Genomic DNA, 267,175 nt, shown 5'->3' with positions numbered 1-267,175 from the left:
TGCAATTTAAAAAAAAAAAGAAACAATTAATATTGATTTTTTTTACTGTTGTATGCAAATGGGGAATTTGGAAATACATACTTTTGAGTATATCAATAACATTTCCCATCAAGCCCATCATAATACTATGATTTACACCCATACAACGATTAAATCCGCTTTGAATCAAACAAGGAAATATAATACTTTTATATAATTGTTATGACATATGCCATTCGAAGACCTCGTTTGTTCTCGTTACAAATTATAATTTGCCCCCAAAATACGTTAATAGTTTTTCTAAAAACTTGAATGCGTTATAAGATGATGAATGCTATTCTGCCTTGGAAAAAAGGGAATCTCATTTTGCAATTGTATTAAGTTTACAACATACACATAAACAAGTGTGATATATATGGACAAGTTCATGTTGCCTTTGTTACTAGAATTACTTATTCTGAGTTCAAAGTTGTTTTTGTTTTTCGGTGTATACTCAACGAAAAACACACACACTAATCCAATGTAAGATACATGTAAATAATTTAAGTATTGTCGACGTAACATACTTTGTTTTACAACATGCCTTTCCTTTATTTATACAGATATCCCATCTTTACATACACATATATAATTACCTTGCCTTTTCACATAGCAAGCAGCAGACAAGTATAACTCTTATTTAGAATTGGCTCGCTGGAGATAAGTATACTGGCTAACTACAGATTCGGCCAATAAATGGGTTTACGTGATTTCATCTGTTGCTTGTATTACCAGGGAACTTGTTCTATTAATCGACAACGGGACCCATGAAAACGTGTTTACCTGTATTGCATGATTGTTTGATCACATGGCGCTGTGTGTTGTTACTTCAGGGACCTGGGTTTCAACCGCTTACGCAACAATTCTCTGGCGTCGTTCAAGGGCTTGACTCAACTACGCACACTGTGAGTTACAATAGGCACATGCTTTATCTTGAAATACAAGCCGACCATCCGTCCATGCATAAATGTGTCAGTCTTTGGTCTGCTTGATTGAATGAAAAAACGTTATATGTTGTTGTTCTTTTGCCTTGTCACCGCACTCAGTTTTCTGCGTTTTCTTGAAGAATGATGTTTATAAATGAAACTAAGATTTTCTTGTCGGGCTACAAATAGTTTTGGAATAAAGACACCGGCTAATCTTTACTTTATGAAGGCATAAAAAGATAAATATTGAACGAGTCTTAGCTTATTTAAACAATTTGATTAAGTGTTTCATATCATCCTTGATTAGTTAAGATTAAGTTATTTTTGTTTAAGGGATTTATACAACAACACATTCGAATCAATAGCCGATGGCGGATTTGAAGGAGTGCCGAACCTGAGTTCACTGTAAGACGTTTTCAGAGTTCAAATTTAGTACGATCACCGTAAAACCTTTGGAAAACCGAAGATTTGCAAACTCCAGTATAAGTTATTTCGTAACATGTCTAGATAAGAAACATATGGGATTGATTTTATGGGAAAAAATCTAACGTGGAAAAAAAAGTTTTATTTGATTTCATATATGCCAAGATTAACTTGATAAACTTGCAACACATCATTTCCCCAAATTTCCTTGTTTTCCAATACATTTAATATAAATATATTTTTTTCTTGTTTCCTCATGCTATTTTTTCCCAGTTTACACTAGATGGGAAATTAATCCCATTACATTTTTTTTCCACTTAAGAAAATTAAAAACATTCCCATTTCAGAAAGTTCTTTTTTTTCCGCATGTAATGATGTTTTTCATGTTTTCATAATGGAATGATCAATGTAATGTCTTAAGGACTTACGTAACCAGATTCGACATCAGTGATTTGTGAAATGTTTTAATGCCATGATATTTAGTATAACATAAAGTTAAGTGCGTTATCCGTCGGTTGAGTGCAGACGGACAAGCAACATTGTTTGTTCATCTAGTTCTAAAACATCAATATGCATGTATTGTAAGTTATGCCTGAATTGTTTTCCTCCCCCTTTCAGTGGAGTGAAATGGCTTATATTTGTGCATTTTTGTCAAACCAAAACGGCCATCGGAAAAACTTTGCGAAACCGAAATAACGCAAACTTAAGTACCATTTTTTGAAAATTTGCTTATTTGAGATTAAGTTTGGGATACAAGTCTTTTTTTAATTAATAATTGATTTTTTTTTGCTTAAAAAGCAAAGTTGATCTTCCCATGGGATTTTTGCATTTTCCCATGGGATTTGTGGCATTTTTTTTAAATGTGCATATGCCCGTACGTCTTTTATGGTCGTCGCTCGACAACTATTGTTATAAGAATGGGGATTATTTTAAACATAATTTTTAACAAGTTAACGTGTGTACCTGGGTATTTACAACAATTATTTTCACATGACAGGAGATTTATAGTATTTTCAGTAAAACATGTTAATTTGAACTTGTGGAACAATTAGTAAAATAAAACTTTGTCCGCTAGAGTTATGCATATGTTTTGCTCATATTAAATAGGACTTGAACCTACGCACCTTAGTTTTTGGGTGTATTTTGTGACATTTATACTTTTTAACTTTTCATATAAAAGTTGAATGTGAGTATATGCGAGTCTTACGGACACACGTCCACTTAAAATATCAGTGTTTATGTATTTGTAATATAAAAAAAATGTGCTTTCGATAAGTATTAAAGACATTGTACTTTAAAGTCATAACAGCCATACTATGATTACGTGTATGTTGAAATAAACGAGCAATGATATAAACATGTATTGGTAAAGATTGTTCCTAAAAAAACTTTCTTACAACAATGTCCTTAAAATAAGAATACTAGTAGTTCATTTTTGCAATTCGTTGTAAAGAAGTTATTGCAGCGCTATTTGATGAAACGTAAGACAGTTTATATATTTTTAATCAAAATAAATAAAATAAAAAACACGTGATGACAATTTTATCTTGTTGCTAGTGGCTGTTGCACTGGAGATGGCGGTTGAGATGGGGGTGGTGTTGGTTACAGTTTTGTCGGTGACAGCGGCTGTGGCAGCAGCTGTGATTGATCTGGTGGTTGTTGTGGCTTAATATGATGGATGCCGATGTTTATGATGATGGCAATTATGGATGGAAGTGTCTTGTTAATGGAATGAAGATGATAGACAGATAACATTATTTTGTTCTTCCTCTTTATCTTTATCAGCATCAGTATCTTCATCATTTTCACCATCATCATGTTCATTATCGTCATCATTATTTCCATATAAATACTTTAAAGTCAACACAGCGTATTTGTTTAGTCCATACTTTCATTGGCTTTAACTTGTTTCGTGTATTATCAGGAAACGTGTTACCGTTAGTGTTATACAAGGATAACCTTAGAAATGTGCTTTTGTGTTACTTTGAAGTGTAATAACCGGGCGCTATTAGTTGATATTCGGGAGGCGTTCAGATACTCGCGTCAAGTAGTACTATACATGTATAAACGTGTAAGGCTGTGTTCTGATTTATAATAAGGAAAAACCTTCTCTATTATGTGAAGTTGTCTTATGTCCTTTTAAATGTTAGGTAGTATTCGCCTTCCGGGAAAAGCGCTGTTTATCAAGTAAACTTTGCGATATTGAGTATGTTGCAACGTGTGGTTTTGCATATATTCTTTACCTTATAAACCTTAAGACAGATGCATGTTTACCGATTCTTAGCTTATTGAAACTATTTGAATTAACGTTTTTTTGCAGACGCATACTTATCGCTTATTACTTCAGTTTCCTTTGTTGTTGTTTCAGGAATTTTGGCAACAACCTAATCGAATCCATACACGCCGGTGCATTTAATGGATTGCCAAACTTAGGAGACCTGTAAGACGTTTCAGAGTTCTAATTTGGTGCAAATAACAAATGTGAAGCTATAATTTCGTACATTTGTATTTGCTTCAGAGTGTTATATCATTTCCTTTCGTTTTCAAATACATAATTATTATGTATGTTTAGACATTTTACAACACTTCGATTAGAAATTATTATTTTTGAGAGTTATTTGGTTCATTTTGTACCAACAAGTGTTTTGAAAGAAGTTCGAAACTGCCAGTTCTTTATTCGGATTGAATATATAATAACAAACTAATTCGCTGGTCCGGGGAAAAGGGACTGCACTATACCTGTACATATAATTACTTTTTCGGTAACACTTCTTCCTAAAACAGTTGTAATTGTGTTGTTCTGCTAAATATAAAAAATTGGGTGTTTGCAATAATATCATATTTTTTTCTTTTTCTTTATTTTTTTAACTAGATTTACAATGATTTGATGTCGATGGTTATTTACACACTTGTGTCTTGCGACTAATTCTTCGTCATAGCGTACGGTCCGGTTTGAAACTCTATAAGTAGGCTCATAGTAAACAATTAGAATGTACATTTGTTTAGTAGGTACCATCTGAATGTCCGAGGTTCAGACTTTATAATTAGTATGTATAAGTAGGTACCTTTTTATGCATTACTTGTAAGCTATGCGACTGTAGTATTATGTATTTGCAGATATTTGCCATTTAGTAAAATACTTACTAATTGCCCCATATGTGACTTCCGGAACGATTTCAACAAGTTTGCAACCACAATACATTGTTTTGACCATTCAAAAAGCGGAGCGCCTATATTTGATAATTTTTATTATCGTTTATGTTATATTATGTGTGTTAGCCTGTAGTATAATAGCATTTGTTCACTTGCCTTAAATATAAGCTGGAATAAAAAACATTAAAACAATACAAAAATGAATATTGAAAAAAAAGATGCACATGAAATACATGGAATGACTCGAAAACCAGTAACACTGAACATCATGTCTGTCATATTACTATTTATAAAACACATATACATTATTTAGTCCATTAAATTTAGACAACACATATTTCAATATGATTTCAAGGAAAAATTGACATTTTAAGACACCCCTCATTTTTATTATACATTAAAATTTACCACCAAAGTAAGTCAATAGCTTTTCTTCAAATTGGAATTCCTGATAAAATATGTTTATTTCTACTTTTGAAAAACTGAAATTCATTTTGCAATTTTATTAATTGTACAACATAAATATAAAAATAGTGTGATATATGGACACGTTGAGTACATGTTGCGATTGTTTTAATAGAAAAACATATTCAGCGATCAAGGTTGTTTAACCTTTTTGGTGTAAACTAAACGGACAAACACATTCCATGTTATATAAACGAAAAATGAGTGGTCAAATTTCTATATTTTGGTTTACAAAACTGCTTCTTCTAAATTAATATAAATATTCAATCGTTATAGATTAATATACGAATGCAGTGCTTTTCCAATAGCCAGCATTAGACTGGTATACCTATTATGTATCAGGGGCTCCCTGGTTATTACTCTCCTGGCTTACCAAACGAATCGACCATTCAATGATTTTACGTCATTTCATCTGTTACTTGTCAACTTATAACCTTTTGTGTACTATAAATCCACAACCCTTGAAAATTAGTGATCTTGTCGTGCTTGATTGTTTAGTCACATGGCGCTCTTTGTTGTAACTTCAGGTTGCTGAATTCCAACGAGCTACGAAACATTTCTCGGGCGGCGTTCAGTGGATTGACTCAACTACGCTTACTGTGAGTTACAATAGACACACAATTGTTTTGAATTACATACCGTTCAGCTGCCCATTTATACATGTGTCAGTCTTGGGTATACTTGAATGAATATAAATTAAGGATTCCTTTGTCTTATTATTGCCCACTTCATTTCGTCGTCCTCCTCCTCCTCATCATCATCATCAACATTATCATCATCATCATCATCATTCGCTTTCTGTGAATAGTGGTTTTTTTTCCAGTGCATCTCTGCATTATTCTGGCTTTTGCTACTTGCTGTTTGAATATAGACTTAATTTAAGGCATGTGCATATGCATGTTAACTAGTTCTAAGCTTATTTAAAGTATTAAATTATTTGTTTCGTAAAAGTATGATCATCATTGATAAATTCAGTTGAGTTTGTTTTTGTTACAGGGATTTATCCAAGAACAGTATCGAATCCATACACGACGGTGCATTTGAAGGAATGCCCAACCTAGGGACACTGTAAGACGTTTTCTGCATTTAAATCAAGTACATATAACGAAAGTGAATTATAATTGTGTAATGTTTTATTTGCTTTAGACAGTTACATCACGGTCTTATTCAAATTAAAAACACATAATTATCAGATTTGTTAGACATGTTATACAATTTCGATGAGAAAATGCGCATGTTTCTTATTGTATATGTACTATTGACAATATTGGATAAAATTCCATTAATGGAATCCGTCACCGGAAACATTTGCAAAATCAATATTTTGCAAATAAAAGTATCCTTTATCTTTTTAATATGCCTATATACCAAATAAGTGTTTGATAGCTATTTTTGTGTGATCAATAACTGATTATTTTGCGCTTACACAAATTATGTTATTTTTCATTAAACAATTGGCATTCCCATCGGTTGTTTACCTTTGATAATGGGATTTACATTTTTCCGTGTGATTTTATGTTGTTGTTTTATTTGATATTGCTGCCACTATATGAATCGAACAGATTTAAGTGGGATTTGTTATTGTCTTAAATAATACAAATTATGGACAATTTTAATAAGGACACAATACCGTGGGGTTGTCGATTGTTTTAAGTAGTCTTGGTAACGACCAATTATATTTTTTTAAGCAGTGTTGATGTCCTTGTTCGTATGTTTGTATTAAAGATACATAGATATTTAGACAAAATGGATATTTCTTTTTGTGAGAAAAAAAGATCCAATGGGAAAGGGTCTTATTTTATTGCAGATATGCAACGATCGATTAACTTGATTTAGTTAAAATATATTATTGTTCAATAGTTCCTTGTATCATTTGTATCAATATTTAAATTACCTTTTTCCCAATGGTAGTTTTTAAATTAATACAAAAATCATAAGAAAACTAAATTAATAGGAAACGTTTCCCACCATAGACCATTGGCAAATTCTTATTAATAAAGTTGGATTGATCTTCTCATTTTATAAACATTGATTAAAAAAAAATATTATTAGCTTAACGTGATCATGGTTAGTTTTTGTGATCGCCTTTGACAGTCGTTCGTCGCCGTCGTGCATCTTACGTCATCATTTACCTTGGTAACACTATATAGACCACATTTATTGTCTGATCTTCATGACACTTGGTCAGAAGATTTGTCCAAATAATATATTGGCCGAGTTCGAAACTTGGTTACTTTTAACCAAGAACTATGTCACCAGGTCAAAATAAAGAAAAAGCTTGTTAGCACTCTTAAAGTCACATTTATTGTCCAATCGTCACGAAACGTTATCAGAATAGTTGTTCAAATGGCTTCTGTTTGTTGAAACACATTGCCGACAGTGCGCGGGGCAGTTATCCTCATGTGGCAATAGCATTACCTTGTTAATACTTTAAAAGTAACATTTATTGTCCGATCTGTAGGAAAATTGGTAAGAACATTTGTTTGTATGATGTCTCGGGGCGGGGCATTTGTATTTTTTTCATATGGCTATATAAAAGAACGTTTTAACACACATTTATATTCCAATGAATAGTTCTAATTTAATCTGGGCTGAGTGCGAAAATGGTTTGGGTGTGTTCAAAAACATTGCCGCGAGAGGGCGTGGAAGTTTTCTTTATATTGCTATAATACAACCTTAATAACTCTTTAGAAATCACATTTACCGTCAAATGTTCATGAAACTTGGTCGGAACCTTTGTTCTTATTATATCTCAGCGCAAATGTTCGATGAAAAAATGGCCGCCATTTTGCGGGGCAGTTTTCTTTATACGGCTGAAACCTTCATGAATCTTGCTCCGACCATTTGTTCTAAATATATCTGAACTGAGTTAAAAAACTGTTTCGGTTCATGGAAAAATATTACCACCAGGGGTGAGAGCAGGTTACCTAAAATTGCTATAGTAAAGCCGTCTTAACACAATAGAAAATTCGTTTGTATTCCAATTTATGTAATTTATTTAGAAGATTTGTCTTAATGATATATCGGCCAAGTTTAAAACTGTGTCATGTAAGGTAAAAATCTAGATCACCAGATCACATTTAAAAAAAGCTTGTTAACACTCAAGAACTTTTTATAGACAGCCTTTGTTATGAAGGAAATACAACCAGCTACTGCCTTACTGAGTTACCCTCAAACATGTATCTAAAGTAGGTATATTTACATAAAAGTGTAAATTTGCAAATGCTTTCAATTATCACAAGTTTGTCATAATAATGTGCCTCGAAATGAAATATTTATGTTTCAAATACAACTTGTATTGTTCTGAAGTCCACCTTATCAAAATAGTTTATGTATTTCGGGTTTCAGGTGATCGCCACTGAGCCCGTGACCCTCTTGTTTTATGATTGTGTCATCATTTTAATACTTAATTGACTGGCATTATCAGATTCAACATCAGGGCTTGGTTAATTATTTTAACATCACCATTTTAGTGTAGGATAAAATGTAGTTAAATATCAGGCCGACTGCGCTTGACTGTTACGCTACGTGTTTGGTTTTTATAGTGATAACATTTCAATATGCATATATTGCATGTTATGTCTATTGTCCCTCCCCCCTTATCAGTGGGATGAGATGTCTTATGGATGTGCCTATGTCTATGACTCCATCCATCAAATTGCTGATTGTTTGTCCCCATAACACAAACACTATTGTTTAAAGTTTACAACATATGATAACATATTATTAGCAAGAAAACCTGTGTACTCGCGTATTATTCATCATTTTTTAAACTCGCAAATTAATGGTCTTTTCAGTAAAACTGCTTTTTTGAAATTGTGTTTCAATTAACTCAAAAAGTATTACTGCTAGAGTCATTAATATTATATAATGATATAAAAAACACGACGTGAACTAACGCACCTGGGTTTTGGGGTTTAATTTTCGACATTTGGACTGATTGAGTGCTCAAACAAAGGCGGAATAAGAAATTATATGTATCTTACGAACACAAGTCCACTTATAAATTCAGTTCGTATTTTATAAAATAAAACGCAATTCGTTGTGTTTGTATCGTTTAGTGTGAAAAACATTGTGGTTGTAAGTCAAAACAGCCATACTATGATACATTTTGTGCTGAAATAAACGAGTAATTAAACGTTCATTTATTGCTATGCCTTTTCTGTCAAAAAATACTTTCATACATGGCTACCGAAAAAATAGGTGAACACTAATTGAGGTTTGGCAACCTGAAAACTTTTGAAATTCCTTAATTTGGTAATTTGGTAATTGTTTTCTCAAACTTTGATTATTTATGCATAATATGATAAAATACTTTTTATTGCATTGTTATGTGGTACATTTTGTTGCAGGTGAAGTTATTGCTATACTCAGATAATGCCATTCCTAGACTTATGTTATAACAGTACACCAACTAAAAACAAAAAATAATCCAAACTAGATTGACCGCAATGGAACGATCGATGCAAAGAGTTTGGGGGTTTTAATCGGTTTGATGACTATTATATACTATTTAACTTATGTGAATACAATCAATTATTTATGTAATTCGATTTTTTCCAATAGGTCCTTATTAACAAGCTATAATTTTAGAGGAAACATTAAGATAAAGAATGTTGCACATGTGACCCGTTCAAACGGACATGTATCGTAAGATTAGCGTATCAAATAATCACGATATTGTTAAACAGCTGTCGGTTAAACGATGTTCTTTTTTCCAGTGATCTAGCTAGTAACCCGCTCATCTGCGACTGCCACCTGCAATGGCTTAAGAAAACAGTACAAAGCGGCCAGCCCCAGCCCAAAGTAATCGGCGTGTGCAGTCAACCCGCGCACATGAAGGGACGTGATTTAGCGAACGTCACCCAAGCGGATTTAACCTGCAGGACGCAGACTGGTGCAGCGTTTTAACATACGATTCACAAACCGTGCTTATTTTAGTGTTAATGTTTTTAATCAGATTTTAACGATTTAACAGTTGAAGTATACATTCAAAAGAATAGTCTATGCACAACGTGTGTTTATTTGTAATGTATTGCTATTAAAAAAAACTGTATCGCGTGTGTACAAAGCTGACGCCCGTCCTCGGAAATTGATATTGTTCAATACTCACGATGCTTCGTAAGACATATCGTAAATGATCACATAGTGTAATAATGTATTTAATTGTATCTGCGTATTATTTCTAGTGAATGTAATTTTTTACATTTAGCAACCTGCATTTTGAATAACGGTCTACAAATCAACCCGACGGGTGGTACGACTGACGGATTGACCGACGGACAATGGGCATTTATATGACCCATCTGAAAGTGGGTTCATAAAACATCGTTGACGCTACAAAGAAGACATATACATGATGGGTATTTTAATCTCGAAGCGTACGCGATTATTTTTGCAATTTTATGTCACCAAATACTTAAGTTCGTGAGCGTTTTAAACAACACACCACACAGATCGTGGCGAGCAAACCTATTACACTGAGGGGAATTGAGACGGTCTATAAGGTATTATTTGTTCATGCTTTAACTTACGGTCAATGGACTATTTATTTTAATAATCATAAACAGTTTCCCCCAAGGGAAACTTTAAGCGAGCGCGGAAATATCAGTTAATGTAGTAAAATCGTTGTGAATAGAATGTACATGTAACGCTTTACGCATCTGCACGATTGATTACGGGACTTAAGTAGACTTTAAATTAAAGTAGTCTATTTTCAGAGGTATGAGTCCGAATCCCAGTCGAAGTTTTAATTTGATATAGAGAATAATAGGTAAGTGTTGATTATAGATCAGGTTAATCATACGAGGCTTTGAAAACAAAAAGCACGAGCCTTGACGAGTACTTTTTGGTTTTCGTGCCGAGCATGAAAAAATATGATATTTAATTGACACTAACCTATTATTCTATATATCCCACTTTTTATTCAGTAAACATTTTTATTTAAACAAAATTAGTTTAACTGGATAATTTCGCGTTTTCATGAGTGTTTGTCGTACTTTGATAATGACTGTAGTGTAACCAAGGTCAGTTTATTACTCCGCGTTCAAAAAATAACCGCTGATCAAATATTATTATTTTTAATCAGAATATCGTTCTGTGACAAAGAGTCGTGCGTTATAAATTACAATTTTATTCATTTTGAATTGCAAATCGAAAAGTTCTATAACATCAATATAACATTTAGTTGTTATATACAAGGAACTAAATTTGTTTACAACGTAGCCTAACAATGTAGCACGTGCCGTTGACTTTACCAGAAATTTAATTAACGGGGCTTTTATCAACCGAATTCGCTGTAAAAGTGGGATAAATATTGTTTTCTAACATTTGTTTTCGTACAAAGGTAATTAAATACATATCTGCTTGACAAGAGTGGATACAAATTGTTATAAGACATATATATGTTTAAGAAGAAATGCCGTCGTGTTGATTTGAGCCTGAAACGGAGACGATTAGGTTTTATTTAAACACAGCATGTTATCGCATTAACGTGACCAGAAGGAAAAGATCTTCTAAGTGTTTAACATTTTCGTGGCCATATTGACAGTTGTTACCATATGACACTTGGTTGATGCCAGCCCTTTACTTCTGTACAGTCAGTCAAGAACGGGTCCCAGAATAATACCTATAGAATCACGAGCGTACATACACCGATAAAAGTGTGTCCTAAATTCATGCATGGTTTAATTCATGCACATGACAAGATAAACGACACCGGAACAGAATCAGAGGGGAAACGTGACACCAAATATCGGTCTATAAATGAATTAAACTATAGCAAACTTAGTGCACACTGGTGACTGTTGCTAAAATCGGTAAATATCGGTAAATAGTCTCGTCTCGGTGGTCATACATCTCGGAACGGCGGGAGCGCGAAAAGCTACCAAGAAAATAAGTTAGTCCTCAATATATTTTAATTAATCTGAAAACTAAACGTTAACGCTTATTCACACGTTTCAGTGTTTAAAGTATTTGATAATACAAGCCATGCAAATGCTTTCAATTATCACAAGTTTGTCATAATAATGTGCCTCGAAATGAAATATTTATGTTTCAAATACAACTTGTATTGTTCTGAAGTCCACCTTATCAAAATAGTTTATGTATTTCGGGTTTCAGGTGATCGCCACTGAGCCCGTGACCCTCTTGTTTTATGATTGTGTCATCATTTTAATACTTAATTGACTGGCATTATCAGATTCAACATCAGGGCTTGGTTAATTATTTTAACATCACCATTTTAGTGTAGGATAAAATGTAGTTAAATATCAGGCCGACTGCGCTTGACTGTTACGCTACGTGTTTGGTTTTTATAGTGATAACATTTCAATATGCATATATTGCATGTTATGTCTATTGTCCCTCCCCCCTTATCAGTGGGATGAGATGTCTTATGGATGTGCCTATGTCTATGACTCCATCCATCAAATTGCTGATTGTTTGTCCCCATAACACAAACACTATTGTTTAAAGTTTACAACATATGATAACATATTATTAGCAAGTAAACCTGTGTACTCGCGTATTATTCATCATTTTTTAAACTCGCAAATTAATGGTCTTTTCAGTAAAACTGCTTTTTTGAAATTGTGTTTCAATTAACTCAAAAAGTATTACTGCTAGAGTCATTAATATTATATAATGATATAAAAAACACGACGTGAACTAACGCACCTGGGTTTTGGGGTTTAATTTTCGACATTTGGACTGATTGAGTGCTCAAACAAAGGCGGAATAAGAAATTATATGTATCTTACGAACACAAGTCCACTTATAAATTCAGTTCGTATTTTATAAAATAAAACGCAATTCGTTGTGTTTGTATCGTTTAGTGTGAAAAACATTGTGGTTGTAAGTCAAAACAGCCATACTATGATACATTTTGTGCTGAAATAAACGAGTAATTAAACGTTCATTTATTGCTATGCCTTTTCTGTCAAAAAATACTTTCATACATGGCTACCGAAAAAATAGGTGAACACTAATTGAGGTTTGGCAACCTGAAAACTTTTGAAATTCCTTAATTTGGTAATTGTTTTCTCAAACTTTGATTATTTATGCATAATATGATAAAATACTTTTTATTGCATTGTTATGTGGTACATTTTGTTGCAGGTGAAGTTATTGCTATACTCAGATAATGCCATTCCTAGACTTATGTTATAACAGTACACCAACTAAAAACAAAAAATAATCCAAACTTGATTGACCGCAATGGAACGATCGATGCAAAGAGTTTGGGGGTTTTAATCGGTTTGATGACTATTATATACTATTTAACTTATGTGAATACAATCAATTATTTATGTAATTCGATTTTTTTCAATAGGTCCTTATTAACAAGCTATAATTTTAGAGGAAACATTAAGATAAAGAATGTTGCACATGTGACCCGTTCAACCAAGTGTAACCAAGGTCAGTGTATTACTCCGCGTTCAAAAAATAACCGATGATCAAATATTATTATTTTTAATCAGAATATCGTTCTGTGACAAAGAGTCGTGCGTTATAAATTACAATTTTATTCATTTTGAATTGCAAATCGAAAAGTTCTATAACATAAATATAACATTTAGTTGTTATATACAAGGAACTAAATTTGTTTACAACGTAGCCTCTTACAATGTAGCACGTGCCGTTGACTTTACCAGAAATTTAATTAACGGGGCTTTTATCAACCGAATTCGCTGTTAAAGTGGGATAAATATTGTTTTCTAACAGTTGTTTTCGTACAAAGGTAATTAAATACATATCTGCTTGACAAGAGTGGATACAAATTGTTATAAGACATATATATGTTTAAGAAGAAATGCCGTCGTGTTGATTTGAGCCTGAAACGGAGACGATTAGGTTTTATTAAAACACAGCATGTTATCGCATTAACGTGACCAGAAGGAAAAGATCTTCTAAGTGTTTAACATTTTCGTGGCCATATTGACAGTTGTTACCATATGACACTTGGTTGATGCCAGCCCTTTACTTATGTACAGTCAGTCAAGAACGGGTCCCAGAATAATACCTATAGAATCACGAGCGTACATACACCGATAAAAGTGTGTCCTAAATTCATGCATGGTTTAATTCATGCACATGACAAGATAAACGACACCGGAACAGAATCAGAGGGGGGACGTGACACCAAATATCGGTCTATAAATGAATTAAACTAAAGCAAACTTAGTGCACACTGGTGACTGTTGCTAAAATCGGTAAATATCGGTAAATAGTCTCGTCTCGGTGGTCATACATCTCGGAACGGCGGGAGCGCGAAAAGCTACCAAGAAAATTAGTTAGTCCTCAATATATTTTAATTAATCTGAAAACTAAACGTTAACGCTTATTCACACGTTTCAGTGTTTAAAGTATTTGATAATACAAGCCATGCAAGCTTACAAGCGAATAAATTAAATGAATAGCAGTCCGAATTTAAAATTCTTCTCTCCGCTAATTTGTACGGAGGTATAGTACACAGACTCGCTAGCTTTCCTATATTAAGATTGGTCTATGCGGCGCATAGAGTCAATCCCACAATCGAGTCTTTTAAAGAAAATTCAGTTTTATAAAGGAATCAGAACACATGCATGGTTGTTGTTATTTTGGCATAAAGGGTGTATTGTTTAAACTAAATGGTCACATTTTAAGGGAACGGGAAATATTATATGAGAAATATATATATATATATATATATATATATATATATATATATATATATATATATATATATTGTATTAGTATAAGTAACCGAAAGTTAGAAAGAAGAAAGAAAGCACCATTATTCAACGGATGAATTTCTTTCTTAATTAAGGCCGTCATTACATGACCTTGGTTGTATGAAATACAGTTTTTCTGCCATGGGAGATGTAACGCTAGTGTTATGAAAGAAAAAGGTTTGAAAAACATGCATTTTTAGGTATTTGTCTAGGAAAACTTACACATTGACACATTAACAAAAGCATTTAATTAAAATAAATGCAATATTTTTCATTTGATCATTTGCATCAATCTTATAATCGTGTAAGCCTTTCCGTTCCAGTGTTTAATTGCCCCCTTTGTTCTGCATAATCCGATTATCTCGTTTTGATCAGATATTGTCCTGACTTCAGTAACAACATGGTGTCATAAACCACACTGGGTGGCAGATGACAGTCTGGTCATTAAAAACAATTGATAATGCCACCATGTCTCCTCTTTTTGGTAGTATTTAGCAGTCATTTGGTTGGTTAATTTACCCCCGACATACTTAACAGTTGCGTATATTAGATATGTTACATATTGTACAAAATAAAAGTTATGTCCAACATAGAAAATGAGAAATTGTACACCGTAAAAATACTACCCAGGAGATACTAGTCCGTTTAATTTATGAAAGTATTTAATAATTATAAAATTTACGCAAAAATATTTAATGTATTTAGCGGGTATCGGTTAATTAAAACTACGTCATTCCGTATGAAGATTTAATGTTACGGCATGCACGAACGACATCATAAAAACAAGAAATTACACTTGACACCAACAGAGGTTGAAAATGTTTAAAAAAATATGTCTATAAATATATGTGTGTTAAAATGTTAGATATTTGTCACTCATACTCACTAGTAACGAGCTTTCAATATACATGAGTACACCGTTCAATTGTTTTTCAGTTGTATGTTAATATTCCTCAATAGCATCATTCTTTGTACAAAACCCATCAAATTAAAATTACATGTAAATACCGTCATGCACTTCGCTTTTAATATGGCTTTGTAGTACGTTTATTTTCAATGCACTCCTGACACTTTCTATCACTCATTTGTTTATCACACTAGCGTAATCATGCCATTGATAATTATATTTTTATAATTAGATCTATTACTATTTATTGAAGCTCTTCTGCAAAAAAAACAATACGGCTTATGCATAGAGCTTTGTTGTGTCAAATTGTCGGCCTTTCAGTCTTCAGATAAGCTTTACCTTAATGCTGATGCCGCGTTTTTTTAAAGATGAAAATAAATGTATTAATTAATTCGTTTTGCGCTAAATAATATATTTTCGAAATATTGTTTTGGTGTTTTTTGTTGTTGTTTTTTCCGATTAATTGACTAAACAAGTGTCGTTATCCATAATTATGTTTTGCGTTACTGCAAAGACCTTTAAAATACATTTTTTTAGTACTTTTAGATGTATAGCTGTTACATGATTCCAAGATGAAAATCTATTTAACTATATATATTAACATTCTGTTCATCTTCCGTATAATCACTTAAAAGATCGTCAAGATCAATATCACTCTCTCATGATAAAAAGTTCTGTTTTTTACGTGACATAATTCCAGCTCACAAAATTTAATTTAAAACTAAACAACATTTTTTTTTATCTCTGATTTCAATTAGAACAAGAAAAATAATGGAAGGCGTATCAAATATATCCTACTTAATATAATATGTTATGATTTTAGAATATAGAGTTTTACCAATTAAGACCAATTACAAACAATTAGCGGTAATTAATCTTTAATAAGTATTAATTAAAAAAGAATCTGTTTGATGTATTGGCTATTAAAATCAACACAACAATACATGCGTGAATTGTTTGTAACAAGTTAAAAGTAAAAAGTATAATCAAAGACATAATATGAGCGACTTATCCGGCAAATTTTCGCCGATGATTACCACTTGATTACACACACACAAACAAATACACGAAATCATTTTAAACATTTTATTTGTAACAATCAACTTCAACCAATCATTTTAACAACATAAATGTGATAAACGTCTGAAAATAATTCATTAAGTAATTTATTTATCTGACATCGGCGAAGCGGCTATTCTCTACGTCTACGGCTTTTGGAATCGCAGACTCACACAAGTTAGCAGAAGTGTAATGGCGGACAGTCACGTGACTGACAATATGGCGGCGGTCAATTTATCGATTCTGCAACGGTCTATTCATGGCTGGTTTGTACAGCGCAAGAACCACTTTACATAACATTATTTTAGTCCGAAGTCTATCAAACAAATGCGAATATGAGTTCAGTGGAGGTTTTTTACCGATGTAAATCCCATCTTTTGAACCGATTAGCTCAAAAGTAATTTAAGACTTGTTACTGATTCATTAAATTCGATATTTTCACGATTTGTAACTGATTTGTAAATCGATTCGTTTACTATTTGTTATCAATTCATAAGCTCATTTGCATACCATTTAAATCTTTAGCAGAACGTTAAGAAATCGCACAAATTGTTCACCATCGATTGCAACAATCCATTCAATTTTTTGTTGTATCTACTAGTATAGTAGATTTCTTTGGTAAGATAACAGTATGATAGTTATTATTAAAGCCATTACTTAATCGAATATCTTAAAATTTGCTTTTTGACTCGTAAATATACTATAAACTATTTAACATTAATGATCTTCCATCGTAATACAAATTATCATGTTAAAATGAAAAAAAATAGAATAATTTATTTTTCATACTATGCTTACATGTATATTATATAGCAAGTACAAATGACACATATATCAACAAAACGTATTTATCAGTAGAATGACCGTTAAAATCAAGGTGATTTGATTTTTTTGGAAAGGCTTTTGACACGTAAACGATGCTACGTTAACCCATGCCAATGTAATATTTATTATTGTAAAATAAGGTGTACAGTAAGTTGAAACACAATTCTACGAATACTGACGCATAATGACATTTCTATATTTATTCTTTATTTTCTAGTGGCATTGTTTCAAAATGTTTAGCTAATTATTGTTGCAGGTTTGATGATAAGTTATTTGTTGACCCGAATGTTTCAAGTTAAGTGTTAAAATCTACATTTACTGAAGATAAATTCATTTGAAACAATAATTTTGTTTTCAACTGAAATCATCGCTCAGCAAATATTCCGCATTATGAACGTTTTGTTGATTCATGCAAGCAACAGGTCACGTATACTCTACTTAGTTCCAAACCGTGAATAAGTATTGGAGGATTGTTTCCAAATTATGTTTTAAAGTACCTGTTCACTTGCTTTAGTGTTTATTAACTGTCATTAAATGAATTCACTATTTTAAAAAAATATTCTGAATATTTGAAATACTTATAAAAGTATTGTAAAAAAATATTTAGTGACAGCCCTCGAGTTTGAGTCCGGGACCTATAGAGGCAAAAGCTCAATTCAATTCGTAAGCTTTTGAATTAAGTTGTGAGCTTAAACCATATGCCGGTATAAACCATTTGTGCTGAATTTGCAATACAAAATACAAACGCGTTATTAGTTTTCATTCCCTAACATATGATTATCAATAAAAAACACATATATTTCAAATATTGGTTTAGACCAGAATTGATTATTTGCTTGTTTGAATATACACTTGTAAACAATACATTATTTTTCTAAATTTTGTCCATCTTGCCAAATTGTTATATAGTCCCTTTTATTTGAAAATATATAAGCATACAATTTTATTTCGGAGTTTTTATGTCGGTTAGCTAATACACGTTATATAGAAAATATGATTTCAGCATTTTTTTTTCGAAAACTAAGTACATTTCTGTGCGACTGAGTAATTAATGTGTGTCATTTTGTTAAACTAATTAATTCATTGTTCTGCAATGTGCATTGTAGCATGTTCTTTTAAACATTGAAACAATAATTGGTAAATCGATTCGTGTACTATTTGTTATCAATTAATTAGCTCATTTGCATACCATTTAAATCGTTAGCAGAACGTTAAGAAATCGCACAAATTGTTTACCATCGATTGCAACAATCCATTAAATTGTTTTGTTGTATCTACTAGTATTTTAGATTTCTTTGGTAAGATAACAGGTATGATAGTTACTATAACAGCCATTACTTAATCGAATATCTTAAAATTTGCTTTTTTACTCGTAAATATACTATAAACTATTTAACATTAATGATATACCATCGTAAGACAAATTAACATGTAAAAATGAAAAAAATAGAATAATTTATTTTTCATAATATATATTATATAGCAAGTACAAATGACACATAAATCAACAAAAAGTATTTATCAGTAGAACGACCGTTAAAATCCAGGTGATTTAATTTTTTTGGAAAGGCTTTTGACACGTAAACGATGCTACGTTAACCCATGCCAATGTAATATTTATAATTGTAAAATAAGGTGTACAGTAAGTTGAAACACAATTCTACGAATACTGACGCATAATGACATTTCTATATTTATTCTTTATTTTCTAGTGGCATTGTTTCAAAATGTTTAGCTTATTATTGTTGCAGGTTTGATGATAAGTTATTTGTTGACCCGAATGTTTCAAGTTAAGTGTTAAAATCTACATTTACTGAAGATAAATTCATTTGAAACAATAATTTTGTTTTCAACTGAAATCATCGCTCAGCAAATATTCCGCATTATGAACGCTTTGTTGATTCATGCAAACAACAGGTCACGTATACTCTACTTTGTTCCAAACCGTGAATTAGTATTGAAGGATTGTTTCCAAATTATGTTTTAAAGTACTTGTTTACTTGCTTTAGTGTTTATTAATTGTCATTAAATTAATTAACTATTTAAACAAAACTATTCTGAATATTTGAAATACTTATAAAAGTATTGTAAAAAAATATTTAGTGACAGCCCTCGAGTTTGAGTCCGGGACCTATAGAATCAAAAGCTCACTTCAATTCGTAAGCTTTTGAATTAAGTTGTGAGCTTAAACCATATGCCGGTATAAACCATTTGTGCTGAATTTGCAATACAAAATACAAACGCGTTATTAGTTTTCATTCCCTAACATATGATTATCAATAAAAAACACATATATTTTTAATATTGGTTTAGACCAGAATTGATTATTTGCTTGTTTGAATATACACTTGTAAACAATACATTATTCTTCTAAATTTTGTCCATTTTGCCAAATTGTTATAAAGTCCCTTTTAATTTGCTAATATATAAGCATACAATTTTATTTCGGAGTTTTTTATGTCGGTTAGCTAATACACGTTATATAGAAAATATGATTTCAGCATTTTTTTTCGAAAACTAAGTATAGAATAGAGTGAAGTGGAGATTTGGCGTTTTCCTAGCAGTTCTGACAGCGGAGTTCCTTGCTAATGCGTTTTCGTGTAAACAAGACAAGAGCTGTGAAAACACAGTTTCTAACACTCAGTTTATCGTTTTTGGAATAATTTATGTTTTAGTGGTACCGCTGTTACTATTGTCCTGTTGCGTTGAGGGATTCCTGAAATGTGCATGTCCTAACATGTGCTGTACCAAATGCTGCAAGCAATATATAAATACGTTTTGTAACATTTCTATTATTGTAAGCGATATCGCTGTGGTCATTGCGATGTGTTCTTTGTTTAAGTTGGGCTTGTTTTCATTTCGAACGCAGAGACAAATATTTGCCTTTGTGACGGTTTTAGTGGACTGATGTGGCTTCATATGTAAAATTGTGTTAATCATATACAAATACAAATGAGCGAGAAGCTTAACGGAAGGAAATAAAAGTGAAACCACCCAAGAAAATACACAGTTATAAATTGATTGTCGTTTGGTCAATGTGTTTTCTTTTGAAAACTTGAACAGGCATATTTGACAACTTGCATACATGATTAGTTTTATTTCATAATTGTGTTGACATGTCACTTAACCACTTAACGTTTGATAATTGGCAGATGTTGACAAAGTAAAGCACGGTGAAAACATGACATTCATGATCAAAGTACAACACATATAGAGGTGAAAACATGACATTCATGATAAAAGTACAACACAGATAGCGGTGTAAACAGGACATTCATGATCAAAGTACAACACTGATAGCGGTGACAACAGGACATTCATGATCAAAGTATAACACAGATAGCGGTGAAAACAGGACATTCATGATCAAAGTACAACACAGATAGCGGTGAAAACAGGACATTCATGATCAAAGTACAACACAGATAGCGGTGAAAACATGACATTCATTATCAAAGTACAACACATATAGCGGTGAAAACATGACATTCTTGATAAAAGTACAACACAGATAGCGGTGAAAACAGGACATTCATGATCAAAGTACAACACAGATAGCGGTATAAACATGACATTCGTGATCAAAGCACAACACAGATAGCGGTGAAAACAGGACAGTCATGATTAAAGTACAACACAGATAGCGGTAAAAACAGGACATTCATTATCAAAGTACAACACAAATTGCGGTGAAAACATGACATTCATGATCAAAGTACAACACAGATAGCGGTGAAAACAGGGCATTCATGATCAAAGTACAACACAGACAGCTGTGAAAACAGGACATTCAAGATCAAAGTACAACACATATAGCAGTGAAATAGGACATTTACGATCAAAGTACAACACAGATAGCGGTGAAAACATGACATTCGTGATCAAAGTACAACACAGATAGCGGTGAAAACATGACATTTATGATCAAAGTACAACACAGATTGCGGTGAAAACATGACATTCATTATCAAAGTACAACACAGATAGCGGTGAAAACATGACATTTATTATCAAAGTACAACACAGATAGACTAATATTGACCTTTGAAGGAAAGTAACACAATTCATAGGGTTCAGAATTTGCGCTTTAATTAACACTTAACTAAATTAAATGCAGTAGTTTGGAAAGACCTTCGACATTTTCATAAAAATTTATATTCATAAGTCTGATCGCGATAAAGTAATTGTTTGTTGGCAGTCTTATTGTTCTTTTGTGAGATTGACTGTTAATATCTTATTCGAATTAATTGGCTGATAATATTATAAAAAAAAGTGTGAACATAATGACATGATTTTATGGTTACGTGAAATGATATGCAACAGGAGGATGTAATAAGTGCAATAATAGACAACATAAATTAATGAAATTGAGATTTGTCATCCTCTCCTTATTTACTTACTGAAAATATGGTCAATAATTATTTATGCAAAAGAGATAATTCATGTACAAGTATAATTTCTTAACTTCTCTTTCATTGTTTTTTAAGTTGTTGAATTTATATATATTAACATGTTTCAGTTTTATTATTTAACCTAGACTATGCGTTATTTTTAATCATTGACATGTTTATGTCGGATGTACTCGTAAAGTCATTTTGTTGCTTTGGCCCGGATGCTCAAAACCTTACCGACCAGATAAGACCGAGGAAAACAGAGAACAGTACCTGTTCTACCCCGACACGCTAATTTCTCCAGAAGCACCAACATATGTCTTCAACGCCGCCGAACAGAAGCTGCAGAAAGTGCGAGACATCATCAAAAAGGATTGACCAGGATCAGCACCAGGTCCGAACGAAATTTCGTACCAAGTATACAAGAATTGCCCGAGACTGTTAGAGTGACTATGGAGAAGTATCAATGTGTTGTTGAGGAAGGGACTGTAAACAGACTGCGGGCTTTTTCCAGAGGGCTGCTTCATACCGAAATATGAGGACGTCAAGACTTTGAAACAGTTCCGGACAAGTTACATTCTTAATTTTGAGATAAAGGTGTTCATATAATTGGATCCAAGCCGTAGACAAGAGTAGTTAACTAGGTTAGTACAATCGACCAACATGGAGTTTTAACAAGACTTTTGTGACCGTGTTTGGTTTATGCCGTCCCAAAATAAACTGTGGAAGCTATGTAGAAGAAATTAAACGGCTAAGATGGTTCGGAGTCCCAAGAAGCTTCTCAAGTATCGACCTGTATAGCTCTTGTAGCAAGCTACAGCTTCCAATTCCCTCTCTTACAGATGAGTTTAATATAAATTAAATCAGGCAAGTCATTATGTTGAGATACAGTACCGACGCGACAGTCAGCGACACCTGGTTGGAAGTCAACACTTGTTGGAAGTGGGTTACTGGCATGGCAGTCAACGACGCAAAATCCAGGCTCAGACACATCGACATTTTAGGGACAACTACATCTGGCAGGTTGGGATAAGGATGTGTAACTAGCCAGTTTGGGGGCCTAATCGCCAGCAGATAGACGGAGTAAAGTTCGGTCGACATAGGAGGAAACAAGACAAGCAGTTGCAATAAATAAAACAAGGGCAGTTTATTGAAATTAGAAGGGGACTGATCAAGCTGTGTGTCGTGGAGTGACATGAAGAGAATGAACAACCAAATAATTGGATTACTAATACGCTCAGTTTACGACGTTATGGCTACACTAACCAAGCTTCAGACCTGGATACCTATTGAGGACCCCACCTGCAGGTTATGTGGAAGGCCAGACGTCGCTACCACCACTTAACGTCCTGACGTGCTATTTCTGGCAAGAGCAACGAAGACGATAGTGCCTCTGGAACTGACACTGCCTTTGGCAGAGCGAATCGAACAGCAAACGAGAGATTGAAAGCCAGATATCAGCGGCTAATTGAAGAGTGCCGACAACAAAGACGGAAGACCTGCAACCTCCCTGTTTAGGTAAGCAATGGTGGCTTCGCCGTGCAGACACTCTTAAAGGCCTACGGAGTAATTGGCATCACATGAATGGCAAGGAAACGCGCGATGGAAGATGTCTGCAAGCAAGCAGAATCAGCATCAAAATGGTTATTGCAGAGAAGAGAATAGCCGTGGTCAGCTTATCTGTCTCTGGTCGATATTTGATCACCTTCGGCAGGCGTACCTACTGAAAATATCGTGAAAAGCGCCGATACATCTAGTGAAAGAGGACTCAACCTGAAGGAGAGACTGATGCATGGACCTCACTATTGTTTATAGGCAATCTTATGCTGTAGAAATCTTAGCCTGTTTAGTTAATGTCAAGTTTTTTGGTTAAGTCACATGATATTTTTTGCTATTATATATAAGGATCAATCATTACATGTGCACTGCTGTCAAATTTCTTTTAAATGTTAGGTAAATGTGTCCATATTTGCACTTTGCACCCTTCATACCTCTGTAACAAAATATAATGCATCGTACAAAAAGCATTTTATCAGCGCATCTCGGCGCAAACACCGTCTAAGATTCCAAGCATCAGGTGTCCCATGATGTTCTTTTTATGAAGAACGTTTTGAAGTTAACTAATTGATTTTAGGTCAATTCAGAAAGTACCAGACAAGCCTCGTCGTTATAGTATTCTACGCCTTGCCTGATATGTTACAAAAAGATCAGACAGTAACCTGTTATTCTATATATACACGGTTGCGACAGTTATCCAACTTAAGTAATTATTATGCTGGTGAAACCCTTAGACAATGCAAGTGCTTTTAGATCTATAATATTTTGTTGTATCTAAAAGTTTCATCAATATATTCTAAAGAGAAGAATAATAAACTCACCTATGGATTTCTAAGGCAATAAAGAACAATATTGTCAGCCAAAAGAAAACAGAGACTTTGCTACTCAACGCCGAAAGACCCACCCCAGTGAAGGCCCATGGAGCCGACTTACCACAATCAGACCATTTCACCTACCTGGGCAGCATCATCCGAAAGGACGGAGGCGCTGAGAAGGACAGAAAAAGCAGACTCAACAAAGCCAGAAATGCCATGTGCACCATGAACAACATCTGGAAATCGGCTTAGAACAGTAACGGTTAAGTTTGCGTGGTTTGTTTGGGATGTAGAAAAGAACACGAATAAACAACAAAAAGGGATAGTTTGATGAGGAACGAGAGTTGAAACGTGTGTTAATTATTCAATACTTCTTTTTAAAGGACAATGAACATGGATACTAAATGATGCTTAGTCTCGCTTGTTTTGTAATGTTTTTCAGTAACAGTAGACCGTGCAGGAGAATGCTAGATATATCTACTTGACCCGTTTGTCTTTCACTTTTCATGCATGCTTTATAGATGGCGAAGCAAATTTCACTTAAAATAATGTTTATGTCGTGGTATGCTGCATATTGTGTTTTGTAACCTATGGTTATTTTATGTAAAGTATTCATGGGTTTATTTAGTCCTATGCTCTTGAATATGCAATTAACATGATTTCAGAATTGGGTAGCAAACGGACATTCAGGAAAAGTGCTCGATTGTTTCTACCTCTTTGCAAAATATGCAGCATGAGGAGTTAGATATATTCAATTTGAAAATATTTTCATTTGTGGGTATAATGCGGTGTAAGATCTTGTATTTAAGTTGTCGAACTTTTGTTTTTACTATTAATTTGTGTATAGTAAAATATATTGTGTGCCAGTTTATTTGTTGGTTTAACCTTGTTTCCCAATACTTATGCTGATTGAGGTATGTGAACTGTTTTGTTATAAATATGGTCCTAATATCTTTATAACTTAGGGCCTTTAAGTCGAGGTTTTTGTCATAAGGGTTTGTAGTTTTAATTTGTTCGCTAGAATTAATTGATTCGTCTGATTTAACTATTTCCTTCCATTGTGTAGATATGGCTAATTTAAGTATATTTGTCTATGCTAACCAGTTTCGTTTTGATTTTAGTTTTTGTAAGATAACAGTTTCTCAGACATTTCCATCGTTTATAATAATGTCATTTATGTATAATTTCCCTGATTCGACCCAATTAGCGAACATTAATCATCTTTCTTTGTTTTTAATGAATGTGTTACCCCCCAATATTTGGGATCTTATATCAATAAACGTTTCAGGTTTTGATTTCGGTTTTATATTTTTTAATTCAATGTAAATGTTAGTAAGGTCTGTGTAGAAAGGTGGAATTTTCTTTTGGACACAAGGTTATGATTTTAACGAATCTAAGTTCATTTTAAAGATTAATTGGTCATTTCCAAATTGGTTGAAAATAGCTTTGAGATAATTTTCCAGTATGCCTCATCGTTATGATACAAAAGTTTAATCCATTTTATTTTTAATCATTTTGAATTAACTTCAAAGTCAGGCATATCTAAACCACCTTTAAGCTTCTTGCCAATTAACATTGATCGCTTTATCTGTTCAGTTTGTTATTCCATAAAAACTTGAAAAGTATTGAGTTGATTTCGTGGAGTCTTTGTTAAGGGGTAAATATGTTTTGTACATAATATGCTAACTGTGGTTACACTGATGATTTGATTACCGTTAGATGGTAAAGATGGTTAAATTTCGTTTGCTAAGCATTAAGCATAGACACAGATTTAAATAATCAACATGAGACATATAATGATACGTTTAAAAATATATATGCGATGAATAAAACAGGTCTTGCGATGAATAACATATCATAAGAAGACACCTTTACACCTTCCACTTTAATGTTATAATTTGACTTTGATATTCAATATGACACAAATCAAGAGAGTCAGATTGTTATATATAATAACTCAATATTATACAGAGATGAAAATAAAAACAATCTGCAATTTCATATACACGTTTGACAGTGAAACTTGTGCATATTGATAACGTTAAACAAAATTTATACACGTACAACCATTTTTGCATTCAATTGCCATGATAAGAAAGTAAGATTATAAACACCGTTTGTTCCCAGTTTCAAATACAATACGGATACTGTGCTAACACTAAGGTGTGTTTTAGAATGCAATCTGCGTGTTCGCAAACTGTATCCGCATGGGCGGTTACATATACATTACAGCATTGTGGTAAACTATACCTTGCCATTCAAACCCAATTTAACGGTACTCAGCCCATTTTAGTGCAATAAAATATTAAACAATACACAAAAAATACAATACAAAAATACATATTTAAGCAATAGTAAGCGACCGGCAATTATACATAGTTGTATTAAAAACAATATACACATAACAGTGATGAGTACAAATGTAAATTAAAAATAAGCAAAATGCACACTTAAATATGGAATTTATATAAATCTTGTTGATGAGTTTGCGCCTTTCAATTTATTCCGTGTACGTTTGTCCTGTGTACTTCATGTTTTATACAGTCTAGTACCTTCTGTTTCTGACTGTTCGGTTCCTTTTCATAAATAAAAACCCCGCGACATGATGGGATGTCTCACCGACTGGTTCAGCGGAAGTTTTACTTTGTGTATAATTGTTCGTTGTAAAGGGATGCATGTTTCAAACATATATACAGTAAGAACGCATATGTCATCCCTCTGAAAATCATGCACGTCCATTTCAGAAATCCCAGTCGAATCGTCGAAATCGACGGCATACATAATCATCAGCACGTGTTGTGAAGATCACGTTGTTTTCACGTGTTTAATTGTCGCACAGAACGCGATATAGTTTTGCTAATACATCATTCAGCACTCCTTTTATCAACCCAAAAATACGATTTTATAGATGTCATAGATTCCGAGCAAAAATGAGATACATGTAAATAACAACAGGACTGCTTGTGTCAAGTGTTTTTGGAAGATTAGTAATTAAAGCATATATTATATTTTAGCGACATTTAAATTCGATAATGTCGATAATATTTAAGCTGGTGATGTTTGTTTGTATTTAGTTATTACTATTGTAATGTATGTAACCAAAGATATGATGTTATGGATCAAGCCCACACAATCTGTCACAAACACTGCAAACATTGCTCTTTGATCTTGGTTCGAAAATTCAAATAAATCACGTTTGTATAAAACAGCAAGTGCTATAAGTATAACAAAGTTGCTAAGCAGCATAACTACATAAGAGGCAATAATGATAATTTCTTTACACTTTTGTCCACACAATCTACCGCAACAACAATTTAGGAAAAGTCCTACTATGCATCCAGCGACTTACGTGGGTAATACAAACATTATTATGGTCCCGAAAACGATAACTTTTGTTACAAAAAGTGTGCGGCATTTCTCGTAGTCGATATTTTCACATGAAGTGAAATTAAAAGATACCTCAACAAATAGAACTATAATAAAGACTATAAATCTATAAGCCTGTTTAACAGGTTTAGATCCATATACAGGGTTTCTGCATTTGTCTAGCTTTTTTAAAATAAGAATTATCAATCCAATTGCTGTTATAATGAGATCTATATGATCATCCATTTTTAACATAAGTATGACAAATGAAATAAGAAATCCTTTACCAAATTACATTATAAATGTATGAAGAACAATTTTAAATCCCATTAAATGTTATATTATATCGATGGAAAATCCAAAATAACTGCTGATAAGGCGCACATGACAACCTGTCGGCTGTGTAAGCACATATATTTTATAGGAGAGTATAATGATCTCAATAATCCTACACGAAAACTAGCCGGTGTAAAAATGATTCTCTATCCTGAAAATGTTTCCGGAGTTTCCTAATTTCTACACTGTCCACTTTTTAACGATAAACGTTATTGCTTTTTACCTTCTATTACGAACTATTTAAAAACAAGCTGATCACCATCTGCCGTCGACGCTAACATTGCTTGTCAATTGAAGGTTTCACGAACAGCTCACGTTATAACTCTGAAATATCCGTGGAAAATATTATAATATAACATAAGAACGTGTTAAACTACCTGTTGGTTTAGAAGTACGAATATTTAGACAGTGGCTTAAGCCATATGGATTAAAGATAGAAAATGTCTTCAATTATTAAATATACATGGCGCTAATATATATAATTGAGGTGAGCTTTTGTAATGTGATAGCAGTATTATAAAAAGACACGGTTTTGTCAATCTCATACACAGTGATCTTCCTTGACGAATAGTAGATATGTTACATAGAAATTTTGTCTACATGAGAACTAACTCTGCGAGAAGTTTTATATTTTCTTTGTTTGGCTTTGTTTTAATTCTGTGAGAATAATGGAGTCCACGTGTGAAATAAGAAGGGAAGATACAAAATAGAAACTGAATTCAAGTAAAATAAAAGGTATACATTTGATATACAAAAGCCTATGGGGTCAGTAATTACGGTGTGCTACGCTAATAGCTAAAGGATATATAGGCATCGAAAATGTGCAATTTCTTAAAATAGTATAACCACGTGTGACGCGCGTTTAACATAAATATATATCGCACCATTTTTCTGAGCATTTCTGTTTTTGTAATTATTCAACAAATGTGCATCCAGAGGTCGTGAAGCACATAAATTGCAGTATTCTGAACGGTTTATAATATACACTCACATTTTAGGACCGCCAAATATATTCCTGTAAACAATGCGCCGTGGATCCCCGTTCCTAATAGAATAAAACGCTCATATTGTTCTGTGTATTGCTCTTAAAATTGACATGTGTACTTAAACAACATTGTAGACGGTTTAAAACAAAATTACTTCTTAAGCGAAATTTGTCGCGCACCGCTTAATTTCAATAGAACGGATAAATAATAGCCTGAATCAGAAGAGGAAGTAGAACCAATCCTTTTTCTCTGAGTACGACAGGAAGTAAGTTAATAGAGTACGAGTATTGCAAAATAATTATACCAGGCAATACAGATTATAAGGAAGTAAATTTAAATTAAGCGCATTAAGTTAATTAATTATTCCAAAATCTCTTTAGTCTAAAAAATGTCAGGTCCATACATAACGAAACAGATCGTCTGTGTCGTAATTTTTATATATTTTGGATTCAACTGACACAGTAATACATATTTCAAATAAGACACGCCACTTATTTAACCTCTAGGTACTTTAATATGTATACTAGATGTATATCACAACATTGACACTGGTATGATCTTGTAAAGCTTGATAAGCTCTCCCGTGTACGGCCGTAAGAAACTTTTATTTAAACTCGGAACGGACAATACAGTTTCTTTTGTAAAGTGCCACAATAACAACGATAATATAATTTAAAGCATTTAATGAGTAATTTCAATACATGCCAAAATCTTTGAGAAGGTACTGTTTTTATCTGGCAACATCTATCCTTTATAGTCGCTAACACATAATGCACATTTACTATTTTGCTTTATGGAGTATTCCTTCTTTGAAAACGAAGATCTGAATTATCAACACGGTCTTTTAAAAAGTATTATTCAGAGTTACACAAGTTGCTGTCAATGCTTCATTTGTTCACTTTGCGTATTACGTTTAATGTGATTATACGCAGAAATCGCGAGTGAATCGCGACAGAAAAAATCAAATGGTGTCGTTACAGTCTCATTATCTTTTTACGTGACTATATAATTGGTGAATAGAGCTGTAACGATTCGGTTCGATGCATCGAAAACCGGTTCAACACCTCCGATTCCATTTCGATACCAATACGGCTAATTTCGATTCGATTCACTGTAATCCCGATTGATCCGCATTTTAAACCTTACTTTCCAAATCCGTCGTCTAAACTTTCTTGTCATTTGTAATACGTCTAGTGACTGGTCAGTAGCCAATATGGCACCCAATGAATGAATGAATACAATGCTGAGCATTACATCAGCCGGTAAAATGGCTTCTTAAACCACGCTGAAAGACGAACCGTTAAAATTAAAATAAAAAGTATGGGAACATTTTAGGTTTCGCGAATGTTCTGATGCGAAGGCAACTTGCAAAATGTGTTTCGTTGACGTAAGTTGAAATAATTCAGTTGGTTTGTTTACTTAACTGTGTGCATGCTGTTAAGAAGTCAACTGGAAGTTGTTTATATACTTACATGTTTGTTTTTGTTTTGTTTTTCTAAAACATTTCTGTTAAACACATGTGATACAGTGTGAATTTTATGTTATTTAAGAATAACTCAACAAGAAGTTTTGTTAAATAAATTTGTTGCATAAAAAACAATGTGCGTTTTTAAATTTTATTTAAAAAATTAAACACTTTAATGTACAAGATAATCAGTAAATAACAAATACCAAACATATTAATTCATGCCCTGGACAAACCAAACATGAAATAGTTTGCAAAATAAGCTGCAAATAGTTTAATTTGAATCGAATCGAAAATAATCGAATCGGACCATTTGGTATCGAAATTGATTCGAATCGAATGATAAGTGAATCGTTACAGCTCTATTGGTGAACAGCATTAAATACCATCTTAATCTTTACATCTAATATATGCAACTGCTTAGGATTAAATATCTCACTTTACAGTTGAATGATTGGAAAGCAAACACAGAATGGTCTTATTCTATTGTAATATGACAGCCTATTGCGAAGCTATAAACTAGGATTTAAAAGTACTTAACGCAAAATAAAAGACTATTATTACAGACGAAATGTACATTATTTTTTTTAAATGTCCACGTTTAAGCAGATTGTGTTTGCTGCATTAGTTTGTCAGAAGACTACCAGCTGTTGCCGAGTTTACTTATAATGTCAAACAGAGAAGTTTGCAAACGATTGCATTGAGTTGTATGTGTGAATATTTAATGACTTCATACAACATGATCAACAACAGTATAATGACAACAACAATACTGTTACAACACTACTACGTCTTATACAACATGTTCTATTATTGTTATTAGTATTATTGTTATCATTATTATCATAACTTCTTCTACGAAAACAACAATAAAAAACAACAAACACTATTACTCTTACTATTACAACTTCTACTACTACTAAAATAATTTCTACTATTACTACTACAAACACAACTACGTCCACAACTACTTTTATATTAATAATTAGTATTACGATGTTGTCATTATATTCATAACTTCTTTTAAACAACACCAATAACAAATACCACTACAACAACGACTACTATTACCAATTCTACAACAACTACTACAACAACAACAACAACAACAATAACAACAACAACAACTACTACTACTACTACTACTACTACTTCTTCTACTACTACTACTACTACTACTACTACTACTACTACTACTACTACTACTATTACTACTACTTCTTCTACTACTACTACTACTACTACTACTACTACTACTACTACTACTACTACTACTACTACTACTACTACTACTACTACTACTACTACTACTGCTGCTACTACTACTACTACTACTACTACTACTACTACTACTACTACTACTACTACTACTACTACTACTACTACTACTACTACTACTACTACTCTCACTACTGCTACTACTACTACTACTGCTACTACTACTACTACTGCTACTACTACTGCTACTACTACTACTACTACTACTACTACTACTACTACTACTTCTACTACTACTACTACTACTACTACTACTTCTACTACTACTACTACTACTACTACTACTACTACTACTACTACTACTACTACTACTACTAGTAAGCGAGGAACTTATTCTCGCATGAATATGCGAACAATAATAAAAACTATGTCGCTAAGGATGCATGTGAAGAGCTTGCCGAAGCAGCTTAACAATGAGATTAGTCTGTAGTTTTCTGGGAGAGTGGGGTTCCCTTTTTGTAATAGATAGGTTTTTATTTGGCCAATTGTCCAGTTTTCTGGGATAATTCCATTTTCAAATATTGCATTGAATAATTTAAAATATATTGGCAACATGGTGGTAATAGATGATTTTATATGTTCGTTTACTATATTGTCAGCCCCTGGTGATTTGTTGTTTTTTAGCTGTTCGATGGCTTTGGTTATTTCTTCAGCAGTAATCGGTACATTTATTTCATAATTGTTGTTTTGTTGTGTAGATTCATTTTCGGGATTTATGTGTTGCTCAGGTGTATCTTGATCATCTATGTTCCCCGAATTGATTTTTTGAAAGAAGTTATAGGAATCATTCAATGTTGCATCTGTTTGATTATTTTTGCTTTGTGTTGAGTTATTTATTGTTCTCCAATATAATTTGGGATTTTCATGTTTTAATGTTCTTAATTTTGAAATTTTTGAAGTGTTGTTTTTGTTAAATGATGATTTCAGTGTGCTTTTGTATTCTTTTCTGATTTTGCTGAGGTTGCTTTTAAAATAGGGTGTTTTATGTTTGTTATACATTTTTCTGGCAAAGTGGTATTTATTTCTTATATTAAGACACGTGATGTTGAACCAAGGCTTTTTAAGTGTGTTTTGCTTAAAGTCTGGTAATTTTTGTTTTTATGTTTTATTGTGCCAAACGATTCGTGTGAACATTTAATGAATAGTTGGGTTATATCGTTTACGATACTATTTATGTTATTTTGGTCTATGTGGCTGTTCTCGATAAGCTGGTCTATTTTGTTTTCTATTTGGATTGCGGTTGTAATATCAAAGTTTTCATTAAATGTATCTGCTTTAGAGTTGTCCCATGGTTTGGTTTTTGGTATGGTGTTTATATGTTGCGTGTTATTGCAGTGGCTTATATGGGAAGTTTTTGTTTTAATTTCAAGTGTTATTAGTGAGTGAACATCTGAGTACAGATTACAAAAGTCTAGGATTTCAAAATTAATTATATCCTTTAATACACTGGCTGTGCACAATGCATTATCAACCGTGCTAGAGTTACAGGTTAAGCGTGGGGTTTTATATTCACTGCCAATTCTACCATTCAGAATAAAGAAGTTATTATTTTTACAGAATTCAATCATTTTCGTGCCATAGTTGTTAGTATTGAAGTCTACAATTTTTCTGTCTAGAGGTATTTGATAGTCTTCGAATGTTTTTAATATCTCAGATTGTTCATTTTTTATATCTTCTAGTTCAAATAAGTCAGTTATAAATCTATCAGTTAGAGAATAGTCAATCAGTCTACCACATCTTGAGTTGAAATCGCCTAACAACAAAACATCTTTGCAGTCGAGATTGTATCTTAATATTTCGTTTTGAATGGAAAAGTATGGGTCTTCCACAGCAAATCTTGTTCCTGTCGGGGGGATGTAGATTATACCACATTTCAGGTCACTGTTATTTTGAGAGTCACCATATAATTGCCCTGAGATTGTGAACAATTTGATCAGGTCAGATTCGCTTTTGTCGTCAACTTTTTTAAATCGGCTGAACATTTCTTTAACTAGGATAGCTATTCCACCTGATTTATATCTTGATAAGTCTTTTCTATGGAATATATTTACTTTGAATCCTGGTACATATATATTATCAGAAATATCAGTTTTGTCTCCTGAAGACCAATTATGTCAAATTTGTTAATAAATGATATTAATTCAGGGCATAATAGACGGGATGATAAACCACAGACATTTAAAGGCAAAACATGAAAAGTAGTATTATTCCAGCTTATAGAGTTTTTTAGAACATGTTGGTCATTGTTAGTAATATTGGCTGGAATCTCATTTTCGTTGTTTCCTATGGGTTCCTATTTTAGACTGTTCTGATTGTCACCGAGTTTCAGTTCTGCACCACTATTGTTCTCATCGATTTCACTAACGCTATTGTTCGGGGGTGCTAGCGTATGGTCGGAGATCTTGTTTGGGGACTGCATCGCTTCTGTGTGAATGGGGCTGGAGATCGGTTCTTGTGAGGGGTTTGTATCACTGTTTTCTGTAGAGTCAAGTTCACTGTCACTCGAGACACAAAAGTGTTGTTTTTTAAATTGGTTCTCGCTATCGCGTGGCGATGTTGCCTTCTTCTTTCCCGCGTGTTTCGAGAAGCGTGTTCGGGTCTCTCCGATAGTGGGTGTGCTTAGTTCATTGAACTTATTGTGGATTGTAATGCCTGTATTTTCTATTAGTTTATGTTGGGTTTGTCGGTGGTTGAATGTCCTGCTCCAATGAGTTTCATCGACTGCTTGGGTATTCATTCGGTGTCTATTGTTGCTTGTTTGGTTCCCGTTGCTTCTATTTTAGTTGCCTGTGCTTGTCCTGGTGTTTTTGTCGCCCTTTGTAACGTTGTCGGATAGCTGTTGTGAATATACTTGTCCGTTTACAAAGAGTCTATCTCTGACAAGAACAACTTTGTTGTCTTTGTTTTTTCTGAGTTCGTCAGCGATTTGGTAGAGAGGGCGTCTCTTGTCTTCCATTTCTTTGGGTAATTGGTCTTTGACCCAGTAGTCCGAGTTGGGGAGTTTTTCATGTCCTGCTGGTTTAATCATTTATTTCTCTTTATAATAGGTGAACTTAACAACTATTGGTCGAGGTCGGATGTGGTCTATCCTGAATCTTCCTAGTCTGTGTGCTCGATCTATTGATATTGGGCAATTAATGGCAAGTTCTTTTTGATGAAGTTTTGAATTTTCTGTTCACAGTTTTCTCCTTCTGTAAAGTAGTTTGTTGCTTCTTGTATTCCACAGAACAAGAGGTTTCCGCGCATGCCGCGCCATTGCACGTCCGTTACACTTTCTTTTGTGTGTTGAAGTTTTGTCGTTATTTCATCGCGCGCACAATGCAACCGGCTGATTTCTTGTTCAATACTTAAAAGGCGCTTGTCAAAGTCGTTGTTGTTTCCGGTAATGCCGTTGCAAATATCGCTGTACTGTTGAATTGTTCGGTCATATTCTTCCACTTTTGCGCTTAGCTTTTTGACGTCGGTTTGGAGGGACTTGACATTTGAATTAGCGTTTTCCATTTTGCGCTTCATGTCCGGAATTTCTGAGACTGTTTGTTTTAATTTCGTTAGTTTTTCTGTCTGGGATACAATAAGTGTTTATTGTGTTTTCCAACGGTTTGTATGGACGTCGAGCGTTGACTGTATCCTCGTCATCTGGTTACACAGGTTTACAGCCCACGGCGGGAAATTATTATTGTCCGTCATTTGAGCGGGGACGAAATCAATAAAGTTACATTTTAAATTCATTTATTTTTTTTTGGTTTGGTACCTTAAATAATTATTCTTTCAAACAAAGTTCAGTGGTAGCTCATTCATGCCCCTATTTTTTACTGCAGGCATTGCATTAATTAATCAATTAAAAAATATCACCAGTTTTGCAAATATATGCCCATGATGTAAGACAATAATAGGTGGCATTAACACCTAATTGTATGTATACCTCTATAAAGATCCATTTTACCGAACCCTCCAGAACATTTACAATATAAATACAATTTACCGAACTTGTTATTTACCGAAACCTCTAGTAAACGTCGATACTATACCGTAACCTTAAACATGTTGTAGTAAATGCACTGTAACACTCTCTGTAATACGCCGTAACATTTTAATTCATCAACATTTATCTCGTTACACTTACATGCAGTTAATTTTGAGACAGATCTTGATAATATTGATTCAATTTTCTTTCTTGCTTACGTTTGTTTGCATTTTCATCTGTTGAATGTCAGACTTTGAATTATATTCCAATGATTTTATGAGTTGTCTATACAGGTCTGTAAAACTTCCATTTTATCGATAGCATAGGAATAAATTACATGGCAAGCTGTGAAAGAGGAAGTATTTAAATAAAATTGGCTTTCACAAACAAAAACTATTCAAAATTACCGTTATTATCATTTATTTTAACAACGTTCCGTATCGTCAACAAACTGTGGAAAGACGTCGTAACCATTGTAGTTATGACTGCGTATAGCGTTGTCGTACAGACGCACCTCTCATTGTAACGTAGTTCAGCGGGAGTGGATATAACAGTTATCTCTTGATAACAAACGCAATGACAGCAAATGTCAATGGTGAGTTTTAAGGTTTCAAGGAAATTTTAAGGTTTCATGCGAGGAAATTATTGACCGATACATGAAGGGGAAGGCAGTTACTGAAAATCTTGATGGAGTAATAAATGTGATAATGTCTTTTGCTAGAACAAATAAACAGCTTTTGTGTTTTTACGTGATAACTGTTGGACAATTTTTTTAAATAAATGGAACATGTGAATGGGTGTCAAAGAATTGGTAAATTATGTGATTGTATTATTTAAACAATATTTAAACAACCAACGGGGTCTATAACTATAAATCTGTTCATGTTTTGACCCTGATAAGCTTTTGACAAATTTTGATAGATAAATGGACACGACTAGGAACACGCCGGGTATGCGGATACTTTGATAACAGATGGCACTTCGATACCAGATAACAACAAAAGCCACACGCGAGAGTTGAGTTCTTCGGCTTTTTTGCATTTATGTTCTGTTCATTTGGTTTTCAGACACGTAAGATTGTTTGGTCGATTAATGGTATATTACTTTGTATTGCGGAGCAAGAAATTCGTGAAAAAACAGTGGATTATGAAAACATAGATAAAATTTCATCGATAATCATCATGAATGCGATGATCAGTACGTATTTCAACAAAATAAAAATACTTGGAAATAAATCAAGAACGTGCCAACTTATCGAAATAAAAGATCAATATGTCCATTAATGGTACAACATGTTAAGTTTTAATTAAGTGACGTATTTGAGGAAATTCAAATGTTTTAAGAGTATGATGCCAACTTTTCATGGGCACTTATTTTACCGGTCATCTCAAAAACAATGGCACTTCGATTCCAGATAACTCGATACTTTTTAACAGATATAACACTCTCTATTCATTAAATCACACATGCAGAATTCGCTGTGGAACACTATTATAGTAAGCAGGCAATAAATAAAATTTATGTACTGACGTAAATTAAAAACGAATTACCGAAACATGTTCTTATCCCTTTGGAATATGATAATAAAAAGGAAAGGGAAGTGTAATGGGAAGTGCTCCCTATAAGTAGAGCTCAATATAAAGGGAGTTTTCCAATTTGTTTTAAGTTGTGTGGCTACGCATTAATATTGTCTTCATGATGCGATTCTAACTAGCACAAATGACAACGGATTTTATGAGGTGTATCCCTTATCTAGAGTCTTGCAGTCGTGTTGATCCACATGATCCGTTGTATTTTCAATTCTCTTTATCTTGATTTACCACTTAAAAACAAGTTGATTACTGAACATAATTATTTTCGGTCGTCATTTGAAAGATATTAATTCAGAAATAATCATTTGAATCTTATTTAAATTCGCACTTATAATATTAATTATATAAATTAATAGTAATAAGATTTTTGAAAACGAACAACGCCATTGGTTATTTTTTACATGTGTATATAATTACGTTATGCATAGATTCCCAATGTGTCTGACTTGACAATGCAAATTGATGCAAATTGATTCGTACTTCAAAATGTTTGGTTAGAATAGCGATAATATACATAATTCATTTCAGGTAGAGATAAGCTCGGTTATCAGAGTGCCCAATTTGTTAAAAGTCTCTGTTATCCGATGTGCCCTATATCGGGAATCAAAGTTTCCGCAACTTCATGAATACCACCTATTAAAACATGCTCTATCTTCGTTTATTTTTTATTGAATACTATCAAAATTTCAGTATTTGAAGCACAGTGATTACTCTACATGCTGGAATATCAAGCAATTTCTTTCAATATTTCTAAGTAGTATTATTTTGTTGAAATGTTTACTGTTCATCCAGTTTATGCTGTTTTCCGACCGAATTTTCTATTTTTTGGGGAAAATTCTACCATTCTTCCGTGATTTTTTTCTTTGCATTGGAAAATGATACACCATATACAAACTCGACCATGCGCCTTGTCTAAAAAACTAATCTTTATGATATAACTTAAAAAAAACATAATGAACTTACCTCTCGCGCGTGGCTGTTGTTGTTATCTGGTATCGAAGTGCCATCTGCTATCAAAGTATACTCATAGCCAGCGTGAGGAACATAACAAACAATAAAACGTCGTATTCCGAAGTAAATGATATTGTGAATTTTCAAAACGCTTCAATACTAAAAAGATCATAGAAAGCCTGAAGCAGAATATCAGTGCAGAGATAGGTGTCATACGAACAGACATTTTGACAGTGGCATCAACTATAGACATAATTAACAAACTTAATCTCGAGGAAGTGGTTCGTCTTATCCCACTCATAAGTTTCTTGTTGCTGATTGTGCTAGCTGGGATTCCTGGCAACGGCCTCGTTTGCTTCATCTATCGCAACGAGTATTTGATGTCAAGCTCCCGTTGGTTTATCTTTTTCTTGGCCGCAGTGGACCGTCTGATGTGTATTCTGATAATTCCCAGCGAGATTGCTACAACGTTCTTCCAATACAATTTTACCAGTACCGCGTTCTGCAAGATCAGCACTTTCTTCAACCTGTGGAGCCTTTCTGTCGCTCGGATTGACACTTCTTGCAGTCTCTGTGGATAAATACCGTAAGGTCTGCAAGCCCCTTGGCTGGCAAATTAGCTTCAACAAAGCTCGCATTCTTAGCGTGGCGTGTGTCGTTCTCTCCCTTTTAATTACTTTACCTGTGTTGTTGCTATATAATATTTATGAAATACCATTTAAAGCATTGAACATCACGGTCCATGAATGTGCCTTTCGGACAGATGATGGGATGAGCTGGACCTTGCTCTATGTTCGGTTTGGTATGACGTTGTTCGTCACCGCCCTGACATCGATCTGTATACTATACTGTTTCATTGGCAAGGAAATCAAACGCCATATAGACAAGGAAAGAATCAAGAGGCACATTAGCTTGCCTGCTTCAATGGCATATAATAGTAATCTCCTTAATCGTTTTTTAACGCAAGAAATGACCGTACATTGTACCAAGAAATCGGTAGGATTTGCAACGTCCATGTCAATGACACCTAAGAAATCCGTGAATTTCGGTGGTGTTAGGAATGTCGAACAAGCGTTGCAAAAAGGAAACATGGGCACGTGAATGGAATAAGAAGCGACATTACTATACACTATGCAGTACGAAAAACAAGAAATAGAGAAACGTGTTTATTAAAAAGTGCAGAGAACACCAAACATGTAAATGATAGTAGTAGCAACTTACAAGCTGCAACGGAATGTGATTGTAAATCATTTATATGGCTTGTGAGTCCAGGCCATTTAAGAATTTGAAAGAAACGGAAGAAAATGAGTGCAACGTTAATTGCACAGATAGAGACTCTTGTCATTTAGATAGTTCGTGCTTCCAAAAATTCCCGTGTGAAAAACAGCATGTTTCAAGTGATTTAACGGTGAACACGGACAATAAGGAAACACTTGCTTTAACCTCTGTACCGACATCATCTAAAATCAACAGTATGGATGCTAGCAATTGCATGACATCCAACTGCGTGGAAACAGACTCTCTTAATTCGAATGAAGCACCGATAAACTCTGGTGATCAACAACTTCAAGAAAAGAGTGAGAGCATGTTAACGCTAAAGGTGACGTCATTGAGCCCAGAGGACGTTTCGACAGAATACGAGGAATCTTCTAGCAACGCCAACTACGCAGACGAAGAATCTATGGACGATCTGAGTTTGCCGCCAAAACGTACGATTGCAATGAAGGAACAGAACTAGTCGAAACAAATAAGGCGAGCTCGTGCGAAGAAGGCTACCTTCAGCATGATAATGATTTCTGTGGCTTTCGTCTTGAGTTATCTCCCGTATTTGTACCTTCTAATAATGAAAAGCGTGCACCCTGAGCTGGAGGCATGGATGACTGACGCTGGAAGGGCGACCTTTAAGTTCTTTTGGAGATTTTTTTCTTCAATTGCGCGATTAATCCGTTTATTTATGGCATTCCTGACCCCGAATTCCGAAAGGGCTGCAAAGAGGTTATTGACAAAGTTTTAGGGCGAAAAACTTAATGCGTGTCACAAACGTTTATTCTTAGTTTTTCGTTTACTTCTCTGCGTGTTTCTAGGCATAATTGTAATTGTAAGAAGGCTATGATTGCGCTCAGTGTACGTATACGTTATGCGTCGTCATACTATCTTACTAGAGATATAGTCTGTAGCTTTTATATGTTATTCTGATATAATAATGTGCTTTGATATTTATAAATGAGCTCATGCTTTTATATTAAGTTTTTTTAACGCTTAATAAAATAATTTTGATTGGATTTTTTGTGTGTATCCTTGAGATTTTTGTGTGCATACTGTAAATATTCGCTTCATTAATCTTGTATGTGATACTTAAAATGATATTTATTTTATGCTTAATATTGTTTGATAGACTATTAGGCTGGTAGAAAAATGTCAGTGGGTTCAATATTTCACTGACTGAGTTGGATATGAATAAATAACATACTGTGTTGGATATGACTGTATTACTCTCTGTGTTAAAATTTCAGAAACACTCTATCTACTATTTGTATTATGACAATTTCCTCGTTGCGTACGTTTTAAATGTCAGAAATACTTTCAAGTTAACGATCAAGTATATTCATTTAAAGCAATATATCGCCGTTTACATGACCGACAAGCATGCATACCTTGAAGAGTTATTGTGTAGTTTTATATAGAAATACTCACACATCTTGTTTTTGTATTTAATTTTTTTATTATTATTTTCTTAGTAAGTAGAGACGACACATTCGCCTTTATGGATATTTTCGCTCAAAGGAAGTCTCTTATACGAAAATTCAGTCATTTATACGGAAAGCGTCGTCCCAGATAAGCCTGGGTTGACTTGCCTGCATTAAGAGCGGGTTTCCCCGAGCGCGGTTTATTTGTACTAATCAGTACGTGTTATCCAAGTTACGTTCAAATGCATATTCGTTCGGAAGAAGGCCAGATGCGATTGCTTTATATTGTTATAAAAACGCAACATTGGTAAAGCGCATTTTAACCGACGAAAGCTTTATCAACTAGGACTGTTTGTAAAACATGCATGCCCCCCCCCCATATGGGCTGTCAGTTGTAATGGCAGCCATTGTGTGAATACGTTTTGTCACTGTGACCTTGACCTTTGACCTAGTGACCTGAAAATCAATAGGGGTCATCTGCCAGTTATGATCAATGTTCCTATGAAGTTTCATGATCATAGGCCTAAGCGTTTTTGAGTTAGTATCCGGAAACCATTTTACTGCTTCGAGTCACTGTGACCTTGACCTCTGACCTAGTGACCTGAAAATCAATAGGGGTCATCTGCCAATTATGATCAATGTTCCTATGAAGTTTCATGATCCTAGGCGTAAGCATTCTTGAGTAATTATCCGGAAACCATTTTACGGTTTCAAGTCACTGTGACCTTGACCTTTGACCTAGTGACATGAAAATCAAAAGAGGTCATCTGCCAGTCATGATCAATGTACTATGAAGTTTCGTGATCCTAGGCCTAAGCATTCTTGAGTTATCATCCGGAAACCATTTTACTATTTCGAGTCACTGTGACCTTGACCTTTGACCTAGTGACCTGAAAGTCAATGGGGGTCATCTGCCAGTCATGCTAAATGTACCTTCATGATCGTAGGCCTAAGCGTTCTTGAGTTATCATCCGGAAACCATCTGGTGGACGGACCGACGGACCGTCGGACCGACATGTTCAAAACAATATACCCCCACTTCTTCGAAGGGGGGGGGGGGGGGCATAATAAATATAATGTATGATTGCAATGTTATGTTTTGATGTAAAGATTGGAATAATTAAACTCGAGAAACAACATCAGTGTAAAACATTGCGAAACCTCCCGCTAGACTTGCATTTAAGGTTTATATACAAGAGTTTATGTAATTAACTGTGCTTCAGATGAATACATATTAATGCTAACATTTATAACACACCTTACAGTAATTAGCCGTTGTCATGAGTATTGAGCATTTTTCGGCGTAGCTGTTTAACGTCACTTTTGACCTTAGATGACCTTCATTCATGATAGGTCTCCAATGAATAAATCCGAATTGTGCATTGGCTAATAATACAAAAATCACCGTAAACATTGGATGCCTAATATTTGAACTGAAATATGACTATATTGTAAATGACATGTTAATTACAATAAATTAAAAACTGTCATGATACAAAATATCATCTAAACATTACATCAAAACGTTTCTCCTTAGTTCACGAAGCAGTATAGCATTTATCACATGTCTCTACAATTAAAAGAAGCTATTGTTTACATACCGTAGCGGTCACACTTAACACTACAAAAACAGGCTAGATTGCACTTTACCGGTACGCAGTTGTTTACCACTATCGACAAAGCGGGGGTTTGGGGCGGTAGCCCCCGATACTAAGGAAATATATAGGTGTTGGAAATATATCTGTCTTCGATTTATTCTAATCCATTTTTGCGTTTATTAGTGTAAATATGTTTCTTTGTACTTTGTTTTGATATTTTTTTTATATAAAGTTCTGTCTTTTTGCAAAAAATTCATATCACTATGATGCTTGCAATATTGAGTATTTTATGTTAACATTATACTAGCATCTTTACACATTATAACACATTATCTTTTATTTCATTCCAACATTATGTTCGTAGTATTTCAGTGGCGAATATGTTTTCTTTTCCTATTGAAACTAATGTATTACTCGTTCAATTATGAAAACCTAGTCATTACAATACTTATTGACAATAAAACATACAATTTCACCTCTTATTGTTCTTCATTTCTTATTTGTTAATACAGTAAAATATATTATCTTATTATCACTCACTACCTTCATTAAAATACATGGTCACTTCATTCCATCTCCTTTCACTGGTCGCAGCATTACAACATCAACGCCGTATATCTTTTTAAAGATATTTCTTGTTTATATTCGATTTGTCCGTACGCACGGTACTTCTTTTGCGCATAAGCTCATCCGCACAGTCTCGGGTCGCTCCGCTCCAATGATATTATACAGGGATTCATTACACTTAGATTAAATAAAAGCAATGTGTCTGTTTATGTGATCTCGGGAACAAAGGATCTCATTTTGACGAAGCATTGTCAGGTTGTTTCGCCTCGAAAATGTGCATAGCATCACTGATAAAAATATACATTTTTATGCCCCCACCCCATTCGAAAAAGAATGGTATATTGTTTTGCTGGATGTCGGTTTGTCGGTATTTCGGTAGACCAGTTCGTTTCCGATCAATAATGTGTGAACGTACTGACTAATTGGGTCCCATTCGAATTTGCCTTTGCAGGTAGACGACCCCAATGAAATAGGGGTCACAGGTCAAGGTCACTGTAAGACTAAGAGTGAAATTTTATCCAATCAATAACTTGTGAACGGATTGACAAATTGGGTTGATACTTTCCATGTGCATAGCCCGTTGCCAGTAAATGACCTCTTTTGAAAGTGTGGTCGCTAGGTCAAAGGTGAGGGTCAATGTCACAATAATTGTGAAAATCGTTTCCGATCGATAACTCGTCAAAAATTGGGTTCACTTGCTCCAAGCCTTGTTTGGTCTGGGGGGGGGGGGGGGTAAATATCTCCGACCGCGGAGCACTTGTTAAATAAGATTTCCAACTCCAGATTCTTACATAAATGGCCTTGACCACTTTTCACGAACTAAATCACAACGCCCTTGACCCGACCTTTAAGAACATGTTCAACGCAATATTGAAGTAGAGACAACAATCGTATTTTCTTTCTTTTATTTAAGGTATGCGTTTAGTTAAGGTATTTAAATAAATATAGATAATGAACAATAAACAACGTAAAAAAAACTTATTTGAAATGGTTCACGAAATACTGCGCATAATACAGTTAAACAAATTACCGTCTTACCATCAAAGCTAAAACATGACCACACATAATATAATGACACTCGTGAACATCTTATGACTCACATCACGCGGAAATGGGTCTTAAGCCACATGCATCCAGCTATGTGATTAAAGCTACAGACCAGCCTGCGCATCCGCATAGAGTGGTCACGTGATACTCTGTATGCTATAAACAGAGCAGCATACTCTATAACAAAAATAATGTATCACATTAAACAAGACATGATGATAGTGTATCTTAAAATATGCAACAGGAATTCGAAAAGTATTCCTAATACTTAAGATTAATAGGTCCAGGCCACATTTGTTTTATTTTTATAACGTTCTAAAGTATTACAAGATGGTACTCTAAAATAGATTAAATTGTAACACACTTTGACGTTATTTAAAATATCCACACGACTGATATACTATCATATGCCCATATAACTAATTCATAATGTACAAATGTACGATATGGATTTAAAGAAACGATAAACTACCATTTACTTACTGACTAGTCACAAGCACTCCACAATTAATAGCAAAATGGTTTTTATTTGTCTGAAAAGTGAACATTTCAATGATTATAATTACATTTTCAAGTTAACCTTGCCACAAACTTCCTGCCCTTTTTGTTTGTTAATGACAAGTATGTTTCACTTGACTCATATTCAAACGTGAACCGACTTTGTCTCTTGACAAATGTTCGTATTTTTACCCAAATTTAACACGTGACCCAAGTTCAACGCGTGATTGGAACTACCTCACGTGACCGAAGCAGAACAGCATATGGACCAAAAGTCGATACATTTCCAAAATTTATTACATGACATTCACGTATATCATGCTACCCACAGCTAAACGACGTTACCCGCGTAGCACATCACGTGACCCAGAGTTAATCACGTGATCTGGACACGTGTCACACGCCGGTCTCGCTGTAACGCCACGAGCCGTCCTCCTCCGCCGTCGCGCTCGAATGACCCACGAGGATCGGTCGCACGTGCGGCTCCACGTGGTCACGTGTCCCTCGGTCGGCCGAACGTGACCGGAAGCGCTTCTTGATCCGCTGCAGAGTGGAACGTCCGCTCGATGCCTCTTCCTTGTCAGCGTCCATAGAACTCTTCGACGGCGAAGAGTTACTCTGAAAAATACTTGATCTGTTAGTTTCCGGCAAAACACTTTGAACGTGTGGAGATAAGGCGTGTAACTTATAGTTCCATTCTCTCGTTACAGTTGATTCTAATAAGAATTTATAATATACTTTCTGAAGAATATTCACTTAGGAATGCTAAACCACTTCGAATTGCTAAGATAATCAGGAAAAGTGTAAGTAAGTAATCTGATCTCGGTTATATCGCTGAAACTTAGTTTTTCTAACTTATGTATAGATAAAAGATGATGTACTTAATAAAATTGTTGTTTTGCAAATAAATAACAATAACCAAACAAGCAAACAAACACGATGAAATAATATTGAATGAAGCATATCATGGAAGCGCTTTTATAAGAGTCTTGATTGTGACGAAATTTACTTATATTGGGTTTATACCTAGATTATGATCACTTTTATTATTGTGTGTGATAACTACAGTATATGAATAATTCTAACAGTTACACTTTTTGACGATGCTGCGAAGCATCGTCTAAGTTATCATACCATGAAAAAATTCTTCACAATGGCGACCTTTGTAAAAAAAACGAGCCAGTCCGATTGAGATAGCTCGATTTTTCTAATCGGCATACCTGGCTGATTATCATTGATAAAGGTGTGTGTATCAGAGTTTATTGACAGGTCTTGCTTGCCCCTTCACGGGGTCTTTATAGTCCGACCTGCCCCTGTGACCTTTCAAGGGAGAAAGATTAATTTTGAGCCAAAGTAGGTCAAATTTACCCCGGCTGCCCGGGTATTCGCCAAAGATATAATTTAGATCCAAATAGACCAGTGCACGGTGACCAATGAGACCTTAATGAGCACTGGTCATTGATAAAGGTATAGGAAGCTCAGCTATAAATAGGACAGCATATTCTGGGAAAAAGATTTAATAATAGTTTAAAAACGTTAATTTTAAATCAGTTATATTCAATCCATTATATGTTTATAGATCAATAAAACAACTATGCAATTTCTGTATTGTATTTGACATTTGTCGAGATTCAGTAAATAAATTGCAAATTAAAACGTGTATAATTAACTTTCAACGCGATCATGAGTGTAAAGAAAACGAATTATTTCGAACCTGCCATTTGTAAACGTTGTAGCGACTATGGTATATAAACAGCATAATAGCCGTAAGATATCTATGAAACTCGCTCGTGTGCGTGCTTTCTCATTTTGCATACTAATAAACTTTTCAAACAGTAATTACAGAGCCACATCAGTGCACATCCTATGTTTGATAATTCATTCGCTTGTTGGATATTGTTTGCTATTTTAAACACATATTAGGTCATATCGCGGAGATTTAGTTAACCTTACCATGTGTTCATGGTCTAACTCACGTATTCAAGTGCTCTTACGACTATGGGCTCATACCTACTTTCGGGAATCATCATGAAATTATTGCCTTACTTAACAAACAAACATGTCTAAGCTTATTGAATTAGAGAAAACAATAATCAGAAGAGAAAAAATTATATGTTCATGCACATGGGCATGTGAAATCACGTCCGTACACATAGCATCATTAACTTAGGAAAGGAAACAACGAAATATAAAGTTTGGTATGATATACATGTGAAATTAAAGAGCATGGTGTAATTAAAGAGCATGTCAAGTTTTGAATTTATATGCTGAAACGTAATGTTATAACCCACAAACGTTTTACTGTAACAGAACGTTTTCAAAGATAAGTGGTACAGAAAATACACGTCGAATATCTTTTTAAAGATATTTCTTGCTATATTTGATCGAGAATGTAACCCGCCTCCCAGTTTCGTGGAATGGATCAAGCTCCCCACGTGTACTACTTCCCCGTACCCCCATTTTTTTTCGTACCCTACATTTTTCGTACCCAAATTTTTTTCGTACCCATTTTTTTTTGTACATAAATTATTGCTCGTAACCAAATGTTTTTTCGTACCCAATTTGTTTTTCGTAACCAAATGATTTTTCGGAGGCTTTTTTATTTGGCATAATTTTTGTATCCAAAATTTTCGTACCCATTTATTTTCCTACCGAAAATTTTCGTACTCACATACACAATTGTGGTGATGTAGATAAACTTAAATAGATGCTTTTATATCAATCCTCCTCAAAAGCATCGTCACACCAGTACTGTCAGTACTTTGATTATCAATAGTGGCTAACTGTATTTTTTACTATTCACCTTTTTATCTTTTTTGGAAGTTTTCTCTCTATTCTCATCGTTATCGGGTATTTTAATGGGAGTTAACTGCTCCTGTGTCACATGTGCATCGTCTAGAGCCGGGTTGACTACCTTTGCAAGTTCTGTTTCGTGGAATTCCGTTTCTTTGACAACGTTAAGTCTCTGTCCTTTGTCGTATTCCCTCGCACTTTGTGACCTTTTAATCTTTGGCTTAAATTTACGCTTCATCGCACTGATTATGTCTCGTAATCCTGAGTGATGTTTACTAGAACCGGAAGTGTTCTCCACACTCCTTACGCGCGGCATGACGTCATTTCCCGTCGCACTTATCTCCTGCTCGGGAGCAAGGTTTATAACACCGTCGTCCATAGAAACCGAGTTCCGCAAGTGACCTTTAGCACCATTTATGTGTTCAACACTTTCGGAGGCGTAAAGTTCCGTTGAACTTCGACTGTTCCTGTTTGGATTGGCCTCCCGTTTGCGCCTTTCCGACCAGGAAACAGTGGTCGAGGAGGTAGATGAGGGCTGAGACTCGAAGAAACGCCGCCTAGCGGTCTGCGGCGACAGTCGGTCGAGACTTCCGGATTCGAGAGGACCAGCTCCGTAAAGACCGTTACTCCCGTTCGATGCGGACACAAAAGACGGCGTTATTGACGTTCCGACGGGGGAGGAATCGGCAGAGGAGCTCCTCGAGTTGACATCGGTTAAAGGCGTATAAAGACGATGGGAACGCGAAGTCGTATCTAGCGTCATCGTTTTCAGGACAGGGTTCACTAGTTTTGTCCGCGACTGAGGAGCGGGACTGGTGCTTCGAGATCGAGGAATGATAAAACTTGGCGGCGGCTTCGGAAGGGTGGTAATTTTTGTCTCCACCCGGGTTACGTCCCTTGTCTGTTTAATTCGGTGCACCTCGACTTTCGTGTCCCTGTCGTCGTTGTAAAAGGACGACTGTTCCATAACGTTATTCTCGAGGCTGTCGGACGGGATTATCCCGTTGCTAGGGAACGTTACGTGGCTGCCCTCGTGTGTCACGTGACGTTGAACGCCTGGCGTTTCTCGCCTCTCGCCGCTATCTTTAACTGTAAAGAATGACATGATCAAATATTATTTATTGGTGAACTATAATGACTCTGTTCAATTTTTAACATAAAAATAAATATATATTTGGGGAAAATATATTAACAAATTTATTGACCCATTAATTTTGATGTTAAGAATAGGCCTTAAAAATAGTATTTTGCCTCAACAAGTTATTTTTGTTTACACAGAAACGTAAGGTTTAACGTCTCCCTTCCTCAAAAAGATCGGGTTGGAAACAAATATGGATGGCAATACCACAACCTCCCGTATGTGTTACCTCCCATCACGGTAATATAAAAAGTGAACATTGCTCTGAAACAGGCAAATCCACGTGTAGTTAAGCAGTATACTCACGTTTCACTTCCGGTTTAGCCTCGTGATAACTGAATGGGATTCCCGGCCCTTGAGGCCCCAACAGGAACTCGTCCTTGAGAAGCTCGATCTCTGAACTGGAGAGGCTCCTTATTAAAACAAGGACATGGTGAAATATGATATTTAATATCACTTGCAAAATGCATCTAGGACTACAAATGTAATTTGGTTGGCCTAGTGTACCATTTTATCAAACAGAGTTCCATGTCAGTTCTGTGAGACGATAATTGTGCCGACGTCAGGGACGACACTTTCCGCCTAAATTAGATTTTTGATAAGAAGAGACTTCATTTAAACGAAAAATGTCATAAAAGCGGTAAGTGTCGTCCATGATTAGCCTGTGCGGACTACACAGGTTAATCTGGGACGACACTTTACGCACATGCATTATGCCCAGTTTTCTCAGAACGCGACTCATATATATCGTTCGCGCCGCTTACCTGCGCATCTTCTGTTTCTCCTCATGCAAGAAGTCAGCAGTGGGTCTCGCTAACTCCTCCGCCACAAAGTGGATCTGACGTAATGACTGCAAGGAAGGATTGTTATACCATTAGGTAAATTAAATCATTATTAATATATTTATAATCATCGCCATCGCCTTTGTCATTATCATCATCATCATCGTCATCGTCATCATCATCATCATCATCATCATCATCATCATCATCATCATCATCATCATCATCATCATCATCATCATTATCATCATCATCACCATCACCATCATCATCATCATCATCATCATCACCATCATCATCATCATCATCATCATCATCATCATCATCATCATCATCATCATCATCATCATCATCATCACCATCACCATCATAATCATCATAATCATCATAATCATCATCATCATCATCATCATCATCATCATCATCATCATCATCATCATCATCACCATCAACATCATCACCATCATCATCATCAACATCACCATCACCATCATCATCATCATCATCATCATCATCATCATCATCATCATCATCATCATCATCATCAACATCACCATCATCATCATCATCATCATCATCATCATCATCATCATCATCAACATCACCATCACCATCATCATCATCATCATCATCATCATCACCATGATATCTTTAAATAATCATTAGCCTGATTATCTGGTCATCAAAATCATCCTCATCGCCACTTTCTTCATCGTATCCGATAGATCTAATATCATGACTCTCGAAATCATCACATACCCATCATAACACCTACATTTTAATGAACCGTAATATTTTTTAAAAGCCTGTTCTGGACAAGATTAAAGAACTTCAACATACTTATTTAAAAGGTTTTATAATTAAATAAAAAGTTTCTATTCAATATACGTGTACTTACCTCTTTCACATATTTTAAAATGACCTGAAATAAAATACAGAATGATGCAAAAAAACGTATAAAACGTTGCAATAAAGGACAATGTCGCCGCTGTAGGTATGAATTTTTGCAAGAACATGTATGGACGTTTATATTAAACAATTGATAATGCATTCAACTGCGAACATAAGTTATAATGTTATTGACTGTATTTTGCACGCCATAGCAATCGTTACTCATATTTATAATTGTATTGCATATGTATCAGCGTACCTTTGGCTCTATTGTGCTAACCAAACAATCGTTCCGTTGGTAATTATATGTTACGTAGAATCATTTCAAGCCTTGTGAAAAGCAAAATATGGATTTCAACATTTTCACGAAACTTAAACCATTTTTATAATATAATGTTAATGTTTTTTTAATATTTAAAACATTTCTGAATTTCTATTAACCTGGTCGATGTTTTCTTTCAAGTCGCTAATTTCGTTAGGCTCGTGTGACGTAACTGACGCTGACGCCGCTGATGCATCCCCTGACGTTCCACTGACGTCATTTCCGTTACTAGGAAGTGTTGCTGAAGTGTCGGATTCGACGACAATGCTCGCCAACTCCCTAAGACGTTTAAGCTAAACGGAAATACACATTGGTAAAAGAATGGAATATTTTTTGTTAAATAATTATATGTAATGTCATAAACAATAAGGTTATGTATGTTAAAATGGTTTTGTTTAAATTGGTTGAATTAAGCAGTTTGTAACAAAACATATATCTCTATGAGTTGCCTTCGGGAAATACATATGATTATGGTTATGGTACCGATGATAAAAGAAATTATTGTGATCATTATGAGTATTATTATAAATAATTATTCGATTGTATTGTATACACACACACATACACACACACACCAATTGAACATGCAAAAAGATCACAGGCCAATTATAAACAAAGCCATCAAATATCCTTATTATTATTGTTTTATTGCAGTTGGTATTGTTGTATCCCACAATTAATTCACATTTTCTTACACATACCGCTGCTAACACGTCATCGATTCGACGCACGTCGCGCACGTGCAGTTTTCTCATTTCCGCCAGACGCCGCAAGAGGTCGCCTTTCTCCTTTACCCAGAAGTCGTTCTCCTGCTGGTGTTTCTCGCGCATGTCCTCCATCTGACGCTCCACGTGCTTAACACGTGTGCCCTCGGTCCTCAGCTAGGATAGAAAGAAATTATACGCGTTATAGTCAGACGAGTTAAAAAACACCAAAAAACAACAAATCGGCTAAACATTCTTATAGCTTCTTCGGACATCCGATTTGCCAATATAAACCTGGTACGCTGTTTCTTGATGTTTAGTTTTAACTACTTCATGGTAAATTATTATGTTTTATATATCTTAATATGCAATTATATTAATAAATCTAATACACATAGTTACGTTTATTTAAATAAAAGTGATTTATACAAGCAATTTATTTAAATTACCAAAATATTTCTTTACAAAATACCATTATGTTACTATACATGTAGAACAACGTATAAGTGTTAAAATTGATGTAAACACGTATGAGAAAGTCATTGGTTTTTTATCTGCATGTACTTTTATCCCTACAATAATATATATTTATATTCCAAGATTCATTGCTTGAATAAAAAAAAAGATTCATTGCTTGAATTATATGTTAAAGCAAAACTTCATATGCACCGACAATTGGAGAAAATTAACCCGTTGTTGCTGCCAATTATGAGGACAATATGCTGCAGATTGTTTTGTTAATCTTTAAAACTTCTTGAAAAAAAAACCAGAAAGTGTTTTTTTTTAATCCGTATCAAAGATGCATTTCTAGCCACGACATTTATTCCTCAGAGAACGTTCCATGTTATCCAACACCGTTCAAGCTCCCTATGTCAGCTCAATGCTCTGTGTGATGTTTTATATTTTTTTTATTGGCTTCTTTAACTCCCCTTTCTTGGTCAATAGTTTTTATCAAATTGTGGGCCCGCGTATACAACGCATTAACATTTCCCTTATAACGCACATTGTATTAACACCCACTCCTAGAGAGCCCTTACCTCGAGCGACATTCTCTGCCTGTTGTTCTTCACGTCCTCCAGCTCTGTCTGATGACTCTCCAGCTGGTCTAACAGGTTTCTCCTCTCGCGCGCATGCTCCTCGTCCCGGCGTTGAAGCTGCTCCTACAGTGTCATGTCATTTTTATTACGATAAAAAGGGAGTGAATCATCGCTGTGTTAAATTATCGACTGTCTGTTTGAGTATACAAAACAGAGGGGCATTAAATACGTCGGATTTTTTTGGAGGGTGGGATCAAATATTAAATGTGAAGATAAACTGTCAACCGAAAAATATGTAGCCCTAAAATCAAACAGTAACTTGACGTTTTTTTAGAAATGTGGAAGAAGATGAATGTATATAGATCTACGTTTCCACACAAAAGACAACTAACATGAACCTTGCTCTAGGAAAACTGGGCTTAATACATGTGCGTACAGTTTTGTCCCAGATAAGCATGTGCAGTCCGCATAGAAACATTTTCCGCCTACGCCGGATTTCGTGAAGAATAGGCTACCTTTTATCGAAAAAAAATGCCATAAAAATGGAAAGTGTCGTCCCTGATTAGCTTTTGTGGACCGCACAAGCAAGTCCATGACATCACTTAACGCACATGCAATACGCACAGTTTTCCTAGTACACGGCTCATTTAATAAAGGTGCCCCATACCTGCAGATCCATAGCCAGCTGGTGGGCCTCCGTGAGGAGCCGCTTCTGCTCCGCCCGCTCCTTCTCCCAGGCTATCTCCATCCGGTACTGCGTGTCCTTGCTGCGGGACTGCGCATGAATGAACACAGACAGCTGCTCATCCAGCTGAAATGATATGAGTCACTAAGCATCGTTCTTGGAAAATGGGGCTTAATGCATGTGCGTAAAGTGCCGCCCCAGATGTGCATGTGGAGGCCCACAGACTACTCAGGGACGACACTTTCCGCTTTAATGGTATTTTTCGTGTAAAGCGCATTTCTTCTTAGAAAAAATACAGTTAATGCGGAAATTGTTGTCCCGGATTAGCCTGTGTGGACAACACTGGCTAACATGCATAAATTGACGCACATGCATAAATCCTATTTTCTCATTTCGAGGTTTACATCGTGAATAGAATTGAATTTGATGTTTTTGAAATGATCGAAATGTATTTATGGATCAAGAAAAGGCCATAAAACTGTTGAAAGGCCGAACACGATGACAATCAATCAACATTACCCATATGAGTGTTAACACTGTTATAGACCATCGCATGAGTATTTGTTCATTAAAACATATTTTTTCACACACAGAAAGAAAGGCACGATGGACAATAATTAGTTTACTTGTATTTATATAAATTAATAAATACTTGTCAACAGAAATGATGAAAACAATATGAACTGTAATGTTTGAATGCTTCATGAAAAGTAAATATTTGCCCATTAGAACCTTTAGGTATCATTAGCTTAGTGCAACTGAAAGAGACGGCAACTAATGTTCAGGCCTTCAAGTAATTGGTTGATTTTGCTGTTGAACTGTTGATACCCATAGCTATGGACAAACACAGACGGCGTTCAGACCTGATTACAGGCCCCCAAGTACCTGGGTATACACAGACGTCAATAAGACTTGAGGTCAGGCCTTAAATTACCAGGACAAACACAGACGGCAACAAGATCTGAGTTCAGGCTTACAACGGTCGACGTGGTGTAGTGAATCTCGTGTACCACTTAGTACTGGTTATACACAGGACAAGGACCAGATAGCGTTTCAATTAGCACTAGGCTTTTGCTGCACTTGACCTAAAATACATGGGTTTAAACTAAACAGGCTCTCACATTTTCTGGTTGGTCTTGCTTTGAATTTAGGCCCCCTAGTTACCTGGTTGATCTTGCTGTTGAGCTGCGCACGCTCCACGTCCCAGTTCCGGCGCTCGCTGGTAATCTTTTTCACGAGGTCCGTGCGCTCCACATCCTGATCCATCAGCTGTCGCCTGAGGGCGTCAATCTGCGCGCGCAGGTGTTGAGCGATCTCCTTGCCTTCCTCAATCTACGGAATAGCAGCGTGTCACAGAAAGCGGAATTGTTGAACGTGAGACTGGGTTTGCCTCAGTATTTCTCCGTGTATCCTTTCATAATATTGACCTTGTCATAACTTACATATTGTATAACAGGACCATTCATGCAGTTGCGACGATGAAGGTAATGAAGAAAAAAGTTCTTAACAGATCTAATTGTGATGATGATGATGATGACGACGATTATGATGATGATGATAAATATGACGGTAGAACGACGATAGTGCTATTGCATCTTTGACAAAAGATAATGACTAACATGATGACGAAGGTGGTTATAATTATGACGATTATCTAATATCTTGATATAAATAGATAATTGAGCCTCGCTCTGAGAAAACGGGGATAAATGTGTTTGCGGGAAGAGTCGTACCTGTTCACATAGGCTAATCAGGGACGACACTTTCCACTAGAGCAGGGTGTCGCTAAGAAGAGACTTCCTTTTAACGAAAAATACAATCAAAACGGAAAGTATCGTCTCTTATTAGCCTCTGCGGACCGTGCAGTCTAATCTCGGAGGACACTGTAAGCATATACATTAAATCCTCCGGGGTTTTTAACGCGAACAAACCTGAGTGATGTGACTCTCGAGAACTGAGCGTTCGTCCTTCCAGCGCGAGAGGTCTTGCGTGTAGTTATCCCGGATGTTGGCCATGCCCTTCTGGACGCCCACGATGATCTCCTTGTCAAAGTGCGTCTCCCGCTGGAGCCGCTCCACCACCTCCAGCAGCTGCAGGTGCTCCTTCTGTAACCTAGCAACAGAGGGCGGGTAATAGATTACGTCACTGTAACATAGCAACAGAAGGTGGATACAAGTTTACATCACTAGAACCTAACAATAGAGGACGGGTAACAGTTGTGGTCATTAGACGTTCTCAGACTTTGCTAGATTGTGTAAAACTCCACTAATCTGAAGATAATGAATCCGCTGTTGCTACCTATAATGATAACACTATCCGCAGTCTGTGCAGTCTGCACAGGCTAATCAGGGACGACACTTTCCGCATAAACTTGATTTTCGGTAAGGAGTGACTTCCTTGAAACTTAAATTTCCATAAAAGCGGAAAGTGTCGTCCCTGATTAACCTGTTCGGACTGCACAGGCTAATCTGGGAAGACACTTTACGCACATGCATTAAGCTCAGTTTTCTCAGAACTCGACTCAAAATTTTGTGTTTGAAAGAAGGATAAATCCGGTGAAATAGTTCAGAATACCTGTCGAGTTGCGTCTCATAGCGCACTTTCATGGCCAACAACTCGGCCTTGAGGAGCTTCTCACTGTGGTGCAGCTGGTAGTTGATCTCGTCCTTATAAGCAATAACGGAGAACGTTATATCGTAATAAAATAATGATTTCAAGCATTACGTTAGTTTTATTTGAAGGTAAGACACGTATTCTTACCAGTTGTTAAGGGAAGAGAGAACAGCCAAATATTTTTTTCAGCTATGCAACTCGTTCGGAGGTTACTATTTTAGTTAACGGAAAAATTACATTATTACAAGTTATTATCGGTTCCTGATTAATTGAATTTCATGGTTTTGAAATTTGATAATGAGCCGAAATATAAAAGATGTCAAACATATCAGACCAAGGTAACTTTAACAAATCTCGACCTTGTGCTCACCAGGTGTTAATGAGGAAAAAGAAAAACAGAAAATGTTTTACATTAAGCTTAATTTGAAGTATTATTCATAAAATAATAATTTTACTTGGCCACGGAGTTTAACGAGTTCATCTGACATTTTGTCGTTGTTGGTCATCTCGTGGGTCAACATCCTGATCTTCGACGTCAGTTCCTCCGTCAATTTGAATTTCTCCGTTTTCAAAATCCTCACTGTGTTGTCGTGTTCCATCTTCTGCAGCTTCAATTCGTGCACGAGCTTCTCACGTGTCTCCAGTATCGCATGGACTTCCCTGCGCAGCGTCTGGATGGCGTGCGAGTCTTTCTTCTCGGCTGTGCTTTCATACAGCCTCAGTTTCTCGTTGGTTATGTTCAGCTGCGTACCCAAATATGACCGGTCACGTTCCCACATGAGCATCGCCTCGCTTAGCGCTTGTTTCGCTTTGTCCAGTTCATTTTGCAGTGTTTGTTTGTCCTGATGCAGCTCAGATAGGTTACTCATCAGGTTGTCCACGTCAGACTGGAGGCGTTCATTCTCGGTCTCGATTTCATTCTTTTCACTTTTAAGTGTCTCTTCGATTTTCAGCTCCAATTCAGCGATGGTTGATTCGCTTTCCTTTCTTTTCAGGACCGCCTCTTGGACCTCTTCTTCTAGAAAGTGCAACTCTTCGGTCTTTTCTTCGAGATGGGAGCTCAACTTATGCAACTGTTCATCTTTTTCTGCAAAACACACCATTTTATAAATACGCATTTAGTGATCTATGAATATATTTATTGTTTCGTAAGATTTATATCAATAACCTCTTTAAACCAATAAATTATAATTAAATGTTCAATATTTAAAAAGAAGTTATGTACATGTTGGAATACCACATGAAAATATACTAAATCGTTTAAATACTTTGGGCATGCTGTTCCTAAGCTCAGGTGGCTAACACTGATATCAAAAGCAATTTGTTTCATTTGTGAAACGTTATTTGCCAACTCATGCGACAATTGGTGTTGTGCGGTATGCAAACAGCGTAGCTCTAGACCAGCCTCCCCATTAGCGCAGTCCGGTAATGAGCTACCCCTGTCCGATGATGAGACCACACAACCGTGCGAGACCCTATAGTGGACAGGGTAGCTCCAGACAATCCTCGCATTTGCGCAGTCCGGCCAGGAGCTACCATATTCGCTGAAAAGGCCACGTGACCAGCCTCCGCATGAGCGCAGTCCGGCCAGGAGCTACGCTGTTCGCTGATGAGACAACGTAACCTTGCGTGGAAGCGGGGGGGGGGGGGGTAGCTCCTGACCAGACTGCGCAAATAAACCATACCGAATTTCACACGATTCTGGTCATATTAACTTTAAAAAAAATCATATACAATTCCACATTACCTTTGATTCGTTCCTCTCTTTCTGCGACCGCTTCTTTAAGCTCCTTTATCGTTCTTTCTCGCTGCGATATTTTGTCAAAAAGTTCTTGCATGTCTTCTTCGCGCTGCCTTATGATATCCTCCTGTTCTTGGATTAGCTCTTCCTTTCGTGCAATTTGATCTGCACGTAAATTAGTTTAGTTTATTATGTCATATAAATACATTAATAAATGATTTGCCTCAGTTGATGTTTACATTTGATACTCGTTTTAACTCTAATTAATGAAATCGAATATATTGTATTATTTCCATGTCATAAAGAGAATATATTCGGAAAATTAGTGAACATTAGTGATCCTATTTATTTCATTGTTAAAATAAAATACAGCATATGAAATTCAATTCATTGTGATAATCGTGTGACCACAGATAACTGTAGTTTGTATTGGTAGTATTCATTTATACGGAATGAAAATAAATACAAAGTTAGTGAGTTGGTATATATATATATATAAATTATATATATTGATTTTCTTTAAATTATTATTTTTCATGTAAAAAAATACTCATCTCATCATTTTTAATAACTGAATGTTTGTTAACAATGTTAGATTGACAAAAAGTTAATGTGTTTATTTAAAAAAATTATTTTCCACTTTCGAGACCAAGGAAAACAATTTGAGAGGTCTTTAACCTTCTAAAATTGTCATTCGATATAATACCAGGAACTTCCTTTTAAAATACAAGTGTGCAACACGACCCACAATTGAATTTACGGGTCCACACTAGCTCTTATCTAAAAAAGATAATATTGCCAAATAGCCATACATTGTAAACGAATTGAAAACGCAAGTTTAAATGAGTATATAGACTTCATATCTGTTTTGTCCAAGAAAAAGGTTTATTAAGTAACCACAATATGTGTTAAGGTGTAGTATTCAGTTGTATACGCCTTCTTCATTGTATTATATACCAGTGCAATTCCTAATAAAGTATACGTGCTAATTTATGTACCCAATTTCGCTTTGCCCAGTTGAATGAATTAATACAATACTTGAAATGATGTAAACTCTAATCGCCACATTGCTAATTTATGTAAGTCGCGTTCTGAGAAAACTGGGCATAATGCATGTGCGTAATGTGTCGTCCCAGATTAGCCTGTGTAGTCTGCACAAGCTAATCAGGGACGACACTTTTCGCCTAAATTGGAAACAAAAGACTTAATGTCATAAAAGCGGAAAGTGTCGTCCCTGATAAGCCTGTGGGGAACTGCACAGGCTAATCTGGGACGAAACTTCATGCACATGCATTAAGCCCAGTTTTCTCAGAACGCGACTCCTTATGAGATATCATCAATCTCATTCCAGCTGCTATGTTGCTTAATTTGTTAAGACTGGCGTTAACGCACAGTACAAGGGCGTGCCGCTTGATTAATGCACATTCCCCATCATAATAGATTCATATCAGTTTTTGTTTGTTTGACAGTACATTAATTACAAAAAGAACAACACAAATACGCCGTATTTGTTTAAGAAACGTGAATACATTTTGCATAAAATGCATTTCAAAAGTTTTTTATAAGGACTGTGTTTACGTTACGTGTTAATTTATTTTCATCTCCTGACTTATTCCTCGCGCGTGAGACTTAAACCGTGATGTTAAATATTCATCCGTTATAGAAATGAGCATCGTTTTAGGAAAACTGGGCTTTATGCATTTGAGTTCAATGTTGTCCCAGATTAGCCTGTGCAATCCGCACGGTCTAATCCGCGACGACCCTTTCCGTCTTTCCCCGACCCTTTCCGTCTTTTCCCGGTATTATTTGTTTGACGGAAGTATCTTCTTAGCGGAAATCAAGTTACGGCGAAAAGTGTTTACTCTTTATTGCACAGGCTTATCTGGGACGCACTTTAGCCACATGCAGTCCGAAGTCCAGTTTTCCCAGAACGAGGCTCATATTGTACCGGAAGTCTTACTTGTCTTATCCTTGATGTTGTTGTCCCTCTCCTTCAAGAAAATGTCCTTCATTCGGTCCTCTTCTCTAATCTTGCTGAGTTGATCTTCCAGTCTCTTCGTCTCTTGGACCTTGGTCCCAAACTTCTGCTCCATAAGTTGCTTGTCTTGTTCAGCGGCGTTGAATTTACTCACCCACATTTCGTTTTTCTGAATGCAAGATTTAAAATAATTATCGATATAACGTTTGTAATAAGTTATTATAGTTTGTTTGGTTTTATCAGAGGCGTTGAATTTACTTACACGGCATTTCATTTTTCTGAATGCACGATTTACAATTATTTCAATGGAACATTTCTAATGAACAGCTATTTTTTAGTCAATGCAGCTCTTAGATGCACTAAGTTTACTCACTGCGCATTACGTTTTTTCTAAATGAACGATGTAAAATAAAAATTATAGAACATTTCTTATAAGAAACTTTTTTCTTCTGATAAATGTATAAATAATATTGATTAAAATTGCTTCTTCTTTTGTCGGTACACATACATGACTAATAACTTAAACACATAATTGCTTTATGCTTTGAAGATACGCTTTATTTGTCAAAATTGCTAATTAAGTTTATATTAAAACCATATACTGAACAGCAACGTCAAAAAAGCTTTAATTGACAAAAGTAACAATAACTTTACGACCAAGAGTAAGTCATAATAAATGACATTATATTTAAATATAATTTATATTTATAATAAATATATTTTAGTGCGAACCAAAAAGCGCATGTTGGTTTCATTTCTGTTCCTGGCATACTGAGAGGGTAATCACGTGATAGTCAAGATGGCGACGTCAATGCCGAGACAGTAATTTTTCGCCGTTTTATACCTTAATTACTTTTGTTTAATTTTTACATGACACTCTCTTGCCAGCCCTATAAGTAAAATGCTGATTGGCGTTTTTAGTTCGTATTCCCCATATATATCTCGACTTTACTCCCCAAAAAATTGTCTTAGTGAAGCTGTAATAAGGTCATCCCTCTTTAAAAATTTGGCAGAGAGTAAAGTTGAAATATAGAGCGAATATTAATACGAAAGAATCTCTAGTAACTGTCTTGCTGATATGGCTGGAAAGTGAGCGGCATTCAAAAATCATACAAGTTACAAAGGGTATTAAACGGCGAAAAATACCCGCCTCGGCATATACGTCGCCATCTTGACTATCACGTGATTACCCTCCTCTAGTTTATCGGGTGACAAGTTTCAAGACTCACAGGGAACGCAAGCGCATAACTTAAATTCTGATTTCACGAACATTTGTTGGTTGTTTCATGTCGTTGCAGTTTTACCTTTGAAGAACACACAGACACAGAATGTCTATGCAAGGTCATTGAACGCGTATTTACCTGCTTGACGTCATTTTTGTGTGAGGTCATTGAACGCGTGTTTACCTGCGTGACGTCATTTCTATGCGCGGTCATTGCACACGTGTTTACCTGCGTAACGTCATTTTGATGCGCGGTAATTGAACACGTGTTTACCCGCGTGAAGTCATTTCTAGGCGCGGTCATTGAACAAGTGTTTACCTGCGTGACGTCATCGATCATCACCTCAAGCTCTTCCGCCTTCGTTTTGAAGGAGATGAGTTCATCACTGAGCTGATTTTTCACGGACTGAAGCTCTGCGCATGTCTTGCAGTAAGGCTCCTGAAAGCAAACATAGGAATAATGCACTTTCAGAAGCGTTATCAGCCAAACAATGTTGGTTACTATTCGCTTGACTTTGGTTTAAGGCATGTCAACTATTGTGTATAAAACTCAGAACAAAACCCGCAACACTGTGTCGTACTTATACAAAGACTTTCTAATACATTCTCAGATATTTAATGTCAAGCTTTATCTTTACAGTTTGTGCACGTGCAACACTGTGTCGTACTTATTGGCGTCGCACTGAAGTGCGGCGACTAGTATGTAATACGTTTTATTTTCGCTTATGGGAGGAGAAGTTATTTTACGGATCAATGCATATATTTTTGTTGTCAGAATATCTTGCATAGTGGTGATTTTTTGTGTAAATTAGTGTAAATAAGTACTACATTTATGCCTTTTACATTTACTACAACATTTATTGCCAATAATGCAAAGCTAATTGTTTTAATTAATAACTGATCACAGGGACTGGGCAATAATAAAAGATCACAGGGACTGGGCAATTACGCGAACCGGTGAAACTTTCTGGTTTTGTATAAAAACAAAACTTCTTTGTTTCACTATCCTAGCAACCACCTAGTTACTAATAAAGGCGCTATAGAGCGCGAAGCGCGACACGTATTATTAATTGTAATAATGAGTCTTGATAAAGGAAGCAGCCGCTTATCAATGAAGAGCACCATCACAGCTTCCCAGTCTCATTACTATAAAGTCCTCCTACACGTTTTTTTTAAGAAGCACATATAGAAGGCCGCAGGCCTGACCCGTATCTTGTCAGTGGTATGGACCCTTTGGTATGGACCTTTAACCCCGCTCACTATCCAGCGTTTAAACTTCCGGGTTTACATTTAAACCGACTATTAATAGCTTATTAATATCTTAGTTAGAAGGTGATTTCTCAAGCGGTTCCGTAGTGTAGTGGTTACACGCTCGCTTCACATGTGAGAGGCCCAAGGTTCGAGCCCCAGTAGAATCAAATTATTTTATGTGTGTTCTATGTTAACTTCTTGTTTTGATGTAGACATTTTAGTTTAAATAAATATGCTGTTTTATTGTAACCATTTTTTGCTTTTATTATGCCCATGAAATATATGTGTGAGAGGGTGGGGGGGGAGGGTTTCGTAAACACATTATAACTTTTACAGTGTTTTCATATCAATGAGAACTCAACACCTATCGTAAATGAGCAACGTAAGAATAAGTTCAGAATCATCTCCCCTTGAAGTTGAGAAAAATATGAAATTACGCTTACAAGATGAAGCAGATTTTTTAAAACCTACACAGTTCTGTTCCATTAATGAAAACTGCACACGGATGCCAGTTTAAAACAAAGGAAACCAATGTAAATGTAATGGACTATGAAATATTTGGGGGTTACAACACAAAATCATGGATAATGGTTATTTGGGAGTTATAACACAACATCATAGATAATGGTTATTTGGGGATTATAACACAAAATCACAGATAATGGTTATACCAGTATCTTTTTCTATTTTGTTAAAAATAATCGGCCAATATATTTATATTTACAGTAGAAAAAAATCGTTCGATGTAACTTCATTGAGTGCCTTTTACACCGAAATTCCCGACGCCCTTTGATGCTTTGCATCAATACTTATCTTGTACAAAGACTTTCTAATACATTCTCAGAAATTTCATGTCATGCTTTATCTTTATAGTTTGTGCACGTGGATTTAAAATCGTAACATCTACTATTTGGCGTTATAAAAATGCTATTCAAACACGTCATCGGTATACACGGTTTTGTTTATACATCGTCGTCTTGATATTACAATGAATTTTTTTTTTTCTAAGTTACATAGGTCCGTATCATGCCGATGAGACAATATATGCTTATGTCCGTAATGCGCTCACAAGATGTATTCAAAACCTTACTATGTATACATTACACAATCAATCCAAGGCGATTTAAACGACATGCAATTCATTGATAAATTAAGATTTCCATTTCCTCATTATTTTTGTTTTTAAATTTTGAAATAAAAGCATAATACTTTTCTGACTTTGATGATCGAGGCAATCTGGCGATATATAACATATTATAACATATAAACATATATCATGTTTGTTATACTGTTAATATTGAAACAAAGACACGAGTTTGAGAACATTACGTTTCGTCGTTTACTGTCTATATTATACTTTGATACTATACTCCAATAATTATGAAAGACTGTGCTTGACCACTCACACAATTATGTAAGCCTGTGCTATGACAACTCATACAATTATGCAAGACTGTACTATGACCACTCAAACACTTATGCAAGACTGTACTATGACCACTCATACTATTATGCAAGACTGCGCAATGACCACTCATTCTATTTTGAAAGCATGTGCTACAACCACTAATACAATTATGCAAGACTGTGCTATGACACTCCTACAATAATGCAAGACTGTTCTATGACCACTCATACAATAATGCAAGAACGTGCTATTACCACTCATACAATTATGCAAGTCAGTGTTATGACCACTCATACAATTATACAAGACTGTGATATGACCACTCATGCGATTATGCAAGCCTGTGACATGACCACTCATACAATTATGCAAACCTGTGTTATGACCACTCATACAAGTATGCAAGACTGTGCTATGACCACTCATGCGATTATGCAAGACTGTGCTATGACTCTCATACAATAATGAAAGACTGTGCTATGACCGCTCATACAACAATGCAAGACTGTGCTATGACCACTCATGCAAGCCTGTGACATGACCACTCATACAATTATACAAGCCTGTGCTATAACGACCCATACAATTATGTAAGACTGTGCTATGGCGACTCATACGATTATGCAAGACTATGCTACTCATACAATTATAAAAGCATGTGCTGTGTCCATTCATATAATTATACAAGCATATGCTATGACCAATCATACAGTTATGCAAGCCTGTTCTATAACCACTCATACAATTATACAAGACAGTGCTATGGTGACTCATACAATTATGCAATCCTAAGCTATGACGAATCATAAACTTATACAAGACAGTTCTATAACGACTCATACAATTATAAAAGACTTTTCTATGTTGACTCATACAATCATACAAGCCTATGCTATGACGACTCATACAATAATGCAAGTCTGTGCTATAACCACTCATACAATTATGCAAGCCTGTTCTATTACCACTCGTACACTTATACAAGCCTGTTCTATAACCACTCATACAATTATACAAGACTGATCTATAACATTTCATGCAATTATACAAGACTGTGCTATGGTGACTCCTACAATTATGCAAGCCTGTGCTATGACGACCCATACAATTATTCAAGCCTTTGCTAAAACCACTCATACAATTATACAAGACTGTGCTATAACCACTCGTACAATTATACAAGTCTGTGCTATGACCACTCATTCAATTATGCAAGCCTGTGCTATGACCACTCATACAATTATACAAGCCTGTGCTATGACCACTCGTACAATTATGCAAGCATGTGCTATGACCACTCATACAATTATACAAGCCTTTGCTATAACCACTCATACAATTATACAAGCATGTGCTATGACCACTCATACAATTATACAAGCCTGTGCTATGACCACTCATACAATTATACAAGCCTGTGCTATGACCACTCATACAATTATGCAAGCATGTGCTATGACCACTCGTACAATTATACAAGCCTTTGCTATAACCACCCATACAATTATACAAGCCTGTGCTATGACCACTCGTACAATTATACAAGCCTGTGCTATGACCACCCGTAATATTATGCAAGCCCGTGCTTTGACTACTCGTACACCCATGCAAGTCTGTGGTATTACTACATATTTCGCATTATGTAGCTCGAAAAAAAAATCGACAATGCAAAATATATCAAAACAAAAAGCACTCGTTAACAGAACACAACCGAAGATAATACGACAAAACACACCGGTTGATTAATTGCATCTAAGTGGAACTGACAAGGAATGTCTGCGGGTATTCAAGCGCCAACTGTATTTGCTAACATCATATGCAGGCGTTAATTGCCAAAACAGTGCAAAGTCGCAGACGTCAGGTGTTTTAAACACATCTGAACGTTTTTGCAGTATTAGAATAAGCAAATGCTAAGACGCGCACAATTTACCACATTTATCATGATGTATAGATTGCGATAGACGAGATTTGGATCGGTTGTCTGTGTGTTTTATGACAGAAATACTTAAAATTAACTTCACAAAATACCCAAAATTGATTTACAAACATATGGTTGTAGTTTTCATTGGTTCACTGAAACAAAAGTTTATGGTTTATTTTTTTAATGGATCTAATAGTCTCATTTGATATTGTTTTATTTACTATATTGCTATCCTAAGCACTGGCTGTTTGTTTACGGTACCATAGTCTAGAGCAATCTTGCTACTTTGATACTAAAATATAAAATCGTATTGTATAAGTATATATGTCTTGTTCTGTGAAAATTGGGCAAAATACATGTGCGGAAAGTTTCGTCCCAGATTAGCCTGTTCAGTCCGAACAAGGCTAATCAGGGACGACACTTTCCGCTTAAACTAGATTTTCGGTAAAAAGGGACTTCCTTTCAACGTAAAATACCATTAAAGCGGAAAGTGTCGTCCCTGATTAGCCTTTGCGGACTGCACAGGCTAATCTGGGACGACACTTAACGCACATGCATTTTGCCCAGTTTTCTCAGAACACGACTCATATATATGTTTGTAATTTATCTATGTTTTGTGTTATGAGTGAGATTTGCCACTCTATGTCCGAAATGTGAAATGTGATAATCAGATAAAGACAGTGACTGTGAGTTCCAATTGTTTACAAGTTCTGTGACCTTGCAGTAAAATCTGTCAATTATACATGCCTGTTTCAAGTTAATTTAATTGTCATCCACTGTACACTGTATATCACCATGCCATGTCCTCCCGTTTGGCTGGATTTGGTATATGTAATTGCATTATTGTTATTGGTCCGGAAATAGCCTGAGCAGTCCGCACAGGCTAATCAGGGACGACACTTTCCGCTTTTATGATATTTTTCGTTTCAAGAAAGTCTCTTCTTAGCAGAAATCCAGTTAAGGCGGAAATTGTCGCCCCTGATAAGCCTGTGCGGACAACACAGGCTAATCTGGGACGACACTTTACGCACATGTATTAAACTCCTTTTTCATAGAGCACGGATCAAATATCTCGGCGTTCATTTAAACAAACTCGTAATGGTGTTAATGCAGAATAAATAATTACAAATGTGTATGCATAATGCAACAGATAGAACTTATATAACATAATATTTATTAATATGTATAAGCTGTACATGTTTAGTTTGGTGAACGATGGTGGCAACATAATATTTCGAAGACATACATTTGTAAGAATTTCTATGAGAATTTCAGTGTTATCAGCGCACCTGGGATTTAGCAATCAAGTGTAAAACAAATATAGAGCCATAAAATTAGTCATAAATTCATCATTTTGTATTTCATATTTTATGATTCGTTTTAAGAAATCCGACAACTTCTCAGGTTGAAATAGTTTACGGGAATAAGCTAAATGCTCCCAATAGCTATCTATTCTATTTTGCTTTATCTGTTAAGTGAAAAAAAGCGTTCTGGCTTTGTAATTGATCTTGTTACGATAACAAATGGAAACAAATGGAAACAACAACATGCTATAATACGTCTTCATTCGATAAAACTTGATTGTGAGCTGTTGCAAAGTGCATTCAGCTGATACTCGTATTAACATTATGAAATCACTACTCTGGGAGTTTCGGTTCTGCTTTTCGCGGGGAACATTAATTGAAGCAATGTGATTAAATTGTTATTAAACTGAATTGATGTTTTCATTTATTCTGTTTAAATTGAATTGCAGTGCAACGCGTTCAATGTTTACATACCCGTGTGTGTTTTGTGATCCCACGGTTGTGAGGAGAGATATGACTTAAAAACAATTTAAACCCCAATATATGTGGTTTCATTGAACGTTTGAAGGCGGTGATATCATCTTTAAACAGGTTGACGCATGAATGACTGTTGTTTTATTTTTGTGTGGTACATTCTGTAATTTTACACTTGTAGAAATTAATTCCGGACTAAGCGTGACGTTTAGCATGCCGTCAAACCGGTTTAGCGCCCAGTTAATTGGCATTTACCGATCAAAGGCGTTGACGCCAATTATAAGAATGTTTATGTTTTATTTTGTTTTCGCTTTTGTATATCCCCGGTCTTTTGTATATTGTCCATTTGCCTTATATACAAAAAACTTTCCGTTCGTAAAAATATTTTCTCCTGCCGATGTTCCAGAGAGTTCAGTGTTAAAGCCATAATACAGGTTAATGACTCACATCTTGGCCAGTAACACCTCAAGAGTACGGTTTGTTGTACTTGAAAGAACTGAATGATTGCTTTCGAAGGTGGATCGGTAGAAATCAGTACAGTTCAATGATTCCTGGTCTCGTGTTACCTATTCAGAATGTCTTTCACATAAGCCCTTTGATAATGTTTCCCAATAACAGTACAATGTATGTGTATTTACATGAAGGAAAACTGAAGTATATGATTTCCTAATTGTTTTCTGCATTCGCGAACATACCGTATAAAACACACACATACGTTCGAGAGAAATTCGTCCCTATAGAAGCGTCTTCCAATAACGTGCGCAACTTTTTATCAACAGACGTCTTTTGAAAAGTCGAAAGTCGTAAGAACAGCAACTAATATAGAATGAAACTACTTTAAGATCGTCTACGACTAAGGGAATATACATGTGTAATTACGATGAAAATGCACATCGCTATAAATTTCGCCACAGTCGAATGCAATGTAACGATATGGCATGAAATCCGAGATTTTAATTTATTGTGCTTGTATGAAAACGTTAATTAAATCGTTATACAACAATATTGTTTAATGAAAAGCAGTTTAAACATACTCTTAATATGCAATGACAATTAATTATCACATTAGACTGAAGTTTCATGTAGTCGAAAAGTATAACTAATTTGGCTGTCTTTCTGATTATAAAATAATGTATATGTGTTTTGTGGTAATTTACTATCATACTTAATATTATTTCTAAATTTAGAAAAATACAAATAATACAAATAAAAGTATTTTTCGTTAAATATTGATAGTTAAATTATATACTGGCGCGTTTTTTTGTAATGCGTGTATTTCATAACTCAGAACAATCTTATATATATATATATATATATATATATATGTGTGTGGAATAGCATTTGCCTGTGTTTTTTAATTAATACATAAATCAATTTTGATTTGTATTTGGCACACTCCCTCCCTATCTTAGCGAATGTCTATTGTTATCCCATATTTGACAGCTCATATCAAACAGTTTGACAACCAAGATAAGTCAGTAATCGTTTCCCAGCAGCAACTTCTGTGTTCGGTCCATGTTTCGTGTTAATTTAACAATTTGCATGTGTACATTAATAGAACTGTTAACGAGTTTTTTTTAAGGAAATACAGCTATTCTGAAAACGAGGCGCCATTGTGAGAGGTTGTTTGTATATTTTTTTTATATAAAAAAAATCAACGTTTTATATAATATTCATTACTCAATATTCATCCATTCGACTGTACAGATACTATGTTTGTTTTTAATTCGCTTCTGTTGACAGTATCATAAAAATAAAATAAAAAGCATATGATGTTTTAAATAAACGGTTCTGCTTCGTCAGTAATCGCATGCAAGGCTGTCAGAACTACATAGGCTTTGTTAGCATGTGTTGAAGAAGTAGATTGTCTACTAATACTTCAAAGCGGCGAATTACAAACAAAGTTGTGTAAAAGATAGCAAAACAGTTCACCGTTTAAAAGCAAGCCAGACATGAAATATTTTTATTTGCCTACAAAGTAGAACGATTGCCTGTCAATAATGGCAACACAAACATGGTCGATGCCTATCAATTCCTTTATTTTGATATAAAAACACGCTCAAATGTTTTATCAGTTTATCTGATAAAAGTCAGGCATTTTTGTTTTATAATAAATTGGTTATCAAACATGAATACATATATAAACATATGTATTGCCAAAACATATGTTCGAAGGTCAACCTTGCCATGGAAGTTACCGTACTAGTCAAAGATAAGAGTTGTTATCATCAATAAGGCAAATATGCTTTATAACTTGAATTCCACTTAAATGTGTGAATTCACGACTTTGATTAAAAGGTAGATAAAAACCACTGTGATACATATTTATTGATATAGATAAATCTATTTTACCATACGTAGATAATTTGTGCATGCTACATTATACGCATGTTTATTTTAAATTCACATTACAACACTTTTATGTTACAAAGTTGTTATGAGAATGTAATATTTACTTGCTAAATTTTAACGGTGTGTACATTTGAACATCGCGAACTTAGAAATACAATATACACGCATTTATTATATATGTTCATTATTCCCTTGATGCACCTTGTTATTTAAAACATTCTTTTCAAGAAAACATGTCTTGTGTTATCCGAATACTTACCACTTCCGAATACTCGTCCGTTGTGGCGCCTTGCTCATGCGCAAGGCGTCTGTGAACCTTAGGAGAGCCCCGCCTATCTGTCTCCGCCTTTTTTAGCTTCTCCGTTAAACTTCGAATTTGATCATTGGCAAACGTTGCATGCTTCTGACTATCTCGAAGCTGAAAAAAGTAAATTTTGAAACAGTCAAGTTAAAATCATATAAAAAACACAGTGCTACGTATTCAGGTCTGAGGCGAATGTAAAAGGTCACCGTCCGATAACCTTTCAGTCGACCAATCGTAGCATTGTTTAAATGTTTTGATAGTGAAAGTAAAATAAGTTGGATGCCATAGATGCATTTAAATAATGCACACAGTACAGAATAAACGTGTCCGATATATTTTGAATAAAACATGTAAAAAAAACGTTCCACGACAAAAAAATAACAACACAAACAAAACGAAATGTTTTTGTCGAAATTAGTTTATCCTATATGAAAAAATTGTTTTTAAATCAAGATTATTTTATGAAGAAGAAAACATTTGTAAGCCATCAGCTCTGATTGCATATTAGGGGAGCTGTCAATTTTAAGACAATACTTTAAACAGTTATTTTCTGCAACTTCTTTTTGATTTTGTTGAGTCGCATAATTATTGGCATTGTTCATTTAACGAGCATGCGCTGAGTAAAACAACCCACCTGGTGATAAAGAAGTAAAGATATACCGTTGAAATACGTGTAAGCACATTGTGTCGGAAAATGAAACCACAGGTGTTTCTTGAACTTCTCGTAAACTAAGGTAGCTCTGATGCGATTACCACGAAATAATTAGGTCTACTCCTACATTACAAGTTTTTACCATACAATTTAACCCATTTATGCCTAGTGGACTCTCTCATCCTTCTAAATTGGATCAATTTATTTCCAAAATTAGGGATGTCTAGTATATTTATTTATATATTTAAACTTTTCTTACATAATTTCCTTTAAGCAAACAGCGCAGACCCTGATGAGACGCCGCATCATGCGGCGTCTCATTTGGGTCTACGCTGTTTGCCAATGCCTTTTTTCTAGACGCTAGGCATGAATGGGTTAATAAAGAGTGGAATACATACACAATAGCACTTGTTTAATTCAGAAATTTCCTGGCACGTGAGTGACCAGTACAGTTTTACCAGCACATAAGTCGATTGATTTGCATTATATGTGGATAAATGTCAGCAGTATTTCGGACTTAAAAATTCCGCATGTATAGCCCTGTCTACAGAAATAATGAAACCCATATGAGCACGCGACCTTATGGCGATTACGTCTGTTCATAATTACCGAGCTAAATATGCGACTGAACGCATGAACTTACCGTGATACATCGGTTATTTGAATAACGAACAACACACATACTAACTGAGCAATTTAAACTAATAACGATATCGACAATATGTTGTTTTTTTTTCAATAGAATAGACAAACTATAGGTAAGCTTTATTATTTAAGACAGATAGTTTGTTTAATTATGGCTATTGTTTCAGATTTACATTAACATATAGCTAGGTATACAGTCAATCGAACTGATTGAATAATTGAAATCTTCCCTACAGTCTATTTAGTACAAATTTGTATTGTGTATAAAAAGTCTATTAAAATCAGTCGTAAGCTAAAACGTCGCGTATTTGAAAAACAATTGCCTCGTTTTAAAAAACATTATCGCGATTTCCGTATAAGAAGCGGGGATCTTCGGTATGCGACACTTACTTTGACCTCTGATATAAGCTCTAAAGAACGTAATGGCGTGTAACGTAGAGGCAAACACAAATGTCAGGCCTGATCTGTGAAAATGGGGTGTAAAATGCATGTGCGTAACGTGTTGTTCGAAATTAGTGTGTGCAGTCCGCACAGGGACGGGTAATTAGGGTGGACACTATATTAATTTCCGCCTAATATAGATTTCTTCAAAGAAGATACTTTCTTTAAACGAAAAATATCAGCAAAGCGGAAAGTGTTGTTCCTGATAAGTCTGTGCGCATTACGTACATGCATTTATTCCCGTGTCCTCGTAGCGCCAATCAATTATTACATTCTGTTGTTCTAACCTCTGACTGGAGAAGCTCTTTCTCGCGCACTTGCAGTTTTGCGTCATCAGACATGGCGGACGAGATGACGTCACTTCCTACAAGATTTAGTCTGCTCTCCAAATAGGAGACTTTGTTTCTCTCTTCAGCAAGGAGGGTCTCTAACGATCGAATGCGTTTCTTGAATTGTTCCTGAAACCCAATTCAATCAATAAACTGCTAGTTATTTTGTCTAGTTAAAGCAACAAACAAACAACAACAATTATTATATTTTTTTTATTAATGTCAATAGAAAATTACCTAAATAATAAACAAATCAATGTTAAATTAAAGGCACCATCAATAAGCACTAAGATATTTTTACAACAACTCTTAGCAATACATGTATGTACAATACCACAATTCTAAAGTTGGCAGTAATACCGATGGCTACACAAACACACACACACACACGCACACACTAGCACCACTTCACTGATTATGTAGCAGGCTTGTCTTTAGAGTCTTGCATTAAGTATTTAACAATGATCATAACATACCAAACCACCTTTTCAATACTTATGAACAGTTATATTTCATTTTCAGAACACCAAAAAGAAGCCGTATTAAACCTAAATGCTACATGAAATATCGCTATATACGTATACAATCCTCGATATATGGTCTTCATACCTCCCAAAATGCTGTAAGCTGCGACCTGTCAGCCGGAGATCCGTCGAAAACATCGTCGCTTCCAACCGAAATATTGTCACCATGGATAACGATCGGGGCAGCACTTTTGTCTGACGAAATAGACGACGCCCTTGTTTCGTTAGTTTCCGTAAACACTCGTTCGAGCTCGTCTTCCGCCGCCTCCGCACGTTCTTTGACGATGTCCAAAAGATTGGTAAGAATCTGCAAACGAACCACAAATATAATTAATATTTTATGGATGAGGTTGATCCAAAATAAGTGAAGGTTTCTACATATATTATGCATACTCATCAAAACTGTAATATATCATTGAACAAAATTAGTTTTGTTGCATCATATTGTTTTATATGTGTCCAATTTATTTAATATTTTTGTCAAATGAACAGCATAGACTGGTCAATATGCACACCTTAATATTGCAACACGTGTCATAGATCCATTTAATAATAATTTCTTGTATGCGTTTTAACGATGTGTGACATTAAAAATCGTTTAGATGATTAAATTATAACGCGTGATTTACGATTCACTCACGCATTAAATATCTTCCATACCCCATTTTATATTTTACTCGTTTGACATACGTTTCGTTATTAAGTCAATCACTTAGTAAGACATGGCATTGGACGTTTCAACGTGATGACCCCATCGTATACATTTTATGTGTGCTTGTTAATATTCGGAACTATTTTTTGCCGACTCTAGTGTATTGTTACATACTGTCTGGTAATTTGCTTATTGACATAAATCAATGTTGCAGCAGAAGCCCATCTTTGTATTATTCTGTATTCGCTCACGCTTAATCTATTTAATTTTAATAAAACAAAACAAAGAAGAGATCTGTACAACATTGACCGATTTGACGGTCTGACCACGATACTATGGCAACATTGAGATTGTTCGCTTTCGTACTTAATTATCGTTGACATTTTAATAAATTGTATCAATGGAATGTAAATTACCTGGTTTTCTTAGCCAGAGGCATTCATTAATGCCATTTGATTTTCTGCGAACACAAGTTTAATACTATAATAATACTGGTACACAACGCCTCAAGAATCTATACTTATAATTATAGCAGTGACTACACGATAATTCACGAATCTATACTTACAATTATAGCAGTGACTACACGATAATTCACGAGTCTATACTTATAATTATAGCAGTGACTACACGATAATTCACGAATCTATACTTACAATTATAGCAGTGACTACACGATAATTCACGAATCTATACTTATAATTATAGCAGTAACTACATGATACTTCACGAGTCTATACGTATAATTATAGCAGTAACTACACGATACTTCACGAAACAATACGTTTAATAGGAGCAGTGACTATACAATATATAATGAAGTTACATGCATATTTGTTATAGGAGCAGTGACATATCGGTGATTAAAACGCAAATGTTTACTATAATGAACACTGTAATATATTTACAAATGTCTATTACCACGCCAAAGACTGATACATGTACATCTAATTGGATAATCTAACTGCCTGGTAACGTCATTACGAACGTTCTACAACAACACGTTGTTGTTCGAGCGACCGTATCGTACAAGTAGACATACATAGATATCATATCGCTCTATATATCGTGAACGCTGAAACTGAAGAATGATTTTTTCGTCACGAGACTTAAGTTGAGTGATGTATAATTGTCGATTTATTTAATCTGTAACACTTTACTTATGCCTTTGATGGTATTTGATAAACCTGTTTGGCTATTAAATATGAGAACGTTAGTTTTGTCAGTCATCAAAAATGAACAACGCACACAAACACTTGTACATGCTGTAGACTTTGGTATGACCAAGAGATGGTGTCTGATGCTTGAGAACATGTATATGACATGCTTATAACATTCCTTCCGACTTGTGATGACTCACTCAAAATAAAAGATGACACCTTTTTGTAATTGTAAATTATAATATAATGAAAATTGCACGTAAGCGAGTCTTGTATTTATGTTTTTACATTATTAGATTAAATATCTAGTGTATAAAACGACGATTTGGGCAAAAGAGTAACACTTTAATGCTTAATAATTGTATTTATACAATGCATGAACTTTTACACATAAACATAATATTGATGAAACTTTGAATATTGATGAAACTTTGTTTAATATAAACTTGTTCGTAACTAAGAAATTGTTGGGCAACGCCAACTCCCGCGATGTATATGTAGTAAAATAAAACTTACAACTTGTATACGCAATGCTTAAAACATGGTCGAACACAACATGTTCGAAATATGAAGATACAGTCCTTAAAGCATTGTGTACTGTAGCCGAACAACGTATGTTTCAAATAAATACACATATATATCCGCACGACAAAGAATTTTAAATAAATGAAATACACTGTAAAGATAACAATAGCCTGATTCGCACCATACTATAATACGTCCTTTTTATCCGATAGTGAAAAACTTTCTTCAGATAATTTATATAAAATGGGAGCAAGTTAAATTAACAACCAGTTAATATAAAATGTAAAAAAATATTGCAGAGTGTTTCCTAACCTTAATAAAAATCAATTTACAATTAAAAACATTTTCAAACCGTAACGCATTACTTTACGATATCAGCCACTTTTGAAGGGTGAAAGCCCTTTACCAAATGCCTAAACAAAGCACTAAAAACACCTGGAAGTATTAATGATTTCAATTAGACAAGAGCATTGCGCAAGACAAACAAGCATGTGTTGTTTTGATTTTAATTGCCAAACCGGTTTGCGGGTGGCTGCGTTATTTATTTTTTATTCAAGCATATGTTGTATTGGTTATGATGTGCATCAACAATTATTTCAATAAAGTATCTATAGGACGTGTGTTTTAAGTTATCATTCGCAATACATTTGAGTTATAACACTTAGTCTAGAAAAGTAGAAAAAAGTGTACTTTTAATAATATATCTATGATCATTAACACTTTTTGACACTTTCATTTGCAAATTGATTTGTATCGATCAACTGCATAACTGTTTATGATGTGCACCAAGTAAAGAAAACAAACGAAACATATGTAAATAACTATGTATTGAATGAGCTTTTTAATGTTTGCAATCACTTTTATTCAAGCTGGCATTTTTTTAAGAGAAATGTCTGCTCTGACTCTTGAAAATCTATTTACTAAAATCTTTTAAACCATGTGTTTGTTATGTTTTACAATTATACATGACTTTTTCACCAAGACACAATAACAGTTGGAGCATGAGGCTTATTAGTTCTCATCATATTTTCGTATCAAAGTTACTAGAAATATACTATCTAGAAATATACCATGTAAACATATTTTTATTTTTATGTCTGCAAATTCTTAATAGAAAGAGTCTACGCGTTTCAACAAACAATACCCACAAGCAGAAAGAATGATATCAGATCTTCTTAGTATCTTTGTTTCGTCGAAAGTTTGAAAAATAAACTGTTTGATAGAATTGAACACTATTCCGTGATTAGGAGTTGTGTCGGCATTGCAAAGGCGTTTATATCTTATTATTTATTCCAGAAAAAAGTGATGCAACAGGAAACACTTTGAAAAAAATATATATATAAAAATTTATACCATCGCTCAACATCCTCAACAGCCATCGATGCACTTGAAAGATGATACATTTCTATAGATTAATGTCCTTAAACATATCGACATTATTCTCAATAGCAAACTTATGGATGCATTAAACTTGAAAACATTCACGAAACTTTGGGCGTTAACGGACAAAATCGCACTGGCATATTTTCCGATAGGAGTTAACTTACCGGTATAGATTGATTGTACTTAAGTATTTCGACAGAAATTCTGTCATATACGCTTGATTTATTTGTAGACTCATAAAACGAGGGGAAATAATTACTTAAAACCGTTGCAACTGAAATATGTATACCTGAACAGGCTTCATTCGTCTTTATATATATACTTAAAACCATAAAAGTAATGTTCGTTAAAGCGAGTATAAACGGCTTTAAAGGGGTCTTTTCACGTTTTGGTATTGACAAAATTAAACTTGTTTCAGATTCGCAAATTTTCGTTATAGTTATTATATTTGTGAGGAAACAGTAATACTGAACATTTACCATGCTCTTAAAAATCCATTATATGCATCTTTTGACGATTTAAAACCTGAAAATTATATAGCGTTGAAACTCGAAACGATTGAATCTTTTGGAGAGTTCTGTTGTTGTCGTTATATTTTGTTATACTACGAGGATTGCATATATAAAGTATGAAATACATCACTTATCGTATGAGCACGGATGTCCGAGTGGTCTAAGCGATAGTCTTTTACTCAGGGGTCAGTGGTTCGAGCCCTGTTGAGGGTTACTTTTTTTTTTCTTTAATTTTATGATTATTTTTTTACTGGAGCTTTTAAATCCAATGTTTGCCTTTATCAATATAAAGCATTCAATGAAAAACTTACATACATGCCAAAATCTGTGTAAGGGTCCCTTTCATGTCAAAATGTTATTGTGTTGTCATATCTTAAACAAATACATGGGTATGAACGAGAAAAGTATTTTTTTAACTCTTTTATGGTACCATTAATCAAAAATGGTTTAGTAATACTCAAAGAAATTCAAAGCGCAATGTTTACATCATTTAAATTCAAAACAATCAAGTTTACGTGGATACCAAAACGTTCAGTCGTGTATGTTGTAGATACAAAGTTTGTGTTTACGTGTCATAACAAATCTGCACACAATAGTGGAAATTTCACAATAGTGCACATGCCTTTTCACATGAATAAGTTTTTGAATCTACAAAAGACACATATTTGAAAACGTATAAACCAAAAATGTCGTAGAATTTCTTGCCCCATTTGTTCTTAGCTTTTATTCTAGTATTTGACAAGTCAATATTTTCTCCCTTTCTTACAAACTATTATATGTATCGTATATATTTCTACTCGCTTGAAATTTGGATTTGGATACTTGTTTCATGTTTGTGAACCAAATGTGATATTTTGCAAACCATTCAAATTTACGATAAAGCAAATTAACCCATTTACTTTAGTTTAAAGCTATTTATTTTAGCACGATTGCATCGAAAGCATCTGGTTTATCTAAAAGGCCTTGAGAGCGTTTCAATAAGCCTGAGGCGTTCGATAACTTAACTTAACCAAATGTCATAATTTGTTGCATCGTAAATCTGAAGGGTTTGCAAAAGCATCATGTCTTTTTATTAATGTAACCATGTAACCATGGCCAATGAGTGTTTGGTGTGTAACAGTGACCAATTTGTGCGGAAAGTGTAAACTTTGCCGATTGGTGTGTACTGTGCAACCGAGTTCGGATTTGTGACTCGTGTGTAAACATTGCCGATTAGTTTTAGTGTGTAACCATAACCATTTTATGTTTTACATCGATAACGTTTCTCAAACCATCCATCTGTATAACTCAATTGTAGAATAAACCAACAAATAAACATTGTATATAAATAAGACTTTAACGTTCGTTTGTGACGTGCTGATATATTTACAACCTAGACCAGCAATAAAAACGCCCGTTTTAGCTCTTGTTTACACGTAGTTCTATGTTTTATCGTCCAATCAATGGGAAACAAATATTTACGATGAACTTTACATTAGTTGTGTTAATCTCTCCGCTGTTCATGATATGTTGTACTGGTAAAATGGCAATAAAATGTAGAGAATGTCCAGATACGATGAGAAAAGTACCTTTCGACATTACATTATATCTAGGTCTGGTTTTATTGTGAAATGTAAAACACGAATTTTATTTGAAAAAACCGCCAATAAATCACAGTTAAACTATGTAATACACTAGGTACTAAATATAAGTAACAGTTAATTCATTTCGCAACCAGAGCACTATTTTAAGCCTTTGAGGACCTCAATCGGATTGCAATTTACATTTTCATATATATTTGGTATGAACGGTAATATCTTCAAAAGAGTATTATAGAAATTTATTAAAAAAGGTTTATAGAATACATGTAGCAATGAAAATAATTTATTCATAGGTAAATGGAACCATAACTCTAATCTTACACATTAAACTAATTAAGTACGATTTGTATTTCACAAATATATTCTCTGACAAGAAAACATAATATCCTTTTAATTCTATGCATGTTGGATTTTAATCCACATCATTGTTATGCCTTTATATGGTTCAGACATTTTACCATAATATATAAGTTTGTATTTGACTTACTTTAGCGACGTTGTTGCGATGAAAAGTGCCCGTCCTTAATAATTGTTGTTCGTGCCATTGCATTACATTCCACTGGTATTGAACGATGTAGCGACGAAGAGCGACAACATATTAATTGAACCTCATTGGGAAACTATATTATTTTATCCCACTTTTACCGTCAATTCAGTTGATTAAAGTGATATTATGGACATTTTTCACTGTTGAATTAAGCTGAAAAGAATTAACAGGTCAAACGAGTTATTTAAAATGTGGTAACTTTCCAAGCATCTGCAACTCATCTTGCTACCAGTTGTTTATAAAAAATATATATATTACAGTCGAAACTGACCTAACGGCCACCTGAATTTACCGGTCACCTGCAGACAACGGTCAGTCTGGAATCCCCCCGACGAAAAACACTCTATATTACACTTGAATTCAACGGCCACCTGTCCATAACGGCCAACGGCCACTACATTCCGCTCCGAAATTCATGTTTGACCTGAAATCAACGGTCACGTGTCAGTCGTCTCGAGTCGCGAAAATTAAAAACACAGCACATCTTGTGTCCGTCTATAAGCAAATATGCCAGAATTTGTGACACGTTTACAGTAATTATCGCTTATTAAATGACCGCTTATTAATACATTGTACTTACAACATTGAGTATCGATTTAAAAATAACATTTTCGGATCATTCTTTAAAAGAGCTTTCTGCGCCGTTTGTGCATCCATGACCGGTAAGTAAAATTGTTTCACCATTATTATTGAATTTTCATTTTGATTGCATTAAAAAACCAATTATCTGCAACTCAGTTTGCTACCAGTTGTTTATTAAAAATATATTTTATATTCGTTATTTTACATGACTAACCCACTCCTCTAAGCCGAAATGATCCGTAAAACAAAATTGTGTCTTTGTGTCGTATAAACGAATCTGCACTAAAACTAAATTTAGGTTCACATCGTAAATGCATGATCAGTTGGTTAACGAAAAGACGGTTGATTTTCAAATGCATTTTTTTTTCTCCGGGATATTGTTTTAGTATGTTGATGCTAAATTAACAAATATAAGTGTACATTGTATATGAAGTGAAAATACCAAAAATAAACAACGGTTGCGATAGCCAGCTATAAACTGTTAGATGCCCATAATATCACTTTAAACAGGTGACATTAACAATGTGTATTAATAGCAATTATCGTCTGCATGCATAACGCATTAGCGCGTGACAAAGTCAATTGATCTGTATCGCTGATTAAGTATTAAAAACAACATTAAGCGGGCGAGTGTTTTGATAAGAAGGCGATAAGAGGATTAGTGATCAGCTTTAATGGCAAAACATGGACTGATTTGCAACATTTATAACAAGCTTAAGGCATTTATGAAAGACTATTTGTTCATGTAAAAAAGCTGAAATTGAAAACGTTTTTTTTTAATTTTCAGGTGAAAAGCTCACGCCACTTGTTATCGGAAAGTCCCGGAAACCGCGGTGTTTTGGGTCGATAAGCACAGATAAGCTACCTGTGCGTTATGAGGCGAACAGGATTTTGTGCATGATGTGCTATGTTGTTTTTTTTGATGAGGAATGAATGAATGTTTGTATTTTATATGAGGTTGTTGAATAAAAATGCTTTTGTGTGATGTTTGCGTACGAATAAATTTTAACAAACTTTTTGCGTCTTTTTAGAACGGTACAATTACACCGTACTATCGGTTTATGACAGCGAATCCGCTTTTTAGACTTGTACGGACGTGACGTCAACGGCACGTGACAAGCTTTATTTACTAAATGAGCGAGATGCATTAGTGAATTATTTACTCGAGGGTTGAAAACAACATTGCTTTAATTTAACAATATGAAATTAAATAAATATATAAGATATTATTCTGTATAAGTCAATATACACACGTTAGTTAATTCTTTTATTATGCTTAGTAAACGGCAATGAGCCTTTGTTTAACACTGTATGCAAACGACTGGGTGGGGTAACGACGTAGCAATACTAACAACTGACAAACCATCTTAAAATTGTGATCCGAATTCAACGGTCACCTGTTGACAACGGTCACTTTGATCATTTCCCTTGAATGACCGCTGAATTCAGGTTTGACTGTATATTCGATAATTTACATGACTCACCCAGTCATCAAAGCCGAAATGATCCGTAAAACAAAATAGTGTCTTTGTGTCGTATGAACGAATCTGCACTAAAACTAAATTTAGATGCACATCGTACATCGTATAATTTCTGCCGTCAGTTGTCATCACGAAAGTACGGCTGATATTCAAATGCATTATTTTTCTCTTTCCAGTACATTGTTTTAGTATGTTGTTGCTGCATTGACAAGTATAAGTATATATAAAGTGAAAACAGTCAAAACACTAAAAATAAACAACGGTTGCGATAGACACCTATTAACTGTGTGATGCCCATAATATCACTTTAAAGCACCGTTGATTAAATTTCTGCTATAAACCACGGCACGAACTACGTTGTTATGCTACGTTGTAAACAAATGTAGTTCCTTGTATAAAACAATTAAATGTTATATTGATGTTATAAAACTTTTAGATTTGCAATTTAATAGGAATACAATTGTAATTAATAACGCACGACTAGAACGATATTCTGATTTTAAAAAATGATTATTTTATCAGCGGTTATTTTTTGGAACGCTGAGTAATACACTGACCTGGGTTACACTACAGTCATTATTAAAATACGACATAGCAAGTGGGATTAAAAGAATAATAGGAGAGTGTTGATTATAGATCAGGTTTGTCATGCTCGGAACAAAAACGAAAAAACACTCGCCAAGGTTCGTGCTTTTTGTTTTTTAAGCCTCGCATGATAAACCTGATCTATAATCAACACTAACATATTATTCTCTATATATCACATTTAAAGAAGCGGAATATAGACAAAAAATCTCCAGTGTTTTTAGAAACACGCAAACTAATTTAAAGTTAAATAAACTTATTTATAGGACAGTAAGCACATTTGCCAATTTTTTAAACACATAGACCTTGAGTCAAAATACCAAATTCAGAGAGTCCAATCTTGAAGGTTTTTTGTTACAAGGTAACATTTTAGTCTTCCGGGAAAATTCGTTTAGAAGTCTAGAAAAAAAGGCCTTGGCAAACAGCATAGACCCAGATGAAACGCCGAATGATGCGGCGTCTCATCTGGGTATGCGCTGTCCGCTTAAAGGAATTTATGTGATAAATATTCTAAATATAGAAATAAATATACTAGACATCACTAATTTTGGCAATACATTGATCCAATTAAGAAGGATTGGAGAGTACACTATGCATAAATGGGTTAAGTTGGTTTTTAAGAATGCTTCATCTCAGGAAAAGATTTCAATATTATCAAGAGACTCTCTTTTCAGTATGACTGTATTAAAACCTTCCGCTAGACGCAAATTCATCCGGCCTCTACGAATGGAATTCATTAAAAAAAAACACTCAATTTATGAACGCAACTCAATGTCTGAACAATATAAACTATTTCTGTATGCAATAAATCTCTTAAAATAGAATCTGCATCAATGGTTGATTGTTCTGGAAAATACTACAGCAAATATACAGTGCTGCATTTAGAAAAAAAAACAATTTGTGATTGTCGATGGGAGCAAAAAATTCTATAACAAAAGCATATGACTGTTGAGTTGCTATTTGTGTAATGCCAAATCTGGAAAGTGCATGTCATTTTAATAGACAAAAATAACTAACCGCAAATGAGACATTAGCGCAAATCCGTCTTTCTATGCAAATATGGTTTATAAGTTCATGAATTGCCGCATTAAATGTGGAATAATAACGGTTTATTGAAGTTGCTTTCGTTTATAGACCTTATTAGCAAAATTAAAGTAGTTGATGTTTTACCAAATTTTAAATACAAGAAGTAAATTTTTGCAAATATACCAGTTAAAATTAAAATTAAATGAAGAATGTTTACAAGCAAGATGTATCATGGTCTATGTTATATTAATGAAAACAATGCATAACAAGGTTTATAATTATAAACGTTGGGTTGGATATTGTCGCTTTAAATTCACATGAAATATATTGCAACATAAAAATAAAAACGAGCATAGTGTACCTAGTTAAATCAATGTTACAATACCACATCTAGCTTTGAAATATTGACTATTGCTATAAGTAACACTGATTTTTATGGGTTAACAGTATTTTTACGAAATATTTTACGAACTATTCTACGAATTATCTGTTGATTTAGAGTGTTCATTGGGCTTTAACAGTAATTCTGTGTAATTATTGCTACGTCATAGTCTGTAACAAAATGAGTTACAAAATTCCCGCCGTCTAGAGTTCTTGACATCTTAAATTCGATTATTACTCTTGTGTCAGTCACTGTTGAATTCAGCAACAAAACCTCCGCTGTTAAGTGGGCGAATGATGCGGTTCAGCATAGCTGCTGACCCAGTAACCTGCCAACCCAGTTTTCACAAAAACTACTCTGAAATACTGACAGACTGGTAGGTAAAATTGATCTGATACACGTGAACAGAACAACTATTGCCTACCCACTTCAATAAAAAGATTTCCAAATGCCGAAAATGTGTTTCCGCATTTAGCTGTACTAGATTCTAATTGCACTGACTACTTTTACAAACATCTTGTTTGGCATTACTCGGCATTCATTTTCTTTTTATGTAGAAAATACGAGCCATCCAACACAATATAAACAAACATAAAATATTGTGTAAGGTTTATTATATTGCCTGTTAATAAATGTGTCAGATTAAAGCTATTGTGAAACGAGGACTGTTGGCTTGATCCTGTGAGTAATTGTCGTCGCACTGAAGTGCGGCGACTTGTATGAAATACGTTTTTATACTTATGGGAGGAGAAGTTATTTTACGGATCAATGTATATATTTTTGTTGTCAGAATATCTTGCATAGTGGTGATTTTTTACGTAAATTAGTGAAAATAAGTACTGCCTTTGTGCCTATTAAATTTACTACATCATTTATTGCCAATAATGCAAAACTACGGTAATTTTTTTAATTAATAACTGATCACAGGGACTGGGCAATAATCAAAGATCACAGGGACTGGGTAAATACACGAACCGGTGAAACTTTCTGGTTTTGTATAAAAACAAAACATAATCAAAATATATTTATTTTGTGGTTTTTCTAACAAAAGCGCAGACTTTTGATGTTCGAGTTTTGGTTAACGCGTATTTTCTTCAATTTTTCAAGACGACAGCGATTACACGGTTTATTGCTTTATTGATAACCGTTACACTACAGTCACTTATTATTATCTTAGTTAGAAGGTGATTTTTCAAGCGGTTCCGTAGTGTAGTGGTTACACGCTCGCTTCACATGTGAGAAACCCAAGGTTCGAGCCCCAGTAGAATCAAATTGTTTTATGTGTGTTCTATGTTAACTTTTTTTTTATGTAGACATTTTAGTTTAAATACATATGCTGTTTTATTGTAACCATTTTTTGTTTTTATTATGCCCATGAAATATATGTGTGAGAGGGTTGGGGGGGGGGGGGGGGGGTTCGTAAACACATTAAAACTTTTACGGTGTTTTCATATCAATGAGTACTCACCCCTATCGTAAATGAGCAACGTAAAAATAAGTTCAGAATAATCTCCCCTTGAAGTTGAGAAAAATATAAAAATATGAAATTACGCTTACAAGATGAAGCAGATTTTTTAAAACCTACACAGTTCTGTTCCATTTATGAAAACTGCACACGGATGCCAGTAAAAAAGGAAACCAATGTAAATAAAATGAACTATGAAATATTAAGGGGGGTTACAACACAAAATCATAGATAATGGTTATTTGGGGGTTATAACACAAAACCATAGATAATGGTTACACCAGTATCTTTCTATATTTTGTTTACAATAATCGGCCAATATATTAATATTTACAGTAGAAAAAAATCGTTCATTGAGTGCCTTTTACACTGAAATTCCCGACGCCCTTTGATGCTTTGCATCTATACTTATCTTGTATGTAATATAGATGATATAGAATATAAATGATACTGGGTAATACAATAGAAAATGCGTGTGTTCACACATTTAAAATGGAGTAAGATTGTAAGAATCACTTTCTTCTTTATTAAAGCTAAAACTACTTCATAATAATATGAGGCGATAAACACCGTTCATGCATTGGTACGATTAGCAATTTATCGTGTTTACAAAGATAGTGTACATGGTTAAACGAAACGAAAGGGTTTAGTCATACGATGAATGTACGTGTATGAGCTCTTCCTTGATTTGTTATGTCGAATATATGATACTTAAATATTAAATAGGATTAATGCTATGTGGATTGAATATTGCGTTTGTGCTCAAATAAAATTATATTTACACCCAACATAAAAATTTACACATTGTTCATTACAAAATTTCATAATAAGAAACATATCGGATGAAATTTCATTTGCTCATTTTTTCGTTACATAAAAATGTGCAGAGTAAATAACAAAATGATGCTAAAGATACAAGCAGGTGCACAAATATAACACATCATCTGATTATTCAAACATTGTACTTTTTCGGTATGGCGAAAACTATATAATTTGTTTTTGAAACCTCCACGAAAGATGAATGCCGAATTTCCATAACATAGATAATCACGCCATTTAAGCAAAGGTAATTTCAAAGATCTGTTTATCAAACAACTCCGTTGATGCCAATTAACGTTTGGCATGTTATCTGTAGAGCCTACCTTGAGCCCATAATGAACACTTATTTAGAATTGCCAACCACTGTTAGATTAAGAATGTACATACATGCAAACAGGCACGATTTTAAGAAAAATAAAATGCAATAGCAAACCTTGAACAAGTTCTCTACGCAATCCCAAAACTAGTTTATTTTTGCATATTTTATATTTAGTTATTTGCAAAATATAACTTTTTTATTGGCTGATATCTTAAATGCCAACGAAGTCTTAACTTCCTTTAACCAATCTGATCCCTATAATCTAACTGCTTCGGAACTCCGTGCAATATAATTACCACGAATTATTATAACATTTGCACCAATCGCAACCATCTTAGATTGACATGGGTAAATAGGTATACAATATATTGTTTTTGATTACGATAATTTAGCATACATATTATAGGGAGCGACCCCGTCGCCCGATGACAATTATGCTAAGTTAATAGGTCTGAGAGGTGGATGCATCATGACATATTATATAAAAACAATGCCGGGTGTGTAATGACATTTGACTAGTTAGCGAAACGAAAAAAATGTGTGGACAAAATGCTTTTCCCTAAATTAGGTCTATTTCTTTCACTTAAAAAATGCTAGGGATAAAAGTTACCAATTAAGTCAAATGTATATGCTCCGATGCAACGGCTCTTTTCGTAACCTTAAACCGTGTGCAAATAGGTGCCTCTGTCAGAAAAAACAATGTTTGGATGATTGCCCACTTACTTTTTACTATTATGGTTTGTTAATGTGTTTTAAACTTTGATGTCAGCATGACCAATTGGTGTGTAGTGTGCTTCCGTGACCCATTTGTGTGTAGTGTTAAGCCGTGGCAAAACTGTTTGTAGTTTTATCCGTGACCGATTGTTATATAGTGTGTAATCGTGACCGATTGGTATTAGTGTGCTACTGTGACATAGTGGTATGTAGTGTATAACCGTGACCGATTGGGACGTAGTTTGTAACCGTGACCGATGTTTATGTAGTGTGAAATGAACGAATGTTGCCTTTTACTTTAAGCATATGAAGAATAAGATATACTATTATGAATTAGTCCATGTTTGTAACGGTTCTTATTTTTATGTTTTAGGTCGATAGCTTTTCTAAATCCATACCATTGTATAACCAAAGCAGAAACATTTGAAATAAATAAGAACTTAACGCTCGTTTTTTGACGTGTTGACATATTTGAAACCTAGACGCAGCAATAAAAACGCCCGTTTTAGCTCTTGTTTACACGTAGTTCTATGTTTTATCATCCAATCAATGAGAAACAAACAAATATTTTGGATGAACTTAACATTAGCAGTGTAAATCTTTCTGTGCTATTCATGAGATGTTGTTCTGGTAAACTGGCTATACAACGTGTAGAATCCGTCCTGATATGATGTGAAAAGTACCTTTCAACATTAAAAATAATATGTAGGTCAGGTTTAATGGTGGAACGTAAATTGTTGTTAAGTTAATGGAAAGTTTACTCCACAGCATGTTACACATTTAAATAATGAATTATGATATGTTTTTCACAAAAATGTTCTCTGAAAATAAAACATTATTTTCTTTTAATTGTTTGTCTGTTTCATGTAAATAGATATCACTGTTTCTGCATTTAAATCCTCCAGCCATTTCACCATATTATATTAGTATATATTTAGCGAAGATGTTGTGATTTAAGTCCCATGTCCTCAATAAAAGTTGTTCGTGCCATTGCATTATATTATATTTGCATTGACAGGCGTTGTGACGATTGGCATCAGCATATTCACTGAATCTATCTGGATAACAATATTAGGTACCGATCAAATATTGAAGCGGAATGTAGCCTTATAACAACCTTCAGTGACTCTAGAAATTGGCAACTTAATTTCAAGTGAATTAAGCATATTTACAGGACAGAAGGAAAATTGCCAATTTGAAAATCACTGAAAACACCACGTTTCAAATACCTTATCATGTACGTCTAATCTTGGAGGATTTGTGTAACATTATCACATCGTATCGATTGACGTTTATCTAATTAGAATATAAAGTGTCATCTTTGCTGCGTAATAGAGAATGGTCTGAACTAGTCATGATCTATTACTGTCTTACACTTTCTTTAAATTGCCTAAATGTTGAAAAGCCATATAAGAGAAGGAACAGAAAAAATTGCATGGACACCGAAAGTCAGACTAAAACATCGCCCTTCTAATATGACCTTGAACTTTAATTGGCTTCAATTGCTTATTTTTTCTTCGAAAATTCATATGGGAAACAGTTACATGCACACATTCTATATATTATATGATGATATGGAGTGTACATGTACATGGTACCTAATCAGATTAACCTTTTAATTGTTACATGTAAATGTACATGATCTTAACTGGCGTAAAAGGCTAAAACGGTTTGCACATTGTGTCAATATCCTTAATATTTGAGCCACATTTTATGAAAACGTTTTAAAAGTGTATACTTTTTGGAGCGAACACGAAATGTAAGAAAGCACATTTCAAGATTAAGTCTGATTTTAGCCACGTGTCGGCTAAATTGCCTATTTTTTCTTCTTCTCATCGTTGCAATGACACCGAGACTCGTTTAAGTCCTTCAACAAATGGGGTTATCATGTGACAAACAAGCTGGCGACGTACATGCCGAGACATGTTTTTTTCGCCTTTGTATACGCTTTATTACTTGTATTAATTAATTAGTTAATTTCTTAGCGGGTCATACAATTAAAGCTCCCGTTGAAAAAAAATCGCAGCGAGTAAAGTCGTTATTAAGAGCAAATATTAATACGAAAAAGAAGCTTATAACTTTCTTGCTGATTTGCTGCAAAATGAGCGGCATTTTAACAATTAATAAAAGTAATAACGGGTACACTTTATTGAATAACGTTTATCATAGAGTACATTTGTTTCTCAATTAAAACAGGACCACTGTTTTTAAATGGTAACAATTGTGGAACAAATATACTAACGCTCTTAAAATAAATCCTTTACAAGACAATACAAATGTGTTTTTACAGGCAATGTGCCTCATGTTTAAATAGAGATTATTGTGAATACTACATAACAGTGTTTATTTAATAGATTTTATAAAAGTTGTTTCATGAACTGTTTGCATGTATACAATATGCAATAGTTGAATGACTATGCACTGCACATAATGTTATGTGTGTTATATATTGCCTTAAACCAAACGGCGCCCGAGATACAAAAAATCTAACAATTCTGACAGATGATATTGTTGTGGACTCAATATTTAGGCTTCACAATTCAAGCTTATTGTTTAAAAAATATGTGTGAATCCGATATCCTATAGTCATTTCCAATTACTACGTTGATATGCCGAGACGGAGTGTATTGTTGAGAAATATCATGATCACAATAGTAAGATGAATAAATGTAAATTAATATATTTCGCATATTCAACAACAGTTAAAGGTAAGTATTTGTTGTCACGGCTACATCATAGACTGTGAAATAAAATAAGTAAAGTTCAGAAAATTCCGCCGTCTAGAATTCTTTACATCTATTATTCGAGTATTACTCTAGTGTCAATCAGTACTGAAACCAGCAACAAAACATGAGATTGTATGTGGGGCGAACGTTTCTGTTAAGCATAATTACTGGCCCAGTGACTTGACGACCCAGTTGTAATTAAAACAACTTCTGAAAGACTGGGAGGTACATTTGAAGTGATCAACATGAACTTGACAACTAAAGCCTACCCACTTCAATAAACTGCTTCCCAAATGCGTTGGAAGAGTTCCTGAATTTAGCTCTTCTACATTCTTGTTTTACTGACTACTAATACAAACATCTTTATCTAAATAGCTTGGCATTCCTTTTCAGCAGAAAATACGTGCCAACTTACAAAAGGTAAACATATATTCAAACAAGTATTATATTTAATTTGTATTAACCCATTTATGCCTAGTGGACTCTCCCATTCTTCTAAATTGGATCAATTTATTTCCAAAATTAGGGATGTCTAGTATATTTATTTCTATAATTGACATATTTTTTACAGAAATTCCTTTAAGTAAACAGCACAGACCCTGATGAGACGCCGCACTATGCGGCGTCTCATCTGGGTCTACGCTGTTTGCCAAGACCTTTTTTCTAGACGCTAGGCATAAATGGGTTAATTAGCCAAAATAGACAAAAGTACCCGTGTAAATATTTTAGTGAGATAGATCTTGTACGCAATAGGTTATAATTACAGATAATACTATAGCATTACAGGAAAAATGCGTGTGTTCACACATTTAAAATGGAGTAAGATAGCGAGAATCACGTTAATCTTTATAGAAGCCAAAATTCTACTTCATAATAATATGAGACGATAAACTCCGTATGATTAGCAATTTATCGTGTTTACGAAGATAGAGAAATAAAATTATGATACAAACTGTAATCTTTACAAAAGCTAAAACATCAATTATAATTCAAAATGAAGGAAAGCTCCAGTGTTCATCGTTAAAGCATTGGTAATTCTAGCAATTTATCGTTTTGAAGTCAGATGTGTACATGGTTAAACATAAAAAATGGTTTAAACATACGCTGCATGTACAGACTCTATCATTTATTTGTTTTATCAAATATATCAAACTTAGATGTAATAACAGGTAGATTACGGCTATATGATTGAACATCGTTTTGTGCCAAAATAAAACGATATACAAACCAAATATAAAACGTTAATCTTCGTTTATAACACGATGTGAGATCCCTAGGAATATATCGGACGTAAGTTAGTTTGCTCATGTTCTCTTTTAATTAACTTGCGCAGAATAAATAACAAAACGATGCTAAATATGAAAGTCTGTGCATAAATATAATACGTCAACTGACCCCTTCAAACATGAGAGAGAGAGAGAGAGAGAGAGAGAGAGAGAGAGAGAGAGAGAGAGAGAAGAGAGAGAAGAGAGAGAGAGAGTTTGTTTGTTTAAGATTTAATGTGCTCTGTTGCAAGAGAGATAACATTTTCGGCTGTGCTTATCAGCTTTTTATGTTGTGAATGTTGATAAGTGTGGGTCTGTTTGGTGAGAGTGGACAAATTTGTAGCTTAATAACGTGTCTGGAAAGAGTTTAGTTAGTTAGAATTTTGGCTTTAAATTAGTAACATCGAAACATCTTTCATTGTGGATTATAGTTGTATTAAGATCAGCAATTAGTGGACAATAGTTGCTTTTTGACCAGCAATATTGAAAATAACTAAATATTAAGTGTAAAAGTAAAAACTGCTTATTTTTGAATATTATGAAACTTGTGTTAAAATAAAAATAAAATACAATTTCAAATAGTAATAGAGTGTTGTTTTATAAATGAACTTAATGTAGTGATTAAATTGTATACAGTCCTAACACTTATTCTAATAGAACAATTGGAAAACCTCGCTACATTAAATGGAAATTAATAAAAATTCTACCAAATATTGACGTTAAGTCAACGTTGTTTCAACGTTGAATCAACGTTATTTTCAACGTTAAAACAACGTTGATATCGACGTTGATTTAAGGTTGATGCCTCAACGTTGTCTCAACTTTCAAAATCAAATATAAATCCAACCAATTTTCAACGTTGAATCTGACGTTGATTCAACGTTGAATCAACGTTTCTGTGTCTGCTGGGTAGTACAGTTATGTACAAAAACATTGTATGATAAAGTGGTACGAAACATAAGAAATATATCTACCTGTCCAAACGTTAATCCATAGTATTGTTTAACTAGTGTTTTTCTTTTCTTTTCAAATGAGCTGATGTTACAATCGTTACATTTTCAAATCACTGGTGTTTTTCACCACTGGTGCTAGTAATTGTATTGTATGTCTGGAAACCACTTTTATCAGCTGAACTTTGCCGCCAGACGCCGATATTAATAAACTCGGGTTAATAAACGGATATGAAACGGTAACATTAGTGAGGTGAAACACGCTGAGTTGTTGAAAACGCCTTTGGTCGGTATCTCCGAAGCCGTTTATATTTCATAATTCGACGTTTACATTTTTTTATACACAAACATATATCGGTTTATGTTTTGACTCGCAATCAAAAACAGACATTCCGTCGATATTTTGCAAAGAAAACAATATTGTTTTTGAAAACGCCTTAGGTCGGTATCTCCGAAACCGTTTATATTTCATAAATCGACGTGTACATTGTTTTAAACACATAAATGTAACGGTTTATGCTTTGAATAGAAATCAAAAAAGACTTTCCGTCGATATTTTGCAGATTAAACAACATTTAATATCCGTGTGCCTGTTTTGTCGGTAATACGTTAAATACCCATATCTATTAATGGCTACATTGTATAAGCGTGGAAAGTAGTTGTATTTTAAATCTGTAACAACGACAGTCGCGAGCAGGAATCCTGTAAGAATTTAGCATTAATGTCCATATATTTCAAAAGTATTTCCCAAGTGCACGTTTATGCACAGATCATTTGATGTTGATTCATAGCACTTCCTTGTTCTATGTCGTTAACAATTCTTTCACTGTAACCTCATTTTCGACAATAGTTAACACCACGTTGATATAATAGGGTATTTCGGTAAGCTTAGTATAGGTCATCATGAAATAATTACATTTCTTCATATTCTTCAAAAGAAGGAAAATATTGAAGGTGTGAAAAAAAGCAAAAGCATATTATAGAAATATTAAGCGGCGTTTTCCAAAGGTATTCACTCTCAAGTCAATTGGAGACACACAGGTACGCCAACAATGTCATCAGGTGTCAACACATTGAGATGAAAACGGTTATATTCAACACCTCATATTTATGACACGCAGCATTAAATCCGACAGAAGGTATTTCTTGGTAGTTCTCTGATGGACCCCCGGAAATTCAGCACCATACCATGATAAGATTGTTGATACTGTTTTCCAATAATTGCTTGAACGCAGGTAATCCATGGCTACTCGCGCTTAACTCAGCGGCGGGAGATATTTTTCTCGCGGACTTTGCTTATTGTCTTTTGATAACCTTGTTTCCGTCTCATTTTTTGCAATTTCACACTTATCCTCCTCGACATTGATACTCGGATACGCATATACTAATATATCAACTATATGCATGTATATACCCTTATTAAGATGACTTTTAATTGCTCAGGAATCAGGATTTAAAACAAACTAAATGAGACTACAAATGCGTCAAAATATGTATCCAAATTGTAAAGGGTTAAATGTTTGGAGTATGTTCTATATGCCAGCACCGCGTCACGAGTTCAATACTCGAACATAAGCACGTTGTTTGTAGACATGAACTGCCTGTTTCTTCTGCTAGTTAATTTCAAACATGACTATTGTCTGCATCTACGAGGAATGTGTGAATGAATGGGCCAAAGTTACAGCATCCTGATCTACTAGATTAATGACATTGATCTTACGTGTTAATATATGTACTTACACCGTCAATAGATGTTTCAAGCAAGAACAAACAAAGCTAATGGACTGAGAAATCCTATGATTTGTGTATACAAATATGAATCACTATATTGAAAACGGGTACGATTAGTGTTATTTTAGAAGAACGTCCCCTTGCATATACTTGAACACGTTTAGAACTATATTATTGTCATGATCTGGAACACCGAAATCTGACACAATCTAAAATGACTTGTACGCTATTTTTGAAATTTCAAAAGCTGCAATTAAGTCAAATCACGAACAAAAGAATAAATTTTTTGATCATTTTTAAATAAGTAATATATCGCTGGTGAATGACAAAAACAACCCGGGAACTTTTGAAGCAAAAGCCAACATTCGACCACTTGACCACGCAGGCTTAGAACAGCCCCTTGAACACGTTTCATTCATTGAATTCATAACAGCTTTACTTCTAATGCTGATTTTCCAGCGCCCGCCAAATATAATTGGAGACAACTTTGTATTATTTTGAAAATAAAAACGACACTAAGCCTTTCTATAAACGAGATGTTAGCGTCAATCAATAACAGTTAATCTACTTTTTACAACAGAATATACTTTGTAAATAAAATACCGTACTACCCATTTAAGGGACCTGTTGACTATGAAGGAAAAAATGTATTCTGTTTTTTCATCAAGAAGCGTATCGTATTTTCATAAAATACAATGTTGCATTGTGTTCATCATTATTATTTCTCCGAAATATTCTTCTTCTTTATTATTTTTTATCGAGTGCACCGGGATTGTCTCCCATATGGCCATCGCCGCCAGAAAGACGTGTTAGTTGGTTACGGGGGATAGTGCAAGATACAGGAGACACCCCGTTCCAGAGGTGACCCTGGGTCTTTTAGTGCCCGGTGTAAAGCACCTAGTACACTGCACCTCGGTTTAACGTCTCATGCGAAAGACGAGTTAGTAGGTTAGGTGCAGCGGGGGATCGAACCAGCGATCTCTGGATTGTGAAGCCAGTGTGTTACCACTAGACCACGGATCCGCTACAAAAATATCCGGAATATTGACAATCAAAGGCTTTATAAAGGCTCTACAATTAATTGTTCCAACTCTTCAATCATTCCATATCAGCGATATTAGCTTCTTCAATCAAGTTCACACATGGAGAAGAGCTTAACGTCAAACACACACTGAAACGTTAAAAAATCATGAGCCTCACCTTGAGAATTATATATATATGAGAGACATGTATTTAGATATTTAACCTCATGAAAGGTAATATCTGTTTATGTGATGAGGAAATATTACTTCAAACCACCAGTTTGTCCGAATGATGATTACAGGCGTTTAGTTGTTAAGAAATACATACAATTATATGCACTATATGTGCTATACTGATTTAAATAGATGTTCAAGATAGATTATAGTGTATGTTGCACCATAACGTTACCATAGACCACCCTTCTCAACTAAAGAGTAAACTGTTTACAAGACGCGGATTTATTAGCTATGTCCTAATGCAAGCCTGTGTGTTGAGCAATTGAAGCTTATAGAAGAAAGCTCTTCAAACATATTTAAATTTAAACAAGGAAACGCGTAGACAATACAAATTTGTGAAGTGAGACTATGGCGTTCGGAAAAATGCGTTTTTTCTCAGTCATTTACACGTATGCAATTGATGAAATAACTCAAAGTTTGTTTATGAAGCCTTACATTTATAATTATTATACCTCACTTTTATTTACAATGCTAAACTCCCATAGGCCATCGTGACATAGAAATACTGTCAGACCCAGCGGGAATAAATTTACTGTCCAAAATATACTGTATCCCGCTGCCATAGCAATCACGTGCCACCAGCGGGAAAACATTTACTGACAAAAAAATACTGTATCCCGCTGCCTTAGCAATTACGTGCGGAATGTTCGAAAATTATACTGTCCCATTCGCGCATGCGCAGTACGCAGTTTTGCGTGTCCGTTGTATTTGGATAATTAAAATATCGATTGCAGCTGAAACTGTGCTGTAGAATAGATTAATGCCATTATTTAAGCTTTGACAGGAGTCGAAAAGAAAATCAATTTAGTATAAACGACACGCTTACCTCAAAGGCAACTTTAATCCAATGCTAATAACAATAAAGTTACAACGATATACACTTCCAGTGTCTGTTCTTAAGGTGTTATGCATGACAAACACACAATCCGAAATACGTTTTGGATTCGTTTGATGCTTTAAACAAATATTTTACTGTTAAAAAAACCGCACCACGTCCATATTGTTGTCCCAAAATGTTTCGTCACCTAAATGACGTCACACAAGTACGTCATAAATTGCGTAATCAAGTGATGAAAATAAAATACGGAAAGCTGGTTCTGTAATATATTTTTAAAGAAATAATTGACGACTAAGAAAATTGATGGGATAAATTGATTACTAGGTCGGTGCCGAATAAAGCGAAGTTCATATTGCTCTGCCCGTAAATCTGAACCACTCAACATATTAATGGTTGTTCATTGCTGAAATTAAATTCAATTATTGAATATTAAAATTGTTCATGGTTCATATAAATTGTTCATTTTTAGATGGGCGCTTTAGCGCCCGTCTAAAGTGCTTAGTGTGAAATTCAGGTCGATACGACTAGGTATGATTAACCCAATACCCGCTTGCGTATCCGCGCAAGAAAGAGTTGTATAATTTATGCAAGAGGTTTGAGTTCTCCAATTATGTGTATTCACAAATGGCAACATTATATTAATATCGTGTTACATTCAATATTTTCGAACGGTGTTTTATAGAAAAGAATCAATAAACAATGATCGTATTGTACGTGTCGCGGAGGAGATTGTTTATGAATGATTAAAATAGTCCACTTTCTGCTGCGTGTGCGTGACGTAGTATTTTCGCTCAGCTCATTCATAAATCTGAGGCTGGCGATAAACAAAGGGGAGTCCGTGTGAGAATAACGCAGTAGTATAAGGTTACGCTTGTTTATATTCACAGGTCTCAATTAATAATACGTTGACCACGAGTTCAACAATTATTACAGGGATACGATAGACAACATAAAAAAATGTTTCATTATCGCTGAAACTGTTAAAAAAACATTTAAATATTACAATAATATTCTCTAAAAAATGTAGTCTTATGTGTGTTATAATAGGCAAACCATACATTAATAAAATTCAATCTGCCTTCGCACATAGAAGGAATGGGTCAATTAGGTGCTGCGTTTCCTTTGCTTGCTTCAGTTAGAGGTCAATTATTTAAGTAATAGCAATCACAAGGCTCCGACTTCAAAGGAATTGCGGAGCTTTCTTACATAATAAAAGTCGTAGTCGCATGGTATTTGCGTTTTGCGTCCTATTTGGTAACGTGGTTCTTTTTCCCGGTAGTTTTGGCATTCATGATATATGAGGCTATTAATAGATGCGTCTGTCGATAAACAAAGGAAAGTTTACGGGTTATAACAACGCAATAGGTTACGCTCTCGCATACAACTCAATGACGTAGTACAGGTCGTAAAATGAGAGATTCGGGAAAAAGTTGACGCTTATTTATATCAAAGACCCATATTATCTATAGGTCTTTGTTTATATTCTCAATTTATAAAACGTTGAACATAAGTTCAACAATAACTTCAGCGATACGATAGACAAAAAAAAGTTTCATAATTGCTAAACCCGAATATAACAATTTATAATAATAATACGAATGCAATAGCAGAAGGTTAGTAGAAGGTTAAGCTTGTTTATATTCACAGTTCTCAATACATAGACAGTTGGATATGAGTTCATGAATTACTACAGGCATACTATAGGCAACCTCGAAAATGCTTTTTAATCGCTAAAACCGAAAACAACCTAATATATTATATTAAATATATTTATAACAATAAATGTCTTTTAAAAATGTAGTCGGCGTATACGCTGACTTTGAAATAAAGTTAGCAATTTACTTTTCTAAATAATTAAATACAATTAAACAAAAGTTTAACTATTGTGTTGTGTTTTTCACTTGTAAGCTGCATATTCACCGCATGAAATGTGTGTTAGCATTGTCAAACCACACATTAGTGTGAGTAAAATAAAAAATATACTACGGGAGAGCACTTCATATGTGTCCTCATATGCCTTGTTATGAGTATCTTTCTTCACTATCGAAATATATCGTATGTTTATATTTGATTTAAACGCAGTTTTCTTTCGACACATTTAAATCACACGTCAATAGCGCCGTCATGCGAAAATGGGTCTTATGCGTTTCGGCAAGCGTTTGTTAAACCCAACATGTGCTTTTGCGCAGTCAGGCCATAGGCGACGCTGTTCGCTTTAAAATCACCCAATATGTTATGTTTCTCCTTACCAGAAGGAGCGATAGCTGAGTGGGCTATTTATATGATGGGCGCATATGGAATAAGACCCATTTTCACATGACGAGGGTCATTACAAATCTCATTGCGAATTGAAAATGCCACATTTAAGAACAATGCTTTTTGATACAAAATTGAATTGAAAATAGCAAACTTGTTAATAATGGCAGCCTATCCACACATTAAGGAATGATTTCCAGACGTGCTGACCAAGTACGGCAAACATTGTGGTATGATAATTAAACGATTTTCTCTTATCGTGACACTATACTATTTCGCTAATGATTGTTTTCTCATCTTGGAGGCGAAAGTGAAATTCTGCGAGATGGATTGTAACGCGTAATTGTAACAGGGCCACAATTTGTGTCGTTTGAGCATACAGAGAGTAGTCCGGAATTCCTTACACTGAACAGTGCTACATCCTTTGAATTGAGCACATACGCAGTGATGTAGCAAAAATTCAGAGGTTGTATCTCGAATCAGCTTATTAAATATTCGAAAATATTCATGCGTGTCTGTTGGCGTTATGTAAAAGTCACTAAGATGAAAACTGAAACAGCTACGCCTAAAAGCGCATGAGTGCTCTATACCTATGTTTATGTTAGCGTTGTTGACACCGTGTGAACTGCTCGGGTAATAAGTAAAGCATAAACAGCAATGTTTATATACTTTTATTCCTCCATATACAAGATACGAAGATTGTTGTATATTTTGAATTTGTATATGGTGTCAAAAATCAAAAGTTTTGTACACGGAACTTTCATTATGAATTTATATTCTTGGTGAGATAGTCATTTGATATTAGAAAAAAAATATTCCTTTAATATGATGGTGACTGCAAATTTTCTTTATATTAAGTTATCATTACCATTTTCATCATACTTTCTATGCTTTCAGAACTTCCAAAAAGCATGTTGTTTTTATTTTGTCTTAGTTATTTCTATGAAATAATAAGGATGATAAAAAAATGCACACAAAACTCGACCCGTGCGCTATGACACACACTTTATAAAGTTGAATGGCGTGTGTTCATTTCAAACTTGCGATTGATTTTCAAAAATGAATTGCGTGTTAAATTATGCAATAGCGAACATCTTCAGTGCCTTCAGCGCTTTGATTAAATAGTTTATTCGGTATAATAAAATAAATATTACATGTCTGACAGGGTGACAGTAAATTTGTCAACTTTCGGAAAAATACTGTCAACCTTGGCTTCGCCTCGGTTGACAGTATTTCCTCAAGTTGACAAATTTACTGTCACCCTGTCAGCCATGTAATATTTATATACTATATCATGTTTACAAAAATTGCTTCTTCGTAGCTGACTTAAAACAAGATTGACATCTTGCAACACCTTGGCAGAGCAAACATTGTAACAATAGTTTTGCGAACATTGTATACTATAAGAAAATAAAACAATTGTTTAGTGTATTCGAATAAGCATTGAACTATATTTAATTACTTGTATTAATATTTTATCATAGCAAATATGTTATTTCATTATGCCCACGCTTTTTGAAAAGCGTGGGGATATTGTGGTTATCTCCGCCGTCTCTCCGTCCGTCCGTCTGTCCGTCCGTCCTGGCCACTATCTCCTCCTCCACTATAAGCACTAGAACCTTGAAACTTATACACATGGTAGCTATGAGCATATGTGCGACCCTGCACTATTTAGAACTTTGATCTGACCCCTGGGTCAAAAGTTATGGGGTTGGGGTGGGGCCGGGTCAGAGATTTTCACTCATTTTTTATGTTATTTTACATTAACTTCTTCATTTCTACACCGGTTTACTTCAAATTGATACTGAACATCTCTTATTACAATACGGTCAATCTCAACTATGCATGGCCCCATTACTTACCCTAAGGCGCCCCCTGGGTCAAAAGATATGGGGGTTGGGGTGGGACGGGTCAGAGATTTTCACTCATTTTTAATGTTATTTTACATTAACTTCTTCATTTCTACACCGGTTTACTTCAAATTGATACTGAACATCTCTTATGACAATACGGTCAATCTCAACTATGCACGGCCCCATTACTAACCCTGGGGCGCCCCCTGGGTCAAAAGATATGGGGGTTGGGGTGGGGCCGGGTCAGAAATTTTCACTCATTTTTTATGTTATTTTACATTAACTTCTTCATTTCTACACCGATTTACTTCAAAATGATACTGAACATCTCTTATGACAATACGGTCAATCTCAACTATGCATGGCCCCATGACCAATCCTGGGGCGCCCCGCCCACATAGACCACGCCCATCCAAAATTGTGTTTTAACATAACTTCTTCATTTATTTACCAATTGACTTTTAATTAATACTGAATATCTCATGGTCAAGATCCCGAGCTATTTCAGCATAATTAAAATTCAAGCCAGTTTGGTGGTCAAGATTCTAATCTATTTCAGCATTATTGAAACCCAAGCTATTTTGGATGTCAAGACCCCGAGTTATTTCAATTTTAAAATCCAAGCCTGATTGGCGGTCAAGACCCCAAGCTATTTCAGCATAATTAAAATCCAAGCCAGATTAGCGGCCAAGACCCCAAGCTATTTCAGGATAATTTAAATCCAAGCCAGTTTGGTGGTCAAGATCCCAAGCTATTTCAGTATTATAAAAACCCAAGCCATTTTGGCGGTCAAGACCCCAGGCTATTTCAGCATAATTAAATTCTAAGCCATTTTTGTGGTCAAGACCCCAAGATTTTTCAGGCTTATCAAAATCCAAGCCAGTTTGGTGGTCAAGATCCTGTGCTATTTAAGCATAATTAAATCCAAGCCAGATTGACAGTCAAGACCCCGAGCTATTTCAGCATAATTAAAATCCAAGCCAGTTCAGTAGTCAAGATCCAGAGCTATTGCAGCAAATCCAAACCAGATTGGCGGTCAGGCGATTTTAAGTCCAAGCAAGTTTGGTAGTCAAGATCCCGAGCTATTTCGGCATAATTAAAATCCAAGCCAGATTGGCAGTCAATACCCCAAGCTTTTTCAGCATATTTAAAATACAAGCCAGTTTGGTGGTCAAGATCCCAAGCTATTTTAGCATTATTGAAACCCAAGCCATTTTGGATGTCAAAACCCCGAGCTATTCTGGCATACTTAAAATCAAAGCCATATTTGCGGTCAAGACCCCGTGCTATTTCAGCATAATTAAAATCCAAGCCAGATTGGCGACCAAGATCCCTAGCTATTTCAGCATAATTTAAATCAAAGCCAGTTTGGTGTTCAAGACCCCGAGCTATTTCAGCATAATTAAAATCCAAGCCAGATTGGCGACCTAGACCCCAGACTATTTCAGCATAATTTAAATCCAAGCCAGTCTGGTGGTCAAGATCCCAAGCTATTTCAGTATTATTAAAACCCAAGCCATTTTGGCGGTCAAGACCACGGGCTATTTCAGCATTTTCAAAATACATGCCAGTTTGGTGATCAAGATCCCAATCTATTTCATCATCATTAAAATCCAAGCCAGTATGGTGGTCAATATACCGAGCTTTTTCAGCATAATTAAAATCTAAGCCAGTTTTGTGGTCAACACCCCAAGCAATTAAGCCTTATTAAAATCCAAGCCAGTTTGATGGTCAAGATCCTGAGCTATTTCAGCCTAATTTAAATCTAAGTCAGTGTGGTGGTCAAGATCCCGAGCTATTTCAGCATAATTAAAATCCAAGCCACATTACCCACCCCAGGGCCCCGCCAACATAGGCCACACCCACCCAAAATTGCCTTTTCGTCCGTACTGGCCACTATCTCCTCCTTCACTATTATCACTAGAACATTGAAACTTGAACACATGGTAGCTTGCGGCGTGGGGATACGCGTCGGCCTCTGCCGCGCCATTTCTAGTTACTGTTGTTTTAAACATTATCATTTTTTTAAGAAATGGACGTATTATATCGGTGATCGTTTTACATAAAAAGGCGTTATTGTCGATGTTATCATGGTCTAGCGCATCTAGTACCGTATTGTAATGTATACATATACACAGAATTGGTGTGGCTTTGCTGTTAACAGTTCTGTTATATACATTTCACTCGAATTTATGCTTCTTTTAATTACGATATACTGCCTTAACAACTAAGAACTTCTGTTACTAAGCTAAGAACTTCGGCTCTGCCACTTATTACTAAAACTGGAAGATACCCAAGAAAGATCGCTATTGCAGATTGCTATAATTAATTGGATATCGCAGACAAATGTCATCATATATATTTGCGATAAGACAAAAATATTGAAACAGATGTTATTACAATAGACCTTTTGTTAACAAATTTCAGCAAATGCTTATAACAACTAATAGATGTGAGTTTCTTACCTCGACAAAACTTAAAAAGAAGAATTAATTAATTACACGAAATTAATGTCGATTATCTCCACCGTAAGCTGCAGTGCATGCGTTGGTAAATCGAAGTTGAAAAAAAAAAAACAGCCATATAAATGATAAATGCTTGCTAAAATTCTACTGCGATCCGTACTTCATGTAAAATCAGGGATATGCTTTACGATGACTGTCCGGGGGCCACAAATTGTATACGACCGCCTAAGAATTCTCTCGATTTTAGTATGAAAGGCCGCTGTACGGCAACCGTAAAACAAATGTGACCTAGTTATAACTGACGTTTTCTACACACCACTTAAACAAGTAAATAATTATAATAAACATATGAAATCACTTTTATAAGCTGTTTTTTGCTGCCATACGCCGATGTTGATAAACGCAAGATATTAAAAGGACTAGTAAAGTGCATTGAGTAAACTTCAGCAAGTATTAGACGAAAAATCGTTGTTCTATTTGCCTCGACCGAATCTTAATTCATATTCATATATATTTGACTGCTCATAATGGTTGTCGTATAAATCTGACACTTATGATGTTTTCCTCACGTGTTTCTCTCTTATTTTACAAAATATTGTATGCCAATAATAATTTCCAGTGTCGTGGATGTGTTCCGACTTACCTGTTGTTTAAAAACATGTATCTGTATTAATTTATATAATAAACCTTAACTATATGCGATGCAAGTGAAAATATTAAATATATACTAGTTAATGATAATCCGAGTTTTTCCACACGTAAACAGTGATTATGGATATTCGTATCTACCGGTAAACTATTTTCATATAACATTTTAAAGTAAGAATATCAATAATAATATATAACCAGCAATATTCTAAAAAAATCAGCAGTTTCATAAAGTATCATCTTTCTTCTGAAGATGTGGTTGCCTTCAGCTTCATACATAAAGTAATCACAAGGGTGCAAATGGATGAAGTAGTGCACTTTATGAATAAGTTTGTTTCACGTAAATCTATCGAAATGTTTTAACACAGTTAAATGAATTACACATAGTACATTATAGCAGATAATTTGAGCCGCGTTCTGAGAAAACTGGGCTTAATGCATGTGACTAAATTGTCACTTCAGATTAGCCTGTGCAGTTCGTACAGGCTAATGAGGGACGCACTTTTCGCCTAAATTTGATTTTCGGTAAGGAGGGACTTTCTTTACTCGAACAATATCACAAAACCGGAAAGTGTCGTCCCTGGTTAGCCTGTGCGGACTGCACAGGCTAATCTGGGATTACACTTTACGCACATGCATTAAGCCCAGTTTTCTCATAACGCTGCTCATTTGACAGTTCCCTCTTTGTTGGCACTATATTATAGTTTGGTTATTGGTATTCCAGCTTGAAGCGTGTTCAGTGGCTACCTTGTCCTTACAATTATATACAATTATATTCTATAAAAATTCAAGTCGAGAGAAATGTATTGAATTATGGGAAAAGCTTATGTACGCTTGTTTATGTCATAACAAATGAATGACCAGATGCTCTTTCTATCATGTATATATGTGTTCAAATCGTGTTTTCCTTTGTAGACTTCATCATAAAATTGTCTCTCATGTGGTTTGAAGGCGTAGAAATTATAATTGTAAATGTTGTTCTGCAGAGTTATGTATATTTACACCGCGAAATCAGAATAAATCAGCATTTCGTGTGATGAACGTGTTACAGCATACAGTATTTAAGTAGTTGTATCAATTTGCCTAGGTAGTTTAACAGAATACATTATCAAAAACTGTGTATCAATTGACCTTGGTAGTGTTACAACATACAGTATCAACGCATTTGTATCATGTTGGCCCTGGCAGTGTAACAGCTTACATTATCAAAGTATTTATATCAATTTGCCTTGGTAGTGTTACAGCATACAGCATCAAAGTATTGTATCAATTTGCCTTGGTAGTGTAACAGCATACAGTATCAAAGTATTTGTATCAATTGGCCTTGGTAGTGTAACAGAATACAGCATCAAAGTATTTGTATCAAATGGCCTTGGTAGTGTAACAGAATACAGTATCAAAGTATTTGTATCAATTGGCATTGGATGTGTAACAGAATACAGCATCAAAGTATTTTTTATCAAGTTGGCCTTGATAGTTTTACAGCATACATTATCAAAGTATTTGTATCAAGTTGGCATTGGTAGTGTTACAGCATACATTATCAAAATATTTGTGTCAAGTTGGCCTTGGTAGGGTAACAGCATACAGTATCAAAGTATGTGTATCAAGTTGGCCTTGGTAGTGTAACAGCATACAGTATCAACGTTTTTGTATCAAGTTGGCATTGGTAGTGCAACAAAATACAGTATAAAAGTATTTGTAATAAGTTTGCCTTGGTAGTGGCACAGCTCAAAGTATCAAAGTATTTGTATCGAGTTGGCCTCGGTTGTCTTACAGCATGCGATATCAACGTGTTTGCATTAAGTCTACATTGGTTGTGTTACAGCATACATTATCAGAGTATTTTTTATTTTATCAAGTTGGCCTTGGTAGTGTAACAGCATAAAGTATCAAAGTATTGGTATCAAGTCGGCCTTGAAAGTGTAACAGCATACCGTATCAAAGTATTTGTATCAACTGGCCTTGGTAGTGTTACAGCATACAGTATCAAAGTATTGGCATCAAGTTGGCCTTGAAAGTGTAACAGCATACAGTATCAGAGTATTTGTATCAAGTTGGCCTTTGTAGTGTAACATCATACATTATCAAAGTATTTGTATTAGTTGGCATTGGTATTGTTACAACATACAGTATCAATGTATGTGTATCAAGTTTGGGCGAGACCGAAAATATTAAAACTATATGCATTTATATACACTTTTTAGATGACCTTTAATTGCATAGCAATCAGGATTGTAAAAAGTGAATGTTTCCAGCAGCATGAGCATTCCTTGTAGTCATGATTAAAACAGCGTATGGTTCATCTATTAATATAACGGTTTTAATTCGTAGGTCAAAATCATATTGTGACACAATACATAATAAACAATGACAGTTCAATTCAATATTATATTGCATTAAATAGTCTGTTGGCTTTCGCGTTTGTTTTGTTCCTCTAATTTAACCCATTTATGCCTAGTGGAATCTCCCATCCTTCTAAATTGGATCAATATATTACCAAAATTAGGGATGTCTAGTATATTTATTACTATATTTAGAATATTTCTTATAGAATTTCCTTTAAGTAAACAACGCAGACCCTGATGAGACGCCGCCTCATGCGGCGTCTCATCTGGGTCTACGCTGTTTGCCAAGGCCTTTTTTCTAGACGCTAGGCATAAATGGGTAAAACCCTTTCACCCAAAGGAAGCAAAGTAAAAATGGCTTTGCAACCAGCATAAAACCAGAACAGCCTGCGAGAATCTCGCAGTCTGTTCAGGTTTTATGCTGTTTGCTGCTCATCAGTAACTAAGAGTTGGAAATGAAGCTTCTAAAACTCTTATTTAGTAAGAAAGGTATTTAATTAAATGTAACTTTCTATTGGACTACAAATGCGTCAAAATATGTATCTTGTCATGATCTGGAACACCGAAATCTGAAACAAATTAAAGAGACTTGTACACTATTTTTGAAATTTCAAAACATGCAATTAAATCAATTACCTAACAAAACAAGAACATTAGGATTATTTTTTAGTAATTAATGCTACAATGGAAAATGACAAAACCAACCCGGGAACTCTTGAAGCTAAAGCAAACGTTCGACCACTTGACCAATCAGGCTTCGAACATCCCGTACTACCCCTTTAAGAGACATTGTTGACATATGGCCGTATTGCAACACTTTTTATCAAGACGCTTATCGTATTTTCATAAAATACAATGTTGCACTATGTTCATTATTATTATTGCTCCGAAAAAGTTCAATCAAAGGCTTTATAACCGGTCTACAATTAAGTGTTCCAACTCTTCAATCATACCATACCAGCGATATTAGCTTCTTTAATCAAGTTCACACGTGGAGAAGAGCTAAACGTCAAACACACACTGAAACGTTAAAAAATCATGAGCCTTACCTTGAGAATTATAGATATATGAGAGACATGTATTTAGACATTTAACCTCATTAAAGGTAATATCTATTTATATGATGAGGAAATATTACTTCAAACCACCTGTTTGTCAGACTGATGATTACACGCGTTCAGTTGTTAAGAAAAACATACAATTGTATGTACTGTCTGAGTTGTACTGATTAAAATACATGTTCAAGATAGATTACAAGATAAGTATTGATGCAAAGCTTCAAAGGGCGTCGGGAATTTCAGTGTAAAAGGCACTCAATGATGTTACATGGAACGATTTTTTTCTACTGTAAATATTAATATATTGGCCGATTATTTTAAACAAAATAGAAAAAGATACTGGTATAACCATTATCTATGTTTTTCCGTTATAACTCCCAAATAACCATTATCTATGATATTGTGTTATAACTCCCAAATAACCATTATCTATGATTTTGTGTTGTAACCCACAAATATTTCATAGTTCATTTTATTTACATTGGTTTCCTTTTTTTACGGCATCCGTGTGTAGTTTTCATTAATGGAACAGAACTGTGTAGGTTTTAAAAAATCTGCTTCATCTTGAAAGCGTAATTTCATATTTTTCTCAACTTCAAGGTGAGATGATCCTGAACTTATTCTTACGTTGCTCATTTACGATAGGTGTTGAGTACTCATTGATATGAAAACACTATAAAAGTTGTAATGCGTTTACGAACCCCCCACCCTCTCAAACATATATTTCATGGGTATAGTAAAAACAAGAGGGCATGAAAGGCCCAAAGTCGCTCACCTGAGATAACAAGATATTATTGGGAAAAATCTTCTGACCAAGTTTCAAGAAGATCGGAAAATAAATGTGGCCTCTAGAGTGTTAACAAGGTTTTACTATAGCCATATAAGGAAAAATGCCCCGCCGTCTGGCAGCCATGTTTTTCAACCAACCGGCATCATTTTTGAACTCTTCCAAGATATTATCGGGATGAATCTTCTTACCAAGTTTCATGAAGATCGGACAGTAAATGTGGCCTCTAGAGTGTTAACAAGATTTTACTATAGCCATATAAGGAAAAATGCCCCGCCCCTTGGAAGCCATTTTTTTCAAGCAAACATAATTATTTTCGAACTCATCCAAGATATCATTGAGACCAGTCTTCTGACCAAATGTCATGAAGATTGGACAATAAATGTGGCCTCTAGAGTGTTAACAAGGTTTTACTATAGCCATATATAGCCATATAAGGAAAAATGCCCCGCCCCTGGTGGCCATGTTTTTAAAGCAACCAAAACCATTATCGAACTCATCCAAGATATCATTAGGACAAATCTTCTGACAAAGTTTCATGATGATCGGAAAATAAATGTGACCTCTAGAGTGTTAACAAGATTTTACTATAGCCATATAAGGAAAATAGCCCCGCCCCCGTGGTGGCCATGTTTTTCAACCAACCGGCATCATTTTTGAACTCGTCCAAGATATTACTGGGATGAATCTTCTGACCGAGTTTCATGAAGATCGGACTATACATGGGGACTCTAGAGTGTTAACAAAATTTTACTATAGCCTTATATAGCCATATAAGAAAAAACGCCCCGCCCCTTGGCGGCCATGTTTTTTAAGCAAACGTAACCATTTTCGAACTCATCCAAGATATTATTAAGACAAATCTTCTGACCATATTTCATCAAGATTGGACAATAAATGTGGCCTTAAGAGTGTTAACAAGGTTTTACTAAAGCCATATAAGGAAAAATGCCCCGCCCCCTGGCGGCCATGTTTTTCAAACAACCGGCATCATTTTCGAACTCGTCCAAGATATTATTGGGATGAATCTTCTGACCAAGTTTTATGAAGATCAGACAATAACTGTGGCCTCTAGAGTGTTAACAAGATTTTATTATAGCCAGATATAGCCATATACGGAAAAATGCCCCGCCCCTTGGCAGCCATGTTTTTCAAGCAACGTAACTATTTTCGAACTCATCCAAGATATCATTGAAACCAATCTTCTGACCAAATTTCATGAAGATTGGACAATAAATGTGGACTCTAGAGAGTTAACAAGGCAAATGTTGACGCCGCACAACGGACAACGGACGACGGACAAAAAACGAACACAAAAGCTCACCATGAGTACGTTGTCGGGGTTAAAGGTCCATACCAAAGGATCTATACCACTGGCAAGATACGGGTCAGGCCTGCGGCCTTCTATATGTGGTTCTTAAAAAAAAACCACTGTAGGAGGACTTAATAGTAATGAGCTGGAGTGCTGTGATGGTGCTTCTCATTGATAAGTGGCTGCTTCCTTTATCAAGAATCATTATTACAATTAATAATACGTGTCGCGCTTCGCGCTCTATAGCGCCTTCATAAGAAACTAAGTGGTTGCTAGGATAGTGGAACAAAGAAGTTTTGTTTTATACAAAACCAGGCAGTTTCACCGGTTCGCGTATTTGCCCAGTCCCTGTGATCTTTTATTATTGCCCAGTCCCTGTGATCATATATATACATTGATCCGTAAAATAACTTCTCATCCCATAAGCGAAAAAAAAACGTATTACATACTAGTCGCCGCCCTTCAGTGCGACGCCAACAATGTAAGTTGTACCTTAACGTTACCACAGACAACCTATCTAAACTAAAGAGTAAACTGTTTATAAGACGCGGATTTATTAGCTATGTCCAAATTGCACGACGGTGGGTTCAGCAATTGAAGAATATTGAAGAAAGCTCTTCAAACATATTTAAATCTTATCAATGAAACGCGTAGACAATACAATTTTGTGAAGTGAGACTATGGCGTTCAGAAACAAATACGATTATTCTCAGTCATTTGTACGTGTGCAATTGATGAAATAACTCAAAAATTGTGTATGAAGCCTGACATTTATAAATATATCATGTTTACAACACTTGCTTCTTCGTAGCTGACTTTAAACAAGATTGACATCTTGCAACACCTTGGCAGGGGAAACGTTGCAACAATAGTATCACATTGTAGCACATTGTATAATAATTTAATAAAAACAACAACAACAATTGTTTAGTTAATTTCAATAACAATGGAGCTAATATTTAATCACATATATTAATATTTTTCTTATTTCTCCTACACTTTATAAAAGGGAAAACATTTGAGCAAAGAGTTGATATGGAGTTGACATTAAAATGGATGCTAAACAGATGAATCTACTAAGTGTTACATGAACTTTACCTATTGCGAAAGGCTCATTCGTTCTGCACATTTCTCAATAACATCAACATATGATCCACGTTTAATGTGAATGCTTTAACATAATATGAGGTGTTGAGTTGACACGATATTGAGCCTGGAATATTTGACGTTTAAATGTAACCTAAGTATTGATCCGGCGTGACTGCCAGACGTCTTCTTCACATCGTCGCAATGAGATTTGAGACACGTTGCATTATATCCTTAAATAAGGGATATAGATAATATGAAGAGGGCATGAACATGTATTAGAAGAAAACCATTGTTATACCTCCTCATGATTGGCGACGCGGTTAAATGTCAATAAAGTACCGATAAAGCGTATATAAAAGTTGTCTCTTATCCATTTATGCCTAGCGTCTAGATAAAAAAGGCCTTGGCAAACAGCGTAGACCCAGATGAGACGCCGCATGATGCGGCGTCTCACCAGGGTCTGCGCTATTTGCTTAAAGGAATTTCTGTGAGAATGATTCTAAATAAAGAAATAAATATACTACACATCCCTAATTTTGGAAATACATTGATCCAATTGAGAAGGACGGGAGAGTCCACTAGGTATAAATGGGTTAAAATTGTTTTTAAGACTGCTTCATCTCAGGAAAAGATTTCATTATTATCAAGAGACTCTCTTTTCAGTATGACTGTAATTAAAAACTTCCGCTAGACACAAATTCATCCGGACTTTACGAATGGCATTCATTTCAAAACACTCATTGTCTGTACGCAACTCAATGTCTAAACAATATAAACTATTTCTGTTTGCAATAAATCTCTTAAAATAGAACTAGCATCAATTGTTGATAGTTCTGGAAAATACTACAGCAAATATACAGTGCTACATTTAGAATAATAAAAAAATACAATTTGTGATTGTCGATGGGAGCAAAAAAAAATCTATAACAAAAGCATATGACTGTTGAGTTGCTATTTGTGTAATGCCAAATCTGGAAAGTGCATGTCATTTTAATAGATAAAAATAACTAACCGCAAATGAGACATTGGCGCAAATCCGTCTCTCTATGCAAATATTGTTTATAAGTTCCTGAATTGCCGCATTAAATGTGGAATATTTACGGTTCATGAAAGTTGCTTTCGTTTATAGACCTAATTAGTTAATTAAAGTAGTTGATGTTTAACCAATTTTAAATACAAGAAGTAAATTTTTGCAAATATTACAGTTAAAATTAAAATTAAATGAAGAATGTTTACAAGCAAGATGTATCATGGTCTATGTTATATTAATGAAAACAATGCATAACAAGGTTTATAATTATAAACGTTGGGTTGGATATTGTCGCTTTAAATTCACATGAAATATATTGCAACATAAAAATAAATACGAGCCTAGTGTACCTCGTTAAATCTATGTTACAATACCACATCTAGCTTTGAAATATTGACTTTTGCTATAAGTAACACTGATTTTTATGGGTTAACTGTATTTTACGAACTATTTTACCAACTATTTTACAAAATATTTGTTGATTTTGAGTGTTTATTGGGCTTTAACAGTTATTATGTGTAATTATTGCTACGTCATAGTCTGTACAAAATGAGTTACAAAATTCCCGCCGTCTAGAGTTACATATTACTAACAGGATCACACCAACAGTTCTCTTTACACAATAGCTTTAATCTGTGTTGGCACATTACTACACAGGAAATATAATAAAAACTTACACTATATTTTATGCATGTTTATTTTGTGTAGGATGGCAAGTATTTGCTTATGAAAAGGGATAGGGAATGCCAAGTAATGCCAAACAAGATTTTTTTAAAAGAAGTAAGTGGAATAAGAATCTGGTACAGCTAAATGCGGAAACTCATTTTCGGCATTTGGAAATCGTTTTATTGAAGTGGGTAGGCAATAGTTGTTCTGTTGTTAATGTTAATATTCAAACAATATTCAATGTACATGTAGCTTATTTAAAAAAGCACACAAGGTACGTACATGCGCAGGAAAAAAACAAGAAAAACAACATGATCACTACACAGTGTGTATTTAATTTACATTCAATCAGACTTGTGTTGTGCAAAGTCTAAGATTGATGACTGTCGCAACCCAATTGCTTCCCGAAACGGATGCCGTAAGATGTTTTGCGATAGATACCAGAGCATATGTAGTTCCCGGTCTTTGCGTCTCAAAGGATGACAATTTGCAGTGTTTCTCAAACTGCGACTAACTTCACACCTAATCAAGCGTTTTTTGTCTGCTAGATTGCGCTTTTTTCACAACTCGAATATTTTTAGCGCCGATCAAACGAGAAAATGACTTCAAATAATTGCCAGTTAATTAGTTGTGAAATGTCTTTCAGGGACCAGCCCACATGCTCGAGTTATCGAAAATCGCATGTTTGAGTTATTGCAGGTATTTTTATATAGAAATTAAAGGAAAATGTTAGCGACTACCATTAATGCTCGAGTAATCGCCAGTTTTCGAGAAATCGCCAGCTCGAGTTATTGCAATTCTACTGTAATTATAGATAATACTGGGTCATAAAATGAAAAATGCGTGTGTTCACACATTTAAAATGAAGTAAGATTGTAAGAATCACTTTCTTCTTTTTTACCAAAGCTAAAATCTACGTCATAATTATATGATACGATAAACTCCGTTCACGCATTGGTACGATTAGCAATGTATCGTGTTTACGACGAAAGTGTACATAGTTAAAGGAAAAGAAATGGTTTAGTCATACGATGCGTGTATGAACTCTTCCTTGATTTGTTATGTCAAATATATGACACTTTAATATTAAATATGATTAATGCTATATGGATTGAACATGGCGTTTGTGCTCAAATAAAGTGATATTTACACCCAACATAAAAATTAAACTTTGTTAAATCACAAATTAATAATTAGAAACATATCGGACGTAATTTCGTTTGCTCATTTTTCGTTGCATAAAAATGTGCTTAGTAAATATCAAAATGATGCTAAATAAGCAAGTAGGTGCACAAATATAATACATCAACTGATTCTTCCAACATTTAATTTAATTTTTTCGCGATTAAAAAGCATGAACGATACAAAACAATCAATTTAACAGTAATGGATTTCATGTACTTTTTCGGTATGGCAAAAACTATCTAAATTTTTTTCGAAACCTCCACGAAAGATGAATGCCGAATTTCCATAAAATAGTTAATCACGTTATTTAAGCAAAGGTAATTTCAAAGATATGTTTATCAAACAACTCCGTTGATGCCAATTTACATTGGACTTATTATCTGTAGAACCACCCTTGAGATCATAATGAACACTTATTTAGAATTGCAAACCACTGTTAGATTAAGAATGTACATACTTGCAAACAGGCACGATTTTTGGAAAAATAAAATGCAATAGCAAACCTTCAACAAGTTTTCTACGCAATCCCAAAACTTGTTTAATTTTGCATATTTTTCATCAAGTTAATTGCAATATACATCTTTTCTATTGGCTGATATCTAAAATGCCAACGTAGTCTTAACTTCTTTTAACCAATTTGATCCTTATAATCCAACTGCTTCGGAACTCCGTGCAATATAATTACCACGAATTATTATAACATTGACACCAATTGCAACCATCTTAGGTTCACATGGGTAAATAGGTATACAATATATCGTTTTTGATTACGATAATTCAGCATGCATATTATAGTGAGCGACCCCGTTGCCCGATGGCTATTATGTTAAGTTAATAGGTCTCAGAGGTGGATGCATCATGACAGATAAAAACAATGTCGGATGTGTAATGACATTTGACTGGTTAGCGAAACGAGAAAAATGTGTCGACAAAATGCTTTGCCCTAAATCAGCTCCATTTCTTTCACTTAAAAAATGCTAGGGATAAAAGATGTTAACGGACGACTTATGACCCAGTAATCAGGGAAAAACTGTAAAGCGCCTTTGAACGCACATCTCGAGTATGAAAAGGGCGCTATATAAATGTGGTATACAAAAAGTTACCAATTTAGTCAAGTGTATATGCTCCGATGCAGGCAACGGTTCTTTTCGTAACCTTAAACCATGTGCAAATACAATAGGTGCCTCTGTCAGAAAAAATGTTTGGATGATTGCCCACTTACTTTTTACTTTTATGATTTATTAATGTGTTTTAAACTTTGATGTCAACATGACTTATTGGTGTCTAGTGTGCTTCCGTGACCAACTTGTGTGTAGAATTTAGCCGTGGCAAAAGTGTTTTAATTTAACCGTGACCGATTGTTATATAGTGTGTAATCGTGACCGATTGGTATTAGTGTGCTACCGTGACATAGTGATATGTAGTGTTTAACCGTGACCGATCGGGACGTAGTGTGTAACCGTGACCGATCGGGACGTAGTGTGTAACCGTGACCGATGTTTATGTAGTGTGTAATGAACACATGTTGTCTTTTACGTTAAGCATATGAAGAATCGGATACACTATTATGAATTAGTCCATGTTTGTAACGGTTCTTATTTTTATTTTTTATGTCAATTACTTTTCCAAAACCATACCATTGTATAATCTGGTTTAGAACAAACCAAAACGGAAACATTTAAAATAAATAAGAAATTAACGTTCGTATTTTGACGTGTTGACATATTTCAAACCTAGACGCAGCAATCAAAACGCCCGTTTTAGCTCTTGTTTACAATTAGTTCTATGTTTTATCATCCAATCAATGGAAAACAAATATTTACGAAGAACTTTACATTAGCAGTGTAAATCTTTCTGTGCTATTCATGAGATGTTGTTCTGGTAAACTGGCTATAAAACGTGTAGAATCCGTCTAGATATGATGTGAAAAGTACCTTTCAACATTAAAAATAATATGTAGGTCAGGTTTAATGGTGGAACGTATATAACCGTGTGTAGTTGAATAAGCTGTGGGGAAATCACAGTTCAAATATGTACTAAATATTGAAGGCAGTTGATTAGTTTCGCCATTTTTACATGAAGCCTTTGGGTATTAAATATTGTTTGAAATTTACATTTTGAGATATATATTGATAGTAATGTACGGTGATATCTTTAAAAGTTTATTATAGCTATCGAGTAAAAACGGTTTCAATAATATCAGTGAAAAGTAATTTGTTGTAAAGTAAATGGAAAGTTTACTCTACAGCAAGTTACACATGTAAACAATGGAGTATGATTATGTATTTCACAAAAATGTTCTCTGAAAATAAACATCATTTTCTTTTAATTGTTTGTCTGTTGCATGTGAATAGATATCACTGTTTCTGCATTTATATCCTCCAGACATGTCAACATATTATAGTAGTATTTAGCGATGATGTTGTGATGTTGTGGACTGTAATTAAGTACCACGTCCACAATAACAGTTGTTCGTGCCATTGCATAATATTATATTGGTATTGGCAGGCGTTGCGACAATGGGCGACAGCATATTCACTGAATCTATCTAGATAACAATATTAGGTACCGATCAAATATTGAAGCGGAATGTAGCCTTATAACAACCTTCAGTGACTCTAGAAATTGGCAACCTACTTTCAAGTGAATTAAGCACATTTTTAGGACAGAAGGAAAATTGCAGATTTGCAAATCACTGCAAACACAACGTTTCAAATACCCAATAACGAACGTCTAATTTTGGAGGATGTGTGTAACATTATCACATCGTATCGATTGACGTTTATCTAATTAGAAAATAAAGTGTCATCTTGGCTGCATAATAGAGAATGGTCTTACCTAGTCACAATCTCTTACCGTCTTGCAGTTTCTTTAAATTGACTAAATGTTGCAAAGCCATATAAAAGAAGAAACATAAAAAAAAATTGCATGGACATCGAAAGTCAGACTAAAACATCGCCCTTCTAATATGACCTTCAACTTTAATTGGCTTCAATTTCTTATTTTTTCTTCGAAAATTCATATGGGAAAACAGTTACATGCACACATTCTATATATTATATGTTGATATGGAGTTTACATGTACATGATAGCTTATCAGATTAACCTTTTAATTGTTACATGTAAATGTACATGAACTTAACTGGCGTAAAAGGCTAAAACGGTTTGCACATTGTGTCAATATCCTTAATATTTGGGCCACAATTTATGTGTCGGCTTCATTTCTTATTTTTTCTTCTGCACATCGTTGCAATGACACTGAGCCACGTCATTCAACAGATGGGGTAATCATGTGACAAACAAGATGGCGACGTACATGCCGAGACATGTTTTTTTTCGCCGTTGTATACGCCTTATTACTTGTATTAATTAATTAGTTAATTTCTTAGCGGGTCATAAAATTACAGCTCCCTCTTAAAAAAATCGCAGCGAGTAAAGTCGTGATTAAGAGCGAATATTAATACGAAACACGCTAATGACTTTCTTGCTGATATGGATGCAAAGTGAGCGGCATTTATCTATCTATACATACTGTCTAACTCCTCTTTCGGGTATTATCGACAGGTGCGCAGTCAGTGCAGGTAAAAGTGTTAAAAGTGAGAAAGTGAGAATCTTATAAGTATGTTAGATTAATTAAAAGGTGAAGTGATTTAAGGTTAAAAACTGATAAAAACATGTCTCCCATAGTTCAAGGGGCAGAAGGGGAAAGCAGGGACTGCTTAAAACCTTCAAGATCAGGATGTAAAACTGTTGTGGCGGGGAGGTTGTTCCACATCACAATAGCACTTGAAAAAAATGAAAACGTATAATAATTTGCAGTAGTATGGATCTGTCTGTAGGAGAGAGGATGCATGAGGCGAGTTAATCTGGTGGGTCGTTCGATATATGATGGTAGGGGCACAGCCACTAAACTTTAAACAATTTTGAAAAACATTATTAATGTAGTGTTATTTCGTCTGTCTTGTAGGGTCTGCCAACCAAGTTCCTGTTGCATGGAGGTGACTCTGTCATACGGGGAATAGTTATGTTTGACCCAGCGGACTGCTCGGCGCTGTACATTTTCAATTTTTTGTATATTTTGTAATGTGTGAGGGCTCCATACGGAAGAAGCATATTCAACCTGTGGTTTAACCATGGTCTTGTATGCGAGCTGGCGAATGTTGGAATTTCTCGTCTGTATGTTCCTGCGGAGAAACCAAAGAGATTTATTAGCGTTATTTGTAATTCTATTTATATGGGTGTTCCAGGAAAGGTCTTTCAAACGTATTTTGCATTGTCAACAGTTTCTAATATTTGTCCATGGAGCCTGTAATTAAAAGAGAATTTTGATTTATTTCTGGTTATTTTTAAAACTTGACAGTTACTTGGGTTGAATTCCATGTCCCAAAGATTTTCCCATTTCATTAGTTTATCTAGATCTTCTTGTAGAGTGTGGCAGTCATGCATACTGTTGATTGTTAGGTATACGGCAGTGTCATCTGCAAACAAGCGAACTTGAGAGGTAATAGACTTAGGTAAGTCGTTTATATAGAGAAGAAAAAGTAACGGACCAAGCACAGACCCTTGTGGTACCCTGGATGTCACTGGTACCTCGGATGATAGTTCTCCATCCAGAGCAACCCGTTGAGTGCGACCTATAAGGAATGATTTGATCCATGAGAAAGTATCTTTATCCACACCATGTTCCTGTAATTCTAAAAGCAGTTTAAGATGGTTCACTTTGTCGAACGCTTTGCTGAAATCAAGCACTATTAGATCAGTTTGTTTTCCAGATGTCATATTTCGTGCCAGGTCATCAATGAGTTGAAGAAGTTGTGTTTCGCAGGAACACTTTTCTCTGAAATCATGCTGTAAGTCATATTTATTGAAATCAGCTGAAAGATAAGAAGAAACTATATGTTCTAAGGATTTACATGAAATACAGGTGAGAGAGATAGGTCTGTAATTTACTGGGTCTTCTTTAAACAATTTATAAAAGTAATAACGGGTACAAAACGGCGAAAAATACCTGTCTCGGCGCAAGGACGTCGCCATGTTGTTTGTCACGTGAATGCTCCCTCTGTCCAAGGGATATAACAAATATGGAGCATTCTAAACTTGTGTTAGCCTAAAACTATTGCTATGTGCTTTGCGACGAGGGCTTTAAATGTGTCTATTAATGACTAATACAGCGTACGAACAAGTTTATGTTGCTTTTGCAGAGTGCTTCATTTCGCAACAAGATGCCAAAATTATCCAGAAAAAAACAAACACTTTTCAGTATGATTGTAATTAAAAACTTCCGCCAGACGTAAATTCACATGCTTTTACGAATGGTATTCAGTCCAAAACACGAAATGTCTGCACGCCACTCAATGTCTAAAAAATATAAACTATGTTTTATGAGATTTCTGTTTCTCTTATATAATCTGCATCTATTGTTGATTGTTCTATAAAATAATACAGCAATTAAATAATGCTAAAATTAGACCCTAAAATGACATTTGTGACGTTCGATGGAAGGAAGTTATTGTATGGAGACTGTGGGGTTGCTACTTGTTTGATGTCGTATCTGGACAGTACTCTTCGTTTCTGTTAAGAAGAAAAAAACGAGGCGGAAGAGACATCAGCGCAACGTATTTTTTCCCCGGAAATATACGTATATAAAATGACGCACAAAATGTGGAATAATTACTGTTAATAAAAGTTGCTTTCGTTTTAAGTGTATAGACCAAATGGGCGACATTGCAGTATATGACGCTATACCTTAATTTAGCTGTACATTTATGCTAATAAAAATTAATAATATTAGTAAATAGTACAATTTAATTAAAAACGTTTATCAACCAGTAAATTTATTCCTTAGTTAAAAAGGAAATGTAAACAATTGTGGAATAAATATACTAACGCTCTTATCAATAATTCCGTTACAATAAAAAATATGTTTGTAAAGGCAATGCTTCTTATTGTTAAATAGAGATTATTGTGAATGCTACATAACACGGTTTACATAATAGATTATATAAAAGTAGTTTCATGAACTGTTTGCTATTTTTAATTGCATGTATACATTATATAATAGTTTAATGGCCACGCACTTCATACAATGACGTGTGTGTTAAATATTGCCTAAAATCAAACGTCGCCTGAGATACAAACATTCTAACAATTGTGAGAGACGACACTGAAGTGGACTCAAGATTAAGACATCATAATTAAAGCATATCGTGTTTTTATGTGTAAATCCGATATGCTATAGTCATTTTCATTTACTATGTTTATATGCCGAGAAGGAGTATATTGTTGAGACATAGCATGATCACAATAATAAGAAGAATAAATGCAAATTAATATATTTCGCATATTCAATAACACTTAAATGCAAGTATTTGTTGTCACGGCTGCGTCATAGACTGTGAAATAAAATAAGTAAAGTTAAAAAAAATCCCGACGTCTAGAATTCTGTACATATTTAATTCGAGTATTACTCTCGTGTCAAGCAGTGTTGAAACCAGCAACAAAAAATGAGCGTGTAAGTGGGACGAACGTTTCTGTTAAGCATAATTACTGACCCAGTAACTTGAAGACCCAGTTATAATTAAAACAACTTCTGAAAGACTGGGAGGTACATTTGAAGTGATCAACATGAACTTGACAACTATAGCCTACCCACTTCAATAAACTGCTTCCCAAATGCGTTGGGTGAGTTTCTGAAATAAGCTCTTCTACATTCTTGTTTTACTGACTACTATTACAAACATCTTGATCTTGGCATTCCTTTTCAACAGAAAATACGTGCCAACTTACAAAAGATAAACGTATATTCAGTGTTTTGCAAACACGCATTATATTTTATTTTTATTAATTTGCCAACATAGATAAAAGTACCCGTGTACAGATTTAAGTGGGATATATCTTGCACGCAATACTTACAGATAATGCAAAAGCATACAATGAAAAATGCGTGTGTTCACACATTTAAAATGGAGAAAGATTGCGAGAATCACGTTAATCTTTACAGAAGCTAAACTTCTACTTCATAATAATATGAGACGAAATTCTCCGTTCATGCATTGGTATTATTAGCAATTTAGTGTGTTTACGAATGTAATAATATTATGATAAAAACTGTAATCTTTATAAAAGTTTAATCCTCAATTATAATTAAAAATGATGAAAGCTCCAGTGGTCATCGCTTACGCGTTGGTGATTCTAGCAACTTATCGTTTCGAAGTCAGATGTGTACATGGTTAAACATTAGGATGTTGAATTGATAAAAGTCGTAATGTATGTAATTTGTTTATATTAAGCAGAATTCGTAACTGCGATAGTCTCTTATAATTCCAAATCCAAAATGGAATGGCAATATACATTTGATATTTTGTAATTATTTGTTTTGTTATCACCATGTTTATATATATATATTGATGAGGCTTAAAGAAAGATCTACTACTACTACTACTACTACTACTACTACTACTACTACTACTACTACTACTACTACTACTACTACTACTACAACTACTACTACTACTACTACTACAACTACTACTACTACTACTACTACTACTACTACTACTACTACTACTACGTTTCATGTAAGGACTCTATCATTTATTTGTTAAATCAACTAAATCAAACTTGGATGTAATAACAGGTAGATTACGACTATATGATTGAGCATCGTTTTGTGCCAAAATAAAACGATATATAAACCAAACATAAAAAGTTAATCTTCGTTTATTACAAACGATTTGGAATCTCTAGGAACATGGAGCATAAGTTAGGTTGTTCATGTTTCCTTTTATTTAACTTGCGCATAATAAATAACCAAACGATGCTTAACATGCAAGTCTGTACATAAATATAATACGTCAACTGACCACTTCAAACATTTTATTTAATTTAGTCGAGACAAATAAGAATGCACATTATACCGCACAGCATTTAACAGAACGGATTTCTGACAAATTTTCGGTAAAGCGGAAAACCAAATAATTTTCTAGAAAATCTCCACCAGAGATAGATGCCAAAATTTCCATATGATAGTTAATAAAGTCAGTTAACCCATTTATGCCTAGCGTCTACAATAAGGCATTGGCAAACAGCGTAGACCCAGATGAGACGCCGCACGATTTTAGTTAATGAAAAACAGTGTCTTTATGTTGCCAAATATTTGCTCATATTATCATTATAATTATTGTCTTAACTCTAGTTATATCAATTTATTACATAATATTTTACTTTTACTGTGTTTTAATAGTGTAGCCGGTATTGTTTTATTGCTTAAGTTCCTTACAGCATTTTTATTTATATCACACATTTTAAGATCATTAATCCTTTAATTAATGCTGCATAATATTATCAATACCTCTTATTTTTTATCAATTTTATGTACATTTATATGTTTTGTACAACGCCATTGAATATAATTATATAAATAGGCGTTTCATCAAATTAGCAAGTTTCAAGTTTCTACGCTGTTTGCTTAAAGGAATTTCTGTAAGAAATATTCTAACTATAGAAATAGATATGCTAGACATCCCTAATTTTGGAAATAAATTGATCCAATTTAGAAGGATGGGAGAGTCAACAAGGCATAAATGGGTTTAGCAAAGCTAATTAGCGAGATCTGTTGATCAAACAACTCCGTTGATGCTGATAAACGTTGGCATATTATCAGTAGAGCCTATAGCTACCAATGAACAGGTATTAATAATTACCCCACACAGGCATTAACAGTAATGCAAACAGAAACGTTTTATAGAAAAAAAATACCACAGGCAACCGTGAACAAATTCATTACGAAATCCCAAAACTAGTTTAAAGTTGCATATTTTATAATTAAGTTTATTGTATTAATATATTTTTCCTTTATTGGCTGACATCTTATTTACAGAAGAAATCTTTACGTCTTTTATCCATGAAGATCCCTCTAACTTCACTGCTTTGGAACTCCGTGCATTAAATCAACAGAAACACCTATCAATTGCAACCATCGCATGTTCACACAGGTATATATGTAGACAATGTATAGCGCTTGATTACGTGAATTAAGCATGCACATTATCGTAGGCGACCCCGTCGCACGATGAAGATTATCTAAATGTAATAAGTCTGGAAGGTGGGTGCATATTGACATATTATATAAAAACAATGAAAGGTATGTAGCGTCAACGACCTTGTTAGCGCAACAAGAAACATGTGTTGACACTATACTACGCTGTGTCCCGCACTATATCTTTTTCTTCCTCTACACCAATGCTGGGGATATGTGTAGTCTATTTTAGAATACTAACACGAAACATGTGTTGACACTATACTACACTGTGCCCCGCACTAGATCTATTTCTTCAACTACACAAACGCTGGGAATATGTGTATTCTATTTTAGAATACTAACAATTTGCAACTTGGCGTAATGTTTTCGCTTTATACAGCACTCAAACTGTGTGCATTCTACTCAAAATGTTCGTAATACAAATTTTGCGTTCGTCAGAAATGCAAAATGAAATGTTTAGATATATGACCCATAGAAGTCGACCTTTGTACAGTTTAATACACAAGTATTAATGCGCTAGGCTTAGGTTTAGTTTTCTGTCTAATTAATGCACCCAATTAATTTAACGACTATGTTTCTTGCTTGCTTATATTTTGAACACTTTCACAGTATATAATTTTTAAGAACATTTCAAAGAACATGAAAACATACAATGTACGACCATCTAGCAGTAATGTGAACCATCCTTTTCTAGGGAAACATAACATCAATGTATGATAATTTGGTTTATGAAAAAAGTTCGATATTCTTTATTCGCGAGTTTTTATTGTCAAATATTTTGAAATTAAAAAAATGAGAAACCAGTAAATTGAAAACATTTATATTTACTGTACGGAACGATTCACAATATTATTTGAACTTAATGTGTATTGCTGACCTTTCGATTTGATGATCCTTGATTAAACGGGTAGCTTTGAGTTTAAACAGCATAAATAAAAAGTACTTTTATGTACAAAAATATTGTATGATAAAGTGGTACGAAACATAAGAAATATATCTACCTGTCCAAACGTTAATCCATAGTATTGTTTAACTAGTGTTTTTCTTTTCTTTTCAAATGAACTGATGCTTCAATCATTACATTTTCAAATCAATGGTATTTTCAACCACTGGTGCTAGTAATTGTATTGTATATCTGGAACCACCTTTATCAGCTTAACTTTGCCGCCAGACGCCGATGTTAATAAACTCGGGTTAATAAACAGATGTGAAGCGGTAACATTAGTGAGGTGAAACACGCTGAGTTGTTGAAAACGCCTTAGGTCTATATCTCCGAAGCCGTTTATATTTCATAAATCGACGTGTACATTGTTTTACACACAAACATGTATCGGTTTATGTTTTTACTAGCAATGAAAAACATACTTTCCGTCGATATCTTGCGGAGGAAACAACATATAACATATGTATGCGTGTTTGGTCGGCGATACGTTAAATAACAATCCTAATAATAACATTACGCGTGAAAAATAGTTATATTTTAAATACGAGTCGTGTTCTGAGAAAACTGGGCATAATGTATGTGCGTAAAGTGTCGTCCCAGATTAGCCTGTGCAGTCCGAACAGGCTAATCAGGGACGACACTTTCCGCTTTTATGGTATTTTTCAAGGAAGACCCTCTTTACCGAAAATCAAGTTTAGGCGGAAAGTGTCGTCACTGATAAGCCTGTGCGGACTGCACAGGCTAATCTGGGACGACACTTTCCGCACATGCATTAAACCCAGTTTTCTCAGAACACGACTCATATGTAAAAACGACAGTCGTGCGCAGGAATTCCGTAAGAAATTAGGATTAGGGTCCATATATTTCGAAAGTAATTCCCAAGAGCAAGTTTAAGCCACATAACATTTGATTTTGATTTATATCACTTCCATGTTCTATGTTGTTAATATTTGTTTCACTCCAATCTCACTTTCGACAGCCGTTTACACCACATTGATACATTAGGGCATTTCGTGAAGCTTAATATAGGTCATTATGAAATAATTACATATCTTCAATTTCTTCAAAAGATGGAAAATGTTGTAGGTGTGCAAAAAGCAAAAGCATATTATAGAAATATTAACTGTACGGCGTTTTCCAAAGGTATTTACTCTTAAGTCATTTGGAGACACACAGCTACTCGCACAACGTCATGAGGTGTCAAAACATTGATATCAAAACGGTTGTATTCAACACCTTATATTTATGACACGCAGCTTTTAATCCGACAGAAGGTGTTTTTTTGGTAGTTCTCTGATGGACCCCCGGGAATTCAGAACCATACCATGATAAGAGTGTTGATACTGTTTTCCAATATTGCTTGAACGCAGGTAATCCGTGGCTACTCGCGCAAAACTCAGCGGCAGGCGATATTTTCCTCGCGGACTTTGCTTATTGTCTTTTGATAACCTTGTTTCCGCCATTTTTTTGCAATTTCACACTTATGCTCCTCGACATTGATACTCGGATACGCATATACTAATATATATCAACTATATGCATGTATATACCCTTTTTTAGATGACTTTTAATTTTCAGGAATCAGTTTTGAAAAAACTAAATGAGTCGCGTTCTGAGAATATTGGCCTTAATGCATGTGCGTAAAGTGTCATCCCATATTAGCCTGTGCAGTCCGAACAGGCTAATCAGGGACGACACTTTCCGCTTTTATGACATTTTTTGTTTAAATGATGTCTCCTCTTAGCAAAAATCCAATTTAGACGGAAAGTGTCGTCCCTGATTAGCCTGTGCTTACAGGCTTATCTGGGACGACACTTTACGCACATTCATTATGCCCAGTTTTCTCAGAACACGACTCAAATGTTTTTAGCAGCATGAGCAGTCCCTGTTGTCATGACTTAACCAGTATATGGTTCTTTTACCAATATAATGGTTTTAATTCGTAGGTCACAATTATTTTGTGACACAATACATAATATACAATGACAGTAAATATCCTGCTGGCTTTCGCGTTTGTTTTGTTCGCCTAATTTAACCGTTTCCCCCATAATAGTAAAGTGAAAATGGCTTTTGCAACCGTCATAAAACCAGAACAGCCTGCGAGTAACTCGCAATCTGTTCAGGTTTTAGGCTGTTTGCTGCTCATCAGTAACTAAGAGTTGGAAATGAAGATTTTAAAACTATTATTTAGTAAGAAAGGTATTTAATGAAATGTAACTTTGTATGAGACTACAAATGCGTCAAAATATGTATCCAAATTGTAAAGGGTTAAATGTTTGGAGTATGTTCTATATGCCAGCACCGCGTCACGAGTTCAATACTCGAACATAAGCACGTTGTTTGTAGACATGAACTGCTTGTCTCTTCTGCCAGTTATTTTCAAACATGACTATTGTCTGCATCTACGAGGAATGTGTGAATGAATGGGCCAAAGTTACAGCATCCTGATTTACTAGATTAATGACATTGATCTTACGTGTTAATATATGTACTTACACCGGCAATAGATGTTTCAAGCAAGAACAAACAAAGCTAATGAACTGAGAAATCCTATGATTTGTGTATACATGTACATATATGAATCACAATGTTAAAAACGGGTATGATTAATGTTATTTTAGAAGAACGTCCCCTTGCATATACTTGAACACGTTTAGAACTATATTATTGTCATGATCTGGAGCACAAGAATCTGATACAAATTAAAGAGACTTGTACACTATTTTTGAAATTTTAAAACATGCAATTAAATCAATTGACTAACAAAACAAGAAAATTTTGATTTTTTAAAAATAATTTATATAACAATGGAGAATGACAAAACCAACCCGGGAACTCTTGAAACAAAAGCTAACGTTCGACCACTTGACCACGTCGTCCTCTTCGACCATCCCCTTGAACACGTTTCATTAATAACAGTTTTACTTATAATGCTGATTTTTTCAGCGCCCGAAAAATATAATCGGAGACAACTTTGTATTATTTTGAAAATAAAAATGACATTAAGCCTTTATATAAACGATATATTAGCGTCAACCAATAAAAGTGTATCTACTTTTTACAACAGAATATATTTTGTAAATATAATACCCTACTACACCTTTAAGGGACCTTTTTACATATGGCCGTGAAGGAAAGAATGTATTCTAACATTTTTTCTTCAAGAAGCGTATCGTATTTTCATAAAATACAATGCTGTATTGTGTTCATCATTATTATTTCTCCGAAATATTAGCAATCAAAGGCTTTATAACCGATCTACAATTAAGTGTTCCAACACTTCAATCATTCAATATCAGCGATATAGATCTTCGATCTTCTTCGATCAAGTTCGATCAAGTTCGCACATGGGGAAGAGCTTAACGGCAAACACACATTGAAACGTTAAAAAATCATGAGCCTTACCTTGAGAATTATAGATATATGAGAGACATGTATTTAGACATTAAGCATCATTAAAGGTAATATCTGTTTATATGATGAGGAAATATTACTTCAAACCACCTGTTTGTCCGAATGATGATTACAGGCGTTCAGTTATTAAGAAATACATACAATTATATTCACTATATGTGCTATACTGATTTAAATAGATGTTCAAGATATATTATAGTGTATGCTGCACTATAACGTTACCATAGACCACGCTTCTCAACTAAAGAGTAAACTGTTTACAAGACGCGGATTTATTAGCTATGTCCTAATGCAAGCCTGTGTGTTGAGCAATTGAAGCTTATAGAAGAAAGCTCTTCAAACATATATTTGAATTTAAACAAGGAAACGCGTAGACAATACAATTTTGTAAAGTGAGACTATGGCGTTCGGAAAAAATGCGTTTATTCTCAGTCATTTACACGTATGCAATTGATGAAATAACTCAAAGTTTGTTTATGAAGCCTTACATCTATAACTATATCATGTTTACAAAAATTGCTTCTTCGTAGCTGACTTAAAACAAGATTGACATCTTGCAACACCTTGCAAGGGGAAACGTTCTAACAAAAGTTTTGCGCACATTGTACAATAAAAAAATAAAACAATTGTTTAGTGTATGCCAATGATCATAGAACTAATATTTAATTACTTTTATTAATATTTTATCATAGCACATATGTGATTTCATTAATGCTGTTTTGAACTGTGGTCATTAAAAAAAAGAAATGGACGTATTATACCGGTAATCGTATAACATAAAAAGGCGTTATTGTCGATGTTATAATGGTGTAGCGCATTCTTTAACCGTATTGTAATTTACACGCAGAAATGGTGTGGCTTTGCTGTTAACAGTTCTGTTATATACATATAACTGAGTTTATGCTTCTTTTAAGTACGATTTACTGCCTTAACAACTAAGAACTTCTGTTACTAAGCTAAGAACTTCGGCTCTGCCACCTATTATTAAAACTGGAAGATACTCGAAAAACGATTGATATTGCAATTGCTGTAATTAATTAGATATCGCAGACGAATGTCATAATATATGTATTTGTTCTTTATACATTGCGATAAGACAAAAATATTGAAACAGATGTTAGTACAATAGACCTTTTGTTAACAAATTTCAGCAAATGCTTATAACAACTGATTGATGTGAGTTTCTTACCTCGACAAAACTTAAAAAGAAGAATTTATTTTATGCTTTCCGGTGGTTTATAGAGAAATATCAGTGAATTAAAACTGATAATTTCACTCTTTCAAACAATGAAAATTATCAGTGAAAATTATCGATAATTTTCACTGTTTATGTTAAATGACGTCATTTTTTTCACGAAATGACGTCATTTTCCCAGCGAAATTCTTTAGTTAAACTCTTTAACAATGTATATAAACTGTGAACAAAGCATAAAATAAAAAGAAAATTTGTTCGGTTCGGTGGATTATCGATTTTAATTCACGCGTGATCATATAAAATATATATTTTCACTCGTGGCTGCGCCACTCGTGAAAATACTATTTTCTATGATCACTCGTGAATTAAAATCGATAATCCACCGAATCCAACAAATATCCTCTATTTATTACACGAAATTAATGTCGATTATCTCCACCGTAAGCTGCAGAGCAGGCGTTATTTAATCGAATTTGAAAAACAACAGCCATATAAATTATAACTGCTTGCTAAAATTCTACTGCGATCCGTACTTCCTGTAAAATCAGGGATATGACTTACGGTGATCGTCCGGGGGTTACAGATTGTATACGAAAGCCTAAGAAATCTCGCGATTTTAGTATCAAAGGCCGCTTTAAGGCAACCATAGACCAACTGTGGCTTAGGTATAACTGACGTTTTTTACACACAACTTACAAAAGTAAATAATTAAAATTAATATAGGTAATCACTTTTATAAGCTGTTTTTGCTGCCATACGGTACATTTGTTGTGTGAACAAGTTTATACACGGTAAACGATGCATTAGCTAAGTTTAAAACATTAAGTGCCTAGAGTAAACTTCAGCAAGTATTAGACGATAAATCGTTGCTCTATTTTCCTCGACAGAATCTTAATCGATTCGTTGTAGGCAAACAATGCATGTTACTTGCTTCCAAGTTATCAACACCTAATCATTATATTAACCCTATTTATATATATGTAAATGCTCACAATGGTTGTCTTATTAATCTATGCTAATTATGTTTTCCTCACGTGTTTCCCTCATATTTTACATGTTTTAGTATGCCAATAATAATTTCCAGTGTCGTGGATGTGTTTCGACTTACCTGTTGTTTTTATACATGTATCTGCATTAAGTTATATAGTAAACCTTTACTATATGCGATGCAAGTGAAAATATTACATATATAAATGATAATCCGAGTCTATCATGTTTTAAGTACGTACTAATATTGATAATATGTTGTGTCATATTTTCCATACTTAAAAAATGATTATGGATATTCGTATCTTCCGGCAAACAATTTTCATAAAACATTTTTAAGTAAGAATATCAATAAAAATATATAACCAGCAATATTCTAAAAAAATCAGCAGTTTCATAAAGTATCATCTTTCTTCTGAAGATGTGGTTGCCTTCAGCTTCATACATAAAGTAATCACAAGGGTCCAAATGGATGAAGTAGTGCACTTTCTGAATACGTTTGTTTCACGTAACTGAGGTTCTATCGAAATGTTTTGACACAGTTAAATGAGTTACACATAGTACATTATAGCCGATAATATAACAGTCCCTTCTTTGTTTGCACTATATTATAGTTTGGTTATTGATATTCCAGCTTGAAGCGTGTTCAGTGGCTACCTTGTCCTTTCAGTCGTATATACAATTATATTCTTTAAAAAAATCAAGTCGAAAGAAATTCATTGAATTATGTGAAAAGCTTATGTACGCTTGTTTATGTCATAACAAATGAATGACCAGATGCTCTTTGAATTATGTATATAGGTGTTCAAATCGTTTTTATCCTTTGTAGACTTTATCATAAAATTGTCTCTCATGTGGTTTGAAGGCGTAGAAATTGTAATTGTAAATGTTGTTTGGCAGAGTTATGCTTATTTACACCGCGAAATCAGCATAACGAAATTAACAAAGGAACAACAATCTTATTATAAATGTAGAGGCAGAAAAGGTAAATGGTGAAATGGTGACTATATACACGCACATCGGTAACAAAATCGCGTCGAAAGCAAATATAATAGGAGCGTTCGGTTAGAATAACTTCACGAACTGCTACATGCCCATCGATACTCCAGAAAGATGCTTTGCTTTACTCGGGTAAATATATATTCAGGCTAACGGTTTTCAGTGCGAAGTTGATAACTAGGAATAAGATCATATTGTAGATATATGATCGTTTGAACGCAGTTTACAAATAATTGTTCCACATATTTGAGAATAAAATTATGTGAGACTATAAACGAGCTTTCTCAGACAAAGTGTAAATTGTTAGTAAGCTGAAGATTTACGAGGAATTTCTAGATGCAAACCTGTTCCAAACTTAATAAGATTTGCTTTACGCAGAAAAACCTGCATCTGGAAGCTAAGTGAACGTGGTCATTAATGCTTCAATGCGCTGAATATAGTTGTACGTATTACAAGATAATACTTAAACATCCTAAACAATAAAAAACAAAGTCGCAATAAAAGTATTTTTTTATTGTGCAATTGAAACAAAAGTATTGTATTTATCTACGCAATTATTTACATACTGATGTTGCACTTACTTATAAATAACGTATTCATTATCAGATTTGTATATCAAAGTTATTAGTTAGAACATTTCAATACAACATCGTTAAAGTTACAATATCTATCGCTACTGTACTTTAATATGAATGTACTTTTTACATTTGTAGCCTTTCGTGTTTTGATAGTGTAAGAGCATACAGTATCAAAGTATTTGTATCAAGTTGGCATTGGTAGTGTAACAGCATACACTATCAAAGTATTTGTAACAAGTTCGCATTGTTAATGTAACAGCATACAGTGTCAAAGTATAAGTATCAAGTAGACCTTGGCAGTATTACAGAATACAGTATCAAAGTACTTGTATCAAGTTGAACTGGGTAGTGTTACAGCATACACTTCCAAAGTATGTGTATCAAGTTGGCCTTGGTAGAGTTACAGCATAAAGTATCAAAGTATTTTATCAAGTTGACCTTGGAAGTGTAACAAAATACAGTATCAACGTATTTGTATAAATTGGCCTTGGTAGTGTTGTAGCATACAGTATCAAAGTATTTTATCAAGTTGACCTTGGAAGTGTAACAACATACAGTATCAACGTATTTGTATCAATTGGCCTTGTTAGTGTTATAGCATACACTATCAAAGTATTTGTAACAAGTTCGCATTGGTAATGTAACAGCATACAGTGTCAAAGTATAAGTATCAAGTAGACCTTGGCAGTATTACAGAATACAGTATCAAAGTACTTGTATCAAGTTGAACTGGGTAGTGTTACAGCATACACTTCCAAAGTATTTGTATCAAGTTGGCCTTGGTAGAGTTACAGCATACAGTATCAAAGTAGTTTATCAAGTTGACCTTGGAAGTGTAACAACATACAGTATAAAAGTATTTGTATCAAGTTGATCTCGGTAGTGTTATAGCATTCAGTATAAAAGTATTTGTATCAATTTGACCTTTGTAGTGTAACAGCATACAGTATCAAAGTATCTGAATCAAATCGGCATTGGATGTGTAACAGCATACAATATCAAAGTATTTGTATCACGTTGACCTTGGTTATTTTACAGCATACAGTGTCAAAGAATTTGTATCAAGTTGGCCTTAGTAGTGTTACAGAATACAGTATAAAAGAACTTTTATCAAGTTGAACTTGATAGTCTTACTGCATACATTATCAAAGTATTTGTATCATGTTTGCCTTGTTTGTGTTACAGCATACATTATCAAAGAATTTTATCAAGTTGGCCTTGGTAGTGCAACAGCATATATTATCGAAGTATTTGTATCAAGTTTACCTGGTAGTGTAACATCAGACAGTATCAAAGTATTTATATCAAGTTTACCTTGGTAGTGTTACAGCAAACAGTATCAGAGTATTTGTATCATGTTGGCCGTTGTATTGATACAACATACATTATCAAAGGATTTGTATCAAGTTGGCCTTGGTAGTGTTACAGCATACAATATCAATGTATGTGTATTAATTGGCCTTGGTAGTGTTACAGCATACAGTATCAAAGTATTTGTATCAAGTTGGCCTTGGTAGTACATAGCATACAATATCAAAGTATTTTATCAGGTTGACCTTGTAACATCATACAGTATCAAAGTATCTGTATTAATTGGCCTTGGTAGTGTTACAGCATACAGTATCAATGTATTTGTATCAATTGGCCTTAGTAGTGTTATTCGGCTTTCAAGAGATCATTAATGAAATGATGTGAAAGATTGATAATACTAAAAAAGAATCTGAAAATGAACCTAATAATAATTGCGAATTATTATCGGGCTTACATGTCATAAAAGTGACAATAATAAGCGACACATACACAAAAGGTGCTTTAAGTTTAGTCTTACTGTAAAAATGTGAGGTTATTTATTATTGTATACATAGAGAATAACAGGTTACTGTCCCATCGTTTTGTAATATATCAGGCGAGGCTTAGAATTTTATTCGTGCCGAGCCTGATATATTACAAAACGATTGGACAGTAACCTGTTTTTCTGTTTATCATACCACATTTTCCTAAAAATCTGCAAAACAATCCATTTCTTTATATTTAAAATATACGGATCCCCGCTGATTTTGCTGATCTGGCTTTTACACGTTGACATACATGTAGAAACGGCGTTCGAAAAGACAACACGAATAATCGCTTATTTTAAACATCGTATAGAGAAAAAAGTTGTTTTCAATACGAATGGGAAGAGTAAAACAGCTTTAATTATAAACGTCTTGAATTGGAGATCAGGAATGGAATGCAGCGACAAATTTAATCGAAGAACACACTTCACCAAATAGTTTGGAGACGCCATCTTGGAGATGTGTATTGAAATTGACATTTTGATGATGGTGTCAATAATGACATAAGCGTGTTATATCGTGTGTTTAAATAGTTGAGGATTAGCATACAGTTATCATTTGTCTTGACTTTCTGTGCAACACTTGCGAGTGCAATGACTATATCAATATTTAAGATTTATTGCCTCATTGATGACGTCATTTAACTTATGCAGTGCGGGCTGTTGTGATTTTTTTTAAATAAACGTTTTTGTGATTTATGACTTTAAAATAGAATAAAATGTGTACGTTCTTGGTATCAAATTGTTTGTTTTTTTGAATCTGATTAATGTTGATAAAAATTGTTGATTTTATTGCAAATCCCACGTAACTCCAAACATTGACTAATATAAGAACTTCCTGTTGACCATTATATAAAAAAATATATCAGGCAACGTTATATCAGGCAGATATCAATGCGGTGGTATGATAAAAAAAAAAGATAACGATTCACTCAAGAATAGGCGTCGTTATACGAATAATGCAATGTATTGATAAATTGGTGAACAATATACAGTAATTTCATGGATGCGCGGTGAACAATCAAAACTATCGGCCTCGGGCAACAGTTCCAAAGTTATCCCTGATACCTTGGGACAATAGTTTTGAATTTTTACCAAGCATTCATGAAATAACTGTTTTATTACCTGTATAATTAAAAGTATTTTCCAGCGTGCATCACTATAATAAAACAAAATGTAAAACAATAAAATCTGGCTTTGAAAACTGAACAATTGCGTTTGTGACACGCCTATTAAAATAAATATGTCCAACAGGTATTACATTAAATGGACTTAAGATACGTACCGGTATTAACATATCGATTTGCCGACCGTTAACGACTTTACTAGTTTGTTGTAAAAATGTCGTTTCTGTATAAAAATTACAACGCGCTTGATATCTCAGGGTATTCTTGATAATAAAACAATAGTCCCATTTGTATTCGAACACATGACTCGTTTTTGTTTGTCTTTCCTAGTATATTTGTCTTGCGCCCCAGTTTTAAGGGATTGGTTCCTTTCCATAAAAAAGAACCACGCATAAAGTGTCGCTTCTTCTAGTGTAGCTGATTATGTAAATGTGCTATTCAAATAAAATAAAATAATTCCAACAATTATCAAAAGACCCTTTTGTAAACATACTTTGGAGCGTCTAGGAAGCAAAACATGTGAGAAAATGTAGTATCGAAAAACCTTTTTGTAAAAATACACGTACGTTTGAAATTTCTAGGTAGCAAAACATATTAGAAAATGTAGTATGACCGATGCGATGGTAATCATGTTTCTTAATCACCAGGCCCACACGAATTGGCCATTAGCTGAGAATTAATGTTCGGCTCATCCATTTGATTTTATTCATTAGGTAATATTTGTTACCCTGTTGTTTTTTTGGCAAACGTGATGCCATATGGTATGTTTGAAGCGTCATGAAACTCAGTGAAAACCTTCGCTTTATTTAAGTAAACGTTTCACTCGACATATTTTTTTATATTATATTTATTACTTTAATAGTAAAAGCATTCACTGATTTGGAATAGGAACACTATAACAATGTACACATTATTTGCGAGATTATTTAATGTTTGGTCATACAGTTCATACAGTGCTACACCTGCTTAATTTTATTAATATTTTAAAGGTCGAGGCCGTTATGCTAAGAAGTATTACGGCATCGCATGCCTCTGTGAATAATTAAAAGACACCAATTTTATGAGTTGCGTATAATGCATGTGCGTAATGTGTCATCCCAGATAAGCCTGTGCAGTCCGCACAGGCTAATGAGGGACGACTCTTTCCGCCTAAACTTGATTTTCGGTAAGGAGGGACTTCCTTGTAACTAAAAATACAATAAAAGCGGAAAGTGTCGTCCCAGATTAGCATGTGCGGAATGCACAGGCTAATCTGGGACGACACTTGACGCACATGCATTAAGCCCAGTTTTCTCAGAACGCCACTCAATTAATGATACACAAAACATTTGCAAATATTGCGTTCAATAAGACTACAGCGCCACAGTGAAATAGACGATTATAATTACAATGGACAGCTCTTGCATTACAGTCATTGTTACACATAAAACTGAATATACTCACCGACTTGACTTATTCTGCAAACGTACTAATTTTCGGTTTAAGTAACGACGAAAACATACATTTTTGTCGTAAAACAAAAAGCAAACGACACACTTACGTTATATGAAATCCAACTTTTGTAGAGACTTAATTTATCAAAGCAGCCTCAATAAATATCATAGTTGGTCCGTTATGTATGCATAAAATACAAAAAGAAGATTGATGCCACCGCTGAAATGTAACTTCCAAGCTTACGAAACCATAAGTCTTTAAAAAAAAATCAACATGACAAGAAAATGCATCCAACAGTATTTGCAGTCACTTCATTTGCAGTAAAATATGTACTTGTACGTAGGTTCTTGGCAACAAGACGGAATACTGTCATGGGCGGGTATTATGTTTTACTTGATCCAACACAAAGTATGGTACTTTTCTAAACAAGATTTAAAGAGTTCACCGTTTTTTCACATTCATAACTGGTGATAGTTCTTAAAAAACACATAACATATTGTTGCGACTATGTCTAGTACTACTGTCGTCCACGTGTTATATGCGTCCAAGATGTTGCAATATCTTTTGGTATAATATGTACAAATTATCTAAAAGGGACCTTTTCATGTTTTGGTAAATTGAAAAAATTGAAAATAATTGTTTCAGATTTGAATTTTGTTTCCAATCTAATTATGATATTTGCGAGGAAACAGTAATACTGTTCATTAACCATGCTGTAAAATACCCATTATAAGCATTTTTTGACGATGTACAAATCTGGAATTATAAAGCGTTACAAACGCGAGACGATTTAAATATGTGTATAGTTATGTTGTTATCGTTAAATGTTGTGACATTACGGTGATCGCTTATAAATTGTATAAAATACACCATACACTGTAAGAACACGGAAGGCCGATGGGGTCTCAGTGCTAGACTTTGAATCAAAGTGTCAGTGGTTCGAGCCCTGTTTAGAGTTACTTTTTTTCTTTACTTTTTCTTGTTGTTTTTTTTTTACTTCAGCTATTTAGTTCACATATTTACATACATCAAAGTTTAGGCATTACATAACAAAATTCAACACATGCCATGTGAAAAGTTCCCTTCAAAAGCTCCATAATAAAAGTCATAGCGTGATAGGATTGGTGAGATTAGGAGCTGCGTTCTGAAAAAACTGGGCTTAATGCATGTGAGTAAAGTATCGTCCCTGATTAGCCTGTGCAGTCCGCACAGGCTAATCAGGGACGACACTTTCCGCTTGTATGGTATTTTTAGTTTCAATGAAGTCCCTCCTTATCGGAAATGAAGTTTAGGCGGAAAGTGTCGTCCCTGATAAGAATGCTTATCTGGGACTACACTTTACGCACATGCATTATGCCCAGTTTTCTCAGAACACGACATGTTATTAAAGCAAGACCCATGTGTATTATCATACTTAAAAGAATCACAATGGTAAAAAACGGGGTTTTGCTATTAAAGCTATCAATATAAATAACAAGTATATTGCAATTATGACATGCAGTTCTATAAGTTCAGCCTTACCATCAAGAAGCATTCTTTTCATGAAGGAGTGCCAAATTTCAGCTTCGTTTGTGAGGTATTTACACGGATGCAAATGACTATAATAATTCACTAAATAAATTAATTAGCCAGCGCAAATATATGTGTTGCAATATTTAATATTTCCAACAATACAACAAACCACGAAAAAAACAACAGTAGTGACGTAGTGGAACCCATTGTACGGATCAAACATTCATCTTGAACCCTGACTTCCACTCGATATTTAATGATAAATATCACGATAAGTGCAAACTATTTTCAGCATTCTGTTAATAAAACACTCATCCTTGAAAATAAATGGTTTAATCGGCCCATTTCATATCTGAAAAAAATGTTCGCCTTCGTAAAATTTGATCACAACTACCGTATTGTAAGACATTGTAGGAAATTAACCATGCAAACCCACGTGTTGTTTCAATAAATCATGAATATGTATCCATATAATTGTATGGAAAAGCACATGCCAGTCATAAAATTGATATCTTACATGTTGTGGTTTTAACTCATAAAACGGGTGGCGAATAAATAGAAACAGAAACATTTTGGAGAATATCCTGCTCGATTAATTCTGGATGGATCTTGGTAATTGTTAGTGTGTGCTGTCAATAACAATTAATAATAACATACTAATGATTATTAGATCTAGTTCATTTTGTTGATTATTATTTAATAATATTTTTTTATTCTGAAAAAATGATAAAGATACACTTCACGATAACGGTATCGCTTAAACTTATAAAATAAGTATTCTATTTAAATCAATTATTCTCGATCCCATATATTGATTGCGTTGTAATTATAATACAAACATATGTGGCACGATGATGCAGCGAATCGCCTTTTAAAAGTTTTCTCCGTGGAAGTAATTTCTGTGATTAACTCATCTTAATTCTCAGTTTTGTTATTAAAATATTAACCTAACAGCATTGTTCAAATTTAAGACTGTCAATGTTTACCAACCGTTTACACCAGTACGCGCTATGTATAATAATAATTTAGTTTAAACCTATTTATTTTAGCTCGATTGCATCGAAAGCCTCAGGTTTATTGAATAGCTCTCGAGTCCGTTTCCTGGGCCTAAAACCAGTACTTGGTGTCTTTGGGGGAAATCTAAAGAACGCTCCCACAGTGGGGATCAAACCCGTGACCTCCAGGTCGCTAGGCAGACACCTTATATTTGGCGACCTGTATTTATTTGATTGAGTGGGGAGCCTGCTGCTCTAGGAGGCATACAGTCAGTGCAACATACCTGTGTCAACAAGTTGATCTTGTTGGTATTCATTTAAGATTGTATCTTCGTTTGGTTAGATAATTAGACGGCGGATTTTTTGTAGTTTTGAATGTATACAAATTTCTGGACTAAAGTCAGGGAAGAATTTTGTTTTATTTTTTTCCCGCGCTCGAAACTGCATTATATGAGAACTCGGCAAATCAGGACATTAATCTTGTAAAACTCTTGTCAGGAGGGTGTTGTAAATTTCAAAGATTTTTAAGTTGCATACTTGCACACAATAATCCAATAATCAGACGTGAAGTGAAATATTTTTTATGGAGGTAAAAACTTTGATAAGAAGTGTTACATTTATATTAAGTTTACAGACGGTTATTTCGAATCCGTTAGAAACCAGCACACATGCTATTCAACACCAGAGCGTTTCCAATAATAAGTTATCAAATGCCTAACCAACCTCGTTCTTTCCGTGGATAAGATCCATCTCTTGAAGTAGTTCCAGTTCCCTTTTGCGGGCCTCATCCTTCAGTCTATGCGCATGCGCTTCCAATTCAGTCACTTCCTCCTCCAGTAGTATGTTCTTTTCTTCTTTGCTTCTTATTATGAGTCGCAGATCATCTGAAGAAGAGAAAAATATGTTCGAACGTTATGTGATAACATTATTAAGACAAATCTGTCCTATACAACTAGAATATGTCCAAAGAACAGATTCCGGACTTTTCTAGATTTTGGAAAGCCCCACTAATATGTTGCTACAAATCAATTTGACGCATTTAAACAACTCGTCATCTGTAACTACCGCATAATTTTAAATTATCTGAATGAATACTTTAATTAGTGCATACAATGGGTCAGTGTTGTTTTTGCCTAAGGTTTAGACTGCAGAGTTGTCCGCGTGATTTAACCCATCTAATTTTTGAGTGACAACAATATGTTAAAGAATTTTCAAAATGAGATAAAATTGACGACTTCTCAAAAATAAAATGTCTGTTACATGTTTCGTCGTCGTTTGTCGCTAAACAAATAATGCATCTCTAGAAGGCTCGATAATGTTTAATTAGTTATTGCAATTTAATAGTCATCATTACCTTTGGTTAAAATACCATGTTTCCATTCACATTATAATATGCATTTACTGCCCCCATTTACATACGCATCATATGCATCCGTCTATATAATCATGTACGGTGAATGTACATGATATCTGTATCGCAATATATGTATATATTTGTATTTTTTTGCCATACATGTACGATGAAACACCTATGTATCTATACCCTCAAATATATTTTAAGTGCACACATATCAAATCGTTGAATATTTGTTGTGTCAGAGTGTCTGCAAAAAAAAACGATTTATATATACACAAAGTGAAACAAGCGAAAGAAAAACATTACTTGAACATTCCCTGTGTGTATGGCAATGAACAAATTGCCAAATAGTAATACACAAAACGAAAATACTAGACACAAAACAAAAGTACAAAACAGACACTCAACTATTACAAAAAAGTTGGACCCTTCATATACTAGTAGATATGTTTTAAAACTACAACAGAGATGCAAAGAAAACGTAACAAGAAAGCGCACAACTGCTAGTCGACAAACAAAAGAGTGTATGATTGTTCATGACAAGACAACTAGGGTAATTTACAGAATATTGAAAAAAGATAAACAAACAAGCATTGCGGTGATAAATAAACACGAATATGTTTGACAATATAAATCAATCACATCTTCGAACAACCTGTATACAGTGTTTATACCAATTGCCTTTCAAGCAAACCCCCTTAATAGAATAGTGAAATTTAATTCAATAACGTTTCAAGATAATTTGCTAGTCTGAGTGGAAATGGTGGGGTTCCCGATCGTAAGGTGGATAACAGCTGGCCACCAATTGCGTCCTGACGTCAAATATACCCCAAATCCTGTCGGTTGAAAGATAATTTAGGTAAAAGTATTATTCATAATTATGAATTTCAGTTAAAAATACATTTAAGCCCCATTCAATTATATAGATAAATAACTGACATGCTTCAAAAGTAATTGACTGATCTGTGGATTTGATGTTAATAGTTAAATAATTGAGCTGGATACAAATTGAATTAGAAATGCATTGCACACGTCTTGTTAGACATAGAAAATGTATGTAAATCTGGAGTTGCGTTTTGAGCAAAAATCAGTATTTAACGTTTTTCACATTCATTTGAAACAACAAGAGCACACATGCCGCACCGACTGAAAAGAAAACCACTAAAACTATATCCGTATTATCGCAATAGGCAGTTTTCGATTTTCATTCAATTGCAGTGTGGGAAGAACATGGTACGGTACAAATAACAACATCGTCATCGGATGTGATCTAGTTCATCAGGCCTTGTTTTATAATCAAGAAAGTTAACTCATCACAGTTATATTTCGCAAGAGAGTCAATAGTTGTTTCCCTTGATTACACAATTATTTTGCATATGTTAGATAGACTTTTATTTTCCTCCATTCATGAAGAGCATAACATATAATACAGATTATAAATAATTACATACAATCGATTATATACACATACAAGAGATCAAAGTGAAGCAACTCAATACATTATTTACAAAGATAAGTAACATAATAGAGTATATATATATATATATATATATATAATTATTTGGTCAATGACATAATAAAGTCAATGATAATGATTTTAGTTCATTAATTTAATAATTCACACGCACGCACGCGCGCACGCACGCAACCGCACACACGTACAGGCACCATACAACACATACAACCATAACAAGAGAAAACAGATAAGGACAACATATAAACATAACAATTTAAATATACACCAATGATATAAGAATACCTAGAATAATGCCTCATGATTAAACACCAATGTGCACGTTTATAAAGACCGAGTTTTAGTTTAAATACTATGATACTATGTATTCGCCTAGAATATGTCTTAACGCGAAAACGAGAATAAAGACATAATAAGCGAACATATGTGATTAGCAAATATATGGAATTTTGACACACGACCAACTAAACACAAATCACAAGTGTTGCCTTCCATAGTAGACTGTTATAGTGAAACGTTTACTGTCAAAGTAGTTCCTCATGGGAATATCATATGTGTCATACACTACATATATACAATCAAATACGCATACATATATTTGCTATATTTGCTATATTTGCAATATAGTAAAAAGATCACATTAAACAAGAAGAACAACATAAAACATCTGGACATGTTTTTGATCATTGGCAGCACCATCATTGTATTAATGTAGCAATTTGCAAATTGAGACGGCAATATCAAGGTGCAAAAAATGCTTCTGAGATGTTTCAGAACCCAACTTTTATATGCTCACACATTGCTCAAAGGCACTGATCTGGATGAAGCATTTAAAGTCATCAATCCCACAAGTCTCAAGAATAAGTGTCCACAATTTCTCACGTTCGGCTTCAATAGCAGTACAATAACACAACTTGTTCTTCCCGTTCTGAGATTACACAGTTTGCAGATCTGCTTGAACTGATTTGATATTAATAAGCCGATGCCATTCATTAGGGTTTTGCACAAAGCTAAGAGTTTCTTCTTGTCCTTTGCGATTAACCATAAAGGGGAGTAACTGTTAGTTTCAATTACACGCGCCGTTACGCCCCATCGGTCTCTATCTTTTAAACGTTTTACCATGTCTTTGTTGATAAGCGTCACGATATTGCGTTCGATGATTTGCTTCCACTGTCCTTTGGAAGGGAATATTCCGTGTTCAACATATGAATGTAGATAGTTGGTAAGATTGTATCTTTGTAATATTTTGTACACGTCAGGAATAAAGCCGAAACATTGACGGTCTAAAGCAAGGAATCGTATAAGTCTGTTGTTGAATAGATCTTTTGCAAGATACTGTGGATTTAATCTGCAAATTTGTCCTAGTAATTTGATTTTTGAAACTCAAGTATGTAAACTATTGGTATAGCATTTATTGTTATTAAACAGAAATCTGTAGAAATGCATTTCTGGTATCCTTGCATGTGTTTTAAACAGAAGTTTTAAGTAATTTGCAATTTCAATAGATCACTTGATGAATTGTTATTCCAAAGCTCACTGCCGTAGATAGCCTTCGGTAACACTGCTGAATTGAATATCGTACTCATAGTGATATGGCTTAGTCTCTCAGGTCCCATGCCTTGAGCGCATACGCTTATATACGTCCCTCTTAGCTTCAAACACGCTTCTTGAATGCAGTTGCCTGTTGACAAGCATGAGTTACATTCAATGCCAAGATGAATGTAACTGTCATTTACAAGAACAGTTTCTGTTCCAAGGTAAAATTCCTTTTGATTGATTAAATTCTTATTGTTATATATCATAACAGAACATTTGTTTGCATTATATAAAAATCGCCGCTTATTGGCGTAGCTGGTGCAAATTCGGAGCATATTGTCAAGTCCAGCTCGTGAGTATGACACCAGAACCATGTCATCGGCAACAGTTGGTACGGACATGTTTATGTCATATAGGCACACTCCATTCCCACTCTCTTCCAGCTCTGAAATGAGGCCGTTGATATAAACCAGGTAGAAAAGCGGCGAACTCTTTCCGCCCTGGCGGATTCCCTGGCGTACCGGAAGTGGCCCTGATAGCAGTCCCTGGTAACGCACGCGGCTTGTAACATTCTGGTACATATTACGAAAAGCCACTAACGAGTTAGCGTCGATGGCTGGCGTATGGGCGTCATCACCGGAAGTGAGAGAGGACAGCTTGTAAAATAAGCCATCATGCCACACCCTGTCAAACGCTTGGCGTGCATCCAGAAAACATATGTACACAGGTGATGAGTGCTGCCTAGAGTAGTTTAGGCATTCCCGTAGAGATAAACTTGTCATGATGCATCCAAGTCCGTCTTGGAACCCTCCTTGTAACCTCCTTATTGAGGTCATTATATTGCCTTTACACCGGTCAAGCAAGACCATCTCGTACAATTTTAGCAAGGTCGAGGATAATGTTATGGCCCGATAGTTGCTCGGTTCATCTCGCCTTTTTCGTCCACCTTTATGCATCGTAATAATGTCACCTTCTTTCATTCTATCGGGGATTAATCCGGACCGTAACATAACAGTATATAACTGAGATAAGGGGTAAGCGATTATGTCTTTACCATATAGTAAGTGTTCGTGGGTGATTTTATCGGGACCACATGCTTTCACCTTCGATAAAGTTTTAATACACTCGGCCACCAATGCGGGAGATACGGTAACTGTCTTGATCGGGAAACAAGCCACGAAACGTTTCATCAACTTCCTGTTTGACATAGTGCTCCCATTCAGCATCGAAGTCATGTAAGTTGGATGGAGTGTAAAAGTCTGTGAAATACTTGGCCCACTGGTCATCTATATCTTCGCGACTTCTATACGTCGTTTCATTAAATTGAATACCGCCGCCAAGATTGGCTCCGGATCCATGTTTCCTGGAATTAACCGTTTTCCAGAAACTCACAGTATCATGCACAGAATCGTGTTCTAGCTTATTGTCAAGGTCGGCCATGTAGCGATCCGCGCATTGTCGCATCACCCTCCTGAAGTTAGCCTTATCTTCCTTGTATTGACGATACGCGCTATGCTGAGTTCCTCTGGATCTTCCAGCTCGTTGCCAGGCATCACGTGACTCTGCCATTTGACTGTGGAGGGCGGTGAGGGCATCCGACCAGAACGGCTTCAAATGTCCTCTGAATCGCCTAGTTGGGAAACAGTCACTTGCATAACTATTCATCACTTCACATAGCCTGTAGTATAACTGGTCGGCCGTAATATTTTGTACTGTATCAATCTGTAAAGCTTTATCCAGAGATTCACAATACTTCATTACATGATCATTGTTAGCAGATTTCCAATTAATATATTTCTTACTAGCAACAGGTTCATCAGTATGAATTATAAAATCAAAACAACATAGTATAGGTCTGTGCCTGGAAACATTTAGACAGGCATCATCAGCAACTTCACAGTGACATACACAATCAGATATCTCACAAGGTACAAATACATAATCAATCAACGACGTAAATTTATCCTCATAAGATACATATGAATTATTAGGACCAATGCAGGAGTTATGCATTTATCCTGTCACATGCCTTTAAATCAGCCCGATAACCAGGTAACCTAATATCCCAAAGATGACCTTATCGCGATGACGTCACAAAGGGGCAGTCCCTTAGCGACGGTGAAAACAATGCCCTAGATACGGTCGATTTACTATGCTGATTGAGCACCTCTGCTGATATTTCGTCAATTGCATTCCTATTGGGAAGTCGATAGGTAATTAAATGTCCTGTAATTGGTGTTTACAATGTCTTTTGACTATTATGAAGGGTTAGATTGCACTTCGAAAGCCCGATATGATCAGAAAATAAAACTTATTGGACTTAATGAATGTCCGTACAAATTGCAAGCTGGATGTTGGAAAAATGACCCGACCAAGTGGCCGATGATCGAGTACGGCGACATTCATGATTAACTTTCTCACTGAGACACCGGGTAAATTCGTTTATTCTGTAATAATGGGAGTATCCTTGTAGATGTTGATGTAATGAGTATTGTTGTTCTTTTCAGGGTTCATTCATCTTCGAACATTATAATTATATTTCTACTATGTCAATTTATCATGCTAATGTGAAGCTGTAAAATGCGTAGGGACATCTGGTACATGACTTACTGAAAGCCTTAGTTGTGTTCATTGTAATGAGTACGAGTGACAAATATTAAAATTAACACACATATATCTGTATAAATATTTGTTTTTCAAACATTATTTACCCCCGTTGCTGTCGAACGTAATTGTAGGTTAGATGACCACGTGATCTCGAATATCCGTCAGTTGCTCTCCGCGCATGCGCACGCCTGTACTATTTTCTAATAATAAAATATACTTTTTTCAATTAAAAAAACAACAACAAAATACATGTAAAGCACTGTTTGTTTAAACATTATTATTTTAACAGCATAATTTTGTCTTTGTGTATTGAATTAATAACGATTGACTCGATTTCTGTGTTGTTTAACAAGATGGAAGCTAGCCTAAGCGTTTTGCATGACGTGACGTAACAATGTTTTTGTTCGCGCGTGTTTTTTCCCATGTTAAATATTTAAACACAAAATACTCGAAAACTAGATATTTTAGAAACATTTCAACGAATGTGACAGGATAAATAGAATAATAGGTTGGTGACGTGGATGGAGAATGGTTATCTGGCTCGTCGGAGGATCTTATCTTCGCCTTCGGCTCATCCGATAACTTCTTCCGACTTGCCAGATAACCATTCTCCATCCACGTCACCAACCTATTATTCTCTATATTCATAGCACACAGATTACAATCATTTACAAATTTGTACAGTAATCTCTGCCTATAAGTGTGAATTTGAGATTGAATGTCAGCTTTGAAATCACCCAGAAGTATAGTGTCCCCTTGGTCGCTATATGTATTAAATACATCATACAAGTTATTTATACTTTCATAGTATTTCTCATTTGGATGGTTCACACAGGGGAGGTAAACTTGAATAACAAATATGTATTTCCCTGGGGAGAGTTGCATTTGTATATCCGCTATTCTATCGTCATCAATAGTTAACGGTGAAATAATATTGTCATATTTCTTTTTCCACAAGATGGACACACCGCCTCTACCTATCACGCGTGAGGATGACGAATAATCAACATGACTACAAACAGTGTGGTGACTATAGTCTCTAAGAATAGTATCCATGAAATGTACATTACTAGGCAGTAACCAATGTTCCGATATACCGCATATATCAATGTTGCCTCCGGGCAGTATTTCTGACAGGTACGCCGCGCTAGACATAATACCGGTAATGTTCCATGTCAGTATATTGAGACCAAAAACAGCCATTGTTAGAAAGATAATTGTTTTCACACACATCACTTATATTAAGCAGTGTTTTCGTTCAGTCAATTTCACTAGATAAATTAACATAACGGTTGTATGTCGGAATGTCATAGTACAGACGGTTATTTTCGTACTCACATCGTCTGTCTGTCTGTCGCTGGGCCGTTCTCCGGAGTCGCGGTGGGATCTCTGCGCTTCGTTGCTTGTTTATTCTCCATTTGTTTCCCGCCCATTTCTTAGGCCGCTCATTTCCAAGCCGCTGATTCCGAGATCCATTCATCGGTACATGATGCTCTCTGCGTGTCTCGCGTGATCTCCATGGTAGGCATTTGACGTACTCGGGCCAGAAATTGTCGGTCAGAACGAGGCTGGCGTTATCGTTTGCAACCAGTGTCAATTTAACTAGCGCCCGTCCCGGATCCCACGTATCGGAAACACGCGAATTGCCTTCACCTTCGGGCCCTGGTCCTCCACCTCTGTGGTCAGGAGTCTGGTATTCACAGTCAATCTCAGTCCTATCAAGCAATATCGTTCAACGCGACGGTTTTCTACTAACTTAAACTCGTCCTCGCACCATGAATCACCGTCACTAGTGTCACGTGATCGGTTTGTGACCCTGACAGGGATAGATTGTCCTTTCACATCCGTTACATGATCAACCGGAAGTTGAGTTGTACTATCGCCTCTAGAATTACCGTCGTTTCCGTCGATGTCATTCGATGGGTGCACATTTATCGTGGTGGCATTTGTCCGTGTATTGCTATTTGCGTTCACAATGGGGGACCCTTGAGTTCTCGGCATACGTGATGCGATAAGTGGAACGCCCGTATCTAGCCCTGTGAAGAGGACGTCAAATCCTGGATGGTCAGGGACGTTATTTGGAGATGGGGGAATTATAATGTTCCTATTTTCTAGGTACACTTCCAAATGCCGAATTCTGTCTTCACATTCGGTTACTCGACAAAAAGCTTGCATCGAGATTTTAAATAGAGACTGGAGAGGTGATGACGTCACGGAGTTTACATTGCTCGAACACTCCAAGATATCAGCCTTTATTGCGAGATTTGTCGACATAAGTTGGCTTATTTGTTGCGTTCTAAGATTCTCATTGGCAAGGATAGATTGTTTTAAAAGCAGCATACTCGCTTGTAAAGAATTAACTGTGTCTTTAAGAAGTGCCACCTCGTTAGCACACTGACATTTTACTGGCACATGTTTTCCACTGGATACGCGTTGATATTGTTGAGTTAATACAGACGGTTTTCGGGATTTGCCGGCTCTATCAAGATATTTCAAAGTTTATGTTAAAGTCGTCTGTATACACTGTTGAAGGATTTGTGTCGTTTTGAACTGACAAACGTGTTTTTGCAGACAGAGTAGGGCGAGGAAATATCGTGTTTTATGTTTTCTTAATATCTATTAGGAGTTAACATATACATAAAGAAGAATTTTGCATATTTCGCTCTTCCGTCAAGGTAATAGAACTTAAGATAATTTTATAAATAAGTTAAAATTGAAACTGAAGATTTTAATTAAAGGCAAAAATCGAACAAAAAAATTCAAACCATCATAAACAAAAATAAATTACCCGAGTAGTGAGAATATAACATATATTCCTATATAGCATTATTAACAAACAGTCATGAAGCAATAACAATCCTATGACGTTAAAAATTGGTGATTACAAATAAGCATTTGCATTTTTTAAACAAACTATTTGCATTTATTAAACAAACATGATGTTCTCAATAAAAATTGTGAGGAAAATGAGTTAAGTGAAATATACGCGAAAAGTATGTCACATCGCGTTTACTTGTAACAGACTAATATCATTGAGAAATGCGTGCTCGAAATTCTTAGATGCGGATTAACTCTCTCCAGCTGTCAATCAAAGGAACTGATAAGCCATCGAACAGCTAGTCAGATATATGCGTTCGCCACACTTTTATCCGACATATATATGAATGAACGTTACATTTATGATTTTGATGTTCATTCATTCAAGTTGGCATCGTAAAACGTGATCAATAGAAGTATAATTATATGATGTATAAGATCTTAAACTGTTTTAACGCATGACATTTTAGTAAACGGGACAGGTGGAACATTGACATATACAATCACATAAAAAAATACCCGATTTTTTAAACATAGTTTCGGAAAGAGTTTCGGCTAGGACGTACATATGTTAATTCTTGAGCAATACCATAATACTCTAAAATCTATTCAATACGATGCATAATATGATGAAGCAATGCATAACGATATCGACGCACTCTCGAATGTGTGAGAGTCACTTACAGAAAATACCGACCAACGTCAAAAGACGTTTATGTAAATTACAATTTCAGTCAAAGGATTAGGTGTCTGTTTTTAAAACATCATATGGTACTAAAATAGTCTGAATTCACATTGGATCTCTACTTCCCTACGTGTAATAGTCTAACCCTCGGTAAATTCTCTCGAAGAAGCATGATATATTATTTATATTCATTTAAGCTGGGATAACAGACGGAATTTAATAATACTATTACCCTCAATAGATCTGAATTAAAAAAGTACTCAATATTACGCATAGTTTACTTTGTACACATGGTTAATTAAGTTTAATAAACAATACTCTCCTTTACCAAAATATTGTTTTAAATCAATTCAGTCAATACAAATATTGTTTATTGTGAAATGTTTGGCAAACTTCATGCGCCACAAAACAGCAACATAAAAATAAAAGACGTAAACAATACTTGGCTCAAGTTCTTAAAGAAATTAAAGGAAAGTTTTGCGGACAACATTGTATACGCATTGAAAAGATAATTAGTTTAAAGTTCGTGTTTTATTGTAGATTGTTTCTTTGCTAATCTGGGATTCAAAAAGCAGACATTAAACTGGGAAACAGCTTCTTGTGATATTGTAATTTCAGCTCTGTTGGGACCGTACACAAATAAATTAAAATCTCGTTAAATTCAAATCAGCTTCACGAACGAAACGTTAAATAAAGCAGAAGTTAATTAGAATTGCACGCTTCTCCTTAGCTTACGTGGTTGTCTTTCAAATGCATATTTACTGTCTAATCGCTTATTAGAAAAACACAACTTGCAGTGTATAAGATTAGCAAGCAAAATAATGACGGTATTCTTAAATACCTTAGATGCATGCATCAATGTTTAACACGTTAAACAAAGTTGAATTGTACGACTTGATTTTCCTCGCTATACAGTAGCACATATTAATGAATTATTATACATGATATATCAATTGATGATAAGGACATATTATATGTCGAATGAAGAAAACGAATTTCCTTCTTTACAAAAAAGCAATTGTGGGAAAACAATTATGGTAATTGTGTGTGTCCCAGTTAAAATAAAAAAATACGTGTAGTTAAAACTGAAATTAGCTGGTACACTTTTTGAGGTAACTTTGTTTTAAGCACGGGTCTATGATATAATGTGCGTTAAAGCCCTTATTATATGACGAGTACATGTCTGAGTTTCATGTATGCATATTACACTTATTATGAGATTCGACACGGACGTGTGAACGCCAGAAATAAGCATTGTTCTTTTCATATGAACAATAATGTACGTTAATTTCACACTGGGTTTCGTTCGAATCTGTTGTTCTTGATTTTAAATTAATTTCATAAAACGTATTACTTTAAAATGTAAAGTTATTTCAGCAATGTATATGTACAAGTTTGAATCTAGTCTAACTTCTTTTAAGGCAATTAATTTGCAACGAAATGAATATTATTTTATGAAAACAATGTTTGTTTTTCAAAATATATAGAATGTAATTAGCTGTAAATTATGTTAAATTATTTTAAAATTCAAGTCTTAATAACAAATATTTTCGTATTCACACATAAGCATCCATTTGCTAGAATCTCTGATGCATTGTGATTTTTTTTCAATGTTTATTGTTGCAGGATGCTAAATTCGTGATTCGTGGTTGTAAAGTTAAAACAGTTAACTAAGATACCCATAGTTAATGCATATCTTACACGTCAAACCCGCTTCTGCAAGTTTCACTATCTTTAGTTCGTGGGGATACTGTTTTTACATAATATATGTATTGAAAATAAAGACATCATTTTTGCCGAATGAAGGAAATCCATTTCCTTCTTTACACACAAAAAAACGTACGCAATTATGGAAACGTTTACATGACCTTTATTTAATTGTATAAATACAAAATTTCAAATTTTCGTTTACATCATTGTAGATGAAGCAACAAAGCAATGCATGTTAGCCTTTTTACGTCGCAGAAAGTTAAGTGCAGTCAAAACTGCAATAAGCTTGGGCACTTAATAAGGTTTCTAAAACTTGCATTAATGCTGTAAGTAATTCCTTAAGCATGAAATAGGTTTATATTAAAGTGGTATTTGTTTCAATGATATGATAATATCTATTCATAATACTGGTGTAAAATTATCCACTTATATCAAATCAGTCCCAATCAAAGCATGTTGATTCCACACGATGATATATTGTTCAAACATGTCAGAATATAGCATGCAGAATATTCATTACATTCACTGGGTTACATATGCATTTGTAAATGCGCTTAAGCTGTAGATCTAATTGAAGCAATTAAACTAGACTAATGCGTCTACTGTCTGAAACGTTTCTTCTTAACACACTCATGCATCTATTGGACAGACAGTAGCTTCAAGCTTTACACAGAACATTTTTCAAAACAATTATGATGGATGCATAGATGTATTAGATACACTTTAAGTGTGCTTTACGGCAGGCATTAAGATTTTCACCGAACACAATTCAGTATAAATACATCAGGTAAATACTTAAATACAATTGATTACAGCTTTTGAATCTATATGTATATAGCCATCTACCATATGCACCGTTTAGCACGCTGTAGTAATTTACAACTTTATATGACTTGAAAAAACAAACACATGTATATCAGATATACCCTAACTGAATGCATACTGCGAACCTTACCAGTAAAACAGCTCATTTTAACTACGGAATATGTATTATATTCATTGATATTAACATTTCAACGGTTCAAAGGCATGTTAATAGCTTTGCAGTCGGTTTCAATGTAAACGCAGCATTTGCACATATTCTTATTACATCAAAATCATGGCAACATCGTTAACCGCACATTTGCAAGAGTAGAACACATTATTTAAAAGTAAAACCAAAACAAATTGCTAAAGCAATCTGTTGGTAAAATACGTAAGCTTTATTTGAAGGCTGAGAAATAAATTATTTTAAATATTTGAAATATAAGGTAATTAAAAGAGGGCGCATAACACTTCACATAACAATTTACAAAAAGTTGTATTCTTCAAGTTCTTCAATTTCACGAAAATGAAATTACTTTAACAAAAAAGTAAACATTTTAAATGAAATAGGTTTCATAAATGTTATCATGTCGAGGTATTTTTCAAGAAACAATACCATTTGACGAGGCTGTGCGTTCGATGCCATGCTTAAATTATACATATGTTTTATAAAACAACACATCCAGAAGGCCAACGGCTCAGTGGAAAAAAGTAAGTATACTGTTTTAACAATACAAATTATTTATGATTATCAAAAAAATTTAAACGTTTGATTGCAAAAAAACACATGCATGTATAATTAAATATAAGTATTATTATATTAATAAGTATCGATAGTATATATGTAATTAAACAGGTCTTATTACGTCAATTGCAATTGCGCTAATTAATGACTAAAATATATCAATTATACACATTTTGTCGTTCCTTGTTTACGGTAGACGTATCATCAAGTCTATTGGAGAATTATATTGTAAATGTATTAATTATGCGACTGCAAATGATTTTCCTAATTTAAAACAAGACAATTTTAGTTTATAATCCCGATTAAAATGTGCTTTAAACTGTGCGAATGTCTGCAGACGATTATTAAATGGATAGTTTAAAATGCAAACATTTACAAATTGTTTTCCCAATGGATTCGTTGCTAAGAACTTCCGATATTTCGGATTTTGCCAATCACCTAATATCTGTGGTCTTAGTATCGTTACTCGATAACCGAACCTTTTAAGCCAACTAGACTATTTTATTTATTTCTGGATAGAGTTTACCATGATATTGTTTGTTTAATAATTTAAAGTTTGCTTTTAATTAATGGTATTATTATTGCTTAATACGCATATAATACCGTTTACATTAAAACAAACGAGCAATAAGTATAGATGTTGCTTCAGAATGCTACGTTATGTTGCTCTAGTCAGCATTCAATGTTCAAATGCGCATAACTTTTCGTTACGTAACATTGGAGTATCGGACTGTAAAAGTAAGCCCAATGTTTATGATAGTAAAACCATACAGTGTTTGAGTGAATAGTATAGTAGTATTCCATATAGTCCTCTTCTACTTCGGAAAAATAAGTTTGCTAGTCCATAATGCCACCGAAATATTTGTATACTGTCCAAAACGCATTCTCACTGAAAATCATTACTGAAAACGTATTTAATTGCCAATTAAATATATTAATAATGTCCAAAACGCATCTCACATAAATCATTCCTGAAAGCGTATTCATTTTTATTGTAGAACATTAACATGAACATTAAGAAATGATATTTTAGGAACTTCCTTTGAAATCAAAGGTAATGTTTTCGCTGCACAATGAAATTCCATTAGCATGCAACATTCGCCTTAATTCTGTTTACATTAATTGCACTCACTTGTCGTAAAATACACATTTGCAAGAGGAAACACCTTATTTCCCAACTAAAACAGAAAGCGCTGCTGCTAGACTAGCAGGTAAATGGATCTTATTTTGTAGGTATGCGAAAAGCATAAAAGGCATTTCAATGATGTCCACAACCAATGAATGAAGAATCGAACCCATGAAGATTTGTGTTTCCTATCAACATTATTTCGAGAAATCATTTGTATTTAATGAAACTTGTACGTGACATGTGCTAATTGCAGTTTGCTTGGTTTGACTATTAACGAGTGGCAAGCCCGGTCATAAAGTCAAGATAATTAATTGAACATTTTTCATATTTTAAAATACTGTAAAAGTAATATGACGCCAATTCTTTCGGGCAGATTTCGTCCCATTATTATTAAACAAGCTAGGAAAACAATCAGGATAAACTATATTTAGTAAACAAATCCTTCAACCAAAAAAGTGGTATTCAAACAAGCAAGCAGTGCATTGAAAATATCGGCTTTTAGCCCTTCTAAAATGTATTTTTTGAGCATAGGTGTAAGGCTACACAAGTTTATCTGCTTTTATCATTACATCTTATTTTAAACCCTTCCTACGGCTAAATTACCGCTTGCACTTAAACACTATCGCAGAAAAAGTTAGAAGTGTAAGTTTATACTCACATTATCGATTAATTAGTCGAAAATTTTGACCAAAGGCGCAGCCAGTGCTGACGGCGGCGCTGTCTTTGTGCTTTATTGGAATGCCAACGTGTAACGCCCCTTTCTTGAAATTGACCGTGAAGCATTGGAAACGATTCAATTGCAATTTATAAAATCTATATACACTTGCAGCTTCCTTATTATGTCATAGTTGTCAATAAGGTCATTTTATTTGACCGTAAATGCATTGCCTAGGCCTTTGTTTGTTGGACTTTCGAGAAAGTAATTTGTCAGTGCTTACAAGACTTATATAAAGCTATGCCAATGGCTATATCTGATAAATGATTTGTATGGGCTCGGATTTGGGCTCTTGGCATTGATGTAATTGCTAAAAGTGTACATGTTACTCGTGAATTTGTTTTTTGTATTAATTTTTCACTTTCCGTTTTCAATGTCGTTTTGAATATGTACGCGTTGATGTTCGTTTTTCATAACAATCAACACAACATTTAACATGTTCTAATACGGCTAAACCAGCCGTTATTGTTTATTTGGCAATGAATTGTCGAATGCATTGTCCTGCCTAGTGAAGGCCAACTAGTGTAGATTGATGATTTGTAGATGTTGAAAAGTATCTTTCTTGGCGGTGTATCTAGATTAAAGTATTTTCCTATCACATTGTAGTGTGATAAAACGAAAGTGAATAGATATTTCTACTTTGCGAGGAACTTTTGTATTTAATAAAACTATTTATGCAGAACTTCAAAAAGGGGCAAGAAATACAATAATCATTATACTGTTTAGATCTTCGTTTTGCAGCAAAATACGCAGTTACTTTAAATATCCGCTATCAAATCATGCAGTTGGCGTATTTCACAAACGCTGACACGTGTTATTGTGGCGCTTGTGATTTTCCGATGAAGTGAAAGAGTATACCTTCGTAAATGTCGTAGATAGTTTATGTCTTACACCATAATTGTTCTGTTGTTGGTGTGCTCTAGCAATTTACAGCGAGATCCGTACATTAACATTAACACACATGTTTATGCCCTATACAAATATCGACAAATCAAATTCGTGATAGAAGTGACATGGACTTGTGATTAGAAAACCATGTTTTTTTGGCACGGGTACATTATATCCTATGCGTTGATAGTCCTTCTTTTATTACAAGTACATGCCTACGTTTCATATATAGATACAACTCTAAGTATTATATCTGACATATATTATGCTAAATAAATAAGAATAGCATTATCAAAACAATGTTTGTTGTCTGCCAAAATTGTCGAGTATCTAAAACGTCATGTGATGGAAATTGTGTTTAATCATAACATAATAAACTTGTCAACAAAGACTATTTTCGTATTCACAAAAAAGATTTTCTTTTCCCGATTCTATGAAGCATTGTGTATTTATTGCCGTGTTTATTGTTGCAGGTTGCTAAATGCGTGAGTCTTGGTTCTAAAATTAAAACATGTAATGAACATTCGAATAGATAACGCGTATCTTAAATGTGCGAGGCGCTTTTAAATAACATAATAATGCTCTGGCAGTTGACACATTTTCTGTTCGTGAAGCCGATCATGATACAAATTATATAAGAAATTACGGAAATAAAAAGGTTACCAATGAACATTGTTATGAGTTGACATTTTTTTTAAGTAATCACTCTTGAAATAAGGTCCGTAACCACATTGAAATTGTTTTCGAAGTCACAAATCCTGCTTTCTCGTGAAAAATGGCTTTTTGCAATTTCATCTCGTGCTAACGACATACTGGGTTTAAAGGGCGATAAAAGGAAAAGAAGCCAATATGTAAGAACGACACATTTCGCGTGTAATCAACAGCATGTAAAAACGGCACATGTCACGTTTTATCGCCATTCGAACCAGCCTACACGACTGACCAACATAGAACAAACATGTGCACCTTAATTTTTAACATTTATTTCATAACTGAAAATTGAGCACCCAATATACGTTTATAAAACACATATATCTCGGTGGTATGAAATGTACTCAATAGTGATCTGTGTGTGGTGTTTCGATGAGAAGCATTTATGCCTATGTAGTAAGCACAGGGAAATGTCACATAACACCCAACTGACTAAAGCTGCTCTGAGCTGGTATTGTTACCATATAGCGATATAATAACAACTGCCAACGCACCCCAATAGCTCTGTTTCCACCGAAATAAACCAGTTTTATCGAATTCCAACGCAAATAAATAAATAAATAATGTTTGTACTTGAGCACGACTCATGCAGCGTTCTTAATATTTACTTGTTTACGTGTATGTTTTTATTGTCGAAATGCGTTTGTTTTCGTTATTCAGAATCAGTAACCGATTTTATGTCTTTCAACCCGATTTTCGGTCGTTTTTGGTTCAAGTTAATTGATTATCTTGAACGACAGTCTTAATTTGTTCGTTTTGTATAGGAGCCTTATCCGGTTTGTATATATTTTAAATCATTCTATGCATACATTGAATAATTGCGTAGCATCGGGCCTGATAGCATTATTGATGATTATTTTATGTACGGACAAACACTTTTTTCGCATATGGATACTTTCTAAATTTTATACAATACTATCAAGAGGGTTTTTCCCGGAACATTGTCAGAAGGTTTAATAGTCCCGCTACATAAAAAATGGAGTATTAATAATTGCAATGCTAATCGGGGTATTACTGTTTTAATTTCAATGGGTAAACTGTTAACAATAATTATTAGCAATCGAATCTATTCGTGGGCCAAAAAGAGTTTTGTCTATGTTGAAGCGCAAGCTGGTTTCAGAAAGGGTATGAGGTCTTCAAATAATATATTTGTTTTACATGGCCTTATTAGACATATGATCAACAATAGTAACCAATTGTAATGCGGTTTTGTCGATTTTAGCAAAGCATTTGAAGGCACAATGCTAAATGTTATAAAACAGTATGTATGACTCCGTCAAATCCAAAATAAAATTCATAACACAGTTAGAAAATACATGTACTGCCTTTTGGATGTAAGACAAGGTTTAGCACACTTGCTTGTTTCTCTATTTCTAAACGATTTAGACGAAACTTTCACCTTAAATGGCTATGAAGGGGTCGATCTTCTGATGTTCCGTTTCAAATATTTATTATCGTATACGCTGATGATATTGTAATATCTTTGGATATACCTCAAAGCCAACAATGTGGTTTCAAAATCCTCAATAGCTGCTTCCAAAAATGGCAATTAAAAGTTAATATAAACTAAGCGAAGGCAATTGTGTTTCGGAAATCGGGACCACGTACAAGTTATGTACAAATTTCATATAATAATGAAAAATTGTAATATGTTATATCTTGGAGTAGTTTTAACAAGTGGTTGATCTTTTAACCATACGCATTTAACATAAGCAGGGAGAGCACGAAAGGCCATTTTTAAAATATAAAAGTGCGTACATCATTTAACAAACATTACAGTAAATCATAAATTAGAATTGTTTCATAATCTTCTTCAACCAATTTTAAACATATGTGCTCTATCAAGATATTTCAAAGTTGATGTTAAAGTTGTCTGTATACAATGTTGAAGGATTTATGGCGTTTTGAACTGACATACGTGGTTTTGTAGACAGAGGAGGGCGAGGAAATGTGGTGTTTTATTTTTTTCTTAAATATTTATTAGGAGTTAACATATAATTGAAGAAGAATTTTGCCTATTTCGCTCGATGGGTATTCTTCCATCAAGGTAACAGATCTTAAGAGACTATGTACTTTAATAAATAAGTGAAACTTGAAACTGTAGATTTCAATTTAAGGCGATAATCAAACACAAAAGATACATACCATAACAAACAATAAAAATTATCCGATTTCTTGTTAGCTCAACTAATAAGAATTGCGCATATCACAGATATTGCTATATAGTAGTTTAACAAACAGTCATTAAGCACAAACAATCTTATGACCTTAGAAATTAGTGATTTAAAATAAACATTTGCATTTATTGAACAAAAATGCTGTTATTAATAGAAATTATGGAGTAAATGTGTTAAGTGAAATATATGCGAAAAGTATGTCACATCGCGATGACTTCCAACAGACTAATATTATTGAGAAATATGTGCTCGACATTCTTAGACGCGGATTAACTCTCCAGCTGCCAATCAAAGGAACTGATAAGCCTTCGAACAGCTAATCAGATATATGCGTTCGCTACGGTTTTATCCGACATATATATGAATGAACGTAACATTTATGATTTTGACGTTCATTCATACCAGTTTGCTTGGTAAAACGTTATCAATAGAACAATAATTACATGACGTATACGATCTTTAACTGTTTTAACGCATGCTATTTAAGTACAGGTGGCAGGTGGAACTTAGACATGTACAATCACATAAAAATACTCGGTTAAAAAAGTTTCGAAAAGAGTTTCGGCTGGGGTTAATACCTGAACAATACCATAATTCCTATAATCTTTTCAATACGATGCATAATATGATGAAGCAACGCATAAAGGTATCGACATACTCTCGAATGTGTGAGCGTCACCTACAGAACATACCGACCAACGTCAAAAGACGTTTATTTCAATTACAATTTCAGTAAAAAGATTAGGTTTCTGTTTGTTTTGAAAACATCATATGGTACTAAATAGTCTGAATTCACATTAAATCTCTACTTGCCTACGTGTATTAATTCGACCCTCGGTAAATTCTCTCGAAGAAACATGATATATTATTTATATTCATTTAAGCTGGGGTAACATACGGAATTTAATAATACTGTTACCCTCAATAGATTTCAATTAAAAAAGTACTCAATATTAAGCTTAGTTTACTTTGTACACCTGGATAATTCAGCTTTATAAACGGTAACAATACTCTCCTTTACCAAAATATTGTTTTAAATCAATTCAGTCAATACAAATTATTGTTTATTGTGAAATGTTTGGCAAACTTCATGCGCCACAAAAGAGCAACATAAAAGTAAAAGACGCAAACAATACTTGGCTCAAGTTCTTAAAAAAAAAGAAAGTTTTGCGGGCAAGATTGTATACGTAATAAAAAGATAATTAGTTTAAAGTTTGCATTTTGTTGTAGATTGTTTCTTTGCTAATCTGGGATTCAAAAAGCAGACATTAAACTGGGAAACAGCTTCTTGTGATATTGTAATTTCAGCTCTGTTGGGACCGTACATAAATAAATTAAAATCTCGTTCAATTCAAATCAGCTTCACGAACGAAACGTTAAACAAAGCAGAAGTTAATTAGAATTGCATGCTTCTCGTTAGCTTACGTGGTTGTCTATCAACTGCATATTTACTGTCTAATCGCTTATCACAAAAACACAACTTGCAGTGTATAAGTCTTACAAGCAAAACAATGACGGTATTCTTAAATACCTTAGATACATGCATCAATGTTTATCACGTTTAGCAAAGTTGGATTGTACGACTTGATTTTCCTAGCTATACAGTAGCACATAATGATGAATTATTGTACATGATATATCAATTGACAATAAGGACATATTATATGCCGAATAAAAAAAAAATGAATTTTCTACTTTACAAAAAATACGCAATCGTGGGAACATAATTATGGTAATTTTGTGTGAAATAAATTTCATGAAAAGAATTATTTTAAAATGTTAGGATATTTTAGAACTGTACATGTGCAAGTTTGAATCTAGTCTAACTGCTTTTAAGGAATTTAATATGCAACAAAATTAATATAATTATTATAAAAACAATGTTTGTTTTGCAAAATATATATAATGAAATTAGGTGTAAATTATGTTAAAATATTTTGAAATTTAAGTGTTTACAACGAATATTTTCGATTCACACATTAGTATCCATTTACTAGAATCTCTGACGCATTGTGGATTTGTTTCAATGTTTATTGTTGCAGGATGCTAAATTCGTGATTCCTGGTTGTAAAGTTAAAACAGTTAACTAAGATACCCATAGATAATGCATATCTTACACGTCAAACACGCTTTGACAGGGTTTTAATTACATGTTCTGGAAGTTTCACTATCTTTAGTTCGTGGTGATACTGTGTTTTTTTTTAAATAATATATGTATTGACAATAAAGACATCCTTTTTGCCGAATGAGGAAATTCAAATTCCTTCTTAACAAAAAAAAACGTACGCAATTATGGGGCGTATCCATGACATTTAATATATTAAATTGTATAAATAAAAATTTCAAATTTTCGTTGACATCATTGAAGATGAAGCAATGAAGCAACGCATGTAAGCCTTTTTACGCCGCGGAAAGTTAAGTTCGGTCAAAACTGACATAAGCTTGGGCACTTAATAAGGTTTCTAAAACTTGCATTTATGCTATAGTAATTCCTTAAGCATGAACTATGTTTCCTATTAAAAGTGGAATTTCTTCAATGATATGATTAAATCTATTTATACTACTGATATCAAATTATCCACTTATATCAAATAAATCCCTATCAAAGCCTGTTGATACCACACAACAAACAGACAGAAAATATAACATGCACAATATCATTACATTCACTAGGTTGCATATGCATTTGTAAATGCGCTTAAGCTGTAGATCTAATTGAAGCAATTTAACTAGACTAATGCGTCTACTGTCTGAAACGTTTCTTCTTAACACAATAAGGCATCTATTCAACAGGCAATAGCTTCAAGCTTTACACAGAACATTTTTCAAAACAAAAATGATGGGTGCATAGATTTATTAGATGCAATCTAAGTGTGTTTTACGGCAGGCGTAAAGATTTTCGCCCATCGCAATTCATTATAAATACATCAGGTATATACTTAAATACAATTGTTACAGCTTTCGAATCTATATATATATATATAGCCATCTACCATATGCACCGTTTAGCACGCTGTAGTAATATACAACTTTATATGACTTAAAAAAAACACATGTATATCAGATATACCCTAACTGAATGCATACTGCGAACCTTACCATTAATACAGCTCAATTTTTAACTACGGACTATGTATAATATTCATTGATATTACAATTTCAACGGTTCAAAGGCATGTTAATAGCTTTGCAGTCGGATTCAGTGTAAACGAAGCATTTGCACTTATTCAGTTTACATCAAATGCATGGCAACATCGTTAACCGCACATTGGCAAGAGTAGAAAAACCTGATTTAACAGTAAAACCAAAACAAATTGCTAAAGCAATCTGTTTGGAAAGAAACGTAAGCTTTATTTGAAGTCTGAGAAAGATATTATTTTAAATATTTGAAATAGAACGTAATTTAATGGAGGGCACATAACACTTTACATAACAATTTACAAAAAGTTGCATTCTTTAATTTCACTAAAATGAAATGACTTTAACAAAAAAGTTGACATTTTTAAATAGGTTTTATAAATGTTATCATGTCGAGGTTATTCTTCAAGAAACAATACCATTGGATGAGGCTCTGGGTCGCCATGCTTGAATTATAATATATATATATATATATATATATATATATATATATATATATATATATATATATATATATATATATATATATATATGTTTAAATAAACAACACATCTAGAAGGCCAAAAGCCTAAGTGGAAAAGTGAGTATACTGTGTTTAATTATGTATATCGTACACCATAATTGTTCTGTTTTTGTTGCGTGCGCTCTTGTAATTTACATGGAGATCCGTACATTAACACACATGTTTATGCCCTATACAAACGTCGACAAATCAGAATTTTGATAGAAGTAACATGGAATTGTGAGTTGAAAACCTATATTCTTTTAGACACGGATACATTAAATGCTATGTGTTGATAGTCCTTCTTCTATTACGAGTCCATTCCTACGATTCATATATACATACAAGTATTGCATCTCACATTGATAATGCAACATATATCTGACTATCAATATTAAAACAATGTTTGTCGTCTGCCAAAATTGCCGAGTAACTAAAATGTCATTTGATGGAAATTTTGTTAAATCATTACATAATAAACGTGTCAACAAAGACTATATTCGTTTTAACAAAATAGTTTTTCCTTTCCCGATTCTCTGAAACATTGTGTATTTATTGCCGTGTTTATTGTTGCAGCTTGCTCAAGGCGTGATTCTTGGTTCTAAAATTAAAACATAAAATTAAGAAACGAATAGATAAAGCGTATCTTTAACGTGTAACACTCTTTAAAATAACATGAATTACATTCTCTGGCAGTTTTAACATCTTCTGCTCGTGAAGCCGATACTGATACGAGTTATATTAGAAATAACGGAAATAAAAAGGTAACCAATGAACATGCTAATGAATTGATCAAAATAAATATTTCATGTAATCACTCTTAAAATATACTCCGCAGCACCATTGAACCTGTTTCCGAATTCACAAATCCTGCTTTCTCGTGGAAATATGGGTTTCTGTCATCTCGTGTTAACGTAAGAACAACCTATGTCACGTGTTATCGCCGTTCAAAACAGCGTTCACGATTGACCGATATGGCACAAATCAGCCAACATAGAAGAAATATACAGTGCCTAGCAAGCATGTGTACCCTACATATTAACACAAGTCTTAACATTTATTTAAAAACTGAATATTGAGCACCTAATAAATGTTTATTAAACACATAAATCACGCTGTGTTCTGTTTGTGCTGATTTGTTACGAAGCTTTTATGTCTATGTTTTCCGACGCATCCCCAATAGCTCTGTTTCCACAGATATAAACCAGTTTTGAAATCGGCAAAAATATCATGGCATCAAATTTCCTGAGCAATTTTCAAATTGTTTGTTCAAAACATGTGACGTATAACGTATTAGCAAGGTTTCGATATAACTACATACCGAAAACAGTCCCGCCCTTGTCAACCATGTTTGCAAAGGGACCAGATACCTTTCAAAACTCGGCCCAGATACCGTTTGATTAAATGTATTGAGCAAGTTTCATTATAATCGAGCACACAAGTTTGACTCCCAGACTTTTAAAAAGGTTTCATTATAGCCATACTCGTATTAATTTTCGTATCAATAATAAAATACAAGTGGACGACAACAATTCACACATGAATAGCTTTGACTAAAAAAACAATACGCACCCGCCCAAAAGAGATTGCTATTTATTATGTGTAACCTTTTTTGTTATGTTTAAATGCATTGTCGATATATTTATTACAGAGCGGCTGTCAGTCTAATGCGAGTAGCTCAGGCAAGCGATAAGGATACGTTCATTTACATTAGATGACTTGTGTGGAAGACGTCGGCTTAAACGTTGGGCCTCCAACCGTGGATAGCAGCGGCGAAATGCCATGGAGACATCGCCATTGTTCCGAAGTAGGTCAATATCGAGGATTGCGCCGAGACACGACTTCGGTTAATCCATTTATGCCTACTCTCCCATCCTTCTAAAGTGGATCAATTTATTTTTAAAATTAGGGATGTCTAGTATATTTTTTTCTTTATTTAGAATATTTCTTACAGAAATTACTTTAAGCAAACGGCGCAGACCCAGATGAGACGCCGTATCATGCGGCGTCTCATCTGTGTCTACGCTGTTTTCCAAGGCCTTTTTTCTAGACGCTAGGCATAAATGTGATTATAGAAGTTTTGGGGAAAAAAGTGTTATCCAGTGTGTGTGTTAGTGTTTCTGCTACTTAACGTGCCGTATAAAAGTGCTGCGATTTATGCCTCATCGAAACGAAATAAATGTCTTTATAGCTAATATTGTTGCCGCATAATTGTGTGGGATATTTGTTTTATTACGACAGTTAATTCTTATGAACTATGATCACCTGACACCATTACTTGTGTGCCACTATTAATTAATTGTGTATGTTTGATACGTTATTCCAATATGTCATTCAGGCGGAAACTCTTGGAATTGACCGGAAGCATTAAAATTATAAATATGCAACTAATAATTGCTATACATACGTCTGGGGAAGGCAATTTAACATTGTGTCGTCATCTATTACGTAGTGCTAGTCTGTGTGGGGATGGTAATAATGCATTTCCGGTATAGTATTGGTGCTTTAGTACTCACTCGTTGGCACGGCGTGCTTAGGCGTACCGGGAATATGTCTTTTTTGCTTTGGAAAATATTGTGGCACTGCAAATATTTACTACAAGTTGCAATAGACATCTACGGTACGCCGTACCGTGAATTTGTTTGGCTGGTTGCGGTGGCCTTAGCGATTGTGCGTGTATACTTATATATATTTCCGAACGAGCCTGGTAATCGTTGAATTAGGAACTGCATTAATAAATGTGAGCAGGTTGAGGAGCTTTTGCGAGATATCATGGAATGCGGTGCATAATCTGGAAGCGATGAGTGCATACACGAGCAGCTAAATCGGTATTGCAACTGGGGTTGGGCTGCCTTTAGGGATCGGTATTGCAACTGGGGTTGGGCTGTCTTTAGGGATCGGTATTGCAACTGGGGTTGGGCTGTCTTTAGGGATCGGTATTGCAACTGGGGTTGGGCTGTCTTTAGGGATCGGTATTGCAACTGGGGTTGGGCTGTCTTTAGGGCAGTTCGGTATTGCAACTGGGGTTGGGCTGTCTTTAGGGCAGTTCGGTATTGCAACTGGGGTTGGGCGGTCTTTAGGGCAGTTCTTCCGGTCACCTCCACGACATGCTTCAGTTGTAGTGCTAGTTATAGCTCAAGTTATATAATACTCTAGTGAAAGGCTGGTGAAAAAATATTCAGCCATAGGACATTCAATTCCATTTATCTTGTTGTACTGTTCCTTTAATATTGTTTGTATTGTTCAAAGATAGAAGATATAAATGTGTTGACGTTATGTAACACATAAACCATTATAATAAAACATTTACTGATAAGTCGGCTTTCGTAGTAATTATTCAGCAGTTTTTGCTTTTTGTAAATAAATGTGCATAAAACAAGTGTATGTCGCCAACAGATCAGTCATCTTTTGATGAGCATGCTAGTGTTACTGAACGTTCATGAGAAAGACAAACGTTAAACGATGGTTACACTTTATAATCCGAGTAACACAAACCGGATTAGTGAATCGAATCGTTGTTAACCAATAGGGTAATGCGCTGCTTATTAACCCTTTGCATGCTGGGTAATTTGTCTTCTGCTAAAATGTCGTCTGCTGAATTTCTAAAATTAGCATTTTCTTCGAATTTTTTTCAAAGAATACTATCAGAATAGCAAACAGTTTGGATCCAGATGAGACGCCACGTTCTGTGGCGTCTCATCTGGATCCAAACTGTTTGCAAAGGCCTTTAAAATTCAGCTCCAGCGCTTTAAGGGTTAATAATACACATGTTTACCGTCTTTATAATAGTTTAAATATTTTGTTATCTTTAAAGTTGTTATTTTTGCATTCTCTTGTATTGTACAGGCCATTTGACACGTGTCTTGAAAAAGCAGATGTTAACAAACTTTTCTTTTAAATAAAATGTTTCGAAATTCCTATAAGTTAATGTCTTTAAGATTCCATTTTGTTAAACTTTTGATAGATATGTGTATCTTCACATAGCAGTGTCATTTAAGCACCTGCAAAAGGGATATGAACCAGAATTATTACTGAATGTTTCAATCGCATTAAAAATTACAGTCAGCGCGAATGGAAAAACAATTTCAACTGCCCATAGATATACGTACAGAAAATGGCATTTTTTAACAACTAGAATCACCATGTATTACAACTGTAAATACGTGTTTAATCATGGTCGGACTTTAATGTACAGCTTTGGATTGTCTTCAAGTAAGTCTTATGCGACATATTTTCACTAGCCGACGCTCACAGGCACACATTTATGTGACTGTGATTTCTCTGGAATATGAAAATTCCTAAAGTTTGAACCACCATCGATACGTCACGTCTTTTGATTTGTTACAAATCCAATTTTGATAGCCATACATTCAGGGCATGTGTTTTTGTCTGGTCGAAAATATGTGGAACAGGAAGTCTGCTCGTTAAATGCCTATCTAATCTTAGAACAATATTTCAAAACGTTCGAATTTTAACGGTATGCATTTTAGCTAATGCGCAATAGGCATATTTCATAGATTACACTAAGACTTTGAAAGAGTAACTCGATAATATCTTCGAGTGCGTAAACTCTGAAAATTGGCTACGAGTGAACAAATATCGATTCATGAGATCAAAAAGATTGCAAATTATTGCGTATCAAAGGCGATAATGAATTTAAAATATGTAAAGAAATGTAGTGATACTGATTTGGTTTGATATACAAATTTGTTAAAAAAACATAAGGATGCTTTTCATGGCGTCCATATGGTCGTCTTGAAATAACAATAGTTAAAACATGAGTTTTTTTCTGTAAAACAAACCTAATTGATATCATAAGTGAAGAAAAAAATATCTGATAAAAACATTCACTTTTACAGGCAATTTTTTACAATCAACAATAAATTAATTTTTGTGAAAGAATTTAATTATACCATTGCGGAAGGCCAGTTTACCTATAGAATTTATTGAGGGACTAATAGATTGACTCAAATGATGAAATCCGTATTTACATGCAATTGTTTAAGTGTTCGGAGCCTTGACGGGCTGTTTGTTTGTGTTATACATAAGCAAGATAGACTGATTACGTTTTTCATTTTTAACTTAAAATAATAAAGCCCGGCATAACCGGCGAAATGTATGAGGTATTAACTTATAACTAGATGATTTATGAGATAGATTAATCACTGGATCGTTTGAGATTTTATGCAGCTGAAGCAGATCTTATCAAATAGTTTCTCTTGTAACATACCAACCTTGATAATTATTCCGGCGCATGTATTTATTTCGTTGTTAGCGTTACACAAATAGATACGTGTATAAGAAGTATTACTGCAGTTATTTTAATGACATATTTACGGATTTAGCGATTGTTTGGCAACCATGATAAATAATTATTAAAAAATAAGTGTTCCGAACTTTATCGAACAACGAGAGTGAATGAATAATCGCGATAATTATTTTATTATATACAAGTCCAATTCTTGTTTGGACATCAACTGGTCCTTTAAATAAATAATTTGATTCTAACTTTACATTTGTGTACACCGATCTGTTTAATTGCCATATACACATTTTAAAGAAGAATAACTTTTCTTTATCTTTCCATCTACATGAATCAAATTAACTAGCTTTGATTTGGTTTACGCCTGCCATTTAAGTTATCGCCATGCTTTTCATGGACAGTGCGTTGTTACAGAACCATTTTATTCATGGAAATACATGGTTACAAAACCAAGGTATTCATTTACAGTGCGTTGTTACAAAACCATGCTATTCATGGACAGTGCGTGGTTACAAAACCATTTTATGCATGGACAATTCAGACTAAAACACATGCAATTGATGGGCAGTCCGTTGTTGAAAAAAAATGCTATTCATGGACATTGCGTTGCTACAAAACAATGCTATTCATGGACAGTGCGTTGTTAAAAAACAATCATATTCATGGACATGCTTGGTTACAAAACCATGTTATTCATGGACTGTGCGTGGTTAAAAACCCATTTTACTAATAGAGAGCTCGTAGTACGCAAGATGTAAATTTAAAGACTAAAACATTGTAATTTGGGTTATACTTGTCTCTATATGTTTTGCTGATTACTTGGCTACTATCTCAACTTGTTTACTCACACCTATCGTTATATCCCTTTCATAATTTAGTAAAAAGAAGCCCATTTACGCTAATTACTTTGAAAGGATCTCACATCATACAATTAACTGACCGAATAACTTAATTTTCTGTTTGGTTAAGCACTAATTGCACCTAAGTGACAAGGTATACTACGGAATATCAATCATGCGAAAGCTAATTAGCGTTCTATGTAACAAAGAGCATGTTCTTTGTCTAGTATGATTGCGCTTATGTTATGAATAATACACTCGGTGGCAAATATTATTTCCCCCGTTTTTTACATTTAAAACAACAAATACCGCCATCTCCCACAGTTAGACTAAACCTTATCAGTGAAATACATCCGAGCAAACGGCTAAAAACTAATGAAGCAAATGTTAGTTTCAGAGTTTCATTGTTCAATGCATTGCGACAGTGAGTTACTACTAGCAGGAGTAGTTGTAAACGCCACAATATAAAATCAACGCCCTCATATGCCACCATTTAATCACTGCCGAGTGCATTTGTTACAAGGGCACGCTCCAACAATTCTTGCAACAACTGCCCAGAATAACTCACAAAAAAGTTAAAAAGATCAAATAAGACGGGATCATTTGTTTAAATTTGTTTCCAACATTTTAAGAAGATGCCTCCTATAAAGATTATTTGCTACTTTTTAGCTTACCGGGAATGGGTAAAATGCATCCGCTCCCTTTTAACACATTAATCAGATTTCAAGGCTAATAAATAAATAAAACATGTTTGTTTTTTAGCACAGCTCATGCAGGGTTCTTAACTTAAACTTGTTTACATGTATGTTTTTATTGTCGAAACGCGATTGTTTTCGTTATTCAGAAACAGTAACCGATTTGTATGTCTTTTAAACCGATTTACGGTCGTTTTTGGTTCAAGTTAATTGATTATATTGAATGACAGAATTCATTTGTTCGTTTTGTATAGGAGCCTTATCAAGTTTTTGTATGTTTTAACTCATTCTTGTATAAATTCGATAATTGCGTAGCGCCGGGCCTGATAAAATTATTGATGATTATTTTATGTACGGACATACAGTTTTTTTCGCAATGCCTACTTTTTATTTAATACAATACCATAAGGTTTTTGTCCCGGAAACATGATCAGAAGGTTTAACAGTTCCGTTACATAAAAACGGAGTATTAATTATTGCAATGCTATTCGGGGTATTTCTCTATTAAGTTCAATGGGTAACCTGTTTACTATAGTTATTAGCAATCGATTCGATTCATGGGCCGAAAAGTATTTTGTCTACGTTGAAGAGCAAGCTGGTTTCAGAAAGCGTATGAGCTCTTCAAATAATATCTTTGTTTTGTATGGCCTTCTAAGACATATGATCAACAATAGTAACCAACTAAAATGCGGTTTTGTCGATTTTAGCAAAGCATTTGATTATGTGGTCAGACCAAACATGTAGTCTAACCTTATTCGTCTTAAGGTAAGAGGCACAATGCCTCTATATGTTATATAAAAAGTATGTATGACACCGTAAAATCCAAATTAAAATTAATAACACAGTTAGAAAAGACTTTTACTGCCTTTTGGATGTAAGACAAGGTGAGTGTTTATCTCAATTGCTTGTTTCACTATTTATTAACGATTTAAAAGAAATTTTCATCTTAAATGGTTATTTGATTTTTCGTTTCAAATATTCATTCTCATATACGCTGATGATATTGATTGTTATATCTGCGGATACACCTCAAAGCCTACAATGTTGACTTGAAATCCTCATTAACTACTGCCAAAATGGCAATTAAAAGTTAATTTAAACAAACAGAAGGCAATTATGTTTCGAACCACGTTCAAGGAATGTACAAATAACACATAATAGTGAAAATATTAAATATTGTATTTTGTTTTATCTGAGAGTAGTTTTTACAAGTGGTTGATCTTTTAACCAGACGCATTTAACGTTAAAAGGGCAAGCACGAAAGGCAATTTTTTGATATAAATATGATTTTACAAATATAACAGTCAGTTACTTACTTACTTAAATTAGAATTGTTTGATAAACTCATTCGACCAATTTCAAACAACGTTTGCGAAGGACTCATACTCATTTTTGTAAAAATATCTAAGGTGTTGAAAGGGCAAGCCACAATTATTTCGTTTACTGTGAATTAGGGCGACATACACTAATTTTAAGTTAATATTCTAAAATAATTAAATTGGTTTAAAATAACAGATAGCAAAGAAAAAAAGTTATTTCAAACTTATATATAATATGATGAAACCTGACTTTGAATTAACACCGTCTAAAAAAGTTGTGTTTCTTCGTTGCATCTACTGTTATCAAATTAAGGGTTGTTAGAAGTATGGATCCACCGAGAGGTAGGACAAAAAGAAGTATTGTTGTCATTATCCATACAAAGAATTATTGATTGTAATGATCAAAATATGCTTTCACGATTAAGGAATTCTAGTAAAGAATTGTTTGAAATGCACCTTAACATGAACAACGATTTACAAATGTACTTTACAAGCATCTCCAATACAAAACCACCTAAATGCTTTTTCTAAACTCAGGGTATAATCTCGTCGTTTAATAGTTGAATCTGGCCGCTAGCATAAACTTATTGCTATTGTATATAATGAAAAACATGTACCAATTTTCAAACACTTGATGAAAAATATAATTTTATTTTAGTAAAGTCTTTATAAACTGACTAAGGAAAGAAATATAGCAATATAACGTATTGGCGGCTACATAATATTCAAACATTTATCGCCCTTATGATTGCTCATAATGCAAAAATAAAACCAGCTTATTAAAACAATCGGGTTTTAAGAAAATAATTAACAATTTAATTAATTATAAAGCATTTTTATTCATTTGATTAAAGCTCCTATTTATCGTGAACGACGTCTTTACCAAATATATTTTACTTAACTAACGGACCCTCTTTCTTCATATAGGAAGTATTTTATTAATATTCTCTTTTCTGTGTTATATTTCTTGCTCTATACCATGTTTTTTAATGTTAAGTCACGATGAGTTTATCCGATCACTTTTATAAAATTTCGTAACTGTCTAGAAACATTCCAAATATTGTATGAACCTGCGACAATCTTTCTGCTCATTTATCAATCAGATGATCATTATTCATATGAAAAAAAATAAATCAAGTATTTTTTCAAATGTTCATGATATTTTGGATTCTTACGTTGAATTGTATTCATCGTTCTGAGAAAATTATTATTTGTTTATATGTTTATATTATGTGTATCGTTATGTTTTATTACTCGGTTGCTACGTAATTTTCTGACATCATCTTTGTATAAATAACCGAATTAGTTTTATACAGTACGTTTCGAAAGGGCTAACTGATCGGTCACTATATGTTGATAACTTATGTGTGTGATGTTTGCATTGTTTTCGTTTTGATCATTTCTTGTGAAAGCAGGTTGTCCTTATTGTTCTCCAATGGCGTGTAGGATTGAAATAAACACCTATATATCTGTTATCTTTTTGTTGATTTACCTAACAATAATGTCGATGCGTAACCAGCATAATATATAAGATATTTACTAATATAACGTTGATTAACGAGATGGATGTATCGCGGGATCTTTCGAGATTACTGTAATTTAAGCATACAAAACAATTATATCTTACCAAAGAGGTTCGACTCAAATATATTTGATTCATCTCATGTTTTTTTTTTCATAATATACTTGTTGTTAAATTAACCTAACTAGATGATTGATTGGTTGATTAGTTGATTTAATTATTTTAAAAACTTCTTTTTCTTCATTGAATATCTAATTAAATTTTGCAATACCTGTTTTTCATTTCTTAAGGACAAGGAATTTCACTTGTGTATATTGAAGACACCATCATTGCTTCATTGTTGGTTTAGGCTCATAAATAAAAGTTTGTTATTCATATTCATATAGGGAAAATACCCACTAGGGCGATCGGCTTTTCAACATAATTGTTTTCTTGTTAGAATGCATTTTCAGCATGTTTATTAATGCAATAAAAATCTTAAAATCACAATAACCTGCTGGGGCTATTTTGTTCCAAACAAATTGTGAAATTTACCGGTACTTCAAGTCATTAACTCGACTCTAATTATATCATTGAGCACTAATAATATATATAATTGTATGTCAGATTATACAGATAATTTCACATCGGTAATGCACAGGAATTGTGCACAATCATTCACACGTGTTTGCCAAGAATTGTGATGTATTCTCGCTACGCACATTATTTATTTAATAAGTCGCTCTGTTTAGTTAATCAAACCAAAAACATCCACAAAGAATCGCATGACAGTATACAGTATAGCAAAATTAAAAGCGTTATGTTTGTAATATGTAAATACATGTTTAAAAATTATAATATTGTAAGTAAGAAATAATGTATTTAGCACGGAAATATATTTTTATTGTTTTGTAATAAATTAATGAATCACGAAAAATGTGATATTCAAGGATCGTAATCCGCCGCTTTGGTTCGCATAGGTGCAATTTTCTCTTCTGAAACAATTTTGTTCTGACAATTGTTGGTAGAACTTACACAATTGCAAACATACTTGCGCCCGCATACAACATCCACGATCTTACAAGTCAAGTTAAGTCAATTTTATTGGCAAATCTATGTGCACATAGCCGAAAAGGAAACATAAATGAACATGTAATGACGGTGTAGAAAAAAGACATATATACTATAATTAATGAGATAAAAAGTATGGTATATCATGGTTATGCATTGATAACTAAAACGAACATACATGTACAATAAACAATCAGTTAATAAGTATGTTTTTCTTTTCGAACTTTAAACGATGCGTGTATAAAAAAGCAAACAAAAACTTTGAATTAGCGAACCAAAGCTAACATGTTTGCCTTGAAAATACATATGGAGAAAACTATAGCAAAAGAAAAGAAAGAATGGGGAAAAAGAAACAAAACAACTTTGACGTCTGTTGTTTTCACATACATGTAGCATATCGTGAGCGATTATGGAAAAATATTATCTTGTTTTAATCGTTTCAAATCAATTATAGCTTATAGTCGTTATACACACGAGCGTTGAATTCACCAAACGTGATGATGTAATTTGTGTTCCCCTCCTTACAATCGCCTATTCGAAACGAAATAATCGACGAAATCAGTGGAAATAATTACTAACGTGAGCATACATGTACATACCCATGCTATGCACAAGTGAGAAACACTGATGAAAGACATGTATGTACAAACGTTTTTAGCTATAAACATTTTGTCTTGAAAATACAAAATATATATACACATATATGTAACATTTCCAACTCGTTGCTATTAAAGAATCTAATGCTTGCAACATCCAATGACTTATACAAGGACTGTAAGCAGTTATACACCAAACGAAAAATGACACCATTATAATTATAAACAACAAATGAGCACAGACAATCGTCAAAAAATAAAGCCTACAACTTTTTAATTAAAAATTGGACAGCAGAGAAACAACAATGTGTTGTTGTTTTTGTTTGCTTGTTTTTTTTTTTTGCTTTTCTAATGTTATGGTATATATGGTTTCTTTCGATGAAACTAATCCCTACTAGCTCTTAACTCGAAGGCTAATCTGGTAAATTTAGCATGGTTTATGGTCGTCTTTCTATTAGAAAAGGACAGTAATTATTTGAACTTTAACGTGGAAGGCCACCGAAGGAAATATATTGGTAAATATGCTTTTCTCAGATCTCTAGAGAATCTCTATCTAACAGAAGTATAGTTTGTCTTCAGAATGATAAGGGTGAAATGAACTTGTTTGACTTTAGCTGCCATCGGTTTTATTTTATTGAAGCTATTTTTTTTCATACGAAAAAGAACGATCGAACCAGGTGTCGCAAGGCATATCATGTGTGAGCCTTTCAAAAGTCAAAGTCGATCTATTTATTATTCGGAAGTTGGGACATTGAAAAGGAAAGTAAACTAAACAGGTTCCCAAAATTCCGACCGATGTTAAATATTTATCCTAATAACTTGTTAAGATGTTTGTATGAATTTAGAAAAGAAAATGCATTAAACGAAAACTATTTTTTTTTAATTGCCAACGTTGACATTTTTACAAGTAAATTACTTTGTCATGAACCATTTACTAATTTAGCTAAGATATCGCGGGAACAAATGTTCTCAGCACGTTTCATGATGACACGGCATAACATTGTATTTCTAAAGTTTTCACGTGTTTCACTATTGCATAACTGCCCCCTCGCATGAACATTTATAGAACATGTGCCTTTGTGAATGTCCATGGCTTTTTTTTTTTAATTTGACATCACGACTAGAGACCTAAGTTTTGATCCAACTTGACTGAGTACTGAACTCGACCAGCTTATCATAGGAACAAATATTCTGATCAATGATACTTGAGAAATAAATGTGACCTTCAGTATATGTTGAAGACGCACGACTAACGACACCTTAAAGTTTGCCGTGGGAACGTTGTGCTCACACGAGCTAAGAATGAATCGATATATGTGGAAGCGATTGCACGAGTAATGTAACATGGCACAGTATTTGTTTAGTTATGAGTCCTTGTTTGCTGCGTATCTGATATATCTGTTTCGAAAATAATTTTGTATTAATACCAGTAAAAATAAAAATAAAAATTTACCAAGTAAAAATTCGCACAACAGTATTTGATGTTCTTTTTCTTTGAAAATATGACTCTCGGAAAGTTAAAATAGTATCACTGTAAAATATTTCAAACTTCATATAAAATATCTTCCAAGCAAAGGTCATCTCTGATAGAATCGATGTTTCTCCACATTTCAACAATACCTGCAACAAATGCTATGAATGAATCATTGTTACGAAAGGAGTAGCCGATACAATCAGACAATTAATTATTTCCCAACATGTCGAGAATGTCCGATTCGAATCTTCTTAAACAAGCAAGTACTTACTTTACCGCTAACCGACGAGAAGGTATCCGCCTTCAATCAACATTGACGCTCTAGTGGAGGTAAGAATAAAAATATATTTCCATTCCAAAAACACATGCCGCAACTCATTACAATGTCATTTAACGTACTCAAATAAAGCTCTTATAGGTTTTGTTATGAATTTAAAACTATTATCTTAGTTTTATATGTTCAATAATGTGTTTAATTTGTTTAATAATTAATGATTCATTTTATGAATTGTCGTATATTGTGTAGGCCACTGGTCTTTCAAGACGAACTGTAATTTTATTTTCTGTATTAAGGCGATAAAATATTGACAAGACATGTGTAGTTTCGCAAAACGTAGTCATTATAATCACTTGGGTACAAGGGTATGAGAAAAAAACTATACCTGAATGTTAAAATCGCAGTAATTATAATATTAGTGAATACGAATAGTTTAACAATCTCAACTATGTTCTGGAAAATGTCATCTATAACGATAGCAATCAACATGAATTACAATGGTAAATACTTGTTCAATCATGGTCTGACTTTGAATATATACTTAATATGACCTTGGTAAAAAAAGTTCAAACCGGTACATATAACAATGTAGAAATGTTAACATTAATTGAGATTAATGTCTTTAACGTTAATATTTATGTGTATTTATCATTTTTGATGATTTTGCGCAAAGTAGGTACAAGAAGTTTTCGCTCCGATCTTAAAAAGGCGTTGGGTGACTCCAATCTTTGTTGGGATTGCTAGGTTTTCATTCCAGTATTCCCTTTAAATGAGATTAATTGGGTTGTAATATTTGACATGCATATAAACAGGTTTACACCTAAACGTTATTGATTGATCGTATGAAAGTATTGACCCTAGATTTATACAGTTTACATTATTTGTTGTATTGTTTTGTCCACTGTCCCGTTATATATCTGCACTAGGTCAGCAGCTTTTAAGGATGCATTCTATCACCCCTCCTATTTTTACTTTGCATTGATTGGCTGATGAGAAAATCTACAGATAGCTCAGTCAGGGGCTTACAGTGGACCTTTACAGAGTCATTGGAGGACCTTGATTTTGCAGATGACATCGCTCTATTGGCCCAACGACACCAGGATCTACAAACCAAGACCAACAATGTAGACAGTTTTGGGAAGAAAATTGGACTTACTATCAACGCTAACAAAACAAAGATTATGAAAATCAATGCAAAAACGGACCAGCCTATAACCATCAATAACATCGCCATTGAGGAAGTAAATGATTTTATTTATCTAGGTAGTAAAATGACAAGCGATGGAAACTCTGAAGATGATGTTAATAATAGATTATCCAAGGCAAGAAGTAGTTTTGCTGCCCTCCGTAACATCTGGAAATCCAAAAATTTCTCATTTGCCACCAAAATAAGGATCTTCAAGAGTAATGTACTTGCTGTCCTGCTGTATGGATCAGAGTCCTGGAAGACCTCCACATCAATATGTAACAAGCTAGAAGTATTCCAAAGGAGATGTCTTAGGAGGATTCTTCGTATATTTTGGCCTAACATTATAACCAACGCAGAGCTTCATCATAGGAATAACGCAACCCCCTTTTGTATTGAAATCAAACGTAGAAGATGGCGTTGGATTGGCCATGTACTTCGAATGGAAGAGAAAGCTATACCACGAGTTGCTTTAAGATGGACACCTACCGGCAGACGTCCAAGAGGCCGACCTAAAGAAACATGGCGCAGATCAGTTGATAAAGAGATGAGGAAGGAGAGATGGAGCTGGGGTCAGATTCAAACTTGGGCTAAGGACCGGCAACATTGGCGTACTCTAGTGAAGGCCTTATGTGCATATCAGCACGAAGAGGACTAAGTAAGTAAGTAAAGGTCAGCAGCTTTAAATTAAGGACGTTAGAGACGAAATCTTCTTTAATTTTGATGTCTCTGATATTTGAATATTTCATCGGAACATAAAGCCTTTTGATCTGCTATGAATTTCTTTTCGAAATTTAAGAAATGTGCATTTGTCTGGTATTAATAATGTTCCATGCGGAGTCTGCTATTTACATGTATGTGACGCAATATTTTAAAACCCTCGAATTTTACCGGTATGCATTTGGTCTTATTTGCAATCAGCACATTTTACAGATTACGCCCAAGCATTTGCAGCTGTATTGGTTTCTACTCAAATTGATATCTTTAATTGCGTAGACTCTGAACATTGTGGAGAAAAGATCACGTGCGTGCAGTAATTGTTACGATCATATGAGTCGTGTTCTGAGAAAACTGGGCTTAATGCTTGTGCGTAAAGTGTCGTCCCAGATTAGCCTGTACGGACTGCACAGGCTTATCTGGGACGAAACTTTACGCACATGCATTAAGCCCAATTTTCTCAGAACACGATACATATGATTTGAGGCTTTTTGCAAATTTATTTATTCCTGATTCACCACAGTAAGTATATGGTATATCGATGCTTTATATAATTTGTGTTGATCACCTTATCTTATCGTAATTGCATGCAAAACAGTATCATAAAATTGACACAAGCGTTTTTGTGTAAGAAATGAACCTTTGGTTTTAATTGTTCAACAATTCACGAAGAAAACAAATTTTTCGTCAAAATTGGAAAAAAGTGATCTTATACCGAATATTTCGTATTTTTACTAATATCGCCAGAGAATGTGTGCATGTTTGTTTTTGTCAAACCTTTCACATGTATTATTAACCGTAAATATGAGTATTTATTTCTTACTTATTGTGGCTTATTTATTTTCAAAATCAAGATAATAATATAAATAATAATGATAATACTACTTATAAAAATAATAGTATTATAATTGTTGTTGATAATAAAATTAAAAAGAAGAAGAAGAAAAAGAAGAAGAAGAAAAAGAAGAAGACGAAGAAGAAACAAGACAATAATAAAGAAGGTGATGATGAAAATTTGAAGAAAAGAAACGCACAAGAAGAAACAAAAAGAAGCATAACACAACAAAAAACAAGAATTAAAAGCAGAGTAAGAGAAGTCATACTCGTAATACTATTTTATTCAGATTCATAATAAGTGTGTGTTTGTAATCAGATTATTGAATATTGAAAACCACATGGACTGATATTTCGATGCAGATTCGTGTCTTCAAAGAACAATATTGGTTCCACGATTTATTTTTCCTTTAACTGGTGATTGGATGATTTGTGTATTGCCTGCGAGGTTAATTGTATCAACATGCTAATAACATGATTTGTAGTTGTTAAGATACATCAGTTATATAAGAGACGAATTGATAAGTTGCATCTGTGAGGCAAACTAAGCCTTATATAACACGTGCTTACAGAATCAATTCTTCCGATGGTAATACGTATGTAGACATTCTAATATATCATACCAACAATTATACACATATCTATTTTATGTAAATGAAATTTTCATAATATCCGGAGCGACAGTCAAATTTTTTTCAAACCCACAAATCAAATAAATCACATCTCGAGGAAACATACAGTCCAAAAAGTTGTTACAAAACCCTGTAATTCATTTAAATTGCGTGGGTACAAAACAAAGTTATTCATGGTAAACATGTAATATAAAACCGAATATACTCGCATTTCTGTTTTTCCTGTCCATATGTTTTGCTGATTATTTGGCAACTATATCAACTTGTTTACTCAAACCTATCGTTATATCTCTTTGATAATTGAGCCAGAAGAAGCCTCCGTTTTTTTTGCTAATTACATTGAAAGGATCTCACATCATACAATTAAGTGACCGGATAACTTAATTTGCAGTTGGGTAAACCAACTATCAACTGAATGAAAATGCTATGCCAGAATGCGATAGCTTATTAACGTCCAGTGTATCATGCAGCGCGCGCTATGTGCAGTATAATTTCACTTGCATTATAAATCTGGTGAATACAATGTCAATGTCGCAAAATAATCCTATCACTGTTTTCTTGCATTGAAAAACAACAACAACAAATACTGCAAATGCGCTAAGTAACACTTAGCTCCTGGAGGAAACTTCATCAGACACAACTGCTATAACTTATGGAGCAGACGTTTGGTTCAGAGTTTTATGGGAAATATATTGTCACCGTGAGTTGCTACTAGAAGGCGAGTCATTAACGCCACATAAGATAATATATATCCCTATATACCAACATTGAATCATTGCCGAGGACAATAGTTGAAAAGTTCAGATGTAAATAATATTGGTAACACATTCTCAGAATAAATCTCTGTACAAAAGTTTGACGAGAAAAAAACAGACAGGAAAATGTTTTCTTGCGCTTTGAGAATACCGGTGGAACTACTTACCGGTAATCGTGGAGGTGTCCGCATACAATTAACATTGACAAACGATACAGCGTATTCAATAAATCAGAGTCTTAGTTTAATTCCAATACAAGGTCAGTTGATTTTGCTAAAACGAAGCAAGAACGGTTCTTATCTCGGATTGATGTACATGCAAGCTTATACTGTTGATACGCGTGTGCTTTTGTTATTCAAAAAGGATCATTTTATATTCAACCCATATATGCCTAGTGGACTCTCTCATCCTTCTTAATTTGATCAATTTATTTCCAAAATAAGGGATGTCTAGTATAATAATTTATATATTTAGAATATTTGTTACAGAAATTTCTTTAAGCAAACAGCGCAGACCCTGATGAGACGCCGTAAAATGCATTGAGTAGCTATTACACTGTTTATTGTTGCAACTTACTCAAAGCGTGATTCTTAGTTTGTAAGTAAAACAAATAAATTAAGATACGAACAGATAACGCCTATCTTACACGTGCAACAAGCTCTTTAATTACGTTAATTACATGGTCTGGCAAATGTAACATCTTAAAATCGTGATTATACAAATAACAAAAAATGTAAACATTACGGATAAAAAGGTTTCCAATGAAAATATTAATTGGTTAATAAAAACTAATTTGCGAAATTAATATACATAAGGTCCGTAACACCAATAACCTTTTCCGAATTATCATATCCTGCTTTCGCTTAATATAGTAAGAATATGGTTGCTCATTGATGATATATCATGTAACAACACGCTTACGCAAAATAACGAAACAAGACGTATGTGTCGTCTTTGCCCTTATACTTGTCGTTTTTGAATGTTGTTGGGTAATCGCCTTTCAAGCAGGGTAGAACGACAAATCAGAGGTGCCAACACATCACAAAGAACGGAAGAAAGAGCGAGTGACTTAATTATTACATTTTCTTTCCGGCGGGTGCATACTTGTTCTGTCGGCGCCTCTGATTTGTCGTTCTGTCTTGAAAAGAGACGACATTATAACATACAAAAATAGCAAATACCTGGGGTTTTTTTTATTTTAGAGGACATACTTGTGCATATTTTCTGGCAGAGTTTTGTATGTATGCAATTCAGACCCGCACACACGCCGGAACTATCTGGCAGAAATCAGCCAACACAGACAGTCTATATAGTGCCCAACCAACTGTTTTCAATTAATTATTCATATGCCGTTCAATATTTTTGGTATAATTTGATAAAGAGAAGCCAATCTACGTTTATTAAGCTGCGAGATCTAACGTTATGCTATTTACATATAAGATTAGTGAAATCTAAACTCTACATTTCACACCGCGTGATCTTTGCAGATTAATTAAAGTAGATTGGCTTATCATCTCTCTTGCACCGTTAAGGTAAGCAAGCATTCGTGAGTGACAGAAACACCAAAATGACTTAAAGTTTTCTGAGCTGGTCGTTTTGCACTACTGTCATATCAGGAAACCACCATCCCATCCGCATTGGCCATTTATCAACGAAACGAAACCGCCTTTGAACTCGGCCCGTATATCATTAGAACATAAGTTCGGAGCACGTTTCATCAATATGTTTTGGCAAGACTATGATTTCTAAAGTGTTTACAATGTTTCAATACAACCAAACGGAGCCCTGGTAGCCATGGTTTACAACGAACCAAAACCATGTCCAAACTCTGCCCAGATAACATTTGAACAAATTGTTTTAGCAAATTTTATTATGATTCGGCAAATCTTTTTTAAGAGGATTCACAAGGTTTCATTTAAGCCATATAGTATAAGGTTTCCCGTTTTTAAGGGGCAAAAATCTTTGTTTGAACCGACCGAGTGTTCATTATAACCAAAACAATTTTAATAACGATTACGCAAACAATTTCCATAATGTTCACAAAGTTTCATGTAAGTCATACAAGTAAAACTCCCCCGCCTCATGAGGGTGATGTTTCTCAACAGTCTGGAACCATTAACAAACTATACTTCATAAGAACAATTGTTCTGGTCAAGTTTCATGATGATTTGGCAAACATCTGATTTCAAGAGTTTAAAACAATGTTTAGCTACAGTCCTATAAGAAACCCCCGAGCCGGCATATTATAAAAATGCCCCCTAAGCCTTCACAAGCTTTTTCTGATCCTACGTGACCCACGTTCGAACTGTCACATCATGAAAGTTCGAAACATAGGTCACCTCAGAGAGGATCACTTTAACCCACATTTCAACAATATCTGCAGCAAATGCTGTGAATGAATCGTTACAACGAAATGAGTAGTTGAAGAGTTACAATTAGACAGTTCATTATTTCAACATATGCTGAGAATATCGCTATCAAAACATATAAAACTAGCAAGTACTTACTCTACCACTAACCGATCGAGATTTACGCTCTAGTGTAGGTATTAGAATAATAATATATTACCATTCCAAATACATATGCCACTATCTCAGTCAATACAAGGTAATTATACGTACTCGAATAAAACTATTAATGTTTGTTTTCTTATTTAATAAAAACAATATAGGTAAAAAAAAATGTTATATTTTGGCTGTGTTTAATTTGTTATCATGTTTCATAAAGGCCATTGGTCACATGCCGTAAAAAATAGCGCATGACAAAGATTTCTCTATATAAAAAAAAAATTGAAGTTCCAGCATTCTACACCTTATCTGCAGCACTTCCAAATGACAGAAGAGAGACAACGCGTAAGCTTCGAGCTTTTTTCTCAATTCTGTAAATTTACACTTTGCCGTCCTCATGTTAAGCATATTTCGTCAAAAGTTGCTAGTTTGTTTATATTGTATTATATTTCTTACATGCTGTATATGAATAGCTTTATATGTATTGTTTAAACCAAGTTTCAACATTCCTATAAGTTTATATCTTTTATACCGATCTGTGATTTTGTGTGTTAATTTAGTCGATTAAATATTGACAGGTATTCATAGATTTTATTCATAATATACACCTGGGTAAAATTAAATATTCCGTAATTATTTAAACATGGTTAAATTTTCAGTGAATACAAATGGATAAAACAAACTCAACTTTTTCTAGTTAGAAGTATTGACAATTTCATTTATAACGATCGACATCGCCATACATAAGAATTGTATTACATGTTAAAGCATGGTCTGATTTTGAATAAATACTTTGTTTGACCTGTAAAAAAGTTAGGAACGGTCCGCTCATAGTACATCTAATATATTATCACTACCTTCGTAACTTGAGGTTAATTCCTGTAACATCGCATTGTACTACTTTGTGACAAATTATGCGCAAAGTACGTGCGATGAGGATCGATATGTTTACGCATCGATCATTCCATGTGTTCGTTGATTCAAGCTTTAATTATGTGTGGAACTTTGTCTTTGTCTATGTTGATTTTAACCCTGTCTTCCTTTTAAAAGAAAGCGGTTGTATGCAAATTCTTATGTTTGGAAAGCTTATAAACTGATTGTATTCCCAACGTTTTGGATATATCGTATGCAGGCGGTGACCTTTGTTTTATACTGTGGTGTTGTAATATGGTATGTATAGTGCCCTGTTATTTATTAGGAATGCAGCAGCTGCTTTTAAATGAAGGGCGTTCAGATATAAGGGTTTCTTTCCTTGGTATGGCTCTTGAATTTTAAAATTCCTTTGTATTTAGCTACCAACAATTCGTGAGCATCTGTCTGGTCGACATAATGTGCAACTTGAAGTTAAATGCCTAATCTTAGAACAATATTTCAAAGCTATCACATTTTTCCGGTATGCCATTCAGGATCGACAATTTTAATAGTTACACGCACATTTTTGCAGCGATAGAGGTTTCTACTCGAAATCTGCAAGTGCGTTAATTCGGAAAATTGGCAAACAATGATCGATTCTCAAGACGTATTATAAAAAGTTCGTAGAACAAATGTATTAAAGCTGAAAAATCATGTCAGTCAGGTTATGTTATGGTTATAATTTCTGAAAATGTATTCATTTTAAGAAAACATTTGTATACATTGGCTTTGTTATGGTCTTGTGGGTCTTCCAACAGAAATAATTGAAATAACTACAACATGTATCACAACAACGAGTATGCAAATTGTACAAGTCACCACATGAGTGTTTTAAATAAAGACAAATACTTCTTACAAATACATGTTTATTCATTTTGTTACAATCAAACATCAGTTGAATTAAAACGTTCATAATTATATCATTGCTTTATGCTAGAATTTACTTCTAAAATTTAAAGATAGATTGAATAAAAGTATTTACATGTTAGTGTTTTATCACAGCCTCGACAGGATGCTTACATTTGCTATCGATAAGACGGATGCTAGTATTAACATTGGTTTTAAACATATTTATATGGAAGAACCGATAACCATTTGAACTTAGATTAAGAATGCTGTTGTTGCATTTTCGTCGTAATTGATAACAAAAGATATATCAGTGGATCATTTAGTGTTTCTTTTTTAATTTTCAAGCATACATTCTAAGTGGATGCTATCGTCTAGTTTCGGTTTAATATGTGACTTATCATCTTATTAATACGGCGCCTAAATTTGTCGTTGTAAGCGTTGCAAACATATATAATTCAGAAACTGATTTCGGAACATATAATTTCATATGACATATTCCATTTGTATTTAAGAAAATACTGGATTTGTTTTAAATAATTATTTGTATGTAGTTTTCTTGTTTGCAAAAAAAAAACTTAAGCTTGCCGTTTCAGCTGGATAAGGGATCCTACCAGATGTATGACCGTGGTATAAAGATCGTTATCTGATTTCCTGCCACATACGTTGCAATTCATAATTTGGTAATCAGAAAGATTATTGTTTCTATAAATGCATTCATAAATTGATAATTGTATTGTGATATGATGATTAAGTTTAGAGTTATTTAGACGGGTAAGTTATGATTTCAATTATGGTTTAACTGTTGCCTGTTTATGCACATGTATTTATCTTCTATGCGATGATTCTTTACACGACAAATAAGACACAAGTTTTATTTTATGTCTCGGATAATACATGCGGATAAAAAGGATTTAACAGTACTGTAAACAATTAACAATAAATCGAATAAATGTATTACGATGGTTTCATTTTCAAAAGGTCAATGCATTTATTTAAAGAATATTCTTATATAAATTAATTCATTAGGCCTTACGTTATGCAATTCTTTCAATGCAATAATATTTGCAGATTTAGAGATAGTTATATACTCAGCAAAGTGTCGGGCTTGTATATAAATGTTCATGTTTTGAATTACATACGGAATTTATGCACCAGAGTGATCGACATTCTCACGATTTTATTGATGCAATAAATACCTTAAAATTACAAGCGTGTAACGTTAATATTCCTATTTCTTATAAGATCGACTGATACATCAAATAATACTTTGCTGAGTATATAACTTTCTCTAAATATGCAACATTTTAGAATTTTGGCTATAAGAAATGAAAACCGAATAGTGAAGTTTACAATATTTCTGAAATAATACATTTTATCATCTTGTTAAGCCAATATATTACGCAAACAACAAAATATATAGTACCGCTACACGAAGATGAATCAAATATACATGGATCTTATTGAGATATGTGCTTTCAATTTTAGTTAACCTCAGAAGATATAGTGACAAATCTATCTTGTAAAACATACAGATATTGGTTAATATCTCATCAATTACGAAGGTTATGCAATCTATTATTTTCAGGTTCAAATGCAAAACGGTTTTACCCCGGCATCATAGACACATTAAATGTTTTAGTCACATCTGTCTAAGCGGACAAGCCACAAAAAAACAACGTGTTGAGATTCCAATAACACACTAACCTATAAATAATACTAAGATGCTCGACCAAATAGCAATTTGAAGCAATACACATGAAGAGTTAAACGGTTTTAAAGGCACATACATATATATATAAAGTTTTTCATTAACAAAAGCACGTGCGTATCAACAAGATACACATACGGGTAAAGAATTAAAAGACACATGCAACTCATGAGCTGTATTCAAGTACGAAAAATGGCTTTGTTTTTACTTGAAATTGTCGGAAAAAAATGATCTTGTCTGATTTAATCTGTGCAACGTTCCGATACGTTAATGTGATTTATTCTGAGCAGTTGTTGCCAATTTAAAATTGTTGATATTTAGGGAATTATTAATCGTACATAACTTCTGTTGTCTGCAGTAAGTCGATGTTTGCATATGGGAATAGGTATTTTTCTAATGTTTCCACTACTCATCCAGTAGTATCTTACTGTTGTAATGTATTGCCGCATGAAGCTCTACCCTTGACGTTTCCTCGATTAGTCACAGCCGTTTGAATTGTTGTTGTCTACTCCAAAGGTTTTATTCAACTTCGGAAATTGCAGCATTTGTTGTTTAAAATTAATAAAAAACAGGCATACGAATATTTTGCGACCGTGTATGTTTCTCATAGCAAACGTTGAATCATAGTAGACATGACACGTGCGCCATAGTAGACACCGCACGTGCGCCATAGAACATTGAACATTTATTAGCCTTCGCATGCTGGTAATTAATTCTAAAAGTCTTCGCACTTAGGTAAAATGTGCTTAAACAAACAGCAAATTAAGTACTCCAGTCAATTGATTGTATTGTGTGAGATGAAAGAGCTGTAATAAGCGTAAATGAACTGCTTCTAACGCAGTTATCAAAGAAAGGCTTTGAATAAACACGTGCATATAGTTGCCAAATTATCAGCTAAATATCTGGAGAGAAGTAAATCAATACAAGTTTACTAAGCGTTGCATTTACATGTTGCACAGCCCTGTTGCACAGCCCGCATTGTCAATAATTAACATGGTATTGTTACAACGCACTGTCCATTAATAACATGTTATTGTTACATCTCGTATAAACAGTATGTATGGCTAGCGGTTCGACGCCTTATCCCAAGAAACAAGGTTTCTCATGAGAACCTAGGTTCTCAGAATGAGAACGTAGGTTCTCGCTTGAAGATTGCACATAGCTTCCAGAACCCAAGTTTTCAAATGAGGACCTAGGTTTTCATGAGAACCTAGGTTCTCATTTGAAAACCAAGGTTCTGGTAAGAACCTAGGTTCTCAGAATGAGAACCTAGGTTCTCATGAAAAACCTAAATTCTTGGGATTATGCGTCGATCTGCTTGCCATATCCGTGGTTTTCATTTGGGAACCATAGTTCTCATGAGAACCTAGGTTTTCAGAATAACGCGTCTTTAATACTAAATCCGTGGTTTTCATTTGGAAACCATAGGTTCTAGGTTCTCATGAGAACCTAGGTTTCCAAAATTACGCGTCGGACGGCGTAAACTTGCTGGTTTGGAATACGGGACACATATTATTCAGGGCGCAGGATCAATGGGGTTCACATATGATTACACACGGGCTGGACAGAACGAAAACACGCCGTTAAGAACTTTATTTTTGCAGATATCTCAAGTTATTGAAATATGTTTGCAAAGTCTTTAGTGCATAAGTTGTTCTGTAGTGTGGGCCGATATCTTACGATTGAATAAGACATTATTACACATTATCAATTGAGATTAAACTTCTATTTATATCATAATGATTGCTTACTTTATCATGGACATACTTTAAATAGAAAACTGAACCGTACAGTCGTTTGAGGTCCTAGCAAGAGAACTGAATATCTAAAACTCATTTAAAGCTGTAACAATGAATTATGTAACGAGTGATCTGAATTTGTTTCAAATTTTAGTCTCAAAATAATATTTAAAATTAAAGATGTATTTCATAAACAGTTTAATTTTTATTAACGTGTTCAGACCAATGTCGACCGATTACTTTACTAATTTCATTCCTCAAGAAGTTTCCTCCAAGTTTCGTTGAATATTACTTAGCATTGTCTGAACATTGTTTAAAAAATGTTCTTGGGGAGTAGAATTCGCTGTTTCACGTCTATTTCTTATCATTCTACACATATGCCGCCAGCGTGTACCAAGCAATGGGAGTCAACTGGAGGTTAATTATGGCAAGCGGTTAGACGCATAATCCCAAGAAACTAGGTTTCTCATGAGAACCTAGGTTCTCATGAGAAACTATGATTTTTATGAGAACCTAGGTTCTCATGAGAAACTAGGTTCTCGACAGCTTTTCGCGTCGTTCTCTCTGATAACCTAGGTTTTCATGACAACCCAAAATTTCATTCCAGAACCATAGTTCATTCTCATTCTGAGAACCTAGGTTCATGAGAAACCTAGTTTCTAGGGATTATGCGTCGAACCGCTTGCCATACGGTATGTCTTTGCTCAGATGTGACGTTGATTGTTTTTTTTGGGGGGTATGGCGGACTGTTTAAGTAAGGATAGGACAGTGTTCTTCTGTTTAGCTTTTAGATGCAATCCATTTAAAAACGTAACGAGATTTAAATTGGATAACGTCCTTGCGCATACCTTATACAGATGTTTTACTCATTATAACAGGTTTCGATATTGGACCGTGATTATTTTCATAAGAAACCCCCTGCTTAAGAATGTGTTTTTTTTAAACACACATACACATTTTTCACGAAACCCACTTTGGTGTTGGCAGTTAATCATTACGACCCATTGATATATATTTAAATCTACCTGTATTATGGTTGTATTATGGTTGATAATGCAGCAAAATATGCGGCTCGCGTCCATTATGCTGTAGTATCACGTACTTAACGGTCAAACAAAACAATTTATCAAGCGATGAAATAACTCCTTCATAAATGTAACCGTTGCCGATTGAATAAGAAAAATATCAATTAATTTATGAATCTATGATTAAGCAACCTCTTTCTACTGAGTCTTACGCGATAATAAATAGGTATTCCATTTAACAAATAATACATGTATCTATCTACAGCTACATGTAAATGAGTATTCATTAACTGAATACGCAAATATATGCATGCATAATAAGGTATTGTCTCTGTTCTGAAGCACCAACATACAAAGATTATGTGTTTACAAATAAATGCATAAAATGTGTATTATGTTGTTATGTGATGATTAAGGTTAGAGTTATTTTTACGAGTGTGTTATGACTTTTATTATGATTTTACTGTAATCTGTTTATGCACATGTATATATCAAGTATGCGATAATTCTTTACCCGACAAATAAGACACAGCCTTTATTTTATGTCTCGGATAATAAATGCGGATATAAAGGATTTAACAATACTATAAACAATTACATTTTCGTAAATCAAATACATGTATTACGACTGTTCCATTTTAAAAAGTTGAATGCATTTATTTGTAGAATATTCTTAGATAAATTAGTTATGTAGGCTTAACAGTATACACTTGTTTCAAAGCAATCGTATTTGCATAATATGTGTACGCTTTCGTGAGACAATTGACATCAACATGCATCAGAATGCACTTCCGAGTTCTGTAAACCACAAAAAACGGACGTATGAAATAAATTAAACTTTAAATGTTTTGTGGTGTTAAGCGTTTGCATGATGACATCAGGCGGAACTAAAACACGTACACAACACATAGACAACAATGTTGTAACGTAAATATAACCGACTATCAATAAAACACACTTTAAACGTGTCATTTATGTTTATATAATAACAAGTTGGCGAATTTTGAATCTGAATTTGAACAACGACTTCTATTATTTCCGTTTAGTTTATACAAGATAGTTGCTTCAGACAAGTTTTCCAAACCAATTAATAAAATAAACAAGGTTTAACTTAGTTGATGCCTGCCCCATATGTTTTCGCATTCCTAATAACCATGTGTTACTGATAACAACAGGTTTTAATATTGAACATAGTTAATTTCGAACAAAAACCTGCTGCTAAAGAATTCGTTTATAAAACGCAAAATGATATGCTTCATAGGCGCGCAATAATTGTGGGAGAACCGTTTGAAACATTTTTTAAGCTGATTCAAATGTATTCATTTCTGATTCATCAAAGTAAGTTACAATGATCAAACCACTGAGTAAGTAAAGTTTCTCTTCTGTTGCGGCAAAATATGTTGCTAAACAAATAAATAATAGGAGAATTATGAATCAGACTACCTTTCACAAAAGTAAGTATATGAATTATTGGCGAAGTAAATTTACGCTATCAAATGTGAATGTAACTTCTCTATGGAGTACATGCTATTTAGTAAACGACGTGCTTAAGTGTTTGTTTAGCAAATGGGAGGCGGAAAACTACAACGGGCGAGGCATGGTATGGTATTGCGCAAGGGGGGGGGGTTAGAGGGTTAGGGTTAGGGTTTGGGTTAGTGTTAGGGGTCGGGTTAGGGTTTGGGTTAGCCTAAACCAAACCCTTACCCTAACCCGACCCCTAACCCTAACCCTTACCCTAACCTTTTTTGGGGGTTATCACCCCTGACCATGCCTCGCCCGTTGTAGTTTTCCGCCTCCCTTAGCAAATGGGTAGGATGCAATCGTTAAGCTAAACTTCCGGTTGGGCGTAAGGTGTTCGTTAAGCATATTCATAGATTATTTGGAATAATTACTTTGCAGCCGGAGATAGTCGTTCTTTTGCCGAGCTAAAACTGAATTGTAATCAATTATGACTAAGAGTGTGTTCTGTGTTGCTAACAACATATGTTACAGTACACTGTGTACAGCAATGTTGCGTACAGGTCCGCTATCAATCATGCCGTCGGCTTACAAACAATGCTGCCAATTGTTCAAGTGGGCTATGCAATTTGCCAACAGAGAGATAGGAAGCTTGTATACGTGTGTTAATGTCATTGATAATTTACGTCCAAAACCATACATGAGATCCAACTGCTGTGTATATGATAATTAACTTGAAAACACGTGCTTGTTCCATTTCAGTTTTTTAATATTATATAAGGTTTTATGTGCATGAAAGTATTTGGTCTTAATTCTAAAACAATTCAAAAAACGAACAATTATTCGTCAACATCGTGTTTCGCCTTCTGGAAGAAAGTGATTTTCAAACGAATATTTTGTATGTCCATATTATTTTACGACAGAGCATGTACATGTAATCTTTCTCAAACATACAACATTTAAAATATATTATGAGCTGTAAATAGTCTAATTTGTGTTTCATGAAAGCGTTAGTTTGTAAAAAATAAATAAAACAAGCACCACTAAAATGAAAAAATAATACGAAATAATACTAATACGAAGAAGGAGAACAGGAGAATAAAACATGAAGCAGAAAAGAAGAATTTGGAAAAAAAAAGAAACAAATAAGTAGATAAATATGGCAATTGCAGCAGCAAAATATCAATATATAAATTAAAAATTTATAATAAATATGATCTGATAACTCATATGGGGGTAGATATAGAGAATACTAGGTCGTTGCCGAATAAAGCAAAGTTTATTTTGCGAGGCTTAGAAAATCTGAACCACGAGCCTTGGCTTTACTTTGCTTTATTCGGCACCGACTTAGTATTCGATTTATCCCATCAATTTTCTTATCGTAAATTATTTTTTTAAATAGAGTAGGAAAATCGAACTACACGGAAAATCCCAAAGTTATTTTAAGCAAACATTGTTTCATTATTTTAATCGTGCCTAGCCTAATACATTACAAAAAGATCAGTAACTAACCTGTTTTTCTGTTTATCATACCTCTATGTCCCCGATTTTTAAGAAATAATGGAGAAAAAACACTAAACAACTGCAGCTTTAGCGTGAAAGAACATGCATTGTGTCGAATGACGTGTTAATAATGACGTCACAAGTACGCGCACTTAATATTTGTAAATAATGTTTTTTTTGCTTTTTGAGTTGCATTATGTGTTAAAAATATATTACATCTTGGTATCAAATTGTTTGTTTTGTCGAATTTAATTCGATTTTATTAAAAATGATTACTTTATAGTTGATTCCGAGTAATATGACCATTCTCCGCCGCGCATGACAGCTATATTTCAGCACTGCCTAAATAGAGGTAAATTTATTCCACAGTTGTTTATTTCGACAATGCACGTCTGATGATGGGATAAAAAGAGTTGTTTCAGATTCTCAAGTTTTCGTTTTAGTTATGTTATTTGTGAGGAAACAGTAAAACTCAACATTTACGTTGCTCAAAAATAGCCATTATATGCATCTTTTGACGATTTAAAAACCTGAGAATTATAAAGCGTTGCAACGCGAAACGATTGAAGAATTTGGATAATTCTGTTGTCGTTATATTTTGTGAAACTACGAGGATTGCTTATATAAAGTTTAAAATACATCAATTATTGTACAAGCACGGATGGCCGAGTGGTCTTTATGGTAGACATTTTACTCCAGGACTCCAGGGGTGAGTGGTTCGAGCCCTGTTGAAGGTTACATTTGTTTCTTTAAAAAAAAATATTCTTGATTTTTTACTTGAGATTTTTAGATCCAATGTTTAAATTTATCAATATAAAGCATATAATGACAAACTTCAATACATGCCAAAATTTGTGAAAAGGCCCCTTTAAATGCCAAAATATGCATTTCATGTAAATAAAATAATTGTTCTAACCGGAGCACCAATCAAAGAATGTCATCAAAAATCCCAAAATTCATTCTACGTCACATCTGAGCATATAGTTGATAAGAAATGTAGCACGAACAGAATATTAATGGACAGTGCGTTGTAACATATTATTCATTGATAGTGAATTTTCGCAACATGCAAATGCAACGCTTAGTAAACTTGCATTAATTTGCTTCTCTCCAGACATTTAGCTGATAACTTGGCAACTATATCCACGTGTTTATTCAAAGTTAGGAGCAGTTCATTTACGCTTATTACAGTTCTTTCATCTCACACAATACAATCAATTGACTGGAGTACCTAATTTGCTGTTTGGTTAAGCACCTATTACCTAAGTGCAAAGACTTTTAGAATTAATAACCAGCGTGTGAAAGCTAATGAATGTTCAATGTACCATTGCGCACGTGCGGTGTCTACTATGGCGCACGTGTCATGTCTACTATGATTGCACGTATGCTATGAGTAACATACACGGTCGCAAAATATTCGTTTGCCTGTCGTTGTTTTTTCTTAATATTTTAAACAACAAATGCTGCAATTGTCGAAGTTAGATAAAACCTTTGGAGTAGACAACAGCAATTCAAACGGCTTTACCTAATCGAGGAAACGTCAAGGGTACAGCTACATGCGGCAATACATTATAGCAGTAAGTTACTACTGGATGAGTAGAGGAAACATAAGAAAATACCTACCCTCATATGCACACATCGACTTATTGCAGAAAACAGAAGTTTGGTATGAGCAATAATTTCCTACATATCATCAATTTTAAATTGGCAACAACTGCTCAGAATAAATCATATTTACGTATCGGAACGTTGAAGAGATTAAATCAGATAAGATCATTTTGTCCGACAATTTCAAGAAAAAACAAAGTCATTTTCGTACTTGAACACAGCTCATGAACTGCATGTGTCTTTTAATTCTTTACCCGTATGTGTATCTTATTGATACGCATGTGTTTTTGTGAATGAAAGACATTTTATGTTTTATAGTTGTGTGCCTTTAAACCCGTTTAACTCATCATGTGTATTGTTTCAAATTGCTATTTGTTCGAGCATCTTATTCTTAATATTATTTATATGTTAGTGTGTAATTGGAATCTCGACAAGTTGTTTCTTTTGTGACTTGCCGCTTAGACAGGTGTGGCTAAAACATTTAATGTTTCTATGATGCCAGGGTAAAACTGAACCTGACAATAATTGACTGCATTACCTTCGTAATTGATGGGATATTAACGAATATCTGGATGATTTACAAGATTTATCACTACATCTTTTGAGGTTAACTTAAATTGAAAGCAAATATCTCAATCAGATCCATGTATATTTGATTCATCTTCGTGTAGCGGTACTATATATTTCGCTGTTAGCGTAATATATTGGCTTAACAAGATGATTAAGTGTATTATTTCAGAAATATTGTACACTTCACTATTTATTTTTCATTTCTTAGAGCCAAAGTACTAAACTGTTGCATATTTAGTTATATACTCAGCGATGTTTTGGGCTTATAAATAAATGTTCATGTGTTGAATTACATACGGAATTTATTCACCAGAGGGATCGACATTCTCACGATTTTATTGATGCAATAAATACCTTAAAATTACCAGCGTGTAACTTTAATGATCCTCTTTCTTATAAGATCGATTGATACATCAAATAAATAATTCGCCTCTTTCTATATCACGGTGTACTACAATTTTTAATGTAGCGCCTATTCACAATGAACACTTAAAAATTGGTTTTATACGTTGTTAACGAAAGTGAATACAGTGAATATAATAATCCTTTTGAATACTTCGAAGTTGTAAGGTTACTTTCTTGAGAGCTTGCGTATTTTATTGTTTGCCAATGGAAATAAAAAAATGAGCCACATGAAATGCATGTGTAGCCGATGCTCCACGGGGAATGAACAATACTATATATCTTTCAGTGCTGGAACCGAATTTTGAAGGCCTTTGCAAACAGTTTGGATCCAGATGAGACGCCACGGGATGTGGCGTCTCATCAGGATCCAAGCTGTTTGCTATTCTGATAGTATTCTTTAAAAAAATCGAAGAAAATGCTAATTTTAGAAATTCAGCAGACGACATTTTAGCAGACGACAAAGTTCCCAGCATGCAAAGGGTTAAATATTCGTGTTTAGTTGTGAAAAGCAATAATTTACTGAAAAGCAACATACGGAAATGTGTTTGTCTGTGAATAAGTATGTGCATCGTTCTGTATTAATTGAATATCATAACACACAATTAGGTGCATCGCTCCAATAAGTATTTTAGTATCTGTATCTGGCACCAATTAATTATGTGTTTTTGCATACAATTCTTTGTTGTTGATTTGTTGATCTTTTATATCAAAACACATATTAACAAATATCTTAAACGTGAAGTTAAAAGTAGGTCAGTATACGCCAAAACCAAATATAAATGTTCTGCGACCTTAAAAAAGTGTTGAAATATATTGCAATGGACATGTTTTCAAAGCCTATTTATCAATTTAACGAGGTTGTTATTGTCTGAAGTCTGCTATATGCGAGTTCGAATACCTACCCCGAATGTTTTACTAATTACAACAGGTTGCGATGTTGAACTGAGCGTATTTTCATAAGAATCCCGCTGTTTATAAAATTGCACATTTTAACGACCCATATGCTCGGGTTATTGTGTTCCGCCTCATTGAAAGAGTTCCGAAGCATTAACATATATATTTAACCCGATTTTTAAAAATGCTCATAAAAAATAATTAATTCGGAAAAAACATTAATCTTCTAATCAGCAAAATACGTGTTTTCACGAATCAGAATAACGCAACAATCTGCTTTCTAGCAAAATAAGAAAATTAAAAAAATAACTATTCGATGACTTTGGTAATTTCTATATATTTTTTATTTTAGTATATTTAAGATGAAAAACACGTTTATGTCATCCAATATATATACAAACGAAACTTTTCCTCATTGAATCCGCTAGGAGATAATCCATGTGTGAATGACTAGGGGTTTCATGCGTGAGCGTTTCTTTGCTGAATCGTCAAAACAAGTTAATCGGTTAATTCCTGAATCAGTTACGTCCATGGTAATTGGTGACGTGGAGCTTGGCACTTGCTTCGTTTTGTCGAAAGTTTGATCGACGCAAAAACATTTTTTTTCTCCGACAGGATCATTATTTCTTAACATATGGAGAACATCCGAAACACAACTTTTCATAATTATGTAGGCAATATTTACACTTCCGGTAGCTTCCATCTGTGTCCGCATCTAATTTAATAACACAATCAGACGGAGACGCGCGACACAATGCTTATGTAGTCCATACAAACACTAACAAGCAAACACATTTCCCGATTCAGCATTCGCCTAACCAAGACGTTTGTATCTGTATTTTCAGGGAAAAGATATGCATTACACCTCTAAGTTTGCACAAAATGCCTTGTCGATACCATGTATGCGTTGTGTGTACGTTCTTTTGTTTGAACGAAAAAATATGGCATTGAAGAATTATCGTGTAATGCCTGTCAAATCCTATAACACTTTTTAAAAACTCTCAAAATTCACCGACACGATCGTTGGGCCCTTCGAAGTCCACTATTTGTTAGAAGAAAATTTGAAATGACAGCGTTTCTACTCGATTATATCTTCAAGTAAACACACTTGCCTCCAGTTTATAGATTAAGGAGATGAAGGGAAATGACGATTGTACGAATGGTTTCTTGTAAGTTCATGCTTTGTTCACGCATCTGAAGCATAATATAATGTATAACATATTTTCATTCCATACTCTGTATGTGGCTTGAAATAGCAAAATGCTTACCATGGCATATTTCACAAATATCACGGTTTACTTTTATGTTGAGGTTTCAGAGTAAATACAATGAACCTAGATACAATTATGTCAGCATGTGCACACCTTGAAGCAGTTTTGTTTTTGTAGGATTTTAAGAACCACTGATTTAAAAATACTGCTTGACAGATATACTTATTTTTGAAGATTAACTCGGGACCTCTATAAGCAAAAGCTCAGTCGCTTCCACTTCACCAACCGATTGCCGATTATCTTTAAAAGAATATGTACCTTTAAAATCCATACTGGCGTTTTATTTTGCTTCTTTGAATATAATACATTTATTTCTGGTTTAATGTATTACATAAAAATCCTTCAGCTGAACTTTGAATATCGTTTAAGTGCAACATTTTAAAGTATAAGCGGATAATGGCAATAACTTCCCCCAGTGTACTGTCTCTGGAATTTTATTATTCTATTTCCATTGGAAGCATTTGTTTGTAACATTTTGCTAACAAAACATTGGTTTTACAATCACTTTGCGTATTTATGTTCTTGCAATTAACACAAATGTTGGTTTTGAACTGTGTACAAAGCAAACATGAAACATGTTACGCCATTATGAGGAATAGTTTGACATGTGAGCCGAATATACTGAGATGGTATTTCTAAGGAGACTATAAGTATGTCATTGATGGAAGTATTGATATAGAGCTATCTAAATTGAAAATATAATTCGCCATATCATATGCATATTTCGTTTTAAGTCTATGTTTAGTAACGAAATAATGGTGTTATTTGCTGCCACTCATGTATCTCCCCAATAAATGATTGTGTTTTTGTATTGAAAGATGTACTCATATGCCGATTGTACGATGATTATAAACTTTGCATTAGGGCCAAATATATCTTATCAGAGAGTTGTGATGGGAATGTATTGCTTTTTATTTTTCTTGTTATCGCGGCGTATGCATTCGTTAAGTTATCACTGCTATTTAAGTATCTAAAATGACTAATGGAAATAGATTCTAGATATTTATGAAAGAAAATGAGAATGATGCGAGTGTTAACTTTTCGCTATAAACATATTGTTGGTACAGTTGCAAGTTTTGTATAGGACTATATCGTTATTTCTTAACGCAAGTATAAATACTTTGATATTAATAAGTTGTGTGTTCCAATGAACACACGAATTTAACCAGGAGGGGCGAGGTCTAGTCTAATAATTTAGCTAAAATAACGACAAAATGATGTGCATGTCCCGAATAACATCATTCTGCACATGACAAGTTGCATCACCCAGCATTTCTGCAATAAAAATACCATTCGAAAAGCGTCAATTAATCTCCTTAAAATAATTGCAAAGAATGGCAATGGTCATTCTTCTAAAGAAAGCGACCAGTACTTCAAATGATTCACTAGAACACATCATCATGCTAATTTTAGTTTTACTGAATGATCATTAAACAGAAGCGTATGCTGAGGTGGCACTTAACAGTTTAAGCTTAAGAGTCGAATTGGCCTGAGCTACATTTCTTATTACAAAGAGCGAACCTATGCACAAATTCGACAGTGTAAGATCTGAAATCTAGATTTTTTATACGAGATTAGTTAATATAAACTCCGATGTGACATGTAAAGGATGCGTATGTGTTGTGCCCACTGTGCATATAGCTTTCGTACATAAACATTCCATTCTCTCAAAATCATCTTATGGACATTTGATGGAGTCGAAAGAGGTACATTATGTTCGTGTCTTAATGTTTTTTGTATTATGAAAGAATGTTAATGCCATGTAGTTTCACACAAAGCATTGTGTTCTTAAAAAATACAATCGGATCTGTAACAAGAGCGGTCTATTTAATTATAGATAGGACAGTACTCTCCTGTTTAGCTTTTAGATGCAATCCATTTATAAAATAAACGAGATTTTAATTGGATACCGCCTTTGCGCATACCTAATACAGATGCTATGCTCATTATAACAGAGTTCGATATAGAACTGTGATTCTTTTCATAAGAAACCTGCTGCTTAAGAATGCGTTGTTTTTTTAACACACATACACATTTTCATGAAACCCACTTTCGTGTTGGCAGTTAATCATTACGACCAATTTCTATATATTTGTAATCTAACTAGTTTTATGGTTGATAATGCAGCAGAATACTCATTTAGCGTCAATTATGCTATAGTATCACTCACTTAACTGTCAAACAAAACAATGTATCAACCGATGAAATAACTTCTTTATAAATGCAACGATGCCGATTGAATAAGAAAAATATAAATCAATGCATGAATCTATGATAAAGTAACATCTTTCTACTGAGTCTTACGCGATTTTAAATCGGTATTCCATTTAACAAATAATATCTACCTACAGCTAAATAAGTATACATAAAGCGAATACGTAAATTATAAAATATATGCACGAATAATAAGGTATCGTCTCTGTTCTGAAGCATCAACCCACACAATACGTTCCCAGCCGTTGAGGTTAGTGTTTGAACAAACAATCACACAATTTAAGGTTTTTTGAACAATACACGTTGGATTATATATAATACAAAGCAATGAATCTTCGCTATTATACAAGAAATAACACATTCTACGCCACGTGTCCACGAGGAAAATTGATGAAAAAATATTGTAACAAGCATGACGTTCGTCAAGTATGATAATTTTTTTGTTCTTTAAAAAGATTTTGTTATATTTTATTGATTACAACGACATATTAAAGCAGTTCCATTTATAGCTAGATACACTGTTTTAATGTTTTAGTCTGTAAAGTTCATCCATTACCAAATAATGATACTTCTGTAAGAAAAAAAATTGTTTAACACTAGGAACTGTAAAGTTTATGTGTAACAAATTCTGTTTTGTTCTTCTGTTCTGTTCTGATAAATAACTATCTACTATATCAGTATTGCATACCTGTTTCTTATAATTCTACGCACCAGGAAACGGGCTCTATCAGATATATAATCGAGACAATGCGAACGCGGAATGATATGCATGAAGATCAATTAACGCGCCTATGCTTATTTGTATTATTTGTATGTCGAGATGATTATATTTATATAAGTTTGAACTGCCCTTTCATTATCCCGTATCTTCGGTTAAGTTTATTCCTTGTGTGTTTTGATTGTAAAGCAAGCCAATGCGCTTTTAGAGACAACCTCGAGTCCGTTCTCTGATAACATCTGTAATTTGGGCCGCGCTCCGTAAAAAAAGGTGTTTAATGCATGTGCGCAAAGTATCGTCCCAGATTAGCCTGTGCAGTCCGCACATACTAATCAGGGACGACACTTGCTGTCTAAACTTAATTTTGCTTATATAGACTTTTTTGAAACTAAAAATATCATACAAGCGGAAAGTTTCGGCTCTGATTAGCCTGTGCAGACTGCACAGGCTAATCTGGTACGAAACGCTACGTACATGCATTTAACCCCCTTTTCAAAGAGCACGGCTAAATATGTTTGTACGGACTTCGGATCGAAACCTGGACTCGCCGGTTGCAAGGCGGATACTGTACGAAGTACACAAGTGCTACCTGTCCCTGCTGATGGATACTATTGCAGTTACATTCAGGTGCTATCCATCAAACCACTTAAATGTGTACACTTCCCAGTAATCTTGGGAATTGATTGTTTACTCGCTCACGGTATTTCGTTATGAAGACGAAATGAAGCAAACTATCATAATATAAGTGGTATGCTTGTTTTACTAATTGACTCAACGTTAATTTACTAACATACCATTATCGCGTTCAAGTTCATAACCATCGTAATTGGAGTCACAGAATAAGTATGCATGGTTCGAACACTACTCGCTTTTGTTTACAGCAAGGCATACATTTAAGGCTTACCTGTAAGATTTCATGATATTCCAAAATATTATTATTTGTCATAACGATATATTTAAGACTATGATGGTTCAGTAACAATCGCTGAAACTGTATTTGAATGAAAATATTGACAAAGAATAAAGTTTTTGGTTTCATCTTGCCAGATTTCACCCTCGTAAGACAGTGTTCAACTGGGTCGGTATTCTCAAAGCCCTAACGGGATATTCAACTTAAATCGTACATCAGGAAAAAATTCACACAGAATGTTATTTATATCGATGCTTTTTTCAAATATGGTTTAATATTAACCACGTTCGAAAAAAAAACACTTGTTTGAGACTTTTAATGTTAACAAATTAAAACAACAAAACAGCAGGTGACTCAAGGAATTATACGACTTTAATACATGATCTGTGCAGACTGCATAGGCTAATCTGGACGACACTTTACGCACATGCATTAAACCCAGTTTAAACAGAGCACGGTTCATATACAATTACAGTCTGTATTCAAACTGTCTGCAATCCTGTATGACTTATGCGCTATAATGATTATTTCTGTGATTATGGGTTAAATAAAATCTAAATTTTGTGAAACGTGGAGGAATTTTAAAAAATACATAATTATATCTTTACATATCAAACGTACTTCTCCCAGTAAACTGTGATCCCACTGAAGAGGTACAAACAATATGATCAACGCAACATGATCAACGCAACATGATCAACGCAAAATTATCAGCGCAACATGATCAATGCAACATGATAAACACAAGATGTTCACTGCAACATGATAGACGCAACATGATCAACGCAACATGATCATCGCGAAATGATCAACGCAACATGATCAACGCAACATGATCAATGAAACATGATCAACCCAACATAATCAACACAACATGATCAATGCGACAGGATCAATGCACTATGATCAACACATTATGATCAAGGCGACATGATCAACGCAATATGATCAACGCAATATGATCAACGCAACATGATAAACGCAAGATGTTCAATGCAACATGATCAACGCAACATGATCAACGCAACATGATCAACGCGACATGATAAACGCAATATGATCAACGCAATATGATCAATGCAACATGATCAATTTAATATTATCAATTGAACATAATTAGGTGCAACTCAGACCAAGTCCTAAAAACAACCATACAATAGGGTTGCATAAAAAAATACATGGCATATAATAATCTAACAGAAAATGTATCGCATTTAACTAAATGCATGTTTAGTATTGAAGTGATCTTAATCTTATTGCGCTTAATCATGTTAATACAAGTAAAACTGAACTAAGTTGCAATTGCAACTTAAACAAGTTAAATATGATAATATATTCTAATATAATGTACGTTTATATATGTAGGCTACCATGTGAAAGCCAATCTAAGAATACAACAATTTATGCAATAGTTTGTTCAACAACAATACCATAACGACATTCGAAAGAACACGTAACGTAATGAATATTACAGTGAATGAAACTTACCAATTTCTTCCTCCAGAAATTCAATCTTTTGTTGCAGCACTGTTAAATCACTTACAAGTTGTAACGATTCTGTATTATCCTTTTCACGTTCTTTATCGAGTTTCACAACAGCTTCATTATTGTCACATATCTTACTTGCCATCTCGTCTTCTCTGTCACATTTAACCATCAGAAAATCACCCGTATCTCCATCAACGTTCTTTGGTTCCAAATGTGCGATATCTGTGACGCGTGGGAGCAACGTCATTATTGGAGACGACGTCACGTTACACTGATCAAACGTCAATTGAGCTTTGCTAGTAAATGACGTCCCCGCAAACTCGCCTAATTCTACCATCGAGTGTGATTGAAGTTCCAAACTTTGTTTCTCATAATTGTTTTCACTGTCAACATGAATACTTTCCTCAGTTAATCTGCAACTATTTTCACCAGTGCCGTCAACGCTTACACAGGAAGTGACGACAGGCTCGACCACGTTTTGGTTAAGTCTATCCATAGTGTTCGATCGCTTCGGTTGACTTTGATTTTTCCCCGTATCCACATCTAGATTCATAGCGTCCTGCGATGCGCTAATGATTTTTGAGTTGTTTTTAATCGCGAATACAAAATCAGGCCCATATTTGTTACCAACATGTGCGACTCCGCAGGTCAGTTTGCTTGTATTCTCATTATTAACTTCATTATCCCCTAATGTTACAGAATCCATAATTGAAATCGTTTTGCTGTGCCCCCTATCGTTGTTATCTGCAATTAGATCCACTCGTTGAACTAGATCTACTTCATTAGCGTCCGCGCAGTTACGTTTCTCCGATTCACATACCCACTGCAGAAGTAACCGTACCGTTTTCTCAATAAACGAAATGCTATTCGACGGGTCACGTGATATGGGGAAGAATTCTAAGTTCGCCTGCTCTTTGTTATCATCACTCACTACGCTCAATGGGTTATTATTTCTACCTGGCGAAAAAATGAAAGTACTTTCGTTTCCATCCGCCCGACGCTCATCGCTGTTTCTAAATCCACCTGGATAAACGGCAGAGTATTCGGATTCTTGACATTTGGATGGGAATTCGACGGCATGCGGCTCAAGGGTAAAACATTCAATTATTTCGACTGACAAAAATTGTTTTGCAAGTTTTGAAATGCACTCACTTCGTAGTTTTGGTAATCGATCATGCGTTAACGATGTAATTGCGTTAACAAGCACTTGAAGTTCTTGCGCATGAAAACGTTGGGACATTTCTAACATTTCAACTTTTTGACGTAATTTGACTTCGTCTTCCGTTTCGATAAAAGCTACAGCCAGACCAGTTAGTTGAGCCGGACTATTTTCTTCTTCCGCACGTAAACTGTTTCCTCCTAACCATTCAGCACTGGTAAAAGGGGCATTGTCATTGTGAACATTATAAACACCTTCATTTTTAACACAGTCTGTAATTAACGGAGCGGATGAGGGGCTATTCTTTTCGTTTAAGATTAATCTCAACGGACTATTACTTGCTGTCTTGTTACCGTGATGCTGTTTTTTAACATCCAATAACTCACGTTGACATATCTCTAATTGACGCCTCAAATCTACGATTATGTTATAACCACTGTCTGAATCTAACGATCTACTTTTTCTCAAATCATGCCTATTGCGCTTTGTCGGATGTTGGTAGTTGTGCAACTCCGCGTAAACACGTTCGAGCTCATTATCCTTATCAATTATTTTCGACCTATATTCATTAGCATTTTCCTTCAGTTCCCGAATCATGTCCTCATAAAATGCATTTGGAGATGAAGGCAATGGCAATGTCTTAATCTGTTTCTCTTGTTCCTTGAGGTTTTGCTTCAAAATAAGCAAAGCGTTGTGTAACTTTTCATTTTCGTCGTCTAAAGCGGCCATATTAGATTTCATGTTAGACAATTCTTGCTCCGCTAATTCCATCTGAATGCGCAAATCAATCGCGCTTTTAATTTTCTCGGAGTCGTCACCCTTACTTTTGCCCGAAGCATCCCTTATCGCTTGCTCTACTGTCATCTTCTTCATCTGTGAGCTGAGTCGTTCATTCTCTTGATCTAAGTCCTTGAGCTGCGACGAGAAAATATGCTCATGCAATTGTAAAATCTATACAAACGATATCGATTTGCTTTAGGTTTTATAACGAAAAACATGTTTATGAGTCGAGATCTGAGAAAACTTGGCATAATGCATGTGCGTTAAGTGTCGTCCAAGATTAGCCTGTGCAGTCCGCACAGGCTAATCAGGGACGACACTTTCCGCCTAAACTTGATTTTCGGTAAGGAGGAAGTTCCTTGAAACTAAAAATACCATAAAAGCGGAAAGTGTCGTCCCTGATTAGCCTGTGCGAACTGCACAGGCTAATCTGGGACGACACTTTACGCACATGCGTTATGCCCAGTTCTCTCAGAACAAGACTCATATAAAAACATAACCGATAACGATAACGATTTTCAGAAGCAAATACAACTTTGATAACATGTAAGATGTGTCGATTTATCGTCATGCTATTAGTGTTCTCACGTAGACAATACAGTGTGTTCATGCTATTAATAATGTTTAAATTTATTAAAAAATATCAAAGGAAAGATATATATACATTTTCATATCGCATATGTATTCTTTATTGAAATTAGAAACATACGCGACACGGAAATTGATTATTATTGGATCTCTAGGGCACACACATATCTAGTTGTAGGTATTGTTATTATCCACATGAATTAATACCGGTATTATTACTTACACTTTATTTGGAGTAATTATGTATTGACCATTGTTTTGTCACTGCCAAAATGAACCTGGTTCAATATATATAAATATATCGTGTGTGTCTAATCTTTGTGTTTTGATTAAAAAAATTTAATCAAAACATAGACGTTTAATCGATATAAATTTAAGGATCTTCATATATGTTTTAACATTTCTAAAATTTCCTTCTTGTTTTAGTTTGCTGTAAAGCAGCGGATTCCCCTTAACATTTCGCACATTAAGCAGCTTAGAAAGAAAATTACATGTAAAGAGAGTGCAGCAGTTACTGTTCTAAAACATATTCCAATTTACTAAATTTTCTTTTACATGCGCAGTGAATGTTTCCATCTATTCTGAGCATCTGCATGTCGAACCAAGTGCAATTGATAATTTAAAACCTAATTAGCAACGCGGAGTTGTGCACCTGATTAACCTAGGTACAAGGCACATATGTTTTGCTATTTGTTAAAAACCACATATGAAGCATACACTTAATACGTGTTTAGGATCGAGAAATAGGGTTTTCACAATGCTCATGGACAAGTAAGACTTATACGGAATTTCCGTTTCAAGTTTCAATATTGGTAATGCCCATACACGTATAAAAAATTGTATGGTATAACGTGCAATGGCGCATGTGGCTGTTGTTAAAACGTTTATATGATGTTTTTATACTACTAGATGTAAATGAGATTTAGATTTGTTTTATGTAACACTCATTTGCGGATTGATATAAACATGTTAAGCAAAAAGAACAATGTAATTTTTTTAACAATAAACTATGCTTCAGAAAACGCAGACTGCCTCGTAATGCTTTATAATAGTTCGGTCACAACTCATCATCATCATCATCATCATCATCATCATCATCATCATCATCATCATCATCATCATCATCATCATCATCATCATCATCATCATCACCATCATCATCATCATCATCATCATCATCATCATCATCATCATCATCATCATCATCATCATCATCATCATCATCATCATCATCATCATCATCATCATCACCATCATCATCATCATCATCATCATCATCATCATCATCATCATCATCATCATCATCGTCATCGTCGTCGCCGTCGTCCTCGACCGCCTCCTCCTCCTCCTCTTCATCATCATCATCATCATCATACCACCCTTCCGTTATTTGCCTCTGCGACCACTTCAACTACTATATCTACCAATACCTTTAAGTCTACCAACTCTACGAACAATACAAATTCAAGACTTCTGTAACTGTCAATCAAATAGAGTTATGTACATTCTACCCAACTTACATCCTTAAGCGTGGCTATGATTAAGACATTTAATCATTGTAACGCCCACTTTACACTTTTTGAGGATCAAATTTAATCAAGGTTAATTATCAGCCACTTATAAATAATTATTAGAAGAAGAGTGCTGTGTAAGCGGTAGAACGGATAAGTTCAATTGGTCTTCGTCGGCTGAGGTACTACTTAAAAGTACCCCTTGGTACAAACTTACGCACAATTGGTAATGGCGGCTCAGGTACTACTTAAACGTACCCATGGTGCTCCTAATTATACTACCATGTAAACCCGGTTAGTAAAAAACGCGTAAAGGCACCCGCCCATACTCAGGGGTACTTTTAAATATGTTTTCCGTCCCGAGTACTATCTAGTATATATAACGTAGTGTACCTGAGCCGACAAGGACCGATCGAGCTTAACCTACCACTATAATATGAAGGAACTCTTTTTAAAACGGTGAAACCCGTAAACAAACGCAAGTTCGCAGATTCTAACGCAGACGTAAATACAGGTACACACACACACACACACACACACACACACACACACACACACACACACACACACACACACACACACACACACACACACACACACACACACACACACACACACACACACACACACACACACACACACACACACACACACACACGAGCAAAGAAACAAACAAAGAAACAAACTCACATTCTTCATCATTTTCCTGTTATCAGCCTCCATGAACTTTAATTGATCTCTCAGGTCGAGTTCTCTCTCCTTACAGTCGTACAGGCTGCGCTTCAGTTCATTAATTTCGTGCTCCATACTCTCTTGTCGCCCAATGTGGTCGAGTGTAACCTGTAAATAATATGTTGAAGTGTTACCCTTCAGAATAGTTGAGTGTAGAATTTAAATATATAGTTATGTGTAAACTGTCCTTAGGTTGGACTGTAACCGGTTAAAATATACCAGCATTTTGAAAGTGTAAGCAAACCGGTCAAAATGTTACCTTTGTTAATTTCATTGTGTGCAAACCTTTCATTTAAGACAAGTCAAAACTTTTCTTTTGTAAGTGATTGGTTTTATTGTATACATTTGGATTATGTTTTATTTTGTACACATCTGTCAAAATCTGTCCTTGGTAATGCATATAGTTCACATATTGTCTCTGATAAGTTTTAGTATGTCCAGTATTTACAAGTTTAAGTATAACAACATGGTATACATTGTAAAGATCTCAAAATGACGATTAATTGTTTACACATTGGTCAATATGACTTTCTGTTAGTTTAACTGTGTACAAAGCTGTTAAAAATATGAAGTTTGAGTCTGCCCATGTTTGTTTATAAACTGGCGTTTAACGTGTACAGACCTGTCTAACATGTGCTTAAATTTTCCTCATATGTTGAATATTTTTTTAACTAAATTTACATCCGATGCATCGCTTTTAAAAGATCGAATTCAGCTAATCTATCGAATTGTGTCCATACCTATAAAAACGTGACCCATACAAATGTCTTTTTGGGGGCTTCGATTTTGTGTGGTGGTGGACCTGTGTTCGTTATTGGTATGATGGTATGATGGTAGCCAGAAGTCCAGGTCCGTCGCCTAGTCTAATTACTTATAGTTATATGCATCGTATCGTTTGTCAGACGTTTCTGTCATTTCAGCAATTTAAGTACATACATATTCTGCCAAAGTCCTGTCAGAAAAAGACATGCGCATTTTTGCCAGGCACCTGCGCTAGAAGTTGGAAATGCCACCTATGAAAGTTATTTAGTTGGTAGTTTTCTTTTTCGCCTACGTTAGTTAAAATACCAAAGGAGTCAAGATTTGGATCCAACGCTGATTGGTATTGACACATCAGTGAAACGAAATATCAAATCAAATTAAACTTTCTGATGACATTGTCACGCAAGATAAAATCATTTACTTTACAAAAAAGTACCCTAATGAACACCTAAATCACGATTTAGAGTTCAAATATATTGTGTTCAATTTAAAAGACCATTCATCAAACATGTATAGTATGAGTAATTGTATGAATTTCAGAAAATAAGGTCAGTTTCCACTGTTCTCTTTGAATAGTGGTCCAGTGACCTAACATGCGTTCGAATTGGATACCCTTCTTAAGCACTGAAATAGTGTTTAATTAAAATAATTTACGTGAATTACACATACAATTGTGGGAATTTACACTACACACAAACGATTGTATATACCTTCTGAAAAAATCATAACAAGCAATGTTACATTTGTCTTATAAGTGGTTAATATTTGTTCGTATTATAAAACAAAACACAACAAGTTGATTACATCACTGTCACTTATTTGTAACTGCAAAGAAAACTATTGCAATCGGACAAGGGTTTTTGACTGTACATAGCAAACTAACGTTCAGTTAAATCAATTATGACGGTGTTGCAAAGAAACAGCCTTGTGCAATATCAAGTATGCAAGGTCACAGGGTCACTTTGAAAAGATAAATCAACTTAAATGTGAAAGTGTTTAAGCTATGCATGAATCTGTTAACTTGTGTCTAAATGCCATGAAGATTTTGAATTTAAATGTAGCTAACACAGCGTAAACGCCTTTTATGATCTAATAAACCATCCGATTTATTACAGTTATTGATTGTGGGACCATGTTTCTTTTTTCAGATCAGTGATATTTTGTTTATATGCGTTATAACCAAGATTCTTGAATTAATACATGAGTCATACAATCCTATATATCATATGCAATAACAACATGCATATCCTTAAATGACCCTAAAACACATAAGGTAAGGCTAACTATTTACTACCCAATTAATGTTTTGTACGTATATACACGATTTGTGAAAATCTTGCAAAATATATTATTAAGGGTGGTACAGGCATCACCAAAAATTTCTTAAGTTTTATAATGCAACATTATGCTGTTAGTTTTAATGCTAACGAGTACTTTATTCATTTCTATTTATTTGTCTGCAGCAACAAGTCTCCAAAACAATAAACACCTTTCTGTCGTGCGTATGATTGGGGAAGTATTTTCTGCAAGTTGCTTTATTTTGGGTGCATCAAATGCTTTCATGCAATAAAAACGTTCCGTGCGTTTTTATAGGTGGTATATTGTGCAAAACTTTGCCAACGTAAATCTGCTTTTACAATATAAAGCCGCATTTATTGTTCTAGTAATGCTATGCTAATTAAGAATGTATCTTAGTGGCGAGGTAAAGATCCGTGTGTACTTTTGAAAAAAAACAACATGCGTATAACAGGCACAAGTCTGTCGCATATATAATCCAATAAAAATGTAGATTGTATACACGATTTAATTCCATGAATTAATCTATAACAAAACGATTTTAAGTAAATTTAAAATTCAAAATGTTGTATTGCTTATTTATGTGGCCTATTTATATGTGTCTTGTTCTGAGAAAACTGGGCATAATGCATGTGCGTAAAGTGTCGTCCCATATTAGCCTGTGCAGTCCGCACAGGCTTATCTGGGACGACACTTTCCGCTTAAACTAGATTTTCGGTTAAAAGGGACTAACTTTAAACGAAAAATACCATTGAAGCGGAAAGTGTCGTCCCTGATAAGCCTGTGCGGACTGCACAGGCTAATCTGGGACGATACTTTACGCACATGCATTTTGCCCAATTTTCACAGAACAAGACACATATGGTCTGTCACATAGTTGGTAAGTTTACATTTCACTGGTTGTCGATGAATTCAGTATTTCAAGCTTTCCATGTCTGTGCGTCGGGACATGTTTGTCACATTATCGTTAGTAAATCTAGAAATGAAGTAACATAAGCTCGTGAATCTAGTTCACTCCTCTGAACTTGTACATGATACATTATCGGCAATTGAGAATCTGAATTTACTTATATGACATGGTAATAAAATGTTCCTAAAACGGATGACAGATCTTTCCTTCAGAGGTGTTTTTCGCTAAAAAAAGTCATTATTGACGATAGGAATTTATTCAAACTTTACGGAATGTGAAAAAGTAAAAAAAAAACAAACATGTTTTGAAAACAAAGGTATCAACAAATTTCTGAAAAGATACAGATTGAGCACTTTTATGATTTACTTCCATTCCAAGTGCATATCAGGGTAAGCAACCGTTACCATACGCCAAAAGCAATATTCTACGCATTGGTCTCCCATGCTGTACGGTTATTATACTTTTTATGTTATCATTTGAGGAAACTGAGGAAGCAAGCTGTAATCTACGCTAGCGAGAAAGTCAATTATTGTCAATGTAATGTTTGTATTTTATCTGTTAAAGACTAATGCAAATCTTTTTTTTGAATATTTTAGCAAAATTCGATCATATTCACCAAATTGATTACTCGGTTTGCGGTAATTTTCGCTACCTACGATAAGGTTTACTAAATTTATTTGCAAATTAACAAAAATAACTGTAAAAGGATGATAAATAAAGATAAAAAAAGATGTTTGTTTGTGTTTGTATATTCTTTTTTAAGTGTTGAAAAGCCTAACCTAAACGAAACAACAAATATCTTTAATAAAGATATACGGCGTTGATTGTGGTTGTGGTTGATGAAAGATAAAGAGTTACATCAATCAGACAGCAAATTCCTTTTTCTACGCAGTACTTAGCAGCATCACATGCAAATCAATAACCTTGCGCCAGATTTCGTGGCTTACTTCGCATTATTAGATATTGTTGACCATATATCTATAGATATAGAACAAAAATATACAAGAAGAATAGAAATTAAATGAAGATATACGAGTATATGGCCAAACACGAATCAACCGTACATATTTGAAATATTAATACGCGCGTTCTTCGAACAGACATGTTGTAGTGGTTTTTCGGTTATTTGATTCCATTGTTAATAGTATCGTGAATCAGCGCGTTCATGCTTAGTAAATTGGTTGCGGTGGTGGAATAATTCTTATTAAAGTAATCAAAACTAGTACCTATCATGCAATAATTGAAAAACAATCATTTATTGACATACCATAATTATATCGCCGAATATCTGCAATGAAGATATTTCCGGTCATGTTCACCGGGTTAACGCGATAGAGTTTATAACTTTATATAATGAGTCTTGTACTGACCGCGAACTGAACTTTATAGTTTGCGAGATGGAATGCAATGCGTTAAAGTGAGGTCACGATTTCACTGCTGGAACGACAGTTTGTTTAAAGCTTTATACTTTTACATATTATTTTCGCTGTTTCGAAAACAATTAACATATTTTGGTCAAAACAAATATCAGGATATGGAACAACAATATTTATATGATCTAAAATATACGTGATCACAGAATGCAACACGGTAGTAATGAGCCTTTAAAAACAAACGCTATGGCGCTGACAATCCTCTGAAAATAAAAGGTGCACGCACAAACCGTATTGATGTAAAGAGTTAAGTGTAAAACTGTTCTATCTATCAAGCATTTTCATTAGAGATACAATTGTTTCATGCTGAACACGCAGTAAAACAGTGTTACAAAGACGGGGACATGTTTCCAATGTTTTGGTTGTATGCTGAAATCAGCCAATGGAATAAATGAAGTGTATTCATTTGTGTCTAGCCGCGATAAGGTCAGGTAAAGTCAAAAGTGACGTTAAACAGCTATGCCGAAAAAAGATTGTCGCCATGGCGTAGTGGATATGGTGTCCGCCGAGCGATCGAGAGGTCACGGATCCCCACCGTGGGAGCGTTCTTAAGATCTTCCCAATAGAAACAAAGCACTGGTTCTAGTCACAGGAAACGGACTTAAATACGTTTCAAGTATGCCTTAGGCTTTCTATGCATTCGAGCTAAAATAAATAGGTTTAAACTAAAAAAGAAATATCTTTAAAGAAGATATACGGCGTTGATTGTGGTTGGAGTTGTTGAAAGGTAAAGAGTTAAACGAATGAGATCAAATATAGCGAATGTCTTTTCCATGCAGTTCTTAGCTGCATCACATGGAGAACGGATGTTACGCGGAGTTTTTGCGTTTTTTAACATAATTACATATTGCTTATCATATATCTATAGATACAAAACAGAAAAACAAAAGAAGAATGGAAGTGAAATTAAAACATATAAGTCAACCGGCCACATGCGAAGTGTCCGTACATATTTTAAATATTTAAACGCGCGTTCTTCGAACAAACCTGTTTAAGTGGTGTGTCGGGCATTGCTATTTGATTCGATTGTTAACAGTATCGGGAATCATCGCGCTCATGCATAACAAATTGGTCGAAATGGTGGAATAATGCTTGTTCAATTAATCAAAAATAATAGTTATCATGGTATTGTTGAAAACACATTCAGAATCTATGATTGATATAACAAAGTTATTTCTCCGAATATCTTCATTTAACATATTACTGGTGTAAATACAATATCAGTTCACCTAGTTAACGCGATAGCGCCTATATTATATAACGATCCGTTTACTGGCCGCGAAATGAACCTGATACCTTGCGGGTTGGAATGCAATGCATTAAAGTGAAGTCACGATTCCACTGCTGGAACGACGGCTTGTTTAAAACTTCATACTTTTACATGCATACTGTTCAATTTCGAAAACAATTACAAATGGTAAGGCCAAAATGAATATCAGGATAGGGAAAAACGATACTTATATGAACTAAAATATACTAGTACACTGGCAGCAATATGGAAGTAATTACTAAATATGAGAACATAGCCTTTAAGTACAAACGCTCTGGCGCTGACAATCCTCTGAATATAAAGGGGCACACAAAACTGTATTGATGTCAAGAGTTAAATGTAATACTGTTCTATCCATCAAGCCTTTTCATTAGAGATAAAATTGTTTCATGCTGAACACGCAGTAAAACAATGTAACACGTGATACTACAAAGACGCGGTCATGTTTCCAATGGTCTAGGGGATTATGCTCAGATCAGCCAATGGAATAACTGAAGTGTAATAATTCGTATCTAGCCGCGGGAAATTTTATTTGAATTTTATTGGACACTTACAAAGGTCAGGTAAGGTGAAAAGCTGACTTCGACAGCTACGCCGAAAAAGATTGTGGTTGACCTACAACACGTTTTTGTCAATACGTTTGTGGGTAATAACTTGTTCTTTTTGGCCTAATGCATTTATGATTACATTTCAATTATATTTTATTGCAGTTTTTCTTATACTATGGGGACGATTAATGATCCCAAAGAATACTGTTCAGGACCGGTCGATAAGAGTGAACAATGTTTTATCTAATTTGTGGGTCATAATGCGCTATAATGAACAATAATGTGTTTGTTTTTACTATATGACATCGATTTTCTTTTACAGTGTTGTTTTCTTCTGGTCGTGTTCAGTTGGTATATTTAAAGTTGTATGAAAAAGGAATTGTCTTGTAATAAGTAACCACAAGACTCCTTCGTTTTTAAGGATATCATACAAAGCATTATGGTGGGAAAGTTATCTATGTGTACAATATCTACAATGTATGTAAAGAAACGGGCAGGAAGTAACAAGGCGTAACACACTTGTTCGTAAAAAACGTAGTTTTTATTTCAACTGCACCCTGCTATAATATGTATTGCAAATACTTGCATAATTTGATTAATATCTACAGAAAATAAAAGATGAAATAAATACAAACGTTAAAACTCACGCGAGATATACAATACAGTGGGGAATAAAACATATTACAAAATAAATCTTCATAAGGACAAAGTGATCTCATTAAACAAGGTAAGACGAAACTGGAAGAGATACATAAGTAACATATAAAGTATTATCAATGTACAAACGAACGATTATTCAAATCCAAACAAGCGCAGACATCGATATAGTTTGTTTGAAGATAAAATATTGTGTATTTCAATAAATTTATAAATTATACGATTTAAGGCAAATGGATATATATATTATATTTAATCAACATATAAGCTTAATTTGAATATCATTACTTTATCAACGGACACTAATTTGATATGTCCGATTTACAAATTAATTGTCCCAACCACATATGCACTTTTTTGTGTAAAATGCTTTCAACCAAGCTCGTATAATATTAGAAAGGGTAGCCGGTCAAATATTAAAATGTGGAAACTTTCGGGATCCTTCTGTAAATCATACGACTAAGAAATAAAGTAATTGACACTACCACACTTCGTTTATCAGCTGCATGTACAAGACCTTTACACAGATAGCATGTACCTGTGAATTTGATCATGCTATATTAACGATTGTCTATATATTAACGATTAATAAATTGTTGTTTTGCATGTGTCATTCATTTATATCATATAACACTTAAAATATGAAATGTGTATTGGGATCAATAAAATTATGTTATTATAATAATTATATTAATTATTTCTCAAACATGCATGGGTAAAACAACTTTCACACCAATCAAAAATAAATACAAAATTAATTCTATATAAATGCATGTATTATTGTATCAACGTATTTACATTTTTTTAATTGGCTCAACAAAAACATAGCGCATCTTCGTAAATATAGCAAAAGCAACGTGCTTGCATTTGATGATGACAATGCTTTCCTAAAGTTTGAAACGTGCCCCAAATTTATATTGCATGGTCATTAACATTCAGTATTAAATCAATAAACGTATGCATACGCATATGTATTATTATTTTGAAGACGTCTGTAAATAAATAAATTTGCAAAACTTTGAAGTTTTAATGATAATCCATGTAGGTAGTCATTGTGTTTGTCTTTTATTTAAGTCATCAACGCTTCTGTCTAAGCCTTAATTGTGTTGACCAAACTGATATGTTTTTCCATATAAAGTATGAATCTACTGGTATATGGCAATCATGGTATGATTCTAAGATAGTTCAATGCACACTATGTAATTGATTAACCGTATTTATAAACGTAATATTTCTTGATTTGTGAATAGTTTGTTTTCTGTTTGTGTATTTCATATATTTGTTAAAATCTTTTTTACGAGCATTAATATTATATATAATTATATATAATAAGATATAGCAAACGTATATTAAATTTGTCTCTTGTAAATTTTGGAATTTTATAACGTTTTTGTAAACGCTGGTAAGGAGCACTAGAGTGCGGATGATGATTAATTCGAATCAATCGACTTCGTGTCATCGCTCTGTCATGTGGCTGCAAGCCGCAATGCCGATCGATAGGAGGTGTGTGACGCAATGTTGTTCTCGTTTCATGACGTCACTAAGGTAAGGTTGTCAACTGAAGGGGTCACGTGTTTTCACGATGCAGGGCAAGGAATTCCGAACAGTTTAACTGAAAATAGAAGGTTGAGCAGCACAATAATGATTGAACGTTGATTAATTGCTTAATTGCAGAAAGCGGATTTTTTTCTCCGGTAAAGATGTAAAAAAAAAACTTTAGATACATGTACACAAATTAAGACCTTGCGGGCATTTAATGCGCTTGTGTGATACATTTAAGTATTTCTCAAACAAAGTTTTAGAAAACGGTTAAGTCTATAACTTTTTTGCCAAAAAAAAAAAGAAGAAAGTATACATAGTCAAACGAAAGCACTGTAGAGAGAGCACAGCAATATGGACTTCCGTTTTATGTGCACTTAATATGTAAATGTACTGCTCTACCCTCGTCTTTAACTTCGGAAACAAGGGTAAAGGTCATGCGTTGAAAACAAGGGTAGATAACTCGTATAATGGGATCGAACTTAGCAATTGGATGAAGTAAAGCAATCTAAAGAAAATTACACTTTACAACTAAACTAAATGTTTAAAAGTTTGAAATGTGAAAATGAAGTACTTTTTTGTAATATTGCAAGAGGGACATGTGCCTCACTAAGGCGCTCACCTGAGACCCAAATGAACTAGACTATTCTGAATAAGTACGAGATGATTCATGAAGACAAGACCAAAAAAGTGGCGTTCGAACTCGACCGAGAAGTCATAGTAACAATGTTCTGAATAAGTTTCATTTAGATTGCATTAAACTTGAGACTTCTATAGAGTTTACAAGGTTGCATTATATAAGGAAAACTGTTCAGCCCTCTGGCAGCCATGTTTTTCGAAGAACCATTTCAAATTCAGCCGGGCAATAATTAGAACGAATGTTCTGACCAAGTGTCATACAGATAAGACTATAAATGTGACTTGTAGAATGTTAACAAGGTTTTTCTATAGCCATATAAGGAAAATATGCACCGACCCTGGCGACCATGTTTTTCAACAAACCGAAACCATTTTTGAACTCATCCAAGATACCATTAGCACTAATGTTCTGACTAAGTTTCATGAAGACTGGACAATCAATGTGACTTCTAAAGTGATAACAAGGTTGTACTATCGCCATTTAAAGAAAACTGCCACGCCCCTGGCGTCATGTTTTTCAACCAACCGTAACCATTTTCGAACTCGTCCAAAATATCATTGGGACAGTTGTTCTGACGAAGTTTCATTAAGATTTGACAATAAATGTTGCCTCTAGAATGTTGACGAAGCACGACGGACAAACGGTGGTCACAAAAGCTCACTATGAGCACGTTGTGCATTTAACAACCACGTGCCTGTATTTTTTACAACAATGTCTAGTTTAATGTCGGCTTTACGAACAACTTAACGAGCTTGGCGGCAAGGGCGGAAACCCGGTCATACATTATAATTTATTATTTAAGAGTTACCTTTCTTGGTTCGCCCTCGGGTCCGAATTCTCGAGTTCGCAATTCTTGTCGAAGCTCGATCACCTGAAATGTAATCATATTATATGGTTGTTTCTCTTGGATATTGATGAACGATTTTTTAACGGTTTAACCCATTTATGCCTAGCGTCTAGAAAAAAGGCCTTGGCAAACAGCGTAGACCCAGCTGAGACGCCGCATGATGCGGCGTCTCATCAGGGTCTGCGCTGTTTGCTTAAAGGAATTTCTGTAAGAAATATTCTAAATATAGAAATAAATATACTAGACATCACTGATTTTGTTAATAAATTGATTCAATTTAGAAGGATGGGAGAGTCTACTAGACATAAATAGGTTAATCTAGGCTCATCTAGACGCTGTTACAGGGGTTTGGGTTATGGGAGAGGGTGGGGCGCTTATTTAGTCATTCACAACAAATGCAGATAGTTTAAAACTGTTTGGTTTCGATTCGAATACATTAATTTCATGGTTTTCAACTGATGTCTCTCACGAACGCATTATAAAACAACCAAGCAAGAATAATTAAACGCTGGAGCTACTGATGACAATTATGTAGAGCGTTTAATTGATCGCGAACATGACTATTGCGACGACGATTGTGATGTTGATGACTATATTGACCATGGATATAACGTTGATGAGAAACCCGACACTGTGACTGCTGCTGTCAGAAGAATAACGAAGTGTTTACTGTGTTTCTATATAACTATGGGAACAAATCCCATTGTTATTCGCAACGCTATAAAATCAGTTCTACCAGACACGCAGACACAAAGAGCGCGCCCGATATGCAGCCTGTTATCAACAAGGTATGCACGTCTGCGAATATTATTACTGTTCTGACGCAGAACAGATATGTAACTACCAGAATCACGGTAGCTATGGCACCATATACTGATAATAAACCATCTCCGACTTGTATGTATCAATTTCAGACAAAATGTTTCATAAATAATTTCAATATAATTGGATCTTCATGTATGTCCAATAAATATGTTAATGTAAGTCTTATTGAGTTCATTATCATCTTCACTGACAAATAAGTTTTTAAAAGTTTTAAAACCATAATCAACGTGTGCATCACCATCAGAAGAGTCATATGAACAAAAAACTAACACCAAAACAACAACCGCAACAATACATATAGAATCGGCCATTACGTTATATCATTGTGTGTTGTTGTCTTTTCGCGTATGTTAAAGTATTTCAGTGATATAATGACGGCGTTGAGGATCCCCATGTTCGATCTGCAATTAAGTAAAAGTCATGCAAGGGCATCGAATTATCGACCCAATTAGCCAATATCTCTCAGAATCCCCATAGTGCCACGTGCATGGCGGACTAACATTTGCCACATGCGCCCGTAATCAGAGCAGTATGGCAACAGCAGCGCATGCAGGACAGTAATGCAATAGTTATGCCACCAGTGATCATGATAACGGGGTGCCTATGCGTGTTAAGTATATACTTACAATTATAGACTGTCTAATTGATACCAGATCATGCATACGATCATTGGAAACGACGTCATCATCTGTGTATTGATTCACGATTGACATATAATTATGTTTGTATGAATGCATTAAGAGTTTCTTAGGCACAATTATTTTTAATTGTTAACACTGTATAGTCGCATAATTCATATTAAAGCCAAATTTAAAAGTATTTACACTAAATGTTTAGAAAGAAGAAATCTAGATCGCAAACTGTCTGAACAAAAATGTAATGAATTGTAGAGAATGATAATTTGCTATCAGGAAACCAATTACATTCGATAGTTGGTCATGCCTTTACTCTGGCGTTTAGTAACTACAGGCACCGAGTCATTTTGCTTTAATTTGAATAAGGATACACAAGCAATTTAATTGTTGTTGTGTTTTTTTTACAAAAATACTGCTGATGTGTCCATATGATTCTTTAGCACATATCTTTTGAGTACATGTCATCTATACACTAACGTTTGTCGGTATGTCCCATACATCCCAGCATATGTTTTTAATATAAACCATTCACAGGTATATACTATTAAGCGAGTTGAATACTTCAATTCTACATGTGTTATTTGCTGGAAGCCAATAATTCTCTGTATAAATCGCACGTGGAATGCGTATTGAGTAAATAGAACACCCTGAATCTTTGCTTTTAATCTGAGATCACTCAAACATATCAGACGAAGATAATTCTTTCGTTAACATTTCAGACTTTCAGACACGTTTGCATTTGTGAGACTTGTGTTGATTATGTTTGTAGCAACATTTAGCGTTAAATAGCTTATTGTACACAAGTGTATTATTGATAACTAATTAATACTGCCTCGCTTTTCTTGGCGTACACCTGCACATTTTAACGTATAAATATGCATATTTATTTTTGCTCATGAGTATGCAGATGTACATGCAGGGGTTTTTTTTAGAGAAAGGGGAAGACGCTGGACGCTGGGTGACAGGGGAAAAAAGAGTGCGAAAGAGACATATTAGGGGAAAAAATAAAAACTGTTCATTTTAATGTCTATAACTCATTAAAAGAGGCTTGTCTCTGTCCTTTTTGTTCTTAAACACATTTAACACGTATTAAAGTCAAAGTTCTTAATAGATGGGTGTAGATCTTGATAATGGGAAATGTTTTCAACTATATTTCTGTACTGGGGCCGGGGGACGATGTCAATTTTGTGATTTCAATTTCATGATGAATGGGTTGACGATCTTGATCTGCTACAGTATTGGAAGGGAAAGGAGCGGCAGCTGCCGATTGTCTACTTTCACTTTCACAATGTTCGATGTTGATTACCTCAGAATCCTGCTGGGTTATAACGGTTTTCGATGATTCTTTCTTCGATGCCTCGATGCGTTCAGTATCTTCCGAGTCCGAATGTTTTATTTTGTTTGTGTAAGAACGCCAATTGTGAGACATTTTTTTTCTGTTTTCACGTTTATATCTTGGCTTGCACATAGCCCGGATGAAAATTCAACTGGTTTCCGGTAATAAATTGACGAAACACCCTTCTCGCGCAAGACCGGTATCCAGTAAAATAGTCACATGATTATTACGATTAGTTGCCCAGTTTACATGACGTAATTTAAGAGCTATATTTAGAATAACTGGGATTCCCAGATTTTTTGTGTTCGTCTGGAGAGAGAGAGAGAGAGCGAGATCGTTGTACATGGTGCAAATTGGATAATTGTCGAATGCCCAAAGAAAAAATAAACATTTCTTTGAGAGAAAATATTATAATTTAGTGAAAAATGATATTTTTGGTGGGGAAATTGTATTTTGAGGGAAAAAATTCTGGTAGGGGAAGACGCCGAATATCGGCGTCACTTTCTTAGTAAAAAAAACCCCTGACATGTACAATTGTAATTTTGCTGCATAAAAATAGCAAAGTAAGCACCTTCAGATTCTATCATATAGCCTTCATTACAGTATTATTACAACCTGAATATTTGAGGGAGAGGGCACGCATATATTTAACGCCTTACTAATCTCGTATGTTTCTTAATCAAACCGCAAAATTACCTTATCTCAAAGTTTCATGAATCTCAGACTCTATTGCCTTGAATCAAAGCTCAAACACACGTTTTCTAACGGACGGTTCCCCGACCTATCCCCCCCCCCCACCAAAAAAGTTCGTTATAAAACCCCGCAAATACCATATCTCCTAAACCCCAAAGCCCTGAATGGAATACCACACAAACCTTACATCGAACTTACTCGCCCGGAAACTCATAAGTTCTGAATCATATAACTGACATATTTGATCTCATAGTGCCCTGACCTCAAACTCCAAATCCTGAAGCAAGTCACATACGTATATTATGTCGTCATTCGATCTAAAAGCCCAAAATTGGAAGCACTTTATACAAAACATGCTATATCTCGAAGTTCCATAAAGATTAACTTCAAATCATTGAATCCAATACAAACATACCTTATCCCAGACTTTACTTAATATAAATTTAAGAGCACTGAATCGTATCCGATCGGACTCCTACTCAAAAGACCTTATTCAAACCTCGAGCTCAGGTCGGTTTCTCATACTGTTACTGAAATATCTCACTTCTGTTTGATATCAGACCGCAATCCTACCTTATCTCTAAGTTTGTCCACCTCGAGCTCCAGTCGGAACTGCTTCCGGTCCGCCTGCTCGAGTAGTTCCGTCAGATGGCGGTTCTCCTCTTCCACCTTGCCGCGTCTCTCCTCCAGAAGATCCATCTCGTCGTGCAGACGAACAGACACGTCTTTGGCCATCTGCGAATACATTTTTAAGGGCAACAATTAGTATACAAACGTGCAGCGCTATAAGAAAACGGGGCTTAATGCATGTGCGTAGTGTGTCGTCCTAGATTCGCCTGTACAGTCCGCACAGGCTAATCTGGGACGACACGAAGTTTTCATTAAAAAATCCAGTAAAGGTAGTAAAGGTTGTCCCTGCTTAGCCTGTGTTTTGACTACACAGGCTAATCTGTGACGACACTTAACGCACATGCATTTTCTCAGAGTGAGGTTACAATGCAAGGTTTGAGATGCTTAGTTGCTACTTTTTATGTAAGTCTCAATGAGCTAGAAATTCGCGCTTCAATATCACCTGTATAACATTAGCTTAAAAGTGTTGACCATCTACACTAGTCCTATGGGCATTATATATGTTTGATCGGTCTGAATGCAATAACTTTCTTATCCGACTGCAAGCGGTTAATGGAAAGTAGCAAGTGTACAACATACTATCATAGTTTTATTAAGACAATGGCGTTGCTTTAATGGCCCTATTCCACTAATAAACCAAGCTCACGATTCGCTACGATTTATCACATTTATTAAATCGGGAAGACTCATGATAATCTACGATTCAGTTACGACACTGGTACGATTGAATTACGACGAATCGTGGGGTTCGGTTGAAGTCTTGCGAATAGGGTCGCGACTTCACTACGATGTGTAAGAATCTACTGCGACTGTACTACGAACGATGCAGATCGGTTACGACTAAGCTAGGACCTCACCGAACGCACCCATGACTTAGGCGCCAATTGATATTGATCTAAATCGCGAGAATCTTAGCGGGCTCGAAACTCACTCGGGGTGAACTCGTGAGAGTCTTGACAAAGTCGTATCTGATTCGTAGACAGATCACGTGATCACCGATTTCCCGATTGAGTCACGAATTACCTACGAATCGATTACGACGCCCAAGAACGCACTACGACGCTGTTACGAGTCAACTGCGATTAAATTCAGTCTTGGAGGCCTGGCCAAATTTTAAACACATTTAAAATCTGGCCACGATTTTTCGGGAGCTCCTGAGTTGCAGGAATCACTTCCGACCGGCCCACGACTAGCTACAAATGAGTTAGGACCTTCGCCGATTAAGCTACGAATGTCCCCGACCTCAAAATATTGGAAATCGGGACAAATCGTGGGGAATCGGGTCGTAGTGGAATACCCCTATTAGTAATCGGTGTTAAGGTTCATCGGGTAATGCGACATCCGGTAAAAGAATTTATGTTTTGCTAAGCATTCAATGTGTTGTTAACTTCTTATAGCAAAGGGCACGAAAGCTGGATTGTCAACATCATATCAAGCGTTGTGAGTGACTCAATCAACCAGGTTTGGAAATATGATTCATTCAACTGATCGTATCAATGCTGGTGTTCGATTGAGTCGCGTTCTGAGAAAACTGGGCATAATGCTTGTGCGTAACGTGTCATCCCAGATTAGCCTGTGCAGACTGTACAGGCTAATCAGGGACGACACTTTCTGCCTTAACTGGATTTTCGTGTAGAAGAGACTTCCTTTAAACGAAAAGTATCATAAAAGCGGAAAGTGTCGTACCTGATTAGCCTGTGTGGACTGTACAGGCTAATCTGGGATGACACTTTACGCACATGCATTATGCCCAGTTTTCTCAGAACGAGACTCAACTTTTTTCTTGCGCGCCACGATACGCCTGTGCTTTTAGCAATCTTTAACATTTTTTTAGAAATAGCTGTACATCAGTTTATGTACGGTAAGATTTTTACCGCATTACAGTATTACCGTTATATTCACTTGATGGGTGGGTAAGTAAGCATTTATATAAAATACAACCATTTAACCATGCACTTTACTTGATGCTAAACACTGGAAATAAACATTCCAAATACATATTAGTCGTTTCTTCTACGTCAGGGACACAATATTTAAATACTGATTTTAAAGAAATACGTATTAATTATGTGTGGAATAAAGACCAATAAACAATGATAAGATTTTCTGATGCGCGGGTATAAAACGTCGAGAGCGTTGGTCTAACAATACTGCTGTTGCAAATAATTTTGAAATGACAACTTTAGTTTATTATGATGTGCTTGTATTCTGTGTATGCATTTTTTATTAAGTGTCATGAAAGGAAAAGTTAAAATATAATCTATGTCTGTTCATATTTGTATAGAAAGTTTATATACACATATGAACAGACATATATTATATTTTACCTTTATAAACCTGTTCATACTCTAATAGAAAACTGAAAGTTATATCAAGACTCCTCTCACCAATTAATAATTACACTATTTTTAATTCATCTGTTCTTATGAACATCTTACCAAACACTTAAAAAACGCATTAAAATTCGACAAATAATAAAAATGTATCAGTGATGAATAATTTATTAACAAGCAATACAAGCAGCTGGTGATTCCTCTCAAGCAAAGCGAGTAAGAGCACTACTTCCATACCAAGCATACAGCACATTTATCATTCGCTCACAGAACTTTCAAACATTAACGGAATCAATTGTATTTATTACGAAATACTTTTCAATGAAATAAACGTGATATGGCTTACTACAACTGATGCCGTTTTAACATGCATTGAACATTTTCGGTTGACATAATTCGCCCCATTGGCGCAAAAATGCACCATGTGACATTGAAATCTGAAGGCACATGTTACCTTTTTGCACCAATACGCGATATTACATTTTACAAATTCAGAACGCAAACTCACTCTAAGTTCGTCCTCCAGCGAGTGAATATGAGCGACGGCGTCTCTGTCCTGGAACTGGTTCTGCAACTTCCGGAGCCGCTCTTCGTACGTCGCCTTTTCCTTCTCATTCTGCTCGTTCCGGCGCTCCGTCTTACGCAGTTTGAACTGCAGGATGCGACAGTTCTTCGCCGTGAACTCGAGCTCCTGTGTAGAATGACGTATTACAATTTATTTGCGCCTCGCTCTTTTAAATGGAGGGGGGGGAGGGGGGGGGGGGGCTAATGCATGTGCGTAAAAAGTCGTCTTAGATTAACATGTGAAGTCCGCAGACTGCACAGGCTTATCTAGGACAACACTTAACGCACTTGCACTAAACCCCCTTTTCTGCTTATTCTTGAAATGTCGAACGACATTTGGTAAAGATTTTCCTACCGGGCATATTCCAACTCCTGGGGGATTGGCCCTTCTGAGAAGGGGGTGGGGGCAGCACTGTTTTACGCGAAATATGAGACTTTAAGAAGATGTATATTTAAAGATTTTTTTAAAGAACAATTCATAGTAAATTGAAACTGATATATGTGCAGAAGATTTATACTGGTGATGTTTAAAAAGCATTTTAATACATATTTTGCTGAAATTAACTTAAAATTAACTATAATTAACACATGAGATTTTTAATATCTAAGGATAAGTTTGAATAATTGTATACATTTTGCTGGAGGAAATCGACTAAATTCGGTCCACAAAATTGACGAAATTGTGCTCCTTCTTAAAATTATGCTCAGTATTATGTTTTGTCATAAATACTTAAAGCTCCATCGGCGAATGGAGATAATTTTATAAATGCAAACATAAATATTTTTAAATCCACCAGTATAGATTTTGAAAGTTGATTATGATGGCGCAAATGAATTCGACTGCGATTTGAATAAGGCTCGTAATTTAAAATACGCTGGTAACGTTAAAAGACTGTATATACCGCAATATTGTTACAATTCAGGACGTTGTCAATACGAGCATTGTTTCGTTACGGAAAGAATTGCCATGTTAATTACTTGTACCAAGAACTTGAATACACACATTATTATGTGATGCCCATTGGACAGTACTTCAACATTTATGGTATGGGATCAAAGTGTGCATAAGTTGATTGGTAAATGTACTTGTTGTATCACAAATATTGTTGCCAGCATCAAATGATATAAATTGCAGTCGAAAAATGGCCTTAACACTGGTGCTTTACCCACAACATTGAATTAAAATAAAATTGTTATGGGTGAATTACATTAAACTAAGAGTAAGAAAGAAACATATGATTTGTAGTTAATAAATAAAGAATACACTCCTTCTGATAGACACAACTATGTGCATTTTCAGCATGTTTTAAGCTCTAGTAAAATTTAAAAAAAAAACACTGCTCCTATATATAACACATGATAAACTGCGATCACACATACATTTTAGAAAGTACTTATTTAATGTCAGATGTCTCGAACTACAAACAATGGAATAATGCTCGTGCGAAGCGAGTGATTTATTATTACCTTTTGAAGTTCTCTAAACTCTTCCGCCTCTTGATCACGGAAACTGTCATACATTTCTTCCATTTCCACCTTGAGGTCTTTAATTTCTTCCTTGAGTTGTTCATTTTCTTCAATGATGTCTTCCATAAGCTTTTCGCGCGCCGACATTTTTTCATCGGATTCGTCCGATTCTTTTTCCGAATTATGGTTAAGGTGATTTACCTCACGACGCGTTTGAACATCGTTTATTAAATTAACATTGTCAGTCTCTAACTTTTGACATTTATCTTCCAAACATTTAAGCTGTTGGCGCAAAGTTTTGACCGAAGTTTCCACCTCATTTTTTTGCTTCTGTAATGCTGTCTCCTGAGTGTCTTTCTTCTTGATGCTATCACTGAGCAATGTGTTCTCTGTTTCAAGGTTTTGACATCGCTCGGTCATATTAATCAACTCTTCTTTCAACTTTTCAATCTCAGATTCAGAACATGAAATAGAAGATTTCTTACCCGAGGAATTTTCCATCGATCTAAAACTATCGCGAATGTCGCCATTTGGAATTACTGCACCCTTGTCCTTGTCACTTTGTTTACTTTCTACAGGACTTTTGTCCTTTCTAAAGTCAATTATCGAAATGTCACTTTGTCGCTTCGTACTTCCACTGGCGCTTTCTACTGAACCGTCTGCTACAAGATTACTTTCTCCCGATGTTTTACTCCGACTGCTGGTGAATACCTGTGTATCCACGTGCAAAGGTGATTTTTCAGCAGGCGTCGGGCTAATGAGTGCGCATGCGTTACCTTTGTCGTCGGATTTTGACTCGGGCGAAATGTCTGTTTTCTGTGGGATCAAATTATTAGAGTCGTCTTTTTTGTCGTTATTTTCGGCATTAATTGCATTGGATTTTAAGGCTGCAGTTTCTTCTCCCATTTGGTCCGTTAAAGAAACGTTTATTTTGTTTAAATTATTATGACCATCGTTTTTACCGTCATCTCCAGATTTTGTAGATTTTAACATCAGCGCATTAGAAGTCGATTGTGAATTGTCTTTGCTATTTTTGTTATCGTTTTGCTTCGCTTCTTTTCCTTTATCTTTTTCTTTGGACTTTATCGCGTTTCTATAATCTACTACTTTAATCGTAGCCTGTTCTCCATCTTGTTTAGACTTAAATTTATCCTTAAAATCAAAAACTTTGTTCGATGTTTTCGACTGAGGATCATTTTTGGTTTTCAATGCATCTCGCAGATCGGTCTTTTTAGGCACAGTTTCAGAATCTTCTTTAGATTTTACTTTGTCTGTGACATCATTCATTTTACTTGCTGTTCTCGAGTCCGGTGCATCTTTTGATTTTAATTTATCCGTGGCAGTACTCGAAGAATCAGTGTCATTTTTACTCTTTAAGTTATCTTTGAAATCGTTTAATTTAGTTTTCGGTTTTGTTTCTGTTTCATCTTTACTTTTAAGCTTATCTTTAAAGCTTGTAAGTGAATTATCCGTTTTAGATTCGGTTTCAGTCTTGGACCTTAATTTATCTTTAAAATCTGTCAGTTTATTTCCAAATTTTGATTCTGATTCATTCTTAGACTTTAACTTATCCTTTAAATCAGTCAATTTATTTGATTGTATAATTGATGTGTCTTCATTTGTCTTTATTAGGTCTTTATCTTCACCAATTTTTTTGGATGTCTTCGCTTCAGAACTACTTTTTAATTTTGATTGATCTTTTATATCTGGCAGTGTAACGTTTGTTTCCGTTTGTTCCTTGGGCTTTAATTTGTCTTTCAAATCGGTTAGCTTATTTGTTGGAGTTGATAATAATTTATCATTAACACCTAAGGTTTTGCTTTTCAAACTCTCATTTTCCTTTTGTATTTCTGTTGAATTGTCATCTTTTTTATTTGATTTTAATGAGTCTTTAAAACTAAACCCCTTTTTGGAATCAGTCTCAGATTTGCCTATTTGTTTAGCACTTTGTTTATCTGTATCAACGTTTCCTGTTTTAAGATTATCGCGAAGTTTAAAAGATCTACTTGTCTTTTGTTCTCCACCCGGCGATTTTATATCTTCTTTAGGCTGGCTAATCTGGTTGAGTTGGTCTTTGTTTGCCAATCCAGATTGTTCTTCTTTTGCTAATTTGTCAGTTTCCGCTTTTGATTTCGGAGCAAAAGTTGGTTTCTTCTCAAAATCCGTTGTTGGGGACTTTAATTGGCTTTTTGATTCAATTTTATTGTCCTTAGACTGAGACTTTAATTTGTCCTTCCACGTAAGAGTGTCTGACTTGCTGTCCTCGTTATGAGGTGGCGATTTCAATCTATCTTTCAAATTTAAAAGAGGATTTTTGTCCTTATCAGGTGTAGGTGACTTTAACTTATCACTTAAATTCCCAGTTAGATTTTTATCTTTTTCTATGTTGGCAACTGGCGATTTTAAATTGTCTTTAGAATTGGAAGAGTTAACCAAGTCTGATTCATTTTTAGTAGGAGAGAGTGCACCTTTCAAAGTCCTTAACGTATTACTTTCTTTTGTCGATGGTGTTTGATTGGAATTTGACGTTTCATCAACTTTGTTCCTTTCCTTGTCAGTTTTAATATCGAGTTTAAGTGGTTTTATATCGGTTTTCTTTTCCACTGGTGGAAATTTGTCTTTCCGCGGACTAGTTTCAGATTTGCTGTCCTCATTGTGAGTGGGTGATTTCAATCTATCTTTTAGGTCAAAAACAGGTTTTTTGTCCTTATCAGGGGTGGGTGACTTTAGCTGATCTTTTAGGTTACCCAATGGCTTTTTGTCTTTTTCCAAGTTGCCAACAGGCGATTTTAAATCGTCTTTAGATTTTAAAGAGGTAAAAATAACGGATTTATTTTTTGTTGAAGAGATTTCACTTGTTAAAGTTTTTAGCGAACTGCTATCTTTTGTCAATGGTGTTTGAATGGCATTTGAAGATTTATCAACTTTGTTCATTTCATTGCCAGTATTAATATCGAGTTTTAGTGATTTTTTATCTGATTTCTTATCGTCTGGTGGTAATTTAAATATATCCACTTTACTATTTGTCTGTTTATTTATTACAGTAGGACCCGCTTTCATTTCGTTCTGAGAGGAATCTTGTTTGTTAACAATATCAATCGATGTTGTTATAGTTTGAGCAACAGGTTTTGATGCGGTAATTGGGGCAGCATTTTGTGACGAGTCTTCAACTTTGTTTTTTAGCACCGGTATTTTTACACTCTCTTTCTTTTTATCAAAAACAGAGGATATGTTTTCCATAGAACCGAATTTTAATTTATTCTTCATTCCAAAGTCTACAGGGGAATCAGCTCCTATCGAGTTCACATTTTCGACAGAACCAAATTGAGACATTTTCAAATTTGAATCACCATCCTTTTTGAATGTTTTTGGAAACACTGGAGGTGGAATGTTACCCGACGGACTCTGTGGTAATTTTCCGCTTTTCATGTCCAATGTGTTGTACATTTCAGTAATTGTCGACAGCCCTCCTTTTCCTTTCGTTCTCGGCAGTGTATGCGGTGAGTCCAATGGTTTTGGTTTGTCTTTTTCGAGTTCAAGTTGTTCATATTTGTCTTTAAGTGACGTCGCAGCTGCTCCTTTTTTGCTCGGGGACAAACTTCGTTCCGTATTTCCCGTGTGTTCCCCACCATTTTCCGTTGAGATGTTCGCGTGTGCCTCCGGTGGCTGAAAACAATTCATACATTTATTTTTCTTCCATGCCTGCGGTTCAAAATTCGCACACACTTTCGGCTTATTTTCGTTCTCTTCCTCGCTCATTTTATTCGAAATCAAAATAAATGTATATAAACTAACTAAACAACACAGAAGTTATCCGAAAATATAAAGTTCGGTTCTCCAACGCGGAAGTACGTTATAATCCAATTAAATATCAAATAAAATCCACAACAGTATGTTGTAAAATCACACAATCATGTTAACTTTCCGGCAGACATTTTATTTTTTCCCGAAATTCCTGCGTTCTACGTCATCACTTTACGTGCACACAGGTGCCATATTAAGGTTACCTGTGTATATTCGCAGGTCACTATGCATTGAAAAACAATCCTCACACACGAAACAGTCTGTGGAAATGCTTATGCTACCTGGAAAACCTTCAGGATGCTCTCTAAACGCAGATTAGTCACAGTTAACAGCTCCGGGAAAAAACAACAGGCAAACAACGTGTAGTGTACGTGTGTATGTATTTTCCCGAAAAGACTTATCACTGACGTGTACATGTAAAAACAGACACTGGAAGTTATACGAAAACGCATCTCGTCTACTGCCAATTCTCCAGCTAGTAAATAAACCAGATGCTTGTCTCTGATACGCCGAATGGTTTCACGGCCAAATGATTTTCATGATGAGTCTGATCATGTTCGTAATTGAAGCACCGGCCGTTTTTGTCTGATTGGTCACTGTTAATAATGATGTCTGTTTACAATATTCAAGACAGATTTATGGTTCCAAGGGGCCGCTCAGAAGTGGTTAAAATACATGTAATACATTTAGTGCACCATATTTTACATGTACAGTGTGTGTCACTATATAGAATATGTATTTTGTGCAATAATATTATATTCACTCATATAATACGTACTCTTTAAAATAAATGAATATATTGGCGTTCTTAATCAAATACTACGAGCCGTTCCACTTCAAAATTGGTATTAAATACAAGGCAGTAAATAGTGTTGCAAAATTCTTTTAGAGTCAATTGTGTCGACATTTTTTTACGGTTTTAGCGATGACAACAAAAGATAGTCACACAACCTCAAAAGCATGACGTTACAGTTGTATTTATTAACGCCTCAACTGATGTCACAAATACCGGTTTCGTGGTTGGTTTGTGATTTATACAGCACAAATAAAGCAGATAATTATTAACTGAATTTACAGCATACAGGCTGAAAGTAAAATGAGCAGTGAAATAAGTTAATCAGTAAGCACATCTAAATTTAGGACTAGGATGATCAATCATGAGTATGTATCGTCGTTGAAACCAACTGTAAATAATCCGTTGCCCCTTACATATGTACATTGAGGGAACTGGCTTATAAAATATCGTGTGTGTTTTTAAATATACATGAGCTAACTTATAACTAACAACATCACTCAGTTCTTATCAAAAATCCACGAATAAGGTTTGTAAAGCAACGATCAAGACAGCTACATAAAAACTTTGCCAATTAAATGTAAATTGGTATAGTAAATACGATTCGTCGTCCTTTATTTTTGCACATATTGTTTCAGCAGTTTATGGATGCGAAAGAAGAATGACACAAGGTGGAATGATATTTGTACATACAGGTGAAATCGCAGCAAATTTTCAGATTTAGTTAATATGTTTTATCCCACTTTAAAACTTTTAAAAATAAGTAACTGAAGGCAACACGATCTCATAAAGTATATTGTATGCTTTTAAGAGGGTCATGTTATCCGCATTATCATATAATTATATTATATTACATGTTGATGAATTTTCTCTTGGTTAAGGATGATGCAGAAAAATTGACTGTTAAACCAACTAGTGTGCCTTTTAAGCAATCAATCGGAATAAATCGGATGGAATGACGTCTCTGAAATTAATATGACCGATATTGAAGTGTCATCTAAACCTGTTACAATAACGTCAGTCCTAAATAATATGAACTCATTGTGTTGGTTTACAAAAAAATGTGAAAGAAAGAGTCATAAAACGTTAATGCTATTATGCTTTTTATTGGCATAGTTTTTTTATTTGCTGTTAACGCAATGTAAGGTTGAGCATTCGATCCATCATACCCAATGTCTAGAACATGACAAATACTAATATTTTCTTTTAGTGCACCTCCACGTAAAAAATGAAGCTTTAATAAAACGATTATTTTTTCTCTAGACCAATTATATACTTTTAAGAATGTATGATGGATACCCCCATAAAACCGTCAAAATATGAAAGATCCATGTTTATACAATGAAGGAAACTAATACAATTAACTTTGCAGTATTTACTATTTAAATTGTACTGGATTTGCCATCGAATATTCCACAAAAACAATATGAATTCCATATTTTCAACGCAGATGATGATGAAAGGCTTTTTTAAAACTTTTTTAACTACGTGAAAATAATGTATAGTTAAAAATCAGGAAGGGTTTAAATCGCCAAAACTTTGGATTTAAACATGCGTTTATTGTTCATAATGCAAAAGACAAGAGTACTTTTGAATGGGTTAAATTAAGAGACTTTTTCACACTTTTCTTATTAATAAAATGTCAATTTATGCTTTTATAAACAGCACTATTATATTTGTGATAGAGTCTTAAGTAATTTAAATATCAATGTCTATAGTAATTTAAATAGCAAGAAAAGGTTTGCCTGTCGAGAGATTCGAACCAAGAACCCGTTGTTTTGAAAGCGATGCTCTACCTCTACTCAGTATGTTTTAGGAGCGCTGCTTTGTTTCTCTTGTTTGTCCTAGTTTTACGAATATAAGTAACAGTTTCTATTTTGTATTTTTAATAAAATTTGCATTTAATATCTATTATATTAAATTCATAATGTATACCTACGGCGTGGATAAAAAATATCCAATCTTAGTTACGGCATGTTTTCCGAACGTGATTTCATATCAGAAATAGTGAAAAACTGCTTTGTTCTTCACAGATAAATTTTGTTTTGCATTCACGTAAATGATGTTATTATTATTTAGTAATTAGAAAATTTAGCAAATAAAGTTTAAAGTTTTAATTGATATGATTAAATAGTATTACTAAACCTCGTTTATTCACGAAATGCGTACGTTCTTTAACAGTCAGGGGTGACAGGAATGGCCCAATACGGATTATGCGCACAATGTTTATCACAGGCATCTTTATTTCACAAGAAATTGCCATGGCAACACAATTATACATTTTGTCTGGCCTAAAACGCCCAGCAATCACCACTCAGGGGATTGATGTGATAGGAATACGCACGAGGTCACGAGGAAAATTCATTGCAAGTTAGGTGTTTGGAAGGTCTACTCGCCCACAATTCCAACTTTTCGCTATCATATATAATGTATAATCATTGCTTCGCTATGTAAATATAAACATGTAAGATAGAAAAATTACAGCTCAATGCGTCACCGAAGAATAAGTTAGAAACAGTCACGTACCTTGGCCCAACTTGAATAAAGTACTATGAGAACCTAGGTCTGCATGTAAGCTACCTAAAAACAACATACCAGTATAATGGCTCCACCAAGGATCAAGTTATTAAGTCGAAACGTTTATTTTTTTTATTTTAAGTAACAGTTCAATTGATATCAGCGGCCCAAATGAAATCCCAACATACGTGTACGTGAAGGTGAGCTACACATATAACTACATGTACACAAAAATACAATCATCCAAACTAAAATTAGTGAGCGGGAACTATTTTGCCATTTGTAGTAACATCGACCTTGATGCTACTGGCCCTCGCTAGATCAGCATGTATTTTAAATACAAACATAATTTTAGTACAATATCTCTGTCAAAAATATTTTAATGAAAGCAAATGTTTAATACAGTTAAAGAAACAGTGACATTTACATTTACCTAAATGCAACATCATGCAATCTGCATTTTAAGTAATGAATTGTTCCACGCAAATGTTTACATAAACTTTCTTAGTAAAAAGTGGATATTTCTGCTCAATTGCTAGTATTATAGTTATTGGCCTTTGTTTTTTGAACTCAAATGATGTTTCCAAACATATGTGTCAAAATTCAATTGAATATATATAGTAGTTACATATATATGTATTTGTTGCACGTAACACATGTATATGTACTTGTTGAACTGGACCCGTTCAAAAAAATAAAGTTACCACATAAAAAATCAATGTTCCTTACAGCAATAGCAAAACTTTCAACGCTAGATGTGGTCTGGTAACATAGATTTAACAAAATACATAATGCTCTTTTTTGTGGGACAATATATTCGACACATGTTAGTGTACCATGTAATTGTTCGTGTGTCGTATGAAAAGATGTCGTTGCAGGAAATTAAACTGGAATAAATTGCGCCACACAAATTAAAATTGCATTTTGTATATCGTTGAATCTATGTTACCATACCACAGACAGCGTTGAACTTTTTGCTGTTTTACTAAATATTTTGCAAAAAAATCGTTGATTTCGAGTATTTATGTGACTTACCTGAATAGTACGCTAGGGGCATGTGAGGGTCAAATAAATAATTGCCTGGTATTCACAAGACGGTAGTTTCATCGAGTATATGTTTCTGTTATCTGAATTGCGCGTTATCGGTGCCACGATCTTTCTTCGCTAAAGATGGATCCTATCTTCGTCAACACGTGCTGGTTCCGCCTGTGTATCGGTGAAAACAGCATAGGGTACCTGGTCTGACACACTCGCGGGTATGCGGCTATAAACATGACGTAAAGAAACTTGTTTTTGTATTTGTGAATGACAGAAGCGATACTAATGTATGTTTAAGTGCCAAACGTAAGCTTGGGATTGTTACATATGTGATTGGTTAAATTACTGTGCAACTTTATGCATACATGGTTTTGTCTTTAAGCGTCGACAAAGAGGACAAAGGCAAAAAGTATGTGTGCGGATGTATACATTACGCGCGTATGTTAGAATCGGCGAAGCTAAATCAATATGTTACAAAGTAAAATACCATATCCTGTAATGACGCTACGCACATCTGCAGCAAATTGTTATCATGACGTTAACCGAATTAGAACACAGATGTAACAATGTTTACTGACATTTACTTGTGTAGAAACACCATGCCGTATGTTTGAAGCGCGTTCTGAGAAAACTGGGCTTAATGCAGCAGCATGTGCATAAAGTGTCGTCCCAGATTAGCCTTTGCAGTCCGCACAGGCTTATCAGGGACGACACTTTCCGCTTTTAAAGTATTTTTAGTAACAAAGAAGTATCTCCTTATCGAAAATCAGGTTTAGGCGGAAAGTGTCGTCACTGATAAGCCTGTGCGGACTGCACAGGCTAATATGGGATAACACTTTACGCACACTCATTAAGCCCAGTTTTATAAGAACAAGGCTCATTTATAAGGTCAATTAAATAACGTGTGTTCATAATATTGTACACGTACGTGATCAGCATTTTTAATTTTATATGTAGCATTGTTAATTCTATTTGGAAACACATTACGTAAACTAATTGCAGTTAAAACGACAATGAAGCCTCGAAAATTGATCAGTTATTCGAAAGATTTTAGCTCCAAAACACTTAATGGGCTGTGCGGGATCCAACCATTTAAATAGACTCTAAAAGTAGAACTTAATTCGCGTAAAAGTGTCAGTAATGAGATAAATCAATTACTGTTTAAGCTACCTAACTTAAATAGTGTAAGCCGTGCTCTGTGAAAAGGGGGTTTAATGCGAGTGCGTTAAGTGTCTAATCAGGGACGACACTTTCCGCCTAAACTGGATTTTTGCTAAGAAAAGATTTTCTATACACAAAAAATATCATAAAAGCGGAAAGTTGCGTCCCTGATTAGCCTGTGCGGACTAATCTGGGGCGACACTTAACGCACATACATTAAACCCGTCATCCTCTGAAGATGTGTGCCCACTGAAATAGAATATTCTTATACAAACATTAACATGATTAGAACATAACAACATAGATTATACGTGCACTTCTATAACAACATAACTTCACTGTAAAACAGTTGTTTGATGACTCGTTCCTTCTTTCGAAAAACAATGCATGAAAAAGTATCTCGGATAACCGAATCTTTTACAATTCGTACACCAATATAGGAATGTCACTGTGATGGGAGTAGTTTTATTGCAAAATCGCCAGTACAAACAACGTATGTTTTTTGTCTTAACATTCATTAAATATTTAAAACCGACTCACATATGTGCCCCTGTATATCGATACTCGAGCGTTCCACATGGTCACACGATCCTTACGTGTACCGGACGGACCAATAAACATGATTGACGATCACGTCCCGTTACATATCATTTTTTCATTCGATTCATTGAAAAACATAACAAAAACGCTCGTTAATGTATTATTCGCAGAGAAATAAGTGCCCTTGCGGAAGAGTGCCCAAGTGCCGATGCCACTCCATTTGCGTGTTCAAAAAGGAGTTGAAGAAGAAACATGATACTATATAAAGCTATTAACTTTTTTTGAACCGCGTTAGAAAAGATTAAGAAATATGTGATTTCAATATCTAGCCGTGGGGTTTGGTCCGATCATTTTCATATCTATAATATTTGTGTAAATGTTAAGCGAGCTGGATGCTTGTCGGCAACATGTAGCACCAACTGTCAATCGTTTCGGTAAGTATTAAACAAGCTGCACATATTTTACCTTTAACCTGACCTTGAACATTGTAGAATGGGCGTTGGATGCGCGTGATACGCGTTCTCCACAAGGCTAACCTTTGTGGAATTTTTTAAGTACACGATGAATTTTAAGTCCCGACAAACTGTACAATAACAATACAAGTTAAACCCTTTTAATGCATCGAAAGCCTAAGGCTAATTGAAACGCACTCGAGTGCGTTTCCTTGGTAGAACCAATATTGGTGTCCTTTATTGACCGCTTCCAGAGTGGGGATCGAACCCATAGGCGGACACAATGTCCACTACGACAAAGACAATATTAAACGATTAACCTCTAAGTGCTTCCGTGACCTTTAAGCTAGGAGACAGGTCGTAAACAGTCATGGCAGGCCAACTGTGCATGGTGAACAACATGGTAAACGTTTGTGGAAAGTAATTTAAAATTGCACCATAAATGATGCAGTAGTAGTCTATGAAGCTCTACGATATTTAATTCGACCTTTGTCCTCTAAAAGCGACATTGACCTCTGACACGAGTCTTACTTTCGTCATGCTATTATCACATCGTGAACATATTTGGTAAGTTTAACGATTGCGTGATCAGTAACGAAGTTGCAGATAAGACATGACCTGTAACGTCTTATTGTGACCTTGAAGGCGATTGCTTAAACAAATTGCGTGATAAATTATGAAATTAAGGTATTTACAAACTATTTTATGGCCAAAGTTGACATCTGACATCTAAGCTCGGAAGTAAGACGAGTTCTGCGTACGTAAGGTTATCTCATGTGAACCAGTTTATTTTAAAATTATAGATTAATTAAATTACAGTTGCTGTGTGTCCTTATTCGACCTTTTACCTCATAGCGCTCACGACAAAACATCCATCCAAAGGATTCTGAAAAGTTTTCACCTCAGCGCTAAACGTGAGTAAACGATAAACTTCCATACTAAGAGACCATGTGTTTCCATTGAACGGAACCATTTTGCAAATATTATAGAGGACCACCCAATAAAAATGTATCTGAAATTGTCTAAACATCTGTAAAAATAAAACGTTGCCATTATAATATTCCTGGTCTCCATGCAGCGAACCGATACAAATTTAAACACATTTAGACAAGTATCATTCAAAGAATTGTATTCAGTTTGATACAAGTCGGCACATCGTTTTTTTCATTATGCACGTTTAAGCCTAGTAAAATAAATTCACAATTAAACAACAACAAACGTTTCATGAAAAGCACTGAGTACTTTATTACTGAGCATAAATAAAAACAGCTTCATGTGTTAATAATCTATGTTGCATGTCAAACAGACATAGTGATTTTGCATTAATTTTCAGACAACATGGCGGTTATGCAGTCTGTTCTACATTATATGTTTATCCAATATGTAGAATTAAAAGTGCAAGTTAAAATGGAAATTTCTTATTAAAGTCAAAAGATACAAAACAACCATCTGAAATGACATGACACTAATATAAAAATGTGAATACAAATAGTAGTGATTTGTCAATATTGGTAATAGATGGAAAAGGCCAAAAAGAAATTCTTTATCAGCCACTAACAGCCATTCTGTAAATCTATGTTTGCCTTTTTCAAATAGCCCCAATTCAAATAAATCAAATCTACCTATACATTCAGAAAATAGCTTACACCATATAATGTATGAGTGCTTGTCTAAAGGATTTTAGCAGATACCAAACTGATAGCGTGTTAATTACGATTTCACAACAATACCCAGTAGAAAAAAGGTCAATACACAAAATCAAGTTTTTACCATAAAAAATCTGTATGCTCAAACAATTTTGTACAATCTATCATTTATAGTCTATTTTGCAAGCTATTTAATGTTTAATATCACAATGTATCACAATAACTTAGGCATGCAAGGCATAAACAAGGCAACGTCAAAATAAATAACAGACTTGAATCACATTTTAGAATGATTAATTGCTTTAATAGTGGTAATATTCGTGCATAATATACCACAGATTATAAATAATACAGGCAGCCGATAATACATTTAACTTAAAACACAAACACACCGTGTAAGATTAAATAACTCTCCATGAAATGTGCAAGTTGCAATACAGAAATGACATTTATGTATTTGTAATAAATAATTGTTTTTTTTCTTGTAACAATAACAACTGTTAACAAGAGCACCGCATAATGGGTGCAACGCTCGGCTACGGATGCAGTTTTGAACAAATGAAAGCTTGTCAGATTTCTTTTAAAGGTCACAGTGACCTTGACCTTTGACCTAGTGACCCAAAAATAGTGTGGCGTGTAGAACTCATCAAGGTGCATCTACATATGAAGTTTCAAAGTTGTAGGTTGAAGCAATTTGATTTTAGAGCCAATGTTCAAAACCTTAACAAAATGTTATGGTTTTAGCACGATGTGGACGGCCGACGTCTGACGGCGGACGACGAGCTGGCTATAACAATACCTCAGGTTTTCTCCGAAAATGCCGAGCTAAAAATTACTAAGTAAGAAACATGCTAAAAATGTCTTTAAAAAGTTCCCAAAATATATATTCTTTATTAATCCAAGTACTTTAAGACAAAATGCAGAAGTTAAATGACAAAAAAAACGACAGGTTTGTGCACATACAAACTTAGACAGAAGAACAAGTGCAACTTGAAGTCCAAAAGAAGCGAATTCCCCTCCATTCCACTGGACCCCCATAACTATGCACATTCACACTATGAATTTGCATATTGAGAGATTATCACAAGAAATATCACTATAGCAATTTTACTTTTTTAGGTTAATGCTAGATTCAACTGACCGACAATGACATTTTTCTCTCACTAGGACCATCATAGCAGAATAAGGGGCCCTTATAATTTGAACATTTTATGGATTTATAAAATAACAAAACGAACAGCAAAACATTAATAAATAATTAGTGACTATGGCACATTAAAAAGAAAATAAGCTTTTTATGTCAGTAAGAAAATAAGCTTTTTATGTCAGTCAAAAGAACCTATTTAAAGAAATTTCATTATTCCATAAATAATAATTATGGTACTTTACAATAAATTGTTCATAGATAAACATCAAACATGTGGACAAAAATCCATAACAGCAATAACATTGGCCTCATTTCTTTAAGATGTAAGATAATAGTTACAATATTGACTAGTGTACATAACTGTTAGTATTAATCTAAACAATATGAAATTTCAATCTTAAAACAGAAGGGTGCGACCATTAGCTTTTTTTTCAGTATTACTATAAAATTCAAATCAAGTTGCAGTCCGAAATAATATTAATTAACACAATAAATCTACAAAATCTCACCTTCTTAACAATAAATCTACAAAATCTCACCTTCTTAACAATAAATCTACAAAATCTCACCTTCTTAACAATAAATCTACAAAATCTCACCTTCTTAACAATAAATCTACAAAATCTCAACTTCTTTACATTTTAATTTTGAAATTTAACTGACACTCTAGTAAGTAGTTTTTAAGCCGGAGTACACTGTTTATAGTGAAAAAAACAAAACAGAAAGAGGTTCACTTTTCAACAATACATATCACAGCCACGGAGGTTTGAACAAAATTTATTCTTGACACACATTCAACAGGAATTCATAGAACCTGTATCAAGCATAATGAACTTGAGTAGGTGTGAACAGAATGCACAACTTCTTAGCTAGAATATTTACCCGCAAAAAAAGTATAGTTCAAAAGGACCAGATTATACAAATCTGATTAAAAATAAAATGTTTAACTTTAAAGTTGTGGACATGAAACATCATATGCATATAATGCAAATAAAATAAATTAAATGTGATAAAATGCAAAATTCACAACAAAAAGTATTTTCAGCACACCTCCCGTAGCCCTACAATACATGAAAAGCACACTTAAAACGTATTATAATAAGCATTTACATATGTATAATTTTACTAGTGCATGTATAACATCTAGACCCTATATATCACAATTATGAACAAAAGATATAGCGTGCAATAATAAAATTTATATAGCTATAAATAGTTCTACCCATTGTCACAAAGCACAACATTTAGGATATGCTTTGGAATTTCATGCAAAAAATAGTTCAAACAAAATTATAATTTGAATCATGAATATATATTTTGCTCTTCTGATTTATACTAATTAATTATGTTGCACACACATATCAAGTTCCCGAAGTTATATCAAACAATGTCAAGAAGCGACTTTTGTCAGCCAAAACAAGATATATGGTATAATTGTTCAATTAGCCACTTTCTTGCAGCAATACAGACTTACACTACAAACACATTATTGACAATGTCACAGTAATATAATCATCTAATATGATCAAATTTAATGAATGTTTTTTTTCAATAGTATTTTTGAACACAAACAATATGTCTGCTGATGGCTCTCTACACACATTAATTGAAAATAGACCACAAACAGTATTAAACTTATAATGAACTCTTATAAGAAGTTATTGTACAATATGTTTTAGATAGCCAGTACCTTCATCTGTTGTTCAAGTTTAGTCTTAAAGAGAGAGAAATAACAAACAATAAAACAAGGATATCAGTAAAACTGATGGATGCTCCCCAATGATGCTATGTCAATATACATGTATATGGGTTAATTGTGTGGGAAAAAGTGAAACGTTGAGAAAATCTAATATTAGCCTCAGTGACCTTGACCTTGATCCCAGTGACCTCAAACCTAATCAAAAGGTAGAGGTTCATGCAATGTATCTACATGCCAAATATATAAGAGATCGGTCAAATATTGAAGGTGCTATGAGAAACTGTAACAAAAGTCTATTATTAGCCTTGGTGACCTTGACCCCAGTGACCTCAAACTTCATCAAAAGGTAGAGGTCCATGCAAGGTACCTACATGCAAAATATGAAAGAGATCGGTAAAGTATTGAAGGTGCTATGAGATACTGTAACAAAAGTGTGACAGAAAATTCTATTATTAGCCTTGGTGACCTTGACCCCAGTGACCTCAAACATCATCAAAAGGTAGAGGTACATGCAAGGTATCTACATGCCAAATATGAAAAGGATCAGTACAGTATTGAAGGTGCTATGAGAAACTGTAACAAAAGTCTATTATTAGCCTTGGTGACCTTGACCTTGATCCCAGTGACCTCAAACGTCATCAAAAGGTAGAGGTCCATGCAAGGTATCTACATGCCAAACATGAAAGAGATCGGTAAAGTATTGAATGTGCTATGAGAAACTGTAACAAAAGTGTGACAGGAAAACTATTATTAGCCTTGGTTACCTTGACCCCAGTGACCTCAAAAGTCATCAAAAGATAGAGGTCCATGCAAGGTATCTACATGCCAATATAAAAGAGATGGGTAAAGTATTGAAGGTGCTATGAGAAACTGTAACTAAAGTCTATTATTAGCCTTGGTGACCTTGACCTTGATCCCAGTGACCTCAAACGTCATCAAAAGGTAGAGGTCCATGCAAGGTATCTACATGCCAAATATGAAAGAGATCGGTAAAGTATTGAATGTGCTATGAGAAACTGTAACAAAAGTGTGACAGGAAAACTATTATTAGCCTTGGTGACCTTGACCCCAGTGACCTCAAACGTCATCAAAAGGTAGAGGTCCATGCAAGGTACCTACATGCCAAATATGAAAGAGAATAGTAAAGTATTGAAGGTGCTAAGAGAAACTGTCACAAAAGTCTATTACCCGGTATTAACCTTGGTGACCTTGACCCCAGTGACCTCAAACATCATCAAAAGGTAGAGGTCCATGCAAGGTATCTACATGCCAAATATGAAAGAGATCTGTAAAGTATTGAACGTGCTATGAGAAACTGTAACAAAAGTGTGACCGTACGGAAGTGCGGAAGGACAAACTGGCAACTATATGCTCCCATATATAATAAAAATAAACAAATATTTCACAATTTGAATTGCCATGAAAAATATTATTTTTACTTCAGCAGAAAACTTGATTTATTATATGGTATGGTATCTTTTTCATAGACCTTTTTCATAGGCAAACAGTGAAACGATCATCTTGCAGAAACATCCAATCGTTTCAATCCACATTCAGTGCAGAATTTAACTTGAGATGAGAGATACTGGGTACCACACTCGTGACAAAATTTAGCCGCAGCACTGGTGGGTCGCATTTTCCGGGCCATTAATGATCTTTTGGAGGAGAGTTCATGGTCGTGCGAGCCGCTGTGATATCCTAAGTCTGAAGCTTGAAGTATTTGTTCGTTCGTCTGTTGTCCGTTTAGTTTGGCTAACTGGGAATGGCCTGGTTTATCTTCCAGTCCTCCCCTGAAACATTCCATGTTTGTTTTTAGAACTGGATTAATTCAAGTACTTTTAAACTATATACATCTGTCAAATTTGAATTAAACGCTAGTAAATGACTCTTGTTAGAATAAAATTTAAGCTCCATTTAGCATGATTTTTAAGATATCATTAAGGCAGAACAAAATATAGGGTATTCGTGTCATTGTGCACTTATCTGATGATCCAGTCTTGCATTTCATTAAAATTTATATTTAGATTTAAGGAATTATGGCCTTATTTCTGCTTTAATAATACATTTGAGGTACTGAAAGAATGCTTTAAAAATAAAAAATAAATTGTCTTTTTTTCCAGTCTAAAAACAACAACATATGTTTGTTCCACTTTTTCATGTTTCAACAATTCAAAATAAACTGCAATACATCTCTCTTATTCTTTGCAGGGGGACATAATAAGTTCATCACTGTTTTTGCAAATATCAGTCACACTATCTTTCATATATATGCTGTTAAATGTTTATTACGTAAATATAAATTAAATAAGCAGATAAACATGAAACAGGTAAAAAGGATTAGACAAAAAATATAACAAAGCAAGCATAACAGGCCACACACCACAATGTTAAAATACACAGGACAGACCACCTGATACACTCACCATACATTAATATTGACAAGGTACTAATATAATACTGGCAGCCATGAACACCGGCACAGGGAACGCATGAGTGGTAACGATCATAAACACCGGCACAGGGAACGCATGAGTGGTAACGATTAACATAATTTTGCCAATATAATGAAACTTCATTTGCAAGTTCATATGCATAGGTCCGAAACCAGATAGTTACTTTAAACCCCTTACAAATCTATTTTATTTACTAGATTTATGAAAATAATACATTTTTTCATTTAATCTATAGATTTTGATGTAGAAAATTATTTCATAACATGCAATAAAAATGGCCCAGTTTATATGGCAGGGTGATTACCAAATGGTAATGCATATACAATTATTACCATGCTGTATTTGATTAAAAAAGAATAAACAATTCCATGCAGAAATAACATTGCAAGACCATTAGTTGGACCTATTTGAATGGTCCCATGATAAGAAAACAAGAGCAGTATGAGTGTATTATAATTATGAAATACTAGATGGCGTCTACATGTTCAGCCACATGATAAACAAGCTGCATCATGCACAGTTTCTACCTTTGACCTTATGTGTGACCTTTAAACTTTGCCAAAGAGGTGATGCATAATTTAAAAAAATTGAATAATCAATGATGAAGTTACAGTAAGGCAAAGTTGTTTCTGAGCCAAATATAATAGAAGACTTTTAAGTTTGACCTAGACCCAAATGGTGGAAATGTGTTCAAAGTTAAATAGCGTAGATTGCTAATTATTTTAAAGTTGCGTGATGAATAATAAAGTTTCATTCTGGGTAAGCTGTATAAGATTTGACTTCTATATACAAATGTGATTTAATCAATTGGGAACAACAACATGAATTGATACAGATGATCAGATAAACACGTGTTTACACAACATTTCGATGACAAAAGTATATACTCATCGTAGAGTGTCTCTTTATAACAGACAATTACTTGTTGTTTGTGAAATACGTTACAAAACAACATTGAGTTTTCTAAGAATTTTTAGTCCATATCAAGCATTCACAATTTACACAAGAATAACAAGCATGCATTAGGAATTTTGGGAGCCTGGCATGCATTCCAGAATACCTCTATGCTGTATCATTTGGGTCAAAAGGTCAAATACGCCAACAGCTAAAAATAGATATCACCGTGGTGAAAAAATTGTTACCACCAGTACAACACTTTTGTCACCGCGTCGATACCTATTTTGTCACTGTGGTAACAATTTTGTCACAGCAGTGACAAATTATGATTGTTGGTATATTTTTATGCCTGCTGTGACATTTATTTGTTTGGGTCAGTTTTAAACCAATCATTTTCCCCGTAACAAACTGACTCTTATATATCAAAATCATGTCAACCTTTATTTTGTTGTCAAGTGTGGTCTACAAATGCATAATTACATACATGGATCTTTAAAACAAAAAAACAAAATAATAAATAAGTATTTGATAAGTTTAGTTGATATAGATTTATTCTTAGTAAACCAGCAACTTTTTAAAGAGTTTTATATATCGCCAGCAGTTTGTAACACTTATCGGTTTGAGTAAATAAATGGTTAGTGAAATGTACATTTTATTTGTTAAATTACACTTATTGGCATATCATCTGCTTTATCACAATTAGATCATAGGGAATCCATTGTTAAAGACTAGTGCTTTAAATCCGTTATCACTTGTTTAACGGTCCACTGCCTTCACCGTATACCCGGTTTTATGACACTTATCCCGCTGTAAAAACAAGCACAGATGTTGAAGCAACGGAAAATAATAAGGTTTCTGAAATTGTCAGCTAGATTATTAATTCTTTATGAAGTTATAATTATATAAACATAAAGTGACGATTCGTAAGTTACAATGAATAAAGCTTCAATTAAAATACTCGTCAATTTGCCGTTTTGCAAGACTTTATGCCAGTTTGATTTAGCTCTTATCAAACTCTTTGGGTCAGACAAAGAATCACCGCAGTTACAAATATAGCACCGCAGTGATAAATTTATTACCACAGAGACAAAATTGTCACCACAGTGTCATCTATTTTTAGCTTTTGGCGTATATGTACTTTTGACCCAAAGGGTACGTCATATACCTCAGCCCTGGTGAACCAATTGTGGTTCTGAGATTTGGGGTCTGTTTAAGAGACTGGTTCCTTGACTGCAAACTGGTTTCAACAGGGGAACTAATAACAGACTGGTTTCTTGATGGCAGACTGGTCTCAACAGGGGAGGTAATTTTTAGAGAGCCCTTCCGTGGAGGATCTGCATATGTGTCTGCCTACCAGTCAAACGTACATTTTATATGTTACTGGTGCTATCATATATTGTACCAAATAGTATTTTCAGATCCAGATGAGGACTAGTGGTTTATTATGTTGCCGACCTTTTGTTATAGGATAAAATTTCAAGCACAACACATTATTAATTCGATAATACATGAGCTTAATTATTTTAAAGAAATACATCAAAAGCTACAACAATACTGTAAGCACAAAAATAAGAAACAGGCACACATTATAAAAAATATTTACCACATTCAAATTGCTATTCTACAGAAAAACAGTAAGACAGATTTGTGGTTTACAAGCTATTATACACACCTATTGTGAATAAAAATCAATACAAGTATTAGATATTAAATAACAAAGCCACCCGATTGCAAGGAAGTAAAACATTTTTCGGGTCAGTAAGAAAACATATAATATCCAAAAAGCACACATTGTTTATCAGTTGAACTTTTAATTTGTAACAGTTATTACCTTAATGAGGAGTCATTGTTCTGCTCAGAGAAAATTATAAATAGACAGTTTAACAAACTTTGTAAATAACTAAAGTAAATTAATATTTTAATTTTATAAATCTTTGCATAAAATGGAAAATAAGATTAATATATTTTTTAAAGCGAAAGAACCTTGTGCAGCTAATGTAGGCAAAATTGTATGATAGGTAATTAGAACATGGCTTTCTATTTTAGGGGCTATATTTAATTACAGTATTTGAGTACTTCAGTTTATGAACCAAGCATAGCCGTGGCATACATAAAGCAAAGCCCTGATAATAAAGCATTAAGGACAATGATAACATTGTGAAGCCCATAACAGGCCCATAGTTTAAATATTTATAGCCCAGTATTGTAAACCTTGTTTAATTATTATTGTCTGCCATCATAATTATTATTGTATTTCAAGGATATACCATTTAGCAAGCACAATGTGTGCTGATCCTTAACTAAATTAGCGTGACCTTTTCTAGTAACAGGCTTTACTCAGAGTTGTTGAGTACACACAGAATATAATAATTATATTATGGCTCACTTGCAGACGTACAGTGCTACTTTGGGAATTTTCTAATTTTAGAGCACTTGCAAAAAACTATAAACGATCAATGATCAGACACAGTGCTTATACAGTAAGAAACTTGTATAGTCTTATGAAGCCATGAACAAGAATTACATGAACCTGAGCAGGTACATAATACTATAAAGTTGATACTGACTGATTGGACTCATTACATAATGTTAAACCTTGTGTTGCCTTAGCGCCCCTACAAGAAAAGCCTGAACCTTTACATAAAACTATATAGTGTTTATAAGTTGACTGTTTGGACACTTTACTTACAGCATAACCTTGTGTAGCCTTAGTGCCCCGGGGGGCTGGAGCGCCGCGTCCTGCAGAACTGTAACCTCCCGGGGACCGACCATTGTCTGAAAAGAGAGGGACAATAACTGGTTAGAATCAGTGCCAGATTAAGCCTTTGTAGGCTGGGAAATTTGTCGTCTGCTAAAATGTAGTCTGCTGAATTTCTAAAATTAGCAATTTCTTCGATTTTTTTTCCAAAGAATACTATCAAAATAGCAAACAGTTTGGATCCTGATGAGACGCTACGTTTTGTGGCGTCTCATCTGGATCCAAACTGTTTGCAAAGGCCATCAAAATTTGGTTCCAGCACTGAAAGATTCAAGCATTGTGGAGGCCCATAGGCATAGAAACATTTGGGGCCCATGCTCCTGTCACTTAGTTAGACAATGTCAAGCTTTTAATTGGAACATAAAATTGAAATAAAATAATTTGCATTGTCAAGTCATTAAATTAGGCTAAGTAAGTAAATGAACAAAATTCTTTCCTCACGGCCTCATGGGGCCCCTAAAAGTAGTGGGGCCCATAGTAGTGCTGCAACAATATACCAATATATCAATATATATCGCAATCCGCATATTGTATTGCGATACGATTTTCATCATACCGGTGCTAAGTAAAAATAAATTGTTATGTAAAAATAGCATTATAAAAAGTCTATTATACGGAGTAGCGTTGTTACATGAGAGTCTGCAAGATCTACCTTTGCATGCCATACTCTTAAATTTAAGATGAAGCTTTTGGAAATACGAAACAAGATATGTGTTCGTCAGAAACACAATGCCCCCTACTGTGCCGCTTTGAAAATAAAATTTCTATTTATCATTTGGCAGGTCATAATAGAAATCATCTCCCTTTAAAGCTTATTACTTCCCTTGGATTTTGTCCAATCCAACCGGTGGGGGGGGGGGGGGGGGGCGGGGGTCTGTAGACAGTCAAAAATTAACAAGTGAAATCATTGACAACCAAGGCCTGTGGTTTATCAAAGAGATCATAGCCAGAGTTCATCATGTATCTATGGACATAGGTCCACAGGTATGTAATGAACCCTATCATTCACAAATTAGAACAAAGAAATGATAATCATATCATTTAAAGAAAACCTTTGACAAATTAATCATTTGAGTTATAAATAATCAAAGTAAAAAATCTGTACAGTAACTGTGAAAAGAACTTAAATTCTTGGTAAGGAAATATATGAGATTTATAATTATATAAATTACTTCCCTTGAAAATAATTGTCTCTAACAAATGTCTATTTTTAGTAGCAAATAATTAAAAGCCACTATCTATTTTTAGTAATAAATAATTAAAAGCCACTACCATGACTGTAGAATCACCACTCAAAATGTGCAGCTTCATGAGATACATATGCATGCCAAATATCAAGTTGCTATGTTCAATATTGAATAATTATCTCCCTTTAAAGCTTATTACTTCCCTTGGATTTGTATTTTTGACCTTAGACCTTGAAGGATGACCTTGACCGTGACCTTTTACCATGATGTGTTTGTCAGAAACACAATGCCACCTACTGCGCCGCTATGATTTATTTAAGAAAAATATATAATTTGGCAGATCAGGCCATCCTTAAACAAGATGCGTTTGTGAAACACAATGTCCCCCTATATGATGTTTGACCTTGAAGGATGACCTTGACCTTGTGAAGGATGACCTTGACATTGCCCTTTAACCACTCAAAATGTGCAGCTCCATGAGATACACATGCATGCCAAATATCAAGTTGCTATGTTCAATATTGCAAAAGAATTCATAAAATAAGCGATTTGGGCCACATATATTTGACCTCTGACCTTGAAGGATGACCTTGACCTTGACCTTTCACCACTCAAAATGTGCAGCTCCATGAGATGCACGTGCATGCCAAATATCAAGTTGCTATCTTCAATATTGCAAAAGTATTTATAAAATAAGCGATTTGGGCCACATATATTTGACCTCTGACCTTGAAGGATGACCTTGACCTTGAGCTTTCACCACTCAAAATGTGCAGCTCCATGAGATACACATGCATACCAAATATCAAGTTGCTATCTTCAATATTGCAAAAGTATTCATAAAATTAGCGATTTTGGCCACATATATTTGACCTCTGACCTTGAAGGATGACCTTGACCTTGACCTTTCACCACTCAAAATGTGCAGCTTCATGAGATACATATGCATGCCAAATATGACGTTGCTATCTTCAATATAGCAAAAGTTATTGCAAAATGTTAAAGTTGGCGCAAACAGACAGACAGACCAACGGACCAACAGACCAACAGACAGACAGGGCAAAAACAATATGTCCCCCACTACTATAGTGGGGGACATAAAAATTGTTTGTTTGGCATAACCGGACCCAGGTAAATTTGGGTGGGTAGGTAGGTAGGGATTTTTTTTTTTAGTATTTTTTTTTCTGACATTGAACTCCGATATATACCAAACTGAAAAGTAATATCAAATAAAGCTTTAAGTCTTCTGCCTCATGAAAGGTAATTGGTAAAGATTTTTTTGCACCATTTTATAAAGAACTTCGAACATATAATATAATTGACCAAAAATACTCTATCCGAAAATGACAGTCCGAAAAATTGTATGCATTTTGCAAATGAAATAAAATGTGCATATCGTTTGACTACAGAAAATGAAAACAAGTAACCTAGCAAATACGTAATTAATATACTATTTGGTTGACATATTACTTTACTATAGCATAGTTTGTGAGCAAAAAATCAACAAAGTAATTATAACATTTTAATTTCAATCAAGAACAGAAAGCTGCAACATCTTCGACATCTAACGTATTATTTAATTATCATCCTTTATTTCAGATCGATAGTCGGTAGAAATTTGTAAAGTGATCAGCTTAAAAATAATTTATTGAGTGTAACACTTCTTTTCCTTTGCTTATTTTTATACGACTTTTGCCATCAGCCGTTATATTGAAGGCAGACAATATCAATTGTGTATTCCATTATCTGCGCATGAATGACCCAAAATTGCCCGATAGCGAACTCAATGTTGATTGGCCAGCTACCATATGCGCTTCAAATTGTTCATGGAAACAAAGAGAAAAATAGTCCGGATAAAAATGGCGGATGTTTTCAATGAAATTTAACGAGATTTAAGCATATTCGCAAATTATATTTTTCTTGAGCCAAATTCGCTATACTTTCGCAAATGGCTAACGACAGCGCGAGCTCTATAATAGTGAGCATTTATTCCAATAATAACATGTTCGCAATGCTCTCGCTGTCTTTCGCCATTTGAGTCATTTGCGAAACTATTGAGAATTTGGCTCAAGAAAAATCTAAATTGCGAAAATCTAGTAAAATTTCGTTGAAAACATCCGCCATTTTAATCTGTACTGGTTTTCTATATTTGTCTCTTTGTTTCAATGAAAGTGTTCGCAATTCGAACAGTTAACGAAACCCAGTCTGTACCCGATTAGACATTGCTTGACCTTATTGTAAATGAAGTGCACATGGTAGCTGGCCAATCAGCATTGAGCTCGCTTACACATGACATGACGTTGTCGAATGAAACGTGAGAACGGGTGGAGCTATCGGATAATATTGGGTCATTCATGCGCAGATGTTGTATAATTTGAATACACATTTAATATAGCTGTCTGCCTCCAAAATAGCAACCGGTCGGAAAGTCGTATTAAGAGATAAGCAAATGAAACAAAAACTTGACAAAATTATACCCGTCAATAAATATTTCTAAGCTGACCACTGTTTATCTTTCTACCAAATATTAACCGAACTGAATTAAAGAGTGATAATTTAATAATTAGTTATATGGCGATAATATAACACATCTCTGCCGATTGCCGAATTGAATTGAACGGTGATTATTAATTTGTTTTTTACCCCCAAACTATCCTGAACGACAGCAGCGTATAAAAAATTTAAGTAAAGGGATACGAGAAAAACAGGAGCGGTTTAATTGTTTTTAAAGTCTAATTAATCGCATATGCATATGTCAAATAAATAGGCGACTCAAATAAATACCGGTACGTGTTTTGTTCATAGCTACGGTATTCTCGATATCCTTGAAAGAGCATTCATTTAAATGATGCAAATAACCGGAAAGGATAAAAAGTGGAAAGGAAAAATTTAGCGGAAAGAAGTTTCGGCGAGCAAAAAAAATTTTTTCTTGGAAAGTAACACAAAAAAAATTCAGTCGGGCCGATTTAAGTGAGTTGGTCGGGTTATGCCAAACAAAAGAATTTTTAAGGATGGCCTCAGATAATTATGTCCATTTAAAGCTTATCATACTTCCCTTCGATTTGTTCTTTTCGACCCCGTGACCTAGTTTTTGACCCGGCATGACCCATATTCGTACTTGACCTAGATATTGTCTAGATACAACTTCTGACCAAGTTTGGTAAAGATCGGATGAAAACTATTTGACTTAGAGAGCGGACACGAAAAGTGTGACAGACAGACTGACAGACTTACAGACGGACAGTGCGAAAACTATATACCCCATTTTCTTTGAAAGGGGGCATAAAAAACACAATTAATTACAATATAAAAATATAAATTGATGTTATTATAAACAGAAGAAATAATGATCAAACACATTTTACGTAACATAATTCTGATAAGTTACACGACCTGCTTTTAAACATCCACAATTCTCTCTCGGGTTATTATTCTTCTTGTCGGCTTTTTTAATAGTTCTCAAAATGGCAGACGAAACGAACGCCAAGTTTGACTTTATAGACAATATACCAAGTGAAAAAGTGTTGTTTTAATGTTTAATGGGAATATCCAATGGACAAAATGACAATACTAATCTTTCATAACAAAATGCTTTGTAAAGCCAAAAAGAGTTAATGGTGTTTATAAAGCATTTTGTTAAAAAGGCTAGAATGGCCAACAGGTTATAACTAGAACCTAAACATACAATACAAAGGTTATGTTCATGTAATTGACCTTTCGACAGCCGATTGATTGACAGGCTTATTAACCAATCAGATTACAGCATAGATTAGGCCCGTTACTATCCGCCATTTTGTCCGTCAAACTCGCCGTTGTCCGACACATAAGCTTATACGTATTTCTGTGTTTTAAACAAAGAAAATGGTTGAAAGGTGCTGTTATGGCACTTGTTATTCAGACACAAGGTATCCAGAACGGTTTAAAGATGGAAGTACGTTTTTTTCCGTTCCCTCAACCGGGTACTTATCTTGAAAAATTCAAACGTTGGATTCGTCTTTGTGGTCGTCTACACGAACAGCTTAATCTCAACATATTAAGCGATCGCCCGAAAGCAAAACACAGTCGTTATTATAAGATACTACGCGAAAATAGAAAATGTAAGTTTTGCAACGGACACGTTATAAAAAAGAGTATAACTTTGTACTTGTTTATCCTCTATATAGACAAATTAGAAAGGAACATTTAAAACCATTTTTCAAAGGTGGCCAACGTTAAATAAATTTGACATTCTAATGCAGTCGGCAAATAAATAAGACATTATAAACTTTGCTATATTTTTTTAATGCTAATGAAATGCGTAATAATAAAGACAATCAGTTATTATTTTTAATAATATCACATAGAATAAAACATTTTTTATTTCTTTCGGTTTAAGTCTTCCAAATTTAATGTAAGTTAAGAAACTATTTTCAAATGCGCAAGTAATTATCAATAGGGGCCAATAAGTGTCATTTTACACCATATGTGGGCTTTCTACTAATCCGTTATCAAAACAGATGCCGCAAACTGTGAATGACCCTTTGAAAACCCGGTCTGATTAGCGAGTTTTTTTGTACATGAAAATTCTTTCAACTTTTTATATTTTAAACATTGCAGAAGATAGTTTTCGAGGAAATAATAATATATAATAATATATTGTGTATGTTACTTTTTTGACGACTTTGACTTTGTTATACGATTATAACAATGCACATGGGTCATTTTGACCAAACGCATTGTAGATATGTGTTATATCGGATTTCAATAGAAACGTTCTTCGTCTTCTATTATAATAAATTTACTTACCTGTGCCACATTTGCGATGTTGCCATCGGTTGCAAAAATTAACGGCTTTTAATTAAAAAACTGAAACATCTATTACTCAAGGGAAAATATTGTGACTAACGAACAATTCATACTGTATGCGATAATTGGCGATAATTTTGCCGACTTTGATGATAAATTTAACGGCTTTTAAGTAGACTAATAAAAAGTTTTGACTATTTAATAGATATGATAATTATATTCAGCACCACTATTCAATGATAATAAAAACTATTGTATGGCCTTTCTGGTATACCATGAGGCCTGTTTGGTTCACTTATGCGGCCGATTCGCGTAGCCATTTTTATGACGGACTTCGGCGGAGTGACCCCCCTTGAAATCGGTGGGCGTGGCTTCACTCTCGCTGTCGAAAGGTCAATTAAGTTGGTTTTGATGATTAGCTGGCGAGTTATAATTCTGGTACAAGTAAGCAATATATTGCAATATATTGCAATGCGGGTTTTTGAACTGACAATATATTGTTATATGGTTTTTGGCGTATTGTTGCAACACTAACCTATAGGCAGTTGCCTACTCTGCCTAATGGGCAATCTGGGACTAGTAAAAATAGCACTAGTGTCTGAAACAAGATGGACAATAACTGCTTAACACTGGACAATCTGGGACTAGTAAAAATAGTATTAGTGTCTGAAACAAGATGGACAATAACTGCTTAACTATGGACAATCTGGGACTAGTAAAAATAGCACTAGTGTCTGAAACAAGATGGACAATAACTGCTTAACACTGGACAATCTGGGACTAGTAAAAATAGTACTAGTGTCTGAAACAAGATGGACAATAACTGCTTAACAATGGACAATCTGGGACTAGTAAAAATAGTACTAGTGTCTGAAACAAGATGGACAATAACTGCTTAACAATGGACAAGATCTGTTCATGAGTTGTAAAATATTGCTATGTTAATCATCCAAGATTTGTAGACATTTTTGTAATCCTCAGATGAGTTTTTATGATGCAATCCTCAGCAAATCTAGAACAAAGCATCCAAAACTTAACATAAAAGTTGTGAATGATTCAATTTACATTTTAGATGAAATGTTCAGCATTTCAGCATTAATTTTTTAAGATCAGATGATGAATGGTTCAAAAGTTTTAGATAAATAGTTAAAAGATAAAAGATACACAAACAATTAATTTAAAAATGAACAGTTTAAGTATTTTTATTAATTTTGCATAGCATTTGACCAATTAAGCTAGGTTTGTAGGCGAGTGAGTTTCAGAATAAAGAATTAATATACACTGTTCCTCATTTGGTCCAGATATAAAGATATATATTTTTTTATAAAGGTCTTTCTACAATTTAAAAAAAAGTCTTTCTTATTAAATTCAACTAGGCTACTGACTGTAAAAGCTGTAATGTAACAAGCATCGCAATTGGTCAATAAATTAATTAAAGACTATGTTTAAGATCAGGGTCCAGTATTGTGAACATTCAGCATTTTAAAGTTCAAGATTTGAGTTTCCATTCAGCTAAGTATTGAGAATGTTGGTCAATTCACAGACTATCTAAAAACTTAGCTATAAGGATATGAACATATTTCTCCTCAAGCTCTATGTTGAGTCAGAATATTGACTTAAGTATCTTTGTGGGACTACGTCCTGAGCCTTTCATATGATATGCACAAATATACTAAGGATGTACAAGTCATGGCCACTTGTGACAGATAACTTCAATACAAACCAATACATTATTTCAGCCATTTTTACTGAATACAAATTGTTTTTAAAAAAATCACCTTGTATTTCACATAAGATGTGTAAGATTCCATAATGCAAACAATGCTTCATAAAAAGTTATGTACATGTCTTTAAATGCTGACTTATAGAAAAACTTGTGATATGTCTGTCCTTAAGCATGAGCAGTGGGTATGAAGTACACAGAAGTTTAAGTGGCTCTTGTAATGGAACTAGTGTTATAAACTACTTAAAGGCATAACAAAAAAACATACACACAAAATGTATAAGCAATTATTACATGTAGCTATCACACACTCTGCTATTTGGATCTATAAACAACAACCAAACAGTTAATATGTGAATTCATTATCCAGTGAGAACAAAATCAAACAGAAACATGCTGTGAGATTGTTTACATGTGTCTGTATGATAAATTAACCTGACTGTTAAAAGTTTTTATGTTTATGACGATGAGCTTTATATGCTGAAGTCTAATAAAACTATTCTGTTTTGTTCTGTCTGTTAAAGTTTAAAAAAATAAAAATCTATGGCATGCAGTTCAGTAATTACAGAACTGACATAAAGAATCATCCAGATTCCTTCCAACAAAGAGGTGCCTAATTCCAGCTTCATATGTTTGCTCCTAGCAGGACCAACATATTTTATAATTAGCCCCCATTCAACTGATTTCCATGTAAACCATGTGAAGAACATACCGGTACACAGAAAAGCAGCTATTGGTGTGTGCTATCTATTGAAATGCTTAAGAAAAAGTTAAAATAGTTAAGATCAAAATCCAAAATCTATTGTGTTACTATATTATTGTTTGGTTATTGATATTGCAATGCTAATTTTTTTAACTACCAAGATAATAAGATTATTAATAACGAGAGCTGTCAGATGACAGTGCGCTTGACTATTCGAGTGCTTGACAGTTTAACGTAAGCCATCATGGGAAAATTGTTCATATTCAATAATTTATATGACGATCTTTAAAAAATAAAAAAAGGAAAAAAAAAATTTTTATTTTGGGGGGGTTGGGGGACTTGAGAGGGGGTATAATGTGGGGTGGGGTCATTTATTAGACGATCTTTAAAAATTAAAAAAAGGAAAAAACAATTATTTTTTTTTGGGGGGGGGGGTAGGGGGGTTAAAGGGGGACATAATGTGGGGTGTGGTCATTTATCAGATGATGCTTAAAAAAAAATATAAAAAATTGGGGGGGGGGGGAGGAAGGGATTCTGGGTAGGGGCGTGGGGTATTGTTTGGGTGGATGGGTGGAATCCATTGTGATATTCAGGTAAGTGTTGTTTTGTCAAAGTAGTAATCAAATGTGATCATAAATAAAGAAGTTATGGCAATTTAAGCAAAATGTTCCATTATCTACGTATAAAAGGGGCCATAATTATGTCAAAATGCTTGATACAGTGGTCTGCTGTTATTTATAGGTTGGGGTCATGTTGGTAAACAAGAATGCAAAATATAAAAGCAATATGTCAAAGGATATAGGAAATATTTGGGGTAGTACGCAAACTTTAACATAGATTTATCAATAATATGCATATTATAAGTATAAAAGGGGCAATTATTCTGTCAAAATGCTTGATACAGTTGTCTGCTTGTGTTTATCGGTTGGGGTCATGATGGTTAACAAAATATGAAAGCAATATGTCAAGGGACATTGAAAATATTTAAGGTAGTAGGCAAACTTTTATATTTGCTGCATATTCTAAGAGGAAAAGGGGCCATAATTATGACAAAATGCTTGATAGAGTTGTCTGCTCTTGTTTATAGGTTGGGGTCATATTGGTAAACGAGTATGCAAAATATGAAAGCAATATGTCAAGGGACAATGAAAATAATTGGGGTTGTACGAAAACTTTAACATTTGCACACTCACAGAAACGGAAACGCCGACGCCGGGTTGAGTAGCTTAGCTCCACTATATATATTTCATATAGAAAACAAGTCTCACTAGCTATTATAAGAAATTGTTTTTATTGGCATAATGACCTAGACTAAAAAACAACCAAATTCAATAACACAAACTTAACTTAACAGGCTAATTTTGAGTAAAACAATATCTCACAGCATGCTTTAAGACTCATTGTGTTTTAAAGACCCATTATATTACTTTTTTTTTGTATTAAGACAAAATGAAAGTTGTCACAGACTACACAGCAGTCCCTACAGTTTAACCATTTGCATGCTGGGAAATTTGTCGTCTGCTAAAATGTTGTCTGCTGGATTTCTAAAATAAGCATTTTCTTCGATTTTTTTTAAAGAATAGCGAACAGTTTGGATCCTGATGAGACGCCACGTTCTGTGGTGTCTCATCTGGATCCAAGCTGTTCCAGCACTGAAAGAGTTAAGTTGTTGGAGCAAGAACAAGCCCCCCAGAAGTGTCACCAACCTTGCTTTAATATATTTGGTTAAGGGAGGATCGAGATTTTATTTTTCAATTTTGTGTGAAACCATAGCAACCACAATTTCAGTCTGACAAAAAAACAGAGATAGCGTACATATTCCCCATACAACACCATTCACGTACATCTATCCAGTTTTAGCAATCCAGCTATAGTACTATTTGAGTTATTGCAGTGTTCAGATTTAAGATTTCATATACTTATTCCTGCACCAATAGCAACCATAATTATTGGCCAGTAAAAAAACCCTGAAATAGCATGCATATTCCAAATATATGCCTCTTTCCACATACCAAGTTTTATCAACATAGCAAAAGTAATATTTGAGTTATGGTAGGATCCAGATTCCGATGGACAGACAAACAGACAGATACATGGACGGACTGACCTGGGGAAAACATATGGTTTCACCAGTAGGGGGCTTAAAGAAAATTGTTCTTTCTTAAAAAAATATATAATGTAAACATCTTAATGGCAAAACATGTATGATGACTATCCTATTTAGGATTTTCATGAATTGCATATAATCTACAATATAACCTTTTATATTTGTGTAATCTAACAGAAACAATTGTTAATTAAACTCTTTTCATGTTACACAACTGGAACATAATCAATTCCACAATGAGTTTTCTTTAAATTTAACGGTAACAATATGGGTCTTTATACACAAAGGGAAACAACTCTTACATCATGTTAAAAGAGAGTTATCTCTACTATCTTGCTCTGAACCAAGTGTAAAAAACACGGCTAGGACTAGGTTGTATGCCTCACACACTGTGCTTGTGCCAAATAGGACTTGTCAAGTAGAGTCAAGTGACTGCTCTTCTATTTCCATTGTAGTCAAAATATGTAAAAACTTAAAACAGATTTAAATGTTACTAAAACAATTTAGAAAATATTATTTCTTTTCATTCACATCTTTAATTTCTACCACATTTATTGAAAACTGCAAAAATAAAGACATAATAACATTTCTTTCAATCATTTGACTTTTTTTCTTTTTTTTTCAGATATGTGGGTATACTTAAATTTCGAAAATTGGTATGTAACTCTGATTGGTAATGGAAGCATTTTCTAGTAACATATTACCACCAGAGATGAAAAACAACTGAATTCAGTAGTAACATATTACCATCAGAGATGAAAAACAACTGAATTCAGTAGTAACATATTACCATCAGAGATGAAAAACAACTGAATTCAGAGCAAAACAGCAGAAAATGTAAACCAATAAGTCTTATTATCAATAAAACAATAGATAATTTCCATTTTTCCATTCCAAAAATGTTTGAAAGCAAAATGTACATAGACCACGCATAATTCTCCAAACATTAAACCAAACTTTAAGCAAATCAATGTCAAACAAAGTGAACGGCACACAATAAAAAACCTATGTGAAGCAAATCACAAATCAATTCATTGCTTTAAAGTATACGTAACAATGGAAGACTAAAAACCAAGGTTTTCTTTTCTTTAACTTTTTAGAGGGAAAGATTAGAAAATGTATCACACTTGTATGATCATTTGTAGATTTTAAGTTTGGACTTGGGTCCCATTTGGCACAAATAAAGTAGCCACAAGCAATCAAATAAGTCAACAGAATCATATACGTGTACCTTTGTCACAAAATACTACATGAGCCTGATTTTGGGGCACTTTCTGAGCTTTGCTTGTTCGTGTTACCATTTTGAACTGAAAGTTAAAATCTCCAAAACATCATACAATAAAAAAGTACTTTGAAAAAGCTTTTGCATTGCAGTAAACAAAAAATACAAATGTCAATATGTGCAGTTATATGTACATGCAGTGGCAATCATGCATTTTTGGCAAAAAAAATGCCATTTTTTAAAAACACATATTAATGACATCAAAACACAAAGAAATGACAAAACAGTAGTCATTGCTGATCTGTTGCAAGAAATATCAAACAACAATCTGCTACTTTTAGTACGAACAGTCAAAACATGCCACAAATGATCTCTGCTCATATTTCCCCACATTTACTACAGATGCACTCACCTGATTTCGATGGGGCCGGGCCTGTATTGCCCATTCTCCCACCGCTTGGTCCTGACCTTCCAGGGGCTGGTGCAGGGGCTTGTGAGTAGCCTCCCCTTGCAGGGGCCGGTGGCCCACCCCTTGTAGGTGCTGGTGGCCCACCTCTTGACCCGCCTCCATAACCACCTCCCATCCCTATGGGCGAATCTGGGGCATCCCCTGGGGATCCCTTCAGCTTGGGTTTCGGTGGCACGTACTGAAATGAAATGCAACCAATCGCCTATGGGGTAATTAATATGGTGTCCGCCTAGCAAACGGGTCACGGGTTTGATCCCCACTGTGGGAGCATTCTTTAGATCTCCCCCATAGACACAAAGTACTGGTTCTAGTCCAAGGAAACCGACTCAAGAGCGTTTCAAATAAGCCGAAGGCTTTTTATGCAATCAAGCTAAAATAAATAGGTTTAAACTAACTGCAACCAGATTGGTAAGAAGAGATAAAGAACAATTTTACACAATTTTAAAATAAAATCAATATTTTTTATTTAAGGTAGATTTTATATCATATGTATCTGGAGAAAAACAAAGACAATTGTATTCAACATTCAACTTAGTAAAGGTCTTATGTTCTAATTTATTTCAATGGCTATTTCTAGCTATTCTCATTTTAGCCTAATATTATTAGAGTTTTTTAAATCACCAAGATTAGGAAAGAATGAATTGTTTTTCTCATAAACTGCATGGCCTTGCCATTTGCAAAAAAATCAGCATTGAAATAACTTTTTTTAGCAACTTTCCACAAAATTGATACTAGTTATCCGTCAAACTCACAACTGTGCATCAATTAACGGTTAAACACAAGAAACTAATGTAATGGTTCTAAAAAAAATAAACAGATTATACATTTTCTATATCCCTCTTTTGAATACCATGCAATCAAGCTTTAAAAAAAATAGGGGTTACACTGCACTTACTGTTTTAGCTGCAGCCCGAGCTTTCTCTTGTTGGGACGGTTCCCGTTTGCTGGTGAGACGCTTCTGTTGCTCCTTACAGAAGTTGATGTGTCTCTCAGCTGCCTTCTCATTGAATCGACGGGAACAGTAGGGGCAGTCCACGTAGTCTGATACAGCAATATTCATAAAAGATTTCATATTTATGATGAAAAGTCCTGATTTCTGGCATATCCTATGTAAATAAGTCTTAAATCGCACCTTATTTCTGGCATATTCCTTGTTATCAAGTTTAACCCATTAATGCCTAGTGGACTCTCTCATCATTTTAAATTGGATCAATTTATTTCTAAAATGAGGAATGTCTAGTATATTTGTTTCTATATTTAGAATATTTCTTACAGAAAATCCTTTAAGCAAACAGCCCAGACCCTGATGAGACGCCGGATCTCATCTGGGCTACGCTGTTTGCCAATGCCTTTTTTCTAAGACGCTAGGCATAAATGTGTTAAAAAAACTCCTACATATTGCATAAATATAACTGCAAGGAGAGAAACTATACAAGAATAATTTATTTTGTTTCAATCCTTTTCTAATACTGAATTTATTGTGCATGATTGATACACGCTTTATTTACCAAAAGAGATAACTATGTTTAAACATAAGATTGATACACGGGAGAAGAAACTAGAGCTTTGCCAAAACTGTGATTAATACCCCAGAACTTCTCTGTCAGCTTAGATCAATATAATGAGCAGGGGCTTATTGGAAATATTGGTTGATTAAGAACAAGATGCTGCATTCAATAAATGCATTTGCCCCCATGTGGAAGCCTTATCAGTATTGATTTACTGGCTCATTTGAATGAGTCTAAGTAAAAAAGTTTATGTACTGGTAAAAATGAGGTGGTTGTGTTGATAGTGTTCAAATACTCATCTGTTCAAGTTTCAAAGCATTTTGGCATGGGGTAATAATATTAGAAAAAAGTTTCATTTTTGGTTCCCACATAATTTTGACCTTCTGATTAAGTCTGACTACAAAAAGTATGTCAATGCAAAGGTCAAAATGAGGTCAGATCTCATTGACATGGGTTCAGAGAAGGGGGTTGGGGCAAGGGCACACTCAATTGAATGGGTTCAGAGAAGGGGGTTGGGGCAGGGGCACACTCAATTGAATGGGTTTAGAGAAGGGGTGGGTCAGGGGCACACTAAACTGAGCTGGGTTCAGATAAAGGGGTGGGGGCAGTGGCACACTCAATTGAATGGGTTCAGAGATGGGTATGGTGGCAGGGGCACACTCAACTGACCTGGGTTCAGAGAAGGGGATGGTGGCAGTGGCAAACTCCACTGACCTGGGTTCAGAGAAGGGGATGGTGGCAGGGGAACACTCAATTGAATGGGTTCAGAGAAGGGGGTGGGGCAGGGGCACACTCAACTGACCTGGGTTTGGAGAAGGTGGGCGTAGGAGCACACTCAACTAAAGGGTTCAGAGAAGGGAATTGAGGCAGGGACACACTCAACTGACCTGGGTTCAGAGAAGGGGGTGGGGGCGGGGGCAGAGGGTCCCCCCTCTCCATGGCAACCTGGGCCCCCTTGGCTGCCCTAATGTTTCGTACAAACTCCTCATGCTTCTGTCGCCAGTGAGATCGTGGGGCAGCAACTTGCTGTAAAATGTAGTGAATATTAGCCTCGGTCTCGGAAAACTGGGTTTAATACATGTGCGTAAAGTGTTGTCCCAGATTAGCCTATGCAATCCAAACAGGCTTATCTGGGAGGACACTTTTCGCTTATATGGTATTTATAGTTCAAATAGAAAATCCAGTCTAGGCGGAAAGTGTTAACCCTGATTAGCCTGTTTGAACTGCACAAGCTAATCTGGTATGACACGGTACATACATGCATTTAGCCAAGTTGTCCCAGGACAAGGCTCAGATTATTGACATCGTGTTTAACTATTTATATTTTTTAATCTGACTGTTCGAAAAAAAAAGAGCAGAAAGCATTTCAATTATATCCAATTTTATTCAGTGATGAAAAAACAAAACATTTTTGCCAAAAATTTAGCATTCAGAGAAAGCAAACCTTTTTTCATGCTTTTATAATGTGAATGATCCATTTTAATTAACTGGTTTTCCCATTAAACAAAAGAAAAACATATTATACAACATGTATAAGAACATCATGTAAATACAAAAAATTCAGAAATGATTTCTATAAATGTAACAATCAAAATATAACGTAATTAAAAATGTAGGCACATGAAGATATCTTAGTAAATAATTAATGCAGTACATGAGATCCAATCAATCCTGTTTAAAAATCACCAACTTGAACTAGAATAATAATGTTCATGCTTGTAACTGCAATACAAGGATTTTAACTTCAAACTAACTGTGAACATGTGCACAACATTAGAAACAGTAGTCTTCAAATATCACAAGAGAAATTGATATTCATCAATCATCATAAGATCCAAAGTCAGAAAATGTCAAATTTTAATAATATTTTAAATCATGGCTTTTGTTCAGATATGACTATATATAAAGCACATATCCTAGGACTGATAAAAAACTGTTCAAATATACAAATAAATAACTTTATAATACATGTAATGATTGGTCAGAAGCTTAAATTATTCCTTCAAACTGCTTTTGGTTAAAATGTATAAACTTAAAAAACACACTGTTGTTGCTGTTTTTTCAAGAGGGCCAGCCCGGGTACAACATAGATATTACCTTCTTTTTTTCGAGCTCAGCCTTTTAGTGTCATATGAAAGCAAACATAATATAAATACATGTACATGTAGAACATACAAGCACATAATATCGTTAACTCTTCTAGTGCTGGAACCGAATTTTAAAGGCCTTTACAAAAAGTTTGGATCTAGATGAGACACCACAAAACGTGGCGTCTCATCAGGATCCAAACTGTTTGCTACTCTAATAGTATTCTTTTAAAAAACCGAAGAAAATGCTTATTTTAGAAATTCAGCAGACAACAAATTTCCCAGCATGCAAAGGGTTAACATCAGCTGCTGCTACTGCACTTTCCTCTGTGCATTGATCTGTTCATATATGGCCATAAAGTCAAAGTGTCCATGTCGTGAAGCCTTGGAATAATGGGAACAAAAACTGTCAACGAACACTCAATTACTTCAGTTATACGAGTGTTCATAAAAAAATACACAATGGTTGATTTAAATCAAATAGTTTTGTTAAATACAATTAAAAAAAGATCATTTTTAAAGCTGAAATAGCCATTTTTGTATTGAAATGGTTCATTTAAGAAAAATTAAACATTGTGATACATATTATTTATAATAATCATGAAAAAAACAGTTGAGAAAATTTTTTAAGATTAAGTTTTAAGATTAAACTCTTTGGTCATATTTAAAACTTAAAGCACAAAATGTACACAGATTTTATATTACATACACTGATGTTTTAGAGCAACAAGATTGAAACTAAAAAGTCTTTATAGAAATGTTGAGACGCAAAAGAATCAGATTTTTAACAAGATTAACCAACAAAATACTGTCTTTCCTTGCATCTACCAGTATTAATGTACATATAATTGTACATGCATGTAAAAAATAATTAACCCAAACACACTTCGATCAATCACTAGTATAAAAGTAGCTGCCACATTATATCATAATGTGTTTTTCAAAGGGACGTATTCACAGCATTGGGATGCAATAAAATCTATAATAAAATGGAATAGTAGAATATAACAAAAGTATTGTCTTCCTTAATTGTATTGGTTCTAAATACGATTATATATGTTGAAATGTATAAAGAATGAAAATATGTAGCCCATGGTCTGTCTACCAGGCAGTAAATCTATCATGAAACATAACAAAATTTGTAGTAATCAAATGTTAAACTTTATACACACATTTATACACAAGTGAATTTGTATGAAAAGATTATCATGCTGAATGACGTGGTGTATAATTGATCATATGAATTCCAGCAGGAATATACAACAACACTATCCATATGCTACTTCAATCATGATTTCAAAAAGATCTGCAACAATTTTTTTCTGACAGATAGAAAACAATGAAAATTAATGTGTTTTTTAAACAGAAGATAACATAATAGTTATTCCGAATAAAATATAAGAATTTTGGCTTTACCAAAATGTTAACTTTAAATCCAAAACTGCATGGTAACACTAATAAGATATCTATACATGCACTTTTATGAGTTGTACAACTTATGTTTTACACATACATAAAAAAGAAATTTCTGTGGAGTTTAAAACATACTGTAGTACCATTATTGTAAAAGGGCTGATTAAAAACTGTTGTAACTCAGTATTTGTAACCTTTACAGAAAAAAAACGCAAAAATTGTGAATGCTTTTTTTCTGCTTTAAAATATATTTTTTAAAACCATATGTGAACATAAAATACATAATCTTTTAAAAGCAAATCAACCTCAAAACCATAAATTTAAATAAAATATGTCTAACTGCAGACAATTTCCTCTGAATCTTTTCAAAGATAGACTCCATTAAAGAAAAAGAGAATAACTAAAATTGTAGCTTTTCTTATATTCTTGTGTTAGACCATTACCAACGAATGGGACACTGCATTTTCTTGTAACTTGAGCCTCGTTCTAGCAAAAATGGGCACAAAACATGTGTGCAAAGTGTCATCTCAGATTAGCGTTTGATACTTTTCACACATGCATTAACCCATTTATGCCTAGCGTCTAGAAAAAGGCCTTGGCAAACAGCGTAGACCCAGATGAGACGCCACATGATGCCGCGTCTCATCAGGGTCTGCGCTGTTTGCTTACAGGAATTTCTGTTAGAAATATTTTAAATATAGAAATAAATATACTAGACATCCCTACTTTTGGAAAGATACTGATCCAATTTAGATGGATGGGAGAGTCCACCAGGCATGAATGGGTTAAACCAAGTTTGTCCAGAATGAGACTCAATAGGTCAACCCTTAACTGTACATAGACCATTCAAACATTCCTACCTTTTTCTGTGCTTGCTTAATCTGCTTCAGACTCAGGTCTTCTGTGACTCTCTGTTTGGCTGGATCAAACGGCTTTCTTTTCGCTTGAACCTTCAGACAGTTTTTCTCGTGCTTTACCTAGAAAGAGCGGCCGACAATATGTAAAATCAATTTACTCTGAGTCAGTGAGATGAAAGAATGTTAAAGTCTTATTTTGTAATGTTATAACACTGCATTTTTGTTTCTTTTTTATTTTGAGATACAAAGCTAAATAGGACTTTTAGCATCGTGAAATTTAGTTAAGTTGCCAGGATCCAGCAATTGTTTCACCTTTTGTGGATGCAGCCCCCTGACTTCATTTTTGGGAAGCTTTTCTTAGTTAGGAGAATGGAAGATGCGGAGTGTAAGATCATTTTTAGGGGAAAACAGCATACTGTATAAGAACTATTCTGCTGCCTTGAAGGGTAACACATAAAGAAGAAGAAAGCCTTGACTAAAAGTGGAATAAAATAAGAAACACTGACCAGTGATTCTGGTACAAATTTGCGTCCGCAGTGCTTGCATGGCGATACATTCAGCTTCACTTTGCTGCCTGAAAAGAGGAAAAGCATTGTGTCAAATATGAGTCCAAAAAGAGAGAATTTTTTCTTGTGAGAGTTCAAAATATAGATTGCTTTAATCATGGAAATGGTTTATAAGACAGTAAATTCAATAGTATCCCATATTTTCATAGCATCAGCCCTGGTCATTGTATTGTTACTAAACGAGTCCACTAGAAAAACCCTCAGAAGTGCAGGACAGTTCATGAGATAATTTTTATAAGTTTCAAATTAATTTTATTGTTAATTAATGCCAACTCCAACTATTATTTTTATGATTTCCAGTTTTCATTGGAAAAAGGTTATGTTTACTACATGGTGATGCTATAATTTTTAAATTATGTAATAATACTCAAGTTTGTTTGTTTATGGTTTATTTGTAGGTTTATCAAATGTTTTATAACTTGTTTGTTTGAAAAAAAAGATTATTTTTTTAGAACAACATGAGCAGGGTCTTGTTTTCCTTTTAAGAAACTATTTAAAGATCAGGCACATGTGCATTATAACAAACCTTTAAAAACAATCAGAAGGGATGAATTTATGAGAAACTTTGTATAAGATAGAGATAACTACAGGGACCTTAGTCTAACCAGTATTTTATAAAAACATTGCGGTTTTAAATGCTGTTTTTTTATGTTCAAGATTACAAATATAATATAGATTAACATATTAAACATGTGTGTTGATAAATCTTTTCATGAGTATTTTGGATCTTAAAGATTATTGTTCTATGTAATGAATACTTGAATAATAGATCACAAACATAATTTTTGATATTTTAAGCTTGATTTGCTGGTGACAGTTCATGCATGTTCAAGTACATGTATTGACCATAGCTACCAATGTAAACAACCATCTATTTGGAAGATGTCTGCGCATTTTTAAAGCTAAAATCGTGCTAAAATCGTGCTTTACAAGAATACTGAACAATCATATAAAACAATGTCTCAAGATTGGGCTTAACGTCTGGGTAAAGACAAAATTATAAACACAACTATAGAAACTTTACTTAAGGAATCAAAATGTTTTACCGTCCATTGTTTTTGAAGACTGGTTTCCAGTTTGTGGAACATAGACGCTTGTCTGTGCTACTTAACTTCATAAGCGTCTGAAAAAAAGTGCAAAATACGGAGTCTATTGCAAAACCGATGATCTACAATCTATATCGGTGCGTTGACCAGTCAAACTTGACAATTACTCAACGGGTAGTGGCGCTTAATACAAAAGTATAGAGATGGATAGAACTATAGATTATATCAAAATACAAGAGGATATACAAATTAAGTACAATAAAATAGTATATAATCAGAGTATTTAAGGTTAGAAGAGATAATACAGATAAAGTACACAATACTACATATTTAAATTAGGAATAATAAGAATAGATACATAGTAAAATGAAGGAAAAAAGAGATAATCCCAGCTGGTAATACAATCAGCTGGGAGTGAAACCCATTGTTAGAAATGCAGCGTCACTTGCTCCATCTTGAAGGATACCAAAGAAGGGGCCTCAGCTATTGTAGCTGATAGTCTGTTCCACACTTTGGAAGAAACTGAACTTAAAGACATCTGATGATGTTTTGTAGTGGTGGTATGCCAAGCTGTGCATGTTCCGACGTGTTCGCGCTGGTGTTCTGATAGGTAGGCATCACTTGATATGTCAACAAGTTCATGTATGATCTTGTACAGAATGACCAGCTGGAGTTTTGTGCATCTGTCCTCAAGAGACTCCCATTGAAGTAGATGCAACATATCGGTAACACTGCTGGTATTGCGGTAACGGTTGGAGGTAAAACGTGCTGCTCTTCTTTGGAATATTTCAATTTTCTTTACTTGTTCTTTTGTATGAGGGTTCCAGATTAATGGGCAGTATTCTAAGTGGGGTAGGACTAGTGTCTTATAGGCATTGACTTTTGTGGCTTGAACACTGGGTCGAAGTTTTCTACGTAGAAAGCCCAGCATGTTGTTAGCTTTCTTGGTGGTTCGGTCAATATGGGTGTTCATAGACAGCGTACGTTGAGTGAATGTCCACACCAAGGTATTTTGTTGATTTGTCCACAGTTAGGGTTGTTCCTTTCAATAGGTATGTGTGTTCCTTAAACCTTGGAATTTGATTATCTCCCAGGACTCTTTCTGTGACTTCTACAGTGCTATGTATTACGCCATTAAACACTCGAGAAACTGTCCTTTATCACAACCTATAAAGCTCCATAGAAGAAGACACCTTAACCTGCTACTTTTCATGTGCGGTGACGTGGCACTTAATCCTGGTCCGATACGTTTTCCCTGTGGTCAGTGCTATAAACCTGTAGCCAAAAACCATAGGGCTATCTTTTGTGAAGCCTGTCTACAGTGGGTACACATTAAATGTGAAGGCATCTCACCCGATGATTACATCAAGATGGGTAAAAATGACACCCCTTGGACTTGCAACGCCTGTACTCGCTTCCATTTCGCAGACTCCTTCTTTGATCTATCTGCAAACTCAGATCCTTCCTCTTCACAAGAAACATCAGTGACAAATGACAATATATTTGACTCTCTATAAGTATTACGACAAAAACATCCTACTGACTTCATCTGTGCAAGCTTAAATATAAATAGTCTAAGACACAAATTTATTTACATCAAAGAATTACTTACAGATAACATTGTTGACCTTCTGTTTATTTTAGAAACAAAAATAGATGACTCTTTTCCTGATGCAGAATTTGAAGTTGATAGTTACCACATATGGCGAGCTGATAGAAACCAACATGGAGGAGGTATAGCCGCATATATACGGTCTGACATTGCATGTGACAGAAAGACAAATCTAAAATTTAATAACATCGAATCGATTTCTATAGAGGTTACACTTGGTAAATTCAAATGGATAGTTTTTGGCTGCTACAAACCACCAGTATTAGACAATGAAACCTTTCAAAAAGATTGTACTTTGATCTTAGATAAATGCATGAAAAAATATGACCATTTGTTACTGATTGGAGATTTAAATTTTGATATAATGAGTAACAGTAAAAGTCAACCATTACTTGATGTATGCGATATCTTTAGCCTAGAAAATGTAATTACAGATCATACTTGTTTTACGAAAAATTCAGATCCAAGTCTGGTAGATGTCATTCTAACAAATAAACCAGAACTTTTAGGAAAAACTTGTAACTTTAATTGTGGCTTAAGTGATGTTCACAATCTTATTGGTGTGCAGCTAAAACATAGCATACCCACCAAAAGACGAGAATATCGAAATTACAGAAGTTTTAAAAATTTTGATATCATTTCTTTTCAAACTGAGTTAGAAACACAATTTTCACGTGTCGACTTTAACGAACCAGATGTAAATAAACTTTATAATACTTTTGAGGAACACTTTTTAAATGTAGCTGATAAACATGCACCAATTAAAATGAAAAAAGTCCAAAAGAAACCAGTGCCATATATGAATAAACAATTAAAAAGTGCAATTTATAAAAAAAGAATGCTCCATAACAAATATTTAAATAACAAGAATACAAAAAATTGGGAAAACTACAGACAACAAAGAAATCTTGTAACCAAAATACAACGTAAATCTTTAAATAATTACTTCATTGAAAGATGTACAGGGGGATGCAAATCTCAGGATTTCTGGAAAACTGTCAAACCTTTTTTTAACCAACAAAGGCAGTAATATCAATAAAGACACTATTCTAAACGAAAATGACAAGCTTATTACAAATCAAGAACAAGTAGGGGAAATATTTAATAACTTTTTTGTAAACGTGGCACAAAACATAGGAAATGAATCCATAACAGTTGATGAAAATCACCCTAGCATATCTATGATATCCTTAAATATCAAACCTAATCAATGTTTTACCTTCAACCCTGTCAGTGAAGATTTTGTAGGAAAGCAAATTGGAAAACTAAACACTAAAAAGGCAGTAGGCATTGATGGTATATCAAGTAAATTGCTGAAGGCAGCTCAACCTGTTCTGACAGGTCCTTTAACCGTTATTATAAACTCTAGTATTAGTTATTCAACATTCCCTGATAAACATAAAATAGCTCAAGTAAAACCATTACATAAAAAAATAGTGATTTAGATAAAACAAATTACAGACCAGTAAGTATTTTACCCACACTGTCCAAAATCTTCGAACGATCAATAAATGAACAATTAACAACATATTTTAACAATCATTTTAACCCTTTTTTATCTGCTTTTAAGAAAGGCTATGGTTGCCAAACTGCACTTTTAAAAATAATAGAAGATTGGAAAAAATCCTTGGATGAAAATAAATTTGTTGCTGCAATTTTAATGGACCTATCTAAAGCGTTTGATTGTCTCCCTCACGACTTGATACTGCTAAAACTTAAAGCATATGGTATGTCCGAACACTCAACCGATTTGCTAAAAAGTTACCTCTCACATAGAAAACAGTGTGTCCGTATGGGAAATTTAAATAGTCAGTTTTTACACCTATACAAAGGAGTTCCTCAAGGGTCTATCCTTGGGCCGGTTTTATTTAACATTTTTATAAACATTTTTTATTTCATTTCAAATAGCAGCTTGTATAACTATGCTGACGACAACACCCTTTCATACTCAGGACAGAATTTAACAGACGTTGTTAGTACTCTTGAAGAAGATAGCAAAACATTAATAGCTTGGTTTTCAAACAATAAAATGCAAGCCAACCCAGATAAATTTCAAGGCATTGCCATTGGAAAAAAATCTAGAGAACATATTACATCCTTCAATCTTGAAAATAATCATACTATTAAATGTGATGAAGAAGTAAAATTATTAGGTGTCACAATTGATTTTCAACTTAAATTTAATAGCCATATATCTAACATATGTAAAAAAGCCTCAAGGCAATTAAATGTTTTGAAAAGAATTGGAAAACACCTTTGTAAATTAGGTAAACTTACCATCTATCATTCTTTTATCCTATCTAGTTTTAACTATTGTCCTGTAGTATGGCATTACTGTGGGGAAGTAAATACAAAGAAAATGGAAAAAAATTCAAGAGAGAGCACTAAGATTTATTTATGACGATTATGTTTCAACTTATGACGATTTATTGAATAAGTCAAAATTACCTTCATTAAAAATTAGGAGACTAAGATCAATTATTTTGGAAACATTTAAAATAGTCAATAATCAAACTCCAATTTATCTTAATGACCTTGTAAATCTTAAATCTAATTCCTATTCTTTTAGATACACCAGAACTGCTGAAATCCCCCAAGTAAGAACATCAAGTTACGGCATCAACTCTTTCCGTTTCGGGGCTGCCAAACTGTGGAACACTCTCCCCCAACATTTCAGGGACCAATTACATTTCAACCAGTTCTCCAGTTTGGTTAGCTCATGGGACGGTGAGAGCTGCCGCTGCTCCTATTGCATGTATCAAACATAGATGCTAAATTTTGCTTTTTTGCTGTTGCTTGCATGCTCTTATGTTTTCATGCATACTGTGATATATGCTTCTTTTTATTTGGCTTTTTGTTGCTAGCTCGTTTAAGGTGCTACATTTTTTTAGATTTTGTTGCTTGCTTGCTTTTGTGTTGCATGCACACTGTGATATACGCTTTTCTTTTTACTCATGCAACGAATTTTAATATAAATATGTAAGTTAAATCATTATAAGTAAAATATACTTTCATTAAATATGTAAGTGCTTAAATTTTGGCTTTTTGTTGCTTGCTTGTTTAAGTTGCTAAAATTTTGGCTGCTTGTTGCTTGCATGTTTCTTATGTTTCATGCACACTGTGATATATGCTTTTTATATATAAGCTTAATCATTATTAAGTAAATATACTGTCATCATAACTATTGTAAATCCTTTAAGTAAATAATTATGTTTTAATTATTTACTTACATTTTTATGTGTTTATATCTTTTATATAGCTGCTAAGTTTTTATATAGTTGTTAAGTTATTTTATAGTTCCTTAGTTATTATCATGTGCTTTGTTAGTAAACTAAATATGCCTTTGATATTATAACAAGAAATATGAAAATTTATTTATTGATTTATGCCTTGTACATAACCATATTACTATTTGTATGTGTCGGTCAATAGCTATACATAGCTAATGTTATACTGTTATTTATTGTTAACCGACTTGAAATAAAAGTTTGTATCTTGTTTTGTATCCTTGTGTTCTATCGGACCTCGCTTCCGGGTGACTCTAAGTACACTGCATTTCTGTGGGTGGAACTCCGTACCCCATGTTTGTTCCCATTCAGATAGGGTTTGTAGGTCGTTCTGCAAGATGTCACAGTCCTCTTTGGCGATAGACAATTCAGTCATCAGCGAACAGCCTTGAAGATGACTTAATTCAGTCCGTCTGGTAGGTCGATCGTTGATGAAGATGAGAAATAGCAGCGGCCCAAGGACAGTACACTGTGGCACGCCGCTGACGACCGGAACCTGATCAGAGGTGGCACCCTCCACAATGACCTGCTGCGAACGGTTGTACAGGAATGATGAAATCCATCTGTGGTTGCTTCCTCGGATGCCATAGTGGCCCAATGTTTTGAGAAGGCGCTGCGCGGTTTGGGACCCGGTCGAATGCTTTGCTGAAGTCGAGCAAGGCCATATCGGTCTGGATGCCTTCTTCAAGTGAGCACGCAAGCCTATGACTAAGCGTTAGTAGCTGGGTCTCACAGCTTCAACGTGCTCTGAAGCCATGTTGGAAGTTGAAGAGGATGTTAATTATGCTAGGTGCGTTAAAGTGGTGCTGACAATGACGTGTTCCAGAAGTTTACAATGACGTGTTCCAGAAGTTTACAGCAGAGACTGGTCAAAGACACGGGTTGGTAGCTGCTGGCCTAATATCTTGAGCACTTCTTAAAGATGGCCGTGACGTTGGCTTGGCGCCAATCTTCTGGGACCTTACATTGCTTCAGTGACTCGTTCAAAACCAACGTCAGGATAGGTGCAAGCTCTGCAGGGCATTCTTTTAGTATCCGAGCTGGTATCTAGTCTGGCCCTGTGGCGTTGTTAGGGTTACTTTTGTCAGGGAGTTTCTTAACTCCTGCGATTGTCACCACAATGTCACTCATGGATGGAAATGATTGTCCTGTTGGTTCTGGTACAAATGGGTCTGCTCTTCTTTAGCGAAGACAGAAGAGTATTTGCGATTTAGGATGTCGGCCTTATCCTTGGCTTCGTTGAAGAGCCGACCATT

General features: G+C 34.5%; 4 protein-coding genes across 15 annotated transcripts in view; 1 reads left to right on the top strand and 3 right to left on the bottom strand.

The window, feature by feature from the left end:
* Positions 1-9,909, top strand: part of LOC127857282 (slit homolog 3 protein-like) — a 10,636-nt gene extending 727 nt beyond the window's left edge. The window contains exons 2-7 of the mRNA XM_052393695.1: positions 852-923; positions 1,278-1,349; positions 3,736-3,807; positions 5,513-5,584; positions 5,982-6,053; positions 9,707-9,909. Of these exons, the coding sequence (XP_052249655.1) occupies positions 852-923; positions 1,278-1,349; positions 3,736-3,807; positions 5,513-5,584; positions 5,982-6,053; positions 9,707-9,896 (550 nt within the window). The 3' untranslated portion in view covers positions 9,897-9,909. The remainder of the gene's footprint in view (positions 1-851; positions 924-1,277; positions 1,350-3,735; positions 3,808-5,512; positions 5,585-5,981; positions 6,054-9,706) is intronic.
* Positions 9,910-44,866: 34,957 nt separating this feature from the next.
* On the bottom strand, positions 44,867-198,143 carry LOC127857864 (myosin-11-like). Of its 4 annotated transcripts, none has more exons than XM_052394561.1 (21): positions 197,288-198,143; positions 136,078-136,238; positions 72,184-72,405; positions 71,533-71,703; positions 69,463-69,621; positions 60,813-60,932; positions 59,254-59,440; positions 57,300-57,458; positions 56,008-56,639; positions 55,514-55,605; positions 54,871-55,051; positions 54,104-54,271; positions 52,922-53,065; positions 52,255-52,377; positions 51,215-51,394; positions 50,633-50,806; positions 50,199-50,222; positions 49,283-49,368; positions 48,825-48,931; positions 47,391-48,469; positions 44,867-45,205 (listed from the first exon to the last, which is right to left on the bottom strand). In XM_052394561.1, exons 1-21 carry the CDS (start codon positions 197,991-197,993, stop codon positions 44,984-44,986), a joined length of 5,097 nt encoding a protein of 1,698 aa, XP_052250521.1. In that variant the 5' UTR covers positions 197,994-198,143; the 3' UTR covers positions 44,867-44,983. The 4 variants fall into 4 exon arrangements, with proteins under 4 accessions (XP_052250521.1, XP_052250522.1, XP_052250524.1 ...); XM_052394562.1 differs by lacking the exons at positions 136,078-136,238; positions 197,288-198,143 and adding exons at positions 78,398-78,610; positions 80,524-80,764; XM_052394564.1 differs by lacking the exons at positions 136,078-136,238; positions 197,288-198,143 and adding an exon at positions 121,338-121,630.
* A 10,692-nt stretch (positions 198,144-208,835) lies between these two features.
* On the bottom strand, positions 208,836-224,695 carry LOC127857866 (putative leucine-rich repeat-containing protein DDB_G0290503). Its single transcript, XM_052394565.1, has 5 exons — positions 220,443-224,695; positions 218,920-219,102; positions 216,022-216,183; positions 211,921-211,983; positions 208,836-210,545 (listed from the first exon to the last, which is right to left on the bottom strand). Exons 1-5 carry the CDS (start codon positions 224,199-224,201, stop codon positions 210,501-210,503), a joined length of 4,212 nt encoding a protein of 1,403 aa, XP_052250525.1. The 5' UTR covers positions 224,202-224,695; the 3' UTR covers positions 208,836-210,500.
* An 8,290-nt stretch (positions 224,696-232,985) lies between these two features.
* LOC127858063 (zinc finger C2HC domain-containing protein 1B-like) lies at positions 232,986-261,107 on the bottom strand. Of its 9 annotated transcripts, XM_052394943.1 has the most exons (13): positions 261,021-261,107; positions 259,915-259,982; positions 259,412-259,528; positions 257,149-257,169; positions 255,939-256,077; positions 254,439-254,584; positions 253,487-253,721; positions 241,279-241,364; positions 239,755-239,939; positions 236,454-237,029; positions 235,867-236,148; positions 234,140-235,720; positions 232,986-234,049 (listed from the first exon to the last, which is right to left on the bottom strand). In XM_052394943.1, exons 1-10 carry the CDS (start codon positions 261,025-261,027, stop codon positions 236,756-236,758), a joined length of 1,278 nt encoding a protein of 425 aa, XP_052250903.1. In that variant the 5' UTR covers positions 261,028-261,107; the 3' UTR covers positions 232,986-234,049; positions 234,140-235,720; positions 235,867-236,148; positions 236,454-236,755. The 9 variants fall into 9 exon arrangements, with proteins under 9 accessions (XP_052250903.1, XP_052250900.1, XP_052250902.1 ...); XM_052394940.1 differs by lacking the exon at positions 235,867-236,148 and having other exon boundaries at positions 236,164-237,029; XM_052394942.1 differs by lacking the exon at positions 235,867-236,148 and having other exon boundaries at positions 236,316-237,029.
* Between the last annotated feature and the right edge of the window lie 6,068 nt (positions 261,108-267,175).

This window comes from Dreissena polymorpha, chromosome 14 (assembly GCF_020536995.1).
Source record: "Dreissena polymorpha isolate Duluth1 chromosome 14, UMN_Dpol_1.0, whole genome shotgun sequence".
Classification (NCBI taxonomy): domain Eukaryota; kingdom Metazoa; phylum Mollusca; class Bivalvia; order Myida; family Dreissenidae; genus Dreissena; species Dreissena polymorpha.
The sequence above is the reverse complement of the archived record's forward strand: the minus strand, read 5'-3'. Positions and strand labels throughout refer to the sequence as shown.

Bases quoted from the DNA above. Each gene is read 5' to 3' on its own strand.
- LOC127857864 (XM_052394561.1), bottom strand. From the start codon at position 197,993: ATGGATTCTGTAACATTAGGGGATAATGAAGTTAATAATGAGAATACA. The intron at 48,932-49,282 runs GTAAGCGGCGCG...TGTTTTAATAAG, and splicing joins GAGAAACAGAAGATGCGCAG to GAGCCTCTCCAGTTCAGAGA. The intron at 45,206-47,390 runs GTGAATAGTAAA...AGTATTTTTCAG, and splicing joins CTTCCAAAAAAGATAAAAAG to AGTAACTCTTCGCCGTCGAA.
- LOC127857866 (XM_052394565.1), bottom strand. From the start codon at position 224,201: ATGAGCGAGGAAGAGAACGAAAATAAGCCGAAAGTGTGTGCGAATTTT. The intron at 216,184-218,919 runs GTGAGTTTGCGT...ATGTATTCGCAG, and splicing joins CGCTGGAGGACGAACTTAGA to ATGGCCAAAGACGTGTCTGT. The intron at 211,984-216,021 runs GTAGGATTGCGG...ATTACATTTCAG, and splicing joins TGGACAAACTTAGAGATAAG to GTGATCGAGCTTCGACAAGA.
- LOC127858063 (XM_052394940.1), bottom strand. The intron at 257,170-259,411 runs GTAGGAATGTTT...TGACACTAAAAG, and splicing joins TTAAGCAAGCACAGAAAAAG to GCTGAGCTCGAAAAAAAGAA. The intron at 237,030-239,754 runs GTATATGACGTA...GGAATGTTTCAG, and splicing joins ATTGGTTCACCAGGGCTGAG to GGGAGGACTGGAAGATAAAC.